The sequence below is a fragment of the Nematostella vectensis genome, chromosome 11, assembly GCF_932526225.1.
Source record: "Nematostella vectensis chromosome 11, jaNemVect1.1, whole genome shotgun sequence".
Classification (NCBI taxonomy): domain Eukaryota; kingdom Metazoa; phylum Cnidaria; class Anthozoa; order Actiniaria; family Edwardsiidae; genus Nematostella; species Nematostella vectensis.
In genome coordinates, this window is record NC_064044.1 from 12,420,136 (window position 1) to 12,702,590 (window position 282,455).

Consider the following 282,455-nt stretch of genomic DNA (forward strand, 5'->3'; position numbering starts at 1 on the left):
GGAAGCGACCGCGTTTGGCAAAAAAGAAAATTTTTGGCTAACCTTTCTTGATATGAGGCTGTTTTTTTGTAAATTCAGTTAAAAAATAGCCAGGAGACAAAGTGACGCGAAAAAGTAAACAGTCCTGAATGTCTCCTATATAGGAGACGCTTTTTATATGACTAAAACAGCCAATTGTTATGAGACTATTTGCCAATATCTCATAAATATGTGCTCTAGAAAGTTCTACGATGATTCGCACCTGTTTTCAATATTGACCTACGTCACCTTTTCACTGTTCATCCTGAATACTGCTAGTCATACAGGTCATAAAGTTGTTGGTGAGGAAACAGAAGCTACCTGGTAAACGATCCCGGATGAACCCCCGTTATTACATTGGTGGAGAAGCCGGATAGTTTAATTCTGTTTTCCTCACCATGGAAAATAGTACGATAGAGAGACAAACTTCTTCCCGGAAGAGACGTTCTCCTTCTTGCAGGAGAAGGGAACGACAAAGGCTCAAAGAGTTCCTTTTGAGAAAAAGAATAGTCCCATTGGTCGACAAAGACAAGGAAAAGGATATCGAAAAGAACACCGATCTACTCAAGAGATTAACAAGAATATCCGATTTATGATTTTGGAGTCAAATCAAGAATTCAAACAAAAGTTTCATGTCTTCAATCTTAGAGTGCAAGATTTGGCAAGAGAAGCAGAAGAGAAAGAAAGCATCATACGTGAAAGAGAGAGTGAAATCAGTGCGCTTTCGATGGAACATGAAGACGCACTTGAAAGGGAACATCAGTATCAAAAGGAGTTGGACTATGCGTGGAAGAGGATATTGAGATGCGAGAACAAGATCAGGCATTTAATAGATGAACTCGAATTTTACCGGACTTGACAAACAAATAATTTTTTTTAATAGACAAAACGTGTTTATAAAATAAGGTATGTTGGTTTGGCTTGCTGGAATATATATGGAAAATTTTCTGCGTTATCCTAAATTAATTCTTTTTATCTTTTATTTTTTATCTTCTACAGATTATCGAAACAAATAGCTTTCTGTAACTCTCAAGGATTGTTGAAATTCGACTGGTACTTTATGCACTTCCAGAAGGGTCAACTAAAACATTTAGAAGTGAAGAACAATGTTATATCGAAATATGTTATGTCGAAAGTTGACCAAATATTTTTCAAGCAGATCGGAAAAGCTAAATGAACAATCTTTGAGAAATCTTTTTTTTGGTTATTTTGTACTTCCAATCTCTAGTTAGATTTTTTCTCTGTGAGTTTTCATTTCACGTTGTCCTTTGAAACTCGAGGACGAGTTCTTTTCTAAGGAGGAAGTGATGTTATGAGACTATTTGCCAATATCTCATAAATATATGTTCTTTCGAGTATCAATGAAGTGCCATTTTGCGCTATTTGTGACAGATTTCTACAGATGTTTCTTCTGCAGAACATATAAATCCTCCAATATTCTCAAGAAAAGATTCACAATCTAATTACTTTGATTGAGGAGGCAAATCAAAAGCATCTTGTGTGTCACAAGATTTTGGACCTCACCTCATCTCTGTATTCACCAGTATTGGCTTGGGTTTTTCGCATATTTACTGTATTTCACCCCAGTTCACAAGATTTCTGTCCAAGTTGGGCAGCTCAGGCCCGTTCCCAGGGGGTGCAGGAGCACTCCGCCCCCCACAACGGCCGAAGGTCCCGGGAGTGCCAAATATGAAGGGGGGATACATTTTTTTGGGATCCGATTTAGGGGGGTCCAATTTTGGGGGCTATCATTAAAGGGGGGGTTCGCATTTTTTTTGGGCGCCGAATTATAATACTGAGCTAGGAGTTATTAATCAAATGTAAATGTTATTCAGTTCACAATGTTTCCTACTATTGTTTATCTATTACCAAATTGTTCAGGTACTAATCTTGTCTTAGATAAATTTTGGGAAAAACCCTCATGGTTGACAGACAAAGCTGCCCGTTCTAATCAGTTTAACAAAACGAATACTTCAAAATGTTGCGAAACCTAGTCTCAAATGTCTTTGTTAAATAAATTGTCGACGACGTAGTCGTTTTCTAGCGACACAGATATTTGTTGTTTGTATCTGTGCCACTCTTAAATTAGCGAAAGTGAAGATCCATAAATAGGACAAAATTGCCATGCTAGTTGATATATCCAGTTTTACTGAATAAGTCTCTGTCGTTTTAAAGACATTATCTAATTAAAAAGTGGAGGTGGTGGGACTTGATGGGGGGGGGGGGCAAAATTTTTAAGCCAGGATTTTGCAAAAATACCGCCCCCCCCCCCCAGTAGAATTAAAGATGGCGAATCATGGAAAGCTTTTAGGCACGTTCTAACAAGGCCCTTAGCCAATGGGAGTCCGAGGAACGAACTACCCCCCCATGGGTGTGTCGGTTTGTTACCCTTGGACTACCGTGACTTACGTAATGTTGTTGCTACGGCAACCGCAAACAAAACGCTTTTTATTAAGATATCAAGTTGTCAAAGATTGCGTTGATCTCTATTGTGTTATTCCCCTCCGTGACAGTATTACACAAATAATCCTCAAGTGGTACCGGTAGGTGGGCACCGGTCTCGATATTAATTAATCTTGGCTATCTTATTCCATGTTTGGTGCTTTTGTCCTTAGATTGAAACACTAAGCGATCCGACTACCACTGGGCTAACTGCTTCGACGTCAGACCTGAATAACAGAATCGTGAATCCGTCTGAAAATGTATTTCTTGATAACTTTGTTTTTTATTTGTTCCAATGTGGTCCTCGCGGCAGATCTCCCTGGGGATAGGTGAGTTTAATCAATTACTAAAAGGTTTACATCTCTCTTTCTAAATATTTAAAGCGTATGACTTACATGGCATCCGAAGGCGGTTCTATGTTTGCGTTCGCAGGGGCGGATCTAGCTTTTCTCTAAGGGGCAGGGGTTTGGCTCAGTGACAAAGGGGGAGAAGAGACTTTTTTTGGTTTCCTATGACTTTCTGGCAGCCCAAAGGGGGGGAAGGGGGGGGGGGGGGGGGCTAAACCTGCTAAGCCCTCCGCTGCTTGCTCGGGGACTGTCTTGTGAAATGGCTATCATTTACCCACAATGTCTGTATTAACTCAAATCAGTTCCAGAAATCAACTCAATCAGATGTAGCACTAAGATAATATATTGTAATGAAATTCTAAAACACGAAAATGTAATTAGAAATAATATACAGCTCTGCCACTTTGTAAAAATCAATTCTGTCCTGCAGACAGAAACTGACATTGAAATGAATCTGTTTCACAAGTAAAACGAAATTAGAATTTCGGTCAGTTCTTGCTTTGTAGCAGTTTCAAAATTGAAATCTTCCCCGGTCTCATCACTTTTTAAAGTCTTGATGTATTTTTGTCTCTTTGTTTTTTTTTATCCATCTAACCAAGTAGTCAGCCAGTATCACTCATGTTCACGGGTGATATTTGTTTTGGTGGAGCCATTCGCTATTTCCAACAGAAAGGGTACTATGACTACAACGACACATTGGTTAAGGTGGCACCATACCTTCAGTCAGCAGACGTTGCCATTGGTAACAACGAATCACCTTTTGTAAAGAAAACGGACGAAACTCGGGAAAATCATTGGAAAAAAGATTTAACAACACTTAGATCAAGTCTGGAAAGTGCGCTAGCTTTGAGGTATGACAGTATTATATTGATAATATGAAATGCTTTCTTGACGTCCAACGATACTGTTGTAAATCTAACTAAAGAAGATATTACGGGGCAATGCTTTATATATTTAACAATTAGACTACGAGTTCGAGGTTTCTATTGGTCAATAGATAGTCAAAGAGGCGCGTAGCGTATTTGACTCAAAGAAAAAGAAAAAGGAGTGGTCAAATTGTTTTAGTATAAATCCTCTCACATACTTCCTTCAAATAAATGACGATTTCAATAATTCTCAGTAATAAATAACCAAGCAACGGCTTTTTCGCTACTCACTATCTATGGCTCAATAGATAGTGAGTACGGGAGCCAATCAAATTGCGAGATTCGTGATAGTATGTGAGTGGATTTATACTGAATATACGGAGCAGTCGCTTTATTTCAGTATCATAGGGACGGATCATTAGATATTTTAGGGGGGGGGGGGGGAGGGGGGCACAAGCTCCACCCAAACATTAAAGCTGGCTCCAGCATATCAAGAAAATTGAGCCCAAAATTGTCGTTTTTGCCAAAAGCGGTCACTTCAACATAAGTAAACTAATATATTCCTTATTTGGAAAACCTGCATGATTCTTGTAATTTTTTAGGTTAGTGTACCCCAGGGGCTTCGTAAACTTTATGACTTGTAACCAGAAGAGAAAAACAGTTACTGTTACTGAGAAGGTCCCTGAAAAGAAACTAACTTTCCTCGGTACCAGACCCCCAAAACGACAACGTTTTCTTCATATGAAAAAAGGGTAAGGGTGCGCCCCTTGTTGATCAAAATGAAATAATATGGATCGGAGCGCACGCGGAGCCATGAGACAGCCCCACCCTCCGAGACAACTCGTGTGAGCAGGCCCTAAGCCTTTTTGTCATTAACCCTCTTTCACAGATTCGCCGGGTTTGACATCATTTCAGTCGCTAATAATCACCTAAACGACTTCAAAGAAGCCGCGGTTAACACGACCGTGAGCACCATCAGGAGCCTGGGACTTACTCCAATGGGATTCAACTATGGGCGATACGACTCACCACAGGTAGCCCAATGATCTGACTAGATAAGGGAGCTCACATACATATGCAAACATGTATTTTTTCTGTAATTCCAGATGCGTTCTCGCTCGGACCGCATTTTCCCGTGCGTCAAAACATGCAAAAATTCCAGCTTTGAGAGTCGGAATAAATATAAATGAGTTCTTTTTAATTGCTGACTTTTGGTCGGACCGAATTGAGGAGAACTGTTAAAGACAGACGTGTTTTTCGGCTGATTTGCCAGTTGTTGTGCATCATTCAAGGATATCTTAAACAAAAAGTCTAAAATTTCGGGAAGATTGCTATCAGCTAAAATACTTTATTTTTCAGGTTCCAGTCATTAAAAACGTCCGAGGTGTGAAGATTGCTTTTCTTGCTTACTGCACCTGGGGGGCTATATGTAAACCAAGGACCATGTTCAAATCAGGGCCTGCAGTGTACACCAAAGATAGCGCCACAAGAGATGTGCATGCGCTGAGAAAAGTATGTTGTATCATCATTAAATAATTATCATAATCATCATCACTATCACAATCGCCTTTACCATATATTATGTATCTTGTATGCAGCTTTATTATGAATCATTAACAACATCATCATCATCATCATCATCATCTTGTATGCAGCTTTTATTATGACTCATCAACATCATCATCATCATCACTATCACAATCGCCTTTACCATATATTATGTATCTTATATGCAGCTTTTATTATGACTCATCCACACCACCATCATCATCATCATCATCTTGTATGCAATCATTATGATATCATCATCATCATCATTATCACTGTCTTCCTCGTCATAACTGGCAATCATTATAATGATATCATCATCGTCATCATTATCACTATCACAATCGCCTTTACCATATATTATGTATCTTGTATGCAGCTTTTATTATAAATCATCAACAACATCATTATCATCTTCATCATCATCACTGTCACAATCGCCTTTATCATATATTATGTATCTTGTATGCAGCTTTTATTATAAATCATCAACAACATCATAATCATCTTCATCATCATCACTATCACAATCGCCTTTACCATATATTATGTATCTTGTATGCAGCTTTTATTATAAATCATCAACAACATCATTATCATCTTCATCATCATCACTGTCACAATCGCCTTTATCATATATTATGTATCTTGTATGCAGCTTTTATTATAAATCATCAACAACATCATTATCATCTTCATCATCATCACTGTCACAATCGCCTTTATCATATATTATGTATCTTGTATGCAGCTTTTATTATTAATCATCAACAACATCATAATCCTCTTCATCATCATCACTATCACAATCGCCTTTACCATATATTATGTATCTTGTATGCAGCTTTTATTATGACTCATCCACACCATCATCATCATCATCATCTTGTATGCAGCTTTTATTATGACTCATCAACATCATCATCATCATCACTATCACAATCGCCTTTACCATATATTATGTATCTTATATGCGGCTTTTATTATAAATCATCAACAACATCATAATCATCTTCATCATCATAACTATAACAATCGCCTTTACCATATATTATGTATCTTGTATGCAGCTTTTATTATGACTCATCAACAACATCATAATCATCTTCATCATCATCACTATCACAATCGCCTTTACCATATATTATGTATCTTGTATGCAGCTTTTATTATAAATCATCAACAACATCATTATCATCTTCATCATCATCACTGTCACAATCGCCTTTATCATATATTATGTATCTTGTATGCAGCTTTTATTATAAATCATCAACAACATCATAATCATCTTCATCATCATAACTATAACAATCGCCTTTACCATATATTATGTATCTTGTATGCAGCTTTTATTATAAATCATCAACAACATCATTATCATCTTCATCATCATCACTGTCACAATCGCCTTTATCATATATTATGTATCTTGTATGCAGCTTTTATTATAAATCATCAACAACATCATAATCATCTTCATCATCATAACTATAACAATCGCCTTTACCATATATTATGTATCTTGTATGCAGCTTTTATTATGACTCATCCACACCATCATCATCATCATCATCATCATCTTGTATGCAGCTTTTATTATGACTCATCAACATCATCATCATCATCACTATCACAATCGCCTTTACCATATATTATGTATCTTATATGCAGCTTTTATTATGACTCATCCACACCACCATCATCATCATCATCATCTCGTATGCAATCATTATAATGATATCATCATCATCATCATTATCACTGTCTTCCTCGTCATAACTGGCAATCATTATAATGATATCATCATCATCATCATCATCACTATCACAATCGCCTTTACCATATATTATATATCTTATATGCAGCTTTTATTATGACTCATCCACACCACCATCATCATCATCATCATCTTGTATGCAATCATTATGATACCATCATCATCATCATTATCACTGTCTTCCTCGTCATAACTGGCAATCATTATAATGATATCATCATCGTCATCATTATCACTATCACAATCGCCTTTACCATATATTATGTATCTTGTATGCAGCTTTTATTATAAATCATCAACAACATCATTATCATCTTCATCATCATCACTGTCACAATCGCCTTTATCATATATTATGTATCTTGTATGCAGCTTTTATTATAAATCATCAACAACATCATAATCATCTTCATCATCATAACTATAACAATCGCCTTTACCATATATTATGTATCTTGTATGCAGCTTTTATTATGACTCATCCACACCATCATCATCATCATCATCATCATCATCTTGTATGCAGCTTTTATTATGACTCATCAACATCATCATCATCATCACTATCACAATCGCCTTTACCATATATTATGTATCTTATATGCAGCTTTTATTATGACTCATCCACACCACCACCATCATCATCATCATCTTGTATGCAATCATTATAATGATATCATCATCATCATCGTTATCACTGTCTTCCTCGTCATAACTGGCAATCATTATAATGATATCATCATCGTCATCATTATCACTATCTTTTTCTTCATAATTGGCAATCATTATCATGATATCATCATCATTATCACTATCTTTCTTGCCATAATTGGCAATCATTATCATCATTATTATATCATCATTATCCTATCATTATCTTCTTCATCACCACCACCATCATCACTCATCAACATCATCATCATCATCATCACTCATCAACATCACCACCACCATCATCACTCATCAACATCACCACCACCATCATCACTCATCAACATCACCACCACCATCATCACTCATCAACATCACCACCACCATCACTCATCAACATCACCACCACCATCATCACTCATCAACATCACCACCACCATCATCACTCATCAACATCATCACCACCATCATCACTCATCAACATCACCACCACCATCATCACTCATCAACATCATCACCACCATCATCACTCATCAACATCATCACCACCATCATCACTCATCAACATCACCACCACCATCATCACTCATCAACATCACCACCACCATCATCACTCATCAACATCACCACCACCATCATCACTCATCAACATCACCACCACCATCATCACTCATCAACATCATCATCACCATCACCACCATCATCACTCATCAACATCACCACCACCATCATCACTCATCAACATCATCACCACCATCATCACTCATCAACATCACCACCACCATCATCACTCATCAACATCATCAACACCATCATCACTCATCAACATCACCACCACCATCATCACTCATCAACATCACCACCACCATCATCACTCATCAACATCACCACCACCATCATCACTCATCAACATCACCACCACCATCATCACTCATCAACATCATCATCACCATCACCACCATCATCACTCATCAACATCACCACCACCATCATCACTCATCATCACCACCATCACCATCATCACCACCATCATCACTCATCAACATCATCACCACCATCATCACTCATCAACATCACCACCACCATCATCACTCATCAACATCACCACCACCATCATCACTCATCAACATCACCACCACCATCATCACTCATCAACATCACCACCACCATCATCACTCATCAACATCACCATCACCACCATCATCACTCATCAACATCACCACCACCATCATCACTCATCAACATCATCACCACCATCATCACTCATCAACATCACCACCACCATCATCACTCATCAACATCATCAACACCATCATCACTCATCAACATCACCACCACCATCATCACTCATCAACATCACCACCACCATCATCACTCATCAACATCACCACCACCATCATCACTCATCAACATCACCACCACCATCATCACTCATCAACATCATCATCACCATCACCACCATCATCACTCATCAACATCACCACCACCATCATCACTCATCATCACCACCATCACCATCATCACCACCATCATCACTCATCAACATCATCACCACCATCATCACTCATCAACATCACCACCACCATCATCACTCATCAACATCACCACCACCATCATCACTCATCAACATCACCACCACCATCATCACTCATCAACATCACCACCACCATCATCACTCATCAACATCACCACCACCATAATCACTCATCAACATCATCATCACCATCACCACCATCATCACTCATCAACATCACCACCACCATCATCACTCATCAACATCATCACCACCATCATCACTCATCAACATCACCACCACCATCATCACTCATCAACATCACCACCATCATCACTCATCAACATCATCACCACCATCATCACTCATCAACATCACCACCACCATCATCACTCATCAACATCACCACCACCATCATCACTCATCATCACTCATCATCACTCATCAACATCACCACCACCATCATCACTCATCAACATCACCACCATCATCACTCATCAACATCACCACCATCATCACTCATCAACATCATCACCACCATCATCACTCATCAACATCATCAACACCATCACCAACATCATCACTCATCAACATCATCAACACCCTCACCAACATCTGTTTGCGCTTGCTAATTTGTGCATCTCTTTTCATCAGAAAAATGATCCTGATATCGTTGTAATTTTTCTTCATTGGGGAAAAGAATATATAGAGCAGCCCACAACAGAGCAAAGGACGATTGCTAAGGAATTAATAGCATTGAACGTTTCGATGGTGATAGGGTCGCATTCACACAGGATAGAAAAGCACTGTTTCCATGGCGACTCGCTTGTATCTTATGGCCTGGGGAATTTCCTGTTTCCCCCCTATGGAAGCGATGGCAATCACGAGGTTTGTGAGAAGAAGGGTCAAGTCTTTATCTAAAGGAAAAGGAAAAGATTTTTATCTAAAGTTTAAAGGAAAAGGAGGAGCAGAATCCTCGAAACGCCCTCGAACTGTTTTCAATTTTCCTTTGGATTCAGTCAAAATTTACAGTCACTTTACTACTCGATCTCGATCTCTGGGTAGCTCGAGTTTGCTTAGTTAGTTAACTTAAAGATTTCTTTGGATAAATCGAGCTCCTCACTAGCTGCTCTAACTTTTGTTAAAAATCGATTTTGACTCTTATCCCAATCACGCGTGTAAAGGAAAAGCGCGGATTCAGGCATTCACAGATATTAACGTAAACAGGTCGAAATGATTAGAGTTAAGTACGGGAAATTAGTAAGTTAAATATGACCTGCACGTCCTCATTCTGTTAATAGAGGCAGCAGTGTTCAATTTTTTTTGTAAACAGGTCAGAATTTTTAATTACTAGATCCGCGCCTAAAGGGGATAAAAAGATAAAATGTTTATTATTCATATGAAAATATGAGCGCAGCTATGTAATTTTGTTTGGAATCAACCACAACTCGATGCCCCGCTAATAGATCAGATCTTATCTTGAATAGGCGGGGCTCTAACGTATTAGCACTATCGAATAAGACCCATCGGAGTCCGATTTAGTATTTTTAGCATTTTCTGTACATTTATTACTCACCGAAGAATTTTATCTTTCAGATTTTTAACTGGCCCGAAAAGTCACAGCGTGCCCGCAAGCTGAGAAACAAACATCACGTGAGAATAGAGGGGTTTGAAGAAAGAGTACAAAGCACAAGGAACCCGACGACAAGGTCCATGATCCTTCGCGTGACGGTTAACAAGTAAGTCACTTAGAGACTGGGCATTGACAAACAACATCTCAATTATCATTATCATCATCATCATCGTCGTAATCATCACCGCCATCACCATTCATCATCATTTTCTCAGTCATTAATATCATCATCATCACCAACGCCTTCTCAATCATCTCCATCATCATCACCACTATCACCACCATCCTTATCTCAATCATCGTCATTATCATTATATCAATTAGTATCATCAACATCATCATCATCGTCGTCATCTTCTCAATCATAACCATCATCTCCTCAATTATTACCATAATCAACATTATCATTATTTCAACCATTATAATCATATTCGTAATCACCATCATAATCATCATCATCTCAATCATTATCATTATCGTCTCAATTTTTACCAAAATCAACATTATCATCATTATTTCAATAAAAAAATTATCATCATCATCATCATCAGCAGCAGCAGCAGCCATCATCATAACCATCGCTATGATTTATCTCAGAGCTTGTATTTCTATCTCCAGGCAGGGAATCGTTAATGCTCAGTACCTCCCTGTAGTCATCCGATTTCATGCAAAGAAGAAGCTTTTCCAGCCCACCCCGGTATCGAAAGAATGGATAAGCGTTTGCAGCGAGCGAGATACTCACTGTCTGGAGAAGAAGCAGACGTGCGTATGAGGAATAACAAATTATGTACGTTAAAGGGATATTATTGAATTAAATCAGGCAACAGGGATGTTGTATTCGGACGCGAAATTTACATGGTATGGAGGCATTAGAAAGCCCCCCCCCCCCCCTCCCACCCCCTCATGAAAGGGAGACAATAGAAAAGTTTAAAGAAAAATAAACTTTTAATGCAAACATTCTACTTTGATCAGATTTTGTTACTACATAATTATGAGACCATTACCATTCATGTGACGTCATTACATGATCATGACAAGAAACCCCCGCCGTCAATCTTAAAATGAGTTCCTGTCACCATGGCAGCCTTGTCGCTCAGCAAAAACAAGATTGCGTTTTCACAATCTTCTACTTCTGTTAAAAGAAAAAAAAATTCTCGTAAATAACATTTTTTCGCAAGGCCGTAACTTGTTTGTAGTGGAAAATATATTGCTTGTGTGCTCGCCAGTACTTCAGAATTTTCATTAAGACACTGCCCATCAGGGGGCCCTGCCCATCAAGGGGCCAGGGAACACTACCCATCAGGGGGCCAGGGGACACAGCCCATCAGGGGGCCAGGGGACACAGCCCATCAGGGGGGCAGGGGACACTGCCCATCAGGGGGGCAGGGGACACTGCCCATCAGGGGGCCAGGAGACACTCCATCAGGGGGCCAGGAGACACTGCCCATCAGGGGGCCCTGCCCATCAAGGGGCCAGGGGACACTGCCCATCAGGGGGCCCTGCCCATCAAGGGGCCAGGGGGCACAGCCCATCAGGGGGCCAGGGGACACAGCCCATCAGGGGGGCAGGGGACATAGCCCATCAGGGGGCCAGGGGACACAGCCCATCAGGGGGCCAGGGGACACAGCCCATCAGGGGGGCAGGGGACACTGCCCATCAGGGGGCCAGGAGACACTCCATCAGGGGGCCAGGGGACACTGCCCATCAGGGGGCCCTGCCCATCAAGGGGCCAGGGGACACAGCCCATCAGGGGGCCAGGGGACACAGCCCATCAGGGGGCCAGGGGACACAGCCCATCAAGGGGCCAGGGGACACAGCCCATCAGGGGGCCAGGGGACACTGCCCATCAGGGGGCCCTGCCCATCAAGGGGCCAGGGGACACAGCCCATCAGGGGGCCAGGGGACACTGCCCATCAGGGGGGCAGGGGACACTGCCCATCAGGGGGCCCTGCCTATCAGGGGGCCCTGCCCATCAAGGGGCCAGGGGACACTGCCCATCAGGGGGCCCTGCCCATCAAGGGGCCAGGGGACACAGCCCATCAGGGGGCCAGGGGACACAGCCCATCAGGGGGCCAGGGGACACAGCCCATCAGGGGGCCAGGAGACACTGCCCATCAGGGGGCCAGGGGACACTGCCCATCAGGGGGCCAGGGGACACTGCCCATCAGGGGGCCAGGGGACACTGTCCATCCTTAGTTGTTGTTGTTGTTTCTTGTTGCTCTTGTTCTTGATGTTGTTTTTTAATTTTTGTTACTGTTTCTTGTTGTTTCTTCGTTGCTGTTGCTGCTGTGTTTTTTTTTGGTTGTTGTTGTTTGCTGTTGTTTATCATTATACAATAGTGTCCCCATTTGCAACCGCAATACGTATTCCCCATTTGTACCTGCAATACGTCCCAAAGGACACTTTTCCTCAAACATCTTGCACCCTTCCCTAGTTCCAAAGGCTTTTTTCGCCGCATCAGTCCATACGACAGTTGGGTTAACTGTATTCACTCGGATCTAAAAAAGACATGGTCAGAAAAAAGATTCGTCCCATTCCCCACGCAAAAATACAAGCTCTTCCCATTCCCCACGCAAAAATAAACACAGAACTGGCTGTGGCGGCACGCCAGAGAACGACAAAAACATATATGAAAAATAAGCTCTTCCTAACATAGACAACTATTCACTTATTCTTGGATGCATGGGTGGCCTAGTGTGTTAGGGCGTTGGCCCTAACCGCTGTGGCCAGTTTCGAATTCTGGCTCAAACTGGGGATTCCTGCCTTGATTCGAATTTGTATCCCGTGTTTCCCGTCTTCTAGGATAAGAACAATAAACCGGAGGTCCAGTCTCTTCAAGCTGCATGCACTGCACTAACCTGAATCGAAGGGACGTAAGAGAGCCACTGGGGACGCAATAAATCCTCTGGCAGTGACCACCCCCTGTGACAGTGCTTACTAACAATACACTCAAGGGGATACTTGATTTGGAGCCTAGCTCTGTTCTGCTTACTGCACCAGTATAACTGGTGGAAATTCAATAATAAATAAATAGACGCTAAATAAGTTGCTTTTTGTTGTCGTTTTTTGGCGCCAAAAGCCGGAGAGCGCGCGAGTTTGGCACCCAAAAGTCACATGATTTTTAGTACCTGTTGTTTATAAGAGCTCAAATAGCACATTTCGCCGGGCGACTGTTTCTCTGTGTGTACGAAATAAACTGTCTCACCCTACCTGTGTAAGAAAGTAAGTACATGTACCTTGTACTGTTTTAGTACCGTTGTTTATAAGTGCTGAAATAGCACATTTCGCAGGGCGAATGCTTCTCTGCGTGTACAAAATAAACTGTCCCACCCTACCTGTGTAGGCAAGTAAGTACATGTACCTTGTACTGTTTTAGTACCTGTTGTTTATAAGCGCTCAAATAGCACATTTCGCCGGGCGACTGTTTCTCTGCGTGTACAAAATAAACTGTCCCACCCTACCTGTGTAGGCAAGTAAGTACATGTACCTTGTAATGTCCAAGCTCCATTGCCATGCCTTTCGTCATCCTGTCCATTGCAGCTTTATTACTTACTGAAATATTAAACAGCCGCACAAAAAAATAATACAAAATTAAACACATAAGCCACTGAATATCCCAAAATACAGACTATTCTTGGTATGCCATTCTTAGAAAAGCAAATTGAGGGTGTACACTACATGGAGATCCATTATAGCATAATAATTATAATATATAATATAATATGTGCATTTATATAGCGCTTATACCAACCATGTTCTAGAGGCTTTACATTTAAAATCCTAATGAGTGTCCCATCTTGTAACTGAGGAACACAAGCTTCTAGTAAGCTCACATATGTTCAACAAGTCAAATTCAGGGCCGAGAAACAGAAAGATACTACCCATGTCTCGACCGGGAATCGAACCCGTTTCAGCAGAGGTGAGAGGCCCCATACGCTGACGCTATAACACACTGGGCCACCCGTGATTCCATTATGTAGAGGGTGTACATTGATTAAGGTCCGTTTTATAGAGGGTGTCCGCTAAATGGAGGAGGTCCGTTATATAGAGGGTGGGCACTACATGAAAAACGTGTGAAAAATTTATGCGTTAAAAAGGCGATGCACCTGAAATAAGAATTTGGACTTTTAAAGTATCCATAGGTGGTGTACACTGAGTGAAGGTCAGTTATATGAAGGGGTTTGTGGAATGGAGGCCCGTTATATGTAGGGTGACTGCTGAATAAAGGTCCATTATATGAAGAGTGTTCGCCGAATGATAATTTAGAGCGGATGGCCTGTTAAATATCTTGGATTCTAATGGATTCTTTTGTCTTATAACGGTTGAGGTTTCCGTCAGACCTTCGGAAGTAAACTGGTGACAATGCGGCATTACTGTACTTACCAAGTGAGATAGAATTTGGAAGATGAAGCTCTGTGAATACGCTGCTGACGTTGACGATCGCACCGCCTTCTCCCTTAGCGACCATCTTCTTGGCTACCGCCTTTTAGCAAAACACAACGACCGTGATTCCACAAGATCTGATTCTGCGATCAATACTTTCACAAAATGTGGCGAGTCACATACCTGAGCAATAAATAGAGGCGCTCTTACGTTAGTTTCGTGCATTCTGAAAACGAATCAAATATTACTACTGCCAGTTTCAACATTCTGCGAAATCTCGTAAAAATATTTCAACTGCTTAACCACTTCACCAACAGAAGTATCTCATGGGGAGTTACTGGTGTGATTGGAAACCATTTCAGTGCTAGCCAATGAAAACGCTTCAATGTTTTTGAATGACAGAAGCTAAAATAATATTGGCTGTTAAAGTTGCCCAATTGAAAATCAGTCGACATTTACTAAAAGGTATAATGTAACCAAAGTAATGTAACCAAAATAATAGGTGAAATCTACCACTTTAGATAGGTTAAGCTGATAACTATTTAAATATATTCTGTCATTTGTACCAAAAAGCACTAATTTTTTAAATTGGTTTAATTGACTACTAGCTATAATACCCAAAATGATGGGAACATTTTGAAGGCGTGGCTACTACGAATTCGGCTGTTACTTTGTAATTTGTAATTTTGACTAATAAAATTTACCTGTCAAAACTCTCAGGTTTTATTTCAAGAAAACTCTCGAAGATGGCAAAACCCGCATTGTTGACAAGAAGATCAAAAGTCTCCTGGCTCTCGATCAGTTTCTGCATTTTCTCAATGTCAGCAACATCGTCGCACACGGCCTGAATTGACGGCACCTAGGGATGACCAAGTGGAAAAGTAAGGGGGGGGGAAGGGGTAAAAAAAAAAAATATGCAGGCCAATCGTACACTACTGCACCCCCCTTCAAAGCTTTGTGGCACTAAAAAGGGGGGTCCTGAACCCTGAGCGAAAAAAAAGTTGAAGCAGGTAAAAAAATCGCCCGCCCCTCCCTTCACTTTTCTACTGATCCAACATTTTGGTTTGGGACATGCGCTCTTGTATAGAAAGCAAATACTGGAAGCACAGGATCCACGAGTTGCAATCCCTCGTATATGTGTTTATTTGAAAACACATTTTTAGCGCGTGTGTGGTAAACTTGTTTACGACAGTTGCACAAACATAAAAACAAACATAAACATAAACATAAACATAAACATAAACACAAACATAAAAGTCGATAAACAGTTACAAAACTATAGCTTTTGAAAGTATTGTGAGGGGGGCACTCATCTCCCTAGTAAACCACACCCTGCTTCTGCTTTGGCCCTCAAGAGAGGGTTAGGGATAGAGGAGAGAGAGAGAGATGGGGATGTAGGCTCACCTCATCTCTTAGTGAGTCCAGTCCAGGGATACAGGAGAGAGAGATGGGGATGTAGGCTCACCTCATCTCTTAGTGAGTCCAGTCCAGGGATAGAGGAGAGAGAGATGGGGATGTAGGGTTAACTCATCTCTTAGTAGAGTCCAGTCCAGGGATAAAGGAGAGAGAGATGGGGATGTAGGCTCACCTCATCTCTTAGTGAGTCCAGTCCAGGGATAGAGGAGAGAGAGATGGGCATGTAGGCTCACCTCATCTCTTAGTGAGTCCAGTCCAGGGATATAGGAGAGAGAGATGGGGATGTAGGCTCACCTCATCTCTTAGTGAGTCCAGTCCAGTGATATAGGAGAGAGAGATGGGGATGTAGGGTTAACTCATCTCTTAGTAGAGTCCAGTCCATGGATAGAGGAGAGAGAGATGGGGATGTAGGCTCACCTCATCTCTTAGTGAGTCCAGTCCAGGGATAGAGGAGAAAGAGATGGGGATGTAGGCTCACCTCACCTCTTAGTGAGTCCAGTCCATGGATAGAGGAGAGAGAGATGGGGATGTAGGCTCACCTCATCTCTTAGTGAGTCCAGTCCAGGGATAGAGGAGAAAGAGATGGGGATGTAGGCTCACCTCACCTCTTAGTGAGTCCAGTCCAGGGATAGAGGAGAGAGAAATGGGGATGTAGGCCCACCTCATCTCTTAGTGAGTCCAGTCCAGGGATAGAGGAGAGAGAAATGGGGATGTAGGCTCACCTCGTCTCTTAGTGAGTCCAGTCCAGGGATATAGGAGAGAGAGATGGGGATGTAGGCCCACCTCATCTCTTAGTGAGTCCAGTCCAGGGATAGAGGAGAGAGAAATGGGGATGTAGGCTCACCTCGTCTCTTAGTGAGTCCAGTCCAGGGATATAGGAGAGAGAGATGGGGATGTAGGCTCACTTCATCTCTTAGTGAGTCCAGTCCAGGGATAGAGGAGAGAGAAATGGGGATGTAGGCTCACCTCATCTCTTAGTGAGTCCAGTCCAGGGATAGAGGAGAGAGAAATGGGGATGTAGGCTCACCTCGTCTGTTAGTGAGTCCAGTCCAGGGATAGAGGAGAGAGAGATGGGGATGTAGGCTCACTTCATCTCTTAGTGAGTCCAGTCCAGGGATAGAGGAGAGAGAGATGGGGATGTAGGCTCACCTCACCTCTTAGTGAGTCCAGTCCAGGGATAGAGGAGAAAGAGATGGGGATGTAGGCTCACTTCATCTCTTAGTGAGTCCAGTCCAGGGATAGAGGAGAGAGAAATGGGGATGTAGGCTCACCTCGTCTCTTAGTGAGTCCAGTCCAGGGATAGAAGAGAGAGAGATGAGGATGTAGGCTCACTTCATCTCTTAGTGAGTCCAGTCCAGGGATAGAGGAGAGAGAAATGGGGATGTAGGCTCACCTCGTCTCTTAGTGAGTCCAGTCCAGGGATATAGGAGAGAGAGATGGGGATGTAGGCTCACTTCATCTCTTAGTGAGTCCAGTCCAGGGATAGAGGAGAGAGAAATGGGGATGTAGGCTCACCTCATCTCTTAGTGAGTCCAGTCCAGGGATAGAGGAGAGAGAGATGGGGATGTAGGCTCACCTCATCTGTTAGTGAGTCCAGTCCAGGGATAGAGGAGAGAGAAATGGGGATGTAGGCTCACTTCATCTCTTAGTGAGTCCAGTCCAGGGATAGAGGAGAGAGAAATGGGGATGTAGGCTCACCTCACCTCTTAGTGAGTCCAGTCCAGGGATAGAGGAGAGAGAGATGGGGATGTAGGCTCACTTCATCTCTTAGTGAGTCCAGTCCAGGGATAGAGGAGAGAGAAATGGGGATGTAGGCTCACCTCGTCTCTTAGTGAGTCCAGTCCAGGGATAGAAGAGAGAGAGATGAGGATGTAGGCTCACTTCATCTCTTAGTGAGTCCAGTCCAGGGATAGAGGAGAGAGAAATGGGGATGTAGGCTCACCTCGTCTCTTAGTGAGTCCAGTCCAGGGATATAGGAGAGAGAGATGGGGATGTAGGCTCACTTCATCTCTTAGTGAGTCCAGTCCAGGGATAGAGGAGAGAGAAATGGGGATGTAGGCTCACCTCATCTCTTAGTGAGTCCAGTCCAGGGATAGAGGAGAGAGAAATGGGGATGTAGGCTCACCTCGTCTGTTAGTGAGTCCAGTCCAGGGATAGAGGAGAGAGAGATGGGGATGTAGGCTCACTTCATCTCTTAGTGAGTCCAGTCCAGGGATAGAGGAGAGAGAGATGGGGATGTAGGCTCACCTCACCTCTTAGTGAGTCCAGTCAAGGGATAGAGGAGAGAGAGATGGGGATGTAGGCTCACTTCATCTCTTAGTGAGTCCAGTCCAGGGATAGAGGAGAGAGAAATGGGGATGTAGGCTCACCTCGTCTCTTAGTGAGTCCAGTCCAGGGATAGAGCAGAGAGAGATGGGGATGTAGTCTTTTCTCATCTCTTAGTGAGTCCAGTCCAAGGATAGAGGAGAGAGAGATGGGGATGTAGGGTTAACTCATCTCTTAGTAGAGTCCAGTCCAGGGATAAAGGAGAGAGAGATGGGGATGTAGGCTCACCTCATCTCTTAGTGAGTCCAGTCCAGGGATAGAGGAGAGAGAGATGGGCATGTAGGCTCACCTCATCTCTTAGTGAGTCCAGTCCAGGGATATAGGAGAGAGAGATGGGGATGTAGGCTCACCTCATCTCTTAGTGAGTCCAGTCCAGTGATATAGGAGAGAGAGATGGGGATGTAGGGTTAACTCATCTCTTAGTAGAGTCCAGTCCATGGATAGAGGAGAGAGAGATGGGGATGTAGGCTCACCTCATCTCTTAGTGAGTCCAGTCCAGGGATAGAGGAGAAAGAGATGGGGATGTAGGCTCACCTCACCTCTTAGTGAGTCCAGTCCATGGATAGAGGAGAGAGAGATGGGGATGTAGGCTCACCTCATCTCTTAGTGAGTCCAGTCCAGGGATAGAGGAGAAAGAGATGGGGATGTAGGCTCACCTCACCTCTTAGTGAGTCCAGTCCAGGGATAGAGGAGAGAGAAATGGGGATGTAGGCCCACCTCATCTCTTAGTGAGTCCAGTCCAGGGATAGAGGAGAGAGAAATGGGGATGTAGGCTCACCTCGTCTCTTAGTGAGTCCAGTCCAGGGATATAGGAGAGAGAGATGGGGATGTAGGCCCACCTCATCTCTTAGTGAGTCCAGTCCAGGGATAGAGGAGAGAGAAATGGGGATGTAGGCTCACCTCGTCTCTTAGTGAGTCCAGTCCAGGGATATAGGAGAGAGAGATGGGGATGTAGGCTCACTTCATCTCTTAGTGAGTCCAGTCCAGGGATAGAGGAGAGAGAAATGGGGATGTAGGCTCACCTCATCTCTTAGTGAGTCCAGTCCAGGGATAGAGGAGAGAGAAATGGGGATGTAGGCTCACCTCGTCTGTTAGTGAGTCCAGTCCAGGGATAGAGGAGAGAGAGATGGGGATGTAGGCTCACTTCATCTCTTAGTGAGTCCAGTCCAGGGATAGAGGAGAGAGAGATGGGGATGTAGGCTCACCTCACCTCTTAGTGAGTCCAGTCCAGGGATAGAGGAGAGAGAGATGGGGATGTAGGCTCACTTCATCTCTTAGTGAGTCCAGTCCAGGGATAGAGGAGAGAGAAATGGGGATGTAGGCTCACCTCGTCTCTTAGTGAGTCCAGTCCAGGGATAGAAGAGAGAGAGATGAGGATGTAGGCTCACTTCATCTCTTAGTGAGTCCAGTCCAGGGATAGAGGAGAGAGAAATGGGGATGTATGCTCACCTCGTCTCTTAGTGAGTCCAGTCCAGGGATATAGGAGAGAGAGATGGGGATGTAGGCTCACTTCATCTCTTAGTGAGTCCAGTCCAGGGATAGAGGAGAGAGAAATGGGGATGTAGGCTCACCTCATCTCTTAGTGAGTCCAGTCCAGGGATAGAGGAGAGAGAGATGGGGATGTAGGCTCACCTCGTCTGTTAGTGAGTCCAGTCCAGGGATAGAGGAGAGAGAGATGGGGATGTAGGCTCACTTCATCTCTTAGTGAGTCCAGTCCAGGGATAGAGGAGAGAGAGATGGGGATGTAGGCTCACCTCACCTCTTAGTGAGTCCAGTCCAGGGATAGAGGAGAGAGAGATGGGGATGTAGGCTCACTTCATCTCTTAGTGAGTCCAGTCCAGGGATAGAGGAGAGAGAAATGGGGATGTAGGCTCACCTCGTCTCTTAGTGAGTCCAGTCCAGGGATAGAAGAGAGAGAGATGAGGATGTAGGCTCACTTCATCTCTTAGTGAGTCCAGTCCAGGGATAGAGGAGAGAGAAATGGGGATGTAGGCTCACCTCGTCTCTTAGTGAGTCCAGTCCAGGGATATAGGAGAGAGAGATGGGGATGTAGGCTCACTTCATCTCTTAGTGAGTCCAGTCCAGGGATAGAGGAGAGAGAAATGGGGATGTAGGCTCACCTCATCTCTTAGTGAGTCCAGTCCAGGGATAGAGGAGAGAGAAATGGGGATGTAGGCTCACCTCGTCTGTTAGTGAGTCCAGTCCAGGGATAGAGGAGAGAGAGATGGGGATGTAGGCTCACTTCATCTCTTAGTGAGTCCAGTCCAGGGATAGAGGAGAGAGAGATGGGGATGTAGGCTCACCTCACCTCTTAGTGAGTCCAGTCCAGGGATAGAGGAGAGAGAGATGGGGATGTAGGCTCACTTCATCTCTTAGTGAGTCCAGTCCAGGGATAGAGGAGAGAGAAATGGGGATGTAGGCTCACCTCGTCTCTTAGTGAGTCCAGTCCAGGGATAGAGCAGAGAGAGATGGGGATGTAGTCTTTTCTCATCTCTTAGTGAGTCCAGTCCAAGGATAGAGGAGAGAGAGATGGGGATGTAGGCTCACCTCATCTCTTAGTGAGTCCAGTCGAGGGATAGAGGAGAGAGAGAGAGATGGGGATGTAGGCTCACCTCATCTCTTAGTGAGTCCAGTCCAGGGATAGAGGAGAGAGAGATGGGGATGTAGGCTCACTTCATCTCTTAGTGAGTCCAGTCCAGGGATAGAGGAGAGAGAAATGGGGATGTAGGCTCACCTCGTCTCTTAGTTAGTCCAGTCCAGGGATAGAGCAGAGAGAGATGGGGATGTAGTCTTTTCTCATCTCTTAGTGAGTCCAGTCCAGGGATAGAGGAGAGAGAGATGGGGATGTAGGCTCACCTCATCTCTTAGTGAGTCCAGTCGAGGGATAGAGGAGAGAGAGAGAGATGGGGATGTAGGCTCACCTCATCTCTTAGTGAGTCCAGTCCAGGGATAGAGGAGAGAGAGATGGGGATGTTAGCTCACCTCATCTCTTAGTGAGTCCAGTCCAGGGATAGAGGAGAGAGAGATGGGGATGTAGGCTCACCTCATCTCTTAGTGAGTCCAGTCCAGGGATAGAGGAGAGAGAGATGGGCATGTAGGCTCACCTCATCTCTTAGTGAGTCCAGTCCAGGGATAGAGGAGAGAGAGATGGGGATGTAGGCCCACCTCATCTCTTAGTGAGTCCAGTCCAGGGATATAGGAGAGAGATGGGGATGTAGGCTCACCCCACCTCTTAGTGAGTCCAGTCCAGGGATAGAGGAGAGAGAGATGGGGATGTAGGCTCACCTCATCTCTTAGTGAGTCCAGTCCAGGGATAGAGGAGAGAGAGATGGGGATGTAGGCTCACCTCATCTCTTAGTGAGTCCAGTCCAGGGATAGAGGAGAGAGATGGGGATGTAGGCTCACCTCATCTCTTAGTGAGTCCAGTCCAGGGATAGAGGAGAGAGAGATGGGGATGTAGGCTCACCTCATCTCTTAGTGAGTCCAGTCCAGGGATAGAGGATAGAGAGATGGGGATGTAGGCTCACCTCATCTCTTAGTAGAGTCCAGTCCAGGGATAGAGGAGAAAGAGATGGGGATGTAGGCTCACCTCATCTCTTAGTGAGTCCAGTCCAGGGATAGAGGATAGAGAGATGGGGATGTAGGCTCACCTCATCTCTTAGTGAGTCCAGTCCAGGGATAGAGGAGAGAGAGATGGGGATGTAGGCTCACCTCATCTCTTAGTGAGTCCAGTCCAGGGATAGAGGAGAGAGAGATGGCGATGTAGGCTCACCCCATCTCTTAGTGAGTCCAGTCCAGGGATAGAGGAGAGACAGATGGGGATGTAGGCTCACCTCATCTCTTAGTGAGTCCAGTCCAGGGATAGAGGAGAGAGATGGGGATGTAGGCTCACCCCACCTCTTAGTGAGTCCAGTACAGGGATAGAGGAGAGAGAGATGGCGATGTAGGCTCACCCCATCTCTTAGTGAGTCCAGTCCAGGGATACAGGAGAGAGAGATGGGGATGTAGGCTCACCTCATCCCTTAGTGAGTCCAGTCCAGGGATAGAGGAGAGAGAGATGGGGATGTAGGCTCACCTCATCCCTTAGTGAGTCCAGTCCAGGGATAGAGGAGAGAGAGATGGGGATGTAGGCTCACCCCATCTCTTAGTGAGTCCAGTCCAGGGATACAGGAGAGAGAGATGGGGAAGTAGGCTCACCTCATCCCTTAGTGAGTCCAGTCCAGGGATACAGGAGAGAGAGATGGGGATGTAGGCTCACCCCATCTCTTAGTGAGTCCAGTCCAGGGATAGAGGAGAGACAGATGGGGATGTAGGCTCACCTCATCTCTTAGTGAGTCCAGTCCAGGGATAGAGGAGAGAGATGGGGATGTAGGCTCACCTCATCTCTTAGTGAGTCCAGTCCAGGGATAGAGGATAGAGAGATGGGGATGTAGGCTCACCCCATCTCTTAGTGAGTCCAGTCCAGGGATAGAGGAGAGACAGATGGGGATGTAGGCTCACCCCATCTCTTAGTGAGTCCAGTCCAGGGATAGAGGAGAGACAGATGGGGATGTAGGCTCACCTCATCTCTTAGTGAGTCCAGTCCAGGGATAGAGGAGAGACAGATGGGGATGTAGGCTCACCTCATCTCTTAGTAGAGTCCAGTCCAGGGATACAGGAGAGAGAGATGGGGATGTAGGCTCACCTCATCCCTTAGTGAGTCCAGTCCAGGGATAGAGGAGAGAGAGATGGGGATGTAGGCTCACCTCATCTCTTAGTGAGTCCAGTCCAGGGATAGAGAAGAGAGAGATGGGGATGTAGGCTCACCTCGTCTCTTAGTGAGTCCAGTCCAGGGATATAGGAGAGAGAGATGGGGATGTAGGCTCACTTCATCTCTTAGTGAGTCCAGTCCAGGGATAGAGGAGAGAGAAATGGGGATGTAGGCTCACCTCATCTCTTAGTGAGTCCAGTCCAGGGATAGAGGAGAGAGAAATGGGGATGTAGGCTCACCTCGTCTGTTAGTGAGTCCAGTCCAGGGATAGAGGAGAGAGAGATGGGGATGTAGGCTCACTTCATCTCTTAGTGAGTCCAGTCCAGGGATAGAGGAGAGAGAGATGGGGATGTAGGCTCACCTCACCTCTTAGTGAGTCCAGTCCAGGGATAGAGGAGAGAGAGATGGGGATGTAGGCTCACTTCATCTCTTAGTGAGTCCAGTCCAGGGATAGAGGAGAGAGAAATGGGGATGTAGGCTCACCTCGTCTCTTAGTGAGTCCAGTCCAGGGATAGAGCAGAGAGAGATGGGGATGTAGTCTTTTCTCATCTCTTAGTGAGTCCAGTCCAAGGATAGAGGAGAGAGAGATGGGGATGTAGGCTCACCTCATCTCTTAGTGAGTCCAGTCGAGGGATAGAGGAGAGAGAGAGAGATGGGGATGTAGGCTCACCTCATCTCTTAGTGAGTCCAGTCCAGGGATAGAGGAGAGAGAGATGGGGATGTAGGCTCACTTCATCTCTTAGTGAGTCCAGTCCAGGGATAGAGGAGAGAGAAATGGGGATGTAGGCTCACCTCGTCTCTTAGTTAGTCCAGTCCAGGGATAGAGCAGAGAGAGATGGGGATGTAGTCTTTTCTCATCTCTTAGTGAGTCCAGTCCAGGGATAGAGGAGAGAGAGATGGGGATGTAGGCTCACCTCATCTCTTAGTGAGTCCAGTCGAGGGATAGAGGAGAGAGAGAGAGATGGGGATGTAGGCTCACCTCATCTCTTAGTGAGTCCAGTCCAGGGATAGAGGAGAGAGAGATGGGGATGTTAGCTCACCTCATCTCTTAGTGAGTCCAGTCCAGGGATAGAGGAGAGAGAGATGGGGATGTAGGCTCACCTCATCTCTTAGTGAGTCCAGTCCAGGGATAGAGGAGAGAGAGATGGGCATGTAGGCTCACCTCATCTCTTAGTGAGTCCAGTCCAGGGATAGAGGAGAGAGAGATGGGGATGTAGGCCCACCTCATCTCTTAGTGAGTCCAGTCCAGGGATATAGGAGAGAGATGGGGATGTAGGCTCACCCCACCTCTTAGTGAGTCCAGTCCAGGGATAGAGGAGAGAGAGATGGGGATGTAGGCTCACCTCATCTCTTAGTGAGTCCAGTCCAGGGATAGAGGAGAGAGAGATGGGGATGTAGGCTCACCTCATCTCTTAGTGAGTCCAGTCCAGGGATAGAGGAGAGAGATGGGGATGTAGGCTCACCTCATCTCTTAGTGAGTCCAGTCCAGGGATAGAGGAGAGAGAGATGGGGATGTAGGCTCACCTCATCTCTTAGTGAGTCCAGTCCAGGGATAGAGGATAGAGAGATGGGGATGTAGGCTCACCTCATCTCTTAGTAGAGTCCAGTCCAGGGATAGAGGAGAAAGAGATGGGGATGTAGGCTCACCTCATCTCTTAGTGAGTCCAGTCCAGGGATAGAGGATAGAGAGATGGGGATGTAGGCTCACCTCATCTCTTAGTGAGTCCAGTCCAGGGATAGAGGAGAGAGAGATGGGGATGTAGGCTCACCTCATCTCTTAGTGAGTCCAGTCCAGGGATAGAGGAGAGAGAGATGGCGATGTAGGCTCACCCCATCTCTTAGTGAGTCCAGTCCAGGGATAGAGGAGAGACAGATGGGGATGTAGGCTCACCTCATCTCTTAGTGAGTCCAGTCCAGGGATAGAGGAGAGAGATGGGGATGTAGGCTCACCCCACCTCTTAGTGAGTCCAGTACAGGGATAGAGGAGAGAGAGATGGCGATGTAGGCTCACCCCATCTCTTAGTGAGTCCAGTCCAGGGATACAGGAGAGAGAGATGGGGATGTAGGCTCACCTCATCCCTTAGTGAGTCCAGTCCAGGGATAGAGGAGAGAGAGATGGGGATGTAGGCTCACCTCATCCCTTAGTGAGTCCAGTCCAGGGATAGAGGAGAGAGAGATGGGGATGTAGGCTCACCCCATCTCTTAGTGAGTCCAGTCCAGGGATACAGGAGAGAGAGATGGGGATGTAGGCTCACCTCATCCCTTAGTGAGTCCAGTCCAGGGATACAGGAGAGAGAGATGGGGATGTAGGCTCACCCCATCTCTTAGTGAGTCCAGTCCAGGGATAGAGGAGAGACAGATGGGGATGTAGGCTCACCTCATCTCTTAGTGAGTCCAGTCCAGGGATAGAGGAGAGAGATGGGGATGTAGGCTCACCTCATCTCTTAGTGAGTCCAGTCCAGGGATAGAGGATAGAGAGATGGGGATGTAGGCTCACCCCATCTCTTAGTGAGTCCAGTCCAGGGATAGAGGAGAGACAGATGGGGATGTAGGCTCACCCCATCTCTTAGTGAGTCCAGTCCAGGGATAGAGGAGAGACAGATGGGGATGTAGGCTCACCTCATCTCTTAGTGAGTCCAGTCCAGGGATAGAGGAGAGACAGATGGGGATGTAGGCTCACCTCATCTCTTAGTAGAGTCCAGTCCAGGGATACAGGAGAGAGAGATGGGGATGTAGGCTCACCTCATCCCTTAGTGAGTCCAGTCCAGGGATAGAGGAGAGAGAGATGGGGATGTAGGCTCACCTCATCTCTTAGTGAGTCCAGTCCAGGGATAGAGAAGAGAGAGATGGGGATGTAGGCTCACCTCATCTCTTAGTGAGTCCAGTCCAGGGATAGAGGAGAGAGAGATGGGGATGTAGGCTCACCTCGTCTCTTAGTGAGTCCAGTCCAGGGATAGAGGAGAGAGAGATGGGGATGTAGGCTCACCTCATCTCTTAGTGAGTCCAGTCCAGGGATAGAGGAGAGAGATGGGGATGTAGGCTCACCTCGTCTCTTAGTGAGTCCAGTCCAGGGATAGAGGAGAGAGAAATGGGGATGTAGGCTCACCTCATCTCTTAGTGAGTCCAGTCCAGGGATAGAGGAGAGAGAGATGGGGATGTAGGCCCACCTCATCTCTTAGTGAGTCCAGTCCAGGGATATAGGAGAGAGAGATGGGGATGTAGGGTTAACTCATCTCTTAGTAGAGTCCAGTCCAGGGATAGAGGAGAGAGAGATGGGGATGTAGGCTCACCTCATCTCTTAGTGAGTCCAGATCCGCCTTTGTTCTTGATATTGCCACCACCTCCGCTCCACACCTCACCAGTGCTTTAGCGACACCACGACCGATACCTAGTGTCATTTAGTAGAAAAAATCGTTTTGAAAGCAACGTGACCTTTTCAGTAGGTCAAGTGAAACTAAACACAGAAATGGCTGCACCTGTCACCCGAGAGAACGACGAAAAAATTAGATATCAAATTAAAATAAACAATTTCTAAACAAAAAATTAGGGCTTTATTCGTAAGCGCTTAATAAGTTGCTTTCTGTTGCTGTTATTTTGCTGCTAAAAGCCTGAACGCGTGCTCGTTTGCCACCAAAAAAAGACATGTGATCTTTTAGCGCAAGCCCCCTATTGGAGGGTCTTCACCACGTCCACTTTTGGGACCACTCTGCCGATCCTGTTATTTGAAAAGGGCTGTCAACTAATATTTTTTACCTTATAGGTTTATACCGTGAGCTGAGTACTAAAACAAGCAATTGTGGAAAACCCTTTATATCCTCCCTTTAACACATTGACCCCTCAACCGGCCTGTACCGGCTTTGGGAAGTACCCACAACCAAAAAAATTCATAAATTCAAAATAAACACAACAAGATGAAGATACTCAGGCATCAGTCTAAGGGATAAATGGTCTTGCAGATATGCATCCAACCAAGGTGTTGGCATCTACTCTTAAGCCAAATAATAGCACAGGTTCTTTGAAAAATCTCAAATCGAACAAGGAGAGAAAAGCAGAATCACCCCTCTCAATAAAACGCTCAAAATACCACACAAGGGAGAGAGATCAGCAAACACAGCTCAAGACACAAATAAATACCTTTATTCTGATCCTCCAGGTACATTTCCTTGGCCTCAAAACACAATTACCATTCCTTGAAGAATTGTACAACCACAAAAACATCTTTACGTATTGCAAAGCATCCTGGGAGATCCAGGGGAAAATTCACGACGGGAGGGCCAGTCAACACTCCTCTCCCCAAGTCAGATGGTTTTTTATGAGTCTTATCACCCCGAAGCCAAACAAATCAATTCCAGGTCATACAGACCCAGAATAGCAGTGTAAACAATTTTGGAATCAATTTGGTTTCAGAAAAGACAGCATTTAGGAGAGCTGTGGTGATTCATTAGAAAATTATTATCTCATCCGGGCAAAGCCAAACAAGAAAAAACCATCATGAATCCACCTTTGCTTGCAAATATCCATAAGCAAAGCACTCAATTATGCCCCAAAAGACTTCATGATGTCCTGAGACACTCTCCTAATATGCTCATAGCTGTATTTTTGATGAAAAATACAAGCAACCATCAACTTGTGCTGGCTTCAGCACAACGACGAGGGATTAAAAGTGGGGACCGCAAAGCACTGTTGGAAAGCTTGGATACCGCTGACTAGGTGCAGCTGTGTTTGACTTTGACGGGCTGTATAAAACTCAGAATAGGGGGGGAGGTATCTGTTTTCAGTCTGTTTTTTTGTAAATTCTGCCCAAAAAAAGCCAGGAGTCAATGGGTTAATATAGCACTTTTAGTTAGATCAACCGTTTTTGTCACCCCTGAAAGATAGCACATTGATTGTTGTCAAAGCAATTTCTAACTAAGAGATACAGCACAGATTTTGTTGCAAAAGATAAGATGGAAAAAATCTAGCATCCCCCTAAGGAAAAGACGTGGGTATTATTTCATACCGTAAAAGATGGGAATACCCCCTTCGTTTACTTTTCTGGCGCTCCATATCAAATTTGTTTTTTGCTTACGTACTTGTCTACCCGCCCCAAGCCCTATGCGCTCGCCCAAGGCCACTATTTTGCGCGTCCAAGATGGCGGCAAAGACAGTAAAGGTTTGACTGAATAGGTATAGTATCCATCGCGCAGCCGTTCCTAGTGTCAGAACTGAAAAGCAGGCTAAATAAGATGCTGGACCACTATTGCTGATAACCACTGATTTTCAATGCATAGTCTGGGTGACTGCCTAGAGGATAAAATATGCTACCTCTTCAAGAGCGTCTATTATAATTATAAACAGCGAGAATCGATTCCTACCTTTACCAGCTCCTGTTACAAGAGCTCTTTTGCCCTTGAAACTGATCTCCATCGTGATCTGGTCGGTGATTGTGCTGGTTTAATACAAGAGATATACCTTGCCCGTTTACTTCTTAAAAAATTGTTCCGCGACAAAACGCAACTTTTATGACCCCTTAACCCTGTCACGTGGTCGAATAAAACGTGACATGGATACTACCCTGGTCCCAGTAGCCTACGTGTAGCCGCTGACTGGCGAGATCCTCTCGTAGCGTCTACGCAACGCCGGCGATAATCGTGTTCCGTAACGCCATTGTAATAAATTTGAATAGATTAATTTTGACATCTATGAATGGCTTTTCTCTTATTCAGCGCGCAAACACGTTCAGGTTTCGTCATGCAAAACAAACATTCCAACATCGCCCCCTAATGCTGCTACTTTCCACGTGCACATTCCTTCGTTTTAATTCTGCTAATGTATACCTGCATTCTTTGTAAGAGGGTAATTGAGAAAGATTACGAAAGGTATCTCATGGATGGCAAGCGCTCCTCGACTTTCAGCGTTCGATGTGAACTTGAGCGTTTAGATTTCTGTGTACGCAACACAAGCGCATACATATTCCGGATTGGCGTGATCTGCAGCTTAAAAGGAAAAATTTGGTAAAAGCCTAGCCATTTTGGATAGAACTTTGGAAAATAACTAAAATAACGAAATTGCTTGGTAAATGAAAGACTTTCCGTAGAAAGACATCGACATCATCGTTCAGAAAAGCAGAGAAAGCCTTGTCTTGTTCTTTGTGTGGTTTCTCTATCCCAAATAACGTTGACACATGTCTAAGGCTGAACTTAGGACAGATTTATCGCGATTAGGTGGGAGAGTCGTAGTGTTTTTTCCATATTTGAACCGCTCGATAAACTCACATCGTAAACAGCGGGAACCTTAATTTCAACTTCTGATCTGGGCCAATCAAAATATCCAAGAGAAAGTTACTAAGTCAGTGGCCAATCAGAGACTATTATAGGTTTTCCTGTGAAAGCTGTGACGTCACGGAACACGATTATCGCCGCCGTTGCGTAGACGCTACGAGAGGATTTCGCGAGTCAGCGGCTACACGTAGGCTATGGTCCCAGAGCCTCGTGCGTCTCTCTATTTAGTGGCAAGCAACCTCGCTGGCCTCTGAAAAGAGAGACGTCGAGGCTCTGGGACCAGGGTACATGGACACGCTCGAGGGGGCTAATTTATAACGCTGTGTCTACTTGCACGGCTTCCGGTAAAGGAGGAAAAAACTAGCTGCACGGCTGACTCCCATTTTCTCGATTTTTAGCCTAGATAACAAGTTTCTGGCTTTGAAACACTTCCACGATTATTAAGAACAGCCAAGAGATGTTTTTTTAGCTTGAAAAGCTGTGCATTGAGTGACCCGCAAATGCTCGGCACAGTATGAACGAAGCGTGGAGTTCAACACCTCGTTTTTCGCCATAACAGCTGTGCAAGGAGAAAAAAAGTAGATGCACTTCCCTTTTTTCTTTTTGCCATTTAGCCAAAATGAAAAGTTTTGACTTTAAAAACCTCCCAACGTTATTTAGAACCGTCAAACGATGGCTTTGAGCTTGAAAAAATTCGCTAAAGGCGACATGCGAATGCTCGGCACATGATGAACGATGCATGAAATGTCGAACTCCACGCTTCGTTCATACTTTGCCGAGCATTTGCGGGCCGCTTGTTGCATAGCTTTTCAGGCTAAAAATCGTCGCTTGGCTGTTCTAAATAGTCGTGGAAGTGTTTTAAAGCCAGAAACTTGTTATTTAGGCTAAAAATCGAGGAAATAGGAGACAGCCGTGCAGCTAGTTTTTTTCCCTCCTTTACCGGAAGCCGTGGAAGTAGACACAACGTATTTATAAGCTTGACATCTTGTAATATTTCTAGTGATTTTACCCCATGCCTATATGTAGGCTTTTCGCGTAGCGTTCGCCATCGGCTGTATACATGGTAACCAAGGACGGGATTGGAAATTTTAGAAACGGTGTAAACAAAATCGGGAAAGCGGAATCCATTGCAAGCAAGACAGCCCCCCCCCCCCCCCTCCCCCTACCCAAATAAAAATCGTGCAGGCACCAAAAGAAAGAAAACAAAACTAAAAAAAAATCGAGCAGCCATAATTCCACTAAAAAAAGCAATGGATCAACTACTATACTACTATAAACATCGAACTATAAAAATGTGCCCCATTCCCCATCTTTTCCCATGTAATTGCCATTACGTCATCTCTAAAATTATACCGAGCGGTTGAGGCAGCCATCTTTTGATCTCAGTTCTTTCAAGGTTTGTTTCGCCACAATGGCGTACAAAGCGCAAGGCATTCGGACTTTGGGAATCGCTCAAATAGTGATCGGTTCCTTGATGGCAATTTTCGGCATTTCATCTGTTGCTACAGTATCCAACTGGACTTCAATCGCTGGATTTGGTATTTGGATCGGTATTTGGGTACGTAGAAACTATCGTTTTAAGCTTAGCTATGCACGCTATGGATTATTTTCTTCTTATTCATTCGAATAGATAGCTAGTCAAGAACTTAGCATCGAAACGTGCTCGAGATTTAGCTTACCTGACCAAACTTAACTTGAAAGCGGCGTTAAAGCTTAGTAACTTAACTGTGTGTACATTTCTGTCATCTTTTGTCAAAGAAAATAGATCGATAAATCTGCGAAGTCCTAGTAGCCTGATTTTCAGGACGTTAGAGTAATTCACTAGTGATTTATCTGAAAAGCAAAACACTGGTGTTCAAAACTATTTTATCGTTCGGAATACCCATGCTCTAAAAAACAAAACAAAATGGCCGCACAATCTCCCATGTGCAAGGGCACCAGGAATGCCCTGCGGTATAAAATGGGCGGACCGACAGTGCTGAATAACGTATGCGCATGCGCGTGTTCTGGCGAAAACAAACAAAATCCAGGGGCTGAAGAAGGGGAGGGGCAGGGGGGGCACCAGATCACCCACTTTTGAAAGTTGGGGGTGAGCACCACCCCACTTTTCTGAGCGGATGTTTCTTTAGATATGAACGTTTTTTAAACCAACTGGTTTCGAGCGGTATATATGCAACCGACAACAAATTTGTTGAACAGTTTAAAATCCTCGCGTCCTTATAAATAGGATTTAGAACCACCACCCCCCCCCTGAAGCCACCAACCACCCCTTCCCCTGAAAATACTCCATCTGAAACCACTACCCACCCATCCCCCCAAACTTTCGCCCCTGCCACTTATGGGACCATTCTGCCGCCCCTGAAATCTCAGTGTTGAATCGTTCTAATGAAGGATACGAAAGGCTGACTTTGGTCGCTGTTTTGACTTACTGTACAGCATTAAAACCAAACTTTACAAAAGATGTCAGATTTGTTTGATGATGAGGGAATCATAAAGAAGATTTTAGCCTTGATCAAACTAGTTTTCTTAGCATTAGCCAAAATGTGACAGTTCGTCGGTAAAATGCCACCATTTCAAAACAAAAAGGATGGTTTAACCGCGCTGTACTGGAACTAGTCTTGCATTTTTAAGCACTGTCAGGCGGACCTGGTTAACAGTGGAACATTGATGAGGGATATATTATATATATATATATATATATTCTGAGGGATATCATCTTAATGTGTTTAAAAAACAAAAAACTACTATTTTCATCCCTACAAGCCTGTTTCATGGTTGCCCACTCATCAGGGGATACAGGTCTGTAGGGATGAAAAAGTAGTTTGCATGTTTTCCAATATTGGGCTCTACATCCATTTATCAAGCACTCTTTTATGAATGCCAAAAATCATGCACTATGCTGGGGGATATACACCTATTTCATAAAGGGTTGTCAGTGCAAATGGCGAACGGCAATTGGTAAATGGCTTATGGGTCATAATTATTCATAAAATAAAAGGAGTTCAAAAAAGTCCAGCAACGTCAGAGCCACCCATTGGTAATGGATAATTGTTTTAATTTATCCATATTCCTCGAGATGCATATTTACTTTCGGTCGTAGAACTGTCATTTGCCATTCGCACTGACAACCTTTATTAGAATAGGTGTATATGTTGATATCAAACTGGATTGTACTGTTTTAGATGATAGGAGAAAGAGGCACATTGATGATATGGCACTACATATAATAAAAGACCACAATAAAAAAGAGAAGAAAACACAATCCTTTAAATGACAACCAGTTGTGTGATTATAAACTGTTGTTTTCATGAACAACATGATTGATTTCACATACTTTCTATCAATACTTTACATGATATCTATTTATTTGTTTGTTAGTTTCAATTGTTTTATAGCTTGTATAAAAAAATTTCAAGTTTTCACACCTAGAAAAATATGATGTTTCTAAGTAATTTAAGTAGTGCATTACTTTTATATTGTCAATACTTGCTTTAGGTTGTTATCACAGGCGTCCTTGGCTATATTGGAGCAAAAGATAACAACACCCCTAACAACTGCCTGGTGAGTGGAGACCTGGGGGAAGGGGTTAGGGGCGATATATAGGGGGGCGGGGGAAGGGGACTATTGGAGCAAAAGATAACAACACCCCTAACAACTGCCTGGTGAGTGGAGACCTGGGGGAAGGGGTTGGGGGCGCTATATCGGGGGGCGGGGGAAGGGGACTATTGGAGCAAAAGATAACAACACCCCTAACAACTGCCTGGTGAGTGGAGAACTGGGGGAAGGGGTTGGGGGCGCTATATCAGGGGGTGGGGGAAGTGGGCTATTTTGGAGCAAAAGATAACAACACACCTAACAACTGCCTGGTGAGTGGAGACCTGGGGAGAGGGGTGGGGAGGGCTTAGCCATATTGGAGTGACAACTCCCCTATCAACTGCCTGGTGAGTACATTTATTATTTTTACTTTATTTTTTGGGTGGGTGGGAGGGAGGGTTCAGCCTTTTTGTTGTTGATGTGTTTGTTTTGCACACAAACTTAGAGATCCCTTGGTAGCTCCAATCTCATTTATACAACAACACTCATAAATTGTGCGCTCTGATTGGTCACAGGTACGTGTGTTATTAGAGGACACATGCACTCTTGTCGTCAGCATGCGCGCATGCTCCCCAAAATCTAAGTTGTAAAGTAAGAAAACATTAGTTGTATAATAGATCTCATTGTTTTGTGCGTCTGTCCTTTGATAGGACACACAGAAGATGTCACAGCGTGTCATGAACAACAGTTATGCAACCCAACTGTGCTTTTTTGCTATTGACACGCTGTGATGTCACCCCATCTATAAGAGGACAGACACAAGCAAAAATGAGGTATTATTTGTTAAAATATTAAGGGTATTTTGGTAAGAAATTTTAAGTCCAAAATAATGACTTTTAATGTAATATACAGGAGTCATTAGAAATCTTGGATATCACAGCTTATCTATGAGAGTTGGCAGCTATGCTGTCTACCTGATTCATTAAAAATAATATTCTCTCATTTTGTGGCTTGGTTTAACAGATTGGCACCATGATTGGTTTTGCGGTGACGGCATGTGTGTTAAGCGGCATAATGATTATCTGCTACTCCATTGCTGTTGGACAATTTTCATATGAACTCCGCCAGAGTGGGAATTATGGCTGGGGGGGTGGGTATCCACCAGATGAAGCCAGAGCAGGGCTGGGTTTTGGTATCGCCCTGCTTATTTTGGCCCTGACTGAGTTCTTCATTTCATTGGCATCTTCCATCTATGGTTGTAATTCATGCTGCTGTGTAGCTCCATCAGTCAGGGTAAGACAAATTTTGTTAAATTATTTCTGATAATTATTAAATGTTATTGTTAGTTTTTCAGACATCACTATGAAAATAAAGCCCATTAAAACACCCTTACTTTTTTAACTGGATTTTAATGGGGTTGTAATGACATTTTAATGGGTTAATGGGAGACTCCTTTTATTCACTTTTTTTGTGATTTCATGCAAAGTCTTTCTGGGCTTGCTTTCATTTGAGCCATTCCAGTCTATTGGTCATTCATATCATATGGAAAAAGTTTATATATTGATTTCCTTCCATTTTACCACTAGCTACTATCCACTAGCAACTAATATTGTGCAATTTCTTATCAGGCAAACCAACAGCAAGTTGTGTACCTACAAGCTCAGCCTGGACAACCTGGACAACCGGGTCAGGTCATTGTTCTGGGGCCAAACGGAGCTGTTACCGGAACCACAACCATACAGACCTACCCAAACCAAGCACCCGTCATCATCCAGCAACCGGGAGTGGCTCAGGCATGTGGCCCCCCTCTCTCCCCTTTCCCCCAATACATGCAGTAACCTCCCAACCTTCGTGCCCAAACTTACATACCCATCACCAACCAGAAACCTGAAATTGCTCAGTATTAGTAGATTAATAGTAGATTAGGATTAGTAGTAGATAACTTCTACTACTAAGGCCATGGCTCATTTGCACATGGGTCTAGGATCTGATTGATGTGCACACTGAGGCATTTTTTATCTTCTTCCTGGTTAGCCCACCTCCTTCCGGATGAAATATTCTTGCGAGATATTAACAGATATTTTCCCACCATCAACAAAACCCCGAAAAAGTTTTTTTTTACCTTTTGGGAGGGTGGGAGTTGACAGAGTTTACTTAAACATTGTGTTCATCATGAATCTTTTTCTTTCAGGGATCTTGGTTTCAAGGAGCTCCACAGGGCTACCCCCAGGGGTATTGTCAGGGCTACCCCCAGGGGAACAGTCAGGGTTACCCCCAGCAACAGCCTTACCAGGTATTTACTAGATATTTGGCAGTTATATGGTGAGCAACAAAAAATCAAGCTAATAATTGATAATAGTAAACTCTATTAATGGCACTGGGGGCATGTGCCCGATATTTTCAAATATTTTTGAAAATTATAATTATAATGACCAGTAGGTGAGTGGCTGTTCCATGCCCCTCATATATTTTGATGCCTGCTGCAGCTCTGTTAACAACAATGGTTTACTCAACCCACAAAACACCGGTGCATCACATTTAGAGTGCTTATAAAAATGGTTGACATCTGGACTTGTGCGCTAAAATGCTTCTCAGCCTCATTAGCATTTTACAAAAACCCATGGCTTAGCCTGCTAGCTGGAATTGGAAAATGAGTTAGTCACACGCAAAGGCCAAAATACAAAACATTTCTTAAACGCTGAATGGGAGATGGCTAGCAGGCTAACACAAGGTCAAATGCAAACCTCTTTTTAGTACATTCCCCACGTGTTTGTGGCCGCTTTCCACCTCCTATCTGTAGCCTCTCGTGATTGCCATAGACTGATAAAATATATCATATCATAACAATGAGGGCAAATCTATTGTTGTCTGCCTTTCTAGATGTTTCTCTACACATTACACTTTTTTTATAAGGACGTCAATTTTCAGTTGAGGCTGGGCCGTTCTTATTTTTGGAGCATTTTAAGGCTGAATAATGTTCTTAATGATGTTCTTAATTTTTAGTGTATATACAAATTTAATACACAAATGATAATTAGCAATTATATATAGGTTGTTATTTTGAGCACAATTTTATTCTGCGTTTAACAAACAATATTACTGCGACATTCCGCAGCATTTGATAATAATTTCATAATTTTCAATGTGGTTATTTTTCCATTTTTTTATTTTGTGTTCACACATCCTTAGTATAAATCAATGTAAATTGCTGTCGCTTTAGCAATGTTCACGGGTCCAAAAGAGTTCACTATTTGTAAGTATCTCATTCCGTTTATTTGCTAGCATTCGTAGAATTATCTGTGTATGCCAGTAGCGGATCTAGTAAGAGGTTTTAGAAGGTTTAATCCCCCCGTTTGGGCTGCCAGAAAACCATATGTAACAAAATAATTACCCCCCCCCCCCTTTGGGCGGCCAAAAAGCCATATGTAACAAAGAAAATCCCTTTCCCCCCTTTGTCCTTGAGCCAAACCCCCCCCCCCCCCCCCCCTTAGCAAAAAGCAATATTTTTATTTTTCCAATATCTTAACCTCAGCATGTTCTTACAATTTGGTGAAATCTCAAGGTGGACGTTCTTATAAAAAGGGTTCTTATAAAAAAAGTGTAGTCAAGAATCCCAAATACCTGCACTTGTAATCACTGTGCCATCCCCTTTCTATTGCCATTTCTATTACATACCTGTCAACCTCCGAAAATCTCAAGGCTTGAGAATTTTTGGGGGGAGGGGTGGGGATATTCATTTTTTTGGGGGGTGGGAGGGTGGGTTTAACCTTGCAGGCGTTTGCCGTATAGAAAGCTCTCGCGAACAAATCCTTTTAAAGATCTCACGAGGGTGTTCGATAAATTGTGCTATGCAAGGGAGTTGTTGTTTCAAATATTTTAATAGAAAATAGGCAAAATGACAATTTTCTCTAGAAAAAAATTTCAGAAGCGATAAAAATCGCTAAAAAGCAGGAGATTTGGTGCTCAACGCGGGAGAAGGGGTCCAAAATCTTGAGACTCCCGCCTAATGCGGGAGAGTTGACAGGTATGCTATTATATATATTTATATATATATATGTGCATCTTTTTCCCAGACTAAGAACGAAGCATCAGCACCCCCAGCCTACTCAGCCCAGTGAGAGTTTCCAAGAAAACCTTGTCTACATCCTGTGATATGGCAGCCGTCGCTTTATAGTGTGGTATACTCAGGTGGCTTGCACCATTAGCTTTGGCCAGATGGTCTAGATATATACTAGGATCAGTAGAGACACCTTCAAGCTCTATAGCTATAAACTCACAGTATATTATTCACATTTAACTCAAGGACCTTAAAGTTGCAAAGTTGTGAGCTATCCAAAAAGAGATAGATAGAGTTAATAGCGAAGGATTCCTTGAATGATGAGGTTCTTTTAGTTTTACTAGCAGTGTCTCTGGCTCACTAGAAATGTGGCCATGATGGCCCTTATTGTAGATTGAACATTTTTATATATACTGTAGTATCACTAAACAAATAAATTGATGGAAAGGAATTCCTTGGAAAAGGTTTTTTTAGTTAAACTAGCCTGTCCCCGGCTCACTAGAAATGTGGCCATGATGGCCCTCATTGTAGATTGAACATTTTTATATATACTGTAGTATCACTAAACAAATAAATTGATGGAAAGGAATTCCTTGGAAAAGGTTTTTTTAGTTAAACTAGCCTGTCCCCGGCTCACTAGAAATGTGTCCAATGATACCCCTTATTGTGGATTGAACATTTGTATATATACTGTACTATCACTAAACAAATAAATTGATGGAAAGGAATTCCTTGTAAAAGGTTTTTTTTAGTTAAACTAGCCTTTCCCCGGCTCACTAGAAATGTGGCAAATGATACCCCTTATTGTATATTGAACATTTGTATATAAAGTATCACTAAACAAATAACTTGATGGAGAACAATTCCTTGAAGAAGGTTCTTTTAGTTTCACTAACCTGTCTCTGGCTCACTACAAATGTGGTCTTGGTGATTCAACATTTGAATATGATATCACAAAGCACTAGTTATGTGCAACATAACATACCATGGGCCATGTTCAAAAACGCACTAGCAACTAACATGGATGTCAATTTTGAACTCATGTTGCATGTGAGGTACACTCATCTAAATCACCTTGCACTCGTGTTGCGTTTGAGTTACACTCATCTAAATCACCTTGCACTCGTGTTGCGTTTGAGTTTCACTCATCTAAGTCACCTTGTACTCGTGTTGCATGTCAAGTACACTCATCTAAATCACCTTGCACTCATGTTGCATGTGAGGTACACTCATCTAAATCACCTTGCACTCATGTTGCGTGTGAGTTACACTCATCCAAATTACCTCGCACTTGTGTTGCATGTGAGGTACACTCATCTAAATCACCTTGCTCTCGTGTTGCATGTGAAATCACCTTGCACTCATGTTGCATGTCAGGTACACTCATCTAAATCACCTTGCACTCATGTTGCATGTGAGGTGCACTCATCTAAATCACCTTGCACTCGTGTTGCGTGTGAGTTACACTCATCCAAATCACCTCGCACTTGTGTTGCATGTGAGGTACACTCATCTAAATCACCTTGCTCTCGTGTTGCATGTGAAATCACCTTGCACTCATGTTGCATGTCAGGTACACTCATCTAAATCACCTTGCACTCATGTTGCATGTGAGGTGCACTCATCTAAATCACCTTGCACTCGTGTTGCATGTCAGGTACACTCATCTAAATCACCTTGCACTCGTGTTGCATGTCAGGTACACTCATCTAAATTACCTTGCACTCGTGTTTCATGTCAGGTACACTCATCTAAATCACCTTGCACTCGTGTTTCATGTCAGGTACACTCATCTAAATCACCTTGCACTCGTGTTGTATGTCAAGTACACTCATCTAAATCACCTTGCACTCGTGTTGCATGTCAGGTACACTCATCTAAATCACCTTGCACTCGTGTTGCATGTGAGGTACACTCATGTAAATCACCTTGCACTTGTGTTGCATGTCAGGTACACTCATCTAAATCACCTTGCACTCATGTTGCATGTGAGGTACACTCATGTAAATCACCTTGCACTCATGTTGTGTGTGAGTTACACTAATCTAAATAACCTTGCACTCGTGTTGCGTGTGAGTTACACTCATCTAAATCACCTTGCACTCGTGTTTCATGTCAGGTACACTCATCTAAATCATCTTGCACTTGTGTTGCGTGTCAGGTACACTCATCTAAATCACCTTGCACTCGTGTTGCATGTGAGGTACACTCATGTAAATCACCTTGCACTCGTGTTGCATGTGAGGTACACTCATCTAAATCACCTTGCACTCGTGTTGCATGTCAGGTACACTCATCTAAATCACCTTGCACTCGTGTTGCATGTGAGGTACACTCATGTAAATCATCTTGCACTCGTGTTTCATGTCAGGTACACTCATCTAAATCACCTTGCACTCGTGTTGCATGTGAGGTACACTCATGTAAATCACCTTGCACTTGTGTTGCATGTCAGGTACACTCATCTAAATCACCTTGCACTCATGTTGCATGTGAGGTACACTCATGTAAATCACCTTGCACTCATGTTGTGTCTGAGTTACACTAATCTAAATAACCTTGCACTCGTGTTGCATGTCAGGTACACTCATCTAAATCACCTTGCACTCGTGTTGTATGTCAAGTACACTCATCTAAATCATCTTGCACTCGTGTTGCGTGTGAGTTACACTCATCTAAATCACCTTGCACTAGTGTTGCATGTCAGGTACACTCATCTAAATCACCTTGCACTCGTGTTGCATGTGAGGTACACTCATCTAAATCACCTCGCAGTCGTGTTGCATGTCATGTACACTCATCTAAATCACCTTGCACTCGTGTTGCATGTAAGGTACACTCATCTAAATCACCTTGCACTCGTGTTGCATGTGAGGTACACTTATCTAAATCACCTTGCACTCGTGTTTCATGTCAGGTACACTCATCTAAATCACCTTGCACTCGTGTTTCATGTCAGGTACACTCATCTAAATCACCTTGCACTCGTGTTGCATGTCAGGTACACTCATCTAAATCACCTCGCACTCGTGTTTCATGTGAGGTACACTTATGTAAATCACCTTGCACTCGTGTTGCATGTCAAGTACACTCATCTAAATTACCTTGCACTCGTGTTGCATGTCAAGTACACTCATCTAAATCACCTTGCACTCGTGTTGCATGTCAAGTACACTCATCTAAATTACCTTGCACTAGTGTTGCATGTCAAGTACACTCATCTAAATCACCTTGCACTCGTGTTGCATGTCAGGTACACTCATCTAAATCACCTTGCACTCGTGTTGCATGTCAGGTACACTCATCTAAATCACCTCGCACTCGTGTTGCATGTGAGGTACACTCATCTAAATCACCTTGCACTCGTTTTGCATGTGAGGTACACTCATCTAAATCACCTTGCACTCGTGTTGCATGTCAGGTACACTCATCTAAATCACCTTGCTCTCGTGTTGCATGTGAGGTACACTCATCTAAATCACCTCGCACTCGTGTTTCATGTGAGGTACACTCATCTAAATCACCTTGCACTTGTGTTGCAGGTCAGGTACACTCATCTAAATCACCTTGCACTCGTGTTGCATGTCAGGTACACTCATCTAAATCACCTTGCACTCGTGCTGCATGTGAGGTACACTCATCTAAATCACCTTGCACTTGTGTAACATGTCAGGTACACTCATCTAAATCACCTTGCACTCGTGTTGCATGTCAGGTACACTCATCTAAATCACCTTGCACTCATGTTGCATGTGAGGTACACTCATCTAAATCACCTTGCACTCATGTTGCATGTGAGGTACACTCATCTAAATCACCTTGCACTCCTGTTGCATGTGAGGTGCACTTATCTAAATCACCTTACACTCGTGTTGCATGTGAGGTACACTCATCTAAATCACCTTGCACTCGTGTTGCATGTCAGGTACACTCATCTAAGTCACCTTGCACTCGTGTTGCATGTCAGGTACACTCATCTAAATCACCTTGCACTCGTGTTGCATGTCAGGTACACTCATCTAAATCACCTTGCACTCGTGTTGCATGTCAGGTACACTCATCTAAATCACCTTGCACTCATGTTGCATGTCAGATACACTCATCTAAAGCACCTTGCACTAGTGTTGCATGTCAAGTACACTCATCTAAATCACCTTGCACTCGTGTTGCGTGTGAGTTACACTCATCTAAATCACCTTGCACTCGTGTTGCAAGTCAAGTACACTCATCTAAATCACCTTGCACTAGTGTTGCATGTCAGATACACTCATCTAAAGCACCTTGCACTCGTGTTGCATGTCAAGTACACTCATCTAAATCACCTTGCACTCGTGTTGCATGTCAAGTACACTCATCTAAATCACCTTGCACTAGTGTTGCATGTCAGATACACTCATCTAAAGCACCTTGCACTCGTGTTGCATGTCAGGTACACTCATCTAAATCACCTTGCACTCGTGTTGCATGTCAGATACACTCATCTAAAGCACCTTGCACTAGTGTTGCATGTCAAGTACACTCATCTAAATCACCTTGCACTCGTGTTGCGTGTGAGTTACACTCATCTAAATCACCTTGCACTCGTGTTGCAAGTCAAGTACACTCATCTAAATCACCTTGCTCTAGTGTTGCATGTCAGATACACTCATCTAAAGCACCTTGCACTCGTGTTGCATGTCAAGTACACTCATCTAAATCACCTTGCACTCGTGTTGCATGTCAAGTACACTCATCTAAATCACCTTGCACTAGTGTTGCATGTCAGATACACTCATCTAAAGCACCTTGCACTCGTGTTGCATGTCAGGTACACTCATCTAAATCACCTTGCACTCGTGTTGCATGTCAGGTACACTCATCTAAATCACCTTGCACTCATGTTGCATGTGAGGTACACTCATCTAAATCACCTTGCACTCATGTTGCATGTGAGGTACACTCATCTAAATTACCTTGCACTCATGTTGCATGTGAGGTGCACTTATCTAAATCACCTTACACTCGTGTTGCATGTGAGGTACACTCATCTAAAGCACCTTGCACTCGTGTTGCATGTCAAGTACACTCATCTAAATCACCTTGCACTCGTGTTGCATGTCAAGTACACTCATCTAAATCACCTTGCACTCGTGTTGCGTGTGAGTTACACACATCTAAATCACCTTGCACTCATGTTGCATGTCAAGTACACTCATCTAAATCACCTTGCACTCGTGTTGCATGTCAGGTACACTCATCTAAATCACCTTGCACTCGTGTTGCATGTCAAGTACACTCATCTAAATCACCTTTCCCTCGTGTTCGCATCGTATTTTGAACCCCAAGTTTAGCTTATAATAACTGATATCAGGGATAATTTCCCAACCAGCATACCATATGGCAACAACACCCTTTTTTAATTAACCACAATTTTGTGGGTATGGTTCCATTTTTTAAATCATGCTTCACACCCGTAAAACTCCGCTCTCATTGTGATATGTAAACGCCAAGCCTGTACTACAATCCTGAAGAAACGCTCTTTGATGACAGGGGAGAACTCGTTCTTCACCAACGTAGTCTTATCGGAGTTGCCAGGGAACACCTAAAAATAAAAGGCTTAATTTGCAAAAGCAACACAACAAACCAGAAACCACAATTTCCGGCTTTTAACTATAAAAAATTGGAGGATGGCAAATTTACTACGAAAAGTTGAAGCTGACATATTCTCTCAGACTATATTCCACAAATCACACCATTCCCATCTTGGTAACTCTGCCACTGATCTCCCGTCAGACTGTACTCCAAACTGTACATGTGTCTTACCTTAATCACACCATTTCCATCTTGGCAACTCTGCCACTGATCTCCCGTCAGACTGTACTCCAAACTGTACATGTGTCTTTCCCTAACACACCATTCTCATCACGGTAATTCTACCATTGAACTCCCGTCAGACTGTATTCCACACTGTACATGTGTCTTACCTTAATCACACCATTTCCGTCTTGGTAACTCTGCCACTGATCTCCCGTCAGACTGTACTTAACACTGTACATGTGTCTTACCTTAATCACACCATTCCCGTCTTCGTAACTCTGCCACTCATTTCCCGTCAGACTGTACTTCACACTGTACACGTGTTCTTACCTTAATCACGCCATTCTCGTCTTGGTAACTCTGCCACTGATCTCCCGTCAGACTGTATTCCAAACTGTACATGTGTCTTACCTTAATCACACCATTCCCGTCTTGGTAACTCTGCCACTGATCTCCCGTCAGACTGTATTCCAAACTGTACATGTGTCTTACCTTTATCACACCATTCTCGTCTTGGTAACTCTGCCACTGATCTCCCGTCAGACTGTATTCCAAACTGTACATGTGTCTTACCTTAATCACACCATCCCCGTCTTGGTAACTTTGCCACTGATCTCCCGTCAGACTGTACTTAACACTGTACATGTGTCTTACCTTAATCACGCCATTCTCGTCTTGGTAACTCTGCCACTGATCTCCCGTCAGACTGTACTTAACACTGTACATGTGTCTTACCTTAATCACACCATTCCCGTCTTGGTAACTCTGCCACTCATTTCCCGTCAGACTGTACTTCACACTGTACACGTGTTCTTACCTTAATCACGCCATTCTCGTCTTGGTAACTCTGCCACTGATCTCCCGTCAGACTGTATTCCAAACTGTACATGTGTCTTACCTTAATCACACCATTCCCGTCTTGGTAACTCTGCCACTGATCTCCCGTCAGACTGTATTCCAAACTGTACATGTGTCTTACCTTTATCACACCATTCTCGTCTTGGTAACTCTGCCACTGATCTCCCGTCAGACTGTATTCCAAACTGTACATGTGTCTTACCTTAATCACACCATCCCCGTCTTGGTAACTTTGCCACTGATCTCCCGTCAGACTGTACTTAACACTGTACATGTGTCTTACCTTAATCACGCCATTCTCGTCTTGGTAACTCTGCCACTGATCTCCCCTCAGACTGTACTCCACACTGTACACGTGTTCTTACCTTAATCACGCCATTCTCGTCTTGGTAACTCTGCCACTGATCTCCCGTCAGACTGTACTTCACACTGTACATGTGTCTTACCTTAATCACACCATTCCCGTCTTGGTAACTCTGCCACTCATTTCCCGTCAGACTGTACTTCACACTGTACACGTGTTCTTACCTTAATCACGCCATTCTCGTCTTGGTAACTCTGCCACTGATCTCCCCTCAGACTGTACTCCACACTGTACTCAGTCACCCATTGGTCATCTCCTTGTGGGCGCCCCTGCGTTGCTACATGGGTAACACGCATGACTCGGCCCAGGTCCACCTGTAGGTACTCGCCTGTTCGTAGATTCGAGGCTGCCCATGCGCCGCTGTGTTGACCACTCACTGGTTGGTTGTTAAGGCGCCCGTAATAAGGGGACATGTGAGAACCGTGAAACGACGAAGCCGTAATGCTTGAGTCTGGAATTCTGCCATCTTCCATCCCCACAGGGTATTGGTTGACAACACATCCTATGCATTTTAAGATTGAAGGAGTTAGAGTTTTTTTTCATTAAAAAAAACTGAGAGGGGGGGTGGGAGGTATTAACAGGCAGAATTTTTAACCTCTCAAACGAGTGACCTCAACTTATTTTGTTTTTAATTTTTCTTTGATATAATATGACTCTCAATGATATGACTCAATTTGTAGCACAAATACAAATGATATGTCGTGATATCAATATATTTAGTACTGACACGTTTATGAAGCACAAATTACTTCGGGCTTTTATAAACGCGTTATAAGAATATGAGAGGTCTCGTGTCCTTTCCCGCCTGTTCCTCCTAGCAGGTTCCATCAGGATTCTGCTCAGGATATTTTTGAACAACATACGAAGTATTCTGAAAATCAAATTATCTATTTTTCGGTTTACTTTCCTTACCATCTCTTATATCCGCGTAAACAGAGTTTTCCATTTTCACGAGTTTGCGAGGCAGGTCTACGTGTGTAAACTTCATGCGTTTGCATCTCCCTTTTTTCATGTCGTAGTTGATGCTGGCGCAGTTTTCTTTGTCGTCATAGCAGAGTTTGTAGCATTCCCAAAGTTCCGCAACACCCGTCTCGTCGTAGGGAGATGCAAGGAGGGAATGGCCAAGCATGGAGTTCCTTGTTTTCTGAATGGCCGATGTGAGAGGGAATACGAAGAAGCAAAGAAAGAGAAGCATGTTTTTTTGTAGCTCTATGTCTTAGTGTGCTTTGAATATGTTACTTACATTAGGTATCCTGCCAAGAAATGACGCAGTTATTCTTTTATAAGAAGGTTATTCAAATTCAATCAAAGAGAAAGCAAGTGGGAATAATACAGTTTGTGTTAACAAAATAATTATATCAATCGTAAAACGCAACAGGACAGCTTTTGATCATACACCGACGCTGCTATGTAGACTGTGCCACAACCTTAAATCATATTTTTGCTATCCACGATTCACTTCAAAAGAAGCATCGTTTTCTCGTTTTTTTCCTCTTTCTCCATTTCTCTCCTTATTAATGTTCTACATCGCCAGCCATATTCAATTGGGACATAATTGATTTCTTTATGTGTTATTACCAACCTTTTGAACAGATGAAGAAGTATAAATATTATGTAACTCGACGATATTTTTCATCTCGGACAATACATACCGTACTATATAATTAATGGCAAACATTTTTACGGCTTTCTTGGTAAACTTCTGAGTCAGTAAGCCACAAACAATGTTTGTTAAAGGAGCTCAAAAAAGTTGCTTTCAAAGTTTGTGGGTATATCAATATTCTCTAGGCTTCATGGTGGAAATTATATTATCCCTTTCGACGTTGGATTTCATAGACACCAAAGACATGTAGCGCAAGAGAAATAAGAACTTTATAGTCGTCACTAGTCGTAGTCGTCACTATAGCAAGAAAGGAGTCGGTAAAATAGAAGCAATTTGAATATTTGAAACTGGCATTTAGTCCATCCAAGACCTGTCCCGACTGTCGGGCATTTAGTCCATCCAAGACCTGTCCCGACTGTCGGGCATTTAGTCCATCCAAGACCTGTCCCGACTGTCGGGCATATAGCCACGCGTAAATAATAGGCAAATCCAGGTTTTCAAAAGCTGTAGAGCTCTTAATCATGTTATTATAAACACATAGCTTTCAACTCTCCCGCATTAGGCAGGAGTGAACCTTTTCTCAAGCCTAATTTTCTTGAAAATACCCATACATTTTCTGTATTCTCCCGCATTAGCTATCTTGGTACTTCTGATACATTCACTGTTTTTTCTCAAGATTTTCCCTAAAGCGAGGTTGACAGCTATTTAAACATTCACACGGCTTTCAGATACAAGGATTCGGCCGTTTATACGCTACCCATGAACCACTGCGGGCTACGATTCTCGACTGCATGCAACCTTGGTGTACGACTGTACATCGAAATGTTTTCCAAAACAATGTAAAAGCTCCTCTCTAATGGTGAAGGGGAGTGAATAATTGAACAAAAAATTCTCATGGAGAAGTGGTGATTTAATTTCATTTCCGAAAAACGCTAGCAAACCAGGAAGTTACTGGTTGTATGCCAAAGTCGTGAGTAAAAGCCTGCGTAGCGACGCAGCGAAGCTCGCAAACTACACGCCCAAATAGCTTAGAATTTCATCCAGACTACATTGAAGACACAACAATCAATACGAATATTATTGAGGTTTTTCTAGATTTTATTTCATAGTAGAATAATCTATGTTTATTACAAACTAAGAGTGACCACACACTTTAAGTTTGGGGTTCCTGTGGTAACCTTGCTTGATGTGCTCTCTTTCTTCTGACGTCACATAACCGTGCTGTCTGACATTTCGACATTACGTCATCGTTGAAAATAGAATCAGCAAGAAAAACGAGCAGAGAAGGCTTTCTCTTTTACAAACAAATCGTACTTTTGCAAACTCGTATCGCCATAATGGCGTACAGAGCACAAGGCATTCGTAATTTGGGAATATTTCAGATGGTAATCGGTGCCTTAATGGTTGTCTTCGGCATTGCATCCGTCGCTGCAGCACAACAACATTGGACCACCTTTGTTGGTTTCGGTATCTGGGTTGGTATTTGGGTAAGTTACTTTTCTCGCTCCAAAGTACCATCCTAATGCACTAATCCTATTTTCGTCGACTGAAATTTGAATGCACAATCTTTTAGCGATAAATTACACACAATTTTCAAATGATTAATGATTTGAAGGCCGAATTTGTTACATGAATTTGTTTTTGTTTTTAGAAGTCTGTTTTATCTGAGTACCTGATGTATTAATTTCATTTTGCTTATTAATGTATTAGCACTATAAGCTTTTGTGAATGATATTGTTTATATTACGCAAATTCTCGTTTTGCAACTTTGCGTAGTTGATCGATACACCAGAAGTGACAAAAAAGCTGCCAAACTTCAAAATACCCTTCCACTTATATTTAAATTTTGCTTGTATTTATTGGCTAGTATCATACTTCCCATTGTGGACTCCTTGTAGACTATTATGAAGGTGCTCTGAATAATTTAAGTTTATGATAAGTTCCCTTTGGAAACACCTTGGCTAAAAAATCAATGATTGTTGGCCTGTTGTTTCCAAATTATGCTCTTGAAATGCGAAAATAAATTTAGAATTGTCAAGACCAGGGGCTGATCTAGGGATAGGCCGAGTGGGCCCAGGGCCCCCTTTTACAGATGTTAGAATGATGGCTAAGAAATAACAAGAAATATAAGGAAATCCAAGGAAAAACAATGGATCCGACCCCTCTTTTCATGAAACCCTTGTTTTGGCTCCCTCTTTCTGGGACTCCTGGATCAGCCGCTGAAGACATCGCTAATGCATAGAAATTGAGTAAGGTTAACATCTCGATGTCTTTAATTCTTTCCAAAGGTCACCATCACTGGCATCCTTGGCTATATTGGAGGAAGAGATAACAACACACCTAACAACTGCCTGGTGAGTGGAGACCTAGAATGAAGGGGAGGAAAACTTGATAATGGCATGCCCAACAAACTTCCTCGGGAGTAAAGACCTGGGGGGGGGGGGGGGCGGGCTATATTTATTTGAGTAAAAGTTGGCAACAAAACACTTAAAAACTGCTTGGTGAGTAAGGCCTGGGGGGGGCTTTATATATCTGCCTTGTGAGATACAAGCCTAAGGGAGGAGGGGGGTGAGAGAAGGAAGGTGTATACCCATGACAGATGGAAGGGGATGTCCAAGGATGCTTGGGGTGCAAGAATTTCCCCATGTCTTCAAGATAGATACCTTCAGTCTATAAAGATGGTCTTCTCTGTATGTGACTTCAAGTTGTTTTATTGCTATCATTCTACAGATTGGCACCATGATTGGTTTTGCGGTGACAGCATGTGTGATCTGCGGCATTATGATTATCTGCTACTCCATTGAACTTTCACAATCGTCATGGTATCTCCGAAGCAGCTATTATCACCATGATAGTGCCCACGCTGGTGTTGGCATTGGCGTCATGTTGCTCCTGTTGGCATTGACTGAGTTCTTTGTTGGGCTTGCGTCTGCCATCTATGGATGTAACAACTCCTGTACACCCGTTACAAGCGTAAGTTTTACATATTTTTAGAGATAATACAGCTTTGAACATTTTTCATGTGAACTTATATATCAGCTGATGGTTATTGAAAAGATTTGGCTTAAAGATTAAGTTTATATATATATATAACAACAATAAGTGTTTTTGAATTGAAAGTAGCAAGCAAACCTCCAGTTATGAAAAAAACTTTGTGAATGTGTCTATTGTTATTGTGATTGAAGTGCTTTTGTTTTGGTTCCATATTCTGTTATCTGCATGCTATATATGCTATGCACAGAATAAGTTTCTTTAAAAGTGGGTGGTTCTGTGTAAAAAATCTGACTTTGCTAAAAGGCAGGGGCTTTCGTGTGGGTTTTCTTAAGATGGTGGCCAAAGTACTTTGAAAGCTTACACCTTTCAAACCATTCTTCTTTGGAGACAGTTATGCAATTAATAAACTTTTATCCAATACCATAGGCATATCAGGATAAAGTATGCCAAGGACTCCACTTTTGCTCATCTTATTCTCTTTTAATCCTTGTTTCTAGACCCAGCAACAAGTGATTTACCTTCAAGGACAGTCTGGACAATCTGGACAACCTGGTGTCATTGTGTTGGGACCAAACGGGGCTGTCGCTGGAGCCACAACCATGCAGCACTACCCGAACCAAGCACCCATCGTCATCCAGCAGCCGGGAGGGGCCCAGGTATGTGCCTCCCCCTCCCTCTACACACACATTCATGTGCTCTCCCCTCCCTCTACACACACATTCATGTGCTCCCCCCTCCCTCTACACACACATTCATGTGCTCCCCCCCTCCCTCTACACACACATTCATGTGCTCCCCCCCTCCCTCTACACACACATTCATGTGCTCCCCCCTCCCACTACACACACATTCATGTGCTCCCCCCTCCCTTTACACACACATTCATGTGCTCCCCCCTCCCTCGACACACACATTCATGTGCTCCCCCCCTCCCTCTACACACAGATTCATGTGCTCCCCCCTCCCTCTACACTCACATTCATGTGCTCCCCCCTCCCCCTACACACACATTCATGTGCTCCCCCCTCCCTCTACACACACATTCATGTGCTCCCCCCTCCCTCTACACACACATTCATGTGCTCCCCCCCTCCCTCTACACACATTTATGTGCTCCCCCCCTCCCTCTACACACACATTCATGTGCTCCCCCCTTCCCTCTACACATACATTCATGTGCTCCTCCCTCCCACTACACACACATTCATGTGCTCCCCCCTCCCTCTACACACACATTCATGTGCTCCCCCCTCCCTCGACACACACATTCATGTGCTCCCCCCCTCCCTCTACACACAGATTCATGTGCTCCCCCCTCCCTCTACACTCACATTCATGTGCTCCCCCCTCCCCCTACACACACATTCATGTGCTCCCCCCTCCCTCTACACACACATTCATGTGCTCCCCCCTCCCTCTACACACACATTCATGTGCTCCCCCCCTCCCTCTACACACATTTATGTGCTCCCCCCCTCCCTCTACACACACATTCATGTGCTCCCCCCTTCCCTCTACACATACATTCATGTGCTCCTCCCTCCCACTACACACACATTCATGTGCTCCCCCCTCCCTCTACACACACATTCATGTGCTCCCCCCTCCCTCTACACACATTTATGTGCTCCCCCCTCCCTCTACACACACATTCATGTGCTCCTCCCCTCCCTCTACACACACATTCATGTGCTCCCCCCTCCCTCTACACTCACATTCATTTGCTCCCCTCTCCCTCTACACACACATTCATGTGCTCCCCCTCCCTCTACACACACATTCATTTGCTCCCCTCTCCCTCTACACACACATTCATGTGCTCCCCCCTCCCTCTACACTCACATTCATGTGCTCCCCCCCCTCCCTCACACACACATTCAGTTACCTCCTTTCACCTCTCCTCCCTCAATTATAAGCACCCATCTATGATCAGCAACCTGGAGGGTCCCATGCTGCTGATCCACCCCTCTACACACACAATCAGTGGCCTCTAAAAACTGCTAGCTTTTTATAAAAAAATATGCTCAAATTATGCTCGCTTAAAAAAAAATTATTGTTATAAGAATAATAAGAACAAAAACAGTAATTAAATACAAAAGCGAGATCACTTTTACATCTAAATGATACATTATTAGGGATATATGAGGTTGGTTTTTTCATTTTCGCTCTTCAAAATGCAAATTGTTCTGAGCATTGCTTTTTTGCAAAAAGTCTAAAAATGATGCTAGTTGTGAGTGATAATTATGCCAGAAATTATGCTAGCATAATCAACTTGTCCTTAGTGGCCTCCTTCCACCTCTCCCCCCTGCATAGTAGCATAGTATATAAGGATTCCTTAATAAGAAATGATCCACTTTTTGGCCGCCAAGGGGGGATGCGAGTGTACCCTGCACACCCCCCTGACGCACCTGACCTGCCTCCTTCTTCTTTATTAGAATAATTGATATGTAATTGTTATTTACAGACTGCCTTTGATGAATATGGTCTCATTCTCTTAGTACTTTTTGATATTTCCTTCAGGGCTCCTGGTTTCAAGGTGTGCCGCAGGGGTACCCCCAGGGGTATGCTCAGGGATATCCACAGCAGCAACAGCAACCATACCAGGTACAGTCATGATTGTCATCATCATCATCATACCAGGTACAGTCATGATTGTCATCATCATCATCATACCAGGTACAGTCATGATTGTCATCATCATCATCATACCAGGTACAGTCATGATTGTCATCATCATCATCATACCAGGTACAGTCATGATTGTCATCATCATCATCATACCAGGTACAGTCATGATTGTCATCATCATCATACCAGGTACAGTCATGATTGACGTCATCATCATACCAGGTACAGTCATGATTGTCATCATCATCATCATACCAGGTACAGTCATGATTGTCATCATCATCATCATACCAGGTACAGTCATGATTGTCATCATCATCATCATACCAGGTACAGTCATGATTGTCATCATCATCATCATACCAGGTACAGTCATGATTGTCATCATCATCATCATACCAGGTACAGTCATGATTGTCATCATCATCATCATACCAGGTACAGTCATGATTGTCATCATCATCATCATACCAGGTACAGTCATGAATGTCATCATCATCATACCAGGTACAGTCATGATTGTCATCATCATCATCATACCAGGTACAGTCATGATTGACGTCATCATCATACCAGGTACAGTCATGATTGTCATCATCATCATCATACCAGGTACAGTCATGATTGTCATCATCATCATCATACCAGGTACAGTCATGATTGACGTCATCATCATCATACCAGGTACAGTCATGATTGTCATCATCATCATCATACCAGGTACAGTCATGATTGTCATCATCATCATCATACCAGGTACAGTCATGATTGTCATCATCATCATACCAGGTACAGTCATGATTGTCGTCATCATCATCATACCAGGTACAGTCATGATTGTCATCATCATCATACCAGGTACAGTCATGATTGTCGTCATCATCATACCAGGTACAGTCATGATTGACGTCACCACCACTGCAACCACTGATATATAATCATCATCAATATATGTATAATCATCATAGATGTAATGTTATATAATCATCATATAGTAATTATAATCATCATTTAAAAATCATTATAATATAATAATCAATATCATTTAATCATCATCACCATATATTCATCATTAAAAACTGATTTACTATTGAAAATTACTATTTCCATTTTCTTCACCACCAAAATCAGCATTATCATTACCGTACATTACAGTAGGCCCATGGCCCAGTAGTCCATGGACTGTTGGTAAAAATAGGTGTATAGCTCAAATTGAATGTATGCTGGCTCCGCTTTTAGGCAGTGCCTAAATCTATATATTATGTTCACCATTAACCTCAGCATATCATCATCGTCAAAACATCATCACTGTTGCCCGCACCATATGATACTATAAATGCTACCACTGTCATCGTCCTTCTTGAGATTAGCAGCAGTTTAAACCCTCCTCCACATTGCTATTAATATAAACACCCTTACTATTTCCTATTTTTTATTATTCCATTCTATCTCTTCTAGAGTCTCATCTGAAGGGTGGAAAGGTAGGCTGCCCCCTGTAACCATGGACCCCACTAATATCACTGCTCTCTTCTCTTCCAGACCAAAGGTGAAGCCCCTCCTGTCTACACCACCCAGTGAGAGGGTGCGCCTTCCAAAAGGCGACCTTAGTTTACACTGCAGCAGATAAAAATCGCAGTAGAACCAGGCCCGTAGCCAGGATTTTGAGCGGAGGGTTCGTCTACCCATTTAGCGGACCATTTTATCCCGAACCCCCCTGGCTACGGGCCTAAGAATTTTTAAGTATTTTTAAGTACTATAAAGTAGTAAGTTAGCAGAAGTGGCATAGATACAAGATTAAGCAATTTGTGTGGCCAGAAAACAAAAACACTGCCGTCATATCAGGGTGTTCGGCATTTGGGGATATGACCCCCTGACGCAGTAATTGGGTCGTTCCAGTAATTTGAATGATTATATTAACAGTTATTTTGTAAAGAAAATTGGAAGCTCCAGTATACTAACGACTGTGCTTCGGCACGGATCGTTATTATCGACAGACTTTGCTAGCCGGCTCTCCAGAGATTCGGACCTATCTGAGAATATCTGAAATAGAGATGGGATGGCTTTGGAGACAAAAAGTTCTCAGGTTTCTTTATTTTCACAAGCGTCATCTCAAAAGAACGCTCACTGTTTGCGTTCACGTTGTTGGTAAATACATTTTAAGCAGGTTTCTATTGTTGTTCAGTCGCTGCGCTCTGCCACGTTAAAACGTTGATGTTAATTCTGCAAATAAAAAAACATTGAACACAGTGAAACGTTTAACAGAAGGCATAACGCCAAATGAATAACTTGAATTAACTAGCATATAATATATGCGCCAAAAAGCGTCATGGGAATGCATGTGGCATTAGTCGATTGCCAAGCATAAACACATCCTTCCTTTAATTTTCAACTTAGAAATGATCGAAGTTACAGCGCGACCATCGGTAAAACCGTAGCCTCCGGGTTGAGATGATAAAAATCTTACCACCACCAAAAGAACAAAAAAAAGATCATTTATGCCATTGCATGCAGTATCTCCACGGGACGTTTATTATCGCATTTGCCTACGAGAATGTTTGACTTCTACGATTTATGACATACCAGAATGATCTAGAATGCTTTATACTTTTGTCACTAATTAGCACGTCTATTGCGAACCGGAAGTGGACTCTCCTCTGTTGTACGTGTGTGTGTCGGGGGGGGGATACAAACGCACCCCCTGCACCCCCCTGGGTACGGGCCTGCTCAGCTACAAGTTAAATATCACAGTTTTCGACAGTTTAGTAGAGGAAGGGAGACTACAATGTACCAGAACAACGTTTGAAGCCGCGGTACTCTGTAGCAGACACAGCGGTCTTCCCTGTGGCGCACTGGGTGTACGGGTACCCCCTCCCCCACTTGGTTAATAAAAAAAAACTTTTTATTTTAAAAATTCTAAAATCTTAAACGAATTTAAAACCTTACGAAATAAGATAATAATATCAAATAACAGATAGCGATCCGTTGGACGATCCCTTCTAAAACGGTTAGATTTCGGAGTTCCTTTGCTGTAATCTGCACCCGCGTTTATTTTGTAGTAGCGGTCAGCATGGATTATCAAGCACGGGCTCGCCTCATGGTCATTTCCATTCCCGCCATTTAAATGCAGCGTTCTTTCTTCTTGGAGAATAAAATTGGGATAAAGTTAAGGGGTCAGTCCGTCCAGTCGCAGCATCGAAGGCACTTGAACAGGCAGATAGTTTTTTTTTTTTCAAGTTTACACCGTCTTGTTAGGAATCCTCTGCACGTTGCCGGTTTCATGTGTTAGTGCGAGCGGTCAATAAATGGCCTAAGACGTCTAAAGTCCTAAATGCGCACTTATGAAATTGAACCCTGATTGAACAAAAAGTGACGTGGAGGATTCAAACCATAAGGGGGGGGGGGGGGGGGGTTGAGATGATAAAAAACTTAGCACCACCAAAAGAACAAAAAAAAGATCATTTATGCCATTGCATGCAGTATCTCCACGGGACGTTTACTTTTGCATTTGCCTACGAGAATGTTTGGCCTAAGACGTCTAAAGACCTAAATGCGCACTTATGACAGTGCATAGAATATATGGACTCCTACTGACACACATCCATTACGATATGGAATTGAACACAGATGGTAATTGACCAGTTTGAACGACAGCCCCGACGAATGGAGCTCATGGGGGAATTCATATATTAGCTAACTTAGCAAATTAACTTACTAGTACTAGTAAATGAAATTGGGGGCGAGAAAGTTTAGTGGTATTATTTTAAAATTTTATAGAATTTTAAAATTTTATAGATAAAAAGATACTAGTAAACAAAATTCCGGGGCGAGAAAGCAATCTGACAACTCGCCCTGACATTTGGTTTACTAGTATAACAATAACTATACTATTAAATGAAATTACGGGGCGTAAAGCAAAAACGACAACTCGCCCCGAGATTTGGTTTACTAGTAGTAAGTAATTATAATACCTATATATTACGGGGCGTAAAGCAAAAACGACAACTCGCCCCGAGATTTGGTTTACTAGTAGTAAGTAATTATAATACCTATAAATTACGGGGCGTAAAGCAAAAACGACAACTCGCCCCGAGATTTGGTTTACTAGTAGTAAGTAATTATAATACTTATAAATTACTGGGCGTAAAGCAAAAACGACAACTCGCCCCGAGATTTGGTTTACTAGTACCAAGAAATTACTGGGCATAAAGCAAAAATGACAACACTCCCCGAGATTTGGTTTATTAGTACCAAGAAATTACGGGGCGTAAAGCAAAAACGACAACACGCCCCGAGATTTGGTTTACTGGTAATAAGAAAACAGAAAATTCTGCAAGTTATCGGCAGAGGGCAAAGTGTTTCTATTAATGGCGAAGTGGAGAAGTGGGGATAGAGCAAATCAAATTATAAGATGACCATCTCCTGTCATTTAACTTTTTGTATGAAGAAGCAGGCCCGTACACAGGATTTTTCTTGGGGGGGAGGGAGGGAGAGAGTTTTCTGATAAAAATCTAACCACCTCCGAAAGAACAAAAAGGGACTTTTTTATGCCTTTGCAGTATCTACACGGGACGTTTATTGCCAGATTTGGCTAATACCAGAGTGATCTAGCTTATAATTTTGAGTTTTGTCTACAAATAGCACGTCTACTGAGAACCAAAAGTAGACTTTCGGCCGTTATAGGGGGATGCGTTCGCACCCCCTGCAACCCCCCACCACCACCACCACCACCACCCCCCTGGATACGGTTCTGGGTCCGTAGAAACATTTTAAAAAGAAGCCCCGATCCCAGCACTTGTCGCATGCCTGGGTGTGTGTCGGCGGCGAGATCAGCTCAAAGAGAAGGTGAACTGTCAATCAATCATGTCTCATACCAACATCACATCATTGGCCGTAACTAGGCAGGTTTTCGAACAATGGAATCAAGCGTTGTTTCACTCCCTTCTTATTTTATATAGAACCTAAATACGAAGTTAGGTTCGGAGAGGGCTCGGGCCTAAAGAGGCTATGGTTACACAGTACCGTTCAATTGTTTCGAGTGAAAACAACGATCCCTAGGGTTTTTAGACAAGAGAAATAGAAATGGAACGAGAGGAAACTAAAAAGGGTTTCGCTAACTCAAAAGACAGGAGACCTTTCGGATTATAAGGTTAGAAATATTTTATTAGCCAAGTTCATTATTCAACATAAATTGGGGATTCATTTTTGTTTATTTTATAGAGAAATCGCTGACAAAGTATCCTAATTCCCGTGAATAAACCAAACCTCGGGGCGTGTTGTCGTTTTTCCTTTACACACTGTACTTTCTTGGTACTAGTAAACCAAATCTCGGGGCGAGTTATCGTTTTTGCTTTACGCCCCATTATTTCTCGGTATTATAATTACTTATTACTAGTAAACCAAATCTCGGGGCGAGTTGTCGTTTTTGCTTTACGCCCCGTAATTTTTACGGTATTATAATTACTTATTACTAGTAAACCAAATTTCGAGGCGAGTTGTCGTTTTTGCTTTACGCCCCGTAATTTCTCGGTATTATCATTACTTACTAGTAAACCAAATCTCGGGGCGAGTTGTCGTTTTTGCTTTACGCCCCGTAATTTATAGGTATTATGATTACTTACTACTAGTAAACCAAATCTCGGGGCGAGTTGTCGTTTTTGCTTTACGCCCCGTAATTTATAGGTATTATGATTACTTACTACTAGTAAACCAAATCTCGGGGCGAGTTGTCGTTTTTGCTTTACGCCCCGTAATTTATAGGTATTATGATTACTTACTACTAGTAAACCAAATCTCGGGGCGAGTTGTCGTTTTTGCTTTACGCCCCGTAATTTATAGGTATTATGATTACTTGCTACTAGTAAACCAAATCTCGGGGCGAGTTGTCGTTTTTGCTTTACGCCCCGTAATTTATAGGTATTATGATTACTTACTACTAGTAAACCAAATCTCGGGGCGAGTTGTCGTTTTTGCTTTACGCCCCGTAATTTATAGGTATTATGATTACTTACTACTAGTAAACCAAATCTCGGGGCGAGTTGTCGTTTTTGCTTTACGCCCCGTAATTTATAGGTATTATGATTACTTACTACTAGTAAACCAAATCTCGGGGCGAGTTGTCGTTTTTGCTTTACGCCCCGTAATTTATAGGTATTATGATTACTTACTACTAGTAAACCAAATCTCGAGGCGAGTTGTCGTTTTTGCTTTACGCCCCGTAATTTCTCGGTATTATAAATACTTACTACTAGTAAACCAAATCTCGGGGCGAGTTGTCGTTTTTGCTTTACGCCCTGTAATTTCATTTAATAGTATAGTTATTGTTATACTAGTAAACCAAATGTCGGGGCGAGTTGTCGGATTGCTTTCTCGCCCCGAAATTTTGTTTACTAGTATGTTTTTATCTATAAAATTTTAAAATTCTATAAAATTTTAAAATAATACCACTAAACTTTTTCGCCCCCAATTTCATTTACTAGTACTAGTAAGTTAATTTGCTAAGTTAGCTAATATATGAATTCCCGAGCTCATGGAAATTTTGCAAATAATAAGTACATACTTTTTACTACTTATTTTCGCAAAAATGAAAAAACTAATAGGCTACTGTTTAATGAGAGTCAACCTTTAAAAATTTTTCAAAGAGAAATAAATTTGAATCTTAAATCCTTTTATCGCCAAATTAGTAAACCACTTGAGGACAATAAAATCACGAAAACTATGGTACGTTTAAATTTAATTTTGATAATTTTTATAGTTATACACTATAGCCTTAACCCTCTTACAAGGAATGCGGTATGCATAGTCCTATAAAGATAATTCTAAAAATCGGGCTTCCCGTGGTTTCCGTCTAACATGTTGCATCCCCCCCCCCCCCCCCCCCAACCAAAATCCTGGATCCGCCCTTGCTTCCTGTTCGTTTCTATCAGTTTACTTATCCGTGTCGCGTCTCTGTTCTTTCGCCATCGCTTTTCCCTTCACAAACAAATCGTACTTTTGCAAACTCGAATCAAAATAATGGCGTACAGAGCACAAGGCATTCGTAAGTTGGGGATATCTCAGATGGTAATCGGTGCCTTAATGGTGGTCTTCGGCATTGCATCCGTAGCTGTAGTACACAGACAATGGACGTCCGCTGTTGGTTTCGGGATCTGGATTGGTGTTTGGGTAAGTGACTTTCCTCCATCCTTAAGTAGCATCCTTAGCCACTATTTCTATTCTAGTCGACTAAGCTTTGAGTTTAGAAGCTTTTAGCAATGAATTTTACACAATTTTTTGGAGGTCTGATCACAGGTAGCCCAGGCAATGGTTTTGAAGCTTGTTCGTAGCTTGGAATCGGCCGTTATTCTTAGAGGTAAAACGAGTGGATTGAAGTAGCGATTTTTTGTGAAATATAGCCAATAAAATTGCCTTAAAACCTGGAACATGCCTTGTTGTTGTCATATTTATGTGTAATATACGATTTGGGGGGGTTTTCGTATAGGAATTTATGACTTCTCTCCCCCTACTAAGGAAAGAGACTTGGTTGGAGGCGCCATTTTCGGTAGCACTCAAATACCGTCGAAATTCGCGAGGAAAATACAACAAACGAAATATTTTTATCTCGCAGACCTATGCCAGGGTACACTTACATTGGATATGTGGCAAAACATCCGAGCTAAATCATTTTCCCTGGCCGCTAGCCGTTTTTTAAAACGAGTAAGCAGCCATTTCAATTCTTGACCGCCGCCGTTGGACAATTAGTTCCTGTTCGTGCGTACCTGTTCGAGCGTACCGCTCGGCTGAACACGGAGCGAGGCAGAGACGTCGAGTGTGACCAAGAGAGAGTCTGTTAGTAGGTTGCTGAGCGATGCCATAAGGTTTTCACTGAGCCCCCTCTTGTCGCCTCTCGCCGTTCACCTACTCCGCGACATCCTTGTTAAAGCCAAGCTACCTTCCGACCGCTCTCCCACCAACCAACCTCCCGGTGCTTTCCGTTGCGGAAAAATCTGCCTAACCTGCCCCTATATTAGAACCGATGGCCTGACAAGCTACACATTTTTCTCAACAGGTGAAACACGACCTATAACCTCCCACATAACATGCAATACTAAAAACGTGATTTATATGATCCAATGTAACCGCTGTAACCTTCAATATATTCAGGGGAAACTAAACGCAAATTAAAAAAAACACTTTAATGACCACCGCAGAACTGTAGACTCCCAATCTCGATCCACACCAACCCACGCCGCTGAACACTTCCTAAAACCTAACCACTCCGCTTCTGACCTAGAGCTCATACCTATTGAAAAAATAAGAAATAACCGCGACTCTATCCGCAAAGCAAGAGAAGCTACACTGATAGCTCGCGCTGGCACTTTTGAACCCTGTGGCCTCAACCAGCGTGAAGAAACCGTTTAGCTGTTTAGTAATCCACACCACCCTATTTAACATCTTCCATAAGTTACTCCTTACTCAATTACTATTTTTACCTTTTGTTAGTCATCATCAATGAACTTTGTACATATACTAGCTGTAACATGCAATTGTAACTCATTTATAACCTGAAGAAGGCAGATATTGGCCTGCCGAAATATCGTTCTAAAAAACATAAATCTGCGTTGTTGTCGGCTTTTTCTTTTAAAGGTTTTATTAATTAATCAACTGTCGACGCAGACCATAAGGTCCGACTCACACCAGCAGATAAAAGCTGTCCAGTGGTTTCTTCCTACGTTTTTGTAAAGTTTTAAAGATACATTGTCTGAAAATTTAAATTAAAAATGGTTGGGCATACAACACATTCCCAGAAATAAGGGACATTAGCCAGCGGTTTCTCTGGGCTCACATTTTGCTAGGCCCGCGAGGAATAACAGCTCTTCTTATTTAAAATAGGAACGTCCAGCCTGAGATTTCACCATATTTTAAGAACATGCTAAGAACATGCCGAGGCTCAGATAGCAGAAATATTTTTCATTTTTAGTCCTGATGATGTGTTCTAAAATGCAGCATCAAATTGTGCTCATAGTAACAACCTGTTATTAATACTGCTATTGATCATTAGTGTAATTCTCTTCCTAATTTATTGGGTATTATATTTCTATATACACTAAAATTTAAGAACATCGTGAAGAGCATATTCAGCCTTAAAACGTCCAAAAATTAGAACGGCTCAGCCTCAACTGAAAATTAGACGTTCCTTTAAAAAAGAAGAGTGTATTTCTTTTTTAATATTAATTGATTTTCTTGTGATATAGGAATTTTCGTTTCTTTGGTTTCTAATTGGAAACACCTTGGCTAAACAAACATTTATTGATAGATGTTAATTTTTACTTAGATTTGTTATGTTTTTTTTATAAATGCCATAGATTTCTCGCAAGAAAATTATGCTCTTATGCACAGAATATGTGAGCTTGACATCTCCATGTCTTTGATTCTTGCTAAGGTCATCATCACAGGCGTCCTTGGCTATTTTGGAGCAAGAGATAACAACACCCCTAACAACTGTATGGTGAGTGAAGACATAAGGGGGGGAGGCTATATCAAGAGATGAGCAAGAGATGACAACACATTTTACAGATGGGATGGGGTTTTTCTAGTCTGCTTCGCATCTCCCAGCGGTCGGAGTCACATGAGACTGGGTTTTTTTCAAGTACAAGATTTTTCCCATGTCTGCAAGATGAAGCGTTTTAAACGGTTGTCTCCCCTCTGCTTATGACCTAAAGTTGTTGTTTTTTTGTTTTGGTTTGAATCTACAGCTTGGCACAATGCTTGGTTTTGCTGTGACGTCATGTGTGTTCAGTTGTGGAATGATCATCTGTTACTCCTTTGCACTTTCGGAATGGTCGAAATATCTCCGCAACCCTTCTTATGGTCGTCCTTATTACTATTACGATTACTACGGCTATAGCAGTCAAACTGCGCGAACTTCTATAGGCATTTGCGTAGTTTTACTCCTGTTGGCATTGACTGAGTTCTTCGTTGGGCTTGCTTCCTCCATCTATGGATTTAGTAACTCCTGCATCCCGGCTACAAGCGTAAGTTTACACTTATTACTGTCGAATCCGTTGTATCGCTACCTGCGTTTTCAAAACACGATTTAACATGGTTTTCTGTTCCGTCAGTGAAACCATTTTGAGCCAATCAGAGTTTCGCTTTGTTCACTTTCCTGGCTTCCCTCTGGACGAAAACCAGACAATGTCGCGGCAACCCAGGCAACTGCACTAGGTGAGAGATGGCACAAATCTGATTGGCTTAGAATAATATGACTGGCGGAACAGAATCTCCCAAAAGACAAAAACAAATCTGTGTTTTGAAAATGCGGCGTCGCGATACAATGGATTCGACAGTAAAAAAAAAATATATGAATATATCGGCTGGCAATTTTTTAAATTTTAAATTAAAAATACTAGCAGGTAAACCTAGCAGCCTCCAAGCCATGAAAATATTTTCTGAATTCTGCACATACATAGATGTAGTTTGTGTGCATAAAATAGCTGTAGCAAAGCAACAATGTCCTGAGATCATCTTTAATGCACACAAACTAAATGTGTGTATGTACAGAATGTATGTATGTGCAGAATTTTGTGGATGATTCTTAGTAAAAAGAGACTACAGACAAAAATACTAGATGTTGCCCCATGAAAGGTTATCCGGAATCCATGGAAAAATGAGACTAGGAGTGCTTTCCATTTGTCAAAACATTCCGGGAATTTCAGATGGAATGATAATGGTTACTAGGAGATTTTTGGAATTTCCACCCAGAATTTGTGGATAATCTCCCGAGGATGTCCTGAATTTCCAATTAGGTTGATTCAAACGGATTTTGCCTAACCATTATGGAAAAATGTCGGTTCCAGTCCTTCGCCAACAGCTGCAGTCACGTTCAAGACGGCGGACTTCTTTCAATCAGGTCCCCAAAATGGTCTTTGGCGAGCACTTGCGAGCTTGCAAGCACCCCGTTTTTTTATGCGAGACCGAGCCTTTTAGTTTTTGAATAAATCGAGTAGCGAGCGCATCGAAAAATACAATGCGAGCACGACGGAAAAAAATGCGGGAGCATGCCAGCATTAGCCGAAAACTGTGAGCACATGGAAATTTCGGGGGACCATTTAATTAGAAGCTTGCGGCGCTTTTGCCGTAACCTTGGGGGGGGGGGGGCTTTTGGCAAATAATTGTGGTTCTTCAAATTGCAACTATTATGTCTATATCGTCGTCATTAAGGATTCAACTTCCATAACAGGGCCGTAGCAGGGGGTGAATTCGAGGCCTGCTACGGTTATGCATAGAGGAATCGACGACCGGCAAAAGCCACTCGTCCGTTATTTTGAATCAGGGATCCAATACTCATTCCGGACCGAACATAATGGTACGGCCTTTCCACCCAGTTTTTCATCCCTGGTGGAAAAATCCTTTCCATTACGGTCATCCCAACCGGATTTTCAGATAAATGGAAAGCACCCTTTTGGAATTTGGAATCCATGCTACTGGAATACACACACTAGGATCCGGAATCCACAAACTAGGATCCGGAATCCACACACTAGGATTCCTAATCCAGAACCCTATTGGAAAACCTGTCATGGGCGAAAGATGGCCTGCATGCGGTATATGCTGTCATTTGGGGGTTATCCCTTCATCGGAGCCTGTGGCCTTACCTTCTATGCTGGTGTTTTTGGGAAATTTGTTTTTGGTTTCTGGTTGAAAGCAGGTATTCGTACCAAGTCACTTGGGGTGGGTGGATGAAAAAAGGGGGAGGGGGGGGGTTGTTAGTGGAGAGAGTATCTAAAGAGGAGAAAAATGTAAAAAATACATAATGGTGTGGAATGGCAAGAATGGGGATGACAAAAACAAATATATAGAGCAAAAAAATGGAAAGGTGGGATATTTCGTAGAGCTCTTCGAAATGTTAAGCAACTTTACGTGTATTCTAGTACAAGGTTTATCATCAGGAGGTAAAACCAGGTACTAGTCAAATGCGAAAGGGAGGAATAAAACTGGGAGCCGAGGGATGCTAGGGGGTAGGAGGAAAGATAGAGAAGTCTAGTGTGAAGAGGGTTCACATTTGAAACGTGTTTCAAAGTGAAGGAGTGGCTAGCCAATTCACCTTACCTAAAAGGGTAGGTTTCGCTTAGATTTAGAAACTACTGTGGATAGACAGCTATTTTTTAAAATCATTGAAAATTTTGATTGATCATTAAAATGATCAATCAAATAACAAATAATCCAATAAACATCAATACAGTTATAATAGGATATATCTTTTTATCTGTTCTCCATTTATACATTCCAGACTTCCCAGCAACAAATGGTTTACTTGCAAGGACAGCCTGCACAATTTGGACAACCTGGTGTCATTGCCGGAGCCACAGCCATGCAGACCTACCCAAACCAAGCATCCTTCATCATCCAGCAGCCTATAGGGGCACCGGTATGTGCCCCCCCCCTCCCAACTTCCTCCTCCATCAGTCATCCCTCCTTCCACACACACTCATGAAGCACCCTCATACTACTTCTCTCCTACAACCAAGTAACCGTCATCATCAAGCAACGGGAAGTGGCTCAGGTTTGTGCCCCTCTTCCTCATCCCCTCCCTCCCTCCAGACACACACACATGTATCTGGGCACACTGCGCACCCACCCCCTTTCACCCAGTACACGCCTGAAGATGACATACATAACCAAAGATGGGGGGATGGGGGGTTGAAGGTGAAACTTCTTTTTTTACAACACTGGATATGTGATTATTACTTCAAGACTTCTGTTAATGAATGGTCTTATTCTCTATTTGATATTTCCTCCAGGCACCTCAGGGGTACCCCCAGGGGTATGCTCAGGGATATCCACAGCAGCAACAGCAGCCATACCAGGTACAGTCATGATTGTCATCATCATCATCATACCAGGTACAGTCATGATTGTCATCATCATCATCATACCAGGTACAGTCATGTTTTTCATCATCATCATCATACCAGGTACAGTCATGATTGTCATCATCATCATCATACCAGGTACAATCATGATTGTCATCATCATCATCATACCAGGTACAGTCATGATTGTCATCATCATCATCATACCAGGTACAGTCATGATTGTCATCATCATCATCATACCAGGTACAGTCATGATTGTCATCATCATCATCATACCAGGTACAGTCATTATTGTCATCATCATCATCATACCAGGTACAGTCATGATTGTCATCATCATCATCATACCAGGTACAGTCATGATTGTCATCATCATCATCATACCAGGTACAGTCATGATTGTCATCATCATCATCATACCAGGTACAGTCATGATTGTCATCATCATCATCATACCAGGTACAGTCATGATTTTCATCATCATCATCATCATACCAGGTACAGTCATGATTGTCATCATCATCATCATACCAGGTACAGTCATGATTGTCATCATCATCATCATACCAGGTACAGTCATGATTGTCATCATCATCATACCAGGTACAGTCATGATTGTCATCATCATCATACCAGGTACAGTCATGATTGTCATCATCATCATACCAGGTACAGTCATGATTGTCATCATCATCATCATACCAGGTACAGTCATGATTGTCATCATCATCATACCAGGTACAGTCATGATTGTCATCATCATTATCATACCAGGTACAGTCATGATTGTCATCATCATCATCATACCAGGTACAGTCATGATTGTCATCATCATCATCATACCAGGTACAGTCATGATTGTCATCATCATCATCATACCAGGTACAGTCATGATTGTCATCATCATCATCATACCAGGTACAGTCATGATTGTCATCATCATCATCATACCAGGTACAGTCATGATTGTCATCATCATCATCATCATACCAGCTACAGTCATGAATGTCATCATCATCATACCAGGTACAGTCATGATTGTCATCATCATCATCATACCAGGTACAGTCATGATTGTCATCATCATCATCATACCAGGTACAGTCATGAATGTCATCATCATCATCATACCAGGTACAGTCATGATTGTCATCATCATCATACCAGGTACAGTCATGATTGTCATCATCATCATACCAGGTACAGTCATGATTGTCATCATCATCATACCAGGTACAGTCATGAATGTCATCATCATCATACCAGGTACAGTCATGATTGTCATCATCGTCATCATACCAGGTACAGTCATGATTGTCATCATCGTCATCATACCAGGTACAGTCATGATTGTCATCATCATCATCATACCAGGTACAGTCATGATTGTCATCATCATCATCATACCAGGTACAGTCATGATTGTCATCATCATCATCATACCTGGTACAGTCATGATTGTCATCATCATCATACCAGGTACAGTCATGATTGTCATCATCATCATCATACCAGGTACAGTCATGATTGTCATCATCATCATACCAGGTACAGTCATGAATGTCATCATTATCATCATACCAGGTACAGTCATGAATGTCATCATTATCATCATACCAGGTACAGTCATGAATGTCATCATTATCATCATACCAGGTACAGTCATGAATGTCATCATTATCATCATACCAGGTACAGTCATGAATGTCATCATTATCATCATACCAGGTACAGTCATGAATGTCATCATTATCATCATACCAGGTACAGTCATGAATGTCATCATCATCATCATACCAGGTACAGTCATGATTGACATCACCACCACTGCAACCACTGATATATAATCATCATCAATATATATAATCATCATAGATGTAATGTAATATAATCATCATATAGTAATTATAATCATCATTTAAAAATCATTATAATATAATAATATAATTTAATCATCATCACCATATATTCATCATTAAAAACTGATTTACTATTGAAAATTACTTTCTTCACCACCAAAATCAGCATTATCATTACCGTCATAACATCATCATTGTTGCCACCATATGATACTGTAGACACCACCACTGGCATCGTCCTTCATGTGGTTAGCCCCAGGCGCGTACACAGGATTGGCCGAGGGGGGGGGGGGGGGGGTGCGCAGTCATAGATATCATATGGAAAAAGCATAGTATTTGAAGATTCCTTTAAAAGAAATGACCCACTTTTTGGCCACTCTGTACGCGCCTGAGCACTCTAGCAGTATAGTAGGCCCATGGCCCAGTAGTCCATGGACTGTTGGTAAAAATAGGTGTATAGCTCAAGTTGAATGTATGCTGGCTCCGCTTTTAGGCAGTGCCTAAATCTATATATTATGTTCACCATTAACCTCAGCATATCATCATCGTCATAACATCATCACTGTTGCCCGCACCATATGATACTATAAATGCTACCACTGTCATCGTCCTTCTTGAGATTAGCAGCAGTTTAAACCCTCCTCCACATTGCTATTACTATAAACACCCTTACTATTTCCTATTTTTTATTATTCCATTCTATCTCTTCTAGAGTCTCACTCTGAAGGGTGGAAAGGTAGGCGGCCCCCTGTAACCATGGACCCCACTAATATCACTGCTCTCTTTTCTTCCAGACCAAAGGTGAAGCCCCTCCTGTCTACACCACCCAGTGAGAGGGTGCGCCTTCCAAAAGGCGACCTTAGTTCACACTGCAGCAGATAAAAATCGCAAAGTAGAACCAGGCCCGTAGCCAGGATTTTGAGCGGAGGGTTCGTTTACCCATTTAGCGGACCATTTTATCCCGAACCCCCCCTGGCTACGGGCCTAAGAATTTTTAAGTACTATAAATTGTAAGTTAGCAGAAGTGGCATAGATACAAGATTAAGCAATTTGTGTGGCCAGAAAACAAAAACACTGCCGTCATATCAGGGTGTTCGGCATTTGGGGATATGACCCCCTGACGCAGTAATTGGGTCGTTCCAGTAATTGGAATGATTATATTAACAGTTATTTTGTTAAGAAAATTGGAAGCTCCAGTATACTCATGACTGTGCTTCGGCACGGTTCGTTATTATCGACAAACTTTGTAGCCTGCTAGCCGGCTCTCCAGAGATTCGGACCTATCTGAGAATATCTGAAATAGAGATGGGATGGCTTTGGAGACAAAAAGTTCTCAGGTTTCTTTATTTTCACAAGCGTCATCTCAAAAGAACGCTCACTGTTTGCGTTCACGTTGTTGGTAAATACATTTTAAGCAGGTTTCTATTGTTGTTCAGTCGCTGCGCTCTGCCACGTTAAAACGTTGATGTTAATTCTGCAAATAAAAAAAAGTTGAACACAGTGAAACGTTTAACAGAAGGCATAACGCCAAATGAATAACTTGAATTAACTAGCATATAATATATGCGCCAAAAAGCGTCATGGGAATGCATGTGGCATTAGTCGATTGCCAAGCATAAACACATCCTTCCTTTAATTTTCAACTTAGAAATGATCGAAGTTACAGCGCGACCATCGGTAAAACCGTAGCCTCTGGAAATGTGCATAGAATGTTTGTTCCGACCAATCATTCGCGAGGCTATAGACTGCCGTTACTTGTTACAATGGGTGCTAACGACTAAAGTGGTAATAGCGAAGCTCCTACTCGGCCGTGCCAAGCTCCGCGTAAGCGGAGCACCATAAGCGGTAACCAAGTGCCCCTGCTCGCAAGGGGCTTCCTGTGGATTACGCTGACGTGTCTGTTTTGTTGTAGCCTCGTCCCCAGGATACTTCCTTGCTGTCAGCTCCATGATGCTTTGCGGGCAGACTAACACTTTCCAATGTGGCAGACGCTCTTCATGCGTGATGCAGAGCGTGACAGGCGCGCCGAGAAGCGGGGGGGGGGGGGGGTTTAGATGATAAAAAACTTAGCACCACCAAAAGAACAAAAAAAAAAGATCATTTATGCCATTGCATGCAGTATCTCCACGGGACGTTTATTATCGCATTTGCCTACAAGAATGTTTGACTTGTACGATTTATGACATACCAGAATGATCTAGAATGCTTTATACTTTTGTCACAAATTAGCACGTCTATTGCGAACCGGAAGTGGACTCTCCTCTGTTGTACGTGTGTGTGTCGGGGGGGGGGGGGATACAAACGCACCCCCTGCACCCCCCTGGGTACGGGCCTGCTCAGCTACAAGTTAAATATCACAGTTTTCGACAGTTTAGTAGAGGAAGGGAGACTACAATGTACCAGAACAACGTTTGAAGCCGCGGTACTCTGTAGCAGACACAGCGGTCTTCCCTGTGGCGCACTGGGTGTACGGGTACCCCCTCCCCCACTTGGTTAATAAAAAAAAACTTTTTATTTTAAAAATTCTAAAATCTTAAACGAATTTAAAACCTTACGAAATAAGATAATAATATCAAATAACAGATAGCGATCCGTTGGACGATCCCTTCTAAAACGGTTAGATTTCGGAGTTCCTTTGCTGTAATCTGCACCCGCGTTTGTTTTGTAGTAGCGGTCAGCATGGATTATCAAGCACGGGCTCGCCTCATGGTCATTTCCATTCCCGCCATTTAAATGCAGCGTTCTTTCTTCTTGGAGAATAAAATTGGGATAAAGTTAAGGGGTCAGGCCGTCCAAACGCAGCATCGAAGGCACTTGAACAGGCAGATAGTTTTTTTTTTTTCAAGTTTACACCGTCTTGTTAGGAATCCTCTGCACGTTGCCGGTTTCATGTGTGAGTGCGAGCGGTCAATAAATGGCCTAAGACGTCTAAAGTCCTAAATGCGCACTTATGAAATTGAACCCTGATTGAACAAAAAGTGACGTGGAGGATTCAAACCATAAGGGGGGGGGGGGGGGGGGTTGAGATGATAAAAAACTTAGCACCACCAAAAGAACAAAAAAAAGATCATTTATGCCATTGCATGCAGTATCTCCACGGGACGTTTACTTTTGCATTTGCCTACGAGAATGTTTGGCCTAAGACGTCTAAAGACCTAAAGTCGCACTTATGTGCGAATAGAATATATGGACTCCTACTGACACACATCCATTACGATATGGAATTGAACACAGATGGTAATTGACTAGTTTGAGCGACAGCCCCGACGAATGGAGCTCATGGAAATTTTGCAAATAATAAGTACATACTTTTTACTACTTATTTTCGCAAAAATGAAAAAAACTAATAGGCTACTGTTTAATGAGAGTCAACCTTTAAAAATTTTCCAAAGAGAAATAAATTTGAATCTTAAATCCTTTTATCGCCAAATTAGTAAACCACTTGAGGACAATAAAATCACGAAAACTATGGTACGTTAAAATTTAATTTTGATAATTTTTATAGTTATACACTATAGCCTTAACCCTCTTACAAGGAATGCGGTATGCATAGTCCTATAAAGATAATTCTAAAAATCGGGCTTCCCGTGGTTTCCGTCTAACATGCTGCATCCCCCCCCCCCCCAACCAAAATCCTGGATCCGCCCTTGCTTCCTGTTCGTTTCTATCAGTTTACTTATCCGTGTCGCGTCTCTGTTCTTTCGCCATCGCTTTTCCCTTCACAAACAAATCGTACTTTTGCAAACTCGCATCAAAATAATGGCGTACAGAGCACAAGGCATTCGTAAGTTGGGGATATTTCAGATGGTAATCGGTGCCTTAATGGTGGTCTTCGGCATTGCATCCGTAGCTGTAGTACACAGACAATGGACGTCCGCTGTTGGTTTCGGGATCTGGATTGGTGTTTGGGTAAGTGACTTTCCTCGATCCTTAAGTAGCATGCTTAGCCACTATTTCTATTCTAGTCGACTAAGCTTTGAGTTTAGAAGCTTTTAGCAATGAATTTTACACAATTTTTTGGAGGTCTGATCACAGGTAGCCCAGGCAATGGTTTTGAAGCTTGTTCGTAGCTTGGAATCGGCTGTTATTCTTAGAGGTAAAACGAGTGGATTGAAGTAGCGATTTTTTGTGAAATATTGCCAATATAATTGCCTTAAAACCTGGAACATGCCTTGTTGTTGTCATATTTATGTGTAATATACGATTTGGGGGGGTTTTTGTAACGGAATTTATGACTTCTCTCCCCCTACTAAGGAAAGAGACTTGGTTGGAGGCGCCATTTTCGGTAGCACTCAAATACCGTCGAAATTCGCGAGGAAAATACAACAAACGAAATATTTTTATCTCGCAGACCTATGCCAGGGTACACTTACATTCGATATGTGGCAAAACATCCGAGCTAAATCATTTTCCCTGGCCGCTAGCCGTTTTTTTAAAACGAGTAAGCAGCCATTTCAATTCGTGCGTACCTGTTCGAGCGTACCGCTCGGCTGAACACGGAGCGAGGCTGAGACGTCGAGTGTGACCAAGAGAGAGTCTGTTAGTAGGTTGCTAAGCGATGCCATAAGGTTTTCACTGAGCCCCCTCTTGTCGCCTCTCGCCGCTCACCTCCTCCGCGACATCCTTGTTAAAGCCAAGCTATCTTCCGACCGCTCTCCTACCAACCAACCTCCAGGTGCTTTCCGTTGCGGAAAAAACTGCCTAACCTGCCCCTATATTAGAACCGATGGCCTTACAAGCTACACATTTTTCTCAACAGGTGAAACACGACCTATAACCTCCCACATAACATGCAATACTAAAAACGTGATTTATATGATCCAATGTAACCGCTGTAACCTTCAATATATTCAGGGGAAACTAAACGCAAATTAAAAAAAAAAAATACTTTAATGACCACCGCAGAACTGTAGACTCCCAATCTCGATCCATACCAACCCACGCCGCTGAACACTTCCTAAAACCCAACCACTCCGCTTCTGACATAGAGCTAATACCTATTGAAAAAATAAGAAAAAACCGCGACTCTATCCGCAAAGCAAGAGAAGCTACACTGATAGCTCGCGCTGGCACTTTTGAACCCTGTGGCCTCAACCGGCGTGAAGAAACCGTTTAGCTGTTTAGTAATCCACACCACCCTATTTAACATCTTCCATAAGTTACTCCTTACTCAATTACTATTTTTACCTTTTGTTAGTTAATCATCAATGAACTTTGTACATATACTAGCTGTAACATGCAATTGTAACTCATTTATAACCTGAAGAAGGCAGATATTGGCCTGCCGAAATATCGTTCTAAAAAACATAAATCTGCGTTGTTGTCGGCTTTTTCTTTTAAAGGTTTTATTAATTAATCAAATGTCGACGCAGACCATAAGGTCCGACTCACACCAGCAGATAAAAGCTGTCCAGTGGTTTCTTCCTACGTTTTTGTAAAGTTTTAAAGATACATTGTCTGAAAATTTAAATTAAAAATGGTTGGAAAATTCATTCAGCATACAACACATTCCCAGAAATAAGGGACATTAGCCAGCGGTTTCTCTGGGCTCACATTTTGCTAGGCCCGCGAGGAATAACAGCTCTTCTTATTAAATATAGGAACGTCCAGCCTGAGATTTCACCATATTTTAAGAACATGCTAAGAACATGCCGAGGCTCAGATAGCAGAAATATTTTTCATTTTTAGTCCTGATGATGCGTTCTAAAATGCAGCATCAAATTGTGCTCATAGTAACAACCTGTTATTAATACTGCTATTGATCATTAGTGTAATTCTCTTCCTAATTTATTGGGTATTATATTTCTATATACACTAAAATTTAAGAACATCGTGAAGAGCATATTCAGCCTTAAAACGTCCAAAAATTAGAACGGCTCAGCCTCAACTGAAAATTAGACGTTCTTATGAAAAAGAAGAGTGTATTTCTTTTTTAATATTAATTGATTTTCTTGTGATATAGGAATTTTCGTTTCTTTGGTTTCTATTGGAAACACCTTGGCTAAACAAACATTTATTGATAGATGTTAATTTTTACTTAGATTTGTTATGTTTTTTTTATAAATGCCATAGACTTCTCGCAAGACAATTATGCTCTTATGCACAGAATATGTGAGCTTGACATCTCCATGTCTTTGATTCTTGCTAAGGTCATCATCACAGGCGTCCTTGGCTATTTTGGAGCAAGAGATAACAACACCCCTAACAACTGTATGGTGAGTGAAGACATAAGGGGGGGAGGCTATATCAAGAGATGAGCAAGAGATGACAACACATTTTACAGATGGGATGGGGTTTTTCTAGTCTGCTTCGCATCTCCCAGCGGTCGGAGTCACATGAGACTGGGTTTTTTTCAAGTACAAGATTTTTCCCATGTCTGCAAGATGAAGCGTTTTAAACGGTTGTCTCCCCTCTGCTTATGACCTAAAGTTGTTGTTTTTTTGTTTTGGTTTGAATCTACAGCTTGGCACGATGCTTGGTTTTGCTGTGACGTCATGTGTGTTCAGTTGTGGAATGATCATCTGTTACTCCTTTGCACTTTCGGAATGGTCGAAATATCTCCGCGACCCTTCTCCTGATCGTCCTTATTACTATTACTATTACTACAAATATAGCAGTCAAACTGCGCGAACTTCTATAGGCATTTGCGTAGTTTTACTCCTGTTGGCATTGACTGAGTTCTTCGTTGCGCTTGCTTCCTCCATCTATGGATTTATTAACTCCTGCATCCCGGCTACAAGCGTAAGTTTACACTTATTACTGTCGAATCCGTTGTATCGCTACCTGCGTTTTCAAAACACGATTTAACATGGTTTTCTGTTCCGTCAGTGAAACCATTTTGAGCCAATCAGAGTTTCGCTTTGTTCACTTTCCTGGCTTCCCAGACAGTGTCGCGGCAACCCAGGCAACTGCACTAGGTGAGAGATGGCAAAAATCTGATTGGCTTAGAATAATATGACTGGCGGAACAGAATCTCCCAAAAGACAAAAACAAATCTGTGTTTTGAAAATGCGGCGTCGCGATACAATGGATTCGACAGTAAAAAAAATATATATATGAATATATCCGCTGGCAATTTTTTAAATTAAAAATACTAGCAGGTAAACCTAGCAGCCTCCAAGCCATGAAAATATTTTCTGAATTCTGCACATACATAGATGTAGTTTGTGTGCATAAAATAGCTGTAGCAAAGCAACAATGTCCTGAGATCATCTTTAATGCACACAAACTAAATGTGTGTATGTACAGAATGTATGTATGTGCAGAATTTTGTGGATGATTCTTAGTAAAAATCAGGCTGATAGCCAGGTGCCTTTTATGAGGCATAACTAGAAGAGACTACAGACAAAAAAACTAGATGTTGCCCCATGATAGGTTATCCGGAATCCATGGAAAAATGAGACTAGGAGTGCTTTCCATTTGTCAAAACATTCCGGGAATTTCGGATGGAATGATAATGGTTAATAGGAGATTTTTGGAATTTCCACCCAGAATTTGTGGATAATCTCCCGAGGATGTCCTGAATTTCCAATTAGGTTGATTCAAACGGATTTTGCCTAACCATTATGAAAAAATGTCGGTTCCAGTCCTTCGCCAACAGCTGCAGTCACGTTCAAGACGGCGGACTTCTTTCAATCAGGTCCCCAAAATGGTCTTTGGCGAGCACTTGCGAGCTTGCAAGCACCCCGTTTTTTTATGCGAGACCGAGCCTTTTAGTTTTTGAATAAATCGAGTAGCGAGCGCATCGAAAAATACAATGCGAGCACGACGGAAAAAAATGCGCGAGCATGCCAGCATTAGCCGAAAACTGTGAGCACATGGAAATTTCGGGGGACCATTTAATTAGAAGCTTGCGGCTCTTTTGCCATAACCTTGGGGGGGGGGGGGCTTTTGGCAAATAATTGTGGTTCTTCAAATTGCAACTATTATGTCTATATCGTCGTCATTAAGGATTCAACTTCCATAACAGGGCCGTAGCAGGGAGTGAATTCGAGGCCTGCTCCGGTTATGCATAGAGGAATCGACGACCGGCAAAAGCCACTCGTCCGTTATTTTGAATCAGGGATCTAATACTCATTCCGGACCGAACATAATGGTACGGCCTTTCCACCCAGTTTTTCATCCCTGGTGGAAAAATCCTTTCCATTACGGTCATCCCAACCGGATTTTCAGATAAATGGAAAGCACCCTTTTGGAATTTGGAATCCATGCTACTGGAATACACACACTAGGATCCGGAAACCACAAACTAGGATCCGGAATCCACACACTAGGATTCGAAATCCAGAACCCTATTGGAGAACCTGTCATGGGCGAAAGATGGCCTGCATGCGGTATATGCTGTCATTTTGGGGTTATCCCTTCATCGGAGCCTGTGGCCTTACCTTCTATGCTGGTGTTTTTGGGAAAAAATTTTTTGGTTTCTGGTTGAAAGCAGGTATTCGTACCAAGTCACCTGGGGTGGGTGGATGAAAAAAAAGGGGGGAGAGGGGGGGTGGTAGTGGAGAGAGTATCTAAAGAGGAGAAAAATGTGAAAAATACATAATGGTGTGGAATGGCAAGAATGGGGATGACAAAAACAAATATATAGAGCAAAAAAATGGAAAGGTGGGATATTTCGTAGAGCTCTTCGAAATGTTAAGCAACTTTACGTGTATTCTAGTACAAGGTTTATCATGAGGAGGTAAAACCAGGTACTAGTCAAATGCGAAAGGGAGGAATAAAACTGGGAGCCGAGGGATTCTAGGGGGTAGGAGGAAAGATAGAGAAGTCTAGTGTGAAGAGGGTTCACATTTGAGACGTGTTTCAAAGTGAAGGAGTGGCTAGCCAATTCACCTTACCTAAAAGCATATAAGGGTAGGTTTCGCTTAGATTTAGAAACTACTGTGGATAGACAGCTATTTTAATGATTAATCAAATAACAAATAATCCAATAAACATCAATACAGTTATAATAGGATATATCTTTTTATCTGTTCTCCATTTATACATTCCAGACTTCCCAGCAACAAATGGTTTACTTGCAAGGACAGCCTGCACAATTTGGACAACCTGGTGTCATTGCCGGAGCCACAACCATGCAGACCTACCCAAACCAAGCATCCTTCATCATCCAGCAGCCTATAGGGGCACCGGTATGTGCCCCCTCCCCCCCCAACTTCCTCCTCCATCAGTCATCCCTCCTCCCTCAGTTCTCCCTCCTTCCACACACACTCATGAAGCACCCTCATACTACTTCTCTCCTACAACCAAGTAACCGTCATCATCAAGCAACTGGAAGTGGCTCAGGTTTGTGCCCCTCTTCCTCATCCCCTCCCTCCCTCCAGACACACACACATGTATCTGAGCACACTGCGCACCCACCCACTTTCACCCAGTACACGCCTGAAGATGACATACATAACCAAAGATGGGGGGATGGGGGGTTGAAGGTGAAACTTCTTTTTTTACAATACTGGATATGTGATTATTACTTCAAGACTTCTGTTAATGAATGGTCTTATTCTCTATTTGATATTTCCTCCAGGCACCTCAGGGGTACCCCCAGGGGTATGCTCAGGGATATCCACAGAAGCAACAACAACCATACCAGGTACAGTCATGATTGTCATCATCATCATCATAATTATCATCACAATCATTGTCATTCTTGTCATCATCAAGGATGTCATGGTCATCATCATCATTACCAACATCATTGTCATGTCATCTTATAATCAACACCATCATCATTGTCATTACCCTCATATAATCTGCATTATCATCATTACCATCATCATTATAATGATCAACACCATTGTCACGTCATCTTATAATCAACACTATCATCATCGTCATTACATACCATCATATTAACAAATCATAATCATCATTGTCATCACATAATTTTAACATAATGATTGATATTCCTGCCATTAAGATAATAAGTACCACCAAAATCATCATTGTTACCATCCATTTCACCCCCATTTTTATCATCATCATCATCACCATAACCATCATCACCATCATCATAAACCAAAATTAACACCATTATCTGCAGCGGCATCCTCACCGTCATTGTCATCGTCAACATCATCGTTATTGTCATCGTCATCGTCATTATCATCGACATCGTCATTATCATCCTCATCGTCATTATCATCGTCATCGTCATTATCATCGTCATCTTCACCATCATCGTCATCGTCATTATCATGATTCTTCTTTGGAATCACAGCAATCTAGTCCCCAGGATGCAGCATCATTAGCACGACCATCCTTTGCTATAATCACAATCACCCCTGCTACAACATTTCGCCATTTCCTCTAGAATTTCACTCTTTTAAGAGTAAAAGGGGTAAGAGTGGGCAGCCCCACTAATATCACTGCTCTCTTCTTTCCAGACCTAAGGTGCACCCCCCTCATGTCTACACCACCCAGTGAGAGGATGAGCCGTCCACAAGGGGACCTTAGCTATTTTTTATAAGCCAGGCATGTTTCAACTAGCGCGTCGGGGACAGTTCGCGCGGCACGGGGTAGTAGCTCGGATTACGCAATGTAACATCCTGGTTTTCTAATCAAACACGGAGAGCGCGTCGCAAACAAAGCACATTTTAGCCAAAAGATCAGAATCTAGCCTAACAATCACTTTTCCTACCGCCCTTTTGTAGTTCTGGAATCTCATCCGCTGTTCACTTTAAATACCAACAGGCGAGGTAAACAATCCACATCCTTACTAGCTAGTCAATAATGAAGTTAAAACTGCTTATTGATTATTAAAACTTCTTAAAGATTATTGATTAGTTGTTATTTTGCGTCTTCACAGCTTGTTAAAGAAAGAGAGAGAGAGAGAGAGAGAGAGAGAGAGAGGGGGGGGGGGAGGGAGGGGGAGGGATTCATGTGTAATTTGATAGTTGAAGTAGCTAATTGAAATTCATAACTGAAGTTCACGGGTGGCCGGCTCCTGTATAAAACCCATATTATATGTATCAACGAGCATATAGACGCTACTGGTCTATGATCAACATGTTTGGATCTCTGGACTGAACAGCATATATCGAGGTAATCGAGGTACATCCGTAAAAAGAGTTGACTACCTGTGCTCTCCTTCTTTGACGTCACTGACGTGTCGTCTCGAAATAACGTCATCGCTGGAAATATCAGCAAGAAAGACGAGCAGATAAGGTTTTTCACTTCACAAACAAATCGCACTTTTGCAAACTCGCATCAAAATAATGGCGTACAGAGCACAAGGCATTCGTAAGTTGGGGATATCTCAGATGGTAATCGGTGCCTTAATGGTGGTATTCGGCATTGCATCCGTCGCTGCAGTACACATGCATTGGACCTCCATAGTTGGTTTCGGGATCTGGATTGGTGTTTGGGTAAGTAGCTTTCCTCGATCCTGCTATCCAGTAGCCGCTTATTCTATTTTCGTCGACAGAGATTCCAGTTCAAAAGCTTTAAGCAATGAATATTACACAATTTTCAAATGATTAATGATTTTATGAGAGAATTTGTTTGGGTTTTGTTTGTGTTTTGTTTAATCTGCTTCGTATAACTCCTTGATAATTGATTGCCGAAAAAAATATGACGCATATCGATATTTTCATAAGAATTTCTATTGATTGTTTAAAGCGCAAGCTTTTTGCATGATATCGATAATTATTAGGCACATGACATCGTAATTTTATTGCGACCTTGCTTATTTGTTATGAAGTATTTTTTAAAAAGATCAGACATCCAAATTGTATGCAAAATATGCTACTGTTTACGCATGATAAATTCTGTGACGATTTTTGGACAGGTTTTTCAAATATTTCTTACAAGTTTGATACGCGTTATCTCTAAGCAGGGGCGTACCCAGGAATGGCTGGGGGGGGGATGCGCAGTCATAGTTATCATATGGAAAAGGCATAGAATTTAAACATCCCTTAATAAGAAATGACCAAGGAAGGATCCAGCTAACCCTGCGTACCCCTCGTGTACGCGCCAGCAATGTTGTCGAGCCAAACACAACATATCAAGAAAATTGAGCCAAAAATTGTTGTTTTTGCCAAAGGCGGACACTTCCATATTAGGAAATTAATATATTCCTCATTTGGAAAATCTGCATGGTTCTTTTTTAGGATTTTAATTTTTTAGGAGAGCGAACCCCAGGGGCTTTGTAAACTTTATGACTTGCAACCAGAAGAGAAAAACAGTTACTGTGACCATCTTTAGTTAGTTGAGAAGGTCCCTGAAAAGAAACTAAAGTTCCTCCGTACCAGACCCCCAAAACGATAACGTTTTTTTTCATATGAAAATATGCTTACATACGATGATAACCCTTTCGATGATCACTTCTCGACGATAAATATGACTTCTCCATGATGACTTGTTTTGAACTTTTCAATTCGACTTCCATGTTATTATTCGATTCGACTATTCAACTTTATTCAACTATTCATTCAACTTTCTATTCTTCTGACTACGATACTAACCCTTCTCCTTTTATACTCTTCTGTTTACCAAAATAGCTAATTACCTAATACTCTCATTTTAACCTAACGCTATTTTTGGAATTTCATCACTATCACGACTTTCCCGAATTTACGTGATTTATCGCTCACGCGAGCAAGTTCGAGTAACTACTAAGTGGCTTTTCATTTGCATTTGTCACGCTACATTCTAGAACAATATCGCGCGACTACGAGCCTTCACGAAATATCTACAAAAATACTTCTTATTTACAAAAACTATTTCGACTATTCTAGAACTAACAATCTAGATCCTACTTTTTACAATACCAGAACTTACTAGAATTTCATATTTACAATTTCACTTATAAATCCTATATTCTTTGGTCCTTAGTAGTAAAGGTAGTCTATCTATCGGGTGGATCCTAGTCCCCCGGCCGCGCGGTCGTGGCGCGTTCTGATTGGTTGTTGAAAATGACGTGCTATGATTGGTCCGAATATATCGGGCGGAAGTGACGTCACAGGTGGACTTTGCCCTTGGGCCCTTGACCTTTGGAGTGGGGGAGGGGGGAGGGTGGCGATTAGTTGGAATAAATCGTTCGGAAGTGACGTATACACTAGCATACACACATTAGCACCAGTCGGGCCAAGACGGGACGCTAGCACAGTCTATTACCCGTGCAGTTCGGCAACCATGGACAGCTGTTTCGTCCTTATTAGGACTCGTCAGCATGGCATAGCCGATTTGCCTCAGTTAAACTTCATCGGCAAAAGGAACCCAATCATCGCTTTCGTCACTCACGTAGTTGTTGTTGTTGTTGTTGATGTTTCGACGACGACGAGCATGATCAAAAGGATGCCAATCGAGATGGAATCGTTCGTAGATAGGTCGTAGTTCGTGTCCTATGGGAGGTGGTGGTGGGGGGTGGTCGGCATCGTACTGGTTATCGCTTTCCCAGTTCCACTCCCCCCACTAGTTGTAGGTCAAGGGTATGCATGCTCGTCGATAGGCCTAGATGTAGTCTATTGGGGTTAGCGTGCTTCGGCGAGAGACCGATTCTCGAAGATTACGCATGTACTCGTCGTGCCCCAATTCGTAGACTTCTCGTTCAGCGTGACCTTCAGGGGTTGGGGGTGGGATGACGTTTTCGATTGTCCAATGGTAATCATTGTTGTTGTTGTCGACGTGTAGCCAAAGCCAGAACCCATACTGGGCTATATTTTCGTTTTCTTTTGGGGTCGTCAAGACGGGGCGTCGGGGGAGTAGGAGGGGGAGTTCCATATCGTGTCTGTTCTAGCAGTTGGTTTTATGGGTAGCTTTGTGTCTGCATTGTTCGCACATCACCCCAATGTGGAAGGGGTGCTTGAGGTGAGCGGGGTAAATGTTCATGAATTGTTTGTACCGGTTTATGGCCGATGGAGCCTTTCGTTTTTCTTCGAGGACAATTTGGTCAGTGGTGTGATTTTTGTTCTTGGTGATGAAATCACTGGTGGTGCTCCTTTCGGCAGTGTGGACAGGTAACCCGTGGTGTTAGGTGAGCGTGTATCCATTTCCACAAACAGATATAATGACAGGGTTGCTTACAGCAGGGGAGTAGTTCCATGAGTTCGTCATCTCCTTCACAACAGATCATACAAGTCACATGGTCAGCCATGTTGATGTTCATGGTGACTTGTGAGAGTGTGTAAGCTGGTGTTCTGATTTTATACTGTTCTAAAAGGATGACGTCATGGTAAGGAACGCTTTCTATTGGTAGAAATTCGCGCGCTTTCTTGATGCTGTTCTCTGATTGTTTCAATATGTTTTCGCGCCAAGATGGTGGTCTGTGATTGGTTCTTACCGAGTCTAAGTTTCTGATTGATTCATAGCAAGGTCCGAGAGTGTATAAATAGCGAGGTTTCGCTTTTGTTTTTCTATAGTGTCCAACCCACCGATGTGGGAGGAATCCCTTGTTTCTTTTACTCGAGGGTGCTCGTTTGGGTTTGGTTCTTTCGTGAGTGTACGCATCTCCTGTTATACGTACGCATGTACGCATTACCTGTTATGTTGGGAAGTGTCGAAGTGGCTGAGAGAAATGACGCCGGAAAGGAAGGAAGTGGAGACGGAGTGAACCATGCTGCAGCACGTTATGTTTTTTGTAAAAAAAACATTTTATTGTTATTAAAGAGATTGTTGCACATAACAACACATTGTTTTTTTCCTTTTTAAAAAGAGTCCCATGGGAGTAGCCTTCCTGGGTGCTGGTCTTGTGGCGGTGAGTGAATAGGTGGTAGTGTCGATCTCCTTGTGGGTGTTTGTAGTCGTCGTCGTTTAAGTCTTGGTATGCGTGATGGCCTTAGTGTGTTGGTGGGAGGTGATTGAAGTAGAGGGGTCTTGTCTACTTTGGCTTGTGATGATGCTGAGCTTGGTGTTTTGCTTGGTGGTGAAGGAAGGTTAAGGGTCGGTTCCGCCGAAGCTGAGGACCTTGTTCTGTTGGTTCCCCCATCGTCTTTGACTTGTTGTAACCATTTGAGGTATTGATTTAACACCCGATTGTACTGACGTATTTTTGCGTTCAACGGTAACGAGGTGTTCTTCAAGATAGCCCGCATTTCTCCATCCAATCGTGCCATGATGCGGAATTGAGGGGCCGTGGTGACGTTTTTCTTGGTCATAATCATGTTGATCATGTATTCTGGGATAATGGCTATGCGATGGGCTCCTCCTTTTTGTGTGGCCATGGTGAATGTCTTGGGCCAACTGAGAGGGTGAACTTTTAAGTCGTCCCTATTTATAGCCTGGCTACAGTATTTGTCTGATGATTCTCTTCAACACGGCATTAAATAAAAGGGGGATGAGAAATTTACCACGTTGACGTACTATTGGGTATTCTCTTTTTGGCCAGGGTGCGTAGTCGTTGCTGCTGAGGCTTTAGCTTTTTCTTTTGAGTCTGGGAAATGGGGAGGTTACCTTTCAATAGGTTCTTGGCAATTTCTCCCAACGTGTTTATTTGCTCAGGTGTCGCATTTGCCAGGAGACGTTGTCGCGCTTTTCCTGTGGTATGCGCGAGCACTTCAAGGAAACGCACATTCCTTCTCAGTCGGTTCGACATGACGAAATGAGACTAGGTACGCAGAGTCTTTGTTATTTATATAGTTCACATCCATCGTGTTCTCCATGCTGGATTACTTTTGCCAACGAGGAGTGTTGGTTTGTTCCATGACCAGACACACGACGGGTGGTGACGCATTTGGTCTTGGTGGTGGTGTCCCCGTTTTGGTCACGAATCTTGCGGGTTGTACACTTTTTAGTGGTTTTGGCGCCACCTCTTGCACTACCACGGGAAGAGGCACGACTTGGGTGGGATACGGGTGCGACTTCTGGGTGTTGACATTCTTGAAAGAGGAGGAGTAATACTCCCCACGGATGATCTCATCCCTGGTGATGATAGTGAGCGGATGCTACTACTACTGCTACTTCCAGCAGGAGCACCACCTGCAGCTCTGAAGGCCTCCTTGAATGTCGTACATCACGTCGCGAGCGGGGTCTACTTCCATGTTGTTGTTGAATTCCCCGTGCAGCACGACTGTGTACACCTTGTCGGTGGCTTGACTGAAGGTTAATTCGAGCGTTACCACTCCTTTATACTGAGGCTGAAGTACCCGGATGATGCATTCGCAGCACCTGTAAAGTCAAAGGGGAATAAGGCGAACCCCTTCTTGAATTCTTCACGTGTGATGTTTAGTCCTCATCCGCGATAAGGACCACACACGTTGTCGAACAGCAGGTGGTACAAGTCCACGTCTTGACCATCTACGTTTTTGAGATTCGTGATGGGTGTTTCGTTTCCATCCACTTTGACCTCGATACTGTTTAGATGGGGCATCTGGAAATTGAAGGGGTTCTTTTTATAATGGCCATTGTACGAGAGAGAGAGAGAGAGAGAGAGAGAGAGAGAGAGAGAGAGAGAGAGAGAGAGAGAGAGAGCTCTTCTTCGTGGCAAGGATAACTGCTAACTGAGAATGGTCCTTGTCCGATGAGGATTTTTATCTTTTTGTCTAGTCAAAGATATCAGGGCTGTGACGACGACGAGGACGAGGGTACGATGGGGTAACTTTACGACGACGACGGCGGCGAGAAGGTCGAGGACGGGTACTCTTTCTTCCACCAACACCCATTTTAATGGTTGTTCCTATAGGAACGGTCTTTGGCAGGAACTTCATCAATTTGGGTGCTTGTTTCTTGGTGTTCGGTTTGATGCTATTAAAGGAAGAATGAGTGATGGGGATGCCATTGGAATGTCAATGGGAGGTCCCATGGACTGATGAATACGTTGGACTCCCCCTACGCCGGTAGGGTACAAGTTTTCCCCCTGGTATGAAGCACCACCGATGCCACGCCCACTCTGTAAGACAACAGGGTGTCCGATGAACGTGGGATCTCGTCCATTTCCCCATCCTTGCTGTGGTATGTCAATGGGGCCGCCTACGAATGCATCATCTCCTAGACCACGTTGGTTCCAACTTCCAATTAACGGTGGAGGGGGTCCAAGATTCGGTTGGCCACTCCCTTCTTGTCCAGACCCCACTGTCTGGTCATCAGGCAAGTACGCCTCCGCCATAGTCTTTCCAAATACACCTGAAAGTTTTTCAACAGGAACGTTTCCTCCCTTTATGATGATGATGATGATTGAAGTGTGTTGAAGTGTCACCTTGATGCTACCCGATGAAAATGGCACTGTTCTGCCTGTATCGTCGTTTATATAGATGTGAATTTGCTCGATGAGCCGTAGGCGTACAGGGAAATAGAACGGGCGTTCAAAATTCCGTTCAACAACTCTTCCTCCAGGTTCACCTCGGGCCACCATCACGCGCAACACGAGCGCATCAGCACTCGATTGCCTATTCCCACTTTGAATAGCACCTTTTCGTTGTATTCATCGAGTATCATGTCTAGATCCAGTTAACTTTGCTGTAATGCTTGTCTCGTATCGTATCTGGACGCGTTAAAGTCGTTGACGGTTAGTTGAACGTTTTTGGACAATTGAGGCCAGTCGTTCATCGTCAAAGGTGGTATGGTAAGCCGGTGCCATTGAAAGTAGGGCACGGGCGGTAAAGAATTTGACATAGAGGGGGCGACTTGGTGGTCTAGATGTTTGCACATGATCCAGATATCGTGTTCGTCAGGCGTAAAGATATCATAGTTGGGTTGGTAGATGATTGAGGAAAGTCCCACTTCCCAGTCCCCGTAGCGTAAATCGATCCTTTGTGAAGTACGCACGAGGAAATCACCAATCTCACTAGTAGTTGCGTCTTTTCTGTCTGAGCTAGATAAGGTGAGAGTAAATTCTCGGCGGGCAGCCATCAACCCCTCAGGCGAATCGAACGCGTCGAAAGTGTAATGTAGATGTCTTGAAAGAGGTGCAGTTCTTCGATGGCCATATCAGTCTCCTTGGAGGCAAAGGGACGAACTGGTGGTAATACGAAATCCTCGGAGCCTGCGAATTGGCTCAGGTCGTCGTAGCTTAAGGGTACCCAACTCAACAGAACTTTATGTATTTCGGCTTGGCCAAAGTGATAGTCGGGTGGGAGAATACCATCATCAGGATGCAGTTGCATGACCCATTCCCCCGAAACCCATTACTTGAATCCTAAAGCCTTGGCAACTCGTGCACGTAAAAGAAGTTGAACGTCCTCCCCGATCTTGATGGTGATCTTTTTCGATGTCGTAGCTATCGTCACCTCCACATCCTTGTACCTTTGGTCAAGTTGCTGTATCACGGTTGCTCGATCCTTGTTGAATTGATCGATAGCCTTCTTGAGATTGAAGGCAACTTCGTGCCATTTCGGGACTTTGAACTCATCCAGTTTGATATAAGTCTATTTGTTATTATTTTTTTCGTCGGGGACGCGTGCTTTGGGGTTATCTTTGTTTGTTAGCGGAACAGATCCCGTTGCTCGTCGAGACTGACGTGTTGCAGTTCGGGTTCGTAAAACCGCCCCTCTAACCACGTTCCATCGTATTCGCGAAGTCGGTACGCGTAGTTCTTTTGAGTCGTGTTGTTGTACCGCTGACCCACCGTAAACACTTCTTCGGTCTAATTGGGAATGTACCCTTTGGCAAAGACGTTTTGACTTTACTGATCCGCACCCTATCCCCCACGTTAAATTTGGGTGGAGCTCTCTTCTTCTTTGGGTCCCCCGGTCTTTTCTTCCCGTACAAGATAGCCCACACCTCCTGAGCATCGGTCTACGTGACCACGTCCGCAGGAGCACTTCGGATGCTACGATGGTACGAGTGATTGTAATTGTGCACCAACTGCGGTAACATGTCCACGTAACGGCGTGTCTCCTTGTGGGTAAACCATCGCCACATCCAGGTCTTGAGAGTGCGATTGAATCGTTCGACTACAGAAGCTTTCAATTCACTTCGCGTGGAAAAGTGTTGGATCCCTTTGAATTTGAGAAACGCCTGGAAGATTCGATTATTGAACTCGGTGCCATCGTCCGTTTGGAGTTTTTCTGGCTGGCGTCCACCCTTGAAAATCGACTCAAACGCCTCGACGAGCCGTTTGCCCGTCTTGTCCTTGAGAGGGACTACCCAAGCGTAGTTGCTCAACACGTCAATCACGGTGAGTAAGTAGTTGTACCCGTCATTGTACGAGCGTAACGCCTGCATGTCACACAGATCCGCTTGCCATTGTTCGTCCATACCATTCACCACCATCCGTTGGCGTGGGTAGCGACGACGGTACGGTTTATGGAGCGTGTAGGTGGGTTGGCTCCGAAGCCACGAATTCACTTGGGCACGACGCACTCCTTTGGAACGTACCGCTCGGACTAATTTGTCCACTCCCCCCAAGGCTGCTGGATGATTCGGATCGTAATAAATTTGGTGAAGAAGACGATCGATCGTCTTCTGAGTCATCGTCTTCTTCTTCTTCATTCTCTTCTTCTTTTCGCGCACGAATGATGGTGGGTGTGGGAGGGGGTGGGACTGGGGGGCCATCGAGTTGCGAGGCATTTATTTCGTCCGAATGCTTGCACGAGCATTGCTCCTCCTCTTGGGCACACCGGTGACACAGAGGCAACATCAACTTGTCGTTGACGCGTACAGGGAGGACGGGGAAGAATATGTCGCGAGGCGGTAAAACACGTAGTTTCATTAGTCCCTTGTACGCGTGAAGATCTTCTTCGAAATTCTCGGTAAGGATCGCGTCGGGGTGACCCACGGGGTACTCGCACATGGCATACCCACGCGTACAACGACGTAAAGTCATAGTAGTGAATTTCTTCACCCTGCTCCACGTTGGCTTCGCAATGCAGTCGAATCGCGTTGGTCCTTCCTCCGAAAAAAGCATCACGAGCTTCAAGAGGTTTTCCGTGCTCGACATCCCCCATGAGAGCTCGCAGTTCGGAGTGTGTGTTGAGTTGCGCGTCAAACTGGCACTCCCACACCTCTTCGTAGTTGTAGCCCTGGGCTTTAAGACGCAACTCCACCGCACGCGTATGCTCGCGAAGCTCTTGCATCGTGGTGTTCGTCAAAGGGTTGACGGTGTGAGGCTGAAAACACGTGGTGCAACCGTGTTGGTAGACTCGGCGTACCCGTCCACCTTGATCCGACCTGCCAAACGCAGTTCGCCACGGTTCCCGGCATGCTGAATAAACACTCCTTCTCCCTCGCGATGTTCGATGTACTTCAAACACTGCAACGCTTTCAGAGATTGCACGTCGTGGCCACGGTACCCGCGCGTAGGTATCAGTCCAATAGTCTTCTCCTCCAGAAACTTGGTGCGCAATATACGACTGGACAACAAGGCAATGGTGATGGCCACCTGAAACGGATGAAGACCTGCAACGGCCATGGTGAGCTCGTCGAAAGCGAGTATCGCTCTCTTGAGCACCTCAACGTCCAGATGACAGTACGAAGCGAGATCCTCTTTTAAGTTAAACACAGCACCACGGGCCACTTCGGCTTGGTGCCAGGCACGTAGGGTGCGGGCATCTTCTTCTTTCATCCCTTGAAGGTCGTAATAACTCAAGTCGGGCATGGGCCCCACGTAGTCTTGGTGCTCGGGGGTATTGAAAAAATGAGGAAACGTTCCCTTTTGGGTCACGTGATCAAACCCAAAAGCATTGGGGAGCTTGCTCAAAGGCATCTGCAGAAAATTCAGGGTGCACTTCATGTCGATACGCAGCGAATTGATGTTCAGGTACATCACCTTTCCTCCGGTGAAAATCTCTTCGGGTTTAAAGCCATTCGTAAAAAGGTATTCGAGGATGAAATAGGAGTCGTAACCTTTGAAATTGTGAGCCAAACACGTGTAGCCAGCATTACTCCCATTGAACAGCCAGCAAAACGATTGTACCGTGGAAAAACTGCGTTTGCGAAGCCCACACGTCTCGCATTCCAAGCGATCCATAGACCACCCCTTGCAGGTCTCACACAGTTTTTGCATCCCGACGAAATTCACAGTATGCTTGGCTTCCAGTTCCCTGCTAGCAGAGGCCTCTTTTCTCTGTATTTCGCTGGGCTGGCGTTCGCTAGGAAAAGATACCTCTGCCATGGGTCGAAACTGTTTCTGTTGCGCATGCGTTTGCATTAATAAGCGACGGACGTGCCAAAACCCGTACCATCGCGCGAAAGCTGTCAATATGCTAATATACTTTGCATGGGTTTAGTCGGAAATCATGAATCAAACTCCGGTTAGTTCTCCTCTCAGAAAAAAGAAAACAACTGTTCAATTTCAATCACCTAAAACGTCATTTAAAAGATTGAACAACAAACGCAGCAAAGACAAGTTTTATCTTGTTTGTGGGATTAATTTCAAGACATCTGGACAGGCGAGTTTCTTCAATGTAAATATCGCACAGTTGGATTCGAAGAAAATGTTACAAAACTTTTTGGTAGATCAGCTATTCCCAGAAGAATATGCAAAACCTGTAAACGGACGATTGACTCGTTAGTCAAAAGAGAGAAAATCCTGAATGAAGATAAGGCATTGAATGGCTTCTTTTATAATTCGTCGCGTGATATTTCTACGGAGGACGCCGTTTCGAATGCGGGCTTATTATCCCGCAGCGGATATACGTTTCATGCATGCGCTAGTCATTGTGGGCTCAAAATTTGGCCAGTAATTAATGAACGGAGCATGCGCTCTGGATCTCGTCCACGATCGTGGACGGCGGTTTGATCAAACGAACTTGCGACCCATGGCAGAGGTATCTTTTCCTCGCGAACTCCAGCCCAGCGAAATACAGAGAAAAGAGGCCTCTGCTAGCAGGGAAGGCTTCCAGAGACATGGCCTCGAAATCAAAGATGATCAAGCGCATCGTATCGTCATCATCATCATCGTCGGTGGTGTTCTTCTTTTTCAGGAGAGCATCGTCACCCACCGTCACGTAACACAAATGATCGGGGGGAACCACTTCCTTGCACACGGAGCACTTGTACTCTCCACACACATGCTCTTCTCCTTCCTTTCATATCGACGCGTTTACCACACGTCTTGCACTTGTGGTACCGTTGGAAATACGACCAAGAGTCCTGGGGCTCGACGTCACGACCACGCTTCTTGGATCCTCGAGGCTTGACGCGTCGGTGGTTCTCGAAACAAGTCTGCGTGCGAAAGTACCGGTGACACTCGTCACAATACTGCCATTCCCAACGATGGTCTTGTTCGGCAGGTGGAACCACGGGGGAACACTCTTGCTCACCACACCCATAGCATTGGTTGTTACACTATACACAATATTTTTTCGATCGTACCCCTTTTGACAGCTCGTACAATAATAACATCGTCCAAGCATCCCCGGCATGCTATTGATATTATCGAAATGTTCCTTGGCGTAGTAGAGGTAGAGCCTGTACTCAGGAGCATGTAAGTTACCAGAATAGATCACCGTGTTCACGTGTTCACGTGTTCACGTGTTCCCTCGACACCACGTTAAGCTCGAAGCCGCGTTCACCCAGATAGCGCTGAAATTGCTGGATCTCGGGAAGACCACACGGACCCTCAGGGACTCCCGGATCGCGGTGGAATGCTCGAGCGCGCTCCGTCTGCAAGGGAAGTCTAGCACCCCCATCTTTTGAGCTGTACAACTTAACATAGTCAGGATCCTTAGTGAGATGAGCCATTCCGATCACGGTAGCTCGAGCCGCGCACAATTCGTCGTGATTCCTAACACGAGTGATGCTCCTTTTTCCCTTAAGCCATGTCTCTAAATCTCCCGTATCCAAGGTAGAGGAATTCTTCTTAGACTTTCCCCGTTTCCCTGCCCCAAAAGGCATGTGCGAGCGTACGACATGGAGATGGAAATTACCTTGCAACACAAACTGCTCGTTCAATTGCACCACGGTCTCAACGACACCCTTAATGCGTTTAGGGGTAAGTTGATGACGACGCATAAACGGTAAAGCTATGGGGTTCTTGAGAGCAGGGGCATCGAGAGTAAGGTGAGCGTGATCGTGCTTTTGCACCCCGCGTAGCGCATCGTCGAGGACACGATCTAACACCCGCTCCACATCCTCCAAAGCTTCCTTGATAGTACCACGAGTAGGTAGATCGGCCGACAGTTCGTAATCGGTACAGTCAGTACGCATTTTGGTAGAATGTCGAGTTGTCACTTGACGTAAATCATACGAGACATCATCCTTCTCCTCCTCCTCCTCCTCCTCCTCCTCCTCCTCCTCCTCATCATCATCATCATCATCATCATCACTATCATGAGAGCGTTTCTTGACACGACCTTCTTGTTGTTGCAACCCGGAAGGACCAGGTTCGTTCAAAAAAGGATCTTCAAACGAAATCTCCTCACCCTCCCACTCTGGGGTGCAATAATAGTCAAACAATTCGTCAAAGAAGCTAAATTGAGGCAAGTCCGACTCAGCGAGATCATCGTGAAAAAAATCAGGAGTAAGTCGTTCACTCTCTTCTTCTCCTTCTTCGGGGTCAGGTAACACTTCTAACAATTTGGTAAGCCACTCATCATTACCATCATCATAGGCCATGGCGAAGTTCGCGAAGAACAAACTGAAATGCGAGTGAAAATGCAACCTCTTTTATAGAACTCTTATCCAATCAAAAAGCTTGAATTCTAGTAAGCCAAAAATACATTTTTCTAAAAAATAAACCAATCAATTTTAATTTTCATGGATCCCATGACCATTATTTTATTTTTTTTAAAACACTTTATACTGCTTATAATAACATTTATGACAAAAAAGCAAAAGAGAGAGGGGAGGGGTGGGTAAAAATAAGCCATGACATCATCAGTATGATTGATCAATACAACCCTTAGCCAATCAGAAGCGTTCCCGATGATCTCATCGATACATGTGACCTACATGAAGACGACGACGAGCCGGGACCACTTCACAGTCAGACCAAGACTCAAAAACAACAAAGCAATAAAAAAAATCAAAATAATAAAATCCAAAATAATAATTAATAATGGAGCGAAATGAGTGCATCATCTGCCAAGAAAATGACTGAGAACCAATGGAGGTGATTAAATGCTACAAGCAATCTCTCCACTCCCATTGCCTCACTAAATGGATTAGAAACCAAGTCTATGAGGGTAGACATGCTACCTGTCCATTCTGTCGCGGATAAATTTTCCCGCCACCAAGACCCAAGATGAAAAAAATTACCATAACCATCACCGAAGAGGATATGGTCTCAGGAGCTATCACCACTACATCAAGAGAGGTTGACTACAGAGATGATTGGGGGATAGAACCCTGGATGGTAGCTGAGGCTCCCCACAGGGACACAGGGAGCATAGACTTTGCTACGGGACAGAGAAGAGGATAAAGGGACACACTTTTTTAAAGAACATTTTTATTTAAAACATTTTGTAAAAATAAAAATGGTTAATAAAACGTTTATAACCAAGCAAATGTCTCTTTTTTCTAAGAAAAAGGGGTGACGGGTGAAGGGTCTACAATTTGACGCGCAATGTCTCTGGTCACACCCAAAACTTGTTCCTCTCTTCCCCGCAACAAGCCAGGCAACTCCCCCTTCTGGAGCATCTTTTAAATATCCATGGGGGTTAGACAGTCCAACAAATCTTGAATGTAAGATTTCCAATGACCTTGCACAGCAAGCCCAAGTCTATCACTCAGGTTTGTCAATTCCATACAACCCTTCAGGGAATCTCTGGCCTTATAAAAGGTCTTATTCCAACGCTCTTGGTCACGATGCACAAAGCGAGCCCACTCTCACATCAGTTCAAGGATCAACGCCTCCACATAATAACTCACGACATGCATGACGTTATACGTGTCAATCACATCGTAAGTTGCCTGAGGCTCATCAATTTCGTTATAAGACTACATGGACTATTCCTCCTCCTCATCCGCGGAATTTTCCTTATCGCTAGTGTCACTCTCGACGACAACTACTTTCTCGGCTTCTTCGCCATCGGTATCACTTCCACTACATCCGGCATCTCCTCCTCCTCCACATCCTCCTCCTCCTCCCCCACTTCTTCTTTGGAAGGGGGAACGGGAACGCTTACGTTTACGCAAGTTGTAGGGAGCTTATTGCCTTTGCCCTTGCCATTGACCTTCTTCTTGGAGGGTGGTTTCCATAGTGGCACTGCCTTCGTCTTCTTTGCTTCCTTCGGCGACTCCGCCCACACGAACCGGTCGCATTTCTTGTTCGGAGGTCTCACGTCACACGCAAAATACACACGACCGTTGGAAAACTGACCGCGGCTCACTCCGACACGGCAAATGAGGTTATTTTCACAAACTGGAAAATCGGTGACGTTAACTCCCTCCTCGACAGCCTCTCTTACTGCTTTGGCCTCGTCTTGATTGAAATAAAAGCCACACCCTATCTGACCTTTTGAGAAATCCGCAGGAGTACCGCACTTTAAGGCAGAAACTACCTCTACGTCACAAAAACACTTCATCACCAACAAACAAAGCAGCAATGTTCTTCGCTTCATAATTTCCATCTTATATATTCTTTTAGGGTAACCCATAATAATACCCTCACCTATGACGTCACTTCCGCCCGATATATTCCCACCAATCACCACCCTCCCCCTTCCCCTTCCCCACTCCAAAGTCCAAAGGTCAAGGGCCCAAGTCCAAAGTCCACCTGTGACGTCACTTCCGACATATTCGGACCAATCACAGCACGCCATTTTCAACAACCAATCAGAACGCGCCACGACCGCGCGGCCGGGGGACTGGGATCCACCCGATAGATGGACTACCTTTACTACTGTCCTTACTCAAAGTCCTTACATGCGAAGCGGGCGTCAGTACAAACGAATGCAAAACAGGCAATACTATAAAGCTCTAAATTTTAAATATTGATTTTCAAGTGATATAGGAATTTAGTATATTTGGCTTATTTTGGAAACCCTTTTGCTAAACAAGCATTAATTAATAGATGTATGTTTCTGCTTAGATTTTGTATATATTTTAAAATCCCATATTGACTTTTCGCAAGACAATTATGTCCTTATGCACAGAGAATAATGTGAGCTTGACATCTTCATGTCTTTAATCTTGCTTAGGTCATCGTCACAGGCGTCCTTGGCTTTATCGGAGCAAGAGATAACAGCACACCTAACAACTGTTTGGTGAGTACAGAGGGGTGGGGTTGGGTGGGTGGGAGGGGAGGGGAGGGAGGGCTTGGCTGTACCCAGAGCAAGTTGATGACAAGACACATAAGAACTGGTTGGTAGGTACAAGCCTCACAGATGTACTAGTCAAATGCGAAAGGGAGAAATAAAACTGGGAGCCAAGGGATGCTTGGGGGTGGGAGGAAAGATAGAGGAAGGTGGATCACGGGTATTAACTTGCGTCGCGGACAACTTTTTTTGACGAAGCTTTCTTACCCCAATAAGGCCTCCGATCTCTATAATTTTGGCAGAGCATGTCCGTAAGGTATGTTGAAGATGCGAAAGAGACTAAAATATTATAAAGATTGTTTGAACATTTCAAGCTATAAGTATATTAGGGAATTACGTCTCTTCTGTTTATGACCTAAAGTTGTTTTGTTTTGGTTTGATTCTACAGATTGGCACCATGCTTGGTTTTGCTGTGACCTCATGTGTGTTAAGCGGCATAATGATCATCTGTTACTCCATTGCACTTGCCGAATGGTCCAAATATCTCGATCATTATTATTATGGTAGCTATTACTATTACCAGAATTATTATAGCCTCCAAAGTGCCCGCGCTGGTCTGGGCATTGGCGTCATGTTGCTCCTCTTAGCATTGGCTGAATTCTTTGTTGGGCTTGCGTCCTCCATCTATGGATGTAGCAACTGCTGCACATCGGTTACAAGGGTTAGTTTACACGCCAGTGCTGAATAACGTATGCGCATGCTCGTGTTCTGGCGATAAAACAAAAAATCTCAGTGTTGACTCGTTCGAGTAAAGGTACGAAAGGATGACTTCAGTCGTTATTTTGACTAACTGTACAGCATTAAAACCATACTGTTCAAAAGATGACAGATTTGTTTGATAATGAGGGAATCATAAAGAAAATTATAGCCTTAGGTTTGGTCTAGTTTTCTTAGCATTCCTCGAAATGTGACAGTTCGCCGGTAAAACGCCGCCATTTCAAAACAAAAAGGCTATTTAACCGCGCAGTACTGGAACTAGTCTTGCGTTTTTCAGCACTGTCAGTCAACACACATTTAAAATTAATTTTTAATTTGTATGTACAATCAAGAATGCCAATGAATGTTACTATTCTCATATCAGGGTTGCAGCTAATAAAAGACTGAAGGCCTGGCTAAACCAGGCGACATGTCGAGCGCGACATGTATCGTGCGAGATGTCTCCTACCAAAAACATGTAGTGCGCACCATAATTTGTAGAGTGCGACACGAAAAGGTTTCTCAACTCCCGAGAAACATTTCTTTGTCTCTGCTACAAGATTTGGTGCGCGCTACAATCTCTTTCTGGTTGGCTAAACTAGGAGAAATTAAGGCGACATGTATGGCGCTCGATATGTCGCCCAGTTTAGCCAGGTCTATTAATATACATTCCGCACATTCTTTCACTCCTTATAACAGAGAAGGACTGGCACTAGCCGCTGAAAAACGAAAGCTTTTATTTTAAAACTTTTATTGACCAATTTAAGAGAATGGAATGTTCGGCTCAAATCAGCCGTCGTGGTTGGGAATAGAAGTGAAACGCTCGACACAGCAGGAACGTTTGAGTCTTATTAATTGATTAATTGGCTAAGAGTAGATTTCAGCTAGGTTTTTCATACCTGTCAACCTCTGAAAATCTCAAGGCTTGAGAATATTTTGAGGGGAGGGGTGGGGTATATTTGTTTTTGAGGGGTAGGGGTAGGTTTAGCCTTGCAGGCGTTTGCAGTATAGAAAGCTCTCACGAACAAATCCACTTATTGATCTCACGAGGGTGTTTGATTAATTGTTCTACGCAAATTATTTATTTATTTAATTATTGTTTCAAAAATTTTCAATAATAGAAAACAGGCAAAATAACAATTTTCTATAGAATTATTTTTCGGAAGCGATAAAAATCGCTAAAAAGCGGGAGATTTGGTACTCAACGCGAGAGAGCAGGAGAAGTGGTCCAAAATCTTGAGACTCCCGCCTAATGCGGGAGAGTTGACAGGTATGGTTTTTATCGATTATGCTATTTAAACTGGCTAGGTTCTGGTAAAAAATGCTTAGCTCCGCCGACAAAAAATGACGTCTTTTAAAATTCAAAATGTGTACATACAGTTATTTTAAACACAATTTAAAATCTCAATCAATTAACACGAATACAGTTATTAGGAAAGATCCTTTAATCTATTATCCATTTATACATTCCAGACTTCCCAGCAACAAGTGATTTACTTGCAAGGACAGCCTGGACAATCTGGACAACCTGGTATCATTGTGTTGGGACCAAACGGGGCTGTCGCCGGAGCCACAACGACCTACCCGAACCAGGCTCCCATCGTCATCCAGCAGCCGGGTGGGGCCCAGGTATGTGCCCCGACACCATCCAAAACATGGAATACACTACCCTCCATTCACCTATCCTGCCTACCTCACCCTCACTTCCTCCTCGCTCAGTCCCCCCCCCCCCCCCCCCCCCCGCGCTCCACAGGACCACAAGCTTCTTACTTGAGCCTTCATAATGGTTAGTGGTCTTCTGAATGAGAGCTATCCAGGCGCTCTTTTGATTTGGCTGAAATTTCAATCGCGAGACAAACAGCCAGACCAGTTATCCAGCCGTTGATTGTGGCACGTACTACGTGCTCACAGAAACGAGCCGGAAATCCAACCTACCTCCTCCCTCAATCTCCCCCTTCACACACACACACACCCACACACACATACAGTACCCCCTCCTCCCGACTCTCCCCTTACAATCAAGTAACCGTCATCATCTAGCAAATTGGAGTGGCTTAGGTTTGTGCCCTCTTCCTTATCCCCTTCCTCCTCCAACAATCTCCCCCTTCACACATACACATACAATACCATTCTCTCACCTTACTTTTTAGAAAAGTACGAATAATGGGGATATAAAAAGAAAAAAACATTGTGATGCATTATTTTTTATTTCACAAGAAAAGGCAGAAATGCTATAAATAATGATACCTTAGGATAATGACATTCCTTTTTAAAAAATTGTTTTTGGATCACACCGAAGTACATTAATTTATAAGAAACAGAATTAACAACAGTTTACTGAGGGGTTGTGCAGGTTGTATAGGTACCATATGGAAAAAAGGGTATTGTTTTAAGATCCTTTATTAAGAAATTACCCATATTTTTGCGGGGTGAGGGGGCGGGGGGTGAATCTGTGCACACTGCGCACCCGCCCTCTTTCATCCATGTCTGAAGATGACCTGCATAACCAAAGAAGGGGAAGTGAGGGTGTAGATTCGTTTTTAGAATACTGGACTTCTGGTAATGAATGATCAACTTTAGAAGCACACTAGCATACACACATTGGCACCAGTCGGGCCAAGCAAAGGTCGCATGCGTGATCCGCACAATTGGCATCACGCTAGCCCGGTCGCAGCTCTAGATCCCACATGGATCTGAGCTGTGGTTTAAAGCACTTCGTTCGAGTCGAAGTCGCCCTGCAGTTTTTTTGCCGATGAAGTTTAACTGAGGCAAACCGGCTATGCCATGCTGACGAGTCCTGATAAGGACGAAACAGCTGTCCATGGTTGCCGAACTGCACGGGTAATAGACTGTGCTAGCGTCCCGTCTTGGCCCGACTGGTGCCAATGTGTGTATGCTAGTGTGCTTCTAAAGTTCACATTTATGTATACATACTCGCAAGGATAGTTTGGCTATCCGACGGAGTTTTAGACTAGCAAAGGTCGCATGCGTGATCCGCACAATTGGCATCACGCTAGCCCGGTCGCAGCTCTAGATCCCACATGGATCTGAGCTGTGGTTTAAAGCACTTCGTTCGAGTCGAAGTCGCCCTGCAGTTTTTTTGCCGATGAAGTTTAACTGAGGCAAACCGGCTATGCCATGCTGACGAGACCTAATAAGGACGAAACAGCTGTCCATGGTTGCCGAACTGCACGGGTAATAGACTGTGCTAGCGTCCCGTCTTGGCCCGACTGGTGCCAATGTGTGTATGCTAGTGTGCTTCTAAAGTTCACATCAATGAATGATCCATTCTCCATTTGCTTAGTACTATTTGTACTTTGTACTTTTACTTAGTACTTATTTATGATATTTCCTTTAGGCTTTTTTGGTTCAAGGAGCACCTCAGGGGTACCCCCAGGGGTATCCACAGCAGCAACAGCAGCCATACCAGGTACAGTCATGATTGTCATCATCATCATACCAGGTACAGTCATGATTGACATCATCATCATCATACCAGGTACAGCCATGATTGACATCATCATCATACCAGGTACAGTCATGATTGTCATCATCATCATCATACCAGGTACAGTCATGATTGACATCATCATCATCATACCAGGTACAGTCATGATTGTCATCATCATCATCATACCAGGTACAGTCATGATTGTCATCATCATCATACCAGGTACAGTCATGATTGTCATCATCATCATCATACCAGGTACAGTCATGATTGACATCATCATCATCATACCAGGTACAGTCATGATTGACATCATCATCACCATACCAGGTACAGTCATGATTGTCATCATCATCATCATACCAGGTACAGTCATGATTGTCATCATCATCATCATACCAGGTACAGTCATGATTGTCATCATCATCATCATACCAGGTACAGTCATGATTGTCATCATCATCATCATACCAGGTACAGTCATGATTGTCATCATCATCATCATACCAGGTACAGTCATGATTGACATCATCATCACCATACCAGGTACAGTCATGATTGACATCATCATCATACCAGGTACAGTCATGATTGTCATCATCATCATACCAGGTACAGTCATGATTGTCATCATCATCATACCAGGTACAGTCATGATTGTCACCATCATCATACCAGGTACAGTCATGATTGTCATCATCATCACCATACCAGGTACAGTCATGATTGACATCATCATCATACCAGGTACAGTCATGATTGTTATCATCATCATCATACCAGGTACAGTCATGATTGTCATCATCATCATACCAGGTACAGTCATGATTGTCATCATCATCATCATCATACCAGGTACAGTCATGATTGTCATCATTATCATCATACCAGGTACAGTCATGATTGTCATCATCATCATCATACCAGGTACAGTCATGATTGTCATCATCATCATCATACCAGGTACAGTCATGATTGACGTCATTATCATCATACCAGGTACAGTCATGATTGACGTCATTATCATCATCATCGTCGTCGTCGTCATCATCATCACCTTGTCATTATTATTGTCATTGTCGCCATCATCATCATCATCATCATAGACATGGTCGCCATCATCATTATCAACATTATCATCATTGTCATTATCATTATGTAATTAGCATTATCATCATCATTGTCATCATCATCATCACCGTCATCAACATCATTTTCATAACCATCATATTATGAACATCAAAATTATAATTGTCATCACATAATCGCGACATCATCATTGGTATTGTCACATTAAAAAAATAATAAACCACCACCATCATCATCATTAATACTATCAATTTCAACCATCATCACCATAACCATCGCCATCATCATCATCAAAGTCATCATCATTATCTGCAGCAGGATCTTCATCGTCATCATCATCATTGCATGATGACGGCAACATCCTTCTTCTTGGGAATCACGGCAATGTAGTCCCAATATCTAGCATCATCAGCACGACCTTGTTCAGCATTACTATAACCATAATCACCCATGCTTCCTTTATTCCGCCATTTTCTCTAGAATTTCACCCTAAAGTGAGTTAGAGGGGGCACCATGGACCCCCGCTAATATCACTGCTCTCTTCTCTTCCAGACAAAAGGTGACGCCCCTCCTGCCTACAGCACCCAGTGAGAAGATGTGGCGTCCACAACGCGACCTTAGTTTACACTGCAGCAGATAAAAATCGCAAAGTAGAACTGGTAGTACTTAAGTTGTAAGTTGCCAGGGGAGATGTAGATACAGGTTGAGCAAATTGTGTCGACAGAAAACAAAAACGGGACCGTCGTATCAGTATATGGGGCATTTGGAGGGGGAACCCCTGACCCAATATTTCGAAAGCCACACAATTTCAGCCCTCGATTTTGCACCCCCTCCCCCCTCCCCTCATCAGCAAATCCCCGGTACGCACCTGTAGCTAGCTACCGCTCCACCAACACCATATAAGGAATGAAGCATAGTGCAAATGGATACCCATAGAAGGGAGTACAAAGAGGGGTGACGAAAAAAACAGCATTAATGAGCTAAGACATGATCAAAAGAGTGCTTAGACAAGGCCCTGTCGCTTACATTTTTTAATGATTGGTTGACATAGAGGTATATGGTCTCTAACATCCCTTCCCTTCCCGTGAAAAGCATGCCCTTATAATTGAAACTACACTCCCCCATTTATTAAAATGCTTGATCCCCCTCCCTCCTCTAATTGAAATACTCGATTCCCTCCCTGAGAGGGATCCTGCCTGCATCAATATTGTTACAACCAAAGAAAAACAACAAACCTGTTGGTTACTTTATTGTAGAGCTGTAAAAAAAATTTTAATGATAAAACACATTTATTATGATAAAACACATTTATAATAATAAAGCACATTTATAAGATAAAAATATCTAAGCCTCAGGCTGTAATATCTGAAGTAACATATTGCTGCATAGATTGTAAAAATACATAACGTAGTATTTTTAACTAGATCTTTTTTTAAAGAACACCCTGTATTGCTAAATTTCAGGACAAACTGTAAATAAATAAAAACAACTGTATATAAATAAAAACAACTGTAAATAAAGTAAACCGATCCTGAAAAAATATAATAATTATCGAGGTTAACTCTGTGGTGTTTTTTTTTCTAAAGAATGAATTGACGTTCCGTCTGAATGTAAAAGACGAGAAAAAGTATCAATTTGGTTGCGCTTCATTTATAGATAGACAATTCACACTTTTAAAGATTTTCATTTCCAAAACGGCTAGCCCCTGTGTCAGGCCTTATTTGAACATGCAATGCTATACTACTTCTAATCTACTACGCAGTGACGTCACTAAAAGTGATATTATTAAAATTATTAACAATGGAATATCCGTACGCATTGCGCGAGTTACAGCAAAAAAGCTAGTTAGTCTTGATGCCCTTGGGCTAGCTTGGAATTTATTTTTCGACTCATCATTTATTTAAAGGCAGCTGGCCTTGAAATAAATGATGTTCTTTATCCTCGCAACATAGCTTTAGTGATGGATTTAGGTCTGTTCGTTCTCTTGCTGCAATGCGTTGCGTTGTTAGCCAAAATGTGCGCTTCTCAAGTGCTTCAAGCGTCCAACGGTGGATTTCTCAAAGAGAAAAAGATGTATCTAAACGTGACAGTGAAAGAAGTGCATAAAGTGAACCGGGTGGCTCAGTGCGCGGTCAAGAGTATGAGGGATCATAAATCCTATTCTTTTAACTTTGCTGTTAAACCTGACGAATGTGGGACGTACCTCTGTGAAGTGCTGTACACCGACAGATACAACGACTCAGATAAATACCACAAAAACGAGAATTTCGATCACTACAACAAGAAGGTAAATACTGAAAACACTCAATCATATCGTCAAAGTATGGTATAATGCTGTTTCGTAGCAGTTAAGTTCCGTATCACTCAGCATTTGCGTTTTTATCTTTTTGCCTCGAATATTGTAGATTTGAGCAGTCCAAAGGTACGTTAATGTTACAGAATTACTAACATTTCCTGAGATATAAATCCAAATTTTCCTGGCTTAATGCGATCTATTTTCTATTTACATTGCTTTTAGTTTTTTGTGCTTCTCGGTGGTCGTGGTTTTAGTTCCGTATCATCCAGCACCCATAGTATGTTGTTGGTTTGACTGCAGAAATGAATCTGCGAAAAATATTAATTTGTATACAGTAATCCCTTTCTCAATTGATGATTTTATTCGCAATTATGTCATTTCTTAACGGATATTTTTTTATATTTTTCTATATCAAAATAATTACTGAACCTGTGATTTATATATCAATATGCTAGGATTATTAAATAAAACGGCCAAGATTCACCAGTTAAATTATTAGCTGCCTAACTTAAAAAGGAAGGAATGGGATATGTTATTGCAGAATTCTTAAAAGAACGACACAACGCATTGGCGACCGTCACATACACACATATTCTTGTAATAAAACGGCTTTTTGTTAAGCTCTCGTGCACCGAAATTAGCAAAATAAATCACCCAATTCTAGACCTTAACAAATCCTCTACATATTTGCATTTTATTTATTAATTTTGCCATAGTGTTTGTGTGGGTTATGGCATATATTTTGAAAGAACTATATAAGACCGTTTTTATTTGTTACTCGCAATATGTAAGAGTTAATTACCGAGAGCCGAGGCAATAAGCGATATACATCCCGAGGCCGCAGGTCTAAGTGCAGGCCGCAGGATGTATAAGCTTATTGCCAAAAGCTCGAGGTAATTAACTGACTTACAGATTGACAAAGGTTTCCACGCAAAAATTGTTTTTCAGAATCTTAATCTTTGAAATTGAACCCTGATTGAACAAAAAGTGATGTGGAGGATTCAAACCATAAGCATATTTATCGAAAAGTTATTTCTTCTACAATTTCTACGGCAATCAAAAAAGAAAACTATTAACAATCAACCACATCGGTATGTGCTAAATAGTCACGAAAACTATTTCATCCTTGAAAACAAAGGCCTTGGTATCTTAATTGTACTAGATACAAAGAAGAGTATTCCCTTCGCGGCCAGTTTATGACATTTCACAATGTTATATACAATTATCTATAATAATAGAAGGTCTAGTTCTTATTTATTTGTAGTAAATAACAATCACACAATAAGCAAGTGATTTCCTTTACAAAAGGAGCGTTTGAATAAGATGTGTCGCACCCTTTAGTTTGCATAACGCTCGTATTTTTCTGAGATGGAGAGCGACGAAGATATGTCCGAACTGACAGAGAATACGTTTTCGCAAGCCGAACAGTTTCTTCCGGCTTTCGATCTTGTCGGAACGATCCTAACAACAAGTCGTAATATTTCGATTCTAAGTGAAGAAGAAGTTGAGAAGAGAAAGGACGACAGGATTCCGGAGAACACGAAAACCAACACGGTGTGGGCTGTCCGTATCTATCAAGAGTGGGCAGAGGAGAGGAATTAGAACCAGAGCTGTGGCAGGATCGGTTAGTTTCGTAAGTTTCGATAGTATCAAAGGTGTTCGATTGTAGGGTTGATGAAGTAATGAGAGAGGATGTTTGTAAGGTTAATAAAGTCATAAAGAGCGAGGGCGAAATTTGTCATGTTTATCCAATAGATTTTGGAAAATGGTTAGGTTTTGATATTCAGCATGGAAGAGTGCAGGTAGTGAATTGATTTAATTGCTCATTATAAATGCAAGGGATGTATACGAGCTTCCCCGGAATGTATCTATATACATCCCTTGCATTTATAATGATCAATTGAATTCAATTCATCAGCCCCGCTCTTCCCTGCTGAATATCAAAACCCTTCCCGGGCTCTTAGCTACTCGCCTATTTAATTCATAGATCCGACACGCGCGCACGAATATCCAATCAGAAAGCAGCAAATAAAAGCCAGCGAAGTGCAACCCAAATGTCCCACAAAAGTCCCACAAATTGTACAACATGTCAGATGAGGTCAGTGAGTCCTGCTCGGATTTATCTAAAATACAGGCGTTTGTAGCGTGTCTTTCTGCGACTTGGGAAATAAAACACAGAAACCTAACATGATGGAAACTTGTCTTGTTGTCCAAGCTTGATGAAAATCTTGTAGGGAAGCATAGAAAATGATGACCAGAGATTGGTTGTTGAATGGAAAGCGCACGAATCTATCTCAAAATACGAAAACTTGAAAATGATTAGATAAAGCGTGCTCTCTTCGGTAGGTACTATGTGTTTTCAAAGCTATTTTTGTCAACTTGCAGTGATTTAAGTGCGGTGAAAATAGAAGAGAAAGCCGAATTCGCTGTTAACGTCTGACTTCTAACTATAAGTTTTATCGGCAAACGTCAAGATTTAAGTTACAGCAAAAATACAAACGACAGTCTCATTCTTATAAGTAATTGAAGTATATTAGGTAATATCAAACACAAGTTTAATGGTAGGACTTACATTGCTCTTGTAAGTGGTTTGTTTGCTTTTTGTTTTTCGTTTCTTTGTAGCGGAGCCAGCGCGGAGCTCCATAGGTATAGAAATTGGTCATAAACTAGGCGACTCAAAATTTGTGGTCAATGACGTCATGTCACACGCTGTCAGCTGGCTGTACCACTCATGTGACCAGCTCATGCAACCAGGCCAGCTAATTGATTGATCACTCTAAACCACAAGTCGCAAGTGGAAGTAGCGTTAGTGAGGTTGAGTCTATTCTTACTGAAGTGCTAAAAAGGTGAATGGATGGGCGAATGACAACAAAATGGTTTTGAACCAAAGCAAAACCAAATCAATGCTTATCTGTAGCAAGCCAAAGTTGCGCAAATTGGCAGGAAAGAATTTGACAGTCAGCACAGAAAATGGCCAGCTTGAATGTGTCAATGAAGTTAAACTGCTTGGCATAAGATTAGACAACTCCTTAACCTGGGACAACCACCTCAAGTACATTCACAATAAGATCTCCAAGCGACTAGGCTTGTTAAAAAGGAAAAAGAAATTCCTGTCACTTAAAGCAAGAATCCTGTTCTACCATTCGCTCATACAGCCAATATTAGACTATGGTGCTATCGTCTGGGGCTAGACCAAAAAGCAACACATCGACGATATGGTCAAGTTCCAGAAACGATGTGCGCGGGTTATCCTCGAAAAGAAATGGGATGCACCTTCAAAACCACTTTTTGAAGAACTAAATACTGTCCCCTTCGACAAAAGAATAATCTACCTACAACTTGTTTTGCTCTTTAAGGCAATGAACAAACAGCTTTAAGTTTGTAGCAGCTAAAAGGTGGAATGCATTGCCACTAGAAATCAAAGAAGCCAAGTCAATCACCGCCTTCTCCGCAAAACTAAAAGAATACATCACAACACTGCAAATAAGCAAAGGATTGTTATTGTAAATAGTTTCGTCAAAGATTTTGCTGTAAACAGATTTGTAAAAAGCTTTTATTTATTTTGTTTCTGTTGAGGGCCATGCGTGCATTATCATTGTGATATTTATTGAATCCCCCATTAAAAAAGGCATCTATCTATCTACCAATGACAGACTGGCTCCCCCCCTCCCCACGGGGGGGAAATAAGCCTATTCTGACTTTCGACATCAAACGATCAGCGTAACACAAGCTGACAGGGAAGAATTGACGAAAAAAGTGTTTAATAGAGAAAATGCAACTAATTACCCAGTCAAATGGCCGTATGAAAATAAGAATTTGAAGGATACATCTGTCTACTGCTTTGTAGGAACTGCTAATTGTTCTTACAAGCTCGGAATATCGGCTCGACTTCTTCACCTGGTGCGGTGGTTAAAAACTTTATAGTTGAAGGAAAAGACTACAAAACCAGCAGCATTTATCAGGGAATTGTCGAGGCTCTGCACTACTATTCTCATTATGATGTTACAGAGCAAAAATCAAAATAGAAAAGTTTTATTTATGATAGCTAAAATACGGAATTGTTCTCCTAAACGAGCGAACACCCCAAGGCAAATAACATGGACAGTCAAGGTGAGTTCCGGACGAAAATTTCAATTCAAAATAGTGTGAATAGAATATATGAATCAAAACGTAACTCCTGTCATATTCCTTTTAAGTGTAATTATTTTTGTTTGTAAATATTTCTGATAACAATCCTCAAACAAAACGATTTTCGTCGTTTTACAACTTCTCTGATTTTCCCGGTGTCACTATTCAATCATCTTGCTTCCACTGTGTTTTTAATTGGCTGAGAGATCAATTTCTTGAACGCTGATTGGATGCTATTTAGGCGCGCACTAAAACGGCTTCCCAGTTCTGTTATAATCGTAAAAGAAACTTTTCCTCAATACAAATAAGAAAAATACATCTACAAATCAAGACTTATCTATCTAGCTCAGGTAAGAACGACCTTGACGACTCATGTATACACAGTTGTGTTGGTAAAACTATGTATCATTAAGCTTATTTAATTGAGAATTCATTTGCTATTTATTGGCAAATGTGTGAGGAAAAACAAAAAGCATTTCGCAATCATCCTTGCAAAGTCTGTCTCTTTTCTTTATCTCCTGTCTATGCTGTTTTTGTCCCAAATTTTGTGTTAAATGCACAAAAACGTCACAAATGTCTCTTTCTTTCTCATATAAAGCCAATATTGATCTGTTGTCTGTTTCTGTTTGGTAAGGATACTAATCTAATCATCATTTGTTTCCCTCTATGTTTGATCTCATGTTTTAAGAAAATTAGAAAATTGGAATAACGAACGATTTTTTTCTGATTCAGGTGAACTGTTAATACCCAAAAGCCATGATGTGAGACTGTATGAAGACATGGATGATGAGCAGCATATTTAGCAAAATATTTAGCTTTCCTTTCTTCCCTTTAAAATATGTTTTCCTTTTCAATCAATCTGCATTTTTCCCCTGGGAAAAATATTTTTAATGTTTGGTTGATATTGCCCTACATTTCTGAACCTACATTTCTGCGTCTTCGCCTATCTGTTATTGGGTAAAATTGCTGTTTACCATTCCCATTTACCCAAAGAGACTCCCATAAAAACAGAAGGGGATGATCGATCTCAACCCTAAGGGATAACACTTTGGGTGTGGTCAGTAATTCCTACCCCCTTAAGGTAGCACATTCGGTGCGGTCAAGCAATTTCTTTCTCTAAGCATTTTGAACACTCCCTAAGGAAAAGCAGTTAGCATAATTTCTTACCCTTAAGATAGGACAAACAACCCCATCTGAGTATTTTAGGAGGAGCCCTCCCCCTCCTTAATGGCTGCTGTCAAATGTGATTTCTCTTTTCTTATCTATGCTAACTTTGTCTGGGGTTTTAACTGGGAGGTTAACATTTAAGAATTATATAACTGTGCTGTTAGACTGAAGTAGGAAAAGGATAGTGAATTGAAATATTTGTATTCACAAAGATTTGTAGTTGCATCTTTCAGCAATTTGGTACCTGTACCTGTGCTGTGTTTTAAAAATGGCTGAATATTTTACATAGGTATTTTTGGGTGCAAAATGTTGGGCTCTCTTGCTGCAAACATCTGCAAACATCGTCTCTTGATCTTCTAAGCTGTACTCAACAAAAAAACTGAGTAATGCTGTACATGGCAAGGCATATATGTTAGATTATTTAATTATAGAAATGTAAAATATGAAATATCTGTTCAGTATCAGTTGTCTATCAAATGAAGCTACACAGAGCACTGTTAATAAATAAAACTAAAATATCAGCAATATTTTTTTTGTTAAGCTGCAAAAGAAGTTGTGGTTGGGAGGAGGTCCAGCATTTCATTACGGTGGGAGAAATAGCTGAGATAAAATAAAATCCAGCTTGGACCGTGCATCTCAAACAAGTTACAGTATGAAAAAGTGGGGGGGGGGGGGAATTAAGCATAGAGCACTTTAGTCTTTTTAAAGCATATAGACTGAAGTGAATTATTATTATGGATCTCTTTTTTAGTCTCAAAAGAAATTCTAGTCTAGAAGCTCTATTCTTCAGGGAGTCATACACCTTAACTGCCCAAAGATTCCCAATATGAAAATAGGGTAATAAAGCTGGCTCCGCTTTTAGGCAGTGCCTAAATCTATACATTAGTACTAATTTTTCGCGTTTTTCTACATTTTGAGTCCCAACTCTACACTAAAAGTGGCCGGTCAAAGAAAACAGGGCTAGTTTTTACTTCTACGCTGACCGGTAAATGCTTATTTGCTTGTCCAGATTCGCAAAAAAAATAATCTCAAACCAATCTTTATCGCCGTCGATTGCCAACTTTTTGTCTGACATTTGTGGGTCCACATGGCTGTTGTTGCACCACTTCTTTCCTGATTGGCGATTTGGGTTTTTCTAATTACCGCAATACCGCACAAAATATCGCAATACCGCACAGAAGCACGAGGTTTTGAAGAGCATGCGCGACATCCCGTTAACACCGCAAATAACCTCAACATTTTATTACCTCACATACCGCCGTTTAAAAAGAAAAATCTTGCATCTCGCAGTGTTTTGAAATACTGCATCACCGCATGTTTTTTTTACTCTTTTACCGCAATGTCGTAAAAAAGGGCCATTTCCTATTTTTCCATGTATAGTACAATACAATATTCCATAAGCTTATGTATGTATCAGAGTTGTTCGAAAGTTGTCTAAAATAAGATCCAAAATAACAATAAAACGTCTGCCTCACACTGCGAATAAGCGGCCTCGCTGGTTCCGTTTCGGGTCTCCAAAAGCCTACAAACAGAAAACAATGGAAAACCATAACCTTACCACTCGGTCCCGGAAGACAGTTATAGTGGACGTCTCTGTCAGGACATCCTTATGGCCAGAATAGACTTTTCTTTGCAAAACAAACTACCAATTACTGTCGAATCTGTTGTATCGCGACCCGCGTTTTCAAAACACGATTTGGTTTGGTTTTCTGTTCCGTCAGTAAAACCATTTTGAGCCTATCAGAATCTCGCTTTGTGCACTTCCCTGGCTATCCTCGGACGAAAACACGACAGTGTCGCGACAGAAAGCCAGGCAACTGCACTAGGCAAGAGATGGCAAGAATCCGGTTGGCTTAGAATAATTTGACTGGCGGAACAGAAAATCCCAAAAGACAAAAACAATTCGATGTTTCGAAAATGCGGCGTCGCGATACAACGGATTCGACAGTAATGTAAATTATAAATGGGATAAATATTTCTTTTGCAAAAAGCTTTCACCTTCTTTGTCTGATTTAAGACAAAATTGAGTCGGCTATTCTTTATTTTGTTTTTCATTTTTTACATATTATCTTAAAAATCATTGTTTGAGAACTAGCAAAACATCCTATGCTGATATCTAATATACTGTAAGCCTAAAAAAATCGTATGAAATTCCTTGTAAGAACAGAGACGAATATTTTGAAAATGTAGTGATAGCTATTGGCTTTTATTTCACAGAGCGCATGCGCTTCCAGTCCGTGTCCCGTGGGCTCATTTTGTCAAGCTGATTACGAACACGAGTCGTACACCTGCAGGAGTAAGTAACATAATCCCGGAGGGGAGGGTGTGGGGGACTATCCAGAAAAGTAGGTAGGGGTGATCTTTTTTTTAGGGTAAAAAATTTAGACCAACTGCTATCTCTTGGGGGAGGTTGAAGGATTTTGTCGATTCTGCTATCTCTTAGGGTATTAAATTCGACCAACTACTATTCCTTAGGTTTTTTTTTTTCGATTCCGCTATCTCTTAGGATATAAAATTCGACCAACTACTATTCCTTAGAGGTGTTTAACAGTTTTTCCGATTCTGCTATTTCTTAGGATATAAAATTCGACGTTTTTTTTTTCGATTCTCCTATCTCTCAGGGTTAAAAATTACTTCTACCACACCAAATATGGGGGTAAGAATTTTCTGGGAAATCTTGGGTAATTACTTGGGGGTAAGAATAGTTTCTCGACGAACCCCCCCCCCCCCCCCCACCCCCTATCTTCTCGAGGCAGGGACAGATCCAGACTCCCCAACCCCCTCCCCCCTTCGAAGCAGGGACAGATTCAAGGATTCAGACTCCCCCACCCCCTCCCCCCTTCGAAGCAGGGACAGATTCAGAAAGGCCAACGAGTCTATGAGGGGCTTAAGATGGAATCTATTTCAGCTGTTAGATAATGAAGGTAAGTATTTTATAATAAACAAGTTCAAACCAAAATTGTATACTTTTTTTAGAAATAATATGCGAGAAGGATCTTGCACAATTGTCGTGCTTGGATGGATTTGCTATCGACGTGGAATGGGCGCTCTGGGGTAGATCATCCATGCAGCCATGTCCTCATCCAAAGGCGCAAATTTGCATCAAGAAAGAGACCGTCCATGAAACACTTCAGAGCATCCGCGGTCTTTGCCAAGATAAAAACTCTTGCAGTTTTACCGCTAATAATACTGTGATAGGGCATGATCCTTGCGCTAAAATTTATAAGTACCTCGAGCTTCGTTATGTGTGCAAGCAGAAGGAGAACAAATAGTCTAGACAAACAGTCGAAACCATATGAACACACCTTTTAATGCTCTTCATTTTTGTTGGCGTAGAAAAGCGTTTGGCAAACGCTCCAGCCAGTCAAGTCCCCCAGGCGTTCTGAACTGGTTTCCTTCAAGAAACAGACTCGTACACAGTCGTTGTTTGCTGTTGTACGGACATCCACAGGAACCCCGAAACCGCATCCTGACCGTCATGCACGGCGCGCTTATCCACCAGATGCATTGTTACGAGTCTGTTCGAGAAACTATAGACTAGACCCTGCTCGCAAGGTTGGCTTGGATACCTGAGGGATTGAATGTGCACAATCTGTGTTGTGACTGTGGGTGTATAATACAAAACCAAGTTTTATTCTACCATAAAAAGATATTATAAAAGCATGTAAAATGTTCACATGCCATATTATTACACTGATTTGGGCAAAAGGACTCCATAAAAGTAAAGGAAAGTAAACTAATGAAGTTTAAAATTGCCTTGGTTGCCCCCAATTAAATTTACTGTTACATCAGAGTGAGTCATTAATATAAGCAATATCGTAAGTAAGTAGTTATAAGTAATCAAGTGATCTCGTCCCAGATCCCACGCATCTCACGGTTATCCAATTAGCACAGTTATCCCGATAAGGACTCGTGACTAGGTGGCGCCAATTCACCTTTAGGGATACTATATTCCCGAAAAGGAGCACTTAATAAACGACTGTGTAACCCTTTTGAATGCCTTCTTTTCTCTCTCTCCTCTCTTTGTGTGTGTGTTGTAGCGGACTTCAAATATAGTGTGTAATGTCCTAATAAGGAATTGACCAAGGGCACTAGAAAAACGACATTTTTCAAAACAAGATTGATTGAATGGCACTTTTACACCTTTAATGTCAAAAGGAAAACGCCTATCCGCGCTCCTTTGAATAATAATAAGCCTCATGAGACATGGAAATCCGCTCGTGCAAGCTAGAGAGATTACCCAACCGTCCCAGTACAATAGCAAGTTGTATCTGTGATAAAGAAAACAAAGGAATTCCTCAATACCGTAAATTATTCTAAAAAAAACACGGCGTACCTAAGAGTTCTGAACTCGGCCTAATCCTGTTCTCTATATTGTGTAATGACCTCCTAAGTATAGCCGTTGAACATGGCACACTTCGAGGGTATGCAGTTGACACGACTACTTTAACCACAGCGCCACCACGTGACATGGTAGCAGACAAGCTACACCATCCTAAGCCGCCTGTACACCTGATGCCACCTCACCTCACCTCACCTCACCTCACCTCACCTCACCACACCTCACATCACATCACAACACCTCACATCACATCACATCACCACACCTCACCTCACATCACCTCACCTCACCTCACCTCACATCACATCACATCACATCACATCACATCACATCACATCACATCACATCACATCACCTCACATCACCTCACCTCACATCACATCACATCACATCACATCACATCACATCACATCATATCATATCATATCATATTTCAATTTTAAATTAACATTATATATTTTTTTCATTTCACACAGTATGTTAAAGAGTTCTTTTTGCAAAAAAAGTAAACAAAAAAAACCTTCAGAATAGATCACGTTTGAAGACCAAGAAAGCTTTGACCAACTACTTGTAGTTCTTGTCCATGTGTCTTTCCTGTGGTAATGTAGCTAAGATTATGATCATTAACTTGGGTTCCTCGCTCGCCTAGGTCAGCGGTGGTAACTGGAGACTTCATGCATTTGAGGGAAGAAATTACGAGTGTACCGGAACACGTGATTGCCCCTGCTATCTGTAACACCGGCACGTATGAGCCTAGTAGGTCAGCTAGCCAGCCTGTAGATACATAACAAAGGAAGACGTATGTCAGACTTTTATTACCCTATTTTCTGGCGCTCGTACCGGGTATCCTGTGTGCATACAACACAGGGTGACACATGTCAGACTTTTAATAGCCTAGTTTCTGACGCCCGGCGTCTCTTCCCTCTCATTCAATCGTAAAATTAACATTCCGCTGCAGAAACCAGGCAAATTCCATACTTACTATACTATTGGTATGGGCAACGGGTGATACACTCGTCCCACATCCTTACACGCACAATCAAAACAGGTGAATGACTTGTATGACAATGACTATAGCCCAACCCCACAGCTTGTGTATTTACCGAGTATTGCATAAGGGAAGAAATATGAAGTTTTTATCTCAGACTGGTCGGTTTACATTTATAGCCAAATATCGTTCTTACTGTGCGACGCGCGCTACCGTGACCACTTGCCAGGTTTGTGAACTAAACCAATAAGGATGCGAGAAACGTACTATCTGATATGACGCCCGCTACCGTGGCCACTTTGACAGTTTTGTGAAGTAAGCCACTATGGATGCAAGAAACGTACCATCTGATACGACGCGCGTTACCGGGGCCACCTTTACAGTTTTCCGAAGTAAGCAAATAAGGGATGTGAGAAACGTGTTATCTGTTACGACGCGCGCTGCCGGGGCTACCTTTGCAGTTTTGTGAAGTAAGCCAATAAAGACGCGAAAAACGTGCTATCTGATAAAACGCGCGCTGACCCACTTGACAGGTTTGTGAAGTAAACCAATAAGGATGTGAGAAACGTGCTATCTGATACGACGCGCGCTTCCGTGGCCACCTTGACAGTTTTGTGAAGTAAGCCATTAAGGATGCGAGAAACGTGCTGATTTGATTGGCATGGAACTTCGCCAGCCAATTAGCGTGGCAAAAAAACGTATAAAAACACGACGAACCAAACCAAGTTAAGCCAGTGTCAATCATAAGTCTGATTCTCACATACTAACTGACTAATTTTCTCAAAACCTTGTGGCCACGTTAGAGTGCGTCGCACTTTTTAACTCATACAAAGTGACAAGGGTTTTCATGGATCTTTTCATTACGTCCCACTTCCACACACTCTGTAAATACACGCTCCGTTGGCTTGGGCTGCCTATGCTATATGCTTGTTAAGTTGACCCTTCTCTTACCTGCAAATGGTGGACCACCCGCGTATCCCAACGAAATGACACCGAAGAAGAAACCGAATGCGCGCGCAATTTTGCGACCGGAACATGCGCGAACAATTATGATATTCCCACATGAGACGTAATGGCCTTCAGCAAGACCATTCGCACAGTAGCACACCATCAAAACGGCAAAGGACGTGGTAAAAGATGCGACAATCGTGGATAGACCTGAGGAAGAACAAGGAAGGTGAAAAATACGTGGCACAGAGAAAGGGAAAAAATAGTGTTTTAGATATCAACATACGAACAGTTTCCCGGGGAAGGAAAAAAACACGAAAAAATGCAGTCAAATGCTTTTGACTAACATGTGCTATTAGTTTCTCAATAACATGCACATGTTACTTCTTGAAGGGGTCAGTGTTTTTTTGTAGGCTTTTAATTGTGTACAAACAGTTGAACTTTAAGCTGTCAATGATTTGTTAAAATAATATGCAATATCTTATTGAAAACTATGTTTATTGACAGTTTGTGGTCATTTCCTTTGAATTTAAGTCTCCAAAGGAAATGTACCAAAGGCTCAAAAGTCAATATTAAAATTTGAACTTTGATTCATTGTGTCCGGGCCCGGAGAGCTATTGCAAAGCTCTTACCATGACACTGCCGCTTTAAAGCTTTAAATTTATGTGCCCGAAGATATCCCGAGCTTCCTGCATCTTCGGGCAGCCTGTAACGGATGACAGACATTGAACAACGACTCTAGATCTAAGTGCTTGTCCCATAACGGCGCATACAACGGGAGGTCGCATTACAAATACTTGACTAGTTAAAAAACGAAAACACAAAATATAAATCGCGCGCCAATTGTAAACATGTTTTGCTCCCTTGAATCATAAACACGGCAGTAGGATGACAACAAATTAGCGCAGCGGTATCTGAGCAATTACGCCAAGTAGCAGGGTCCTGGATTACCTGCAAATAAACAGGAGAGACCATAGATATAGACGGTATACAAGGGCATGACGTCACCAAGCCTTCCTCCGCCCAGTCTACCAACGGTTGAGCTTACGCCAAAACCGATATAAAGCCAGGCGGCCTGGGTTGACGATAGACCAACATCCTGGACATAGCGGCCCTGCAAGAGGGGGATATGTGTTATAGAGGACTGGAAATAAGGGTTTAATACCAAGGAGAGAGGCAGTTCGCCGAATAACAGCCTGATGGCGCAGCCCGATTACATGATCTATAACTAGAAAATAACAATTTACACTGGTGGAAAGAGACAAAATTCAATAATAGATGACTATGCTAGAGGGGGGAGGAATAGTATAACAGACATCAAAGACGATCAGGTAAGAGCAAAGAGTAGGGGAGGCACATAAGTAGCTATGCTAGAGGGGGGAGGAATAGTATAACAGACATCAAAGACGATCAGGGAAGAGCAAAGAGTAGGGGAGGCACATAAGTAGCTATGCTAGAGGGGGGGAGGGATAGTATAACAGACATCAAAGACGATCAGGGAAGAGCAAAGATAAGGAGAGGCACATAAGTAGCTATGCTAGAGGGGGGAGGAATAGTATAACAGACATCAAAGACGATCAGGGAAGAGCAAAGATAAGGAGAGGCACATAGCTATGCTAGGTGGAGATAGAGGGTATGATAATTATTATATGAAAACTGAAGGCACAGTGAAGAAGGTTAGAGAAGAGCAAAGTTGATGATAGGGGCATAGCAACCCTGACAACAATCAAAAGATGGTTGTTACATAGAACTTGGCACAGGAGAAGGAAAAGGGGGAAAGGTTTAGTGGGGTGATCATAAATAACAAAAAGAATGAAAAAAATAGGAAGAGGATGGTTGAAGGACTATTGTATCTTTTACTAGATGTACGAGCATAGTAAATTAACGAGTAACTAGATGAAATTCCTTACTAGATGAACTAGCGGGATAGTGTTTCCGAACTGGAACAAGAAACTAGCAAACGCGCACACCAGTATATGTTTGTTTTTCCACAAAGGTACATCACCAGAGCTATTTATCGGTACTTGATCTTTCGATGGCTGGCTTTTGTGTTCTCTGGTATTTGAGACGAAGAAAACACCACCAATAACAGCATCAGCGAGCGCAAATCCTCCCATTGCCATAAAGGTTACTCTCCAACCGTAGTTCGATAGGAGAGTCTTAATCAACATGCTCATAGCTAGAGAGAGACCATTTGAGCTACCCATAAGTCCCATCGCCGTCGACTGCCATTTAGTGAAGTGTCCAGGCACAACAGTATAGGCCGGGGTAAACACGCAAGACGAGCCGAAGCCGAAGATGACGCTGTATGTGAGGTACATCATTGCTATTGTGTTGACTTGTGACGTGATAAAGAGTCCCAGGGCTGCGAAAACGCCCCCGGCGAGGGACACAAGGCGATGCCCAAATCGATCTATGAGCTTTGCGGCGACAGGGGAGAAGGTCATGGAGAGCGCGATGGCCAATGAGCCAACCCATGCTGCGGATAGAACACATGATCAGGTATGATAGAGGTAGAACATATAACCAGAGATGATGTAGATAGAACAAATGGTCAGACATGATGGAAATAGAATATATGATAAGACATGGTGGAAATAGAACATATGATCAAACATGATGGAGATAGAACACATGATCAGACATGCAAGAAACAGAGCACATGATCAGACACGATAGATAAGAACAAATGATCAGCGTCACTATCAAAGCCAGCAAGCCGATGTAGCTGAGCTGATCCATCAATTGTATCAATAAGGAAAGAAAGAGGGAGGTATTACTGTTCTTCTGTGGTTTTTGTTTTCTTGGAAATATCGAAGAGTAAAAAAAACTGACACTCGATTTTTTTTTTCGATATTGCCAAGGAATCGATTCGGTGGTTCGCTTGTCATACAAGACAAGTGGGACTGACCTGATAAATGCAAAATGGAGTGGTTTGCAACTACAGTTTTTTAGATTTCGCACCAAACCCCCAAAAAAACTGCGATATCATTTGCATGTGCATCGCGTCTCGCCGATTATCAATATCTAATTTTTATTTCACAATTCGCTCCATTTTGCGTATATGAAGTCAGTATCAATTGATGTCATATAAATGGACGAGTGGACCAGGGAATCGATTCCTTGGAAATGAGTGTCAATCTTACTCTACTTAGTACTAACTTACTCTTCCATATTTCCAAGGAATCAATTCGGTGGTTCGAATTGTCATAACAGACATCAAGGGAGACTGACCGAAGTGGTTGCAACTACAGTTGTTTACATTTTCCAATTTCATTTGCACGTGCATCGCGTCTCGCCGTTCCCTGCTAGCAGAGGCCTCTTTTCTCTGTATTTCGCTGGGCTGGAGTTCGCGAGGAAAAGATACCTCTGCCATGGGTAGCAAGTTCGTTTGATCAAACCGCCGTCCATGATTGTGGACGGGAGTTCCAGAGCGCATGCTCCGTTAATTAATTACTGGCCACTATTTGAGCCCACGATGACCAGCGCATGCGTGAAGCGTATATCCGCTGCGGGATAATAAGCCCGCATTCGAAACGGCGTCCCCCGTAGAAATATCACGCGACGAATTATAAAAGAAGCCATTCAATGCCTTATCTTCATTCAGAATTTTCTCTCTTTTGACTAACGAGTCAATCTTCCGTTCACAGGTTTTGTATATTCTTCTGGAATTAGCTGATCTAAATTTACCAAAAAAATTTTGTAACATTTTCTTCGAGTCCCAACTGTGCGATATTTCCATTGAAGAAACTCGCCTGCCCAGATGTCTTGAAATTTATCCCACAAACAAGACAAAACTCGTCTTTGGTGCGTTTGCTGTTCAATCTTTTCATTGACGTTTTAGGTGATTGATATTGAACTGTTGTTTTTTTTTTTCGAAGAGGAGAACTAACCGGAGTTTGATTCATAATTTGCGACTAAATCCATGCAAAGCATATTAGCATATTGACAGCTTTCGCGCGATGGTACGGGTTTTGGCACGTCAAGCGCGGTCGCTTAGAAACGCACACGCATGCGCAACGAAAACAGTTTCGACCCATGGCAGAGGTATCTTTTCCTCGCGAACTCCAGCCCAGCGAAATACAGAGAAAAGAGGCCTCTGCTAGCAGGGAAGCGAGACTCCCTGCTAGCAGAGGCCTCTTTTCTCTGTATTTCGCTGGGCTGGAGTTCGCGAGGAAAAGATACCTCTGCCATGGGTAGCAAGTTCGTTTGATCAAACCGCCGTCCATGATTGTGGACGGGAGTTCCAGAGCGCATGCTCCGTTAATTAATTACTGGCCACTATTTGAGCCCACGATGACCAGCGCATGCGTGAAGCGTATATCCGCTGCGGGATAATAAGCCCGCATTCGAAACGGCGTCCCCCGTAGAAATATCACGCGACGAATTATAAAAGAAGCCATTCAATGCCTTATCTTCATTCAGAATTTTCTCTCTTTTGACTAACGAGTCAATCTTCCGTTCACAGGTTTTGTATATTCTTCTGGAATTAGCTGATCTAAATTTACCAAAAAAATTTTGTAACATTTTCTTCGAGTCCCAACTGTGCGATATTTCCATTGAAGAAACTCGCCTGCCCAGATGTCTTGAAATTTATCCCACAAACAAGACAAAACTCGTCTTTGGTGCGTTTGCTGTTCAATCTTTTCATTGACGTTTTAGGTGATTGATATTGAACTGTTGTTTTTTTTTTTCGAAGAGGAGAACTAACCGGAGTTTGATTCATAATTTGCGACTAAATCCATGCAAAGCATATTAGCATATTGACAGCTTTCGCGCGATGGTACGGGTTTTGGCACGTCAAGCGCGGTCGCTTAGAAACGCACACGCATGCGCAACGAAAACAGTTTCGACCCATGGCAGAGGTATCTTTTCCTCGCGAACTCCAGCCCAGCGAAATACAGAGAAAAGAGGCCTCTGCTAGCAGGGAAGCGAGACTCCCTGCTAGCAGAGGCCTCTTTTCTCTGTATTTCGCTGGGCTGGAGTTCGCGAGGAAAAGATACCTCTGCCATGGGTAGCAAGTTCGTTTGATCAAACCGCCGTCCATGATTGTGGACGGGAGTTCCAGAGCGCATGCTCCGTTAATTAATTACTGGCCACTATTTGAGCCCACGATGACCAGCGCATGCGTGAAGCGTATATCCGCTGCGGGATAATAAGCCCGCATTCGAAACGGCGTCCCCCGTAGAAATATCACGCGACGAATTATAAAAGAAGCCATTCAATGCCTTATCTTCATTCAGAATTTTCTCTCTTTTGACTAACGAGTCAATCTTCCGTTCACAGGTTTTGTATATTCTTCTGGAATTAGCTGATCTAAATTTACCAAAAAAATTTTGTAACATTTTCTTCGAGTCCCAACTGTGCGATATTTCCATTGAAGAAACTCGCCTGCCCAGATGTCTTGAAATTTATCCCACAAACAAGACAAAACTCGTCTTTGGTGCGTTTGCTGTTCAATCTTTTCATTGACGTTTTAGGTGATTGATATTGAACTGTTGTTTTTTTTTTTTCGAAGAGGAGAACTAACCGGAGTTTGATTCATAATTTGCGACTAAATCCATGCAAAGCATATTAGCATATTGACAGCTTTCGCGCGATGGTACGGGTTTTGGCACGTCAAGCGCGGTCGCTTAGAAACGCACACGCATGCGCAACGAAAACAGTTTCGACCCATGGCAGAGGTATCTTTTCCTCGCGAACTCCAGCCCAGCGAAATACAGAGAAAAGAGGCCTCTGCTAGCAGGGAGTCTCGCCGATTATTAATATCTAATTTCTATTTATTGGTGATTATGTACGCCAAAGATCAGATCGATCGCACGCTTGGAAGGGGCTACTAAACGGGCATCAATTTGAACAAAAATTTGGAGACCATTACACCCGTTATTCTAAGGTCATGCACACACAAAACAGGAAACAGTTCATAAGTAGTTTCTCATCCCTATCCAAATAAGGACGGAAGGAGGAAAAAACTAGTTGTCGCCCCTTCGTGGCTCTTTTAGTCAAACTCGGAGCCTCTGGTACCCAGGGTAGCTTGTTTGAGCCCGCCAAGAGCTCGATTTTTGTGTGCTAATTAAATACCATATTTATTTTAACTTTGAGCAGCATAAACTCAAACTCCATATCCATTCAACTTTGATTACTCGCAATTTTTTACCTCAACTCATTTAGTGCGTTTAATAAACCGAATCACATGGCGCGTTGTGCCGAATGATTTTGCTGCAGATTTTGATCACGAAGTGACGAATATTGATGTGTATAAGAGTACATACCACGGAAAACTATGGGAAATTTGTTAAATTTATTCAACACGGTAAAGAGCTCGACATGCAAATTTTACTTTTTTTTACCATGCGTCAGTGAGTTTGATATTTTTAAAAATATCAAACTCACTGACGCATGGTAAAAAAAAGTAAAATTTGCATGTCGAGCTCTTTACCGTGTTGAATAAATTTAACAAATTTCCCATAGTTTTCCGTGGTATGTACTCTTATACAAAATCATTTTTTTGAGTATTGCATTTCATCTTGAATGGATTAGCGGAGCGCTTCTTAAGCGCTTTGCCACGTTTACAGAAAGCATATGATTTGGGTTGCAATCCCGCCCACTTTAAACTTAATCATCACTTTACTTTTACCTGCCTTTGCTTTACCCTGCTTGAACTCGTCAAGAAGAACTGGGAAAATAGTACCATAGGTTTGTGAACAACTGACAATCAGCACACTGACCACAAAAGCAGCAGCGCAAACGCTCCAGGCTCGCGGGCCGTCATGAGAAATCCCCCCCCCATCTCGACTACGGCTAGGATCTCCGTCAGAGACATTATTACTTTCGCAGTAACCTTCAGTCTTCCCGGCAGAGTCCATTGCTTCTTCGTGACTTAAGTAGATGAACAGGTTTCTTTAGCCAAAAAACGTTCTCTCACAGAAACGCTTGCTTCGCAACCTTGAATTTGTTTTTACGCTCCGCTAGCGAGACATTCTTTGTCATAACTATTTCTAGGCTAAAGTCCCTGTTTTTCCTGTTTAAGTCATGAAATGGCCTCTGGCGGAAAAAAAATGGCAAATCGTTGTTTTCTTCTTATTTCTTCGCCATAAAACACAAAGAAACGCTTGCTACCAGGCTAAGTGAACCCTTAATAACTCACATTACCAGGATCTATTGCCAGAGTGTCGAGCACAAAGAAAGTCCAGGTCTGGACTAGAGCTTTAAATAAATATAATAAAAGTTGCACGCGTCGCGTGCACGCGGGCGGGACCAGGAACGACAATATTTTTTTTTATGCGGCATAACCTCTATTGCTTTTTTATGTGTAATTCGCTTATGCTTTATAGTTTGTCTAAAATATCACGTTTGTTGCGAACGGGCCCCCCTGCAGCCCCCCCCCCCCCCTCCCCCAGGGTAGGGGCCTTTTATCTGTCTGTAATGAAAGTCTTGTAGAAAAAATCTGCCTTCTCCTCACCATCATTTCCCCTGGGAAACACTGGTCAATCTATATTTAGTCTGTTTCTAAAACGTTCTCTGATTGGCTTCTAAACCACTATTTTGAAACACTCTTCTGAAGCGAAATCCGGCTCGTTTCAGCAGAGGTTGATGTGTGGAGCAAAGTAAACGAGCGACACAGAAAGCTCTACGCAGGAGGGTACCCAAGTGCAAACTTGTAGCGATGAGCACTCTAATGCACCGAAAAGATAATTTATCATTTTTAAAATTTTTTTGGGGCACCTGCCCCCTAGTGCCCCACCCCTTGCCACCGCCCTGGCAAAGAAGCCTACATTGTATAACCTTTAAGAATTGATGGATTCTTTGGTCAATTCTTTATTTATTGTTCTATCAAATGATATTAGATTCGTACAAATAGCATCAAATACATTTCGCTTTCGAAATTTGAAAGCTTATCTTCGCTTTTGTGTTATAAAGAATTTAACCTGGTGTTAATACATGTTCATAGCATAATTTAAAGAGAGCAAATAGCGACTCCCGCCTTATCAACGCGCCGTTGGACATATTGAGATTGTTTGTTTTATTGTTGGGTACCCTTTGTTTTACTTTGTGCCAAGCAAAATCCCAGAATTCATAGATCCGACATAGCAAACACACGCGCACGAATACCCAATCAGGAAAGAGATGATGCAATAACAGCCATGTGGCACACAAATGTCCAACAAAAAGTCGGCAATCGGCGGCAAAAAAGATAAGTTTGAGATATTTTTTGCGAATCTGGAAAAGCAAATAAGCATTTTCCGGTCAGAGTAGAAAGTGCTAGCCCTGTTTTCTTTGACTGGCCACTTTTAGCATAGAGTGGGGACTTAAATTGCAGAAAAAATAAAACGTAAAATTTACTACGAAGAAACAAAAAACAAAAAGCAAACAAACCACATATACAAGAGCAGTGTGTAAGTCCTACCATTAAACTTGTGCTTGATATTTTTAGTATTCGCCGTTTTAGTATTCCCCCTTTTAGAGATTCCCCGTTTTAGTATTCCCCGTTTTAGAGATTCCCCGTTTTAGAATTCCCCGTTTTATCGTTCCCCGTTCCCCGATTTCCCGTTCCAGTTTTAGAGATAGCCCATCCGACATGTTGTACAATTTGTGGGACTTTTGTGGGACATTTGAGTTGCACTTCGCTGGCTTCTATTTGCTGCTTTCTGATTGGATATTCGTGCGCGCGTCGGATCTATGAATGCCTCACTAAAAGTCTTCCAAATGGCGTTCAAGCACAAAACACGAAGAGAGAAATCGAAAAATATCCATCATTCATATCACATACCTGGCAAATCTATAAAAGATCAGTTGCACAATGAGGAACATTCTACAGAGTATTAACAGGAGAGCGAAGAACTCGACAAAAGCGAACGGACACGTGAAAACAGAAGTTTCGAGTTTGACCTCTGTGGTAAATGCTTCAGTCATTCAGGACATCGCAACGTACATAGAAGGACACATTTGGGTGAGAAGCCGTACAAATGTGAACAGTGTGGCAAATGCTTTAAACAGGCTGGACACCTCAAGAGACATGCTCTCACGCATACTGAAGAAAAGCCACATCAGTGTCCTCAGTGTGGTAAATTCTTTGCACAGGCTAGACACCTCAAGACACATGCTCTCACACATACATGAGAAAAGCCACATCAGTGTCCTCAGTGTGGTAAATTCTTTGCACAGGCTAGACACCTCAAGACACATGCTCTCACACATACAGGAGAAAAGCCACATCAGTGTCCTCAGTGTGGTAAATTCTTTGCACAGGCTAGACACCTCAAGACACATGCTCTCACACATACAGGAGAAAAGCCACATCAGTGTCCTCAGTGTGGCAAATGCTTTGCACGGGCTGGAAACCTCAAAAGACATGCCAATACACATATTGGAGAAGAGGCACACCAGTGTCCTTAAGTCTTTCATTACTATTACGCCCTGAGACGCCTGTAAAATAAAGGCCCAACTCCAAAACGTCAGAAATGTAAAATAAACATCACCAGACCCGGATACTCATGGATTCCTCCAAGGCATAGACGACCTTCAAAAGCGCATCGAAGCAATGTAATAGAATTGACTCTTTTGACAAAATATCAACCTTGATTTCTGACCAATTCGTAAACAAATGCTTAAAATAAGAAACATTTCTTACCAAAAAAGACACAAAATTCCGAACTACAAATAGAGACAAGCAAACACAGATCAAGTCACAAATATCTGCCAACCCCCAGACTTGAAAAACCGGGATATTATTTTAGGGGGGGGAGGGGGTACAGGATGAGGGGGGGGGGGTGGGGTGGGTGGATTAGCAAATCACAAGAGTTTTGCTCGAAGATGTGTGTGTTCTTTTGTTCTCTTATTGTTGTTGGGTACCCAGTGGTAAAGCGAAAGAAAAAATGATGAGTAAAATAAGCCTCCAGAAATTCATTCAACTTTGTAACACAATATTCTGAATAATATATGCAATCGATATTACGCTTGTACAATCTCCGTTTATATCTATTTGATAAAATATGATAATGTTCCCTTTCGAAATTACTTGTGTTGCAATTACTTTTTGGTAATATACTAGATTGACTGGACTAATGGTTCGATGTCAAGAACATCAATTTCAACTACTTTTTGAAAGGCCAGCATTTTTATTCCATAGTATCCTGACCACAGAGCGCCTAAAAATTCTCTTTGATGAGCCTTGAAGTTTGTATTGTGGCCGGCATGATTTACAACGCCAACTTACAAACTTGCGCGAAAACGGCTCCAAAGTATGAGCTAATTTCTCAACAATTCGCACAAATATGGTCGCAAACTTGATTGGTCGATATACACCTATTTCAATTAACGTCGGTACGAAAGGCAAATGCCAAATGGCAGTTCTACGGCCGAAAGGTGCTTATGGGTATTGATTATTTGTGAAAATAAAAATAGTAAATAAACTCAAGTGATGTCAGAACCATAAATTAATTACATTTAATGGATAGTTGTATGTTTTATCGATATGTTTTTGAATTTGGAGTAAACATTTTGGGATTCATGGGTCCTTTCGATCGTAGAACTGCCGTTTGTCAATCGCCATTCGCCATTTGCACTGACAACGTTTTTTTGAAAAAGGTGTATGCAAGCATTTCAGTATTACGGTAGTCCTGTGGTCTGCAAGAAACGCCTGGAAAAGGCTCTATAAAACCTGAAAACGTCATAACTTGAATGCAAACTATAAGAATTGCAGAACTTTGTGGCTAAAATCCAACTTCTACTTCAAAAACAACTAGACTGATTAAAATTTGGTCATAAACCGGGGGGATTTAAGGTAAAACCGGGAGACCGGGAGTTTTGATAAAAAAAACCGGGAGTCTCCCGGTAAAACCGGGAGGGTTGGCAGGTATGAGATACCTTTATTGCGCCCCGTCAGGTCACATTTTACAGCAATCAGTCACAATAATCAATACTAGAACCTCCATTAGAAGCGAGTCACCATGTTTAGCCTATTTTGCATGCCTGCACTGCATCATGGGAGTCTTGGAAACACCTTGACAGACAGAATCATAACAGTTTTTTTATGTCTCTTTGCCCCGAAGCCAAACAAAACATTTCCAGGTCCAAGGGACCCAGAATAAGCCTGAAAACAATTTTTGAATAAGGTTGGGTAGCAAAGATGGCCCACATTGGAGAGTATGAGGCCATTCACTAGAAAATTCCTTTCTCACTTGGTGAAGCCCAGACAAGGAATTCATTGAATCAACCTCAGCGTGCAAACATTCATAAGCACAGCATTAAATAACCCCCTCCCCCAGCATTTTTATGTCAACATTCATCTGTTCCATCCAAAATAGCCAGAAAGCAAACTTCAGAAATCCTCAAGAAATAAAAATTTCCAATGTCGACAGGTATGCTACTTTGGTTCATCCCATCGACTATTTTGTATTTTCAAGCAAATATATCCAAGTAATTTGAAAAAAAATTAAATGCTGATGAGTGACTCACTTGAACCAAGATGAATTTTCATGATTTTACATAGTTTTAGGGTACTGCCTTGTGAATTAAATGAATACTGTTTTGCACTGCCATGCTTAATTTTTTTCAAATATTGAAAAGTTATGCAGGAATAATCCTATAGAGTTGAAATTGACAAAAAAAAAAATCAGAAAAACAGGGCCTTTTTATTTCAATAAAGATATTGATTGATTCCAATAATTATATTTTAAAGGAAACATCTAACATAATGACTGACATATTTACCTTTTTAATGATACCAAGCTATTGCTGCAGACTTTAAAATGTCCTAGTATAAGATTTTGATACCCATTCATATAAATTGCAGGAGGTTTTGTTGGAATTTATGTAAAGTGTCTGACACCACCTTTTTGTTCAAATTAAAAGCATGTCTGGCATGATTTTTCAGTGACCGTATGTGAAAAAACAATATTACCCGCTTTTAAGAACCAACAGCTTCTTATGTATAATGCTAAGTGGAATTTAACGCTGCAAGCAGGTTCTGATTTCTTTTTTTGCATGAAGAATTTTTAAGGTTAATTTCTATAAGCCTTCAAAATTTTAGGCTAAATACAAGTTCTTATGTAAATGTGGTTTGGATTTATCTTTTTAGGTTGCAGGTTCTTGTAAGTGGGTAAGTACTAATCGAAGCAATTTTAAGCTTTTATCAATAAAAACAAACACAGTTTCAATTTCATTGGATTGCGCTACTAAGACGCCCCCATCGAACACGTCTCTTTTCTGACTACATTCGTGTCCAGTTAGTTACGATGTGATGGTCCACTAGCATAAGGGGTAGCAGAAGCGGAAAATTTTGAACACCCCTAAGGGAATGTTATGCAGTTATCTACTTTTATACCCCCCTCCCCCCAAGGCAAAGCTTCAAAGCCAAGTACCAGGCGTTTTCATCGGGTTACCTGCTGTTGGGCTTCCTGCAGAAATTCCAAAGTTATGGACACACGCATAAGTACATAAGTGTCCCCTCCCCAACCACTCACGGTGCGTCATCCATATAGATATCTTTTTTTGGTATTTTTTCGCGAAGTGAACGAATACTTTACAAATAATTATTTCCATCGAAGCTTATATATGTATATACATGGTATAAATCAACACACGGTTGAAAAGTTATGTTAAACGCCTCTGTGAATCAGTAGTTGCGCTGACGTTCGAGCTCCGACGAAGGGCTAACGCTCGAAACGTCAGCGCGACTACTCTATTTCATATACCTAATCAAACTTGTGTTGATTTATACCTTGTCTACACCACGCCTATGCAGACCATCTAGTTTTTCTACAGCTTGTCTTTAGTCTTTCTAGTTATACTATATATATACATAGCTTTGTACAAGGACTTCATGTGCTGAACTATTATAGTTTGGTAGTATGATAGTTTCTTAGAAATATATTCTTAGAAATGATAATTTCATGCCATGCGTAAACTATACACAGGAATACACAATCCTATTATGAGCCATTCATGCATTCTTTTCTTCGTCCTCTTGGATTCTTCCACTGTTATCCAACTCGAAAACGGGATCCGAGCGATAGGTACCAGGCGAGCCAACCGAGTGACCATAGCATCGTCCCGCGGGACAACCCAATTTTACGAGACATCCCGCGGGACAACCCGAACACGTCAAGGCCTTAACATCCCTTTTCTCTAAGCAAGAGCTTATTGCAGTTAACACGCTTGCAGTGACGGTGAGGCCCAGCATTATAACAATGAGACGCACCCAGATATACCCCGGATTTTTAGAGTGCCCTCCGGGGACTATATCCCCATATCCGATGGTGGTAAAAGTTATGAACCAAGCGTACGTCCCTTCAAGATATGTGCCCTCCTCATTGGTGTATATCCAAGCCCCTATGCAGATCATGAAGATGAAACTGATCAAAGTTCCCAGCACGCATTTTTCCTCCTGGTACACCACCTCTTTTCCCGACGTGCATTTCGATTCTACGGCTTTAATAGTCGCTGATACAAGAGCATGATGGGATTTACCCAGGGCCTGAAGAAGCAGCGCTGCCACAGGGATCCCGAATAGCGCGTAGAAGATGCACAAAAGACGTCCACCATCTGTTTTAGGGGTAATTGTCCCGTAACCTGAAATAAAAGTAAATGTTTTGTTATTTAGCTGCTGGTAAAAGCAAATCTAAAAAAAATGTTGTTTTTGTTAGGTAAAGTTTCGAATTACACTCTGACCGCTGGACAGAGAAATAATGAATCGAGGACGCGTAAATACAACTCAATATCAGGCGTCCTACAGGTCGTCCGGGCTGCATTGAATTTGATAAGAATTCACTCATTTTTTTTCCTATTTATTCTCCCTGGTCGTATAGAAATTGGATTTCGTGGTAAATAGCTGCGTCCCGTGGTCAGACATGAGTCATATTTCTATGTTCTCCCGTGGTCAGACATAAGTCATTTTCTATGTTCTCCCGTGGTCAGAAATGAGTCATTGCGCACGCAACAGCCATGCAGCCGTCCCCAAGAAGAGTGCAACTACGACAGCGACATTCCAGGATTTACCCTCAATTTTAAACTAATTTCGATAAAATTGACTGGTTTTTTGTAGTCCCAAAAAACTATAGGCAAGCGTAGAATCCTACTTTTCACATAGAGAACAAGGATAGTCTAGTTTTCAGCGCACACGTTCCCGCCCTCGTTAACGCTAGACCGTAAAACTGTGAGTTTTCACGTTGTAAAAGGAAAACGGCTATATAAGACAGAAGCCATTTCAGAATGCATTTCACGTTTGACTTATTGAATTTTCAGTTGTTTTCTGCCGTCGCCGTTCGCGTTGCCGATGGGCTGCAAAGCGGGCATTTCCTTTTCACGCGTAAAGCGACATTAATAGCATGATAATCGCCGAACCGTGTAGTAAGAAAGTCTCTTTTTGTTCGAAGTCGAACAATTGTATACAATTGCAATACCTTCTTTGGTAAACAGTCAATTCGATATGATGAATGAATAGATTAAAAACAAGAAAGACAGTAACAAAAGAAGTGGAACCAGTCAAAGGACGCACCTTTTTTTAAATTATGCAAAATAAAGATGCCCTTAATATTCAACGTTAAAGTTGATAACTGAAACTCTTTTCAAGACTCCATTTTCTTAAACAAACGAAAAGCTATAAAAAAAGTGAAAGTTTTTGTATTGACAAATCTAAGAACGTTTTATTTGAGATATTAATAGATTCTCTTGCAAGCCGTTTCCAATTAAATTATAGTGTAAGTCATTCATTTTTTTTTTATCTATTTGATGAACTGTTTTCGAACTGTGGTTGAATGATACCAGTCGCGCAGTTGTGTTCTAAACAGCTAAATGTTCTATTGACTCAACTGTCGTGAAAATAATGTACCGGAAACCATAGAAAGGTTGTATATTACGAGCTTAATTCGAGCGTGTTTATATTCTGTGAATAAACAGGACATGTAAACTGCATTGAGAATATCCCCAGGAACCATTAAATCTTATATTTTCAAAATATCCCGTAAAGCATGCGCAAATAACCCATCCTAAAGCTCAATTTTCTTCATAACCTGTTTTTATTCATTTTAGTAATTGCTGTAATGATTCTTTTTTTCTTAATTTTCTCTCCTTTTTTCGTAATTACAATGTATTTCCCTTCAATTTTAGTTTTTCTCCTTTAACCAAAACAAATAATCGAAATTTCATTCTTACTGCTTTATCTCCACGTCTCCATGGGGAAGGCATGAAAATGCAGAAAAAAGATTATTAACATAGAATGAAACAGCAAGAAGTCTTTGCTAGTTTGAATTGAATTGAGTTCAACGTTATCACGGAAACCAAAAACAGGATGGGAACAAACATTATCCACCTTTGTTGGTCGCCAAGAATACTAATAACTGATAAATTCTAGTATATGTATTATCGCATTTAAAAAGAAACAAAAACCAATTATACCTTTCTTCCACGATCTACATTAAATGAGCATAAATGCTAATATTTATGACTGGAAAGCAATTAAGCGTTTATATACATCTATATACAAAACTCGTTTCAATTGAGAACTGTATAGAAAATGTTTCATCCTTTTGGAAATAAGACCTTAATGTAGAAATAAATAGATGCCAAACGACAGAGAAAAAACTTGACGTTTCGTTCAAAAGCGCAAAGCTTGTTCTGTCCCCTGTTCTAATCATATACAATAACAATGCTTTTTATACCTATCTCGTTTTTCTTTTTTCCTTTCTGGAATAAGTTAATGTTGTCCTTTAAAGAATGGGGGGGGGGGGGGGGGGGGAACTTTGTTTACACGACACAAATAACGACATAACATGCAACATGAAAATTACCGATTGTTGTAACGGTTTGCAAGGTGAACTCGAACGTATTGAATGGATCCCATTCAACTGAAGGATTTGCATGCGCCTGGACAGCGATTGACACAAACTGGGAAAACTCCTCTTTGGACATGTTGAACTGTGTAGTCATGTTTTTCATCAACTTTTCTTGCATATGTTCCTTTTTTTTCTGCTCCGATAGTTGGTTATCCCCTTCGAGCCGCATAAAAGTCACCATTCCTATGCTGAGGTAGGCAATAAATAGGAGAGAACGTAGAAAGATTGTGAGAAGGGCCATGTTGTTATCATGAGTGATAGGTTTACGGCAGCTGTATCAGTGTGTTCTAACAGCTCCACTTCTAGCTTCTGACGAACAAACACGAGCAAAGTAGACAAATGAGTTTACTAAGAAAACCAATTGTATGCTAATATCCGCTTAGGGGCAAGCTTTTGTTTAAAGTAATTGTAAAATAACACTTGACAACCATTCTATCTAATAGCTAGCTAATACGATAATTCACCAAAGACTGGTAGTCGATTTTAGATAAAAAAAACTAATTCTATAAGCTTAAAAAATTCTCTTTCTCTTTAAAAAAAACTTTAGAAATAATTTGAAATTAATGTAGAAATTACATCATTTAATTTTACCAAACTTTTTTCAAAACTTTACCAAAATATTTTTTCACAAAATTGTTAAAAGAAGTAACAATGTACAACTTTTCGGCAGATATACTGATATATCTGATTGGGTTGATATACCCCCGAATTATACTCGGCCTTGTGAACGAGATACATTTTGCAGATTAGTCTTTGACCGGGTTTCCTGTGTTGGGTTACCAGACCCCGCGCATGGTTATTGGCTTTTTTTTTTTACACATTCACAAGGAATAAAGCATCCTAAAAAAACATGCAAGGCTTTTTGATAAATAGCAGGGACGAGAAAACATTGGGTAGCTTTCACACAAGAAGAGAACGAGGTTTTTTTTTTTTTTGACGATTGGACGAGCGAAAAATAGAGCGTGCGCAAATAGAAGAAGGGGAAGGATGAACTCCTCCCCCCTTTTATTGTAAAAAAAAGTAATTACCTTCTTATTTCTTCGCCTTCAAAACACACAGAAACGCTTGCCAAGCAAGCTATTGGGGGTGATAACACGGCAACAACAACAACAACAACAAAATTCGCGCAATCTCTGAACCGTTCAGAAATATATTCACTATAATTTGGATTGACAATAACTTGAACATCTTTTAACTTTTCTGATAGAATCAAAAAGCCCAAACTGTCGCGATCTCGTACCAGAACAATGAATACAATACACCAAAAACTGGAAATCGACTTTGCCACATTATTTTTGGCAGAGTCGATTTCCAGTTTTTGGTGTATTTTAACTTTTCTGTGTACACTGAAGCATTTCTATGCCACTCTGGTGTGTTAGTGCTGGTTGGTTAGTGACGTAGCGTGCAAAGCAATGTTTTTCGTGGTGATTCAGGCTTCCGCAGGCATCGCTTTTGTCCAGAAAGCAGCCAAGATACACAGATTCTCGGGGTTCCTGTGGCGATGCGTCGAGAGCGGCAAGAAGCTGAGGAGAAGTGACGAAGACATGAGCGATGCCTGCCAAGAATTAAAGTGGCATTTTCTATAGAAATCAGGCATTATTTTAGCTTTTTTTGTGCGAGAATTCCTAATAGCATGAACTGCCAGTTTTACTAGTACCGTCGTTTTTGGCGCATAACGCTCCCACCCGGGCTAATGCAAGAACAAACTTTTTGTTCATAGCCTTGATGCGCATGCGATTTCTCTCGTTGAAATACAAAATGGCCTCGTTAAAAAAAACTAAAACTATTTCTCTCCCCCCCCCCTAAAAAATGGCATTGTACCCATCCCAAATAAAGGAATTTGTCCACCACAGGAAACCCCCTAGGTTTTAAGATTTACTGAATGTTTAGAGACGCCTGCGGAGAAGGCTAGGCGGAAATCGAGACCGAGTGAGGAGTATGACCGCGCCGATACTTTTTGCTCGATTTTTTTTTATCTCAGAGAAACGCTTGCTTCGCAGGCTGTTTGTTACGTTCATGTCCATCAGATAGCTTAAGGCAACTAGAGTTATAAACCACAGGCATATAAATGACGTGTTTATTAACAAAATCCGCGTGCAGGTATGGCTAGGTAGTATAGTGAGTGACGTATGTGTCACGTCATGTGTCACGCACTCTTTGGCAGGGGGAGAGAGCTCGTTAGAATAATATGAGAGGGGAGGCAAACAAATTAGGAGAAACCAACATTACGTCTAGACCTAGAAGTGAACAAAACGTAAAAATAAAATAAAATAACAAAATATACTCCTGCTTAAAGTTAACCATCACAATTACCACTATATACCCCTGATTTTAAAATTTTCATATAATTGTCATAATACCAAATATCTTTATCTGTTTTTCATTCTCATAACTGGTTCAGTATGTCGTCGCGGCGGCAGGAAGCTTTCTCAGAAAGAACGACACGACTTGGACCTTTAATAACAAAGGCATCTTGGAAAGCGTTTTCTTCGTCCGTGTGTACCACGTGACTCGTCTCTGCCAAGCAATATGTAGTTGCGATGGCAACGTATGCGTGACAATGATTTCACCGCAATTGTTACACGTTGCCGCCCTCCTTCCAATCACATCGCAGTAATTATGGTAACATTATTGTCAATCAACGATAATCACTGTATAGATGTGGGTTGTGATCCATTCAGTAGCGGCTTCGACTCGCCGTTCAGGAAGCTGTTTCGAAGCGAGTCCTCCTCGCTCTTGTTCTGCCGCGTGGACCTGGGACCGATGTAGCTGAGGAAGACTGGTAGGAAGACGAGTCCATGAAGAGCTCCAAACAGCACGATACCGAGGTACATACGGAAGTAGAAAACCTAGTAGACACAACACGTGTTAGTACCATATTAGGAAGTGTGCTAGAAATGTGCATACAAGGCGTACTGCAAAGCAACACAGGCGCGTACCCAGGATTGGCTGAGGGGCGGGTGGAGGGGGGGGGGGGGGGGGGTGCGCAGAAAAACATATCTCAGAAAAATATTATTGAATAAGAAGTGACCCACTTTTTGGTCGCCAAGGGGGTGCCCGCGCACCCTACGCACCCCCCCTGTGTACGGGGCTGCTCCAGTAGCCCCCAACCCTCCTCCAATATCTTCCCATCCCCACTTTCCCAGGGTATTTAATGGACACTCCCTAAGTTTGCTGTCGATGTATACACAGAAATGCGGAGAGAAACGAGTAGCAGGCAAGATGAATATTTTCTGCACTCAGCTTCATGACAAACGAATAGTGCATTGCCTTATGTGTGCGAATTTCTAATGACATGTTTACTAGCAAACTTGTTGGCGTTGGAGTTTTTTATTCGGCGAGAAAACCCGAAGTTGGCTATCTTGGCTGCCAGTTTTGACGCAGAGAAGCGGGATGAGCGAATAGTTGCCAAAATATTTCTCAAAATGACAGAACGGATCAACGAATTCCGGCTTTTCTTGCCAAAATAGAACTCCAACATGTACAGGTTACATGTATACTTTCAAACCTTACAATACATATAGATAACAGTCACGTGCCTAGTCGTGCAATCCGGTGATCATGGTCATTTGGCAACAAGCGGAGCCCGCTCTTCACTAGAAGTGTGGGCAGCGGCTGCCCTTAGCATAGAGGTCCTTGGACCCACATAGCTTAGGAGCACAGGCAGAAAAACTAGACCGTGGAGGGCCCCGAATAAGACAATCCCCACGTACATACGGAAATAGAAGATCTGAAGAAGGGAAGACAAGACTTGCGATTAGCAAACATGACCAGTGCCCTTGAATACATTGAGGAAGGTCAAAGTTAATCACCGAGGAAACCAAGGTTAATCACCAAGGAAACCAAGCTTTATCATCAATTAATGGTCCATTATAATTGTTCTTTTTAAAAAAATACACTTTTAATTCAAATTATTTTGACCAAAATTTTTAATTGCAATGTTTTCTGTAGCCTTATTATTTGTTTGCTTTTAAGTTGAGAAAATAGGATACCGTAGGCATATCTTTATTTGACAATTTTGGCAAGTAAATAATACTTCTTTTTCTATTCTTTTTATCAGGTTAAATAAAGCTTATTGCAATTAGGCTCTTTATATTGTTGTTAATATTCCGCTTATTAAAGTTGTTAGTTTTCAATCAAGGCTTAGTGGTCAGTTTGGCAATCACAAGTTACTGTAAAACGCTTTTGGTTGGATAAAGGGCCACCGATGATTTGACTCCCTTGCACTAAGACATACTTCACATGGCAGCTCTAAACAATAGGATCACGTGCATGACATTGCTTCGCAGAAATAGGTCCACGTGCTTCTCATTGCTTCGCCAATTGGATCACGTGCTTCACACCGCTTCGCACAATTGGACCACGTGCTTCACATTGCTTTGCACAACTGGATCACGTGCTCCACATTGCTTCGCAGAATTGAATCACGTGCTTCACATTTCTCAACACAATAGGATCACGTGCTTCACATTGCTCTACACAATAGGATCACGTGCTTCACATTGCTCTACACAATAGGATCACGTGCTTCACATTGCTCTACACAATTGGACCACGTGCTTCACACCGCTTCGCACAATTGGATCACGTGGTTCACATTGCTTCACACAATAGGATCACGTGCTTCACGTTGCTCTACACAATAGGATCACGTGCTTCACATTGCTCTACACAATAGGATCACGTGCTTCACGTTGCTCTACACAATAGGATCACGTGCTTCACATTGCTCTACACAATAGGATCACGTGCTTCACGTTGCTTCACACAATTGGATCACGTGCTTCACATTGCTCTACACAATAGGATCACGTGCTTCACATTGCTCTACACAATAGGATCACGTGCTTCACGTTGCTTCACACAATTGGATCACGTGCTTCACATTGCTCTACACAATGGGATGACTAGTTTGACATCGCGCAACAAATAGGAACGCGTGCTTGATATCTCTTTACAAATACGATCACGTGCTTAATATTGCTCTACCGAAAAGAATAACGTGCTGCACACATATGATCAGGTGCTTCGCAATGCTCCATACATTCAGGTCGCGTGCTTCACAGATTGCGTGATGCATGTTTGAACCAAGAACCAAGACTTCGCGGTTAAACTAGAGTAAACGTCTTAGGGCCTCGACATGAAGCTTTGTTTCCGTTAAACAGTGAAGTGTGATTCAGAAATTGTAAGGAAATGTGCAGCTTCTATAGGACGTTATGTTAATGTGTCATAGGTTGATTACGTGTTAACAAACTTTTATTTGATTTCAATAAGTTTATAAGGATGCCTACTTGTTATATATATGTGCTGTGTGCAATGCAAAGCATACAAATAAACTCACCTCAAATATCCGTGATTTGGCGAAAGCTAAGACGATGATTCCTCCAAACTTTGTTAACGTGATACCGCTCAGAACCTGCAAAGAACAAGACACTTTTAGAGGGTGAAGCCAATGGTGACGCCATTTTATGCTACGGCACAATACCGAGCTATACAGTACCATTTCAATCAGCTACTTGCACTATGACGTAGACGACTTGGTTGACTAGTGAAGTCATGTCAATTAGATCACACGTTTCTCGCATCCTCACAAAATGCAAGGGTGGCCACGGTAGCGCGCGTCATACCATATAGCACGTTTCTCGCATCCTTATTGGTTTACTTCACAAAACAGTCAAGGTGGCCACGATAGCGCGCGTTGTATCAGATAGCACGTTTCTCGCATCCTTATTGGCTTACTTCACAAAACTGTCAAGGTGGCCACGGTAGTGCGCGTCGTATCAGATAGCACGTTTCTCGCATCCTTATTGGTTTACTTCACAAGACTGTCAAGGTGGCCACGGTAGTGCGCGTCGTATCAGATAGCACGTTTCTCGCATCCTTATTGGCTTACTTCACAAGACTGTCAAGGTGGCCACGGTGGCGCGCGTCGTATCAAATAGTACGTTTCTCGCATCCCTATTGGTTTACTTCACAAAACTGACAAGGTTGGCATTGTAGCGTGCGTCGCACAGTAATGGGTAACGAATCCGCTACCTTTGTTATCATTATTACTTGTTTTAAATTTCTTACCGAACTGCCCATTTCTATCAATGCCTCCTCAGCTCGTTCACGCTTGGTGTTTCGCGTGTTGACGGCAAACGCTCTGGCGATGTGGGAGCAGAACTCCACAGAGATGCCTACAGCCTGTTGATGGAAAAGGTTCTCTATCGAAACAAATTCTGTACAGAGCAATGAGAGGCCTTTGAACAGATAAAAAAGTTAGGTAAAACAGCCAGGATTTGTTAGGGGATGCACAGGGGAAGAATACACATGTAAAATATCTTAGCGATTCTCCAATAATAAAATACCATTTTAAGATTGTTAATGTGGGTGCGCTCTCCCCTTTGTACCGCCTAACAGGTCTTGGGTCTCAGCGTGCAAAACTCAGGAGATTACTGTATGTATATCATGCAGGGATGCATAAGATTAATTGTAATGTTCGAGCTTGCAGGCTATTTATGATAAAGTAAGGTGTACTCACCATCACAAGATTGACGATAGAGATGGCATTCAGACTAATGGACCACAGATACATCAGCCCTAGGAGATTAGTTATGATCATGGCGACGGTAAAGGTGACAATCAGAGCAATGCTGAGGTTGAACCCCATCAACAGGAATGTCACCACGAAAACAGCGGCTGAAATAACAACACAGCAAGAGTAATTTTAGTACTGATTTATTCCTGAATGTTAAACAATGTCAACCAGGGTGTCATCTTAGATTCGTAAATGGTACCAGCCGATGGTACCAATCTATCACAAACTATCCACTCAAATACTGTAGCTATTTCTAAGTCCCTATCAGTTGCCATTCTGTTATCCCAACAAAATACGAATTGTGAGAAAGCGTAGGCTATTTCCATCGGCTGGGAAAATGACCAGTGGAGAGAAGTGCAGGAGGAACGGAGCTTTTTTAAGTTCTGATAATAAAACCACAAAATCAGCTCTAATTTGGATAAAATTCGCCTTGTTTTGCAACAAGTTGTCCATGCTTACTTCATAAAAACCTGGTCAGTTTGTGGTGAAATCACAATAAAGCCCATCTCAACGAACCATGTTAATCTACTTGCCCTTGTGGTGGCATAGCTGTGCCCCTCCCCCCCCCCCCCCCGGGTTTTCCGAATGTCTCAGTATTGCGCTGCACCCCCCTAGTCCCCCGATCTATCAGAGTACAGACCAAGCACAAATGTGATAAACTTGATACTATCTGTACCTAAGAAGTGCATTGTACATACCTATGCAGTAGAGAAGATTCTTCCAAGCATTGGTGGCAGCTGTTAGATATTGCTCATAGAAGACATAGAAAACGCTGCAAGTGCATTAAAAAACAGTATGAGGATTATTTAAAAATTGGTGATGGCAATATCGGCGACGTATATTGTAACCTCTACTTGCGAGTAGCATGCGTGCACCTAGAAATAGCGAACTATTTCCAGCTGCACGCAGGCTACTTGCGAGTGCTCTTATCAAAACTCAATTGATGCAATGATAATCACACAACACATAATAATGAAGGTGAAAGTATTCTGCTGATAGTGGTGGTGGTGATGATGTTGATAATTATAAAGTTGACAGTGGTGTTGGTAATAATGTTGATGATTATGAATATGATAGTATGTCAATGATAGTGGTGGAAATGATTATGTTGATAATCATGGAGATAATAGTATGTTGATGATGATGATAATAATAAATATGATCATGATACTTACTGTATCCTTAAAGGATCAGATAATTCAGGGAAAGTTGTATTTTTAAAAATGATGAGGGCTTTTAACATTCAAGTAGGATCTACCGGATTTATGGTGGTGATACAGTACTAATTTTTATTTTTAAATTCAAATATGTGTACCCTACCAGTAAGGGAAAACCTTGATATCTGGGTCACCTAATGCTGTTGTCATGTTGTCAGCAATTTCTCTTGCATTTTTGAGAGCGCTTATGAAGTCGTCGGAGGTTTTCAGGATGGTATGATAGGACATGAAGTACGATGCTGAAGGAGATAGCATCAAGGAAATTAAAAGGAATACTAATAATGGCAGAGAGAATCACTTATACATTGTGCTTTTAATGTACTATAGGAACCCGTCTTTTTATGATGCCAGCGTGTTTTGTGCCATGTTGCACTGTGTCGCCCTCACCTCTTGGAGCTCTCGACAAGCTCTCTGTTACAAGAACAGTTGCAAGCACAAAGAAGTGCACTTGTAACAAAAATGTTGTTATAAATGACACAGTGCAAGAGCCTTGAATACTCAATTTTGGAGAAAAATAACTTTTTGGAGTCTTTTTCTCATAATACTAATTATACAGTATATTAAAATGTTATGCACTGATTTGGCAGGGGCGTTAGCAACCTACAGTATAGGTTTTCAGAAAAAAAGTAACATAACATAAACATAAAAATGTTTTGACTATTTTCTTTAACTCTCTTTGTTCAGCACTCCACATGCTGCATAATCAATAATAATTATGCCATCAGTATATGTAAAGCATGAGCTCTCAACATGAAATTATTGCAAGTTTGTAAAAAATAAGACTTACAATTAACTAGATACTTCGATGTGTTACTGTTCAGCTGTAATGCTTTGCCATACGCGGCATGTCCTCTGAAAACAACAACATGACTATTAGAACACTAAGGTTGATTATACTATTTCCATTAGGAGACATTACATACCCTTTGGCGCAGACCAACTCAGGGTTGTCTTTGAGGTAGAATGGCAAATACATGTCAAACTCGCTTGGTGTTGGTCTCTCCCCTTGCTGTGACTTGTTCATGCATGGCATGCAAAGATCATTTTTTACTGGAACAAAAAAAGAAAGTTTGAGAAGCTGTCAGTATGACCTTTAGATTTAGAAAAAAGCTGCCATAGATCAAAAACCAGTATCAACTTGAGTTACTTCTACATGTGTAAAAAGCCTCTTCATTTACAATGAGTTTAAAGCCAAACTGGATATTCTGTTATATACTGAAGTTCCAAGTTTAGAACAAGTTTATACACAACCTCAGAAACAAACAAAGATTTCTTGTTACTGTGCTTTGAGGTGGTCAAATAAATAAGCCTTACAGCATGCCACTTTTTTGCAGCAATTCTGATACTTTTAAAGTACAACTTCATTGGAGAGACTCTGGACATAGGCCTGGCACAACTATTTTCGAAACTCTATTACTTATAAAAATCTTTTATACCTGTTGCATTACAAAAGACAAGGCCCCCATTTGGCCCCTTTGCGGGCACAACTCCAGATGTGGTGTTCTCGTACAGTATCCTACAACATGTAGTGCTTGGGTCAATCCAATTGAAGTAATCATCTAGCCAAGATGATGCTGGCATTGCAATCTTGGACCTATCAAAAAATAAAAACTATTTAGTACATGTTTTCCATCTACCGAACCTGTAGCGCACCATAAGAAGTCACGTAATTCAATCTACCGAACCCGTAGCGCACCTTAATGAGTCCAGTTATCTCATACACCGGACCCGTAGCGCACCATAACAAGTCACAGAGTTACTCTTATATGTCACAATCATAAAGTGGATACTTTTAGGTATCAAGGGATGTCGTTCCTTTGTACTTTATAGCTAGAATAGAGCAACTCTCTTGACATAAGGTAAGAGCTGACAAGAAACAGATCTTACCTGTTGGATCTGAGGGAAGCAGTGAAGACTTGTTGGATAAAGGAGTCTGACATAAGGCAAGAGCCGACAAGAAACAGATCTTACCTGTTGGATCTGAGGGAAGCAGTGAAGACTTGTTGGATAAAGGAGTCTGACATAAGACAAGAGCTGACAAGAAACAGAACTTACCTGTTGGATCTGAGGGAAGCAGTGAAGACTTGTTGGATAAGGGAAGCTGACATAAGGCAAGAGCCGACAAGAAACAGAACTTACCTGTTGGATCCGAGGGAAGCAGTGAAGACTTGTTGGATAAGGGAAGCTGACATAAGGCAAGAGCTGACAAGAAACAGATCTTACCTGTTGGATCTGAGGGAAGCAGTGAAGACTTGTTGGATAAGGGAGTCTGACATAAGGCAAGAGCTGACAAGAAACAGATCTTACCTGTTGGATCTGAGGGAAGCAGTGAAGACTTGTTGGATAAGGGAGTCTGACATAAGGCAAGAGCCGACAAGAAACAGATCTTACCTGTTGGATCTGAGGGAAGCAGTGAAGACTTGTTGGATAAAGGAGTCTGACATAAGACAAGAGCTGACAAGAAACAGAACTTACCTGTTGGATCTCAGGGAAGCAGTGAAGACTTGTTGGATAAGGGAAGCTGACATAAGGCAAGAGCTGACAAAAAACAGATCTTACCTGTTGGATCTGAGGGAAGCAGTGAAGACTTGTTGGATAAGGGAAGCTGACATAAGGCAAGAGCTGACAAAAAACAGATCTTACCTGTTGGATCTGAGGGAAGCAGTGAAGACTTGTTGGATAAGGGAAGCTGACATAAGGCAAGAGCTGACAAGAAACAGATCTTACCTGTTGGATCTGAGGGAAGCAGTGAAGACTTGTTGGATAAAGGAGTCTGACATAAGACAAGAGCTGACAAGAAACAGAACTTACCTGTTGGATCTGAGGGAAGCAGTGAAGACTTGTTGGATAAGGGAGTCTGACATAAGGCAAGAGCCGACAAGAAACAGATCTTACCTGTTGGATCTGAGGGAAGCAGTGAAGACTTGTTGGATAAGGTAGTCTGACATAAGGCAAGAGCTGACAAGAAACAGATCTTACCTGTTGGATCTGAGGGAAGCAGTGAAGACTTGTTGGATAAGGTAGTCTGACATAAGGCAAGAGCTGACAAGAAACAGATCTTACCTGTTGGATCTGAGGGAAGCAGTGAAGACTTGTTGGATAAAGGAGTCTGACATAAGACAAGAGCTGACAAGAAACAGAACTTACCTGTTGGATCTGAGGGAAGCAGTGAAGACTTGTTGGATAAGGGAAGCTGACATAAGGCAAGAGCCGACAAGAAACAGAACTTACCTGTTGGATCCGAGGGAAGCAGTGAAGACTTGTTGGATAAGGGAAGCTGACATAAGGCAAGAGCTGACAAGAAACAGATCTTACCTGTTGGATCTGAGGGAAGCAGTGAAGACTTGTTGGATAAGGGAGTCTGACATAAGGCAAGAGCTGACAAGAAACAGATCTTACCTGTTGGATCTGAGGGAAGCAGTGAAGACTTGTTGGATAAGGGAGTCTGACATAAGGCAAGAGCCGACAAGAAACAGATCTTACCTGTTGGATCTGAGGGAAGCAGTGAAGACTTGTTGGATAAAGGAGTCTGACATAAGACAAGAGCTGACAAGAAACAGAACTTACCTGTTGGATCTCAGGGAAGCAGTGAAGACTTGTTGGATAAGGGAAGCTGACATAAGGCAAGAGCTGACAAAAAACAGATCTTACCTGTTGGATCTGAGGGAAGCAGTGAAGACTTGTTGGATAAGGGAAGCTGACATAAGGCAAGAGCTGACAAAAAACAGATCTTACCTGTTGGATCTGAGGGAAGCAGTGAAGACTTGTTGGATAAGGGAAGCTGACATAAGGCAAGAGCTGACAAGAAACAGATCTTACCTGTTGGATCTGAGGGAAGCAGTGAAGACTTGTTGGATAAAGGAGTCTGACATAAGACAAGAGCTGACAAGAAACAGAACTTACCTGTTGGATCTGAGGGAAGCAGTGAAGACTTGTTGGATAAGGGAGTCTGACATAAGGCAAGAGCCGACAAGAAACAGATCTTACCTGTTGGATCTGAGGGAAGCAGTGAAGACTTGTTGGATAAGGTAGTCTGACATAAGGCAAGAGCTGACAAGAAACAGATCTTACCTGTTGGATCTGAGGGAAGCAGTGAAGACTTGTTGGATAAGGTAGTCTGACATTAAGGCAAAGGCTGACAAGAAACAGATCTTACCTGTTGGATCTGAGAGAAGCAGTGAAGACTTGTTGGATAAGTGAGTCTGGATCACACCCTGCCGAGCCGCAGATTCGATTCTGGGTCTTTGAGTGCTCAAAGTCGTATTTGCCATCTAGAACAAAGTACACAGGAGGGCCAACATGTAGATATTGCCGCATGTCCTTGAACCAGTCCAGTAGGAAGGAATCCTGGTGGTGAACACAATGAAAGGGTAAATAAAAGTTAGATGATTTTTTTTAGAGTAAACACATTGCTCTCTATATTGGGGACGGTGAATTGCTACTCCTCTCTGTAATGATGTTAAGTTTTGTCTCTAGCTGCGCACCATCGACATATATCAGGGGATGTTAAAGAACCACTAAAGACATTGGTCAGTAGTTTCATCTTCAATTGTAAACTGCATAACGCAGTCGGTATTAACATACTGATATTTAAAACTCTACTCTGCATATGGTAAGGGACCAGGTACCAATTTTGCTATAAAGCACTAAATAGAAAAAAAAAATGTGTTATGATTATATGTATGTACATGGATAGACAATATCTTTTTGCATAATGACATGTAACTTAAAGTTATACGTAGGATACCCTTACGACTCTAGGGTTCAAATAAGTCACAGGGCACTAAAACATATATCAACAATAATAACCTTATTCTTTTAATGCAGGATACAAGAAAAATATCTCTTTTCATACCTTAGGAAGTGCAATGTCTTGATCCAAACCAACAGATATATGTGGAGTCAAGGCGATACTTGTGAATAACATTCCAGTAAACAGAACAATCACGCATGGCCTGACAAAATCTGAAAGCAGAGCTGGAGCGTAGAAGTGCTTCATGATCTGATAGATAAAGCCATCTTGCTCACGATGCTCTGTCTTCTTCTGCTTGACACAGCACATGATGTCCCAGCGATTGGTTTCCTGTCGCTTGGCGTCAAGTGACATAAGAGCCACAAACCATGTGATCTGGAGGATGAAGTCAACGGCGACAGCGAAGGAGGCATAGAGAGAGAAAACCTTAACTGCAGGCATGTCGGACATCGCACCTGGACAGGAAAGGAAAATCATCAGAACAATACTGTTTGACAGCATTACAGTGCTGGCAAAAAGAATTATAAGAACGACACTTTTGCAATTGAAATCAGTAGAGGATCTAGCTTTTTGTTCCATGATGTCTCACATAGAACACACTTTACTTGGCAGCCCAAGGGAAGGAGGAGGAGGATGCTCAACCCCCTAGACCCTCCCCCTAGATCTGCTACTGTTCATTCAATAAAGCAACTGTATATCCATAATAAGAGGTCTTCTTAGAGCAGGCTATCCATTAGGCAAGAGTTCAAAGCATATTGTACTAGAAGTATAGATTTTTTTTATGGAGGCTTTGTTATAAACCCAAGTCATTTGGTTGTCCACAGAAAACTCAAACTGACAGCATTGCAACAGATGAACTTACCAAATCCAAAAGCAACAGATTCTGAGAGTGATGAAAGTAGCATACTGGGTGCAACTTCACCAAGGGCACAACTGATCTTTTTTGAGACAGGCTCATTGCTGTAACGATTGATCCTCTGGTAAGCCTGGACCATGATGAAGAAGTTATCCACCCCGACAGCTAGTACGAGGAACGGGATAACCTCAATGATGATTAAGGTGGCAGGCACGCCCACATAACTCCAGAAGCCGATGGAGCAGATGACAGAGCACAGGACGATTATGATACCACAGAAGCCAAGGGTGAACTTGGAGTCAATCTGAATGATGTAACAGTATGTCATATCAGAAAAAAAAAACACATAAAATATTAATAACCTTTGCAGAGTTCACAGGCAAAGACAGACATTTTTTCTGAAATATTCACAATTACATTAGCAGATGAAATAGAGTAACTGAAAACCACAATGCAATCAAAGCTACAGTACACAACAAGTGAATACAAATGCCAAAAAAATAACTCAAATACCACACTGTACTGTCCAGTACAGTGTAATGTTCCTGTTGTATACTGTATAAACAGTGAATTTCTTGTCAAGAACACCATTAATTCCAAAATTCAATATTTAGGCTAAACTTGTTTTCTATGAAAAAAAACTGTTGACAGATCTAGTTTCTTCTTTGTTCCAGTCATCCAGTAAACAGTATTACTGTAGTCTCTTTCGCAGTCCTAGTAGCTCTGTGACATACTGTAACATGAACAGTATTGCATGAAAGACATAATATATAGTTGTGAAGGAGACCAACCATAAATACATAAATGTGTTACTATACTCACCATGATTCTCTCACAGGAGTTGATCTGACCAAGAGCGATGGTAATGTAAACAAACATGATGGTATAGCTGACCAAGATGGTGGCAATGTCAGTCTCACTCTCACGGTCTAACTCGTCCTGAATCGACCTCTCTGACGAGAAACTGATGGTCAAGTTACTGTTCTCAGGATGTTCGACATAGCTCTTCATGTGGTCAATAAACGCCTTCTCCCATGACTCTGCCTTGGCATTCTTCTTCTCATCCCTGTGGTTTTCCACGACGAACGTGATGATGAGGGCAGAGGCGTTGTTGTAGTCAGTCCCTTCAAAGCCTCCTAGGGCGATGTTTGGGTTGACTGGAACACCGTTTTCACCAAGGCATGGGCCTCCACCCCACTTGAAATCTTCAAGAGATGTTGGAGCACTAAAGACATAAATGAACAGTGGTTCTATTGTTATTATCATTTTTGTTTATATCATTTTATGATCATTTTATAACTACATATAGTAAAAAAGAATAATTGATATAATCATCATTTGTAATTATTAGAGGGTTTTTTTTGCGATATCCAGGATAATTAATATCAAGACAAGTGGAATCAGGTGAGGTGAGGCAGAAACTGGTTTCACTTGGTAAAACATTGTTTATTCTAAATATCACAAAAACTGAAGTCAACAATTGTTTTATTATACTGTACATTGATTCAGTAAAAAAACAGTCTTCAGGTTGCACGATTCTCAAAATAAATGCAAACTTTTAACCAATCAGAACAAGATCATGAGTACAATGTATATTAATAAAACTGTGTGGTATGCACGGCTTCAATGCTTACCTGGTGCAGTAGAGAATGTGATCGTGAAAATCGTCATGGAAGTAGTCAGCTGGGTGAGGTTTGTAACAGTCATATCCCAAACTTGTCCTACACTTGTTCAGCAACTCTTTGCTGTTCTGAAAATACTGAAATACACTTTGTATGGTGCACTTGGTGTTCAGGGGTGCCAGCGGCTTAAAGCATACATCCTCAAGTGTGATGTTGGTGGTTTTGCCATTCTCTGTGTGTGGCACTACCATATCAGTGAGATAGTTCTGGAGATCTAATGCCTGTAGACAAACACACACAAAAAAAAGGTGTCTTATAGGGAGAAGAAAAACATAATATAAGAGAGTTGAAGCCTATGGTAGCATGTCATCTACTGCTAACAGTACAAACCTTTTCTAGTAACGCATTTAGCCTAACTCTATCTAGAAACACTCCACACTATTGCAGATAAAAGAGTTATGTTCAAATATGATAGTAAAACTCCTGTCAGAGTAATAGGGGACTTGTGCTAAGGGATCACATGACTTTTTGGGAGGAAAACTAGCATACACTCGGGCTTTTAGTGGCAAAATAACAGCAACAAAAAGCAACTTATTCAGCAATTACAAAACAAGCCAGGTTTCTTTTATTTCAGAAAGGGTTTAGTTTCATTTTTAAAGATTTTATTTTTTCATCCTTCTCTGGTTGTGATGGGTGCAGTCATTTCTGATTTTTTTTGTTTGTTTTGTTTTGAATTTGCCACCCAGAAAGGTCAAGCGATCTCTTAGCACAAGTCCCCTAACCTAGGTTCTTTACAAATAGTTATTGCCTGAAAACCTTTTTGTACAGGATAAGAAGTATCACAATCTGTAATTCCCATCTAACCCACCTGATTCAGTAAGTCCAAGTGGAAGATAGGTCCAAAAGGGATGAATTTATCATCAGGATACTGCTTGTAGCCTGTGTGATTCTGGGGATAATTTTGGTTAACTGTGATGATCAGTTGTTCTGTACGATAAAACGGTGAGAACTTGCTATCAAAAAGGTCCTTTTCTTGTCTTGCACGGCTCTGGGGAGCAGACCACAACTTGACTGGGTCTTTGATGATTGAATAGTAACCGACTCCCCCAGCAAGTATGCCAACAAAAACAATACAGCCAACTATAACAGTATATGGATGATTACTGCACCATAGTCCCCACAAAGAGAAGATCTTGCGGAGCTTTTGTTCCATAGCTACGCCCATAACCTCAAAGCAACCAGGCTTTCGTGCGATTTCAACATTGATGACATTAGATGGAGGGCGTTCCTCAGTGTAGACTACTCCCCTTGCAACGACATTGTCTGGTAAACGCATGTAAGCCGGCTTGCTTAAGATCTTGTAGCATGAGATGCCCATGAAGAGAATGAAAAACCCAATAAAGACCACCAGTAAGACAAAACTGAGGATGCTCAAGCCAATGATGGTTTTCTGTTTTGGGGTGGGAGGTTCTGGAGGAAGAACTGGACAAGACCCATGGCAATCTTGACAACTACACTTCGCTGATGTGCGGTTCGTGAGTGGATTAATGAAGCTTTCACTACATTTATAAGCAGTTTGGTTCATCCACGTCATGTTAGGGCGAATAATTTCAGGGTAATGAATGTCAAAGGGTGCTTGTCCGTTAGATGTACTCCCCATATACTCCAACAACTTTTGTGGGCTGCAAGTCTCTGCACTTTGACCACACAGCAAATTCAGGATTTTCTCATTGTTCCCAGGAAAAATAACATCCTTACAGGATTTGAAAAGCTGATCTTTGTATTCAGGGGCAATATAGTAGTTGATCGTGTTAATCATGTAGGGGGTGTACGGGGGAAAACCTACAACGCTTGTTGGGTCCATAAACAGTGATTGGTCCGGGCTACAAGTTGACTCGCAGTACATATCAAGCATGTTTTGCCAACAAGCAGGACAGCGGCTTGTAAACTGGCGCAGCGTGTTCAAATTTGAGTCTAATGCTTCCAATTGCCTCAGGTCACAACAAGTCTTCCCACCTTGGGCTATCTTTGGACAGAGGTTTTTCAAAATATTCATTGCTTTGGTGTCGTTCAATTCTTTTGCCGGTTCGTTATAAAGGCAATTCAACGCCGGCGTTTGGCCTGGCTCCGTGCACTGGCCGTACCAAACACAGTACCCTTCTTTGTGGATCGGTGCATATTCTTCCGCCTTAAAAGTATAAAATAATAGTTAGAAACTGTAATTTTGGAATCTCCAAACTTAAAAGTGGTGTTGTTATGCAAGAAGACGAATGAGTCGGTGTTGTGAAAAACTCACCTCGGTAGTTGACGTGCACAGAGAAACCACTACTAAAACAAACGCTGCGAATTGCATTTTTTTCGTCAAATTCTATAAAAAAATCAATACTTTTCTAGTTCCACGTCCTCTCCTAAACGCTGCTAGAAAGATCTAATGCTGATTCCTGCGACAAATCCGGTTGAAACGCAAACTAAAGTTCAACGTTTGAGAGACAATCCAGTAAAGAAATCTGAGGGGTGTTGTTGAAGGGTAATATATGCGCGCGGGTGTCGTAATCACGGCGCTGATTGGTCAATTACCCAATCGAACCATCGACCCAGTGCGCGACGTCACTGGCAAAATAGTCACAAGACCTCGGTAATAATGAGCCCATATATCCAAAAGTACAAAATACACGCGCACAAAACAATAGGCCCAAAAAAGCACGAAATGTGAGCCCTCAATTTAGTTAATCTCCAACATTTTCCCCATTCTTCGCCTTCCTTACTCGATTCTTTATCACAACTCCTTTTGCCTTTGTAGCTGTTTCCTTGTCATAGGGGATCTCAAAATAAGTCGACAGGTTTCCTAAATTAGAGATAGATTCTCGCGACGTGTTTTTTTAATACGTTTTAGCGTGTTTTTTCAAAAGTCCAAGGTCAAAAGCTTTTACCAATATCCCACTTAAAAACGACAATAAAGGAAATGTCAGTGCATGCAAACAGTCGATCGAATGTCACCATTGCGCAACAGGGCAAGGTTTAATTAACCAGCAAAACTCGTACAGGACTGTGCAACTATCTACATAGTTCTGGTACCCTCAGAAGTGAAGGGGAGGGGGGAAGGGCAAAGTAATGTGGCAAAATTGGATGATTTTTAGTTTGTCGTGCGCTAAAAAGAATCAAAGTTTACAGTCATCTCGAGGCTACAGCAAAAGCAAAAAGAAGTGTCTAAAGCAACAGAGGAAGAGACATGGGCCTCGAAACAGATGTAATACCTTTCCTTCTAGCGCTCTACAACTAATACGCTCTACAACTGCATCTATTACCAAGCGCTACCATCCCACAACAGCACCTCCTGGGTACGCCCCCCCCCACCCCTTCCGCCACCTTCACCTCCTACTCCCCTACTCCCCAGATCTCTCTCCCCAATATATTTTTTAAGTTTAGGGTGCCGTGCTCGAAAATTATGTGTAACTGTATTTCCCAATCACCAATTGTTATACTTGATAATTGCACGCTCTCTGGACCACAAATTTATCCGACGGCGTTAGAATCCGTAGACTTTCGCCGAAAAATATTTAATGAAATTTGGCATATAACAATTATCTTATTAAGTTTTACTGATTCGACTTAAAAGAAATGCAACAAATCTTTTTCTCACTTCCTCTAGTTTTGACCCTTTGCCATACCATAGACAGACGGCTTTGTATCTGTGTATCAATATTGTCAAAAGTAGCGGCGTTTGTACTTTACTTACTTCTGAATGGGTTCCCCAAAATATGTCACATATTCAAAATAATTATTGTAACCTAATGATAAAAGCATCGAGAAAGAAGCAAAAGTATATCCCGGAAGTGCTTTAAGGCGGTAATTTATAGTTTTGTCTGTCTACATAGCCATTAAAATGTTTTTAGAAAGTTTGACGAGCTAAACATTTTTAAATGCTGCTAATTATGTTGCACAAGTTTTTGCAACCGTTATCTTTATGATATGATTGCACAAATTGACGCAACCTCTATATGAACCTAATCTCTCCAAAATGTAGTTTTAATGCAAAATCTATTTCCCATTATCTTTTTAAAGTCCATATAACCTTTCAGAAATGATAGACTTTGTCAGTTATTTATATTTTCATCTTCCAAATGGTATGTGGCTCCTATGGACCCTATAAAACACGCGTTCGCGCTCAAATCTGTAATATTGAGGTATTTTGGTCAACTTTGGGAAAAAGGCCGTTTGAACAGAAAGGCCCGGGTCCAGTCATTTGTGACGTAGATCGAGATGTCAACCAAATTACATAAGAAAACATATGCGGGCGCTAAACCGGTTCCCGTCATTTCTTAGTTATTGCTGAAGAGCTTTGTGTGGTTACAACTTTTACCGTCATCTTTATATCTCAACCTGGTAGTCAAATGATAATTTAACTCCAGGAAACAAATCTGCAAAATTTAGCAGATATTTTTTAGTCTTTGAATTGTTTTTGCATTGTGCGCGCGCGCTTCATTCGCAACTCACGAGCGCGCGCTGTTTTTGAATTCTTCAACAAAACGATAATTTCTTTTTTTCGCATATAATTCTCAATTTTAAATCATTCTTCGCTTTATTGTGGGTAGCATTGCAATTGAAAACACGTCGCCAGCAATATTTTGGGGGTATTGCCGTCTCTGAATTTTAACGGATTTATAGGGTTAGGGTTGGGTTAAAAATACGTTGTTTCAGATTTTCCCGCCAAAACTTGGAATTTTTCACTCGATTCAATCTCCTTTCGCGCGGCCGGGAAAATTTTCAAAGATCTGTAGAAAATTCAAATTCAATTCCCTTTTCAGACTTTTTTTTATTCACTTTCGCATATATTAACAGGCTTTCGATGTAAACTGTCCGGAATTGGGTACCGTCCGTAATTGGGGCAACACACCGTACTCGACAAGCCCGCATGTAGGCATGGGTAAAAACACCTGATACCCGTCTAACGCTACATTCACACCAAAACCATGTTTAGTTAAACAAGGTTTTTCTTTGCCTGATAACTTGCCAGTTTCTCATTGTGTTGAATTCTTACTTTACTAGCTAAATGATTACTTAGTAACATGTACAGCACAGTCTATTCAGTTTTGTTCTTGGTTCTGTCCACTCTTGGGAGATTTAGAAACCAGTTTAATTAAACCACCTTTAAACTAATGCGAATGCGGTATAAGTCTGAAGGTATGCATGCGGCACAGATTGTCTAATGATCAGACAATGCTAGCACGTTCGACTCCGGGTTTACAGTTGAGGTTGGGCTACCTGTGTTCTTGTCCAGCGGTAGTCATTTCCCAAAATGGCGGACGCAGACTCGTGTCCTTCCATCGTTGTTTCTGCGATCCGCCTTCTCACGAGTACTTCACTTACTCCAAGTGGGCCGAAAGCACCACAGAGCTTTGACGAGATTATATCCTCCAGGTTAACTGCTTTGAAATCCGCTCTCCAGGATGATAAACAATTGCAGGGGTTGTCTCTTCTTTTTGACAAAAGCCGGACAAGCAGAGAGTTCTGGATGAAATTTTTATCCATTGAGCAGGAAAATGAAGGCAATCGTAATCCCGTGAATATATTCGACGAGGGAAAAGATGTTCGATATTATGGTGATTCGAGATGGAGATTTGTAGAGACTTGCTTGCAGTTACTGATCGTCTTGAAAGATGTGATGCAAGAACTATCTAAAGCAAAGGAAACAGAAAGTGTTGAACCTACTTCGCGGGAATCAACTAACACCATCCCTGATAACACCCACCCCACTCCTTGTGACAATACTGACCCTACCCCTGTGAGGCCTAATGACCCAACCCCTGATACAGCTACTGACCCAACCCCTGTGAGGGCTACTAACCCTACCCCTGTGACAGCTACTGACCCTACCCCTGTGAGGCCTAATGACCCTACCCCTGTGACAGCTACTGTCCCAACCCCTGTGAGGGCTACTAACCCTACCCCTGTGAAAGCTGCAAAGGGTAGAAAAGCCCCATATGCTCCTAAACTGGGAGCAGATGCTCTTAGCATCTCTGATCAAAAAAGTGTTCTAACATGTGTCCAGTTTGTAGTTAGTTTAGGACTTTGTCCTTATCTGCTCCCTGGGATTGGTATCCCTTTAGAAAAGAGAACAGGATTTGGTGAATTAATAAAGTCAGGGGGTTTGTTTGTAAGGAAAGAGAGGCATTTGTATAAATGTGTCTGGACATTGTTGGAATGTACCAAACACCCCACACTTGGGTCGGTCATTCTGTCCAGGCATTTGGGAGATGTGTTGTCAGGGCTGATACAACTGGTTTTTGCACCACCACCAAGACAGAATAGCAAAAAGAAATCAGATTTGAATAGTAAAAATACAGCAGCTGTGAGCAAGATAGAAAAAGACATTAAAGATGAACAGGATAACCTTAAAAAGGAAACTCCAGATATTGGCACTAACACAGAAAAAGCAAGACTCTATAATTTGTCTCAATGGGAAAAGTACATTAGTACATCGGATGCTCAGAACAGAGATACTTTTATAACATTGTCTCAGCGGGAAGGATGTTGGTCTGAACTAGCTAGGCTGCTTAACCGTGTCTACCAGCCCATGGTTGTTAGAGAGCTTCTAGTTTTACAAGGCAGTAGCCTTGGTCCCACAAATGTTCATGGAAATACCACAAAGCATGGAAGTGGAGAATTAAAAGGGGGATTCTCTCAAAGACCCCCTAGGTGGTTTGTCATTATCTGTGGACAGTTGCTCTCTGAACGGCTTATGATGAAAAATGGTGTAATTGCTGTTCTTAGAGGGATCTTGGAAACACCTGGAGGTAATGTTCCTATATAATCTTATCTTTCTTTTTCCCAATTTTAATCTGCTTACAGACATGTAGAAAAATGTTTCACATTAGCTCATTTCACATAAATAAATGAGGATAATTTCTTAAGGTAACACCTACCATGTAACAGTAAACAAAATGTAAACAAAATGTCATCGAAGTTTGTACCATTCATCTTGGCTTTCAAAAACAAGGCAAATATGATTTAAACAAAAATTACTGAAATTGCCAAAGTCCATTTTCAATTGGAAAATCAGTCTATAACTCAAGGAAACAATAGAGAAGATTGTAGTCAGGAGATTCATGTTCAAGATGTTTACAGATGACTTGAAGATCAAATCTATATTAAAAATGTCATTTTCAGTAATAAAAAATTAACCATTCATAACCAAAATCAAGAATTTAGTCATTATTATATAGTTTCCATTTGTTCTCCAAATAAGTGGGGTTACAGTAAAGCCTATGGTGTTATATGATGTAGTTTGTTTTGATCCTTAGACCCAAGCAGTGCCCCTGACTGGCATAAATGCGAGATGGTTTCCAAGCTACTTGCCAACTGCCCAAGCCAAGCTACATCTGTGGATGTTTACTATGGACATGTTGGTCCCCAGGTAGAGTTGGATCCCCTTTACAGATATCTGTAAGAAAGGTGATTGTAGGTGATTATGATGATAATGGTAGTGGTGATGATGATGATGATGATGATGATGGTGGTCGTGTCGGTGATGGTAGTAGTAATGACAATGGTGTTGTTAGTGGTAGTAGTAATGATAATGACAATGGTGTTAGTTGCAATGATGATGATAATGGTGGTAGTTGTACTGTAATGATGATAATGGTGGTAGTTGTACTGTAATGATGATGATAATGGTGGTGGTAGTTGTAATGATGATAATGGTGTTGGTAGTAGTAATGATGACGATAATGGTTTTGGTAGTAGTAATGATGATGATAATAGTGGTGGTAGTGGTAATGATGATGATTATGGTGTTGGTAGTTGAAATGATGATGATAATGGTGGTGGTAGTAGTAATGATGATGATAATGGTGATAGTTGTACTGAAATGTTATGATGATAATTGTGGTAGTTGTACTGTAATGATGATGATAATGATGTGGTAGTAGTAATGATGATGATAAAAGTGGTGGTAGTGGCAATGATGATGATAATGGTGGTGGTAGTAATAAGTTTGTCAGCAAGAAAGATGATAATAGTGATAGAATGTTATAAAGATCATTATTTTTTAGCGGTCACCCTAACAAATCCTGCATTCTGATTGGCTAATAAAGTGATCCGGAGATTCCTATATCTGTCCTAGGTCTGAGAATCGATATTTTGAGCCAGCTGTTAGCTCAAAGTATGTTTTTGCTGGTGCTGTATTGTCAGTATTTTTAAGACTGTATTTCACGATAGGGACCTTTCACCTGGCAAGTAACCCCTATTTATTGACTAAATTGTTTTTCCTTCAGGTGCTCAAATTGCTGTTGATATCTGATCCAAACCTTGGGCCACAGTTCATCAGAGTGGCATCATATGCAATCCAGTTGATGTTAAAGCTGCACCCAGCGGAGGCCAGGAAGCATGTCCTGAACATCATGCTATTACCACTGGCCAGGGCTACCAGTCAAGGTAATAAAAGCGTTGTCTATAAGGTGTTGTCTGTAGAGTGTAGTCTCTGGGGTGTTTTCTGTGGGGTGTTGTGTGTGGGACGTTATCTGTGGGAAGTCATCTGTGAAGTGTCATTTGCAGGGTGTTGTCCGTGGGGTGTCGTCTGTGGGGTGTTGAAATTGAGATGTCATTGGTGGGGTGTTGCTGTGCTTGTGGATTGTATCAGCAGAAGTGATGGTCAAGTTTTAAACTACAAACATACTTCAATATGAAAAACAATAAGTGCTATCATCGCAGATTTTTGCTAATTTATGTCCAAAATCCAATAGAACAGAATGCAGCCTTTACTTCTTAAATGGAATGAGCTTACAGTATCTGAAGCCTTTTTCTTCATGTCTACCTGGAATGTAAGGGCAAATCCAGAAGAATGCATCTTTTATTTCTTTGTGCTTTTATTTAGCCAGTTCTTACTTCAGATCTTACAAAGGTCTTACCTGATCATGAAAGAAGTCAACCTTGTTATCCTTGTCATATATAGACATCACACCCAAGAATATCTCAAGCATTTATTTCCATTTTGTTTTATTTGATGAACGCTTAAGGCTGAATTTTCCCTGTTTAGCTTGCTGCATGGGCCCTGGAGATGTGGTCTCTGATGAAGCCTCAGTAACAAGAAGTATAGAGAGTATCCACAAGGTCAGGATAGTCTGTCTTCTTTAAAGAAGGCCAATCACGCCGCCATTTTATGCTCCCGCTCAATGGAGAGCCACTCAAAAAATCCATTTCCATCAGCTAATTTAATATATAAAATATAATCAAATATTGTCATTATAATGTAAAACTTTACAAGTTCACAAGTTTCCTTGTGAATAAAACGTTTTATTTTCAATGATAAACAATAACAAAGGAGTGGGTGATCGACATTCTTTAATAAGGACCTGTGACATAAAATTCATGGACCTGGTCCAAGTCATCAATCACAACTATGTCAAAAGCAGAGCCCCATAGATAAAGAAAAAGCAGTGCCAATGATCGACTGTTCCCTCTGTCCTAAATAATTTTAAAAATCTGTTTCAAAACTTGGTTATCCATGAAAAAGCTGAATGGGTACATGTCAAAGGGCATTCATTTGAATGAATTATTATTCATATAATTGATAATTAAGTAAACCCCAGTAATTCTATAATGTATGCATACCATATTTGGACATTTGAGCTGGAACTTTTCTTACAAAATGGTCCTCCAGTTTTAACAATCTTAGTTTTTTTCTTTTACTTTCAGGTATTTGTAAAAGTTACCAATTACGAGAGGTGCTCTTTGCCTTATCTTTCCAACATCATTCATCCGCTGTTTGAGATATTTTGCTTCACGAGACAAGGAGTGTCTTATCTACGGTAAATGTTCTGTGGTTTGATAATGGTCCTAGTGACATACTTAATGTAAACAATAATACTATATCCCGAACTTTGCCATTTCGATGAAAGGTTTGTGATCCAGAGTTTGTGATTCGAAAATCAGATTATTTGAAACAGTCGAAAACAACTTATTTTCATCAAGCATATAACCTAAACAAAGATTAAACATTTTAATGTTACTTAAAAGTAATTACTGGACAAGAAAACATCAAAATTCTTCGATATTTGTTAGGTCTTTTATGAAGTCACCTCGATCCCCAACAGCCTGACTGAGACATCGCCGGTTCTTTATATTAGACCTAAAGTATTTAGAATCCTGCAAGTTCAAGTCCTCTGAAATATGATGGCTTTCTAATATGCAAATGCCATCTCTTGAATTTTCTCGATTCAAACCTAATTGGCTTGGCTAAGAAAATAATATGAGTCAGACATGTCAGACAAAAAATTTGAATCTTCAAATACTATGCTATTTCCATATGATACCTATGACTGCCCCTCCCCCTCTGCCAATTTTCTTGATTCAAACTTAATTGGCTTGGCTAAGAAAATATGAGTCAGACTTTCGAATGGCAAATATCAAATGAAAAATCTATGGTCAGACTTTCCACATAGCGGTAGTAGCAGTGAAATTGGCTGGAAGTTCAGCCAGGTGATGAAAGCTTTGTATTGTTTTGTTGCATTAGAAACAAATAGGCAATAAAAACATGTCAAAATGTAGAACAGAAGCATCTCAAAATTGAGATGAGGTTTTGTTTAAAATCTGGAAAAAAATACAAATATGTCAAGAAATTGCAACATAAAATAAATCCTCCTTCAGACAGCGCCCGAATGAATTCCTGGGGCAAAACGCTTGTCCAGCAAATCTGGCTCTGTTCAATTCACTTTGTTCAGGGTCCTGCCAAAAAATTCGCCAGAATTTTCTTTGTCTTATGGTCAGTCGTGAGACTTAGTTGCTGTTTGCATGGATATTGGTTTCGATAATTCCTGTGTCCTCCTTGTTCCTGCAGATCCTCCTGCCAAGACATTCTCACCCAGTTCCTCAAGCATTCAAACTCCCGGGTTGCCCTCAAGACATTGTACACACTTGCCTTCAAAGAACACCCTCAGGAAGACTTTGGCAACACTCTGACAACTACAGAATCAAACAGCAAGACCCAGACACGAGGGAAAAACAAGAAGGAAAGTGTCCAAGAACAGGAAAGCAAGAATGCCATCACTGTAAGTAATGCCACAGTGACCGGAACCAAGGAATTGGATACTACAAATGAGTGCTTGGAAGATTTCAATTCTGTCAAGCTAATGTCTGGATATTACTCGTTTGGACATGGCGACAGTGGTGGTGTAATAATCAAGTGTAAAGCTGTTGATGTTAATGAATCAGCAGACGATTTGCTGGGAAGCCTCAGCAATTCTATGCAAGAATATGAGGTCCAAGCACTGTGCCTTGTGGAGCTCCTAATGGAGACGAAGGCAGAGAAGCTTGCTGGGGAGTTCTTTTTGCATCTGATGAAAGAGTTGACTGACATTGTAACAAGTGAACAGGAGCAAAGTAAGTTTGGCTGAAATAAGAAATAAGAAAATGGGTCAATGCTAGGAAAAACAAAATTGCGCTCGTTAAGAAAGGTTGAAGTGGTCTTCTTATCGACGCATGCAATTCAGAATTATATAGAAACGTTATTTTTGTCTCAATTTATTTGGAAATTAGAATAATTATAACAACTGGAGGTCATCATTAGGGATAGTAGGTTTTCTACGAATAGCGCTGCTTGAAGCAAATTTTATACCTTCAGGGATAACGCATATGTGACATTTTTGGGCCCCTCCCCAGGTTTCGCACATTTCACGCCATAGTTTTTTTCTCTCAGTCGGCAGCAATGACCTCATGATGATTGACAAAGCAGTAGCCAATCAGAAGCGCAGCCTGTTGATATTGCATCTGGTTGCTCTTATGTGTGAGAAGCTAGGCCCCACCATTCTACAGGATCCCAAGTACATGTTGTCATTTATTCGCGCTACTCTTGAGAGGGCGTGTATCTTGTGCCAAGAAGGGCAGCTGGAGGCGGGGCTTATAGCGGAGACTGTTACCATGGTGATAGGAATGCTGTCTGCTATACTAGGAGGGGCTTTGAAGGTATGATTGACAGACGTTAGGTATGATTGGCAGACGTTAGGTATGATTGACAGACGTTTGGTATGATTGACAGACGTTAGGTATGATTGACAGACGTTAGGTATGATTGACAGACGTTAGGTATGATTGACAGACGTTAGGTATGATTGATAGACGTTAGGTATGATTGACAGACGTTAGGTATGATTGACAGACGTTAGGTATGATTGACAGACGTTAGGTATGATTGACAGACGTTAGGTATGGTTGACAGACGTTAGGTATGGTTGACAGACGTTAGGTATGGTTGACAGACGTTAGGTATGGTTGACAGACGTTAGGTATGGTTGACAGACGTTAGGTATGATTGACAGACGTTAGGTATGGTTGACAGACGTTAGATATGGTTGACAGACGTTAGGTATGATTGACAGACGTTAGGTATGATTGACAGACGTTAGGTATGATTGACAGACGTTAGGTATGGTTGACAGACGTTAGGTATGATTGACAGACGTTAGGTATGATTGACAGACGTTAGGTATGGTTGACAGACGTTAGGTATGGTTGACAGACGTTGGGTATGATTGACAGACGTTAGGTATGATTGACAGACGTTAGGTATGGTACAGTGATGTATTTTGCGTCTTAATACTTAGCTCACGGAGTCCAGTAGGCGTAGTCTATATACGGTTTATGAAGATTGAGACACCAGATTACATATGTCTTTCAAATAACGTGTAATCCTTTACCTGATATTGTTTGTGTGCCTTATGAATTGTTTTGGTTGCTCGCGAAATTTATTTCAACAATATGGAACAGAAATAGATGAGGTCACAGTGCAAACTGGCCTCCAAGTTATTTAGGGCGCGTTTTTTTACTCGTGATTCCGGAATGAGAATGATTTGAATAGAAAAAGCGCGCGTTCGTTTATCCCGCGTTCCTATTTCGGAATGGAATGCCATTCTGAACATTCTCTACCAACTATTCCCATTTCAGAATGATATAAGAAAAAAACGCGCCCTTAGATACATGTTGAAACGGCGCTCAATATCGACTTTTAGTGAGAATGGTGATGATCTATCATGCTCTAAAATCTATCAGACAGAATGCATTTTGTTTTGAGTCCATTCATATATCATAATAATTTCTTTTTATACCTCAGCCGTCCTCCTTGTACTCTTCGTTATCTGATAACCCCTAATAAAACCACTAGACTGTAGTATCACAAATGCTGACACCATAGCTTCTCAACATCTAATGGCAGCTGTGCACATAATTGGTTACCTAACCAGTTGTTCCACCAGCTTACGCAGATAACGTACTATGAAAATATATTTTATGTTTTTTATAGTTGGACGCCGAAGATCGTGAGCTGGTAACAGCCCTAATGCCGTTGCTGGAGAACCTAGCCAATCAGAACCCAGATACAGAACTAGGTGCCATGGCAACGGACCTGCGCATCGCCATAGCAACACATGGAACAGTTTGGAGTCAAAAGCTTCAGGATGCTGCTCAAAGGCTCGGTAAACCGGACAAGGCTATGGAAGGTGTGTACAAATATGGTCACACACTTGTACCGTTTTAGAGCCTCTGCCAGCCGCCATTTTGTCATCCTAGCAGAGTACCAAGTGTGGGAAAGCATCCATTTCCATCGGCTTATTTGGGGGTGCTGTTGTGGTATTTTCCATTGAGTTTGGTAAATGAATTATGAATTTGGTAAATGAATGATAAGTTGCTTTAAGATGATTATTTCGAGTTCAGGTGTGGTTGACTAGGTCTCTTTGTGATAAGGACGAGAGGACAGAGAGCGATTTAAGAGGCAAGCGCTCCTAGGTTGGAAATGTTTTTGCGGTGCGCAATGCATTCTTGAAAGGTCTGAGCAGATAACCTTATGACATTTTCAGCCTCTCTCGACACTTTACCTTGAAGCGGCTGGGAACGATTTATGATACAGTAAAGCCGGCTAACGATAACGTGATCCTCTAAGGGAATCTAGAAATAAAAAAAACATATATTATATAAAGCAGGTCTAAGTATATTTTTTTGTTCGAGCCCTTTACACCAGGGGCATGTTCTTCTGAAGCCTATGTATCACAGCTATGTAGTAGTTTGAGGTATTTCAAAAGATGTAAAAACCTGGCTTCTGTATTAAAAGCGTGATCTTCGTCTTCCAAAAGGCTTCTTCTCTTCACCTCTGTGAGGACACAAAGCTGGCCTTTGTTTCCATCTCTTGTTTCTATCTCCAAACAGAATGGGTAGGTGTTTGGACAGGACGCTCGCCACTGTTGACCTTGTCTGTATATACAGCTAGCCTGAACCCCATTGAAGTCCCTTGGATTTTACTTTATCCCCTGATAAACCTAACTAATTTCTTTTACCCTGTCGTAGCTTCATGTGTGCTTGTTGTGGGCCTATTTTTTCAAGTTGACGGCTGTCAACTGGGTGCCCCGTATCTTGTGGGCCACTGAAACCATTGATGTGTTTTTTTTTGCAGCTGCCAGTGAAGATTCAAGCGGTAGCTCATACGACGAAGCGCTTAGTCAGTTGTGTGACCCACTACTTCCGGTCCGTGGTCACGCAATGTTATCACTGGCGTCACTAATAAACCACAGGGACCCTAAAGCCATGAGCAAGGTCGACACACTGCTGAAAATCTTCGAGGAGCAGCTCGCGCATGACGACTCGTACATTTACCTTGCCGCTGTCCAGGGCCTGGTGGCACTCGCGGGGCTGAGACCAGACCCAGTCCTTCCTCACCTGGCACGGCAGTTTGCTACGTGTAGAAAAGAGCCTGGGCCCAATAAAGAAAGAGGCCTTTACCATCCTGAGAAAGGTAGGTTTAAATTCCTTAGCCTGCAATGCAGGTGTTTATCCGGTGTTATTATAGCGAAAAACCAGCCTCGAGCGATTCATAGCCGCCATCTTGGATTTTGAGCAAAAATGATGGCTTCTACGAATTGCTCAAGGCTGGTTTCTAGCTATAAAAACACCGTGTTAATGCCTGAATTGCAAGCTATAAATTTCTTTTTTTAAATGACCTATTCGATATCTTTTACATAACTCAAACTTACTGATTGTTTCAATATCACCAGGTTCAGGTGCGCCTGCTATCCCTCAGCGGTCTCCCGAGCTTCGGATGAAACTTGGAGAAGCCCTGGTACGAGCAACCCGAGCCTGCGGTCCTCTTGTCCCGAGGTTTTCTCAGCATCTTATCTCGTCTCTTTTGACTGGTGCCCGTGATGCTGAGCCTATGGTGCGGGCCAGCAGCCTCTCCAATCTGGGTGATGTTTGCAAGCTATTGAGGTTTTCTATTGGGCCCATTCTACAGGAGGTGTGTTTACAAAAAGGGCTATGGTTAAGGCTTTTGCTGTGTGGATATTGTTAATAATAACTCTGGAGTTGAGATAAACTCTGATAACTCTGGAGTTGGGATGTGATATATGAAAAGGGTCTTCAACTTCCAATACTATAAGATATATTCGTATTTATTATATTCTTAAATCTTAAAGAAGGCCAATCACGCCGCCCTTTTATGTTTCAAAGCCGAGTCACACAAAGTATCCATTTCCATCAGCTAATTCAATCAAGTAACCAAGACATTTTCAACAAAAATCGTCAAAAATGTATAAGACCATTCGTAAATTGTTATTTCAAAAGTTTCATGCGAATGGAAGTTTTTTCTCAATCATAAGCAATAACAAACAAGTGATTGATCGACTTTCTTTAGACAGCGTGCAGATTGCAGTAAGCAAATAAGACATTGTTTCTATTTTTTAAAGCTTTTTTTGTCAGCAAAGCACTGGTGCCGTCATCTAGTCCATTCAGTTCTATCTTGAGCCTCGCTTCGTTTTTCGGGTTCTCCACCTATGTGGTCAGCAGTTTACGTTTATGCTCCCAACAGCTTAGCCCAGTCTTTGCGGTGTCATTTAACATCGCCCCCCCCCCCCTTCAGGTGTTTATTATCCACTTAACTCCCTTATTTACTGTTTACTGCCTTCCTTTAAGTGTTTACTATCCGCTTTATTTACCTTCGTATGTCCTTCCTTCATCATCTCCCACCTTCCTTTAGGTGTTAACTACCCTTGTATGTCCTTCATTTACCATCTGTTGGCTTCCTTTAGGTGTTTAGCTGCCTGAGCGCTGTGCTGCACACCGATAAGTCCGAGCACGTTCGCCGTGCCGCCACCATGGTCATCACTCTACTGCTGCAAGGGCTTGAGAAAGACTCAATTGAAGTAAGATAACTATCCTCGGGTACCCTGGGCGAGGAGCCTGGGGACGAGAGTGTTGCGCGCAGTCGTGACAGTGCTGAAAAACGCAAGACTAGTTCCAGTGCCGCACGGTCAAACCAGGCATTTTGTTTTGTGCTGGCAACATTTTACTGGAAACCTAGCATGTTTTTGGAAAAATAGAGGAAGCTTAGCTATGATTTTCTCCATGTCTCTTATTAGCCAAAGAACCCGTGATATTTTGTACTCTGTAGTTTTAGTACTATCCACTTATGCCTTGTGTACACTAGTGACATAACGACATAGGCGCGCACACTGTTCTTATGTTCAAGTGTGAATCGTTCAACATAAAGACATAAGCCCGACATAATCACGTGGACATAACGATATTTTTTTCTTTTATGCCATTATGTCAATTTCATTATGTCGGGCTTACATCCGAACATAAGACTGCGCGAGCCTATGCCGTTATGTCACTAATGTGCACCAGGCATTACATACAAAAAAGAGAAAGAAGACAGCTTTTCGTAGCCTCATTCAAACTCTTCCACACTTGAGTCTGGTTTTGCCAATGCGCGCACGCACTCAAACGTTTTTCGTCCACACTCATATATATCATATACGAAATGTCTAAGATCTGGCGATTCTTCAAATAGAAATCACTGTGTTTTTGGTCACCAAGGGTTCTCCTACGCCCACTCCTGGCAACATCTTAAATAGCCTGGGACGGGCGGGCAGGAAACCGGTGATATTCTCAAACACTAGGTCTCAATTTAAGATGGTGGCTATCAAAAACGTAGTAACAGGAATTTCTGTTGCTTCACGTGGAAATTCTCGACGTACACAGCTAGGCGGTAGAAGCAGCGAAAACTGATTGAAAACAATCTTCAAAGCAAGAATTATTTGTATAATATTTAGCGTCAAGTCACCGTGCTCTCCTACTCTTCACAGGTCCTGGGCTCCAGTCTGAAGGACATCTATCGTCTGTTGAAACTCGTGGAAGCCACAGATCCTGACGAGGCGACACGTGTCCACGCGCAACGTGCGCTTGGAGTACTCGATGCCATTATGAGGGAATTTCTGTTTCCAAAGCAGACCTTCACCAAAAGAATCCAGGTACTGCCGTGATATATATGGATTGCGTGACGCAAAAGGAATGCGTGACACGCGTGGATTTCGTGACACGCGCTGAAAGAGCTCGATAACATTATGAGGGAATATCTGTTTCCAAATCAGACCTTCACCAAACGAATCCAGGTACTGCCGTGGTATATATGGATTGCGTGACGCAAAAGGAATGCGTGACACGTGAAGATTGCGTGACACGCTATGAAATAGCTCGATACCATTATGAGGGAATTTCTGTTTCTAAAGCAGATCATCACCAAACGAATCCAGGTACTGCCTTGATATATATGGATTGCGTGACGCAAAAGGAATGCGTGACACGCATAGATTGCGTCACACGATCTGAGATAGCTCGATACCATTATGAGAAAATTTCTGTTTCCAAAGCAGACAATCACCAAACGTATCCAGGTACTGACATAATATATGTGAATTGCGTGACGCAAAAGGAATGCGTGACACGCGCTGAGAGAGCTCGATGCCATTATGAGGGAATTTCTGTTTTCAAAGCAGACCTTCACCAAGCTATTCCAGGAACTGCCGTTACGTGTGGGATTGCGTGACGCGAAAGGAATTCGTGACACACGTTGATTGCGTGACATGAAAGGAATGTGTCACACGCGCTAAGAACGATCATTTGCATTTTTGAGGAAATTTCCTAAGCAGGCATGCACCAAACGAATCCAGTTACTGCCTTGACATGTTATGGATTGCTTGACATTAAAGAAATGTCTGACGCGCTTAGAGAAACTTTTCAGGGATCATCGACAGAAGTGCGGATCACGTGACATGTAAGGAATGCGTGACTGCTTGGATACTGAGTATACTTTCACGATAATGCGTGACATATACTCCTTTTGGAACATACGGGGAACTCAATCATATCAGAGTGCCGCTGTTACCCTTTAGGCAGTTTTATGTAGCTGAAACTTGGTTCACCCAAAACAAGAAAAAACGAGAAGATACGAGCCCTACTACGCGCTTGTGTATTATCCCCCCATTGCGAGTAAATGTTGTTTTTGCTTCTTTAATTTCCGCATAGCAGGGGAGTGGCGACCTTATTATTTCACACAAGAAAATAAAATAATACTAGAAAATGTTTCTCACACACCAACCAAAACACAGCTAAGCTTTGATATTACCTGGATTATTTTTGATAGCATAAAAAGTATATGGAATTTCGGCTATTCAAGTACATATTTTTTTATTCAATATTTCTCTCTTAGATAATACCCACTCCGACGATAAACGAGTCTATGGAATCGCCGTCAGACTCTTCCTAGTTATGATAGTTTCACACAGAGTTGTTTGAATAAGAAACCTGTATTGAGACCCCCCCTAAAGCGTACTATTGGACTCCCCTCTTGTGTACTGCTATTATTGTCTCCGATCAGTCACGGAATACTTAAAACGCGTTAAAGACGCTCAAAAATGTTTTTTTTTTTTTTAAAAAAAAGCTTGCTTGCGCAGAAGATTCTCTATTTACGGAAAAAAATTATAAGTAACTCCAAGTGAGTGGGTAAACACCCTAAAAGGTACCAAGAAAAATAACAAAAAGCTGCTTTTTTTGCCCGACAGTCGAGAAAGGTCCTCAATGGACTAAACATAATACCCGACTTTTTTCAATTTGTTCAAATAAACCCTTAACTTGTCGACCTAGTGAGTTCAAAGTATTCTATATTTGTTGAGTCAGTGGAGATACTGTAAAGGCAAAAAAAAATCCCTTTTTATTCTTTCGTGATTTTTATAAGAGAACTCATTAAATTCCTCCCCCCCCCCCCCCCTCCTCGGAAAAAATAAAGTCCACTTTTACTGATTTCGCACCCCCCCCCCCCCCCCCCAAATAAAAAAATATATAATCCTGGGTACGGGCCTGCACGGGTCTATTTTTCACCAATTTATCACCTCAGTCCTTCCACCTTTTCCGAGCCAGTTGACCTACACGCTGGGTCAGGCCCACTGGTAATCATCGAGACACAGTGGAGACAAGATAATGCTCAATTAGTCAGTGACTATCACAACTGCCAAGCTGTGTAATCTTGCTGTGTGTTTGAAACGGAACGCTGTGAATATGGTGCTTGTCGTTATTTACACAGTTTGAACTGGAATCCTACTACGATAAGTCAATTAAATAGTTCATCCTGGCTGGGATGGCTTTCTGCGAATCCGGCATCTTGTCTGAGAGATCCTTTTATCATCGCCATCTAACCAAAGATACCAGCTCAATTCTGTTACAAGAACATCCTCCTTGTCTAACCTTAGTGCCGTACAAAAGTATCAAACTTTCTTTTTAGTTGTTGTTTTTTTTTTTCGAGATTTTATTGAAAACATTATGTGCCTTCCAAAGTTTAAATAAAACAATAACAAAGGTGTGGCTGTGAATGGCTCTTTAAAATGGTCTATCAGCCGCTATTTTTGTTGTCCTTGCAAAATAGAAAGAGTGAAAAAATCTAAAAACAAAAAAACATCCATTTAAAGCCACTTATTTTGCGGTGGTGTTTTGTGTGTTTTTTTTTTCTTTGGTAGATGAAGTATAAAACGTTGTTTTTAACATAGCTACTCCAAAATTTATCACACGCCTTCCAGTTAAAAATAAAAACAATAACAAAAGTATGTCTGACTAGAGCTCCTTAACAAGCGTTTGTTAACGACGCGTTTTTTTTTTTTTTTTTTTTTTTTTTCAAAAAGCAGGAGACACTCTCAAAGACGATATCTCACGTCGTCCCCCACTTGAGGATAAGCTCTCCATCATCCCTATCGAGTATTTGATTTCGCATGTGCCCGTTCGGATTTCCACATCCGGACACTAGCCTAAAACACGTCTTTGCGCGTGCCATGGACGCACCCGTACTCTTGACCCCGCTGCTCGATCTGTCGACAAATTGCTTCATTTAGTCTTGAATTCAATTAGAGACGCGTGTTGCATCCCTACGTTTGCGTTTGGACTGCGTCTACGAGCCATTCGCGTTCGCGTTGATATTACGTTGCGTTTACATCATGTAATTGTTATCGTCAGTTTTGAAAAAAAATAATTTTGCGGTTTCTCTTTTCGCGTTTCTGTTTTGCGTCTTTTTACTGAAATCCATCCTTGTACTTACGCCGTTTATTTTCATAGTGTATCCTTGTTGTTAGCAGTTAAGAACCATTTTTTATCTTTAACTCGGGTCCTTTTATCTGTGGACTGTTTAGTCTAATTCGCGTCCTGTTTGCGGCTTGACCGCGTCCTATTGTCCGCATATCTGCTGTAAAAAGAGTCCAGTGTTTCCGGATCGCGCGTTAAGATTGCCAAAGATTGGCTCGTGGTTCTTTTGTCAATGACCTTTGTATAGTGACAAATGCAATCACGATGCCTCTTGTCAAGTGCGCGCAAACACGTCACACACGGTTATTACATCGGGTTTCTCGCCAAAGGCCATTTGATATCCTTTCAACCATGCTTTGGCCTGTCGCCATTCCAAGCTGAGTTGATTCCGGCTACGCCAGCTAATTTGGCTACTGTAATTGCTCGCGTAACACCCTTCAAGCAGCAAAACCGTCCGGGAAAATAAAATCGAGAAGAAAAAAATAAGCCACTCCCCCTGTCAATTATTAAATGGTCCGTACCTAACCATTATGTATATTGCATTCCGTATGTCGCGCCACGTCCTATGATATCCTATGCTACTTTACGATACTCTTAACGTAATATGGTGGAAGATCCGTATGTTACGTTGTATTGTGACGATGTATGTTAAGATCTGTAGGGTGTTCATTCGTAATAACAGGGTGTCCGCAACAAGCTGTGTTCGTTATGTCCCCCCCTCTCCCCCTTCCCTAAGTATAGTTTATTCAATGGCGGATCTCGGGGTGGGCCGAGCCCCCCCCCCCCCCCCCCCCCCACCCCCATTTTCAGATATTAGGCTTAAAAATAACAAGAAATATTAAGGAAATCCTCGAAAAACAATAACACGCCCCCCCCCCCTTCCTCGGAACCCTTGTTTCGCTCCCCCTTTCTGAAACTCCTGGATCTGCCCTTGTTATTTCCGTTATTATCACGTTTCAACTAGGTTTTCTTTTCCCTTTTTTTCATCTGGCATTGCTCCGACGCGAATAAAGAATGATGTAAAGTCGTCCCTACTCTATGTGAACAATTACGTTTATTAACACAATGCCTAGGCCCACGACACAAATAACTATTGGTTAAGTTAAACATAACAAATACCGCACTCATATTTGGTCTATATAACCTCCCAATTTCATCATCTACATGTAGATGTAGATGTAGATGGATCTGCCCTTGTTATTTCCGTTATTATCACGTTTCAACTAGGTTTTCTTTTCCCTTTTTTTCATCTGGCATTGCTCCGACGCGAATAAAGAATGATGTAAAGTCGTCCCTACTCTATGTGAACAATTACGTTTATTAACACAATGCCTAGGCCCACGACACAAATAACTATTGGTTAAGTTAAACATAACAAATACCGCACTCATATTTGGTCTATATAACCTCCCAATTTCATTTAAATGACGATAACTAATGCCGTTTCGGTTTCGCCGCTGGAAAGATTAATAACGTTAAAATCGAAATTAGTTTTTGTACTCAAGGAGTGTTTGATTGGTGCTGTTGTATTTCGGTGTTTTTCCGGCTTGTTTTCTCTCGTCGCTTTTTTATTTATTATGAATGGGGTCCATTGAGATCGCGCCGATTTGTGGGAGGGCATCCTTTGTGTCATCTTACCGTTTTCGTGCCGCGCGAATTTTGATCAATGCTTCCTTTTAACTGTTGTGACAGAAATGATAACAGAGTCGTCCTATTCGTTTCTCGCCGCAAAAAGTCTGACAAAATAATTACAGAATTGTCTTATTTGTTTCTTACCGCGCGTAACTCATCAATACTTCCTAAATGGTTTGACAGAAATGTGAGAGAGGATCGTCTTTATGGCTTCATGTCCTCGCAGTCTGATAATTCATTTTTTAACTAAATTAAATTGTGACGGAATAGATTACCATGTCGCCTTATTTTTTTTTTTCTTGCCGCTGGAATAGCTGATAAATACCCTCAAAATCTTTTTTTGTCGCATAGAAGACATTTCCGTTTTGTTATACAGAGACCTAATCGATGCATCCTTTAGTTGTTTATCGGGAACGGGGAAGTAGAGAATTGGGGCAGTGATAGACTAAGCTCGAGTTTGTTTTAATAAAACTCAAGAAGCGCCAGTTAAAAAAAAATGTAGAATCTTTATCTCTATGCTTCTTTGAAGTTTCGCTTGTTTTAATTTTGTAGCTTTGCGCTCTGAAGATCTGTAAAGATATAGTCAAATTCAGTTTTTATCAATGCTTTAATCATAAGGATGGTTTGATTTCTTTTTGGTCCCAAACTATTTAGAATAGTCTTTATGATATGACAATATTTTAAAAAAGTAGCTATTCGGTATAACCGTGCCTTGTTGCTCGTGAATCCACGTTTTGTTTCGAACAATGTTAATCAATCAGTCTCTAAGCCGGCTTAGGCCAAATTAAGAAACTGTTATATTTTGTGAGGTTGCGCGATTAGAATTAACACATAAAAAAGAGGACAGACAGGGGCCTTAAGCCATTTAAGTGTTTTCGAGAATGCAAATCGAGCAATGTTAAACTTTTGCTCATTCAAAAACTGGCAAAAAAAAAACACTTAATAAATAGCTATTCACCTGTATAAAAACATGCAAGTGAGTATATATCACTAGGAAACCAATTGAGTGTCCTTGAGATAAGCCATTTGAATGTCCATGAGGAAGTATGATAACCCATGGTATCTTTGTACGGAAAGAAGCCGTTTAAGTGCTGCGTTGACGTGAATTTCTATCGTCGCGATCGCAGCACCCTGTTATTTTTCTAACAATAAAATTTATCAGCATGGGGCTTGGTCCATCTTGTCTCTGACTCATCTCTTTGATAGAAGAGAATCCCCGTCGCGGACTTATCCATTCTTTATCTCGGGACGATTGAGTCTCGCCGCGGGTGGAAAGCCAATATGGAGTCGTTTTACGTTGTGCAGTTTGGCACGAATGGGCCAATCACAATGCGCCGTTACGGCACGGAGCCCAGTGGGAAGCCATTTCGCGGGTAATGGAATCGTGCATTCCAAACATGACGGTGGAATACTTTTGCAAGTATTTTCAGTTAGAACTTGACGGTATTTGAAAATATATTATATTTTCGGAAACAATTTTAATGGAAAGCAAGTCTTGAGATTTGGATCTGGCTGTAATTTGACACAAGGATCGATCATTGTTTCTTTTTTATTCGCATCGAGGCCGACCCCTCAATTTTGTCGATTAAAGAAGCTTGATTGATATCTTATCGACAATGTCCTCGAGCATCATGCTGTTCGCACACCTCTCCTCAGGGGGGAGGGGGTCAGGCATGGAGTATTCGTGGACTTTCATCGTGAGGCTAGCTGGCCGTGTGGCAGGTGTAGTCTGGTGTCTAGCTAGAAAGCTTACTTCCCCTTATAGTGGAGGACGATGTGAGATGGCGTCTCTGAAACAAATGTCCCGTATTCATTAAAAAACGCGCCTACCTTGAGACAAACGCTTGGCAGCTTCAAAAAATGAATCTTCGCCATGTAATTAATACATGGCATACGCATTCTTAGGAAAACCATTTTTTTGTTGTTGTTTTCTTGAAACAAGTGTCCAGCTGATAGAAATAATAGCTTAGCATTACAGTATTACCAGGTGCATTTCGAACGCGTAGAATGGAGGTGTTATAAGCAGGTCTTCTCTAATTTCTCACAATCAGCCTGTTCAGGGCATGGCTGCGTCCTCCAATATTCTCTTAATGTTTCTGTATCGTCCTCCCGTCCCCCTCCAATAGGCCTTACAAGCTCTTTGTTTCTAGAATGACTAGCTCTCGTGTCGGTCTTAACAAAAACGTTGTTTCAAGACAACGCGGCTTGAGCCATCCTGAGCTAAAGCTAATACTGTACTTTGCAGATATTTCTGTATCGCCCTCTAGAAGCGATTCTAAGGCCTGCTATAGTTCTGCTGTTTTTAGAGTGACTAGCTCATCGTCGGGTGCAGCAGAAACGTCGCTGCTTTAGCTAGAATACGCTAAAGCTACTATCATTCACGAAGATTTCTGTTATCGCCCTAACAGACCACGTGACACGTGACAGTTTACGTGACACGTGTGGCATAGCAATCGCAGACCACGGGCTATAGGATAATTTGACTCCGAAATGAAGTCTAATGTCTTGTTAGTATTGAATAAACACGTATCCCTACTTCAACTATATCACTATTATAGTGGGAAGAGAAAAAAAAACGCGCCTCTTGGTGTCGAGGGGGTTATTTACCAGGTGGCGGTGGCGGTTACAAAGCGCGTCGTTTGAACGAGCTCGCTGCATGAGCCAAACACATCCATTTGAAGTAGGGCTTTATTCAACACTAACAAGACATTAGACTTCATTTCGGAGTCAAATTATCTTAAAACCCGTGCACAGACAAACGCAATGTGTATAGGCTCCCTTGAGGGGAAATGATTACGTTGTAATGATGATTATATGTGTTATCGATCGGCTTACAGTATGATTATCTGTTCATACCATTTCGCAAATGATTCTATGTCCTGATTGGAAAAACAGCTGATATACCGGCGAAGTGTATTCCCTACTTGTGTTGGGGGAGGGGGGTGGGATAAGTTTGGATACGCGAGAGGAAGGGGGGGGGGGTCTTGGAAAGGCTAAAAATATGAAATCATCTGAAAGAAACATTTCTTCAGGTTTAAAACACAGCAGTCGTTATCAGCCATATGGATCATATGGGAAAAAGAACTGTTTTTGAATTCTTCAATAAGAAATTACCAAGATAGTATGACGTCATAACGGCCACTTTTTTGCGGAATGGGGGCCCATGCGCATGTGCCCTACAAACAAAAACCCTTTTTTCCCTAACAATAAAAGCCTGGAACACCATATGAGGTAGCTTTTATAAACTGGAAGAACCCTTCACTCCCTCCCCCCCACCCCCACCCCCTCCCCCTACACACGCGCATACAAATAAACCCAACGGAAATGCGAGTCCTTGTATAATAATGGTGGTATTATCAGAAGGTGTGGTCCAAATCACGGAAGAGCTGTGCGTGAGGGTCCAAGTCGTCCACCATCCTTGGATTGAAAATTTATAGGAAAACCACGTCCGATGTATGCGTGAGATCTCAGGCTGGACGTTCTCATGAAAAACGTTCTTATAAAACAATGAGTGTATTCCTTAATTCCAATTTTTTCTAAGTATTTGTAAACAAAGTTCTGTTTTCTTAATGCGCTCCCACGTTCTAGCCACATTCCATGTGGATGCGATATCTTTTAAACGGCTTATTCCCGTGCTCTCGGAAATAGGAAGTGACTTTTTCAGCGCATCGATAGAAGCCTATAATAAATTATAAAGCCGATACCAGCGATTACGTACGGGACAATGAAAAATTGTTTTCTGCAATCACATATTTTTGCGCTTGTAAGCAACCAAGTTTGTCGATCTCGTTAATGTAAGACTATGAATATATTTAGTGCTGGTTCTCATTCCAAGTTTAGATATTAATTTCTAGACATGTTACAATAAAATAAATCCTATCCAATCCGATTTTAAACCACAATGAAATGTTCTCACACCCATTTAATCCGTTTCCTCGTCATTCTATTCGTCCAAGCTTCCCCTCTTTGTTTGCGGCAATCAGGGCTATTTAGTCTACTCCTGATCTGATCCTAGAGATAATACTTTAAACCTTTCCGCCCTATCCAATTGCTAGAGTGAGCAAGCTTTTCTCGCTCTACATGCGTCCATATCTTTTTCCTGCGTCTATATAAATTCATCGGTCTTTTCTGAGGTTAAAACATGATACGTATGACCTTAATCCTTGCAATACTCGCTGAATAGCGCGTTATTTTAAATATTATTTGATTATTGGGCAAAGACGGTACTTTGGCCATTATTACATATCGTCTTTTTACGCGCCGGCCGGGCTATGTGTATTCTCTTAGAATGAACTAATATCCGTTTTGGCGCACCAAAATGAGATTTCATAATGTCCTTTTCTGACGTATCTCGACAACTAATCAGGGACTACTAGAGTCGCGATGCGGACTTCCCCAATCGTGCGATAATTTTCTTGCGTTAAGAGAAAATCATTTGAAATATGAGTACGTCCATTATGTGCAAGTATTTCATTGAAAGCGTTGTTTGTTTTTTTCGACTTTGTCGGCGAGAGAAAGGAAGAAAAGGAACTAATTTTTAAGCGACTGATTAAAACATCATAATTCGTATAGATCGGGAATTTACTGCCAATATCAGTAACCGCCTTAAAGTTTTACATGTGTACGTGCTGTTTTTTATTTCATTTCATTTCTTTTTTTAGCGCGTCAATTTATCCTTGCAAGTACGTCTCGCTAAAGCTGAACATTACGTGTCTCAGAGGGTCGTCATCTCGTCCCCTGGAGCTTTCGCAACAAAACATCCACAATGACAGACTAAAAGTAGCGTGTCAGCTTAAGCCCGGGATGAACCGCAAAACTGCTTCAAGAACAAACTACTACTGCATTATCAGTGAGATAAAACCGCCCTTTGCATTCCCGCGTCCCGCTAGTAAAATAATTCGCGCGTACATTAGCTTTAGTTGAGATCTTCACTCGTTAACTCAGCACAGTTTAAATATAGCATTTGTCTTAAGCGGTTTTCAATTACGGAAAGAGTGGCACTAGTGTCTATTTTCTCGAATGAATTTTTGCGAGCGTTTCATCTCACCATGGCGACTTTAACCGTGCGCCACCGGTTCTCCATTCTCCACATCGTGTTTCAAGCGCAAATATTTACTCATCAAAATGTCGGTGAAATTACTGTTTTGCACCTGTAGCCTATTTAACCGTTTTGCGCTTCTTTTCTTTCAAAAGGAAAGCCTTTTAATTCAATCTACAACCTCTTAGCTATCCCTCAGGGCTGGATAATCTTCCTTGAGAATTGCGTAAATTCCCTTTTTCTTCACGAAATTACGAGAGCTTTGTCCCAGAGTCATTTTCCCATACCTGGAATACGCGTGAGAAATTCTGAATTTGTTAAAGCTTCAATTTTAAAGACGATCTCGGCGTTTCAAGCGTTCAGAAATTTTTAGTCGGAAAACAAGCAGAGTGCTTAGTGGGAAATAGATGGTTTGCGCTTATTTGTCTAACATCTTCTAATTTGCATTCTATACAAATCGCTCAATTGTCCGAACAAGAGAAGCGGCTTTATTTTTGAGAATGAAAACCCTCGATTGAAGGATATAAAGCCGTTACCTTTCTTTCTGAGAAATAAATAAAAACGTACAAAGCGGAATTTAGAATGAACCCTATGACTAAGATAATATATCATCGTTGAAGCTCGCGTGCGCAAGAATTTTTTTCTCTGGTTGTTTTTTCGCCGTCTCGTGCGTTTCTAATACAAATAATGATACCACCTATATAGCAAACCAATAGAGCGTGCAGACAGGACACGACGCCAAGTGTCAATATTATTAGTCTCGCTTCCCTCGTCATAGATTCACAAAGTGACATTCAAAATTAGGGACCAGTTGAAGAAAGGGAGGAACAACGGAATAAGATATTAACGGCGCATAAAGCTGTCAACCCGACTTTGCGAGTCATTAAGAATAGCGCGCATATTTTAGCGGAGACTAGATTGCCCCAGTGCTAATTGCCCTATCACGGAATGGTAGCTGGAACTCACGCGCCTAACCGTCGGTCAATAACCACTGCGTGCACTCCAGGTAAACTCTCGTGCCAACATAACACTTTCGTTCCAATCTCTCTATCTCGCTGTGTTTGTACAAGGTCGCCACTATTCTTTTTCAGCTTTGGCCCGATTTCTCGCCTAAAAGCCGCTTTCTACTCACATCAATATTAAGTTCCTTTTATCTTTGCTAATCGACGTAAGCTCTATCTGGTTGTAGCCCGCGCTTCTGTTTTTAATATCAACGCGATATTCTGATCTTGATTAAGCGCGCTGATTTCAAGACACGCAGTGAATCCGAACGAGCTCGAGCTATCTATGAAAACATGCGTGCGGGAACATGTCTCAACCCCCAAACGCGTGTTTTTAAGCGATTTTCGTCTCGCAGTTTATTTCTACTTTGAAAAGTTTCACCGTGCAATTAATTTAGACAATCCAATCCCCTTTCGTACGGCGGAGATAACATTTTTGCGGAGGCGTTTTTGTTGGTCATCACAATAAATTTATTCATTTGAGCTGCACAAGAAATAAAACTTATAATGTCGGAGTAAGACTAGTTGTCATTAACGCGAAATGATCTCAATAAAATTGACCAAAACGAGAAATGACCCGGCGGCGCGCAAACCATAGGACGAAAGCACGCAAACTGCACGCTAAACCGCAAAACTGCCGTACATTTTGACCGCGTTGTACGAGTACGTATACAGAATTAATGTAATAATCTCGATTTGTTTTCCAGATTATCAAGGAGGAAGACGCTAAGAACAGATGGAAAGCGAAACTACGCTTTTCATTTGAGTAATCTCCTATTGTTATGATTACAATTGTGAAAGTCATATTTTACGTTCTATCGGACGTTGCAAATTCGATTTATTTTATTCCACGCATTATAATACATAACCACATTTGCACATAGCAAAAAGTATATTAAAATGTTGTATTAAAAGTATAGAAAGAGTATAGAAATCATTTTGCTTTACTTTCTTCACAACACGATAAAAAAACATTCACTAGGAAGAGTATGCAGCGCGCAAAGATGGTATCAAATAGAACATCACAGGCACATCAAAAAATTCCACTGCGTTTACTTTACACTCTCTCAATATTTCCATTACTAAACCCCAGTTCCTGTTTTTATAAATCCCCTTTGTGTTAAAAGTAAAGATTTTAGCGACACAAGTGTCGTTAGTAAACTTCTAGTTGTGCACTTTGAGCTCTTTAAACAGACTTGTTCGCGTTTCTAGTGTTTACAAACCAACCAGCGTACGTAAATCATAAAATCCAGAGGTCTGTTTACTATCTGAACATCTATCCTTCAACGCCCAAGACCGTAGCGGCTTCATTTCCTCAGAGGTCGCAGGAGAATTGACGGGTTTTGTTCTGCGTCGCGCAGACCGTAAGCCCCTAAAGCCTGGCATCAAGCAGTGACGTCTAACCGGTGATAGGTGTGAACTATCACTGAGGTTTGTTTTATTGGCGAGATAATCCGACAGCTTTTCAATGTGTTCATGATGTGTGAATGTTATTTTTACCGTGTGAATGATCCTTGTACAAGCCTTCAAAACACGACTAGCTCAAATCGCACTTTAGTTCAACGCCCTTCGTTTAGAACCTTAATAAATTTTGCTTTCTGAGTTGATCCTCGTTAATGGATTTCAATGTTTATCGTTCTTTTGTGGTCGCGACAAACAACGTCGCAGAGCATTCTTCGTATCACGGAGCCGTACGCTTTGTGTTCTTACACTTATTATGTTCTCTGCAGCATTTCCAAACGTTACGATTCACTTATAGTTTTCGCTTAACGATCTATTATGAGTCTGTCCTAAAAAAGTGAGATTATAAGGTCCGTTTTTAACGATAATTTCTTCCTTATCAGCACCAAATCGATCACTGCTATTTTCGTCTCGTGTAATTTCTGTAACTTGAACTATATTTGTGTTGGCTTGCCCGTCTAAAAGAAATTTATGCCTCTGCGAGAACTATATTTATTTTAGTAAGTAGGCAATTGAAGCAATTCGAGTCTTATATGATCTTTTAGAATAGGATTCCCTTCTCTATACATTTTGTAATTAAAACCGAAGCGTTAGTCGGAAGACAAAACTTCGATAAGTTTTGTCTAATATCTCTCGCAAGTGTGTGTGGAAACGATGCCGGGAAGATATTACATGTGAACCAAAAGTCCATTACAAAAATACATCAAGTAATAAATAAAAACCGCATGAATTACTATGAAGTATTAGCAGATAGTTAACAGACCGCCGCATACAAAAACAGTCGATTCACAAATACCATACGCTCAGAACGAGAAAAAAAGCAGAACGCCATAGTACTTGGTGATTATGATGGCAGTGTACCAGCTTTGCGAACCTGAAATTAAGTCTAGCTCTTATCGCTTGGGTACGTTGAAGTAATTCGATTATGAAGTACGTTGCCGGAAGTGGGTTCGCGAATGTATGGTAAAGCAATTATGTTGTAAGCGCGGAGACGAGAGGTCCAACCTGCGTGATTCTTACTTTGATAGCTTAGCCAAAAGATGTCTTGGGGTCGTGGCTGGGCATAAATGAATAACTGCATTGGACAATCCGCATCGCATTTAAGTTATCGCTTCTAGTCAGAATTGACGGAAACGTCTAGGGCGTACTGATTATATGTAAATATAAGTACCATTCCGCGCCACCGCAATCTGAACACGTCGTATTTGAAGCCTTAGCGTGTTAAATAAAATTATTACCATTATAGTAAGCGCAACCTATTTCTCGACACCATCCTATGACAAATCAGAGTTGCTAATGAACGTCGTGCGAAAATACGCGTATTTCACGGTAGTTCGCCGCGCTTCAAGACGCAAAGGCCGGAAACCAGCTCGTTACACCTGGAGGCAGACGAGGGGACTTCGCCGGGTTACCATGGAAACGATCAATCTGCCGAGGGGTTGCCATAGAGATGGCTAATCTAGTGCGACTTTGGAAAGCGATAATAAAACAAGTCAAAAGGATGTCAGTCCTTGAGGCGGCTTGTCAAAACAAGAGACGAGTGCCAACGTAAACCGCAAAGCGGGGACGAGACGCGCGTTCAATACAAGTCTTGAAAAGGAGACGTGCGTTCAACTAAATCGAGTTATTTCACTACGTAATGCAGCCAATACACCAATTTCTCTCGCTCTCTCTACTTTGCGTTCAGCAATAATCTGTTTGGTTATCTGCGCCGCGAATTGTAGATCTCGCTGATAAGGGTTTTGTCGGCACGGGTTTCGCGAAGTGTTTGCGCGCGATTGTGTCAAAGCTCTCGCATGGCAGGGGCGATCAAGATTGAAAAGTACAAGCGCTGGGGGGTCTTTTGTTAACGTTCACGGTTGGCCGCGTTCACAGCTCGTTTATTTATCAATCCTTGAGTATTACGGAAAGATCTGGGGGTAAACTTGGGCGCACGTTTGCACGCAAAGTGTGAAGGGCTCGTTCGATCGCTGCTACATCTGTTATCAAACCCCTTCAAGCCAGACAAGCTAAGACGTCGTTTTGTCTCCCAACTTTAGCATATCGATTTCGCGATTAACCCTACGGACTGCGAAACTAGGAACGCGTCAAAGCCCGAACTTGCCGAGACACACATAGGAAATCCATCCGTGCACCTTAAAAGCATATTTATTATTATTTCCCAGTGCGTGCCTTGAAGAGAAATGCACGCCTCAGCCCGACGTGTTGATTTTCAAAGCAATCGAAGCGGTGATCAGTCCTGAGCGTCTACTTGGCTCTTGAACTGAAAATCCGACTACCTCGCGTCTCCTATACTGATTACTTTTATGGCTTTACAGATAAAAGTCTTTTGGGAATTGCCCGCAATGTTCATAGCACTGCTCGCCATTCAAAGCTCGAGTTAGTTTTGTCTGCGGTGGTCAATCGTGGCTTTACGATTTCCATTTATTGAGTGCGAAAGCAGACAGTTCGCGCAGTGCGCAAGCTCACAAGTCACGCATCGCAGCGCTCGTATACCCACGTGGGAGTTGTATTTGTTCGTCTGTCGAGTGGTTGGACCCACCTACCGAGCATTCTGGTTGGTTAGTCGCCGTGTTGATGAGGTACAGCGTGAATTGTGCTTGTGATCGCAGCCCGTCTGGGAGCTCGTCAAGTTCGCCCGCTCAAATCGCACGCCGGCGTCTCAAGTAACGTGAATTCAACATCTCAAACGTGTTTTCAGAACTCCTGCACCTCGTGTGATTATAGCTGAGGCGTTAAATTTTGGAATTACTCGCTGAGCTTGTATTCACGCGCTCAAGGCTCGTGAGAGGGATGATCAGACTCACGTTACGGATCGCTTGTGACCGCTAGTACAGCTTCGCGAACATTGTTTGGTTTACGTTCTTCGATAACACGATCCATGATGGGAGCTGGTACGGAAGAACCGCCAAAGTCCAAGCGTGGGGAACACAGGGAAAAGCGTATGAGCTCAGTTCCTGATTACGATGAATCTGTGCCGAGAAAAAAGCGACGTCGCTGCGGTGTTTGTGAACCGTGCACTCGTAAGGTGAACTGTGGAGATTGTAGCAACTGTGTAAACCGTAAAACAGGCCACCAGATATGCAAGTATCGCAAATGCGTTCAGCTACGAAAGGTACGATTCCCAATTCTCTAGTGTACCTATTGGAGCTGTAAATCGAGTTGTATTTAATGTGTTTGTACTCGAACGCGCAAACTAAGGAATTGCGTTTCGATTTATTGCAGAAGTCTAGCTCAAACCGTGATAGTAGCAGCGCGCAGAGGCAAGATCTCGACGACTCGCCACCAGCGTCGCAATCTAGTCGCGTGAGCAACGAAAAATCCGTAAGTCTTTTTGCCTCACTTAAGGTTTTCGCCCCCACATTTAACTCAAAGGATAGCTGCCAAGGTGTTTAAGTGAAGGACTCGAGTCCGAGGTATTTACCGATAGGTCCGGTGCGTTTACCGACGCAAAGCACGCACTAATATTTCTACATTCTGTGGTTAATTTTAGACTCCAGACAGCGATGAAAATGAAGGAATGAGCGATTCGAACGAGCGCGAGAACAAACCGCAACCTTTTAACACTCATATGGACACAGACGAAGAGGTAGAATCCAAGCCAGCGAGCCCTGAATGCAAAGACGACAAGAACGAACAGACTCTGCCGTCTCCTGTTAGCGAGATGCTTGTCGCCACATCACCGGTTCAGCCGTGCCCCGAGGTAGACGAGCCAGCAGTGATCGCCCGCTCGTGCGAATCCACACTCCCCAAGCCCGAGCCAGAATCTCCGGCAAAACCCCCCGAACAACGCGTAGGGGACGACGGCGAAGTTGCCCCATGTAACTGCCAAGGTACGCGCTAAATCGATAATCATTACACACAAAGAATTGGGATTTATTTCTATCGGTTTGTAGTTTGGTGTACAGCGGGGGTTTGGCGTTGGTTAGAGTGAGTTCTCAGCAGCCTATAAATGTCTTGATATACAGCTGAAAGCGAGAGTTGAAATCATAAGTGCTAATTCCGGTCGATTGGAAGATGGGACGGGACTTGCTTTTCTTGATAGCGTGAGAACGCATTTACCCGTACCGACGAGCTATTGTTTGATATTTTAAACCGAACTAATTGGAGATTAGACCAGCGCGCTCGATGGAAAATTTATTAAATTGTGTCGAGTTTTTTGATAGGGCAAATGCTAGTCCGTGCCGGGCTTGTGATATGCCGGTCAACTAAGAGGAGAACATAGCTAATGCTGTCAGCCTAATTACATTATGCGCGCTCTTGAATCTTCATCTATCACCTGGGATCCGTTAACATGGATCAGAGAGTTTGTTTAAAAAGAGGGTTTTCGTTCTCAGACGAAGGGCAGTAGATAAACGTACTCAACCCGCGCCCGACTCTAGATAACCGATTAGAGCAATACACCTTTGCGCGCGTAGGAAGATGTGATAAATACTTGTGCATTATCTCCACTTGCGCTACGCAATCCTCCAACGAAATGCCTAATCCAAAGAAAGCCTCCTAAAGCCACAAACAAGCCTCTATACATCCACCTTTTGCGGACTGATTGACGGGCGAAGAACTTGGCAAGAATTACTTCCAACGGGAATCAGATTATTTGCACGTATCTTCCGGGAGTAAGATTGGCGCATGCTGTTTCGATTTCGTGTGCACCGTGTCTTTCTGCCAGCTCTATCGCAGTCAGTAATTAAGTTTTTTAGCCAACTGTGGCCCATGCAGTGCGGCGTTGCTCGGCGCGTGATATTTTTCCATCGCGTTTACTTAATCAAGTTGTTTGCATAAGGCTTTGAATATTGTTGACTGAAACTCACTCGGTAGAACTCATCGCGGCCTCATGCATCATTGATTATGATCGAGTTCGCGCATAATTTCGCCTTTAACGACCTCTCAGACGTAACTTTTAATTGCGGACTGACACATAACAATAGAGTCACTGATCGCCCCTTCTATAGTTCTCTTCGAACACTTTCCGTGCTACCACGCGCGTTCGTCTAATGGATACATGAATTATGCACGGTACGAGAAATGAACAGGAAACAAGCCAGGCAAACGCGGTTTCTTTAGCTATTACGTCGCTTTCAATCTCGTAAATTATACAAAACGCGCCGTATCAGCGCTTCTTACAAGCTGCCTTAGCGCTAACCACTCCAGGGCACTCTGTCATGGGAGAGTGAGACCCCCTGGAGTTCTCTTTAATACGAAACGAAATGCGAATTTTATGATTACAAAACCGTGTCTGTAAAACGAAACGGTGTTTCAACGTGCACAGACTGACTCGCCTTCGTAATTATCTTTTCCCCCCTTCTGCTCCTTTCTAGTGATAACAAAAAACAAACAACCATTTAACACAATATATCTGCACTTATGGTGTTATTATGCAGTGGGGCCATCTGTCTATGTACCCGTTTCTTCGTGTCATTTTTCTCCCAACTAAAAACATCCTGTTTTGCCGCCGCTAAACATTTTTTGGTACCGTTTATTATTCAAGCAAGAAGCCATAACAAAAATTTTCTTTGTAAAAACACGAAAATATTTATCTTAAGGTACTGTTTTTTTTCGAGAAGCCATTCTAGTGCTCAGGATCAAGACGAGCACTGAAATGCCTTCTCAGATGGCGCGTTTGTGCTTGGCCGATCATGTGTCACAAATTCTCCTAATCCTTGGTCGCGGCCGTTAGGCACTTTAGCACTATGCTTGTGTATTATAGCACTTGTATGCAGAGCACCTCATTAGTAATTGTACTTTGGATATATTTTTTTAAGAAAAATCCCAACTGACAATTGATTGGCTTCTTAAAGACAGCATAAATGGTTGAAAGCATGAAATTTGATTCAAAATTTTTTGTGGTGACACAGCCAAAGCCTTAATGGGTATACAGTATAAACCCTGATAGTCTTTTCTAAATTACCAACAAAATGATATTTCCAATATAACTCTCATTTTGTCCTTACAAAAAAGGTTTTTTCAGATAGTTATCAGTAAGGAGTGTTTCTAAGAAACATTATTATTCTCTCTTTAGCTTATTGAAAGATTTTGAATACAATTTATTCCCTTCTGGCCCAGACTTCCTTGATTTATTTTCTTGCTGCCTTTTCTTTTATTGTTATGCATATTCATTATACTATTGAAGTGCTAATGAAGGCAATATTTGAAAAACCTAAAGCAGTCAGACAGTTAAAGATAATGTCTGTTGCTGTGCCTTTCAGTTTTGTAGATGTTTTTTCACACTTTCAAGAGCATTTTCCTTTTTATATTGAATTTACCAAAACTGTAAACATCTGATCTCTTCATGGTCAAAATCAAGAATCAGAAGTCCAAACAATGTGAAAAGAATGAAAGAAAAATTGAAATAAATATTGCATGTATTATCCCGAGCAACTGTCTCTTAATGCCTAAAATTTTTGATTGCTTGTTGCAGTTTTCACTAAAGAGGAGGGGCCACCATTATATGGGCAAATGGGCGGAGCTGCCGACTATGATTCCCTGAGGGGTATGCTTGAACAAAGGTATATCTGGATATTTAAATATATTTTATGCTTCCTCCTTTCAATGAAACTTTTAAGACAGCACCCATTGTCTTATTGTGTGCATCTTTCATCAAAAGCTGCCAAAGTTTTAATGTCTGCCCTTTTATTCATTGTTGACAATTGCATAATTTGTTATTGGCTTTTTTATTGCTTGTTTATGCTATCTAACACAACCATCCCTTGCCCCACGGATCTTTGGGATCTTCCGCTATAATCAATGGTCGACAGAGCCAAAAAATGGCAAGTTTTCCCAAAATAAGGTCTGGTTAACGTTGGTAAGCTTGAATTTTTGCATAGAGGTTCCTTATGTTATGTAAACCAACATATCAAAATGTGTTTATTTCTAATGGATTCGTCTTCGAGATATGAGGCTTGAAGCGCAATTTTCAAATGTTCAAAGTACGAATTCTCCTTGTTTTTAGGAAGAAGTTGGGCTCTGATCAGAAATTAAGCCAACTTTGCTTGCTAATATCTAAATTTCATAACTTATAAATTTCTTTTAAATTTGGTTTTAAGCTTTTGTTCAGAGGAACTCCTTGTATGCGGAATCTGGAGCTTATATATTGAGAATTGAAAAATTTCATGCCATTTTTTTGCTCTGTCATCAATGGCCAGATCTCCCTAGGAGACTGCTTCTTTTGTTGCCAAATTTTTGGAATGCCAATATTTCCAGGTATCTCAGAGTAGATTGTAGCACTTTACTTACTCATTAAACTACCTGACAATGGCTTCAGAATAATCACTGGCCTTAACATTCTAATGTATTGATTGTGTATCTCAACATTATTGCAAAATTAATTGAAATAACTGATAGGTTCAGATTCACTAAGTCGTTATTTTTGTTTTTTCAGATTTGGAATTAAAGGCAAAGCCTTAAGAATAGAGTTGGTAAGTGCTGTTAATTTTCTTTTTTTATGTGAAACATGTTGTGAGTATACATCATTTTCTCTTCAAGATCATATACACTAACAAAGAAGGCAGGAATGCTCAAGGTTGTCCAATAGCAAGATGGGTGAGTATGTCTGAAGGCAAAAATTGAGGGGGGAATCATGTGAAAGGCAGGCGTGTACACAGGGGGGTGCACAGGGTCCACCCCCCCCCCCTGGCAGCCAAAAAGTGGGTCCATATGAAGAAAACGTTGTCGTTTTGGGGGTCCTGGTACCAAGGAATCTTAGTTACTTTTCAGATACTTTCTCCATTGACCAAGGATGGTCACAATCACTGTTTTTTTCTTCTGATTATCAGTCATGATGTTTAGGAAGCACCTGCGGTACGGCAACCTAAAAAATGACAAGAATCGTGCAGTTTTTCTAAATAAGAAATATATTAGTTTTCTTATATGGAAGTGACCGCGTTTGGCAAAAACAACAATTTTTGGCTAAATTTTCTTGATATGATTCTTATTAAGGAATCTTTAAATACTATTGTTTTTCCATATGATAGCTACTGTATGACTTCGCACCCCTCAGCAAATCCTGGGTACACAATGATGAAAAGGGAGGGAATGGGTGTATAGGAGGGAAGGCGTGGCAGGGGTAGGAGGGGATGGAGTGAGGGTAGGGGATTGGTGTTGGTGGGAAGGGAGAAGCGGAAAGGTAAGGAAAGGATGTTTAGATTGGAATGATGTGTGAAGCAGAAGAGGGGGATAGGAGAGAGGGGAATAGAGGAGGGAGGGAGGGAGAATGGTATGAATCAAGGGTATTTTTGATAGGAGGGGTATATAAACTTCTCATTATATCTTTTAATTGTACAATCAATTTGCTGCAATTAGTTCTCATTATTTTATAGGTTATCAGGAGATCTGGAAATGATGAAAAAGTGCTTGTCCTTGTGCGCAAGAGACCAGGTCATCACTGTAGTATGGCCCTGGTTGTCACATCTGTCGTGATATGGGAGGGTATTTCGGAAGAGCGTGGCCACTCCCTCTACAAGGAGCTGTCTGGGCTCATACCTGAGAATGCTGCACCAACCATACGCAGATGTGGACTAAATGACAGGTAAGACAATAACAGGCTGTAAGACCACACTACGCAGGCGCATAACAGTGGGATTCACGCCTCTCCCGACATGACCGAAAAGAATGAACATGAATGTTGTCAGACATCTAGATACTTAATAACGGAATTATAAGTCTATTTCTGAAGTTTTGATCTTACATGGAAATTTGACGTTTTAACCGAAACCATCAAAGGATCCTAGACCTTGAGCGTGATTCGAGAAGAAGGGGAGTTTAAAAGAGGCTGTCTGGGAAAGGGTGGAAGCCCCGACCCTCAACAAGAAAAGGGGGGCTCAAGCTCTACTTGTCACACACCTGGGGACTTGTCACACACCTGGGGACTTGTCACACACCTGGGGACTTGTCACACACCTGGGGACTTGTCACACACCTGACGCTCTGTCCCTGACGCTCTGTCGTCAAATTGCCATGTAAGATCAAAATTCAAGAAAAAGACTTATATCTCCGTTATGTTGGAAAAACCTTGAACATGCGCACTTGGACTTGGACACAATTTCTTACAATAAATATCAGTTCCTTGTATTCTGGACTGATTTTCCCTTTTCAAAACACAAATGATGTGAGGCCAAAATGCATATCCCTATATTTTGCGCTATAAACAGTGTAAGAGCACAGGGATAAAAAGCTCAAATTTCAATGCCATTTTTTCATCATTTAAAAAAAAGGCGCATTTGATATTTCTTTTGTCATTACGCTTACTAAGTACTTAGGGGAATTTTCCACCTTATTTGATGTGACATGAGCTTATTGGAAACGTCATGTCATGTTTTTCTGCCATGTCGCCCCTCCCCTCCCAAAAAGTGTTTCAAAAGTGCGTAATTTTAGAATTCAAGGATTTTCCTTTTTTATATGATACCTAAAGACTGCACATTTCCCTTGGCAAATCCTTGGTACATGTCTCCTACAAAAAGGATCACAACTGGAACTTGTGGTTAACGATGGTTGACTTTTGTGTATTATGCAATAGAAGATGATCCAGTTGTAACTGAAGTTAAAACTTGTGTGCCTGTACAGCTTCGTGAGGACTAGAAGGGGGGGAGGGGATGATGGATGATTTTAGGGGGTGAATTGCACTAATGCGTGCGTTTATAGGGTCAGGTGCGCACGTGATATTCTTCTAATATGTCGACAACTCGAGACAACTATTCGCGCGCAAGTGTTATTGATCTTCTCCGTAGGCAAGGCACGGTTACTCGAGTTACTCTTATACATTTCCGCCCGTACTGGCCAATCACTATGCGTCTTACATAGACTCCTTCTTAGACTGACCAATCGCAATGAGTGACGAATTTGCGTCTTGCATAGACTCCTTCTTAGACTGACCAATCTCAATGAGTGACGAATTTGATATAAACGTGGAGTTTTTTCGCGAGTCGTTCTATTTCGGAAATTTTTCAGCTTATTTGTACTCCACCACAATTAGTTAAACATGTGTATTCGTTTGCCTTACAGCAAATCGTGCGCCTGTCAGGGGGTGGGAGAGGACACTTGTGGCGCCTCTTTCTCATTTGGCTGTTCGTGGAACATGTATTTCAATGGCTGCAAATTCGCCAGGAGTAAAAGCCCGAGAAAATACAAACTGCTTGATTCGTCAAAAGTAAGCAAAGGAAATCCTATTAGATGAATTATGTAGACATGATTTGATAAGAACCTAAAACGAAGAAATGGTATGGCTACGACGTTAATTAAACCTAATGAATTGAACAACAGAAGCTCGGAGCGTCTGGTACCCAGGGTAGATAAAAGATGCATTTGTTCTAAAATCTCATTTTTTTATTATGCAGGAGGAAACATTGGAGCGAATTCTCGAAGGAATCGCTACTGAAATCGCTCCGATTTACTCCAAGGCAGCTCCAGTCGCATTTGCCAACCAGGTACATTCCTATTCTTTACTTCCTTTCTAAAAAAAACATTTCTAAAAAAAAACCAACGTATAGCATCAGTACGTCAACTTGGTATTTACATTGTTGTCATGAAAACGAGAAATACGTCCACGTAGAATGGCTTTTGGATATCCCTTTGTACTATCTATCTATAGAATCGGCGAGAGGCTTTTATTTTCAAAATATTTGATGAAAAAAATAATCGACAACCAGTCAGTTGAAGCATCGCACCATGGAAATAAATTGAAAATACAAATATTTGCAAGTAAAATTTAAAATGACCATCCATGATTGAAATCTGATACCTTATTAATGATATTTGATTGGAAGTTTCTCAGTTACTCGCTTGAATTAGCCGATGGAAATGGATTCTTTGTGTGACTCTGTGACTTTGTGTGAGCGGGAGCATAAAATGGCGACGTGATTGGCCTTCTTTGCATTTTATTTTAACAAAAAGAATTTCCGTCAAACGGACACACATCCATACTTCTCATTTTCGAATCGGTTATGCTGGTTTAGCGTCTATACGAAAGAACACGCCTTTGCGTACGACTTCCATTTGCGGCTTCGTGTCTCTAACGTATTCAAGGCGTATTCCATGCTGTGGTTCTCATACATTATCCGGAAACATTCTTGGTCCGAGTCAAAAATATAAGCTTTTATCCGATTTGATTAAATAAGGGTGTGATATAGTATAAACATCCCTTTAATCCTCACCTTACCACACACCGGAATTTGACTCGTTTTCAGACAAGAGAAGAGCGCAATGGTGACGAGTGTCGTATCGGCCACAGCGCTGTGGGGCGGCCCTTCAGCGGGGTCACGTGTTGCATGGACTTCTGCGCCCACAGTCACCGTGACAAGCAGAACATGGACGGTGGCGCCACTGTGGTGAGTGACAGCTGCCTCATAATATTAAGTCACGCATGCGTATAATTGAATGCCTATGCATGTATTGAGCTCTTTGCGTGTCGTACGTGCTCGCCCTTGTAAAAAATAAAATTCCCCTTTTTTCGACCAAGTTCATGGGTAATTATACGCGTGTTTTACACTCATTTTATTCACGCCGTTTTTAACAAAGATCCCGGATAATAACACGCGTTTTCAGTAAAGTTTCAGTAAATTTTCAGTAAATAACGCGCTTTTTCACATAGGTCCCGAATAATAACACGTGATTTCTTCCTTCCACTTACCAAAAACTTCATAGATAATGACACGAGCGTCACACTGCAGGCTTTTAAATTCCCGCCATTTTTCAGAAGTTCCCTCATTTCCCCCCCGCCATTTTCATCAAAGTTCCCGGATGTTGACACGCGTGCTTATCCCCGTAGGTTTGCACGCTGCTCAAGCCTGGTTGCGCCCAACCAGAAGACGAGCAGCTTCATGTACTTCCGCTCTACCAGCTCCTCAGCAAAGACGGCACCACGGTAGACCCTCCCAATTACGTCATGCCTCGGCATTTCACATCCCCGACACCGGGGCTTTCACCAGGATACAAAACCCCGTCTAAGGATGACAAGGGCCAAGCCAAAACCTCCTCCGAGAAGGAAACTTCCAAGAAAGACTTACCACAGCCGCCTCCAGGCGAGAAATACCCGTATATGAATGGACGATACGATGGAATGTTTGGAGACCACTTCTCTGGCAACGCCGGCCATAGCAACGGCGTTGCTAAGCACCCAGCGTATGGCTACCCAAGCTCTGTCGTGCATCACCACCCGGCGTCTAATCATTACATGGGAGGATATTATAATGGCCATAAGGCCGGCCCATATGGGTATTACCCCCCATACATGAGTAATAATTTGTTTATTGACCGGATGCGATCGTCCGAGGTTCATTGGGTGGACGAGAATCACATTCCGTACGTGTACCGGACGCATGGTGGACCGCACTTCCACGGCGGCCCGCAAGGTGTCGAATACGGGGACGAACGCAATGTAAGAGAATTAATGGTGTGCTTACTGACGTGCAGTTAAAAAGGCGTACAATGAGGGGATGGGGGGGGGGGGGGGGGGGGGAGAAGGAGAAGATTATTGTGCTGTGCTAATAGTCCTTAATTTGAGTTTAACTTTAAACGCAAAGAGGTGTAGTAGTTGGTAGCGCTTGGTGGATGAAGGAGTATGACATAGATTTTAAAAAAAGCGCTGAAAAGTATAGATATAACAGGAGGCTCCTGCCTCGTTATTTGTCGCTACATGAAGTACTAACCCTGCTAACATTAAGAATCAGGATTCTCGATAACGTCTGTATTGTCTATCCTTTTAGCGCTATTCAAGTCTACAATCTTTCTTTGGGTATAACGATTATGATACATGATGATTATATAATGATTATAACGTTATAATAGAAATGATTATGTTCGCAAAAAATAACCTTCGATATGGCGCTATTCCTTTCAGGTGCAATATCCTGGTGGGGTTTGGCTTCCACGTCCCAACATGCCCTACACAGACGAGCCCCTCCGAAATGGTACCCACGGCGGCGGCGAGTGCACCAAACCAAAGACTGTTATCCATCACTTTAGCGATACCACAGATTCACAAAAACCGCAATCACAGATCAAATACGTGGACGAAAAAGACGTCCCCGTCATTCGCTCCAACAGTCCCAACGTCTCGCAGATCCACTCGACCCCATCGAAGAACCATGCCCAGGGGGAGGAGGGCATGGACGCGGCCCCACCCAGGAAACCCTTCAAGGTAGACGAGGCGATGGGTGGAGTCGCTCTCGCCCTTATTCACGGTTCTCTACTAATAGAAGTCGCCAAGAAGGAACTTCATGCGACAACACCCCTGAAGTCCCCTCACCGCCAGTCCCCGACTCGCATCAGTCTCGTGTTCTACCAGCACAAGCAGCTGAATACGAGGAACCACGGACTGGACGAGTGGGAGCAGAAGGTGGAGAGGAAGCGGCTACAGAGGGAGGAGGAGCAGGAGAAGGCGGAGGCTGCTGCTTTGGGCGTGGCTTCGGGAGGGGCACAGCCTCCTCCAACTACTTCCTCTGTCACGGGGTACTTGGACATGTTGGCCGAGACCGCGCTGTCCCGAGAGGATAAGGACTCCGTGGTGCATCACCATCCTATAATTAGGAAAGTGGCGGGCTCTGGGACTAGCGGGCAGGTGGACCAGGTGAAAGATAACTCGGGTACTGTGGCTCCTATCAACGATAAAACGTCCGAGAAAAGGCCCAAGGAGAACGAGGGTGGTCTTCGGGAGATGCCCGGTCGTCGGGATGAGTCCAGAGACCCGGGGTGCTACACGAATGATCGGATGGCCCAGGAACAATTACAAAAACTCCGGGAGCTGCGGGAAAGTGATATTGTGCGGCACTTGCATGGATGGCCGCGAGGGCAGTCGCAGTACCGTCGGGATGAGTTGCCTAGCAACGGCATGCCTCTAGGGGACGCCGCACCGGTCATGGAGCGATCGCCGAGACCTGAACATGAACAGCAGGCTAGGATGGGTGTGGCTAGGGTAAAAGAGGAGGAGGGCGCTAGGGGCGAGAAGGAGGAGGCGGTAGCCGCGCCCTCCGGTTCAAATTTCAGCGTGTTGAGGTTGCTGGGGTCAGACGTGCAGGTCAAGAAGCCGGAGGTTGCCCCTCGGACATCTGCTTCCTCCTCCTTCTGCATCAACAGTATCCTCGGCGGAAGCTCCGACAAGCCGGCTGAGACTCGGGAAGGGGATGCCACCACCGATAAGCCGCCCGAACCATCCAAACCCAAGACGCCAGAGGCGACGGTATCGAACGAAAAACACCTGGACTCAGTGAAGCCCCGCGGCGATGCTCCATACCCCGAGAGAAGACCCTTCATGGATGCACCTCCGAGGCACTATGCGCCGCATCTACAATATGGCGCCCACCAGGGACATATGTGCAATGGGCTCCCGGAGAAGGGACACTATGCAGACGTCGGGGCTTATGAGCACGCTATGGATACTCGCTCTCCTGGGTACCCCTACAAGATGGGGGTCCCGTTCGCGGCGTACCCCGGTTTTTTTATGCCTCCGTTTAATCCCCTCCTCACCGCGAGTAATGGCCTGGCGTCAAACCTCGCGCTGGTCAATTCACGGACTTATGTACCGCCGTCACTGGCGGGCGACTGCTTGCGTTCTGCTAAACACTTTGGCGACCCTACGCTCACGGCTATGTCGACGGCGAACCGGAACGGACTCAATTATCCCATGGACTCTCTCATTACAGTCGCACCATACTCGCAGACATGTGTAACAGGACATTATCAAAACTGGCTATAGCTTCGTATAGTGTAGGGGTTTTATACGGGGTGTGGTTTTTAGATTTCGTTAACAATCCATATACACCAGGTGACGCGTGTAGTGCTTGTCAAGTATGCATTAGGGAATTTGCGCAATGCTTGTCATGCACACACTAGGTGATGTGCGCCGGCTCGTCATCTACACACTAGGTGATGTGCGCAGCACCTATCATGTACACACTAGGTGATGTGCGAAGTACTCGTTATGTACACACTAGGTGATGTGCGCAGTGCTCGTCATGTACACACTAGGTGTTGTGCGCAGTGCTCGTCATGTACACGATAGTGGTGTTCGCCGTGATCGTCATGTACACGATAGGGTTATGTATTTCCCTGTTTTATTTCACTGGGTCATATTGATAATACTTGCATTTTAAAGGGGTTTGGTGTGAATTCTCGCTGTGCGAGAGGGAGATAGTTCGGGTTTTTGATTAAGTGACGGGAATCGAATCAAAAGCAGTTTGGGTTCTGCAAAAACCACCCAACATTTTAGGGGACAAAGGATTTAGAGATCATATAATCTTTATTCGCGGATCTGGTTACTTCAAGTATGCTTCGTTTGGATAATAACGAATACTTACCTACGGCTAATGTGTATATGTAAAAGTTTTCTAAACCAAGTTACTCCGGACATACTGTTCTTGTATTAAAAAAAAAACTAAAAATCAACATTGAACAATGACAAGGTCGATCTTAAAGTGGCAATGTCATCAGTTAAAGCCGCATTGTCACCAGTTCACTTCCGGAGGTCCGACGGAAACCTCAACAGTTAAAAGACAAAAGAATCTATAAAAATCCAAGATATTAAACAGGCCATCCGCTCTAAATTATCATTCAGATCTTCAAAGAAACTTCCAATAAACACACTGCTTTCGATATTTTGAAATATTTTTCGCGTTTTCCGTTAAAAATCATTGGATATTGTTACGTGGTCGACCGGAAGTAAACTGGTGATTGATTTTTTTTAACGGAAAACGCGAAAAAATTTTCAAAATTGTAAAAGCAGTGTATATATTGGAAGTTTTGTTGAAGATGTGACTGATAATTTAGATTCTTTTGCCCCATACCTTGTGGGTTGAGGTTTCCGTCGGCCCCCCGGAAGTAAGCTTCCTTTGACACTACCGCTTTAAGTGAATGTCTGAAGAGCTTCTCTACTAATATCCCGTGTACAAGTTCATAAGCTTATTATTGTATGAGACAGAGGCTACATTCTTGAAAGCCTAATCTTACCTGTGTTAAATTGGATCTTTACAGGTACTCGACATAGCATAAATCATTCTCATGTAGTTTGTGGTCTTAATGTATGAAGTTGGATTAACGTATATCCTTAACACTGTATAGTTTTGTGTTCAAGGTTGTTGTATACTACTTGAAGCCACTGTACATTCCCTCCGCGGTGTGTAGTTTTAACGCATGCGCAAAATGCTCAAACAGTACTGGCTTTTTTTCGAGGTCCATTTCATCGCAAAGTAATCGTAATAAAACTTGATCAAAGATGTGCTTGTCTTTCCTTTTTAGAACGACTCAAAAGGTAGCACTGATTGTAATATTCTTCCCTTTAACATTGTTACTCATAAGATGCTAATAAGGGTGGGGGATTGCTTTGGCCTGGGATACGCCCGAGCCAGGCGAAGGTAAAAGTCAGTTGGTCAAGTCAGCTAGTCCCGGTTTCCCAATAGGGGTGGGTGGCTCGCCCGTTATATTATATGGACGGTCCGTTTTATTATATGGGCGGTCCCTTATATCCAGTAGACGGTCCCTTGCATGTATTATATGGATGCTACTTTATATCATATGGACGGCCCCTTATACTTCATGGGCGATCCCTTATACTATATGGGCGGCCCCATATACTATATGGACGGCACCTTATTCTATATGGGCGGCCCCTTATAATAAACGGACGGTCCCTTACATTATATTGATGGTCCTTTATATTATATAAATACTGACTTTTGTTGTTCTTGTTGCGCTACTTTTCTTCGCGCTTGATTAAACCTATTCAGACCGGGGGGGGGGGGGGGGGGGGGGGGGGGGGGGGGGGGGGGGGGCTTGTGAGGCCCAAGCACCTTTGATCTGTAATAATTTTTGAACTAGTAGGGCTAGAGCATTGAAAATTGAAGACTTTTCCTAAATTGTTTAGTTTTTAAACTAACATCTAAATTTGGCCAAATCCTTTTTATTTTAAATAAATGTAGAGAAAATATTTTTGGGAGAGAATTTAAAGGTACCATGCCAATCAATGACGTCACAGGTGTCATATATTGTTGCCATAGAAACAGTGTCACTAATAATATATGTGTAGTACCGCAAGATAATAAGATTATCGAAAAAAGACATACAGAAATACACATCTAAAAAAAACAGAAATATTGCCCGTTTCTGCTTACTTAAGTGACGTCATCGTGACGTCACAAAGTCATTTTTTTAGAATATCGGTCGCTTTTTGAATACGAACTGATTATGACAACTTATTTGGATTTTGGATGTTCTATGCAAACGTTACGAAAGATAGGCTATTTATAGCCTTATGTCCTTAAATGACGTCATATTGTGTTGCTATGTTGTTCCTCTTTGTCAGAAAATGATTTTTTTGAAAATTTTGTCATAATAGCTCTAATGGTTTAAAAGTTACGAATGGGGGGCCGAAAGAGCCCCCCCCCCCACCCCTTTCACCCCCGGTCAGAGGAAGCCCCAAACAGGTTTAAATTACGTAATTTTGAACCTGCACAATATACATCGAAATTTTAATGGGACAAATTCAAATCTAACGGAAAGTGATATTGATCGTACGCAAAGATACAAGGCGTTCTTCATGTCGACGCGTGCTTTTCTGTTGTGAATTGTAAGAAAAATACAATATACAAGAATATGAAATTCTTTTATTTTTTTCATAGACTCCCATACCCAAATACTCCTTTTAAAGCGAAAGCCCCTTTCAGTACAACGCAGGCTACCATGGCAACCAACGAAAATAAATAACAACAATAGCTTATCAATATCACTGACGTTAGTTACATCATTCTCATTTCGAAGCGAGCCTCTGGGCACTTCATTGGCTTCCTGAGCTCTTCATTGGCTAATTGAAGTGAATGTCAATCAAAAAGTACGTCTCCCGCATCGTTATGTTAGTTTCTGAAAACTGTGGCCACGGTTAAGCCGTTGCACATTAGGGCGCAAAATACAAATTCAGCAAAATTAAATAAATTATTTTTTCTTGATTATCCGGACTTGATATGAAAAAGTCATGCCTATGATACAAAAAATCTATATATCCAATAAGTTATATTCTTTAATTGCAAATGCGTGTATGAGTATAGATGTTAGAAGTCTGATAAGTATTTAGTCCTCTTCACAGTTTTCTCCCAAGCTCCTTAGCGCGCCAGTCCGCATCATCCTCTTACGAATCGTCTCCTTGGGGACCACCTTTCGATCGCTGACTAGTCCCATCGCGGCCCACATATCAATAAGCCTCGTACTCATGTTGAGGCGAGTACCAAACTCGCTAGCCGCGTAGTCCTGGGGAAAAGTGTGATGGTAGTTATGGTAACCCTCGCCTGACGTTGCCAAGGTAACGAAGAGGTTCTCTGCTGGGTTAATGGTGACGTCATAAGGCTTGTCGCCCCACATGTGCGCGATGCTGTTGACACACCACGTGACGTTGAGGGTGATGACGTAACGGAGTGCGAATGATGTGAAATAGGCGTTCCACAGAGACTCGCCCCAGAGACTGGGTACCAGCGTAGGGATAAGCACACACATCAACATGGAGATTTTCTTGTAATGCCTGAAGAACGAAGATATATAGTGTCATTGACGTAAATATACCCTTTCCGTCTGTTCGCCAGTCAGTTTTCTGCCTGTCTGCATTTGCCTATTTTTAGCGGTCTGTCACAACGATCTTGAACGGACTCTAAGTTACATTAAGTCCCCTTAGTTTTTTAAGTGTCATCTTTTTTTTCTAATTGTTTTCCAAACAATTTTGCTTTTATCTGTTTATTCCTTTTGTCTGTTTTCACCGTCTATCTGAATATCTGCCTTATACACTTGAGTACCCCCCTCTCCCTCCCCCAAATACCCCCCCCCCCCCCCCCCCCAAATCCAGTTCCTCTCCAACTTACCTCCTTTGGAACATGACCACGCTGTCGGCGTACAAGTCGCTGAGGTCAATCCCTTTCCCTTTCCGTATCACATCCGGGTGTTTTCTCTGCATCAGCCAGCCCACGTGAGAGAAAAAGAACCCGCGCTTTGCATTATGGGGGTCAGCATCGGTCTCCGAGTACTTGTGATGCACGCGATGATCACGTGACCACTCGAAGATGTCGTTCTGCGCAGCCATGCTGTTCATTAGCATAATCACGAAGCGAAGCGGCCATTTTGCCTTGAAGGTCCTGTGAGCCCACAGTCGGTGCGCACCTATTGTCACGCCATAGCCGCCGGCAAAGTGACAAGCTATCGTCCAAATCATCGTCCAGAATTTCAGCTGTGGAAGAAGAAATATCCCATAGAAGGCCATGACGTGAAGAACCAGAATAAAACCCACGTTTAACCAAACGATTTTCGGCTTGAATGGCAAGGTTTTCCCGTGTTCGTTTTTGGTGTCATCAGATGTGGATTGCATGACTTGCGGCTCGCCACTTCCGGTTGTTGCGTGACACGGCGGCATGTTTGGCGCGTTTGTCGGGTCTGATGGAAAGCACGAGTTGTGTGTGAAAGAGAGTGTAACAAAGCACGCAATGTTTACGTCTCAGAAAATACAGTTCGCGCTCACACAAAAAGTGAACATAACTGCCACAAGCTGGAAGATAATCGGATTTAAAACATTGAAACAATTGATAAATAATGTAATGGATAATTACAAGATATCGCCAATATTGAGGGAATAATATTTTTCCATATAAAATGTATCTTTTTTCTCTTTAAAATGGTGGTTTAAATGTAGAATACTTTATATCATCCATCGGAACTCTATGTTTTACAAAATCAAGTGTTATCAAACTATTTTTGTGATTTTATTCAGCGCATATGTTCTCTTTTTTTTCGGAATAAATTACAACGCAGCTAAAACAAACTGCGACACAGGGAAAAACAACTTTGCTCAATTCCATCTTTTTTTGAAAAACTTATTCTCATGTTTTCTTTTCTATCACAAGCCTACGCATTTTACCTGAGTTGCGTTCAATATCAACAAGAATTCCTCACTCGCTTCTCGAAGATAGTGAAACCAGAGTGAACCAGTCAGAAATCAGTCTTGTGCTTCTTATAGAAGATGAAAAACTCTCTGGTTAACTCTTCCTCGCGTTACTTCACCGCTTTTCCTGTTTCTTGCCAAAAGCCGCCTCTGGTGTTGTGGAAATCGAGCCAAGCGTACGTCTTTTTATAATGAATGCAAAATGTATTAATAGACCGTTACCGGTATATTTCGTTCAATCAAGGCCGGTGGTAAACAAACGATTTTATGACGCGCGCGTTATGAAAGGTCGTTCAAGGACACAGGCGCTGGTAGGGAGAATTCACGCACTCATCAGTCAACAAGTCCAATAATTCCACGTCTTCTTCCCAAAACAGTAATACAAAAACACCCTACGCCCCCCCCTAATATTCAAAAAGGTCCCATAAAGGAAAGTACTTATTCAAAATGTTCTCGGGACGAAGAATGTATTGTTATAAGCAATTGTGGCGAATATGTATTTGGAATTTTGCGCGTGATAATTCAACCAATCAGGATCCAGTATTGACGCGGGATTTTCCCGTAGACTGGCCTGAGCGTATTTTGATAAAGCTTGCTCTTGAACTTTGGCGGTAAACTATGAGACTTGCCACTATCACAAGATAGAACAAAATGCACAACACTTCTAAGTAAAATTTCGTCACATTTTATTTTACAATTTTTACACATGTAAAAACGCACAGCATTGGAATCCCCTAGGAGACCTTTGGATTAGGATAAGCCACACATTTGCTATCGTTTTAATCAATATCGGAAGACAAACTGATTTAAATTAGAACTATTGCGTCAAACTAGTTGCACGGTTAATGTTCAGTGAAAACTTGACTCCAGAGTGATGTCTAATGCTTAGTCACTTCAGAATAAACGTCTTATTCTACTTCAGCTGGGTGTATTTGCCCTCCAGGTAGCTTTGTGCCAACGCGCTTATTAAACGACGCGCTATGTAACCGCAGTCGGTAAATGAGTAACACGATCCCCAGGGGCGCATATTTTGTTCTCCCCACTATAAAATAACAATAAATAACAATTGTCCTATAGGCCGTGATCTAGGGGAGTGCTCATTAATTACACCGAGGGGGAGGGAGGAGGGAAGATTTTTACTCAAGTCACAATTTCAGAGTCCCCACATTTTTTTTCGGTACCCCCCTTATAGAACCCCCAATTTTTTTTCTTTTTCCATTAGAGGACCTTTTTTTCCGAAGCCCCCGATTTTGGTGGTTAAAAATTTCGGAGCCCCCACCCCCGCAATATATTCCCTCCTCCCCCCTCGGTGTATTTAATGAACACTCCCTAAGTATGTACAGTATCTGGTTATTACCAAAAATCTATCTAACGCCTTTAATCTTATCGCGACACGGTGGTGAAGATAGGCCTGAGGCTCGATTTTGACTCCTAAAAATACGACGAGCATCGCTAATAGGTCGACATGTGAAGATCCCCCCTCCCCCCCCCCCCCCCCCCCCCCCCCCGGGGCAGGTAGGTTATATACAGCGTTGGACACTAGATTTTTTTGCACCGTCACCAGTCCGAGTATTATAGTAATAGAGGCTCTTCTCTCCTGAGCTAAAAAAATAAAAAAAGGTAAAATTATTGCAAATAAATTGCACATATTAGATAATACCAGGGGTTCATAAGTCATAAGTCATCTCCATTATATAAGTGTCACGGCCAATCAGCTACGTTGACGCTGGTCGCGCGCTCTAGTGACGTGAGGCTGCACGCGCAAATTTCAGTTAGGAAGAATATTTCTTTATCAGTCATCCGCCGGTTTTATTTGTTCAACAAAAGAATTGCAAGCCAGAATTTAAATTCGTAGATAAAGTTGGATTCATCACTGAAGAAGAGAGCAACAAAAGTCAAAGTACCGAAGAGAAAACACAGTTTTTTGTCTGAGACTGCGCGTGCAGTCGAGCTCAGCCAAAACGTAAGCACTAAGGTCGCCCTGATTGGCTAATCCGCGCGTCTAAAAATAGCCTGATCCAAGGAAACGCCGTGACACCTATATAATACAAGAATGTGAGGAAGTTGATTGCCCCTACTTATGAGCCCCTGATATTACACATATTTACTGTTGGACATATTTAGAGCCGACAGAGGGGTAGCCAGGGGGGTGACCCAGGGGGCCCGCCCCTCCCTTCTAGCAGCCAAACATACAGTAAATGTATAAGTCATTATCTGAAATACAAGAGAAAATGCCTTCACCGGGCCTTTTGGGCACCCTCCTGTTAAAAATCCTGGCTACGCCGCTGCAAGGTAATGACCAGACGATCATGTTGTCCAGGTTGTGGTTGCTGGTGAATCGCTTGTTCCTCGGGGGTCTGAGGAGGGATGATGGTGGTTTTAGTGCATGTTGCATTGTGATAAAAGACCAAAGTAAACGATTGCTCTTTAAATAGATAATATGACGAGAAAGAGCTTACAGTAGTTGGTATTGTTAGTCAAAAGGGTAAGAGGGTGGATTGGTTGCCTCGGTAACTAAATATTTGTCATGGAAAAGGATGATACATTTAGTTGGTTTAGATAGTGATAGAGGGTGAGATAGGGGAGGATAGCACTTGGATGGTTAAGATAGCGATAGAGGGTGAGATAGGGAAGGATAGCACTAAAATGGTTAAGATAGCGATAGAGGGTGAGATAGGGAAGGATAGCACTTGGATGGTTAATATAGCGATAGAGGGTGAGATAGGGACGGATAGCACTTGGATGGTTAAGATAGTGATAGAGGGTGAGATAGGGAAGGATAGCACTTGGATGGTTAAGATAGTGATAGAGGGTGAGATAGGGAAGGATAGCACTTGGATGGTTAAGTGGCTCAACTTATCGTCCAGCTCTGGTATCGCTGCTTCATTGGTCTTTAGGAGATGCCTGCGATTACGCCTGTACTTTGTGCCCTCAAACTGCTATAGCAAGACCATCGCATCTTTTTGATCTGTACTCATTCTCGGCCAGAAGTGTAACTACCTCCCCGCGTAGTTTTGGTTTCCCTGTGTTAGGCCCGATTACTAGACAAGAGTCAACATCAGTCACACAAGCACACAAGTCGTAAGTATTGCATATTATTTCACATTTTCATGTAAATCGCTTACATTAGTCGACTTTCTTTCTATACTTAAACGTTTGTATTGTAGTTTGACGGGTTCCTAGAGGATTCCTAGATTCTAGAGGTTTACTAGTGTTGAGAGTTTTACAAACAGAAACAAAGAACGATATCAAAGCCAGAGCCGCTTCATTATTCTCTCCAACTCTTGAATCCCTCCGTAAGACCTGTGCTTGTTAGTTGCACTGTCAAGACGACAGTTACAAGTCGAGTGTGTCGCGTGCCCTTCGGATACATGCTTCGATCCCAATGTGGCTCCCATGTGTCACTTCCATTTACTCTCTGCGCAACGAAAGTGGAACCAGTAGCTGCTGCCCCTTGAATACAATGTCACCTTGGAGAACGAGTTCATCGCGAATATCGTTGTATGGTAACAGGCACTGGGGAACGTCCGACCTTTTGCTGGACCATCCACGTTGTATCATTGCACGCAGCTGCTGTAGGACTTGGTCATTTGCCGAGGCCTCTGCGGGTTGCTCCCATCGATCCTTGGATACTGGTAGTGATTCCCTGTGGTCCACTTGCTCCAATTCTTGTGTGAGCTTTGTCACGTTGATTTCGGGTAAATACGCCCTGCTCAGGGTGTCGGCCAGGAACATTTTTTTCCCTTTCTTGTGGTGAAGCTCCAAGTTGTATTTTTGTAGCCTCAGGAGCATTCGCTGCAAGCACTGTGGTGCCTCGTTCAAAGACTTCTGTACGATTGCTTCCTGCGGCTTGTGGTCTGTCTCTACCTGAACCAAATCGCGGCCAAAGATATATGGATCGAACTTCTCACTGGCGAATACAATGGCCTGGAGCTCCTTTTCGATTTGAGCATATCTTGTTTTCGCGGGCGTCAGTGCTCTGGACGCATATGCAACTGGTTGCCGATTCTGTAGCAGCACCGTTTCGAGCCCTGATTGTAAGGCATCACATTGGAGTGTGGCCGGCTCGTCAAGGTTATAGTAAAGCAACACAGGCGTGCTGGTGACCGCTTTTTTTAGCTTGGACATAGCAGCAGCCTAAACCTCGTCCCAGCACCACTCGACGTCTTCTCTTGTCAGGTCCCGTAAAGGCTTTGTGACGTCGAAGAGATGTAAAAGAAATTTGCTCAGGTACTGCACCATGCCTAGTAGCCGCTGACCCTGGCTTAATTAGTTGGATTTGGCATCTCAAGAACCGCTTTGACCTTGGCAGGATCCACGCGAAGTCCCGTGCCAGAGGCCACCTGTCCAATGAACGACACCTCTGTTTGTCTCAGCTTGAGTTTGTCAGCGTTTAGCTTCCGCCCTCGTTCTTCACAGCGCTCCATAAACGCTAACACAGATGCTTGTCATTGTTGTGAGTGACTCACTACTGTTATATAAGCTTGCCATGTGTATTATTAAACAAGAAGTTGCTTGTTGAACCCTGTAGTCCGATCATAACATGGTACCAGGAGTGTTATAAAGGAGGTCAAGGGCGATGGAGAAAATCAAGCCGCCTTCAGAACTTGATATAGATAGCAGAAATCTAGCGGAGACGTGGCGCGAGTGGCAGGAGAGTAGGGAGCTGTACGAGATTTCGAGCGGTCTCACAGCGAAAGAGGAGAAAGTTCAGGTGGCGACGCTGTATAGTGTACTAGGATTAAAGGCTCGCAGAGTACTGAAAACGCTACCAAATGTCCCAGAAAGTCTGGCAGATAGAAAGGTGAAGGACACGCTGAAAGTTTTAAAGGAATACTGCATGCCGAGAACCAATGTGAAGTTACATTTTTCGAACCACCACACAGGACGATCGACCATTCGATGTCTTTTTGACAGAGCCTCGCCACAAGGCCACACTTTGTTAATTTGGAGAAATTAAGGACTCGCTGATACGGGACCAGATAGTTATAGGAACAAACAGCCCTGTATTAAGAGAACGTCTTTTACGGGAACCCGAATTAACACTTACTAAGACATCAATCTTTGCCGTGCCTCCGTAAAAGCCATCGAACAATCGAGGCTGATCACGAAGCCTGAAGATCACCAAGAAACTAGCAACGTCGATTCAGTTCAAGCGCGTGCTAGACCGAGCCGTTTCGACAGCCAATGGACTCTTAATTAAAGTAATAATTTGAATATCTTTCCCAAAAATATTTTTTCTATTTTTTTATTAATAGAGGAGCATAAAAAGGATTTTGACAAATTTAGATGTTAGTTAAAAAAGCGGTTTTAGTTAAAAACAGCGATTTTCAGCTAATTATGTGACATCAGCATCCACCATCTTGGATCCGCCATCTTGGATCCGCCATCTTAATGAAATTTATTTATTTAAAAATCAATAAAAACTGGATTGCAAAATCTGAAGCTTTTTGACAATATCTTCGTTTCAAGTTGTATTTATGATTTCAGTTGGATATGAATGGTTTTTTTTGCTATTTCTACAAGCACTATTTCGAGAAGGTTAAAAATTGAGAAAAAAACACCACCCCTCCACCAAAATAGAGATGTAAATTTTTTTTTTTAACTTGGTATAAAACGTTTATATGACATCGATTTGCGTTAAGCACTTCATATTAAACGACTTAAAGCGTTTTGCCTAATTTTCATTGAAAAAAACTTGGTTGCTATGGTTACCAGGGTACACATATCAACATTTTCTTCAAACCAAACTGCTCCCAGATAAATTTTATCAAAATTAATCAAATTTCAATGCTCTAGCCCTACTAGTTCAAAAATTATTACAGCTTAAAGGTGTTGGAGGGCTCAAAAGTCCCCTCCCCCGTGATCTATCCGATCACGGGCGCTAGGATAGTCCCAGTATCTAAACTATCTGGATTCGAAAATTTGAACATTTGAACTTCAATCATAATCGTTATGTATGTGCATCTAGTGAACTATTCCAAGCCTCTTGCTGTGCACGGTTCATTTGGCAGCGTAGGCGGGAGGATCTTCATTCTTTTCCTAGAAGATAAATTGCGTGATAACGTTAAAAAAACTCGAAAGTTGTGATGATAGCGATGATAATGATATTGCAATGAAAATCATTATTTGCAGTCTACAGGCTGAATGATAGGTCACATACATGATATAATTAATATACGCGCCTATGCAAGTAATGTAAATTGGAGTTGAAGGATGGAGCACACATACCTGGTCCCCTCCCGGTTGCTGGATGACAATGGGTGATTGGTTCGGGTAGCTCTGCATGGTTGTGGCTCCGGCCACAGCCCCGTTTGGTCCCAACACAATGACACCAGGTTGTCCAGATTGTTCCGGCTGTACAATTAAAACATTTGTTAGTGGGGGTCTGGGGAGGAAATGATGACTGGGGGTCGGGGGGGGGTGGATGACAAATACAACTATAGCTATTTTGAGTTGTAGAATGGGTAGAATGATGATGCTGGTTGAGCAAACATTGATGCTATTCTATTTATTATAAAATAAGTTACCGTAAGTGATCTAATAAACGGCCCCTATCTAAAAAACAGCCCCGCCCCACTGTGAGTTAACAAATTTGTATTAAATGCACCTCTCTAACAGAGGCCAGCCTCCCCCTCCCCCCCCTCCTCCTCTATTAAACGCTCCCCTTATTTTCGCCCGTTCCCCTCCCTTGGTAATACAAATCAAATTTAATTTCCTTCTTGCTTTAAATCTAATTAAGCGTCTTGCTCAATCTCAAGAAACGATTGCTACGAAGGATATCGAAATTCGATAAACGTTCCCGGCGTTTATTAGATCATTTACGGTAGTTCAGCTCAGCGCTGGTAAATGGGTAAAGACGTTTGCCCACATTACCATGGCGTGGGAGGGCGGTTGAAATGTTATCTAAAAGGGAAAATAGCTAGCATATCAAGGAAATTCAGCCGAAAATTGTTGTTTTTGCCAAACGCGGTCACTTCCATATAAGGAAACTAATACATTTCTTATTTGGAAAAGCTGCATGATTCTTAAGGTTGGTCATTATTTTTAAGGTTGTTGTATTGCAGGGGCTTCGTATACTTTATGACTTGTAATCAGAAGAGAAAAACAGTGACTGTGACCATCTTTAGTCTATAGAGAAAGTATCTAAAAGAACTAAAGATTCCTCGGTGCCAGACCCCCAAATCGACAACGCTTTCTTCATATGTAAAACCAGAACCCCATTGAGAAAGAGACAACTCTCCAAACCAACAAGGAGCAAAATAAGGATGCACTTTTGTTATGGCCCCGATTAGCTTGGAGCCACGCTCGGTTGTGTGTGCGTACCAGCGTCACATACCCCGGAAGATTCAGAACAGAAAACGCAGCCACATGTGGAAGATGCCATTGCGAGAAAGAACATAACCACGGCCAAGGAGACCCGTGCAGCCAAGAGACAAATAAACGTCTTTGCCTTTTTAAGTCGTGGCTCATAGTAAGCGTCATCGTGGATATCTTCGGGAATGTTTATCTTTTCTCTTCTCTCGACACTTCGGATATTGGCAATTGTACTGGGTTCTTGCCGGAAATGACTTAATAGCATGGCATCGATAAAGATCATAATGCCGCAGATCACACATGCTGTCACCGCAAAACACAATATGGTGCCAATCTGTAGAAGAAAAGATAAAACAATAAAAAAATAAAATAAAAAGGTTGTATGCAGCATAGCCGGGAGCACAGCTACTCCCACTGGTCATTTTCTTATAATTATTGAAAATATTGGGGGGTGGGGGTGGGCACGTGACACACCCCCTGCTACGGCCCTATGCAGTAAGACTGCACGAGAAGCAAGGTAGTTTAGCCACACTCAAGCTACTGCACCAAGGATGTTTCACTAAACAGTAGTTAGGGGGGTATAATATCTCTTTCTCTGACATTACCAAGCAAGCCCCCCCTCCCCCTCTTCCACTTTCCCCAAATCTTTACTCACAAGGCAGTTAAGTGAAATGTTATCTTTTGCTCCGATATAGCCAAGCCCCCCCCCCCTCCCCCTCCCCCAAGTCTGTACTCACCAGCCATCTGTTAAGTGTATTATTATTATTATGACTTGCTCCGATAAAGCCAAGGACGCCTGTGATGACTGACTACGGGGAGAAATATAGAGAAACCAAGTGATTGGAACATTTATTGGAACCCTATTGAAATAAAGTGATGAATGCGGCTCTATCGGTCGCCAGGAGTAAACGTATTCAAGCCGCTCGGGGAGCGGGGAAGGTGAGATCATACATTTAAAGATTTGAGTTTTTCTGGTCAAGGATTTATTGAACGGATTGATTTAATATTTTTTTTAGATGTAATGCTTGAAATAAAGGCATTTTTAGTAAAACATAACTAACGTCTAAATATCCAAATAGATTCTATCATAGGATACCAATTTGGATTTCATTCTCGAAAGCAACAGAACGAATTGGTGCGAATCCCCAAGAAAAATTAGGTCCACATTTACGGATTTCGCCCCCCTCCCCCCCCCCCCCCCCCCCCCCCCCCCCCCCCGCCCCAAGACAAATCCGGGGTGCGGGCCTGTTCGCTGGGGCTGGGCTATGTTTGGGATACAATCACTGAATATTAAGTTTTTCAAAGTGACATTTTGAATGCCTCAAAGCTTGAACAAAATGAAAAAAAGGTTCAAAGTATTCAAATGTTGTAGCAACTCTCCGTTGCAAGAGAAGGAAACAATACCAAACTGTGCTTTTTTGGTAAACGTTTTCCTCTATGTCTCCTGTAAATAGGGCGATAGCATCAGTGGTAATGGAAACATGATTTACAAAATGATGTACATAATTCGCGACCTCGGCGAATCCAAAATCCATGTCTCTCCTGGGAATAGCGCGTAGTCAGACACAAGCTTTGGGGGCGGTTTGTCTGGTTTTGATTGTTTGGTTTGATTGACTACGCGCTATTCCCAAACGAAGAAAGGAATTTTGGATTCTGGCAGGTCGCGCAACAACGAATTTGGCTATAAACATATATCCAGAAATTGATCATGAGATTTGACTATAGATATACGTGAAAGACTAGAATAATTTTGTATGCAACTACCAGACTACACATTGATTAATTAGTCGAGTCTCATGAGTGTTATGGGGGAAACAAATGTTACGCGAACAAAAGCTAGTATACAACTTACCCAAACACCAACCGAAATACCGAAGCCAAACATTAGGGATGAGAAGTCTTTATCATGAACTATAATACATGGAATTGCGACAACAATCATCAATACCCCGATCACACTCTGAAAGATTCCCAAAATGCGAATCGCTTTCGCTCTGTACGCCATTTTGGCGACGCGAACTTTGAAATGCACGTTCTCTAACACCCATGGGCAGATATAGACTGATAAAAATTAGAAATGGCGTAATGCCAAAATGCAATTTATGTGTCGTGAAACGTCAACCATTTGGATCGCTCCGCCCCCTTTTTGCATACTTATCAGAATCCAACATGGCGGCTGGTAGCGTTATCAAAGGTAAGAAAGACAGCTTGTATAAAGCATAATAATTTTTTTTAATTAACTTTTTATTAGTCAATAAAGCTCTAATTTTAATAATTAAAACAATGTATTCTATGTTGTTGGAAGTATCAACCGATCAGTTGACTTGTGGTTTGTTGTAAAATACGTTTCGAGCGATTGGGCCGCCATTAAGCGTGAGAAACCCCAAAAGATAGAAGAATCGGAAAAATCCTCCTCCCCAGGAGTGAAAACCCATAAAAGATAGCAGAATCAGAAAATCATAAAACACCTCCTAAGAGATAGCAGTTGGTAAGAATTGGTTGGTAAGTTGGTAAGGGAGTGAGCTTTCTGATAAAAATCTGACCACCTTCGAAAATACAAAAAGGGAATCTCCAAGAGACGTTTATTGTCGGATCTGGGTACAAAAAAGTCTGAATTTTGGATTCATGACATACCAGACTGATCTACCTGCACCCCTCCCCCCCCTTCCCCGTGGGTACCGGCCTGGAAATACGCCCAAAGAGTATTTTTCCCAGCATACTACACGAGGAAATATTAACTGCTTTTTTGCGACTTGTGACATAGTTGGTACCGCACACTAGTGAAATACCTGCAAAACAGACGCGATGCAAATGATGACATTTTATGCAAACAATTAATCTATTTCAAGAGGGGAAATAGTTACACTCACAGAACGCAACTACTTATGTAACGTCTTTTCGCCTCGATGTTGACCTATTCTCGCTTGTTTTAACCCTTGTGTACGACCAATTCTCAACTTGTGTTGTACGACCAATTCTCACTTGTTTCACAGGGAGCTCACCTCTACGCTTTGAATAAAGTTAGAGTTGTTTTTTAGCTTTGCGTTGTTGATTATTTTTAGTGCGTGTGTACGTTTGTATCTCTTGTCTACTTTTTCGGCGCCCGTTGCTTTCTGGCGCTCTCTCATTGGTTAGCGGTCTAACGGCCTTCTCGACTGCGAAATGGCTTCCGTGTCACGAGATACCTAGTAAAAAGAGACAAGGGATGCAACTCTCGCGAAAGTTTCTGCCGTTAGCGTCTTGAGTAGAGGTGGACGGAAGTGACATAAGCGGAATTGGTTTTAAAGCGTGACGTCACCTTTCAAAAACTCAACGGCAATAGAACCGGCGAAATCTTTGAAAATGGCTTCGGCATTTCGACATCGTCAGCTGGTAATAACAGTTTTGATTGTTGATAATATTATTACGCATTTACGCAAGGATTCAGAGCATAGGCACAGGAATATGTTTAAGAAAAGGAAAAAATATATTCCATAGAAAAATTCGAATAAAAGACAACTTGTAGAAACAAAGAGAAGTGTAAGACTTACATATTTTTCTTTGAAGAGTTTTTCCCGCGTGTCTCAGTCCGAGCAAAAAAAGCAAGGGCTGGCGCGATTCGCTTATTATTATGCAAACGGAAGTAAAAGGTTCTTTGATGCATCTACTTCCGTCCACCTCTGCCTCGGATGAAACGGCAGAATAGAGCCAGGGAATGAAAGGTTTGCGAGATGCATTATCATGCTTACATGCGGGCTTGTCGCGTAGTCGTGCAGCCGGTTGAGGACAACCTTTTGTCAATCGACTGTATAACAGATTACTATGCGCCGCTGACAGCCTCGCTGACAGAGCGTAACTAATTGTCCAACGGCGTCGGTCAAGGAGTCAAATGGCTGCTCACTCGTTTAAAAAAAATGACTAGCGGTAAGGGAAATAGTTTAGCTTGGATGTAAATGTACCCTAGCATAGGTCTGCGAGATAAAAGGCATTTTTATTGGCAATATTTCACACAAAAATCGTTACTTCAATCCACTCGTTTTACCTCTAAGCCTCTAAGAAGAACAGCCGACTCCAAGCTACGAATAAGCTTCAAAACCATTGCCTGGGCTACCTGTGGTATAAGTTGATTGGTAAATTGATACTATGGTGCGAAAAATAATTTTGAAACGTTCGGCGCCTCATAGTCTTGGGTTACCTGTGTAATGACTTGCGATATCCCAGGATGCATCATGACTTGTTTTAAAATGGCGGCCAAACGCAAGAAAAGAAATACGGCAGAAAATCTACAAGAAGAGGAAGATTTCGACAATTTTCACGCACCCCTCGATAGAAAAAAGCAAAGTTCCTCCCTTGAGAAGATATTAAACCCGGCGTAATTAATCGATGAAACCGATAATCGATGAAAATCGATATCAATCGAAATCAATCGATGCTAATCAATCGATTAATATTGGAAATCGATGGTTAATCGATGATTTGCAAATTTGTGACCTTTCATCGATTAGTGATCGATGATGGTACCATGATCGATAAATATCGATTTTCATTAAATATGATCTGAATGATCGCAAAGAACATAAAAGAGTACAAATGTATTATTCATTTAGTATACGTTCATTGTTAAAGGCCCTTAATGATACCTTTTTGAAACGGGCAGCAACAGAGTTGTAAGCCTCTCTGATTATACAGATTATAATAGCAGAGATTAGCTTAGCCTGCAAGCTGGCTCTCATTGTGGGTTATTCGGAAATGTTTTATTTTCGAATATTGGGAACCCTGTGCGCGCGAAGGCCGAGGTGAGCTGGGCCCGGCTCTCATTGTGGGTTATTCGGAAATGTTTTATTTTCGAATATTGGGATTCCCGTGCGCGCGAAGTAGTCCATGGGCCAGAGGGTGTGCTGAGGCTCACTCAAAGGGACAAAGGCTGAGTGGTATAACATAACAGACAACCAAGACGAGTTTCCAAATTCGCTTGATAGCAATCTCAAATCGGTAGCTTTAGTGTTGTTTTGACTATTTCAAAAATTCAAAAAACGCCATCTAACATGGAAACGAGGCTCTCCTTTACAAAATAATTTATATGTGCTTCCTGATCTTCGAAAATGCGTTTTTCAAGTATTTTAAACTACTAATGATATATTCCTTAATATCCAATCGAGAAATAAACAAAAAATCAGCCTGCTATGATCTCTGTCGACAAAACGAGCAAAACATTAAGGAGCATTTTAACAAATCATAGCTCCACTAGTGACTATCAAAAATCGCAACGACAGTCATTCAGTTCATTCGTATTTTTCGATACACGAACTCACATTATTAACATTTGTTGGCCCCGGAGAATGTTATGAAATAATATCGAAGCCAGGGTAGTCAATCGATGACAGCCGATGATAATCGATGAAATCGATGAAATTAAGGAATATCTTCGTGTGACTATCGATTAATAATCGATTACCAATATCAATCGATATTAATCGGCTAATTTCATGGATTAATATCGATTTATCGATTGGCAAATCAATGATCGATTTTCATCGATTAATTACGCCGGGATTAAAGCATCCAAAAGGGGGTAATCAAATCGCGAAGTTGAAGAAACACGATCGATCTCGTCCACGTGGAAAGCGACACGAGGGTGATATGTGCGGTAAATTATTTGGTACGCCCTTTGCGCTTAAAGAGCACAAGCGAACACATTTCGGGGAGAAAGGCTTCGCTTGTGTAAATGTTTCGTTAATACGTCTAAGAATACACGCTATAAGTCATAGTGATGTGAAACCTTTTGTGCGTCCGCAATGTGGAAAATGCTTCAAACGGGCTGGACATCTGAAAAAACATGCAAGGACACATACAGGGGAGAAGCCTTTCGAGTGTCCGCAATGTGGAAAATGCTTCAAACGGGCTGAACATCTGAAAATACATGCAATGACACATACAGGGGAGAAACCAAAAAATGGAACAAATTATGGGGCTTGGAGATATCAACTTGCTTAAACATTTTGCTCTTCCATAAAGATAAGATTACAGATATAACATACATACAGTAGGATATTTCTATAGCAAAGTGGCTATGTATTAAGTCACACATAACTCTAATTATGAATCCTACTGTTGATTGGTCAGCAACTTGGGAAAAAAAATTAAGAACCTATTTTTCCTTAATTGTTAGTAATACCCCAAAATATAAGAACCTGTTTTGCCTTAATTGTTAGTAAGCACCCCAAAATATAAGAATCTGTTTGATTTTTAACAGAAAACACGAAAAAATATTTTAAAATATTGAAAGCAGTGAAAGCAGTGTGTCTATTGGAAGTTTCTTTGAGGATGTGATTGATAATTTAGAGTGGATGGCCTGTTTAATATCTCGGATTTTAATAGATTCTTTTGTCTTTTAACGGTTGAGGTTTCCGTCGGACCTCCGGAAGTAAAATGGTGATAATGCGGCTTTAAATGTAGAAACTGTATCAAACAGAATTTGAGACTTCATACTGATAGTAATAGTAAATACCACTGATAAGTCTTGGTAGTATTCTCAGGCTAAGTTCAAACGTTGTCTTATCCATGAGCTGTATCCAATGCAAATGCTGCAAATGAACCAAGTCGATAGTTTTGTCTCCATTTGCAGGCATTTGCATTGAATACAGTTCTTGGATAATACGACGTTTGAACTTAGCCTTACTGTGTTCAGATCTAGAAGATGACCAAATATTGATAGACAGTTGAAAAAAGTGTTGTTGTTTTGGCTGAGTCAATGCTTAGACCTGTCAATAGGGACCCGTTAGGCCTGATGCACACTGGCAATATAACGACATAACAACATAAGAATTTGACATAATGGCATAAGGGAAAAAACATGTTTTTTTATTTTATGTCGACGTTATTGCCATAAGTCGCACCCTTCACACTTGAAAATAAGGACATAATAATGCGCGCGCCTATTTGTTATGTCATTATATTTCCAGTGTGCATCAGGCTTTATTGAGTTAAGTTGATGTTATGTTAGAAATTTGCCTTTTCGTTTTATAGATACTGCTCATTGGATATGATCCTATGGTTGATACATGTTTGCTAGAACAATACTGTACAGCTAGTTTATTTGATTTACTGTAGCTCTTTGTTAAAACTATCAATCATTCTTAACTGTCACTTTTTGCTTCAGTGACATGTAGGATTTGACCCAAATAGCCAACCTCACTCTATATACTTATTCATGGAAAATGTACGCTGTTGATTTTCCTTTTATCAGTTTATTATTAGTTTTGAAGATTGACAAATCGAATGTGACTGGATTATTTTTTCGCACTTTATTTCACATATATATTAGTCAAACTGAAAGATATGATAAATGACATAAATAATCGATTAGTGTTTTACGATCTATAAAGCACTTGAATTCGAAAAAGTACAGGTTTACTCACACTTAATGTTCCATCCACATCTTGGACTGCAAAGTGTTTTAAATAAATACTTCTCCCTGTCCCATTCTTTCACTTGTAGATTATATACTTGTAGAAAATCCAAAAATATCTTTGAAGAAGTTGCATAATGCAGCAAAGCAAACCTTTTTTGTTATGTTATAAATAAAAGGTACACAAATTACTAAAACGTGAAGAGAAAGATTTAGAAATATTACCGTAAATGATTCAATGAACGCCTCCCCCCGCTAGGCTTACAAGTTTGTATTGAACGCCCCTCTCTACTTAATTCAGTCGAACCTAACCTATTGTTTGTGAAATAGGTACCATGTAAGGTTAAACGTTTTGCCGCGAATATGTTCGAGTTTGGTTAATAGATTCAAGATCGAGTCGTCGAATCGAATCGTGTGGTCACAGGCGAACCAGGATAAGATGAAGTCTCTCGTGATCCTTCGGAAAAATAAAATATAACTTAAAGTCGTATACACACAGTATTGAAGTATTACATACAAGGCTAATATAGTAAGGGAAAGCTCATTTATTATCCCGAGGGGGGTGGGGTGGTGGTGTGAGGATACAGCGTGTGTGTGTGGGGGGGATTTAAAAGGGGGGGGGGGGGGGTCACTGATTACTTTGGGTGTTGTCTCTACTATATAATTTGACGAGTGTCTTCAGACTTCTTGGTTCAACTTGTCTCGGTTTGCGGCTCTCCTGGTCCCAGCTCCAACTTCCGTACTTATCTAAGTACTGACGCTCGTTTGTCATCACTTCTAGGGTTTTCAGAACTGCAGGGAAGAGGCTGTAGAATACCTCATAGGCTTCGTGGCGTTCCACCCAGCGTGTGCGGCAAAGGCTTATTAGTGTTGTCTTCTTTGATTCGGGGCATACATCTTTAATATCTTTAATGACATTGACGAGTAGATCGTGTCGTTTTGGGGAATACTTGAAAAAACAGCAGGTTTCATTCAGCGTGCCAATGATATTACGAATCATTGGAAGATCACAAGAATGGGCTATTACAAGATTCAAGCAGTGTGCATTGCAGTGAGTGTACACTGCCTTGGGGCTCTTCTGTTTGACGAGGGCTTGAGCTCCGCGCGCCAGCGATGACATGTTAGCAGCGCCGTCAAATGCCTGCCCACGGCAGTTCTTGATTTCCAGTGACCATTTTTCCAGGGCATCCAAGATCGCTGTCGACACAGCTTGGCCTGTCGTTCTCTTGCAATCAACAAAACCAAGAAACGTCTCCTGAATCTGGCACAAAGCGAAGACAGATCGACAACTGCTCCAAGTTTGAAACATCACTCGCCTCATCAGCAATTACAGTGAAGTATGGTGCAGCTTCAAAAATGTCGGAAAGGATTTGTCTTCGCAGATGCTCGCCAATGATGGTGATGATGTCGTTTTGTATAGTGGATGACGTATACGTAGCATTTCTCTCGCACGTGCGGAAATGGTTCGCGAGAGCTTCGTCGCCTGATCTCTCCCTGAAATCCAAAAGAGCGAGGAAGTTTCCACGGTTGCTACTGGTGACCTGCCCCTCTCTATGCCCCCTTAGGGCAATGTTCTGCCTTCCACAGAAAATCAAAGGGCTGACGATGCTAGCCAAAAGTTTCCGATTTCTTGCTATTTGGGTTATCCTTGTAGCTTCGATAGCAGTAGAAATGGCTTGTTCTGGGGCTTTCATATACTTTATCAAGTTCTCCGTTCTCAAAAGGGCGTCGTTGTGGTAATTTGTTTTTGAATGAGATTGTAAGATTTCCTTGGCACATTTGAAATTGGTCATAGGCGATTTCACAAGCACACCAGGTTGGCTGGTAGAATGAAATAGGACGCACGCCTTGCAAATGCCCCCATCCTTTGACGGGATGTACACTAACCACTTAAACTCAGAAAGCCACGATCTTTGAAATGATCGACTCTTGCCCCTTTTGGTTGTCTTGGGAAAAACGTGATTTGGGGGTGGGGAATGTTTTGCCGAAATAAGTCTGAACTTTGTCACTCAACCGCTTAACTCGGCCTGCAACGAGCAGCTCCCCAAATTCCTCTACTCCCCCGCCATTCGTACTTGAGTCTACAAAAGGAAAAAACACGCGTCTCAAACTACCGTAAGCCAAGTAATTTGAATTGCTAATTAATGTCGGCATTAACCGTGATCTGTCCGCGGTCAATGAAACCAGTTACGAAAAATCCCTAAACTCTATTTAAAAAAAGCAGCGTTGTAATAAAACTAGCGATCACCTGAAAAAACAGTGTTCTCCGAAGCATTCGAACATTGCTGTAATTGAGGCGGATTTATACAGTGGCTGATCGCATCTGCTTAGGAAAAAAATACAAAGCAGGCAACTAAATTAATTTTTGGTATTATATTGCAAGAAACAAATTGCCGCAGCTTGATCAAGAGCAAAACAATTCTTGCACAGATCAAAATACCCCTAGTACCGCTCTTAACACCTCCGTAACCTGTCCCACCCTCAAAAGCTAAATGATCGGTCCCTCGTGTAAATTTCTAATCATCAAAGAGGATGTATTTATCAATGAGGTTCTAGCACGATATCAATTCCTGGGACATACATTTTAAGCTACTCCATTGTTGTGCCGTGTACGTATCAAGATCGGAAGTTAGAAAGGTCTGACTTAAGGAATTAGAGCAACTAAGTAGCTCGGCTGCTTCACAAATTGAAAACATAACAGACCCATCAATTCTGTATACTTTTAACTTCGGCGATGTCAATAAGCTGCGAATTGCTGAACTGTGGGCGCATGCGTAGATTAAGAGTAGTGTGTCTGTAGTCATACAGAGTTAAAGTAGCATTTGCACTGATTACGTTTTGACGGTACTCCATGTAAAATTCCGTTAACACTGGAAAGGATTTGATAACAGATATATCAGTCACTAAAGCATTGATAGTAATATCGTTTTGAATAGTGAAAACTCTTTTCTGTTTTGATCTGTCCATTTTCTCATCTCAGGGTTAGAACTTCCAATCCTCACAGAGTTGCTTGGTGAGGCGTTTGTGTTCAATCCGATACATAAATATCCAGCTATTAACTGTACCATCGAGAATAAAGATGCCTCAATCATTCAAACCGTCGTCTGTTTCTCTTGAGAGCAAAATGCATTGAACTTCGCATGTAAAAACACTGCTCACTTCTCATTGGCTAGTAAAATAACTACTACGAAATGGCTTCTCGCCAACTAAAAATAGCGCATAAAAATCTTTTTAACCATAAAAAGAATTTGACTATAGGATTCAAGAATAATTCATCATCGATTCGTGAATTCCACGTTAAATTTCACTTGAAAAACGATTTCACTTGAGAAACGATATCGTTTTTTCGGGTTAAATTTACCGTGGAATTCCCTCATCGATGATGAATTTCTCTATAGTATTTTACGTTAAGACAACCCCTCAATGCCTTGGAAAACAATCGCGGATTTTCGGTCAATTGCGGTTCAAATTAAAATAAAGATGACGGAAATGTATAGAATGCTTACAAAATATAAAATCGAATGCATCTGACACAGCCAGTATTTGACAACGAGAAAGTCCTCCAAAGTAGTGGACGATGATATTGAGCCTCCTGCACGTGAAAGATAACGATTGTATAACAGTCCGTAACGGCAAAAGCGCCAATATCTTTAGAAGGACCTCATTGGGCAATTCAAGTAAACCTAAGGATAATTTGGAAAAAAAATCAGTATTTATACTTCTTTTATAATATATAGATTTTGGCCATTGGGGTACTCCCACCCTGGAATTCAGGTGAATTTAAATATCACCACTCTGAAGTTTTATTAAAATAAAATAATGACTTATCATGACTCCCGATATCACTAAGCTGCCAACAGACTAGTTAAGACGATCGTTTTTCAACCAAAAATCAACCAAATATCAATTTGATTAGCCAGGTGTTCACGTACTCAAGTGAAAGGGTGTTTTAAAATATCTTAGTCCATTTTATTTTACGCCAGGCGCAATGGGCAATGAATGGTTAGTTTCAAGTGACGTTCAATTATACGTATGGCCATGGGCTCCACTCCAGGCCTGGGGAGAGCAAGTTTCCCAACTCACCAGTTTGTTCAATCTCCATGAGTGGTGGGAGCCCTGGTAGCGAGGGCTCGGCGTCGACACTTCGGTCATTTTCAGGTATTCTTTGAAAAATGGCATACCGTCATTAGTGGAATGTATAATTATAATGCCATATCAACTCCAGCCATTCAATTCAGATTAGATAAATTTGAAGTTGCAAAGCGTGATTTAGCATTAATTTTCACATAACTATTGCTTAAAATCGCAATAGTGTGAATTGTGAGTTCGCTTAGCAATGTAAACGGTGTCGTGGTATTGCGAAATCAGGTTGAATTTCTGTTTTTGGCTTCTGAAATTGTTCAGCCTAGCCAATAATCGTAATAAAATCAGGACGCACTGGGTATCTGCTCACCAGAAATAAACAATAGCTTGGCATACTTAATAAAGGTAAGAACACAAAAGCAAAATTATTTTAAAGTCTTATTTTCTGATCTAGCTGCGATTGAGCTCGAAAAAACAAAGTCTGTGTTGTTTTTCTAGTAGCTACAGTCAAATAATCTATTCAGAATTAACAGGTTGCAAGTACCTATTGATTGGGAATAGCCCGGTTTTAGTAAATGCTTTAAGGAAAGTTTTAGCTTTACGTTTGCTTTTTGGCTACGGTTCGTTTGGGTTTTCTAAAATCTTCGCCATTTTGGAACTTTTATACAGTCTCTACAGATATTACAAATATTACTAGTTTTTAGCTTGGTACAAAACTATATCATCAATAAAAAAAATATACATCAGGTATACATCATACAAAATTTAATTCATGATTTTCATACTTTTTTGTCGCTACAAAAGACAAAATTGAACGCTGCATTGTTGTTCCAATGAAGCCACGAGTTCAGTCGAGCCGACAGGAGGAACAACTAGAACGTGCCGAAGGTCTGTGCGATATCGAGGCTATGGTGGCGGACGCTGGAAAATGTGACTGCGGGCCCTGTTTCTGCTGCTACGCTGGGATCGAGAAAGTACTACAGAACTAAAATATCCTATCTATCCATGGCATTGGCATATTGTATTTGGGCCCTGTAGCTGTAATTTTCAAGGATAAAAAAAATATCACCCCTGTCCCCCCCCCCCCCCCCCTGGCTACGCCCCTGGTTTGTGTGAGGGACTCATCTTCATTAGTTTTTATCAAATACGGTAATACAGTAAATACAAAGCAAAGGGACACTGGCCAAATATACAAGCTTCAGTGATATCGCTCTCATTTCATCATCATAATCCTATGGCCTCTTCCGAGAGGGCTCAAGATGACCCTGCAGTCTGTCATTGCACTTGGCTTGGCATGTCCATTACAAACTCACCATGATTGTGCATTGCGTAAAATTAAAGGTTTACTCACTCATTTCAAATTTAAGTTGCTCAGAAAACCTTAGATTGGCTGTACAGCATACATACCCCTTTTCTTTAGCATAGTCTTGTGCAAAATGTTCGTGATTGAGAATATCCACAAGTTTATTGATTCCAATATCACCAAGTGTTACTGATTACTAGAATAGTCTTAAATAGCTTTATTAGACAACATAGATGCCCAATGGGGTCATACGTAAACGGGCACGAGGCCTATGCAGGACGTACCCAAAATAAACAAATAGGAAAAAACGGATATAAAAACTAAATGGGGTGGCAGCCACAGTTCCGTGCGATTGACCATGTACAGTTGAAAACATTGGCAAGTAAGGTCTGATAATGATTCTTCAGGAAATATTTATAAGCACGAGAAATACGAGTAGGCCAGAGAACTTATTGAACTGAGTTAAGTTACATACTAGATCCTATGGTTTTACAATACGATTGTAATAAGATGCTTGAAAGTAGTTGTTCTGCAAAGAGCCGGTGATAAAGTTTAGAGTACGATTACGATTAACAAAAGTAACAAAAGGGTGGACATTCAGGTCGGTCATTTCGAAGTTACACTAGTTAGTTACACTGAAAAAAGATTAGGTCTTTCACCTCTCAGTCGTAGACCAAGGGTAGTAGATCGAGTTTTAGAAGTCGCTCTTTATAGCTCAAGCCCCCGATCTTGGATCTTAGAACTGAATTCAACGGGTGGCTAGCTTTTAACTCTTTCTAGGAGGACATTTTAAGTCTTACGCTGCCGGGGGACCAGACTTCAGTGGCGAAACATAGCTGCGACTTGACAAGGGACAGGTATAGAGTACGCCTGACCCTGTATCTGTAATTAGGACACATGTCCTCTTGAGCAGACCAAGCATTCTAACAGCCTTGGACACCACAAATAGAATGTGGGTGTCCTATGTGAGATTGCCCGATATTGTGCCCCGAGATCTTTTTAACTGTTGATGCGCTGAAGACCAAGCGGATAGTCCACCAGTTTTGGCGATTTCTTCCGTGATAGACTGTCAAGACTTAATTAACACTTGGTAGCGTTAAAGTTTATATTTGTTTCATCGCTCCACTTGTTAGACTTGTCAGGTCATCCTGAACAGCTTCACAGTCCTTTATCGAAGAGATTTTTCGGTATAGCTTTGTGTCGTCTGAGTATTTGGCGGTGTGCCTTTGTCTGTGGCGTCTGCAAGAAGAGGCCATGCCACCATAACAACCCTAGCTTCTGAGTTGCTGTCACATGTAATTTTGTTTTCTATACAAATTTCAAGTCACTGACGCCAGAATGCAGAAATACATTTGTGGAGAAAATATTTAAAATAGAAATGAAACATGGACAAGTTGCTTTATTTCGTTACTAGAATTTGTGTCTTTAGTAATTTTTGTCCAATGATCTTTGAAATTTTCAAATTTGTTTTGTGTTTTCGACGCGGGTACCCTGTGGTTTTTGGAATACAGAAATATTGGAAAAAGATATAAAACAGGGGCAATTTGCTTTGTTTTGATATCCAAACTGGGTATTTAATCAACATTGACCAATGGTCTTTCAAATGTACTGATTGAGACGTGTATTTTATTATTTTTCCGTTTTAGCAACTCGGGTACCCTGTGGTTTTGCTTCGAAATGGAAAAATCACAAATTCCAGGATGTTCCACCAAAGGGATTTTTGGGGACTTTTAGTATGTTAAATAGGTTGTATTATTTGTTCAAAATCCGTTGAGAGAAATTCTATTGCAATTAGTTCCACCTGAAACCACAGATTGACTGGACTAATAGGACAAAAACACCAGCTTCACGCAATATTTTTTTCCAATGGGTTTATGTGGATCGAAAAAGCTTTGAAATGCTATTTCTTTGATATTTGAGTTTAAAAAAATGATACAAAAAGGCTATGTTTCCTTTCGCTTCAGAAACACTTTAAATCCAAAAAGTGAACATTTTAAGTGCACCAGTCCCTTAAATTCAACTGAGGAGTTCCAAATACGAAATTTCAAAATCGCCCAAAATTGGTTTAAAGTTAGCCCCTGGTTCTCTTATCATGGTAAAAAAGTTTGAGTTACATACAATAAATTTTTTTTTGAGAAAAACTGAATTTACGATTTTGCCTATAAAATCGCCGATTTGGGGGCATTTTTCACCTTGCGTAAAAAATCGCAAAATATTCTTTAAATATATGCGGAATTAAAAATAGCGATACAGATCCTTAGAAAGGAGTTGATAAGGTATAAATCGAGTGGTTTCTTCACTTTTTCCGACAAAAAAAGGATATTTTATTGCTGTCTAAACATGTCAATAAAAAATGTAGACTTGAATAATAGTCTAAATTAGGGGCTTATAAAACCGATGGTACATGAATTTTCGCAGAAATTTTGCACTTTGAGCAAAGATTGGTGTTATTTCTTTCGATTCAGCAGATAAAAAATTGGGGGAATCAAATTCCCGAATTATAATGAAGCCGAACGCAACCCCATGTCAAGCTCAAATAACACGCGATTTTCTTGACAGCCGTCTTTATTAGATACACATATCTGTTTGTACGGGAGACAAATCACAGAAAATAAACTCTATCCTTGCTGTATACTAATTTTAGATGCGGTATAATAGTCTTGATTCATCCTTGGAAGTTACTGCAAGTCAATAAAGACATTACAATGAAAAATATTTGCTATTTTGTACAGACCTCAGTTCAGAACGCCTGCCGGAATGGCAAACTTTGAAGGATTTGTTTGGGTTTTAAAGTTTCTTTACGCTTCATTGAAGTAAAAGATATTCAAGCACATCAGTTCTTACCTTCTGTCAAGAGGTTTCTAGGGAAAAGGCCGATTTGTAAGATTAATTTCAATGTAAAGGTCAAGTACTTGAACACGAGTCTGGGTTCAGATGACAACAACTGATCAGCGGTCTGCCAGATGAAAATGCGTGACTTTCCACAGGTATCCTAATCCCCATAAAACCAGACAGTTTTGAGTCTTAGTCTTTCTTTATTAGAAAACCATATTTGATAAAAAGTCGATATCATGTCTTGTTTGTCTATTTTCAAAAACATCTGATGATTTGGTAAAGAACTTAGGCGTAAGAGTAAAAATTGTATATTTACGTTTATCTGCATATTAGTTGTGTGCGCATGAGCACTGCTTGATTACTGCTGAAATTTTATCAATAAGAGCGGGTCTCTGTAAAATGAATACCGGACCTTCACGGACCTACGCGGACCGGACCTCGGCGGACCGGTTTATTTATTTATTTATTTATTTATTATTAAATACACAAACATATACATAAAATAAAAAATTGTCGCCAAAGAAAAAAAGCTTGCTGACATTTTGCGTGGGAGTCCCTAGGGCAAGTGTGCCGTTGTTGCGGGGCGCCGGTGGGACAGAGTTTCTTTTTCATTACGGACTTTGCGCAAAATTACCGACTTGCTCCAGGTGACTGAAGTAGTTTGAAAAATCGGTAGCTGGAAAATCGGCAACTACGTGAGAATAGTGACTTTAAATGGGCTGCTTCGCTACTTTGTAGCAAGAGAAAACAAATATCACTCTGTCCAAACACTGAGCTGTCAGTTAACTCAATGGAAACTGTTGATTGCCTTTAGAACAGTGAACCTCTATTGGCTACTTCCCTGCATTGTATTAAGAAAAAAACAAAAGCCGCTCTGCACAAACACAATCGTAGATTGCCGTGAGAACAGTAACTTGTTATTGGCTACTTTGCTTGATATAACGAGACCAACAACTGTGTAATGCCAACAAGATTGCCTGGAAAAGGGTTACAAAATCAGTTGGAGCTTGCGACAGATTGAATGAACATGTCTATGATTCCGATACAGACGACGATCTACTCCCCGTGTTTGAGGGGTAAAATAATACTTTCGCTAAACGAAAGATATAATGCTAATTGACATTGTTTCAATGCGAGGGATGTTTTAGCCTGTGAGCAAGTCTGTACTTTTGCGCAAAGTCTGTGATGAAAAAGAAAACTCCGTCCCCCCCCCCCCCCCCCCCCCACACACACACCACACACACACACACACAACGATAAAGAAGTCCCGTACCCAGGGGGGAGGGGGGATGCTGGGGTTGCGAACGCATCCCCCCACAACGGCCGAAGGTCGGTTCCCAATGGAAGTGCTATTTGTAGACAAAACTATAAAGCATAAGCTAGATAACCCTGGTACGCAGCCAAATCCGGCAAGTAAAAGTCCCGTGAAGATACTGCAAAGGCATAAAAAATCCCTCTTTGTTCTTTCGGGGATAGTCAGATTTTTATTAGAGAACTCATTTTACTCGTCGTCGCTTTACCCGTCCCCACTCAGAACAGCCGAATTCCGAGCTACGAACAAGCAACCATCGCCTGGGCTACCTGTGATTACATTTGCGTTTCAAGAGTCACCTACGCGCGCTTAACAAATACTCCGGTCGTTAAATCATGATTCACTTGCCAGCTCTAGCAAGAAGAAGTTCAAACTCAGTTTGAAGAGACTTGTCTGATATGTTAAGCAGCTTCTTGTGTCCACGAATATCCTTGTTACAGTCTTTCAGAAGAACGCACTTTGAATTGCAATCGACACTAGGGCCACAAGGACCACAAACGCAAACAGCGTAATCACAGGTAGTCATGATCAAGAAAAATATCAAGCATCATCGGATTTACAATTCTAGCTTGCCTGATTTTATAAGAAGCAGATTAATGTGATCTCTTTGTGTTGCCCTAAAGCCTTTTGTGGCTAACGGAGGTGTTACTGTACGGGATGCCGCTTTGAGGGAGTGTGACAATTCTTCCATCTTATGCCCTTATGTCAACGAAGCATGTTTGCTTGTGGTATTTGTGTTTTATTCTTCGATTGGTGTTTCCTATCTAGAATTACGCTTTCACAACAGGCGAGCCTGCTGAGAAGAGATATCTCCTACTTTCGGGTGATGTCCTGCTGCAAGAGACCATGATACATCATGGTCTCTTGCCTGCTGTGAGTGACATGATAATGTCAAGTATCGCATACGCATATACATATCCCATATTAATTTTTAAAATAATTTTGGCATCATTAATATGTTTTTTTTTTAGAATGAAGAACATAAAATGAGAAACAATCTAAAATAAAAACTGCAAGCCGACTAGTTGAACTATTCTTTATATCGGGTTTCCTTTGGAAATTCACGCATGCTCATCTGGTAGACCGCTGATCAGTTGTCATCTGAAACCGGACTCGTGTTCAAGTACTTGACCTTTCATTGAAATTAATCTTACAAATCGGCTTTTCTCCCAGAAACCTCTTGGCAGAAGGTAAGAACTGATGTGCTTGAATATCTTTTACTTCAATGAAGCGTAAAGAAACTTTAAAACCCAAACAAACCTTTAAAGTTTGCCATTCCGGCAGGCGTTCTTAACTGAAATATGTACAAAATAGCAAATATTTTTCATTGTAATGTCTTTATTGAATTCCAGTGACTTCCAAGGATGAACCAAAACAATTATACAGCATCTGAGATTAGTATATACAGCAAGGGTAGAGTTTATTTTTTGTGATTTGTCTCCTGTACAAACAGGTATGTGTAACTAATAAAGACGGCTGTCAAGAAAATCGCGTGTTATTTGAGCTTGACATGGGGTTGCGTTCGGCTTCATTATGATTCGGGAATTTGATTCCCCCAATTTTTTATTTGCTGAATCGAAAGAAATAACACCAATCTTTGCTCAAAATGCAAAATTTCTGCGAAAATCCATGTACCATCGGTTTTATAAGCCCCTAATTTAGACTATTATTCAAGTCGACATTTTTTATTGACATGTTTAGACAGCAATAAAATATCCTTTTTTTGTCGGAAAAAGTGAAGAAACCACTCGTTTTATACCTTATCAACTCCTTTCTAAGGATCTGTATCGCTATTTTTAATTCCGCATATATCTAAAGAATATTTTGCGATTTTTTACGCAAGGTGAAAAATGCCCCCAAATCGGCGATTTGATAGGCAAAATCGTAAATTCGGAATTTCTCGAAAAATATTTATTGTATGTAACTCAAACTTTTTAACCATGATAAGAGAACCAGGGGCTAACTTTAAACCACTTTTGAGCGATTTTGAAATTTCTTATTTGGAACTCCTCAGTTGAATCTAAGGGACTGGTGCACTTAAAAACTAGACCCTGCGCGCAGGGTTGACTGGGATACCTGAGATCTGCAACTTGTTTGTGTGACTTTTACTGCCTACTTTGTATATAATACAAAAATATATATAATCTTGTTTTTTATTGTAAATGCCATATCACAACACTGATTGGGGCAAGAAAGGTAAGAGCATCATCTCTTCAGGTGTGGGGTGGACTCGAGGTGTGCTCCATGAAAGTAGACAGGGCTGATTGTCCTATCTTCAAATAGTATCCCCACATCAGAGTTAGCACCGAAATAAGATTAAGGAAAGCTGAGAATGTGTTTTCAAATTGTTATTTCTTAAACATTTCTTTGGTTCACTGCCCTCAATGTGCTATCACTTAGGGGTAAATTTATTTTAACACCCAAAGTAATTCCTATTGTATTAACAATATAATTTTATTGAAATGTATTATTTTATTTATGTAAGTTACAAGTAAACAACAAAATTTATTTATTTTGAAGTCAAATGAGAGGGCTATAGAATATCTAGACTTGATTGAAATTTATAGAGCATAAACATATTTTCAAGATCAACAACACTACAAAAATATTACAAATCTCTAGATTTTATTGAAAATGTTTCATAAAAATAAAATGACATTCAATGAGGGATAAAAGTATTTCAGGGAAATAATAAAACGTAAGCTTATCTAAGGGCCCATCCGCACTTGTACAAAACTTGTTTATTTAGACACAAATTCTGTCATCAACTGTAAGAAACAAGTGCGGATGCGTTTGTTCGGCTGAGACAAAATTTGTTCGGCCAGGCCAAACTACAAAGACGCCGCTGGGGAGGTTTGGAGCCCTACAAAACTAGGCCAAACGTCAAAATCATGTCGAACATGACAGCTTTGTCAATTATCACCCTACTTGATAACCCAACGTGATCGAATTGCGCGGGGATACGCGTTTCATTCTCATCTGGCGATAAAAATAATTCTCGGGAATTATTCTTTGGCGGTAATGAATTTCAAACCATGACTGCAATGGCCGAGGCAAAACCCAGTATGGTCGAAATAAACGTTGTCTTCGCCGATTTATGCGTTGTAAAATGACGTTCTGGTGAATTACGTTAAATTGCCAATAGCAAAGAAGAAGTAGAAGTTGTTGCTGATGTCGATAATATGAATAAATTGCCAGAAACGACACGAGTAGAGCGATGTAATTCATTGGAAGCATGGCGAATTGTAAAGGTAAACAAACCACACGTGCAATTTAATTCGCGCCAGAAATACGAGAATGCATTTTGATTGACGTCGGCGGTTTGTAATTAATTTGTTTGGCCCGATAAGTGCGGATGTACTTTAGCTAATAACTTTTGGCCGAGACAAAATTTGTTATCATTTTTGTTCGGGCCAGACAAACTTTGTTCGACAAGTGCGGATAGGCCCTAAAGGAAGCACCAAAGTACCAAAATAATTTTCATAGAGTTAAGTACATATTTTACACTTACATGACTTACAACACCTATGCTGTACTTTATTAAAATCGACATGGTTAAAATGATGACATTCAATGAGAGAGATCAAGATATTTTATAGTAAGAAAATAAAATTCATCTTAGGGTAGCCGGTCAAGTGTCCAATGTAAAGCAGATTCATCGACAAAGCGATTTGTGGGAGACGATTTCCATCAATTGTTTCAAACTACTTCCACTTCAAAATAGATTAAGTAATCAAGGTAAAAACCTCGAGTCCATTCATGAGTGTCCAGAGCACATTTAATTACGTCTTGAAGTAAGCTGTATGAGTCTAAAGCAGTCAGCAAATATAAGTAAGTTCTTATTTTGAGCCGCGTGTCTCGCACTTGGGTCGCAAATGTAAACACGAGTAAATTCAGCTAAATCAATCCAAGCTGAGATGATTTTCCAAAATAACTTGGTAGAAATTGAGGCATTGGTAAAATATGCAGTTATTAAATCGCGAATCGGGCCTTCAATTGCACAAATAACATGGATCTGAGAGCAGGAATCTCAAATTCAAGATGGCGGCCATGACACAGTTTTAAATTATGCGAAAGGTTCTGGTAACAAGGCGTTGCGATGACAAAGGACAGTAGGCTAGATACTTCGATACTTCGATATTGCAATTATAATCAGAACACTGCAAAGCTAGCAGTCTCCTGTAAAATTGCTCATCTCTAAGCCTCAGTCGGTTGGAATAAAACTATTTAACTATAAAATTTTTTATTCTCGCACTGTGATAAAAATGCTCGTATTTTAGAGCGCTCACAGCTTGGTATAGCATTGTTTTATTAATACGAACATTTTGGTGGATAAGTCTAGGAATGATATTCAATTTAGTTTGATAACTGATTGTTTTTGAGCCCGGGGCTGGGAGGAGTTTTCCCATTCATAGCGGAGCCTCGTGTTGAAGCCTGCAGAGCTATTAACAAATACGTATTCGATTAATTTCAAGCTTTTTCTTTGAACTCCTCTCCTTCCCTCTCAACCCCTAGCTGTTCCATAATGGCATCGTTTTTCAGGGTCTTCAAAACATATTTGCATTTTTTCACGAATTTTTTAATAGCTTCGCGTTCAAAGAAAGCTTCCAGGTCATTTCTGAGTTGAAATGTGATTTCAGTGTTTTTTTCCTTTTCTTCTTCCTTCATACTGCTAAAAAATCCTTCCATTTTCTTTGCATTTTCAGGGTTTTCCTGTGTTTCTTCTAACTTGTATTTGAGCGAGTGTAAGGAATACACAATATCTATTGCCTCATTTCTATGTATCACTGCAATTCTTCCAAACACCATCGCTCCATCTTTGGAAATAAAATTCTTTTTATCAACTGCAGAGCTATTAACAAATACGTATCCGATTAATTTCAAGCTTTTTCTTTGAACTCCTCTCCTTCCCTCTCAACCCCTAGCTGTTCCATAATGGCATCGTTTTTCAGGGTCTTCAAAACATATTTGCATTTTTTCACGAATTTTTTAATAGCTTCGCGTTCAAAGAAAGCTTCCAGGTCATTTCTGAGTTGAAATGTGATTTCAGTGTTTTTTTCCTTTTCTTCTTCCTTCATACTGCTAAAAAATCCTCCCATTTTCTTTGCATTTTCAGGGTTTTCCTGTGTTTCTTTTAACTTGTATTTGAGCGAGTGTAAGGAATACACAATATCTATTGCCTCATTTCTATGTATCACTGCAATTCTTCCAAACACCATCACTCCATCTTTGGTAATAAAATTCTTTTTATCAACTGCAGTCAAACTTCCGTCTTTGAGGACTTTTGAACGCTTGATACGTTCCCTCACACTATACGGCATGTTGGTTAGCATTGCGATTTCATCTATGGCATCGTCATATTCTTCTAACGGAAGACCCTGCATAAGGTCGCAAAAGTTGTTTTCTTCGTACTCCGAAAATTTGAGTGTGTTAAGGAAGACTTCCGCACGACTCGTGCCCACTTGTTTGAGATCTCTGGCTTCAGGCTCGTAGTTTACTGCTTCTCTCATTGCAAGTTCGCCGTGGTCGATAATAGCTGGTCTCTTAAGACTCTGCAGAGGTTTCAAAAGACTGACTAGGAGTTGTATCGTAGCATTTGAACACTTTGCGATATCCAGACTTAGGTAACTCGAAGCAGCATCCGTGAGTTTGCTCAAAACACTGCTTCTCTCTTGATAACAGAACACGGCAAGCACTGTAGCAACCAATGCAACACCAATGATTGCCAAGTAGCATCGTATTTTCAAATGAAGTAATTTTAAATGAAATGAATGCATGTTGTCTAGCAAAGAAAATAGCCAGGCCTTTAGATTCGATACTTTGTGGTCTTTATGCGCCAGTTCCTGTTCTTACCTATGCTTGCTATTTCTACGAAGTCGATAAGTAGTAGAATAACATCGTCCGAGTATGCGCGGAGCTCATATGATTTTATCCTGTTAACCCGTGACCTCACAAGTTTCCCTTTCCCTTTGTGTGATTCAAAACGAAGACATGTTATGACTAAGGGATAACTTGGCTTTTGCTATGCCACACTAGCAAGTAATTTATGGAATGATCTTTTCACTCTCTTTGAACTAACAGAGATTATGAGACAAAAAGATGACAGACATTTTGCAGACCTGCTAAATCGTGTACGAGAGGGCAAGCATTCCGAGAATGACATAGACTGTTTAAAGCGAAGGCTTATAAAGCAAAGGCCACAGGATAATACATACCACACATTTGTACACAACTAATGCATCTGTAAATGTACACAACAATATGATGTATACTCAACCTGAAAGTGAACTTCGTGTTTTCGGGGTTTTCGTGCCGGGAAAACTATCAACTTCATTACTCCCACGGATTCTGTTTACTCTGTTTTCCTATCGACAGAAGGCAGGGTCCATGGAAGCTAGTAATTAAGACTGTGCCATTTGCCATATCAAATTATGCCTGTGTATTGTCCATGCATCTTAAGAAAAACAAATTATCTGCTTAAAATTACCGATATGTGCCTCGAGAATCGCAAAAATTGTCTCGAATTATGACTGCACCGAATCAAGCGACAGCAACTTTCTGTTAAGAGCAACCAATAAAAATGTTGTTGCTACATACAAATGAAAATAACCATGATAATTGGTTGGATTGTCTGCATATGGATTAACCACGAAAAAAATTCCAGTGCTAATAAAAAAAATGAAAAGTCCATCTAAAGTATTTTAGCAAGCTTATTTTTGTTGTTTTGGGTAGAATGGGCGACATAATTTTGTCGAGTGTGCGTTTTTTCTTTTTGCAATAAGAAACCAAATCATCTGCCGACTTAAACAGTCTTTGAAAACTATATTGTTCGTAGAATAAAGGGGAGAAGATTGGTTTGAAGAAAATTGACTTGTTCCAAAATAAACGCTCACGTTTTGGCAATGAGAGAGGCTATAAAATGTGCTTTCATCAGCAAGTTTCTCATAACTGAGCGAGCCCTCGCTTCCGCAGTGAACTACTGTTCTTACCATGAAGCAACTCTTTGAACCTTGAAGCGAGATTCCTGACTTCAGTAAGGCAAAGTGTCGTGGTGGTAAGTAAAGTATTGGTTTTATACATAGACCACAACGTGAAAAGGGGGGGAAACTGTCAATAGCCATGCAATGCTTATGGGGCTTTTACCTTTGAACATATGGGAAATTACCAAAACTCAAAAAAAACACTTTTCAAGGCAAACTTTTTGATTGAAATACGACGTCAACTGGTTTAGATGCTACATTCAATTTCAGCTTTTTTAAAACTGTATCTGAGTTTCCACAGCCAAGATGTGTTTAAGGAGTTTGGAGAAACATTTCCCCAGTAACTAAAACTAAATTTTCTTTGCTCCGTCTTTTGTAAGTATATTATTATGTCAATAAATGCAATTCTTGTAGCCTTGGTCATTTATTTTATATTGCGTAGTCATAGTATCATGTGGAAGTCCTTTTTGGCGGCCACGGAGTGTTCGCGCGCACTCTTATGTACGCGCCTGCTATCCTGACTTTTCTTTAATCATTCTTTGATCACAGATAACAATGAGCGGTAAAAAGAGCTTCAGCAATGTATCTAATGTCCATGGTAACCAAAGCACTGCACAAGAGAGAATGTTTGTCTTCCTACGCATGGATCGTGACATGATGACCTCTCTGACAACTCTAACATACACAGTCGCCTTCTTCTCACTAGTGAGTAACGCACTGGTCATATACTTCAAGAAAACGGAAAGAGGACCGCGAGTACAGAGAGCGCTGGACCGCTCACACACCTGTTACTTCATACAAAGCCTCGCCTGGTCTGATCTACTCGCCAGTTTTATCACAGCACCTCTGTTCAACAGCATTGTTATGATTGATTTATTCAGCAACAACCTTCAGTGCTTGATAGCTAGAACAACTACCTTCTTTCTCCCAGTTATAACCGTCTTTAATCTTCTAGTGATAGCTATAGAGAGATATCTCGGCATATTTTACCCTTTGTACTTGCCTAGCCGTAAAGCTGTGAGGTGGTCAATCATTTTAGCGTGGGTTATTGGGTTTTTAGTAGCTTTTATCCCAGGGGTAACCTATACTCTTTTGCGCGCTGATATAGGCGATAAATATTATACCCACTTTTGCGTGTACAACAAAACTATTTCATACCATAAATATCTCTTCTGGATATTTTCTCTGTGCTCTTATATTTTACCGAGCATCGTATTTTTCGTGATCACATATCGGATTTCAAGATTCCTCTCGAAGAGAGCTCGTGGCGCAAATGGCGTCTCGACTACGAATAAGTCTGACGCATGGCGTTTTAAGAGCTCTCGCATGTTTTTGTCCGTTATCATGTTTTTCATCGTTCCTTACTTGTCATGGTACCTGTATACATTAACTATGACTACATTTAAACCGAATATTGATAGCCAAATAGATGTAGTATTGCGTTATATGTTTACACAGGTTATCCTTGCTAACGGAATTGTCAACCCAATCTTGTATTTCTACCACACAAGAGAGTTCCGTGTCAGGCTAAAAAAAATGTTGACGTTCATCAAAGACCGCGTAGCACCTTCTACATAATCAAGCGCATACCCAGGTGCTAACTAATTGGCCATGTGTGATTCCAGAAAAGCAATTCTTTGCTTTTATCTTACCCCGGGGACCAGAGGCTCCAAGCATCACTACCAAGAGCTGCGAGGCTTTTATATAACAGGCACCGCGCAGGGGGAGGGGCTGGGTGGAGGGGCTCGTTTTTCAATATTATAATTAAGGGCGGGAACTTTCCCAAACTCAGGAAAAGACGGACCAAAATTAAAGGGAACAGGGGGGGGGGGGGGGGATTACGGCCTCGAACCTCCCTATTTTCAGCCCCTGACAGTTTTACTTTGTATATGGTGTATAATAGTGTACTGTGTATGTTTTATCTCGTATAAGATGTATAGCGGATAGCTAGAACGTTTGAGCCGCTTATTTTAGTTTAATATATCGTAGAAAATTTTTAATAATGTAGAGCGGACGCTATAGAAATGTGATAAAAATGTAACGAAATAATATTTATACGTTCTCTATACTATGTACTTAATCTCTACATTCATGCCCTTTCACTGATGTAAATAAAACAACGCAAAACCGTAAAACGTGACAAATATATTAATCATTAGTTCTCTATATTTTATATATATCTTAATAAATCTCCTGATGAGTGGGCAACCACGAAACAGGCCTTGTAGAGATGAAACGGTAGCTCGCGTGTTTTTTTCCCTACAAACCAAGATATATCCCGCTCTACACCTGTGTATTGAGCACTGTTCTATGAACGCCTGCACTCACGCATTATCTTAAATTCTATATTTTTTTTCTCTCTCGTATGTGATGATGTAAATAAAAGATGTAAAACTATAGTTATTAATTTTGTCGTTTTTCGGATAACCATTCATGTTTATTCCCCCCTCTTTGATCCATTTTCTTAAACCCATGAAGAACAGCCACAAATGAACTATTCCCTTCTTTAGATAAAATAATACCCCCAGCTTATTGGAACTGCTGGAACATCAGTAGTAGTCCATAAGATCAGATCGGGGAACGCTCAAAATACTTGCCCCAGTTAGAAACCTCCTGGTTGCCGTAACCCTCCAAAAAGGCGATCGAATAAGGTGCGGCCTCCCCCCTCCCCTTCTAAAAAATAAAATTCCACCTCACCCCCACCCCCTCAGCAGAGATTCAGCACAACCATAACAACAATGAAAAAAAAAAAACCTTCCCATATCAGATAATGAATGTATTGTTTATGATACGAGAATTTTGTTCAAATTTAAACACCTAAGCCACCTGCTAGAAATCATCAAAACCGAGAGTGCTAAAATCAAATCTAGGATTCTTAAAGGTGTTTTCAACTGTTCAATGTTTTGAAAATGTACCGCCAGTCCCTTTTTTAACGCGGGCTCCCTGTGGTTGCTCATACAAGACGAGTTTTATTAAGAATTGCTATATTTAGTTTTCGAGCCTCCCGATACTCCTATTTGAATGGATTTTCGATATGTTGTAATAAACCTTGGAGTATATTTAACGAAGAGACCATGATGGTCTCTTGTTTCAATTAAAAATATTTTTGGAGCAATAATTTTAGGAGTTGAACCTTTTTGAAAAATATCTGACGAGTCGCAATCGGGATAATAAGTAAAGCGGGATAGCAATTAATTCCGGGGAAAAACACAATTTAAAACAGCATACGTGTAGCCTCTGGCTCCCGAAATTTTTTCAAAACAATTTTTGAAACCATTTGCTACCCCTTTATTTCTTTTCAGGATACCTGTGTATGCGCATGCGCTCACAGTCGCTCTCTCTCTAGAGCTTCCTAAAATTGTTCCTTTTCCTGTGAAATATATTTCTCATTTTATCTAAAACTCCTACAAACTTCCCCATTCCTCCTAAAATGGAGGGCAAGGACATATTTAACACGCTGAGGAGGTTTGATGCTTACCCCAAAACCTTAGAGGACTTCAGAATAAAAACTTTTGGCGGCGCGGCCGGTAAGTTTAGTCACAACTTCGACTATAACACAGCAATTCGTGCTTTATCTGTTTGAAGGGCTCTGAATAAGGGCTCTAAATTTACCCTCAATACCTTAAACACGTATTTAGAGAGTAGGTTGTGCTGATTGGTCTATGAAATAGCTTAAGAAAGCGCGCCAAGCTTCGCTGTTTGCCCTGATATTGATGTTTGAATGAGCTATTCAGCCGGCTTTTTGCCCCTTCGACGTGGCACTTGAAGACGGCTTTATTGTCGCCAGCTAATATAAATACAAGTGATATATAGTGTGTAGTGTTATTCACAATGATTAGTTATAAGGTTTTGATCAGGGTTTTATGTCAGTATCTGGGTTCATTGATATCAATAACTTCAGTGGTGTATTTTTGTTTGTATTATTTTTATTGTTTTGTTGTCTTGTCTGTGTTTTTGCACCGCTTTTTGAAAATGTGAAATTTTTTTTGATATCACGATAGTATAAATATCTATCACAATGTATATTGTAGATAGGTAAGTTGCAATAATGTTTTTTTTAATGAACCTCATACAATGTTTATAATTATTTTAAAATAGTAATTACTGCAATACACCTGTGTATTTTTATTTTCTTTTTCCTTAGTGACATTCATCAGCGGATTTTTAATGTTCATCTTATTTGTATCTGAGCTAAACTACTATTTGACAACAGAGGTGAGGATGACTGCACAAGACGAGATTGATTGCAAAATACACCTTATTTATTTTTAACTGCTACTTTCAATATTTTGCATACACGCCAATAATTTCTTACAGTTAAGCCATTTTCTGGCTTTTGTCATTCAAGCTAAGGTAATTAAACTAAGTGCAATACAATACAATAGTTTTCTAACCAATGCCCCTTAAGTGCTTCCTGATTGGTCAGCAACTTAAGGGGTAGCTCCATTGAAAACCATTTCATGGCCGGACAATGAAAAATACTTTCGAATACTTTCGAATGATGTAAACAAGTAGTCAATTTGCTGTAGTTGTTAGAAATTTCAGGTGAGAATTAGCAGAGTTTGTAAGACCCAAACAAAGAATCATCCTTTGCAAACATGAAAAGAAATCGAGTTCATTTTGCAAATGTTCAAATTTTTTTTAAAGAAACTACTAGTGTTTTTTTTTTCTTGTAGTGACTACCAATTTTTACAAACTTTTAAAAAATAGACCACAATACATTTATCTTTTCTAACTTGTACTTTGCTAAGCTGCATTTTCACCTGTTTTCAGGTAAACCCAGAATTGTTTGTAGACACAACAAGAGCACAGAAGTTGAGAATTAATGTAGAAATTGTATTTCCAAAGTTACCCTGTGTATGTAAGTATGACATGTTATGTTATTCATCATAGTTGAACCTCTTTTAAGCAAAACCCAGAAGTTATTTTAATTAAAAAAATAGCAAAAAAAAAATGATATGAAATTTAGTGAAAAAATGACAATATTTGGGACTTTGTGTGGTGACTGCTTGAAAGGAGTTGCTTCAAATAGTAGCAGAGCTTGGTGCTGTAAATTACAAAACCAAAATTACCAAAATTATGGTGAAAATGATAATTATGAATGGTTATAATTATGGCAGTGATGATGATTATGATGTGTATATGGTGGTATTTATAATGGTGTTGATGATAATTATGTTGTTGGTTGTATAATCATAAAATTTTAATTCATTGTTCTTCACAAGACCTATCACAGTCTTTCAACTAAATTACAGGCAGAGACACAAACTGTAGCTATACTAACAGGATTACATTAAAGAAAAGATTTGTGTATGACATCTGAAGTCTCTTAGTCTGAAGACTGCAAGAAGGCCAATCCCCTGCCAGATCTTAAAGCATATTGATGGCGGTAGTATTTGTGGTGTTGATCATGATAACCCATCTCTATGCTAAACTCTGTGCATAATTTTTATTTTTTTTGTTTGGCTGTAAGTTGTTATGGCCTAAAGGGTAACCCTTGTATGATACTCCTTCACAGATCTTAGCATAGATGCCATGGATGTGTCAGGCGAACAACAGGTATGTAGGATGCTCTTTGGCAGCTTAATTAATCTCCTTATAGGAAGTTGATGGCTTTTTAACATGGAATCCTGTTTTCCCTGTCATTTTTGTTCCATATACCTGCCTTCCTGGTCGATGTTTCTCACAAACAGGGGTTTCATTAGGCCCAGCAGGCAGCGGAACTGCTAGCTATTTTCCACCTAAGCCTCCTACTTTTAAAAAAAGTTGATTTAAGTTTCATTTGAACTAATAAAATAAAATAACTTCCACCCCCTACCGGTACTTACATATCAATCTCCACTGCCTACACTGAAAGTTAAGTAAGCTCCCTCTTGCGTTTACAGTATCAACAGATCATAAACACAGGGAGTTATCAATTTTAAACTTTGCACAGAAAAGTTAAAGTTTATGTGATTGCTGTAGATTTTAAAGACAACAAAATGTATGGAGAGTGCGCACATTTAAAAATTGTATTAACATGCAATAATGTAGTAGCACATAAAAAGTAAACTAACATGAATGCTTTTCGAACAGGTTGAACTTCATCGTCAATTTTTAGGGTCGAAATATACATCTAACTTTTTTTTCCTTCCACAGACTTTTTTTTAACCTTCACAGAAGCTGTATCACCACATATTGAACTGATTTTGGCAATATCGTCAAAAAGCTTACGATCAATTTTGCATCATTCTAAAATAAGTGCAAAAAATGTTGTTTATTTTATATGTGCTACTACAAATACAAATACAATTTTTAAATGTGTGCACTCTCCATACATTTTGTATACATTGGGTCATCTTTGATAAAAATCTAGAGCAATCGCATAAACATTGACTGCTCTGTGCGAAGTTAAAAATTGATGATGATGATGATAGTTTGATAATAGTTTGTGATCTGTTGATTAGCGCGCAAGCGACCTTAATGAAACCATTGACAAATCACAAATCTGGCTCCGTTCCCATTCCTGGATGCTAGAATCTGGTTCCCATTAACCCAAATCTTACTAAAATCAAGACTAATCAGGTTCTCAATTTATCCCTTCAGCACCCTATTGATTAAGTGGGGGCATCAATTGGAAATGGTGGCGGAGCATATGATCAATTTTTGTCAAATTATGTTTGGCAACCAATGTGACAATCTAACATAATCGTTGGTTATCCACAGATTGATGTATCAAGTAATATTCTTAAAAGAAGAGTTGACCTGGATGGGAAAATCATTGATGAGAATGCAGAAAAAGGAGGTAACTTACGATAAAAGGCTTCAATTTTTTAGATTTTTATTCTTGGTGGAATTTAGTCCTTGATGAAGGGCTGCAGATAGACTGAAAATGACTTGCCTAACTGTATGCAATTGTGCGATTGTAGACCTTGGAGATAAAAGCCATGAAGCGAAAGAACTTTTAGATGTAAGTTCCTTTTAATACTTTTATCTGAAGATTTTAAGATGATTATAATTCTTTGTAAGACTTGTGCGTTCCTGTTTTTCAAATTCATTTTATCTCTTATTTCCACAGTTGGATCCTAATAGATGTGAAAGTTGCTATGGTGCTGAAACTCCTGACAAAAAGTGGGTAAAACCATGAATGTATAAAAATGAGCTGCACACCTGTCTTACGAACATAATTTGTGTATATCTTTCTGCCTGTCTTTTTGTATCCTGTTGATCTGTCTGATTGTCTACTGTCTATCTCTCTAATTGCTTGAATGTCTGCCATTTATTTGTCTACCACCCATTCTTTTTTATGTCTGTCCGTCTGATTGTCTAGTTCGTACCTCTGCATGTCGATTGTCTGCCAAAAATCCTCTCTCTCCAGCTGCCTGATTGTCAGCCATACTGTATGTGCCGTCTTACTGATTATGGGCCATTATGTGCTGTCTGTCTGATTGTCAGCCATAGTCTGTCTGTCAGCCATATGTGCCGTCTGTCCGATTGTCAGCTATATGTGCCGTCTTACTGATTATGGGCCATTATGTTCTGTCTGTCTGATTGTCAGCCATATGTGTCGTCTGTCTGATTGTCAGCCATATGTGCCGTCTTACTGATAATGGGCCATTATGAGCTGTCTGTCTGTTTGTCATTCATATAGTTGTGCCGTCTGTCAGATTGTCAGCCATATGTTGCATCTGTCTGATTGTCGGCCAAATGTGCCGTCTGTCTGATTGTCAGCCATATGTGTTGTTCATCTGATTGTCAGCCAAATGTGCCGTCTGTCTGATTGTCAGCTATATGAGCCGTCTCTCTGATTGTCAGCTATATGTGCCGTCTCTCTGATTGTCAGCCATATGTGCTGTCTGTCTGATTGTCGGCCAAATGTGCAGTCTGTCTGATTGTCAGCCATATTTGCCGTCTGTCTGATTGTCAGCTATATGTGCCATCTGTCTGATTGTCGGGCATATGTGCCGTCTGTCTGATTGTCAGCCAAATATGTTGTCTGTCTGATTGTCAGCTATATGTGCCGTCTGTGATTTTTCGGCCATATGTACTGTTTTGTCATATTTGTCGGTCATACAGTATGTGCTGTATGTCTGATTGCCTTCCATCTACAGGATCTGTCGTCTTTCTGATTGTCTGCCTTTATCCTTTCTCTCCACCTGTCCATGTGACTATTTCTAATTCGTCCTCTCTTCAGGTGCTGTAATACATGTGATGATGTCAGAGAGGCTTACAGAAGGAAGGGATGGGCTCTGTCTAATGTGGACGATGTGAAGCAGGTACTGTAGTATCGGCTTACAGTACCATGACCATTCAGAGGGTTTATATTTTAAGTTAATAATAATGATAATGATGGTGATGGTGATGGTGATGGTGATGGTGATGGTGATGGTGATGGTGATGGTGATGGTGATGGTGATGGTGATGGTGATGGTGATGGTGATGGTGATGGTGATGGTGATGGTGATGGTGATGGTGATGGTGATGGTGATGGTGATGGTGATGTTGATAGTGATAGTGATAATTAATACTAATAATAATAACAACAAAGCAATGATAATATATGATAAAAGTTCAACCATTCCTATCACAGTTACAGTTACAGAAAAGCTCTAGACAGGAACATTGACATACTGTAAAGCTGATATTTTAGCATAACAAAGTAACAAGAACGAGCTGTCTTTGTCCACTTAAAACAACGCCTGTTCAAGGTGTTAACTCCAGTAACAGTGCTAACAACAGTCACTCACATGTTCTTACAGTACCTGTTAAGATGAGGGTCTATCGTTGACAGGGATTAAAACATGTGAGGTGCATTTTGATCAGAATAATAAAAAAAAACAAAATGCTTAAATGATCTAATAAATGCCTGGGGCATTTATTCAATTTGATGGTCCGATGGGGGTGTTCAATAGAAAGGAAGCGTTTATTCGATATAACAAACCCAAGTGCAGTGGGATTCTAGTCTCAGTCAGGATCATGTTAAATTATAACCTGCGTACAAGCGTTTCTTGACATTTACCAAGTCTCACCCAGGAAAAGCCAAACTCAGGCTCTCACTCAGTATAAGCCTTTAGATAGGGCGCATTTATTAGATCATTTATGGTGCCCACTGTCATGTATGTTGTAAGGGCTCTATTCTTTAATAAATGGCTTTTAAAGATATATTGTATGTTGTATGCCACTTTAGTGCATGCGAGAGGGCTGGAAAGATAAACTTCAGGAGCAGAAAAATGAGGGGTGTGAGGTTACTGGATATTTGGAAGTCAATAAGGTATGTATTCTGAATCCATAACGTAAGCAGTCAATACCTATGGTACCATGCTTTCTTGTAAACTTTCCCATACCCCTCCAGAATTACAAAGCTGCCCTGTTGCCAAAACAAATGTGCATTTGCAAAAGATCATGGTGTATCTATTGTGCAGATGAACTAACTAAGACAGGCACGTAAACAGGGGGACACAGGGTGCGGCGCATTGGTGGCCAGAAAGTGGGGCATTATTTAAGAAATCTTCAAATACTATGAATTTTCCACATGATAACTATAACTGCGCACCCCTCTCCCCCCTCGGCGCCAATCCTGGGAATGCATCTGTAGGGGACGTCTGACCTTGTTACAGGCCACTGAAGACTGTGACAGTACAAGAAATACTGGTGGGGGGGGTACTATACATGGACCTTGAGAAAACTGAGGGCACAACCACGGTCCTTTGGTTGTCTCTTTATACATATTATGTAATTTTAGAAAAAAAAACACTTTTGGGGCTCCCAGACTCCATTAGGGCATTATGGCACTGCCATGATAGGAGTTTCACGGCAAAGACAGTGGGGAGGGGGGGGGGGGGGGGGCTGTTCAACCACCCTGCTTAGAGCTGGGTCCCCAATAATAATAAGTGGTGTTGATACCACCGTATGCTCGGGCAGTACATATGCAACAAAAATGCGCTTTGAGAAAAAAATTATTTGCTCTCTCTCAAGGTGGCTGGAAATTTCCATTTTGCTCCTGGAAAGAGCTTCCAGCAGCACCATGTACATGGTGAGTAATGACATATCTGTTTTTGTCTCTCTTAAATTATTTTATCAGTGATTTTGGCCACTTCCAAAGCATAAAACACAGCTCGATATTACATGTTTCAACCAATAAACTGAGATAAAAGCATAAACTATAAAAATTTAACCATGTTACGGTGGAACCTTGCTATAATAATATTGCATGAAAAGACTTTTTTTTTATTGGCAGGAACAGAAATCAAAATTGTTGTTGGAGAATATTGTTATAATGATGTTCCACTGCTGTTGTTTACTGATAAAATTAATCAAATAAACTAAGTATAAATATAACTTTTGACTAATAAACTTTACTTTAGAGTTATTTTTGAAGGTTTAGAATTTGTTATTTTTGATAAGATTTGCATACGGTTCATACTGTTAAAAGACAAAGGCTTAAACAGACATGGCTGAGCACACTACAGACAGCAATAGGCGATATGGTTAAAAGACAAAGGCTTAAACAGACATGGCTAAGCACGCCGCAGAAAGCAATAGGCGATATGGTTAAAAGACAAAGGCTTAAACAGACATGGCCGAGCACGCCGCAGACAACAATAGGCGATATGTTACAAGGATCTGAATCTTGACCTAAGGCAACCTGTGGATTGTAAATCAATCTCATTGCATTTTCAATTTAATTTCTTTGTGACTTTGAAATAAAATTGAATTGTCATCAGGAGAAATTCATAAAATTATATAATATACAATCAAAATACAAAATATCTTTGATCTAAACTTTCAACAGTCTTAATTGTTTAAACTAGGGTATTGTTCTATTCTACTAAAATTTTGACTATGCATCACTAAATAATCAAATAATATGGTCACAAATAAATTTAAACTTTTAACCACCTAAGTTATTAGGGTTAATTCATCAAATTAAGGGGTTTTTTTTGCTACTAAAATTTGAACTGTGAATCACTCAAAACTCCTGATAGTTCACACCAAACAAGTTGACCTTGGTTTGATGTTCTACAGTCTACTGTAAATCAATTTACCTCTTGTTTTCCCTCATCCTCTAAAACTTACGATTACACCCTATTTGGGAGCACGGATGGCCTAGTGTGGTAGCGGGTCGGCCTCTCACCGATGTGGCCCAGGTTTGAATCCTGGCTCAAACTGGGGATTATTTCCGGGTTCCAGCCTTGATTCGAATTTGTGTCACAAGTGAGTTGAAGTTATTCTCCCGTGTTTCCAGTCTTCTCGGATAAGGACACTAAACCGGAGGTCCCCTCTCTTCAAGCTGCACTACACTAACCTGAACCGAAGGGACGTAAAAGAACCACGGGGGACGCAATAAACCCTCTAGAAGTGACCACCCCCAGTGACAGTGCTTACTAACCAAGGGCTATATGTTAGAAAACTGTATATTTGGTTAAAATTGCTCCCCTTGATAAACAAAGATTAAACTAAAACTGAAGCTGAAATAGTATATGTAGCTTCAAAATTGATTCCTTATCTTCTTCGCCATACACAGCAGTAACACTTCACAAGATTACAAAAGTAAATACAGTACTTTAATAACTGCATTTTTTTCATTTAACTGCACTTAAGTGTGTTTGTAATGTAAGGCACTACAAGATTAGTAGTACACTTTGATAACTGCACGTAAGTGTGTTAGTAACGTAAGGTACTACAAGCTTTGTAGAATACTATTGTGTGTTTGTAATGTATGGCACTACAAAATTAGTAGTACACTTTGATAACTGCACGTAAGTGTGTTTGTAATGTAAGGCACTAATCACTTCCTTGCTCACTGCAGTGGCTATCCTCAAGCTAAAATCAGGGGGCAATGTAATAACCATGAATAGTAAGTATCAGGCTAGCAGGTACAAGGGGTGTTGGGACTGATAGTATACTGTGTGAAAAAAAAAAGAGATAGTGTTAGACAGTAATCCTATCCATATGCATGCATGTACATGACATGCAAAACACTTTAGATACATGGTTTGTGTCAGTAATACAAATACAATACAAACATTTAATGTCACACTTGGTTCAAATATGGGCATATTAATTTTCTGAGTACAACCTAATTTTAAATACTTAAAAGAGGCTTTAAAAGATTAAAGCAATTAAATAAAGAAAGAATAAAGCAAAGTTTGATTTAATCCTTAACTCAGCACTTCTTCAACTTCCTAACATCTAGTATGCAGCTTTGAGTTCACCTTCCAGGATTCAGTTGTGTTTATTTTGTTAGGGTCATACTAGAATTTAGTTTCAGAATGACCCCAGACATCAAACTAAACAGCTTAACTTTTTAACTTAAAGAAACTCCACATTTTAATAACCCTCATATATCTAAAAATAAATGAAAATTGAAAACCCATCAAAATTAAATAAAAATGAATAGATAAATTAAATTAAAAATAAAATAGGTAAGCCTAAATCATAAGTCCTACAAATCTAAATATTCATTACATACAGACTCATTGCGGAACGTAGATTGTGCTCAATGTTTTGAGAGGTTTTACAATTATATCATGTATCATTTACATCTTAATTTACTCTCATTGTAGTGCATGACCTTCAACCATTTGGATCAACCCAGGTAATGGTTTTAAGTTACAGTACCTCGTCCACATCTTTAATGTTATGATATTTTGTCTGTCTTTTATGAAACTCGTATGAAAAATTTCTTGTCTCATCTTGACATTAAGGTAATGTCGGCATAGGCACCAACAGATCACATGACTTTTGGGTGGCAACTCAAAACTCGCACATGATTTTAGCTACTGTAACAACAACAAAATCACAAAACCCAACTTATAAGCGCTTATACATATAAGCCTGAAAGTCTGTTTGTGAGAAATGGTTTATTTTCATTACTCTTTTCACTACTCAAAAAATTGCGTGATCATTTAGTTCAAGTCGACTATTTGGCCAGTTAAATCAATCATTTGTTGAGGATTTTTTCCACCCTTCTCATTGGTGTTTGCTCAGTGATTTCTGTGTAGGCCTTAAATATTGTATTGTTTCGATGTCGAGCTCATATACTGTATTTGCAGTCTGAAAATGAAGTGGCCACCTAACCTTTAATACAAACCACCACGTTTTATTTTTTAGTTTAACCTGACACACAATATCAAGCACCTTTCGTTTGGTCACGACTACCCTGGAAAGACCTACCCCTTGGATAACACCTTTGTACCAGCTATGGAAGGTTAGTACCGCACATGCTATCTACCTACAGGGAAAGGGGGGGGGGGCTTTGAAGCAACGCATTTGAACCAGCAATGGAGAAAACCTGAATCAAAGTTGTCATCCATGTAGGAAGGGGAGCTATCCTCTACTGCTGGTGTGTCAAATTCCATCCACTTGATACAAGATATTGACACCAAAAACATGTATTTCTCTGAAAGATCTATCACCGTTAACGAAACACTTTTCCTACACAAACATAAACTTAAAGATTGCCTTTTTCAAGACTCTCACAAATTTGAACCCAACACAATTATTATTTTGTAGAAAGGCTAGCTACAATGGATTATACAATGATTTTTTTTTAGCCGGAAGCATGTATCAGTACTTTGTGAAGATTGTGCCTACGACTTATCGTAAGCTAAGTGGCGAGGTAAGGGTCTTCTGAAATCGTCCACTGCAAACCATGTCCTTATTGTTCATCATGCTTTTCTTTCCCATTTGATAGATTCTTCACACTCATCAGTTCTCTGTCACCAAGCACAAGCGAGTGATTCGTCAGATGTCAGGAGAACATGGGTTACCAGGTATAATATTATATTACTGCAAGGGCAGATACAGCGGGGTGGATTACTTTGTTTGAAGAAAATAGCTTGAGTTTTCTGACGCGACAAATCCAATTCAGCGTGTACAGGGGCTCACAAGTAGGGGCGATCATCTAGGTCCGGTTGCACAAAGCCTGGATAAGTCTTATCCACCGGTTAAATCCTAATCCTGCGGATAAAAGTTATCCGAGTGGCGTGATTCGGTTGCACAAAGCCCGAATAAAAGTTATCCGGCGGGAAAAACAGCGCGCGCTTTGCATATTTACCATGGAAGCGGGAAGCCATTTAGTGGTAAATGATGGCTATTCAGCGGATAGTTATCCAGCCTTCTATCCACGCTTTGTGCAACGCTATTTTATCCGCCGGATAACTATTCGCTGGATAGGGATTTTATCTGGCGGTTAGCGCCTATCCGGCGGATAACTTATCCAGGCTTTGTGCAACTGGCCCCTGTATATAAGTGTCACGACGTTTCCTAGGATCGCGCGCGCACGAACGGGCCAATCAGCTACGTTGACGTTGGTCGCGCGTGGGAGTGACGTGAGGCTGCACGCGCAAATTGCAGTTAGGAAGAATATTTTTTATCTTGTGGGGAGTTTGACACCCTTCCTATGATGCACTTTGTCAAAGCATATTATCAACCGCCGCGCGTCGTGATGGCGCGCAGATGATCTTAGTAATGAAGGCGGTAAGAGCAAGATGGAATAGCTCCGAGGCATTCCGAGGGAGAAACTATCTTGATTATCACCGAATGCCTCGACAATGAAAATTCAAGATTTAAATTTAAAAACAGATGTTTTCTTTGCCTTTCAAATCGACGGCCTTCTCCCACGGGCCTTCATTAATCAATCCCGGACGATTTACCCTTTATACTGTATTTTCATTTTTCTTGGTTAAGATTGCACTGATGGTCACCTAAAATTTGTTTCCTACAATTTTCCTTTTAAACCCTCTATATTCCAAGAGCAGAATTTGAGATAATTTGTACTTTCCGTCATTTCAATTTGGGTCTCCCGAACCATATGACAGCTACTTGTTTAAATAAAAATGGATAGTTAATGAAGAAATAACTAATTTGACAGACCACACCACAACAGCGAAACGTAACGCAAGACACCATAGACAAAACAAACAACACTAACGTCCGAAATTATAATTAAAAAGAATAATAATAATATTAATGAGTAAAATAATTTGAGAAAAAAAATATTAATAATAAATTAAAGTGTTTGAAGTTTTTTACGTATTCTAGAAGACCCCCACCCTAGGCTCCTCTGTAGGAAGGTCAATAGGATAATAACTTACCCCTGGTGGCATTTGTTGAAAGCATACTTTATGATCTGGGTTTAATAGCTGTTCTAAAAGTCTGCTGATGTTACTTAGTTGATTTTTATTTGGAATGTCTGGTTGTTTGCGACTGTGCAGTCTAGGATCAGAGGAGCGCTGGGCCTGTTTAGATGGCGGTGAACGCCCAGCTTGTGTAGCTGCACGATTAGCATGTGATGATAGTTGCTTGCTCTGATACCTGTCCTTAGTGATGCCTAGGGCCCTCCGTATCCGTCCTTGATGTTATCTGCCAGCACTCTGATACCCTGCTCCTTGTTCAGATGTTTGACGTCCCTGTAAAGCCTCTCCTTTCTTAGGATCCCGTTGTCTACCAGAATGACTTGCTTCTCCGCACTCAGATTTTCCCCAACCTCGGCGTTGATGTAAAATACAGCTTCATCGAGGCTGTCGCGCCGTGGGGTGATGCTGCACATAATGATGCTTTTCCCGGGAAACGCACTCATAGGTGTATGCACCATTTGTTGCTGTTTCTTCGCCACTATGTTCGCAGGTTGGGATTCCACGTCATTTACGCCAGTGTTGATGATCACTCCATGGCGAACTCTGAACGTTGGATTTTTCAGTATTTCTATGGCACGTTCAGTGGTGTTGCAAGGAATGATACTGCAGATGTGCTTGTTGGTACCGTGCACTTGGCATAGTTCATCCCTATTGATATATCTTCTATTTGAGTCGCACATGAAGACAAAATCATACTCCTTTGGTTCTTGTTATTGTTGTACTTGTGTTGAAGCATTAGGGTTTTGTTGGTGGTGTTCTTGTTTCGGAGCGGCTCTTTGTATTGGCTGTTGGCGTTGGTTCTGTACCGTCTCATGTTCTTTTTCTAATACCGCGAGCCGGTTCTCTAGTTCAGCTTTGCTGATTTCCAAGCTTTTTGATTGCCCGTGAAGCGCGAGCAGACAGTTTTAAAAATAAAATACACCTACAATAACCTCATTTTCTAGCCAAAGTTGGCAAAATTTTCCTCGACCTCAAGGCTTAGTTGTAGTCTAATTTTTCTGGCAAATCCTCATCAAATCTGTGCTTGATGTTATTTTAGTCAGTCAAAAAGTAAGACAACCGGTTCGTGCAACCCCAGTAAAACAAGAAGGACAGCAAGATGACGTGATCAATTTTCAGAGACCAGTTGATTCAAGTAGTCCATATTCGAGGCCAAAATTCGCCCCTTTGGAGTGAGGTTGTTTAGAGGTAGACCCCGATAAAAAAGTTTACTAAAGGCCTGATGGATCGAACTAGCTAAAGTATTAGGGTAGAGAGTCCTTAGAATACGAAATATTTGTCTTACAAAAATGTAAACAAACAAGACGGCGTGGCAATGTTTCGGAGTCTTAGTTTGCATCTCAAAACTCACAACACAAATCTACTCAGCATTATTACATAACGTATGAAAAAACACACACATGAGCTAGCTTGACTTCAACTTTAATACCTTAGGTTTCATTTTACTTGTTTTACACATTTAATAAGGATAATTTGACATTTATTCGATGCATTTTGACGGATTTTTTCCGCGAATTTTGCACGGTTTTGGCTGCTTACTTAGAAAATCACGCGCAAGTGCTCAAGGACAGGGTGTCAAACCCCCCCTATTTTTTATCCATCATCCGTCGGCTTTGTTTGTTTACCAAAAGAGTTGCAAGCTAGAATTCAAAGTCGTAGGTAATGTTTGATTCACATTAAAGAAGAGAGCAACAAAAGTCAAAGTACCGAACAAAGAACATAGCTTTTTGTCTGAGACTGCGCGTGCAGTTGAGTCAGCCAAAACGTCAACAAAAAGGTCGAATCTGATTGGCTCATCCGCGCGTCCAAAGTAGCCTGATCCTAGGAAACGCCGTGACACCTATATAATACCAGAATGTGGGGAAGTTGATTGCCCCTACTTATGAGCCCCTGGCGTGTAGTATTGTAAGATCTTTGTAGTGACCTACCAAGAACCACTTGAACAGCTATAAGCTGTCTATCCGGCCATTATCCACCCCACCCCCCATTTCGAAATCCTTGATCCGCCCCTGCACTGAAGTCACAGAGGGTGTGTGTGGATACTCGCTGACTATGAACATGAACAGGGGATGACTGGTGGCAAGACAGACTTTTTTATTCCCCCCCCCCCATCCCCATGATTACATCACTTTCCATACGTTGTCTACCAGAATGAATTGCTTCTCCGCACTCAGATTTTCCCCAACCTCGGCGTTGATGTAAAATACAGCTTCATCGAGGCTGTCGCGCCGTGGGGTGATGCTGCACATAATGATGCTTTTCCCCGGAAACGCACTCATAGGTGTATGCACCATTTGTTGCTGTTTCTTCGCCACTATGTTCGCAGGTTGGGATTCCACGTCATTTACGCCAGTGTTGATGATCACTCCATGGCGAACTCTGAACGTTGGATTTTTCAGTATTTCTATGGCACGTTCAGTGGTGTTGCAAGGAATGATACTGCAGATGTGCTTGTTGGTACCGTGCACTTGGCATAGTTCATCCCTATTGATATATCTTCTATTTGAGTCGCACATGAAGACAAAATCATACTCCTTTGGTTCTTGTTATTGTTGTACTTGTGTTGAAGCATTAGGGTTTTGTTGGTGGTGTTCTTGTTTCGGAGCGGCTCTTTGTATTGGCTGTTGGCGTTGGTTCTGTACCGTCTCATGTTCTTTTTCTAATACCGCGAGCCGGTTCTCTAGTTCAGCTTTGCTGATTTCCAAGCTTTTTGATTGCCCGTGAAGCGCGAGCAGACAGTTTTAAAAATAAAATACACCTACAATAACCTCATTTTCTAGCCAAAGTTGGCAAAATTTTCCTCGACCTCAAGGCTTAGTTGTAGTCTAATTTTTCTGGCAAATCCTCATCAAATCTGTGCTTGATGTTATTTTAGTCAGTCAAAAAGTAAGACAACCGGTTCGTGCAACCCCAGTAAAACAAGAAGGACAGCAAGATGACGTGATCAATTTTCAGAGACCAGTTGATTCAAGTAGTCCATATTCGAGGCCAAAATTCGCCCCTTTGGAGTGAGGTTGTTTAGAGGTAGACCCCGATAAAAAAGTTTACTAAAGGCCTGATGGATCGAACTAGCTAAAGTATTAGGGTAGAGAGTCCTTAGAATACGAAATATTTGTCTTACAAAAATGTAAACAAACAAGACGGCGTGGCAATGTTTCGGAGTCTTAGTTTGCATCTCAAAACTCACAACACAAATCTACTCAGCATTATTACATAACGTATGAAAAAACACACACATGAGCTAGCTTGACTTCAACTTTAATACCTTAGGTTTCATTTTACTTGTTTTACACATTTAATAAGGATAATTTGACATTTATTCGATGCATTTTGACGGATTTTTTCCGCGAATTTTGCACGGTTTTGGCTGCTTACTTAGAAAATCACGCGCAAGTGCTCATGGACAGGGTGTCAAACCCCCCCTATTTTTTATCCATCATCCGTCGGCTTTGTTTGTTTACCAAAAGAGTTGCAAGCTAGAATTCAAAGTCGTAGGTAATGTTTGATTCACATTAAAGAAGAGAGCAACAAAAGTCAAAGTACCGAACAAAGAACATAGCTTTTTGTCTGAGACTGCGCGTGCAGTTGAGTCAGCCAAAACGTCAACAAAAAGGTCGAATCTGATTGGCTCATCCGCGCGTCCAAAGTAGCCTGATCCTAGGAAACGCCGTGACACCTATATAATACCAGAATGTGGGGAAGTTGATTGCCCCTACTTATGAGCCCCTGGCGTGTAGTATTGTAAGATCTTTGTAGTGACCTACCAAGAACCACTTGAACAGCTATAAGCTGTCTATCCGGCCATTATCCACCCCACCCCCCATTTCGAAATCCTTGATCCGCCCCTGCACTGAAGTCACAGAGGGTGTGTGTGGATACTCGCTGACTATGAACATGAACAGGGGATGACTGGTGGCAAGACAGACTTTTTTATTCCCCCCCCCCCCCATCCCCATGATTACATCACTTTCCATACGCATACATGTAAGAGCGAGTATATATACAACCTCCACATCTATACAAGGGTTATAGCCAGGATTTTGTATAGAAAGGGACCCAAAATGCGATCTTTGGGATGCAACATATTTGCCTGTATTTTAAATAATGTCCCATACATTTACTGTATTTTTGGCTTCTAGAAGAAGGCCCCTGGTGCACCTTGGCCCTCTCACTAGTTACTAGAACAAGGCCCCTGGTGCACCTTGGCCCTCTCGCTAGCTACTAGAAGAAGGCCCCTGGTGCACCTTGGCCCTCTGGCTAGCTACTAGAAGAAGGCCCCTGGTGCACCTTGGCCCTCTCGCTAGCTACTAGAAGAAGGCCCCTGGTGCACGTTGACCCTCTCACTAGCTACTAGAAGAAGGCCCCTGGTGCACCTTGGCCCTCTCGCTAGCTACTAGAAGAAGGCCCCTGGTGCACCTTGGCCCTCTCGCTAGCTACTAGAAGAAGGCCCCTGTTGCACCTTTGCCCTCTCGCTAGCTACTAGAAGAAGGCCCCTGGTGCACCTTGGCCCTCTCACTAGCTACTAGAAGAAGGCCCCTGGTGCACCTTGGCCCTCTCGCTAGCTACTAGAAGAAGGCCCCTGGTGCACCTTGGCCCTCTCGCTAGCTACTAGAAGGCCCCTGGTGCACCTTGGCCCTCTCTCTAGCTACTAGAAGAAGGCCCCTGGTACACCTTGGCCCTCTCGCTAGCTGCTAGAAAAAGGCCCCTGGTGCACCTTGGCCCTCTCGCTAGCTACTAGAAGAAGGCCCCTGGTGCACCTTGGCCCTCTCGCTAGCTACTAGAAGAAGGCCCCTGGTGCACCTTGGCCCTCTCTCTAGCTACTAGAAGAAGGCCCCTGGTGCACCTTGGCCCTCTCTCTAGCTACTAGAAGAAGGCCCCTGGTGCACCTTGGCCCTCTCGCTAGCTACTAGAAGAAGGCCCCTGGTGCACCTTGGCCCTCTCGCTAGCTGCTAGAAAAAGGCCCCTGGTGCACCTTGGCCCTCTCGCTAGCTACTAGAAGAAGGCCCCTGGTGCACCTTGGCCCTCTCGCTAGCTACTAGAAGAAGGCCCCTGGTGCACCTTGGCCCTCTCGCTAGCTACTAGAAGAAGGCCCCTGGTGCACCTTGGCCCTCTCGCTAGCTACTAGAAGAAGGCCCCTGGTGCACCTTGGCCCTCTCGCTAGCTACTAGAAGAAGGCCCCTGGTGCACCTTGGCCCTCTCGCTAGCTACTAGAAGAAGGCCCCTGGTGCACCTTGGCCCTCTCTCTAGCTACTAGAAGAAGGCCCCTGGTGCACTTTGGCCCTCTCTCTAGCTACAAGAAGGCCCCTGGTGCACCTTGGCCCTTTCGCTAGCTACTAGAAGAAGGCCCCTGGTGCACCTTGGCCCTCTCGCTAGCTACTAGAAGAAGGCCCCTGGTGCACCTTGGCCCTCTCGCTAACTACTAGAAGAAGGCCCCTGGTGCACCTTGGCCCTCTCTCTAGCTACTAGAAGAAGGCCCCTGGTGCACCTTGGCCCTCTCGCTAGCTACTAGAAGAAGGCCCCTGGTGCACCTTGGCCCTCTCGCTAGCTACTAGAAGAAGGCCCTTGGTGCACCTTGGCCCTCTCGCTAGCTACTAGAAGAAGGCCCCTGGTGCACCTTGGCCCTCTCGCTAGCTACTAGAAGAAGGCCCCTGGTGCACCTTGGCCCTCTCTCTAGCTACTAGAAGGCCCCTGGTGCACCTTGGCTCTCTCGCTAGCTACTAGAAGAAGGCCCCTGGTGCACCTTGGCCCTCTCGCTAGCTACTAGAAGAAGACCCTGGTGCACGTTGACCCTCTCTCGCTAGCTACTAGAAGAAGGCCCCTGGTGCACCTTGGCCCTTTCGCTAGCTACTAGAAGAAGGCCCCTGGTGCACCTTGGCCCTCTCGCTAGCTACTAGAAGAAGGCCCCTGGTGCACCTTGGCCCTCTCGCTAACTACTAGAAGAAGGCCCCTGGTGCACCTTGGCCCTCTCTCTAGCTACTAGAAGAAGGCCCCTGGTGCACCTTGGCCCTCTCGCTAGCTACTAGAAGAAGGCCCCTGGTGCACCTTGGCCCTCTCGCTAGCTACTAGAAGAAGGCCCTTGGTGCACCTTGGCCCTCTCGCTAGCTACTAGAAGAAGGCCCCTGGTGCACCTTGGCCCTCTCGCTAGCTACTAGAAGAAGGCCCCTGGTGCACCTTGGCCCTCTCTCTAGCTACTAGAAGGCCCCTGGTGCACCTTGGCTCTCTCGCTAGCTACTAGAAGAAGGCCCCTGGTGCACCTTGGCCCTCTCGCTAGCTACTAGAAGAAGACCCTGGTGCACGTTGACCCTCTCTCGCTAGCTACTAGAAGAAGGCCCCTGGTGCACCTTGGCCCTCTCGCTAGCTACTAGAAGAAGGCCCCTGGTGCACCTTGGCCCTCTCGCTAGCTACTAGAAGAAGGCCCCTGGTGCACCTTGGCCCTCTCGCTAGCTACTAGAAGAAGGCCCCTGGTGCACCTTGGCCCTCTCGCTAGCTACTAGAAGAAGGCCCCTGGTGCGCCTTGGCCCTCTCGCTAGCTACTAGAAGAAGGCCCCTGGTGCACCTTGGCCCTCTCGCTAGCTACTAGAAGAAGGCCCCTGGTGCACCTTGGCCCTCTCGCTAGCTACTAGAAGAAGGCCCCTTGTGCACCTTGGCCCTCTCGCTAGCTACTAGAAGAAGGCCCCTGGTGCACCTTGGCCCTCTCGCTAGCTACTAGAAGAAGGCCCCTGGTGCACCTTGGCTCTCTCGTTAGCTACTAGAAGAAGGCCCCTTGTGCACCTTGGCCCTCTCGCTAGCTACTAGAAGAAGGCCCCTGGTGCACCTTGGCCCTCTCGCTAGCTACTAGAAGAAGGCCCCTGGTGCACCTTGGCCCTCTCGCTAGCTACTAGAAGAAGGCCCCTTGTGCACCTTGGCCCTCTCGCTAGATACTAGAAGAAGGCCCCTGGTGCACCTTGGCCCTCTCGCTAGCTTTTCCCCTGCATATAATTACTTCATGTTTGGATTTGTCACTATATTTGTAATAGTTATGTAATAGTGGTTATGTTATAGGTTATAGTTTAAGATCTCTAATCTCTGTTCTCTTGATACTGTAGGTGTGTTTGTACTCTACGAGTTCTCTCCTATGATGGTTCAGTATACGGAAAGTAGAAGGTGAGACAAGCATAAGATTCAGAAGTAGGGGGTGGATAGATTAAAGCACGTTCTTACGAGTGGGCTTATTATTTCCGATGCTTTTTGGGGTGTTTGATACCTGAGTATACAGAAAGTAGAAGGTACGTTTGGAGACAAGCATGTAATTGTTAGTTTCTAGTTCAAGTTCAAGTTTATTTGCCACATATTTACAATAAGTACATTGAAGAAGGGCAATCACGCCGCCATTTTATGCTCCCGCTCGATGCCGAGTCACACAAAGAATCCATTTTTATCGGCTAATTCAAGCAAGTAACTTATAGGCTTTTAGTCAAATATCATTGATAAAGTATTAGTCTTCAATCGTGGATGGTTATTTTGAATTTAACTTGCAAATAAACCGTTTAATTTTCAATTATAAACAATAACAAAGGAGAAGGTGACCGACATTATTTAGTATATCATAATCAGACAAATACATGGCGTGTTTCTGCCTCAATCTAGTTCCAAGGTGTAAGGCTTTGTAACATTTTCAGGTCTTTCATGCATTTCCTCACGGGTGTATGTGCTATTGTTGGCGGTATATTTACAGGTAAGCTTGCATTGCCTTTGCACTCATTTGACAAATGCTATTTTTGTGATTTGGTGCCTTCAACTCAGACTATATTTGAAATACTTGTATAGTACGCAATATATACTGACCTTTTCCACGCACCCACTGACCTTTTTGACACGACCACTGACCCTTTCATGTGCCAACTAAATATTTTCTTGATGCTATTCACGTGGTCACTGATCCTCCTCGATTGTCAAATTGCCCTGTTCACCTGTTAACTTATTCACGTATTTGCTGAACCTGTTCACGTGCCTTCCAACCCTGTTCACATGTCCTCTGACCCTGTTCACGTGCCCTCTGGCCCAGTCCATGTGTGCTTTGACCCTGTTCACGTGCCGGTGACCCTGTTTACATGCCGGTGACCCTGTTCACTTGCTCTCTGACCCTGTTCATGTGTCCTCTGGCCCAGTCCATGTGTGCCTTGTCCCTGTTCACGTGCCGGTGACCCTGTTCATGTGCTCTCTGACCCTGTTCACGTGCCCTCTGACCCTGTTCACTTGCCCCTGACCCTTTTCACGTGTTTAATTACCCTACCCACATGATCGTGTGTTCAATGCCCCTGTTCAGGTGTCTCCTGATCTAGTCCACTGAACCTTGGCCCTGTTCACATGCCCTCTGACCCTGCTCACGTGCCCTCTGACCCTGTTCACGTGCCCTCTGACCCTGCTCACGTGCCCTCTGACCCTGCTCACGTGCCCTCTGACCCTGCTCACATGCCCTCTGACCCTGCTCACGTGCCCTCTGACCCTGTTCACGTGCCCTATGACTCCGTTCACATGCCCTCTGACCCTGCTCACGTGCCCTCTGACCCTGTTCATGTGCCCTCTGACCCCGTTCACGTGCCCTCTGACCCTGTTCACGTGCTCTCTGACCCTGTTCACGAGCCCCCTAACTCTTTCCACGTGTTTAATTACCCTACCCACGTGTTCACTGACCATGTTCGCGTGCCCTCTGACCCTGCTCACGTGCCCTCTGACCCTGTTCACGTGCCCTCTGACCCCATTCACGTGTCCTCTGACCCAGTTCACTTGCCCTCTGCCGCCATTTACGTGCCCTCTGACCCTGCTCACGTGCCCTCTGACCATGCTCACGTGCCCTCTGCCCCCATTTACGTGGCGTCTTACCCTGTTTACGTTGCAACTGACCCTGTTTTCTTGGTTTCAGTTGCTGGTCTTGTAGACTCAATGATCTACCATTCATCCCGCGCACTGCAGAAGAAAATCGACCTAGGGAAAGCGGGTTGACGTATCGCACTGCGCAAGTTAAATATAAATGCGACAGAAAGACACTTCTACAAAGAGCTGAGAGGGACAGCATTTGGCATGATAGGGGACTCGTCAGGATAAACCCGTGCACGAATACATTCCCACTATTTGGCATCACAACCCTTGTGTGTATTTGTCTGAGTGTGGCGAAGCCATATGTCTGACTTATCGTCCAGGCATCATTTTAAAGCCGCATTGTCACCAGTTTACTTCCGGTCGATTACATAACAATATCCGATGATTTTTAACGGAAAACGCGAAAAATATTTCAAAATATTGAAAGCAGTGTGTATATTGCAAGTTTCTTCGAGGATGTGATTGATAATTTAGAGCGGATGGCATGTTAAATATCTCGGATTCTAATAGATTCTTTTGTCTTTTAACGGTTGAGGTTTCCGTCGGACCTCCGGAAGTGAACTGGTGACAATGCGGCTTTAAGTGACGTCGCAAATACTTGCTTACATGGCTAAGTCTGGCGGGTTATCGTATAGGTCAATACCGTTGTCACCGTTGATGTCATATTTGTTCGACTGTACTTGTAACGTCTTTGAAGTTGTTCGCTTTAGACAGCTATAACTTTAATGCATTCCAGAATCGTGCTTTGTGGCCCTTGAAGATACAGTGGTTTGTTTCTACATTTCCCGTATTTTATGAACGTTTCAAGGTGTAAATTTGTAGACGTAAGCTCCCTTTCATTTCTTCTTAAAGTTTCCGCCCCAATGGGGACCACCGCATCACCAAGGGCCTCTCTTCCCCTATAAGCGGCCAATATACAGTAGTTAGGAGTTTTGTGTTGTTGAGTCTTCTGTTCTCTCTTCCAAGGGACCTAGCTGAGCCCTTTATTCACTCGATGTATATTTTAAGTACTAATACCTCTCACAACTTTTCACATAGAATAAAATTAATATCAGATTTTTATACCGTGTGTGTTGTTTTGCCTGATTTCGTAACAAAACTTATACCGCATCCACACCAGCCCTTAAACCAGTTTAAAGGTGGCTTAACTAAACTGGTTTAAATCTTAATCTCCCAAGAGAAGACAGAACCAAAAACAAACCTGAATAGACTGTGCTGTACATGTTACTAAGTGATAATTTAGCTAGTAAGAATTCAACACAATGAGAAACTTGGGAAGTTATCAGGCAAAGAAAAACCTTGTTTAACTAAACATGGTTTTGGTGTGAATGCAGCATTAGAAACGTGATGCACAGCTTGTCCCGTGATGCACTGCAGGACTGTCAGATTCACCTTTCCCACAACTCCTTGCGACACGCGCATGAAACAGAGGTCAGGCGTCAAAATTGTAAACAAGATGGCAAAGTCTGTTTTTATCCTCATTTTCACGAGCGCGTCGCAAAAAGTTGGAAGTAGTGGGAAAGGTGAATTAGACTGCGCACGGCTTGGCTAAATCACGGCTAATACGAGAAACCACAGGTGTCCCCTTTAAGCTCTTTCTTTCACCAGACAGACTGACTTGTGACATTACACTAATTTTACTCCAATAACATAAACATCTGCAATCACTATGATTGTATTAAGATCTTTTTTAAAGACTGCACCCACCATCCCCCCTCCCCCATCAAATAGCAGAATCAAAATAACCGTCCCGTAATGGTAGTGGGTTTTCGTCCTTTTTATGCGGTGGAGCTGGACAATGCTGTTGTGCGCTTGATTTAAAATGATGCATTTCTACACTACACTCTTGTCCTTTTGCCTTCGTATCACCATTGGTTCGGCGTCGTGCCTAAAAAAAGTTTGACAGCTGAAGGAAGCATTTGTATGTTTTTTTCGGAATAACCGCCAAGCAACAATAATAATAATTAATAATAATTTATTGATTTCTATAGCGAGATTCTAAAGACTCTAAAGATTCTAAAGACACCCAGAGCTCTTTGCGGTCGCAGCTTCCCGCGCAAGGTTTCGCATCATGCCCGCATTGTCTGCCGGGAAGTTACTTATCTGTACCACGAGTTGTTTGTTTACATCGTTCGAATCGAGAGTTCACTCTAAGTTTGGGGTAGTTCTGCTCTCAAACAATCTTCTACGACTCCAAATATACCTGCAAATAGGGTCACACCTTCAAAGGTAAGAAATTGCGAGGGAACACACAATTCTCGTGACTTTTACGGTCACCAGTAAAGGGTCAGAGCCCCGCAGTAAATTATAATCCTGTTAAACAATTCGAAGTAAATCTAAACGAGGGTCGCCTCACAAAAGAAGGTTACTGAAGTTCAGGGGGTCGAAGGTATTTTGTTTGAGAAGCTTTAGAATAATCGTATTTTGACTTTACGCTACGAAAAGTTAGGTTGCTCGCAACGGGTCCCAAACTCAGATAAGCGCAGTCCTGTTCGAACCTTTTTGTTTTGATAATTGAGATTAATTATTCAAATGCTAATTCGGAAATGCCGCCAAAGTCAGCAAAGCCTTTAACATAAACCTTTAAAAAATCAGTTTAGTTAATACACTTTATTGAATTCAGGCTGTGAATTATTATATTTTGGCAATAAAAAGTACCAGAAACAAATAGTGAAATTTCATGTTTACAGTACATTGACCAATGTTTTTTTCCATAACCTTACATTTTTCCTGTCGGTTGAAAGGGGAGCAGACCTTTTTTTGCCACAGAATTTATTCATTTTATGATTTATTTCTAAAGGTGCCTGCAAGCCTAGCTGCCCCCATCCCACCCTGCCCATCCATTTCCAGCTTGCCCCCCCTGCCCATCCATTTCCAGCTAGCCCCCCCTGCCCATCCATTTCCAGCTAGCCCCCCCCCTTGTCCTGCCCATTCATTTCCAGCTATCCCCCCTTGTCCTGCCCATTCATTTCCAGCTAGCCCCCCTGCCCATTCATTTCCAGCTAGCCCCCCCTGCCCATCCATTTCCAGCTAGCCCCCCCTGCCCATTCATTTCCAGCTAGCCCCCCTGCCCATTCATTTCCAGCTAGCCCCCCCTGCCCATTCATTTCCAGCTAGCCCCCCCTGCCCATCCATTTCCAGCTAGCCCCCCCTGCCCATCCATTTCCAGCTAGCCCCCCCTGCCCATTCATTTCCAGCTAGCCCCCCTGCCCATTCATTTCCAGCTAGCCCCCCTGCCCATCCATTTCCAGCTAGCCCCCCTGCCCATCCATTTCCAGCTAGCCCCCCTGCCCATTCATTTCCAGCTAGCCCCCCCCTGCCCATCCATTTCCAGCTAGCCCCCCCTGCCCATTCATTTCCAGCTAGCCCCCCCTGCCCATTCATTTCCAGCTAGCCCCCCTGCCCATCCATTTCCAGCTAGCCCCCCTGCCCATCCATTTCCAGCTAGCCCCCCTGCCCATTCATTTCCAGCTAGCCCCCCCTGCCCATCCATTTCCAGCTAGCCCCCCCTGCCCATTCATTTCCAGCTAGCCCCCCCTGCCCATCCATTTCCAGCTAGCCCCCCCTGCCCATTCATTTCCAGCTAGCCCCCCCTGCCCATCCATTTCCAGCTAGCCCCCCCTGCCCATTCATTTCCAGCTAGCCCCCCCTGCCCATTCATTTCCAGCTAGCCCCCCTGCCCATCCATTTCCAGCTAGCCCCCCTGCCCATTCATTTCCAGCTAGCCCCCCCTGCCCATCCATTTCCAGCTAGCCCCCCCTGCCCATTCATTTCCAGCTAGCCCCCCCTGCCCATTCATTTCCAGCTACCCCCCCCCTGCCCATTCATTTCCAGCTAGCCCCCCCCTGCCCATCCATTTCCAGCTAGCCCCCCCCCTGCCCATCTATTCCAGCTATTGCTAGCTAAGCTAAACTTCCCTCTTTATTAAGTCAAACACATATTTTTTTATTCCTATTGTCAAGCCTGCAAGCTCAGAGAAGCATGTCTGAATGTGAAGATTGGTTTGCCTATAAGAACAAGTCAGGAGAAACTATGTTTTATTACAACAATAACACACAGGAATACAGATGGAATAGAAAATACTGTGCGGTAAGTAAAAGGCTCTAACCCTTTACAAAAAAGTGTTTAGCGTAAGTGTTAACCATAATAAAGATGCCAAAAAATTAACTGTAGCTGTAAAAACTGCATTTTTCTGCCGTGAAACATACGGGACCCTCTTCCCATTTTACCAAGACTTACCAAAAAGAAGTAACTTCTTATGAAAGGATCTTCAAATACTCTGCAGTGACTATCCATTTATGATCTAATAACAGTAAATGTGGACCTACCTCCCCCTCCACACCTCCTTAGCAAGTTCTATAGGTATGCGCACCTGTTAGCCTGCAGTAACATTAATCCCTTTTACATCATGAGCAATCAAGTCACTTTCCCATCGTCTTACAATATATTTACCAGGGGTGTTTATGGGAAGCAAATATGAAGCAAAGAAATTATTTGTAACAGCAGGGACATACCCCTGATTGGCTGATGGAGGTGTGCACTTAAGGTATAGGTCTCATGGAAAAAGGATACTACTTCACGATCATTCAATAAGTGCACACCCCTGTGTATGTGCCTGACATACTGCACCAAAATGGGCTACAAAAGCTAACAACTCAAACAAATACAGCCCCAATAGACTGTGAAACATCTCAAGGCTTTGTTGGAAATAATTTCTACCAGAGAGAACACATTTCCATGTGGGCCTTTGAAATATATTCCATTGTTTTTTCCCCACTCTCCTCGGTGATGTTCTCATATCTTTAGGTCCTTAATTTCTGAGTGAAAGCCCTTATTTTTTCTCAATATCTTATAAAAAAAAACAAGGAAGTCCAAAAACTCTAGGAAAGTCTCTGCCCCTACCCCCAAACCTACCACACCCTAGCTAACATTCACACCCCATCTGGTAAAGTAGTAGCCATTGCCTATTAAAATCAGCCTGCCTGTTTCAATTCCACTGTTTTTGGGTTTTGTGTTCTAGTGCTTCAAAAGAGCTGAGTCTGCCGGGTCTGCTGGGTCTGCTGGGTCTCCTTGCTGCAACATAGAACAAGGGAATGACCTCTTGGATTCAAACTGGACGTTATCGACCATTAACACACTTCCAAAAGTCACTCAAAAGTATTCACATACAGATGAGCAAATGGGGCAACAACAGGAAAGCTTGAATAATTCATTGCAAAATAAAATGAATACACTAAAACAAACTTTTAGATTTAAGAAGTCAGCGGTAAAACAAGAGTTTATAGGCGAGAAAATAGGATTACAACAAGGATATCCCCAGGCATCCGATGAAGATGTGGAGAATCTTCTAGAACCCTCTCGATTGCAATCAACTGTCACAGTGAAACACGAGAGACCAGAGTCGCAACGTGTGGCTCTTGAGGAGTTAGTGCAAGGTCTGGAAAATGTTATAGAGCCTTCAACTGTCACATTTAGACAAGAACAACTCAAAACAGTGGAGGGACCATGGACGCAATGTGAAGCTCTGCAGACATTAGACCGAGGTATCGAGAATATTCTGGAGGCTTCTAGATTGCCACCAACACTCACAGTTAAGCAAGAACAACTCGAAACAGAAGAGAGACCAGAGTTGCAACGTGAATCATTAGACCAAGGAGTGAGGAATATTCTAGAACAATCCGAACCACTCCAAACAGGACAGGCTGGAGAGTCACGGAAAGAAATCCTGCAGCCATTAGACCAAGATTTTGGGAATGTTTTAGAACATTCTAGATGCCTGACTTGTGACAAATCATTTTCTTCAGCTTTTCACCTGGAGCTGCACAACCGTGTTCATGTGGAGTATCGACCTCACGCCTGTTGGATGTGTCACAAGGCCTTCAAGCACAAAACAGCTCTGGTGCTACATAAAAAGACGCACTTGGAGTATCAAGAGTGGCGGGTAAGACTAAAAACGCTTCCACATAAGTGTAGGGTTTGTTCTGCTGGATTTCCAACACTGTGTAAACAAAGGCGCCATGAGAGGAGCCATCAAAAGAACCGTCAGTTTAAGTGTAATAAGTGTAGCTGGGCTTTCCCATGGAAATGCGAGTTGGTTCGCCACCAAACACGTCACACTGAGAAATATGTCCATATCTGTTACGATTGCGGCAGGGGCTTTTCCACCGCGATTGTAATGAAGCGGCACAAGTTTGGCATGAATCCCTTTAAGTGTGAGATGTGTGAGCAAGATTTTCCTGGACAAACAGAGTTAGCAGAGCACGTGCGAAAGCACGTTGGTGAAAAACCATTTGAGTGTGAGACATGCGGGAAACGCTTTTCTTCCCAAGGTTCCTTTAAAATCCACTTAAACTCCCATGGCAACGAGAAACCATATTCTTGTTATGTTTGTGGGAAAGCATTCCGCCTTAGAGGAAACATGCTGCAGCATCTGAGAAGCCACACCCTCGAGAAACCGTACAAATGTGCTCTCTGCGATAAAGCTTTCAGCCATTCAAGTCATTGCAATCGTCATATGGAGACTGTGCACTCCACCACTCGGCCTTACGCGTGCGACAAATGCCCTAGGACATTCAAATGCCGCAGTACTCGTAACACCCATTTGAAGCTTCATACTCAGGGCGTCGATGAGAAATCGTTTGTTTGTGAGATCTGTGGTAAGGGCTTAAGAACTAAGAGTAGTCTTAGGGATCATAGAAAAACGCATACGGATAATAAACCGTTTGTGTGCGAGGAATGCGGCAAGACATTCCGCGCGAATCATAACTTGGTTAATCATGTTTTAACTCACGCTGCGAGTAGGATGTTCCATTGTGTGAATTGCGGAACTGGATTTGGGCCTTCTGTCCGTGCTCTTAAGCGCAAACAAGGGATGGAGATTGAGAGAGAAGAGTACTGCAATCTATGTAAACCGAAGCACACCTCGCGTTTCCAATGCGAAACATGCGGCCGAGAGTTCTATCGACGTTACGAGTTCAAGTTACACGTGGCTTCTCACAGTAAAACTCGCCCATTTCAGTGTGAACTCTGCGATGCTGGTTTCTTTAAAATGAGAGAACTAAAAAATCACATGTTACTGCATAAGAGCGACGACCTAGCCAATATGAAATGAAAAGAGGTTTGGACCACAATGCAGAGATGCCTGATAATATGGGTATGTTTGCTAGGGGGACCTTATTTATTTCTGCCAGCAAGGCATGATGCAACTCTGGCAGTTGAATGAAACTTTATTGTGACATTTTGGATTTTTTGGGGGTGAAAGTATAGTATGAAAATTGGAAAGAAATATTCTGTTAGCAAATTTAATCAAGTCACAATGTTGTGGTAGAATTATATAGTTAATAGAAAAAGCTGGGAAATATTTCTTTAAACCCTAATAATGAGAAACGTAATAAAAATATTCAAAATTGACATACTGGTTCTTTAAATGATTCTATAACCGTTTAATGAAAATTGTGCTGTATTTAGACCCTTAGACGGCAGTTTATTAAAGAAAGGCACAAATTATATTAGACTTGTGTTTGCGGGGGATGCGCTCTAGTCCGCCATTTCATAAAGCAATTCAATCAGAGGGGGAATTACTTTAGATTTTATGTATTTGTTATAAAATATCGGTTTATAGAGTGGGCGAGTGCTTCCCTTTAAAGTCTATTGATGTATTTATGCTGGTAGCCTACTACCCTTACAAATGGTCTTGTAGCAGCTATCAGAAGATTACACCTCATTGGATTTATGCATCACAGACAAAACAATGGGAAACAAAACAGTAGAACGGGAATCCATAGAACAATGAGGTTATCAAGCTAATGAGTGGGCTGCTGTGTCGCTGAAGTGGTTCGTAGATTCGAATTTTGATTCTGGGGATTTTTTATAGCTTGTGTTTTAATTTGAAGATTCCTCTTGTTAGACTATGAACGCGATAAATTGTCTTGCAGTGGCCAACCTTTGCTTAGCAAGAAGACACACACACAGGCAGCATGGCCTGCTAAAATGTGCACATTTATTGTAATCGCCTAATATTCCTCTTAAGAGATGTAATACATTTCTGCCGATAGAATTGACGGCATGTGAATAACATGTGGGAATGTAAAGAGAGTGCAGTATGAGTATGAGTATATAAGGGGAGACATAGCGTGCTTGTGTCACTCTAGCCAGCTTCTTTGTTTAAGCCATATTGACATTTGCTAATTTTTTTTTCATGTGTATTTTCTTTTTTAAACTTTTTCTTTGGCTCTTCAGGCCCGGGAGCACGTAATGCTGAGCATTGGTTCAGGGAACACGGTCCAGAGTTATTTTCCAATAGGGTTTTTGTCTCTGGTTTAGTGTCCGACTCAGTATTAACTTCTTGCAAATATGAATTAGGTGATTTAATGTTTCACCTTTTTCAGATTGTAATTGTATTGGAAATTCAGCAGTGTTTACTACTTGTCAGATTGTTTTGCATTGTAATGTTCTTCAGCAGTGACTACTGCTAGCTGGGCGCTGGCTACATATCCAAAATAAACAGGAGTTCTCCTGAACTGTGTTAGTTGTAAAGTGTTATGTAATGAAGGCAAAATTGACGCATTTTTATCAACATAATGCTAAAGCTATGGAAACGAATCCCCCAAAGCTCTGGATAAGAAAAACCTGCAAAATATTATGGGTTTTTTTATAGAAAATTATATATATATATATTTCTTGTGAACATATATAGCCTTGTTTAGTTGTGCTGGGCTTTTTTGGATATCGCAAGACTTTCTTCCAAACAGGGTAGAGTTGGTATTAAGAGTACAATTTTAAAGTTCAGAGCCCGGTTCCTAGAAGCTCAAATACAATTATCTGTAATAGATTAATGATATCCAATGGACAAAAGAAAACATAAACAACAGAAAGCTTTTTAGGTGGATATGTTGATTAACACTTTTAAGGAACCATGCCTAGGGAGCCATTATAAGAGGCTTATTGTACTCAGTAACCCAGTAATCAGCATTCTTAATTTTTCTCCACTCTACATATTTCAATAATCGTTTGATAATTTTCCTTACAATTACAACATGGTCATGGGATGAGTCAAAAAGGAAACTTCTTTTGGATGTTCATTCTTCAACTTACTTTCAACTGATAATTTTAATATTAAACAGGTGAAAATAACACAGTCCTGCTTCCAATAATAAAGAAAGTTTTTCCTACTAATTTTCAACATATTCTTAACAGACTGAGGGTTGAAGCTTGTCACTGAAATATTTATAGCTTGTACCATGCCATGCAGCCACACTAAGGACACTGATGTCTCTTTTCCCTCGTATGTGTTAGAGTATGGGCTTTGAGGTTTCCAGCCCGTGCGAAACATTTACCACACTGATGACACTGATGTGGCCTTTCTCCCGTATGTATAAAAGCATGGGTTTTGAGGTTACTAGCCTTTGTGAAACATTTACCACACTGATGTGGCCTTTCTCCAGTATGTGTAAGACCATGTATCTTGAGGTGACCAGCCCGTACGAAACATTTATCACACTGGGGATACTGATGTGGCCTTTCTCCCGTATGTGTATTGGCATGTCTTTTGAGGTTTTCAGCCTGTGTAAAACATTCACCACACTGAGGATACTGATGTGGCCTTTCTCCTGTATGTATAAGAGCATGTCTCTTAAGGGACTGTAAGAGTGCAAAGCATTCACCACACTGAGGACACTGATGTGTCTATTTTCCTATATGTGTGAGAGCATGTCTTTTCAGGTGTCCAGCCCGTGCAAAACATTCACCACACTGAGGACACTGATAGCGACATTCACACTATATTCCGGTTTAAAAAATCTGAAGCATATATTCTTTCTCTTGATAACGTGCCCAATCCCCTCACTTTTAGACTCCTTTTCAGAAAAGCAGGGGCTTACACATTTAGCGATATTTTAGGGTCTATTATAAATATACATTTGACTGCCTGTTTGGAACCCTCGGTAAATCGAACATTCCACTATTCAGTGAATAAAAAACAATGACTAAAAACAATTTCAAGAAAATGAGTCGCTGCATTAATATTTTTTTATTTATTCTTTTAGCTAATTCACGTGGTTCACGCAAGCCCCTCCCCCTGCAAATGGTATGGATGTCGCTCCTCTAGGCCGACTGACGTGACGTCATTGGATCAAACGGATTTTTCGAATACTAGATGCCATGAAATTGCATGTGAACGGATCCTTTGTCTAAAGGCTGAATTAGACAGCGCGATTTGGTCGTATACGACTAGCCCGCGACAACACGAATCACTGAGTGTAAATCAGCCTACGACTCCGCTACGCAGCTCGACTAAAAAAGTAGTGTCGTAGGCTGGTCGCATACGACTAAATCGTGCTTTGCAAGACCGAGGTACAATTTGGAGGGGACTGGGCCGGGAATACAGCTATTTAAAAAAAAAAAAAAACGTTGTCCAAGATAGCTCTGCTTTACGCGCCTATACCGCAAGGTAATATGGGTAATATATGTTGTTTCAGACTATGTAATTCATCACTACCGGGGCACACTCGTTAAGCGATGTCAGAATAGTAGAACAACAGTCTATTTTATAAAGTCCTTCAAATAAAATAAAAATTCGTAGAAACATATTACCCATACCAGCTCACGGTATAGGTGCGTACAGCTGAGCGCTTTTGGACAACGGTTTTTGAAATAGCTGTATATCGCATATCCACTAAGGCATGCCGGTAGGAGCAAGACGAGTTTTGAAAACAAGACTTTATTCGCACCTGTCGATTCTACATTCTGTTGTGCATGACTATCTGTTTATAGCACAAATCTAGTTACTTCATGCACGGGCGATAGGATAGCTTAGTTGCTAGCTGCTTCATGCATCTAGTTCCAATCGAACTACCGAAGGTAATAAGCCCAACGCAGTAAAAAAAAGAAAGAGAAAGTTTCTATAAAACATCTGGCTAAATAATATTCATATGGCTTAATCAAATTCACATATATATAATCTGTATTTGATAACAATTCTTTTTAGGAAAGGCTGTTTGAATATCACCCCAAGTCACCTCTGACACATATAACACAATCACAGTTACGCGAAATTTTACAATGCGTGACGGAATGCAATGCTTCAATTCAGGCAACCAGACACTAATATCTCCCAATCTATTGTTCTAAAAATTTTATATTTATATAAATTATATCTCTGATAGCAAAACCTTTACCTTTCAAATGAACCCCAAGTATCTTGCAGTTTATAAAAGTTTGTATTATGAATTTTCTAGGAGCATCTCGGGCAAGGCGGGAAAATTGAGCGTAATTTCGCTTAGGCTTCCCATTGCTTTTCCTAACACACCCTTCTCTCCAAGTCACTATTAATAGGGGACTTGCGCTAATAGATCACCGTACGTGACCTTTCTGACTGGCAATTCAAACCAAAACAAAAGATTGCCCGTCACAATCTTTAAATGAAACTAAACCCTTTCTGAAAAAAAAAATCTTGCTTTTTTCGTAAGCGCTGAATAAGTTGCTTTTGTAGCTGTTATTTTGCCGCTATAAGCCTGAGCGCGCGCCAGTTAGCCACCCAAACAGTCACGTGATCTCTTAGCGCAAGTCCCCTATTGGCGATCTTAGGACTTTATACAAACCCGCCATGGGCCAACAAGTTGCCAATTTGGCGGCGCGTGCGCGCTTATCTCGCGGGAGTTCGTTGTTCACTTTGATTACTAATTCGATGTACTATCCACACCATAGGGCACTTGGTGCCGATACTGCCCTCTTTGTTTTAGAAAGTTGTGATGTTCTAATTATAAACCATTTGTGGATAGGGCTTGATGTTGTAACGATTAAGCATGATCATTTCAAGTGTTCTGGAACGCATGATCGCTACTAAAAGTGCTTATTGCCGATTCCACCGTTCGCGTTCCCGTTCATCACTTTTTTCTTGGCCTCGAAGATCGTGGACTCGTCGTCGCTTTCATCGTAGCTATCACTGAGCATCAGGCTTGAGTACTTGCCTGTGAAAGAGATGGGAAAGAAAATGTAATCCAGGGATGTATGTAAGAACCCGTTAAGTTAAATTTTCCCTGCTATACGCCATTTACACAAAAACTTGTGTACCCAAAAATTTGTGATAGGTTCTCGATTTTCAAGAAATTAAAAAAAAACCTTGAAATGCTTAAACAACTTATAAATAGTTCTTTATATAAGTTAATGGTGTTCATATGCTTACTTTCTTAAAAACGTAGAAAAACCACTTTGCTGAAGCAATGACATTATTAGTACATGGGCCATACAAATTGCCTAAATTTGCACTTAACACCATTTGTAAAAAAACGTTTTAGGCAGGTTAAGAAGATGTGGGTTTTGACTTTCCGAGAGAAGGTTGGGGGATGGGAGTCTATATTTCTTTGTCCATCTCTGTTTGCTTTGCTAAAAAAACGCAAGCTCCGCTGTAATTGTGCCTTACCTTTGGGCAACATCTCCATGCTCTCCGTCCTGTCGTGTTATTGTGCCTTACCTTTGGGTAACATCTCCATGCTCTCCGTCCTGTCGTGTAATAGTGCCTTACCTTTGGATAACATCTCCATGCTCTCCGTCCTGTCGTGTTATTGTGCCTTACCTTTGGGTAACATCTCCATGCTCTCCGTCCTGTCGTGTTATTGTGCCTTACCTTTGGGTAACATCTCCATGCTCTCCTTCCTGTCGTGTTATTGTGCCTTACCTTTGGGTAACATCTCCATGCTCTCCGTCCTGTCGTGTTATTGTGCCTTACCTTTGGGTAACATCTCCATGCTCTCCTTCCTGTCGTGTTATTGTGCCTTACCTTTGGGTAACATCTCCATGCTCTCCGTCCTGTCGTGTTATTGTGCCTTACCTTTGGGTAACATCTCCATGCTCTCCGTCCTGTCGTGTTATTGTGCCTTACCTTTGGGTAACATCTCCATGCTCTCCGTCCTGTCGTGTTATTGTGCCTTACCTTTGGGTAACATCTCCATGCTCTCCGTCCTGTCGTGTTATTGTGCCTTACCTTTGGGTAACATCTCCATGCTCTCCGTCCTGTCGTGTTATTGTGCCTTACCTTTGGGTAACATCTCCATGCTCTCCGTTCTGTCGTGTTATTGTGCCTTACCTTTGGGTAACATCTCCATGCTCTCCTTCCTGTCGTGTTATTGTGCCTTACCTTTGGGTAACATCTCCATGCTCTCCGTCCTGTCGTGTTCATCCTCGTCAATGATCGCGTATCTATGCTTACGACGCGTGCGTAGACGGCGCCTGGCAAGATACGTGACTCGTTAGCACCAATCCCGTCTCATATGAGTGGGACACAATAAGACGACACAACAACTCACGAGAATCAGCAATGCGTTACACTTTAGTAACACGTGCCTGCGAGACCACCTGCTTGCGCTAAGGCGAGTGCTCCGAACAACAAATGTTGTACGATTCCAGAAAGGATTCATATACGGAGGGATTTGGTGGTGGAGGCGGTACTTTCAGTTCTCCATTCAAATATCATATTTTGGCTGTTTCCAGGTGAAAGGGAAAGGAATTTAAGGGATGGGATGGATCGTTTTTGGAATCACACATTGACGAAAGTTGAAGGTAAAAAAATAAAATGAGCGTCACGCGTCACAGCAACAACAAAGCACCAAACTACTCTTGTTTATTTGCGACGCAAAACTGCCCAAACAACGAGTATTTGATTGCTAGGCAGTCAAGTACCAAAAAAGAAAGCGTTCTTAGCGTTTCTGTGGGATTTCTGCAGAAACAGAGTGGGCGAAGAGTATTGCCGCGCCTTGCTCTCTATTACCGCCGAATCCCCGCAGAAACGCTTGCTGTACAGGTAAGGAAGCTCCTGAGAGAAAAAAATATACAGCGTGTAATTTGAAGTACATAAATGAATACAGAAATGGAACGTGCATAAAACAAAAGTTACAAAACAAACTGTAAGATAAAATAATGACATGCAACCCAACATAAGATGTGCCAAGTTAGGAGGAGAGGTTTAAGATGTGAGAATTTAGATGGAATATTATTATTGATAAAGATTAGTTGTTAGTAAAACAGAAAAAAAGAAAGGTTAGTATGTCATGGGTATGTAAAATATGGTGAAATACAAAAAAAATGCCATGCACTTAATAGCAATATTCAAGTTTACGACGATGAGACATGTTCGATTTTACCTTCAAGAAAAAAAAAACTCAGAAACTTAGCTTATTTAGGACTTCTCAAATTTGATATATTATTTTGATATTAAACGAAATATTATAATGTTATTCAGCACTTTAATTTTTTCAAACCAAATGTTAAATGATAATAAAGTAAATGAAAGCGGTTTTTACTCAAAGCCTTGTTGAAATTACAGAGGCGTACTCTGGTGGAGACTCCAGAACCCCCCTTAGCTAACACAAAAAACTAAAACCTCCAATTTTCAGTCAGTAATTACACTATATGACACAAATTCATAGTTCAAATTTTTCTTGTCCAGGATGAGCGACTTCCAATGGGTCTCAAAGAAAAAAATATTTTCGGTGTAATTCGCCAAAAACGTTGTATCATGTAAGTAAATGAACTCTGTAGTATTCGCGCAAAGAACGAATGATCGGTCCCGGAAGTCACGTGCAAAGAACGAATGATCATACCCAGGTGATTCAGAGGCGGAAGTTGACGGGATGGTCGGTGCTTCCACAGCGACAACCTTACGAGCACGAAGACGACGAGATCTAGAGTAGGTCACGTGAGAGTTGGCAAAGCAAAGAAGGTAAGGGGGAGGGGTTAGTGAGAATTGGTCACACAAAGAGCGAATGGGTTAGCGAGATTTCGGAGGGAAGTTGAGTTGACATGAGAGGAGTTGGATCGAGAGGAAAAAACGTGGAGAGGTCAAACACGATTGGCTGTAGGTAAAGCAGAGCCGTAGCAGGCCTCGAAATATTGGGGAAGGGGGGGGGAGTACGGTACAGAAACATCAAGAAAGATTGGGAGGGGGGCAAAGCCAAGCCCCTACTGGTCATTTCGTAATAAGTTAAATTAAAAAAAATTGAAATATGATATGAATATATTAATTTTTTTTTTTTTAATATATACCCCACCCCTGCTATGGTCCTAAAAAAGCATAACAACGGGATATCAAGAGATTGATAGAGTGTGGGATGACAGAGTAAAACTGTTAATCCTATTTCATTCGCTGTTAACATTCAGCAAAAATGCCACAGCTTTAAAATTTCTTCACGCCAAAATACCCGTTATATCTGATTGTTAACTGAAAGAAACGAGAGATAGGAGAAGAAACAAGGCTTTATACTCCCCTTTATGCACGTACGATGTTAACCTTTGGTTGCAGAGAGAACCAATAAGCTACAAGGAATATGCTTTATAAATAAAGACTTACACAGACGGAAGGTTAAGAGGAAAGGCAAAGATTTAACGAGGCAAACAAAAGAATACAAACCACTACAAAGAATAAGGGGTATACCTCGTCCGAGAGCTGATATTATGGAATGGTATCAATACACTATGGTCAATCCCATCAATCAAAGCGGCGGCTTTGTCCCATAATCTTAAAAGGGACTGGGTACAAGCATACGTCTTACCTCCCCATACAGAAGCAGATACCCCAGATGATGCCGCCAATCGCCATGACGATGCCAAATATGATGACCGTCACGTACAGAATGCTCCAATCTGAAAACAGAGGGAGTGACACGTGTCAGTTTACCTCTAAAGACGCTTAGGTTATCCGCCAATGAAGACAAATACATATTTTTTCAAATAGTTCAAACCCTAGCCCCTCCTCTCTTAAGGCTTCCGGTCCCGGTTCAAACCGCCCTCAGTCCCCTCTCTTCCATGAATAGCACCACAGGAAGCTACCAAAAAAATCGAAATACCCGCGGAGGAGGTTACAATCTGAGGCTCCATTGTCCTAACCATTTCCCCTCAACCTTTCTCTTACTCCCGTATTTACCTTTTAGCCGTATTTTTCTTTGCATTAGCTTCTCTTTTTTCTCTCTTTCTTTTTTTCAAGCTCACTTTCATTTCCTACCGAGCCTACCCTCTCATAGCAGTAAACCTTACCACAGTTGCTCTCTTTCATTTCCTACCGAGCCTACCCTCTCATAGCAGTAAACCTTACCACAGTTGCTCTCTTTCATTTCCTACTGATCCTACCCTCTCATAGCAGTAAACCTTACCACAGTTGCTCTCTTTTGCTCCGAAGCTCGATTTGAAGATATCCTGCATCCAAAAACTTTCGCATACACAGAGCTTGGTGGAGCGGTCACAGTAACCGTGGAATGAGCAGTTGTTACGACAAACTGAAGGTAAACAGATCATATGAGCAAATGTAGAAAAGCTGAGACTGGCAGAATCAATAAGCAATAAGTGTAAATGGAATTGCTGGCTTTTATTTAAGCAAAGTCTCTAAGCACTTCATGTAGTTTTTACCATTGAGTTCATGTGTATTCACCGTCACTGAGGATGGTATCACAGGCCAACGCCCCCAGCGGTTCTTTCACTTCCCAATATAGGTAAAAGTACGATAACAGAATGGAACTTCGGCTTAACGTCCATATTTGAGAAGACAATGACCTCACAGTTGTCATTACAGAAAGCAAGGTGTTTTCACACAGCATTTACATAGCTCGGAAACACTGAGAATATGGAACCCCTAAGAAGCAAAGCCTATGTCACTGTGCCATCATGGTTCTAAGAGCTACCACGGCAGTCATAGCTAATGTGGCACGTCCGGCTATCGAGCTCTGTAAGTAAATTGAAACTTACTGTATGGTTCAACTTTGAGCATCCTGAATTCAAAGAAGCCTTCTTCATTCTCAATCTTCTCTTTGAGCGTCTCAGCGACCGCCTGGCCATCCTTGGCTCCGCCCACAGCCTTGACGTAAAACATGACCATCATGCTGTGCCCGGTCCCAGCCTCCTTCAGGTGCTCCACCACGATCTCTTCGTCCTGCACGTCTAGGATCACCGCTAGCTTGCGAATCAACTGACCCTGAACAGGTTACAGCAGAACCCCGTTAATAAGGGCACCCTTGGGACGCACTTAACTGTGTAATTACCAAGTTAGCACAGTGAAACCCTGTTAATAAGGACACCCTTGGGACCCACAGAACTGTTTATTATAGATTCAGTACTGCAGAACCTTGCTAATAAGGACACACTTGGGACGCACAGAACTGTTTATTACTAAGTTAGCAAAGTGAAAACTAGTTTATAAGGACACCCTTGGGACGCACAGAACTGTTTATTACTAAGTTAGCACAGTGAAACCCTGTTAATAAGGACACCCTTGGGACCCACAGAACTGTTTATCATAGAGTCAGTACAGCAGAACCTCGTTAATAAGGACACCCTTGGGACCCACAGAACTGTTTATTATAGAGACAGTACAACAGAACCTCGTTAATAGGGACACCCTTGGGAACCACAGAACTGTTTATTATAGAGTCAGTAAAGCAGAACCTTGTTAATAAGGACACCCTTGGGACTCACAGAACTGTTTATTACTAAGTTAGCACAGTGAAACCCTGTTAATAAGGACACCCTTGGGAACCAAAGAACTGTTTATGATAAGAGTCAGTACAACAGAACCTTGTTAATAAGGACACCCTTGGGAACCACAGAACTGTTTATGATAAGAGTCAGTACAACAGAACCTCGTTAATAAGGACACCCTTGGGATCCAAAGAACTGTTTATTATAAAATCAAAACAATGGAACCCTGTTAATACGGACAAACCAATATCTCTTCGTCTTGTCCTGTTGTCACACGTCTGAACGTGTAACGTGTGATAAGTTTGGAAGGGGTTAAGCCTTATGACGTTCTCGAAGCATCCAGTGTCATAGCTAATTGTGTGGCGTTAGTAAAAAGCAATCACCATACCTTATTTTCCTCTGTGAATTTTGTTATGTCGACATCTAGGAAGAGCTCCACCAAATGGGCACTGTGCTCATCTGGAAGAAATCGAATATATAAGTAAATCTTCATATTACTAGTGATTATCGTCAAAAAGACGATAATTATTGCAATGACAACGAGACTGGAGAAAGACAGACAGTGTAGAGAATAAAAAAACAGGGAGAAGAGACAACATCTATATTGATTAACGTTAACAACAGCAGACGAGCAACAACTGCAAAGCAGTAACATCCAAAGGGCCATGTAGAAGCTATTGCAAGATTTCACCACATTGGATTGGTTTGGATTGATGCAACACAGAAAAAGATCGGGAATACAATAGAACAATGAGGGTAATCTAGCCAACCATGTTAGGCCTTACGAGCGGACTTCTACACTTCTCCATCCAAACAGAGCAACATCAGCTAGAGCAATGACGAATAAAACTATTCGATTTTAATCAAATATGAACAAAAAAGAATCGTTCTCATGTTCACTAAGCAACAGCCTCCTCTATCAACAATCATTCTCATTAGCTTCGCTTGCCAATCAACAACCGCCTCATTCATCAACAATCATACCCACTAACCTTCCTTGACAGTTAAAAGGGCTTCATCGCTTGACTTGAGACCCTTGGCGTCAAGGACCGTCAGCTTGAACTTGTACATTCCCTCTACAAGGTTGGACAGTCGCAGGATGGCTTGGTGATTACTGCTGTTTATCACGTCCTGGAAACAATGATGAGGGAAAGATAGTCACGTACGGTATTGGGAACCCATGTCTAGCCTAGCCAATCCAACCTCTAACGCCCTAACTTTCTAAACGATTTCTTAGAAAAGTATTTTTCACACATTTCACATTGAACGTCCCTGTACGTGGCCTCTCGCACCCACCTGTTCATCTAGCAGAATTATCTAACACAAAGCCCTAACTTTCTAAACGATTTCTTAGAAAAGTATTTTTCACACATTTCACATTGAACGTCCCTGTACGTGGCCTCTCGCACCCACCTGTCCATCTAGCAGAATTATCTGCACCATTCAGAGATTGGCTAGTCAATGTATCCTAGTAGGGTAGTGCTCCGCAAGGGACTTCGTTCCCCGTAGCACTTTCCATTTTAAGCTAACTAATTTCTCTATTTTGTTTTTATACTCTTCCGGTTTTTAAATTCCCGTATCAAGAAAAAAACACAAACTATAAATATGTACCGCCAAAATTCCGTAAGTGACCAATCAACTTACTTTCTTTGGTGACTATAAGTGGGCCCCTTTCTGTGTTTAGTAGCTACCTTACCCCCCCCTTGAATTCTTGAATTCTGAATTATACTATGGACATCCTATCAACCATCACACCCACAAACCTTCCTTAACAATTTACAACCACCTCATCTTACGAAAGAACTGACTCACCCCCGCGGCTGGGCTCTTGGCGTCTCGCGTCCATAAATACTGAGCTATACCATGGTCGTCTGATGACTTTGAGCCATCCAACTCGGCCGCACGGTTAGGAAGGTGAACCACTACGTCTGGGCCGGCGCGGGCGACAGGAGCCTGGTTAACATCTGCGCAAACAATGGAAACGATAATTACTTAGCCAACAATTGTTACCTAGCTCCAGGACACCTGCACGATCGAATAGTGATTTTAGTATAAGTTTGGAAAGCTTAAAAGTTATGTAGAATAACCAAAATAATTATCTAGGTGCATAAAAAAATATTTGATAAATAATATATACTTTTGTTTGCACAGGAAAGGCGTGCGTGACACTAAGAGCGGCTGCTAAGCAGATAAGGACAGGCTGCTAACATATCTTTTCACTTTTACCAATGTACGGTTTTTAACGGATTTCTACATAGCTTTATTGTTCTTCCCGTTATTTTATCATCATTTTATCATCATTTTATTATCATTATCTGTGAAAAATTTTCATCCATTTATCCATCTAGCTTATACTAGATGGTACCCGTGAAACATTCACGTTAAACATAAAAGTTAAGTTTTTCATCCTCTCAAACTTTTATCGCTACACTCCTTGCTTTCTTGCTTGTGCCCTCTTCTCCGACCCCCCGGACACTCCCTTAGTCCCTGTTTGAGGAATGTTGCTGTTTCCTCTATATTGTAATGTAACTGTTCTCAGGGCCCCTGTTATTACAAGTCTGCCTTTTGGGACTTGGACTCTGCTGAAAGCCCTTACCCTTCTTGACGTTGACTGCTACCGTTCCTGAGCCAGTGAGCCCCTTATCGTCAGTGACAGTCAGCTTGAACACGTAATGCCCCTCAGTCAGCTTCTTCACCTCCACAACCTGGTTATCGGCGCCTGACATCTCGGCCGAGCTCGGGCCACTGGAAGGGGAAAAAAAATCACGCTTACCAAAAAATACAAATCGTCTCGCATCGTATGCACGGCCTGATTGGTCGCATCGTTCGCACGCTCTGATTGGTCCATTCCAGCTAAAACCACGCGCGCACGGCATGTTGGTTACTGTGGTAGATTTGTCGAATAAACTATTTAAACGCGCGCGCTGCATTCTGGTAGTCGTGTTAGCAGTTCTCGGCATTTCTGAATGAAAACGGCTGCTGGAATCACCTATTAGTGTCTTCTATAACGCTATGAACGTCATGCGATGATTCAGCATAAAATCAGGTTGGGGAATCACGTTCATAGGTATTCACAGGGTTGTTGGCTGATTGCATAATCAGCCAACAACCCTGCGAATTCCTATGAACGTCTGCATTCTAACATCCAAAAATAGCATTTTTCGTCGGAGAAACTATGCTTAGAAGAAACTCTAAACTCAGTCCAAATAAAAGAACCAACGCAGAAGTAAATGTTGTTTAGAATTTAAAGCAGAAGTTTTCAATCTTTAAGCTGCATTCTGCACGCAAGCTGATTAGCATGAGCAGGCTGCGGTCTCGTGCTCAACTGATTTACTCTTGAATTCTCCAAAACAAACCATCATGAAGGCACCTAAAAGATTTATTCGTTTTATTCGTAAATAACGTAAATTCCCCATACCTGACTTGATCCCAATGGTACTTGACGATCTTTTGATCGTCGTAGCTACCCTTTGCATCCAACGTTGTCGTGTCATCAGGGTAGACCAAATCCTGGGACAAAAATCAGAAGGAATGACGCCTGTTTCATGAAGTACTCATGAGCTGACTAATATAAATTCTCTTAGAATGGTTTTGATTAATAACTTATTTAAAACTTTTTTGATGGCTTGAATACTACCCGTTGACCACGTATTTCACTTTGTTTCAAGGGTTTATGAAAAACAATCTAATTTGGAAATCATTCTTGGGTAGTTAAAATTAAATTATCTAAGAATGATTTTGATTAACACGTGTATATTATTTAGCACATTTTTTGCTGGCTTGAATACTACTCTTAGAATACTTATTGCACTTTGTTTCAATGCTTAATTTGGAGATCCTGTTTTTAACATTTCCTGGAAGAAAACATCCTGAATTTTAATTTATATTTGGCGCTCAATTTTGCGTCTCAAATAAGTGCAAAAAGAGTTGTTTACTTTTGAAGTTCTACTACACTATTTCGTGTTAATTCAAATACAATATTTAAATGTTTGCACTCTTCATACACTGAGTCGTCTTTGGTAAAAAATCTAGAGCAATCGCATTAACATGGACGCTTCTGTGCGTAGGTCAAAATTGATGACGCGCTCGGTTTGTGATCTGTTAATTAACGCACGAGCGACCTTAACAGACATGGATTGTGCATGGTTATCATTTGGGAATAGACTGCTATCCTCTGTGATGATCTGACACTCCCTGATTTTGTGTTACCACTTTGCTCTGAAGATGGCCTTGAGCAACAGAGGAAAAAAATGGCAAGCTTTCCCAAAATAAGGTCTGGTTAACTTCGGTAAGCTTGAATTTTTTGCATAGAGGTTCCTTATGTTATTTAAACCAACATATCAAAAAGTGTTTTTTTCTAATGTATTCGTTTTCGAGATATGAGGCTTGGAGTGGAATTTTGAAGTATGAATTCTCCTCGTTTTTAGGGAGAAGTCAGGATCTGATCGGAAATTAAGCCAACTTTGCCCGCTAATAAGTAAATTTCATATCTTCTTAATTTCTTTAAATTTGAAATTAAGTTTTTGGTAAGAGGAACTCCTTGTATGCAGAGTCTTGAGCTTATATATTGAGAATTGGAAAATTTCATACCATTTTTTTGCTCTGTCCCCTTGGGCAACAAGCTCACCTTGTCAGATCCTGCCTTAGCGACGGGCGGGGTATTCTTCTCCGGCTGAACCACCACAGTGACTCGGGAGGTCGCAGACTGTCCGCCAGTGTCAGTCACCTTCAGCACGAAGGTATAGTCGCCTAACACCATGTTTGACACCTTAAGCTGGGGGCTATTGGTCCCCTGCATGTCACCGACGGCGGGACTACTGGGTGTCTTGCTCCACTCATAGCTAGCAATGCCCTGAAATAGACAGATCGGTGGCATTTGAGCGTTAGATTCATATGATAGTTTACTGTTATCATTATGTCATCACTATTGTTATCTTTGTTATACTCAGCATCATGCACGCTCCCCAAACTAGGTTGTCGTGTAATAAAACCTATTCTATAGTCCCACTATATCTTTTCACCACCCTCCACCACCTACTAGTCTAACCTATCCACCTCTTCACCGTAATTACATTACTACCATCTCCACTCTGCATTGCCTTACTAGCCATCCTTCACCATCACCCTTCAACATTACCATACCATATGATCACACCCACCTCACTACCAAACCACTTTAGGCCCCTACGTCTTGGTACGAATACCCGACCCAAACCAAAAAAAAATGTTGCATAAAACAGATAATCTCATTTTTTATGCGTTTGTCCTCTAATAGATGCGCAGTAGACAACTCGACAAACGTTTAAATTAACGACAGGAAAATACAAAGAAATGTCCCGAGGGTGTCCGTTAAAATGAGTCAATTATCATGGCTATCATCTGCATTATCACCGGTAATCCTCATCATCTTTGTAATTATCATCATTACAAACCCACATGCATAACCATCATCATCACCATCATCATTACCAGCATTGACTCAAACCATACCTTGTCATCAGTGCTGCTGTTCCCATACAAGACCACATGGTTCACTGGTAATGTCAGCACCACATCATTTCCAGCTCTTGCCACTGGGGGGTAGTCTTTCTCTGATGAAAAAATACTGATTAGTGGTGCTAGTAAAAACAAATGCCCAGGTGTGTGCCGAGTGAAAGGAAATGTGCTGAGTGTGGCTCTAAGAAATGCTGAAGGACCCAAGCAATCTTTACTTGAAACATAATATTCTATATCAATTATCCTAACCGTACTGAAAACCTGGAATATGATTCTAAAAAAACGTCGAGTGGAAGTTAAGAATTTTGCTTCATTATTTTTGCCCAGACTAAGGACAACTTTACTCCAAAGTGATGTCTAATCCTTGTTAGGGCCATACAAACTACTTATTCCTACTTCAACTGGATGTATTTGCCTTGGTTTCGCTCCTCCAGCCAGCTTTGTCCCAACGTGCTTACGACCTTTCAAACGACGCACTAGTAAAATCACACCCACTTATGACCAATACTTTATCCTAGAAGACTAGCCCGGAAATCTGGTCTTACCATCATTGACAGTAACAACAGCAGTAGTGGAGTCCGTTTCGCCATCAGAATCAGAAACAGTCAGCCTGAATAATCAACGTCACATGGTCAGCTAGTGCCACACTAACCATATTTAAAATATATTTTTAGAATAGTTGATTCAAAACTGCAGGGACATGCTTAACAGGAAAATTGTTGACATTTTCAAGTTTTTAAATCAAACCAACTAGAAGAGACATGTACTTATCCAATAATTAAACCAACATACTGATCCAATACTCAACTAACATGGAGGAAATATACTGATTAAATACTGAACCAACATGGAGGAAACATACTTATTTAATACTGAACCAACATGGAGGAAACATACTGATTTAATACTGAACCAACATGGAGGAAACATACTTATTCAATACTAAACCAACATGGAGGAAACATACTGGTTCAATACTGAACCAGCATGGAGGAAACATACTTATACAATACTGAACAAACATGGAGGAAACATACTGATTCAATACTGAACCAAAATGGAGGAAACATACTGATTCTAAATACTCTACCAACATGGAGAAAACACACTGATTTAATACTGAACCAACATGGAGAAAACATACTGATTCTACATACTCTACCATAGGGGGGACACATACTGATTCTACATACTCTACCATAGGGGGGACACATACTGATTCTACATACTCTACCATAGGGGGGACACATACTGATTCTACATACTCTACCATAGGGGGGACACATACTGATTCTACATACTCTACCATAGGGGGGACAAAGCTTTAGCTTGCACTTACTTGAAGGTGTAGATGCCAGGCACAAGGGATTTGAGCTGAAGCACAGGAGAGTCAGCTCCTTGACTGATCATCTTGTTCTTATCATTCAAGGGGCCCTTCATTTCTTCCCATTTGTACTCGACGATCTTATCATCATCTGTGCTCTCTGGAAGACGAGGACAACAAGGCATTTGTCATTTATTAGAAAAGGGCCAATCAGATTACCATTTCACACTTCCACTCATTGTCGAAGTAATTCAAGCGAGTAACTGAGATACTTTCAATCAATATTGTTACTCGAGTAACTCATCTTTTAACTTACTTGATCCATCCAGCACCACTTCATTTGTAGGCAAGGTGATTGTTTGTTCTTTTGGTGAGATGTCGGCACGTGGCGGCTTGTTTACACGTGGTGCTGTAGAGACAAAGGAGTTTTCAAGCCAGCTGTGTCTTTGATAGTGACAAAAAAATGAAAATAAAAGGCAAGGAAAATGGCCCAACTTTATTCCAGTCATAGGCTGAGTTTACAATTCTATGAGTCTCATTGTGCTTTTATGTTGTTCAAATATATCAAATAAGCAATGTGCACATGTGCATACACAGTATTTGCTGAGGGGGCTCACAGTCATAAGTATTGTATCAATTGGAAAAAGGATGATATATTTGATAATCCTTCAAAAGAAATAACACTTTTGTTTCAGGGGGGCATGCTAACCCTGTGCACCCCTAGCTACATGACTGGTATAGTGTGTGTAAGCTTACCTGGTTTAACTGTAACATTTACATGTGCAACTCCAAAAGCATGGTTTGCACCAGTGACTGTCACCTTGAACTGGTATGTGCCAATGTGACTAAGCTGAAAGACAACAAAAGAGACGTGTGACCTTAACTTCACTACATTGAATAGACATCTATCACATTTCGACCCCAATTTACCTCAACCTAGTCTACCTTACATGTATTTTAACTTATTTTACTCAGCCTTGCACTACTAACCTTACCTCATCTTGCCATACCTTTCCTACAATCCCTTGCCTTATTTGCTATCCTGTTTGTCCTTGCCTCGCCTTCCACCGCCTCACCTCACTCTACCACATTCCTAACCTCACCTCACCCTGCCCGTCTTACCTCACCTCACCCTACCCAGCCCTACCTCACCTCACCTCACTTCATTTCACCTCACCTCACCCTACCTCACCTCACCTCACCCTACCTCACCTCACCTCACCTTCCCTAACCTAACCTCACCTCACCTCACCTTCCCTAACCTAACCTCACCTCACCTCACCTCACCCTACCTCACCTCACCCTACCTAACCTCACCTCACCCTACCTCACCTTACCTCACCTCGCCCTACCTCACCTCACCTCGCCTTAACCTAACCTAACCTCACCCTACCTCACCTCATCCCATCTCAGCTCACCCAACCTCAGCCCACCCTACCTCACCTCACCTTAACCTAACCTCACCCTACCTCACCTCACCCTACCTCACCTCACCTTAACCTAACCTCACCCTACCTCACCTCACCTCACCCTACCTCACCTCATCCTACCTCACCTCACCTTAACCTATCCTTACCTTACCCTACCTCACCTCACCCTACCTCACCCTACTTGACTTCTCCATATCTTTCCTTTCTTTAACTTTTCCCTAACTTACTTTTTCCTGCTTAAAATGCCTCACCTTACTTCTCTGTATTTTATCTTACCATACCATTAAGTTCCTCTTTCCTCAGTTTCACCTGATGCCATGTTTTTTTATCGTACCATAGTATAACACATGTTACATACTGTACATTACTTTACATCATCTTGCATTTTCCATAACAGCCCATTTTACATTAGCTCATTACATGCTTCATCACAACTCACCTCCTCGCCACAACTTACTTCAACTCAATCATCCCACACTTCTAATGTAATTTAATAGCACCAGGTTTTTTACCTTAGAAAGTATCACCCTCCGAGTATCCTTGCCCTCCATGTATCCATGGCTACCCTGTGGGGCTGAAATCTGCTGCCAGTGGTATGTGTAATGGTTATCTGGAAAGGATGACACATTAGTTGTTAATATTACATAAATATACAGATTAATTGTTAATTAATTTGAGAATTTTGTTCACACTACCAGTAGTTGTCCTGAAATAATTCTGATATAAAAGTCTGAAATGTTGGCTAATCTTGTCTCTGTTTTGGGTCTTACATTTATTATCTCTAACAACTTTTGGTTTTTCCCAATCACGTAAAAGCTTGTCGAAAACAATTTTAATACAATAAAACAGTGCTGCTGTCAGGCAGAGGCGATAAACATATCACTGAGCACCAGGTGTAAAAATTTTGTCATCAAATATCAACTATTCTCTCTCAGTAAATATGCATTGAAACAACTCTTTTCTTGCTCAAATCTGCACTTCAGGTCGCTAAGTAGGTGCCTTAGGTGAAAAATCATGCTCGCCTATTTTGTTTTACGGTATTTGCTGTTTATTATGTTTTTCTTTTCAGTTTGCAGGCATTTGTTTTCGAAGCTAAAAATGTCGAGCGCATGTAAATTTGCTTTCCCGCCTTCAGATTTTCCAGCCTAAAAGTGTGAAGTTCCCGTACGTGCCTAAACAACCGAATTGCCAAGTAATGAGAAATGTTCCAAACACGCTTAAGAAAGGACTTACATTAACATAACCCAAATAACAGATGTCAAAGAGGCTCCACATGAACCTGGTGTCTCAGAACAGGCCACATACCTATAGTCTCTTTAGGGAATGCACTGGCATACAGCTCAATTGAGTTCACTGGTAAGGTCAACACCTTGTTGTCCCCAGCGGACACTAGGAGTGATGGTGGAGCTGTGGAATACAAAAAAAAGGGTCAAAGGTACCTTATATACTACTGTGTTGTCTATTTCATTTTTTTCCTGTTGTACCATATATAGATTTTGAGAAAGGCAGATTCAGAGAAACGTTACATAACCACATCTTGTTTACATGTGTAGTTCAAAATTTATTCCAAGTTTTTAAACAGATTTTGAGTGTCACGGAGAAAAGGACAGAGAGTGACTAACCCTAATCCCAACCCTAAGCCTGACCCTTCAAGCAACAATTAATTTACCTGGTGTTGTACGAGTTGTTGGTCTTTCAGAGACATCTTCAAAAATGAAATGAATAATAATTCATTAATGTACATAAATGAGCCTTCTCAGATAAATTCAGTCACAGTGGTCAAAGCAATTGGGCTTATACTCAGGAGAGATCACTAAAGCTTGATAACCTGAAAATAATAAATTGCTTCTCTATACAACAATGCAGATATGTTTCCATTGAACCATTGGTAGGAGTGAATGAATGCTATTATTGTTAACCTTTTGTTACGGTTTAATGCTAAAATAAATCTACATTAACGATTTTCTCAAAATAACCATTTGATCCTTCTACCTTTACCTATATTGTCAGACTGAGATTGAAGCATTAAATTATTTCTCTACCTGTGGTAGGAGCAGCAGGTGTTGTTGCTGGAGCAGACCCATTAGCTGAGTAGTGAATGAATGCATTTAAATTAAGATACATCATGTAAACGATTTTCTTAATATAATGATTCTTCTACCTTAACCTAAATTCTCATAATGGGATTAAAGCAGATTATACTACCTGTGGTGGGAGGGGCGTGTGTTCTGGATGGAGCAGTCATATTAGCTGTAACACCTAAAGCAATTCCCAATTAGTTTCATTAGTATCAGCAATTATTAGCCCTTATCGTTTCTCATTAGCACTGCTCACTTCGGCACAATACCCGAAGCTACTGTTACAAAATCTCTTGGGCAATACATTGAATAACGGTGATCAAAATGTTTGATCACTTTAAAGTGTTCTGTGCATGGCTCAAGAAGGTAATTTCCAAAATATGATCTAATGAACAAATAAACAAGGGGCTCCATATACGTTTGGTGTCTTAGAATGTGCTGCTAATCTAATATAATAACCTTGTAGTACTATGGGCCAGAAAAGGATTACTACCAAAATATTTCTGAAAATTGATTTTGGAATTAAAAGAATTTGTACTTAGAACCATATAACAGAATCGTATAGAAATTATTCCAGAGTGACCAAAATTCATTTTGGCATACATCTATTCCAAACAATAATATTGCAGCCCTTTTTGGAATAGCAATATGTGTGGAACAGAATATCTAATTAACTTGTTCCACAAGGAACCCAACATCCTTCACAGCAAAGTTAGGCTCCATTTCCGTTGCTAAGAGAATGGATTGTGGCCTTACATAAATGAGTTGGAAATCGAGCCTATGGAATAACAACAGCAAAATGATCTACAACCCTCAACAAAAGTAAGTGGGATGCTTCCCATACGAACAACCACCAACCCTCTCCCCCCGATTAATATTGGTTAGAGGTGTTTTTTCAGCTCAAAACACAAGCAGTAGCAAGGTGATCATTTGCCCTCCAACATTGAGGAAGGGGGAGGGAAAGTGTCCATTAGTTTTGTCACAGATTGTAGGTACAGTAGAACTCACCATGGGTTACTGGAGCGGTGGTAGGTTGCTTGGTAGGCGAAGGGCTTTCAGTCTCGGCCAGGTTGGTCTCCTTTGAATCTCCAGTAATATTGACAATTGTCGGCTTGTTTATGACAGAGGCATTATTACCTATGGGTATTGTAGTTTGAACAGCTGTTGGAGGAGCTGTATGCTTAACCTAGAAAAAAGCATGACAGAAAACTTTTTTTTAATCAACTGTTCTTTAATACGCAATGCATAAACCTTCATTGATCCAGGAACTGGATCAATGGAGGGGTGTAGGAAAACGTCCAATAAGTCTAATACAGCTTGGCCATCACAGTCCAATGGTGGGTATTAGTTTGTTTCTGGATTTTTTCAGGAATATAAATATATACATTTACATAACATATGCTTTTGTGGCAAGATATTCTGACATCCAGGTACACAATTAATGTGCTGAAAATAAAAGGGATTTGCAATAGGTTTTTCAATGTGCAGTGTAATTTTGGTGGGGACTAAACCAGCATCCTATGATTTGTAAATAATTGAACTAAAACTTCCCTAAAAGACATACCCTGACAGTAGGCACAACGTCACGCACAACATCATCGTCATCATTTTTAGTATCACTTTCATCATCACTGTCATCATCATCCTTTGCCGTTATGCCAGCAGTTGCTCCTTCTGTTGGAGACACAGGATCTAGCCCATCCATGGATTTTTCTAAATCTAATCCTGCTTTTTTAGTTGCAGCTGTTGGTTGTGTGGCACCTGCCTTGAGTTCCGTAACTTGTTTACTGGGTCGTTTAGTAGGTTCTTGTACTTTGGGAGATGGCAAATTTGAGCTGACATGATGAGACACAGCACTTGGTTTAGGGATAGTAGAATCTGTATCACCATTTGATCTAGATCTAGAGCTTTCCTCATTGTTGTCATCAGTTATATCACTAACACTTTTCTCATGAGGCTCAATTTGAGCTTCAGGTTTATTTATTTGATTTTTGAAAGAACCAAGTTCTTCTTCATCATCAGAAGAAACATTTGCTTGTTCAGGATTTGGTTTGTTATTTGATGGCTTAGGGGCAATCACTGGCCGAGATTTAGCTGCCGTAGGATCTGAAATAAAAGTCGGTTAATCAAAAATTTAATACAAGTAGTAGTACAAGAGAAAGCCATAAAATAAAAAGTCATCAAAAGTGAAGAACGTCCTCACCAGAAATAACTTATTACATGAAAACATCACAATAGCCTTTGAGATCTTTCATAGGGGTATGACATTTTATGGAATCATAAAACGGAGGGTGTTCTCTTTGATGTTTTGTTTTAGGCTCGAAGGTGAGAAAAAAAGTGAAATAAAAATCTTAGTTCAAAGTCTGGCTGGCACAACCTTAATATTAACAATGCTAACAAACCCGAGTTCAACCACAGTTCAAGCAAGTTAGAATTGTTTTTCAATATTGCTATGCTACCAAATGGTTTTCAAAGTTGCCTTGGTTTACCTCAGCAGCATAAGCTGAACCTTGAATTATACCTGGTATATTAAGGCCTGTGCAATCGGCAGCCTCTGGTGATCCTTGCGGGGGTAACAATGTACAGTTGGGCAGTATTTTCACTTCCTGTGCCATTAGTCCAAGTAGCTCCGAGCTACACACTCCTTTATATAACTTCTCACAGTCCGACCGACATAACCGCGCAGGGCTTGGGTGTGAGCGGTCCGTACAGTATGGGAACGCATTGTGACATATAGCACTTAATACAGAAGCTCTACACTTTGGAGATAATTTGGTACGAAGTGATTTAAAGGGGCCTTTCAGACCCAGTTCTATTGATTTAGGAGGGTAGTGATCAAAATACAGAAGTCTTTTAGTGTCTAGGAAGCTTGTGCATTGTCGCCCATGGTAATGGTGACAAGACTCATGCCTGTGAAAATAAAATAAAAAAATAAAATTTTAAAAATGAAAATCGATTTATAGTAGTAAGATACAGGAGTGAGTAAATTTTTCCTTCTTCGCCATAACAAATCCGATTCAAAGGGTAAGGATTCTTATCACTCCTATAAGGACTGTGAGACCACACAATTGATAATCAGGATTCATATTATTCTTGGTTTAATGGTACTGTATAGTAGCTATGTAGCTACTTTATTGGAGAATTCTTTTTTAAGCATGTTATGCATGAAAAGTTAAATTTATAGGTTTATTCAATCCCATTTTAATAACTGCAAAGGTTCAAAGAACACACTTTGGTTTATGTCATGCGACAAAAACATGAGAATAAAGACAAGCATATTAGTATTGTTAGTTCTCTGTTTAACGCTTGTTTCATTCTTTTATCCTTTTTTAAAGCCACACAGTCTTATTGTGCTTATACTGTATGGTTATCGTTATGCTTAAATGTTTTCTAATATTCCATGAATGCCGAACTTTAATGTGAGATTTTCAAATTTACTCTTTTTATTGCATTTTACTGTACCTCTTTTCTCTTATAAGAGTTTTATTTGAGTCATCATTGAGACGATTAACACTGAAAACAAAACCCCACATATCATTAGTACATTATTCCTATTAAAGAGAATAATAACAGTACTTGTACATAAATTTACAAATCAAATGAAGTTTAACAGTTAGGCAAACTTTAAACATCATTTTTTTTAATTTAAGTGCTATTCCAAAAGCAAATGTAATGCAAATTTAAAAAAATGTTGATTGGTTAATTTTAATTGCAGTAGAAACAAAATATGGAAGGACCTCTCCAGGTCTAGGAAAGCTGAGAAGTATATGTATGCATATAATCAGATCAAATCTAATTACATTTAGTTTTTTTTAAGGGATATTTTTCAGTAGGTATTATTCTATTTGGCCAAAGAATTGATTATCAGGTTTTACCCCATACACTTTTCACTTTCTTAATGCTTTATATCAGTACCAGATAATTTATCTCACCTTGATTGGCTTTCATCTGCATTTTTCAAACCTGCAAAAAATAAACCCAAATGCATTATAAATAAAATAAATTAATAAAATCAAAATACATTATACTTGTACCCAAGAATAGTTTCTATAATAAAAAAAACCTCTTCATCTTTCAATCAAGTTTTAATTCTCTGGCGGAACACATTTTGCACCATCTCATTGGTCAACAAATTACAGTGAGATGGCGTAATTTGAAGCCATCAACAATTCGTGTCTTTTGCTGAATGCTCAAGATGGCCGTAGTAGGAGCACCATTGGGACCAGAAACCATTACTTATTAACACTGCTTCCCTGTCCTTTGTACCATAGTCTTTTGTATACCAGAAAACATTATAATGCCCAAAGCTTTTTAACGAATGTTTTTTCACTCTCAGTTATTTTAAATATCTCATTTGTCAATATTATAAAAATATTATAAAAAAATTGTATTGAATTGTTTTGGTTTTGGGGAAAATTGAATTCTGAGAAAAGCTGGTTGCCATAAATATTTATGTGTCACTTAATTTAATAATGATAAATCTGATCAATAAAATATGGCAGTCCAGAATACAGTATCTCAATTTTTTTTTCTTTTTTTGGTGATTTCAAAGTGATATTACATATGACATTTGCTATTTAATGACAAAAGAGACCAAGATAAACCTTACTAGAAGCATGGCAACAAAACATTACTTTGAGGAGTTTGAGCAATTGGAATATAATTTTTTTACTGGTTGAAGCAAAATCACAGATTAACTATGCATCTTGGATCCTTATCTTTATCATCAGATTACATATAGGCATAAACTATTTAGTTGTAAAACTGTAATGTCAATAAAAAGTTAATAACCTGAAAGCAGCTAATGCTTTTTTTTACTTAAACTGTTAAGAAAGTAATTGCTAAGAAAAGCCCTAGTAAGAATGCAGTTGGAGGTATCATAGTCTCTCCAGACAATTAACATTCTTATCGCTGCAGATTGTTGCCAAGGTTTCCACTAATTGAAAATATAAAACAATAGTTTTAACAACTGAAATGTGTAAAAATACTGAGCAAGGCACCTATTAATGGTCGTGATAGGCTCATTGGGCAAGACAAATAACTTGAGTTAAAAATTATTGAAAATGAAGGCTATTTTTTAGACAGACTTTTTAATAATAAATGCTGTCAAAAGTCTGAGGCCATAGATCACATCTCTTATTTACTGATTTTTAAGAATCATTTAGAATTTTAAATAATTATTGTCGATATACAATGTATTTGCTGAACGAGGAGAGAAGCATCTTTATCTTGGAATAAGGAGTGGATTTCCCTATAGAGCGGAGGGGGTTTGTCTGAGCGTTGTAGACTAATGCATTAGCTATTGTGTAGTCATTACAACCTGAGGTTACAAACTGAAGTACTGAAATATGATACGGTGCAGGTCATACTCAATGGTACCTAATGGTTTAGTTGAACTTGTCTAAGAATGATACAGCATTATCTCTAACAATTAGATTGAATAAATATGGACACTCCCAAGGAAATGAAACATTATGCAAAAAAAGAAAAAAGATTCTATAACCGCTATTTTTTTCGTCGACAGTATGAAGAGTATCAAGCAAGTTTTTTGAAAAATTCCTTGACCAAAAATCCTCAAATAATTTGACCTCCTATCAGCTCATTTTACTTCCTTGTGAGTAAAGTTGATTTGCCATGCTGAAAAGCATCCTTAAAGATAGTATCAAAACGATACCTACTTTAAGTTAGTCTTTGGAAAACCACACAATAAATACAATCAAGTAGGACATATCTGGAATATTTTTGGGTAAATATCTAACGTCTTTTTCCTCAGAATCAGCTGAATGCCACAAAAAACAGAAGTGGTTTATGTTGAAATTATGACCAATAAGTCATTTCACAGCATGGAAGTTGAAGATAATCAGCAACTTCCACAGCAATCCGCTATAATCAAATCGTGGCACATGAAAGAAATCAATTATTAATAAATATAAGTAAAATCGTAAGAATTACCGCTAGGAGAAAAAAAAAACTATTTAACTCAAAATCACAGAAATTATGTAATATTCCCCGAGGAAATAAATTGTGATGGGTTCTTTGGGAAATTGGTTCAAGGTGATTTATGAATGGCAATGGTTATCCATCGCTACGCTTACAAACTTTCAGACAAAGGATGAAAGAATAAGTGATCCGTAAATTTGTTCAGAGTCCCGTAATAAGACGCAAAGGATTGACCGACCACACAAATAATACGCTTGAAATAAAACTAATAGTACAAATTAAGTTCTATGTAAGCATTGTTACAGCTTCCAATTTCCAGCACTTTATTTTGTATCTTGTAAAAAAATCGTAAGATATTTGTTTGTGCGAGCGTGTTCGCGTGAACACACAGCTTCTTGCTTGAGCTAATTACGAGATTTAAACTTTGTAACTTGGATATTGAGGGTTCAGTATATGGTTCCAGCTAGAAAAGGAATAAAACTTACCTTTTGTACTCCTCTTGAATATACTCATATCATATTTGGAGTGTTTTTCTATCGGTTTGCAAGCTTCTTCGCTTTTGCATTCGACCTTGTAGCAAGCTTTCAGCTCTCCTACATAAAGTGCTGTTTTGCAATCGCCACTTTCTCCCAATGCACAGCATAGTTCGACACATTCCATGGGATTCCTTGAATCTCCAATTCTTTTGAATTTCCCAGCATCTTTACCCGCATTCAATGAATGTCCTTCGTAAAGTTTTCCACAGTTCTCGAGTCGAACATTCGATTTTGAACTTGAAGGTTGCCCATCTAAAACGGAAGCGAGAAACACCATAAAGATTTATTCAAAAAGCAAATACTTAAGGTATCAACTCTACTAAAATAGAATTTAAACACTACCTTGAGAAGCGGAGACAATCACAAGAACTCCAAACACAAACAAATAGAGTTCTTTCCTCCAAGAACTTTTACACAGATTCCAAAACATTACGGAAATCATCGCATACTTTTGCAGAGATTTTCTGAAAACGCCATAGAAAACTCTGGCTCATGAAGCCATAAGGCTTATCTATCCAATTCCACTGCTGATGGGGTTATAGCCTCTAAATTATCTACGGCTTGCGCCTACAACAACACCATCATGAATGAGCTATTCCGTCCGCCATTTTGTTACAGGTCTGTTATTGATTTCTCTGACGAAACCAGTCGACATACGGGACCTTTAAAGCCGGCAGAAAACTGGGCCCTACTGTAAAATTACAGCCCGGGAAAATTTTATAATCTGAAAATAAAGACAACATTTCCACCGCCGCTAATATTAGACCAAAGGGGTGACAGTATTTTCCATTAAACGATAAGTTGTTATGAAAGGAAATGGATGAGTGTAGGCTATTGATATAGAAAACATCGCAGATATTATGCAGTGCTTGTATGTTTGTTCAGCGGCTTTAGCAATCGCGGGACAATACCCATTCTCTTTATTTAAGTGCCATTTAACCTCGAAATCCACAATCTCTGCCGCCTTCTAACTCAAGGCTTTCATGATTATACTTGGGCGTAGCAAACATTAAGATACGAATTATCACAGGTTTTGTTAGTCTGTTTAGTTCATTTTCGGTACTCGGGCTATAGGATGTT

General features: G+C 41.7%; 22 protein-coding genes and 9 long non-coding RNA genes across 44 annotated transcripts; 16 read left to right on the forward strand and 15 right to left on the reverse strand.

The window, feature by feature from the left end:
- Positions 1 to 4,470: 4,470 nt before the first annotated feature.
- Positions 4,471 to 11,628, forward strand: LOC125573897 (PGA biosynthesis protein CapA-like). Its single transcript, XM_048734710.1, has 5 exons — positions 4,471 to 4,707; positions 5,033 to 5,185; positions 9,820 to 10,053; positions 10,762 to 10,904; positions 11,417 to 11,628. Exons 1-5 carry the CDS (start codon positions 4,672 to 4,674, stop codon positions 11,568 to 11,570), a joined length of 720 nt encoding a protein of 239 aa, XP_048590667.1. The 5' UTR covers positions 4,471 to 4,671; the 3' UTR covers positions 11,571 to 11,628.
- A 96-nt stretch (positions 11,629 to 11,724) lies between these two features.
- On the reverse strand, positions 11,725 to 29,250 carry LOC5514726 (D-erythrulose reductase). Its single transcript, XM_048734608.1, has 8 exons — positions 29,027 to 29,250; positions 26,963 to 27,060; positions 15,886 to 16,040; positions 15,365 to 15,407; positions 15,182 to 15,281; positions 14,286 to 14,350; positions 13,179 to 13,296; positions 11,725 to 11,930 (listed from the first exon to the last, which is right to left on the reverse strand). Exons 1-8 carry the CDS (start codon positions 29,076 to 29,078, stop codon positions 11,827 to 11,829), a joined length of 735 nt encoding a protein of 244 aa, XP_048590565.1. The 5' UTR covers positions 29,079 to 29,250; the 3' UTR covers positions 11,725 to 11,826.
- A 2,013-nt stretch (positions 29,251 to 31,263) lies between these two features.
- On the forward strand, positions 31,264 to 38,251 carry LOC5514755 (membrane-spanning 4-domains subfamily A member 8). 2 transcript variants are annotated; one of them, XM_048734642.1, is made up of 6 exons: positions 31,264 to 31,490; positions 33,428 to 33,493; positions 34,490 to 34,759; positions 35,095 to 35,259; positions 35,658 to 35,759; positions 36,687 to 37,056. In XM_048734642.1, exons 1-6 carry the CDS (start codon positions 31,344 to 31,346, stop codon positions 36,777 to 36,779), a joined length of 843 nt encoding a protein of 280 aa, XP_048590599.1. In that variant the 5' UTR covers positions 31,264 to 31,343; the 3' UTR covers positions 36,780 to 37,056. The 2 variants fall into 2 exon arrangements, with proteins under 2 accessions (XP_048590599.1, XP_048590600.1); XM_048734643.1 differs by lacking the exon at positions 36,687 to 37,056 and adding an exon at positions 37,540 to 38,251 and having other exon boundaries at positions 31,266 to 31,490.
- Positions 38,252 to 42,574: 4,323 nt separating this feature from the next.
- Positions 42,575 to 45,780, reverse strand: LOC5514756 (lactadherin). Its single transcript, XM_001634877.3, has 3 exons — positions 45,454 to 45,780; positions 44,706 to 45,043; positions 42,575 to 43,104 (listed from the first exon to the last, which is right to left on the reverse strand). The coding sequence occupies exons 1-3, from the start codon at positions 45,734 to 45,736 to the stop codon at positions 42,961 to 42,963; spliced, it is 765 nt and encodes a 254-aa protein (XP_001634927.3). The 5' UTR covers positions 45,737 to 45,780; the 3' UTR covers positions 42,575 to 42,960.
- A 1,600-nt stretch (positions 45,781 to 47,380) lies between these two features.
- Positions 47,381 to 54,018, forward strand: LOC116619500. Its single transcript, XM_048734648.1, has 6 exons — positions 47,381 to 47,631; positions 48,433 to 48,498; positions 48,875 to 49,117; positions 49,636 to 49,794; positions 51,659 to 51,742; positions 53,306 to 54,018. Exons 1-6 carry the CDS (start codon positions 47,482 to 47,484, stop codon positions 53,342 to 53,344), a joined length of 741 nt encoding a protein of 246 aa, XP_048590605.1. The 5' UTR covers positions 47,381 to 47,481; the 3' UTR covers positions 53,345 to 54,018.
- Positions 53,841 to 60,235, reverse strand: LOC125573841. The gene is made up of 2 exons (XR_007314218.1): positions 59,521 to 60,235; positions 53,841 to 53,986 (listed from the first exon to the last, which is right to left on the reverse strand). It is a non-coding gene; the product is annotated as an uncharacterized LOC125573841 (long non-coding RNA).
- LOC5514757 lies at positions 58,655 to 99,005 on the forward strand. 2 transcript variants are annotated; one of them, XM_048734647.1, is made up of 7 exons: positions 58,655 to 58,747; positions 77,663 to 77,842; positions 92,432 to 92,497; positions 92,937 to 93,209; positions 94,718 to 94,873; positions 96,603 to 96,674; positions 98,337 to 99,005. In XM_048734647.1, the coding sequence occupies exons 2-7, from the start codon at positions 77,693 to 77,695 to the stop codon at positions 98,373 to 98,375; spliced, it is 756 nt and encodes a 251-aa protein (XP_048590604.1). In that variant the 5' UTR covers positions 58,655 to 58,747; positions 77,663 to 77,692; the 3' UTR covers positions 98,376 to 99,005. The 2 variants fall into 2 exon arrangements, with proteins under 2 accessions (XP_048590604.1, XP_048590603.1); XM_048734646.1 differs by lacking the exon at positions 58,655 to 58,747 and having other exon boundaries at positions 77,432 to 77,842.
- Positions 58,659 to 67,537, forward strand: LOC116609408. Its single transcript, XM_048734649.1, has 6 exons — positions 58,659 to 58,927; positions 61,185 to 61,250; positions 61,498 to 61,776; positions 64,032 to 64,169; positions 64,543 to 64,608; positions 67,271 to 67,537. Exons 1-6 carry the CDS (start codon positions 58,778 to 58,780, stop codon positions 67,307 to 67,309), a joined length of 738 nt encoding a protein of 245 aa, XP_048590606.1. The 5' UTR covers positions 58,659 to 58,777; the 3' UTR covers positions 67,310 to 67,537.
- Positions 67,805 to 71,270, reverse strand: LOC116619503. The gene is made up of 2 exons (XR_004296713.2): positions 70,946 to 71,270; positions 67,805 to 67,950 (listed from the first exon to the last, which is right to left on the reverse strand). It is a non-coding gene; the product is annotated as an uncharacterized LOC116619503 (long non-coding RNA).
- Positions 70,125 to 77,253, forward strand: LOC116619501. Its single transcript, XM_048734650.1, has 6 exons — positions 70,125 to 70,385; positions 72,626 to 72,691; positions 72,939 to 73,217; positions 75,473 to 75,610; positions 76,003 to 76,068; positions 76,862 to 77,253. Exons 1-6 carry the CDS (start codon positions 70,236 to 70,238, stop codon positions 76,865 to 76,867), a joined length of 705 nt encoding a protein of 234 aa, XP_048590607.1. The 5' UTR covers positions 70,125 to 70,235; the 3' UTR covers positions 76,868 to 77,253.
- A 356-nt stretch (positions 99,006 to 99,361) lies between the features above and the next one.
- On the forward strand, positions 99,362 to 109,368 carry LOC116619504. Its single transcript, XM_048734651.1, has 3 exons — positions 99,362 to 100,071; positions 107,593 to 107,671; positions 108,352 to 109,368. The coding sequence occupies exons 1-3, from the start codon at positions 99,745 to 99,747 to the stop codon at positions 108,645 to 108,647; spliced, it is 702 nt and encodes a 233-aa protein (XP_048590608.1). The 5' UTR covers positions 99,362 to 99,744; the 3' UTR covers positions 108,648 to 109,368.
- On the reverse strand, positions 108,988 to 118,664 carry LOC116619489 (monocarboxylate transporter 13). Of its 2 annotated transcripts, XM_048734645.1 has the most exons (6): positions 118,291 to 118,664; positions 113,564 to 114,132; positions 112,605 to 112,767; positions 111,657 to 111,863; positions 110,238 to 110,491; positions 108,988 to 109,646 (listed from the first exon to the last, which is right to left on the reverse strand). In XM_048734645.1, exons 1-5 carry the CDS (start codon positions 118,517 to 118,519, stop codon positions 110,250 to 110,252), a joined length of 1,410 nt encoding a protein of 469 aa, XP_048590602.1. In that variant the 5' UTR covers positions 118,520 to 118,664; the 3' UTR covers positions 108,988 to 109,646; positions 110,238 to 110,249. The 2 variants fall into 2 exon arrangements, with proteins under 2 accessions (XP_048590602.1, XP_048590601.1); XM_048734644.1 differs by lacking the exon at positions 108,988 to 109,646 and having other exon boundaries at positions 110,188 to 110,491; positions 118,291 to 118,661.
- A 1,146-nt stretch (positions 118,665 to 119,810) lies between these two features.
- On the forward strand, positions 119,811 to 121,049 carry LOC125573806 (zinc finger protein 625-like). Its single transcript, XM_048734588.1, has 3 exons — positions 119,811 to 119,828; positions 120,483 to 120,740; positions 120,774 to 121,049. Exons 1-3 carry the CDS (start codon positions 119,811 to 119,813, stop codon positions 121,047 to 121,049), a joined length of 552 nt encoding a protein of 183 aa, XP_048590545.1.
- A 2,218-nt stretch (positions 121,050 to 123,267) lies between these two features.
- LOC5514758 (potassium channel subfamily K member 9) lies at positions 123,268 to 128,704 on the reverse strand. Its single transcript, XM_001634878.3, has 2 exons — positions 127,442 to 128,704; positions 123,268 to 125,225 (listed from the first exon to the last, which is right to left on the reverse strand). Exons 1-2 carry the CDS (start codon positions 127,725 to 127,727, stop codon positions 124,597 to 124,599), a joined length of 915 nt encoding a protein of 304 aa, XP_001634928.1. The 5' UTR covers positions 127,728 to 128,704; the 3' UTR covers positions 123,268 to 124,596.
- Positions 128,705 to 129,549: 845 nt separating this feature from the next.
- Positions 129,550 to 145,043, reverse strand: LOC5514760 (NPC intracellular cholesterol transporter 1). 2 transcript variants are annotated; one of them, XM_048734688.1, is made up of 16 exons: positions 144,811 to 145,043; positions 143,383 to 144,702; positions 142,527 to 142,795; positions 141,715 to 142,117; positions 140,899 to 141,196; positions 140,139 to 140,491; positions 139,440 to 139,630; positions 136,720 to 136,877; positions 136,207 to 136,333; positions 136,071 to 136,135; positions 135,387 to 135,522; positions 134,765 to 134,838; positions 134,010 to 134,167; positions 133,559 to 133,672; positions 132,828 to 132,902; positions 129,550 to 130,335 (listed from the first exon to the last, which is right to left on the reverse strand). In XM_048734688.1, exons 1-16 carry the CDS (start codon positions 144,865 to 144,867, stop codon positions 130,135 to 130,137), a joined length of 3,999 nt encoding a protein of 1,332 aa, XP_048590645.1. In that variant the 5' UTR covers positions 144,868 to 145,043; the 3' UTR covers positions 129,550 to 130,134. The 2 variants fall into 2 exon arrangements, with proteins under 2 accessions (XP_048590645.1, XP_048590646.1); XM_048734689.1 differs by lacking the exon at positions 129,550 to 130,335 and adding an exon at positions 131,027 to 131,216.
- Positions 145,044 to 147,798: 2,755 nt separating this feature from the next.
- LOC5514761 (transport and Golgi organization protein 6 homolog) lies at positions 147,799 to 161,470 on the forward strand. The gene is made up of 12 exons (XM_048734690.1): positions 147,799 to 149,308; positions 149,816 to 149,928; positions 150,788 to 150,947; positions 151,549 to 151,622; positions 152,208 to 152,320; positions 153,349 to 153,890; positions 154,207 to 154,472; positions 155,806 to 156,001; positions 156,949 to 157,287; positions 157,547 to 157,785; positions 158,576 to 158,689; positions 159,635 to 161,470. Exons 1-12 carry the CDS (start codon positions 147,811 to 147,813, stop codon positions 159,809 to 159,811), a joined length of 3,831 nt encoding a protein of 1,276 aa, XP_048590647.1. The 5' UTR covers positions 147,799 to 147,810; the 3' UTR covers positions 159,812 to 161,470.
- A 207-nt stretch (positions 161,471 to 161,677) lies between these two features.
- LOC116619508 lies at positions 161,678 to 163,227 on the reverse strand. The gene is made up of 2 exons (XR_004296717.2): positions 162,910 to 163,227; positions 161,678 to 162,682 (listed from the first exon to the last, which is right to left on the reverse strand). It is a non-coding gene; the product is annotated as an uncharacterized LOC116619508 (long non-coding RNA).
- A 6,947-nt stretch (positions 163,228 to 170,174) lies between these two features.
- LOC116619466 lies at positions 170,175 to 171,494 on the forward strand. The gene is made up of 2 exons (XR_004296699.2): positions 170,175 to 170,569; positions 171,272 to 171,494. It is a non-coding gene; the product is annotated as an uncharacterized LOC116619466 (long non-coding RNA).
- Positions 171,495 to 173,924: 2,430 nt separating this feature from the next.
- LOC5514733 (methylcytosine dioxygenase TET2) lies at positions 173,925 to 187,498 on the forward strand. The gene is made up of 12 exons (XM_001634845.3): positions 173,925 to 175,140; positions 175,251 to 175,349; positions 175,519 to 175,858; positions 178,444 to 178,531; positions 179,404 to 179,440; positions 179,508 to 179,564; positions 180,341 to 180,549; positions 182,022 to 182,166; positions 182,354 to 182,443; positions 183,203 to 183,343; positions 183,784 to 184,392; positions 184,855 to 187,498. Exons 1-12 carry the CDS (start codon positions 174,907 to 174,909, stop codon positions 186,706 to 186,708), a joined length of 3,903 nt encoding a protein of 1,300 aa, XP_001634895.3. The 5' UTR covers positions 173,925 to 174,906; the 3' UTR covers positions 186,709 to 187,498.
- On the reverse strand, positions 175,886 to 177,016 carry LOC125573881. Its single transcript, XR_007314244.1, has 2 exons — positions 176,461 to 177,016; positions 175,886 to 175,993 (listed from the first exon to the last, which is right to left on the reverse strand). It is a non-coding gene; the product is annotated as an uncharacterized LOC125573881 (long non-coding RNA).
- Positions 187,499 to 189,590: 2,092 nt separating the features above from the next.
- Positions 189,591 to 192,125, reverse strand: LOC116619467 (stearoyl-CoA desaturase 5-like). Of its 4 annotated transcripts, none has more exons than XM_048734694.1 (3): positions 191,935 to 192,125; positions 190,850 to 191,414; positions 189,591 to 190,515 (listed from the first exon to the last, which is right to left on the reverse strand). In XM_048734694.1, the coding sequence occupies exons 2-3, from the start codon at positions 191,392 to 191,394 to the stop codon at positions 190,071 to 190,073; spliced, it is 990 nt and encodes a 329-aa protein (XP_048590651.1). In that variant the 5' UTR covers positions 191,395 to 191,414; positions 191,935 to 192,125; the 3' UTR covers positions 189,591 to 190,070. The 4 variants fall into 4 exon arrangements, with proteins under 4 accessions (XP_048590651.1, XP_032240186.2, XP_048590653.1 ...); XM_032384295.2 differs by having other exon boundaries at positions 191,896 to 192,125; XM_048734696.1 differs by having other exon boundaries at positions 190,850 to 191,211; positions 191,935 to 192,124.
- A 5,026-nt stretch (positions 192,126 to 197,151) lies between these two features.
- LOC5514735 lies at positions 197,152 to 201,340 on the reverse strand. The gene is made up of 6 exons (XM_048734698.1): positions 201,089 to 201,340; positions 199,974 to 200,045; positions 199,259 to 199,570; positions 198,151 to 198,276; positions 197,903 to 197,961; positions 197,152 to 197,791 (listed from the first exon to the last, which is right to left on the reverse strand). The coding sequence occupies exons 1-5, from the start codon at positions 201,239 to 201,241 to the stop codon at positions 197,923 to 197,925; spliced, it is 702 nt and encodes a 233-aa protein (XP_048590655.1). The 5' UTR covers positions 201,242 to 201,340; the 3' UTR covers positions 197,152 to 197,791; positions 197,903 to 197,922.
- A 7,027-nt stretch (positions 201,341 to 208,367) lies between these two features.
- Positions 208,368 to 208,952, reverse strand: LOC116608321. Its single transcript, XR_007314246.1, has 2 exons — positions 208,872 to 208,952; positions 208,368 to 208,704 (listed from the first exon to the last, which is right to left on the reverse strand). It is a non-coding gene; the product is annotated as an uncharacterized LOC116608321 (long non-coding RNA).
- A 1,563-nt stretch (positions 208,953 to 210,515) lies between these two features.
- LOC116619471 lies at positions 210,516 to 211,754 on the forward strand. Its single transcript, XR_004296702.2, has 2 exons — positions 210,516 to 210,781; positions 211,511 to 211,754. It is a non-coding gene; the product is annotated as an uncharacterized LOC116619471 (long non-coding RNA).
- Positions 211,755 to 214,002: 2,248 nt separating this feature from the next.
- LOC125573882 lies at positions 214,003 to 215,030 on the reverse strand. Its single transcript, XR_007314245.1, has 2 exons — positions 214,854 to 215,030; positions 214,003 to 214,690 (listed from the first exon to the last, which is right to left on the reverse strand). It is a non-coding gene; the product is annotated as an uncharacterized LOC125573882 (long non-coding RNA).
- A 2,217-nt stretch (positions 215,031 to 217,247) lies between these two features.
- On the forward strand, positions 217,248 to 217,644 carry LOC125573883. Its single transcript, XR_007314247.1, has 2 exons — positions 217,248 to 217,346; positions 217,509 to 217,644. It is a non-coding gene; the product is annotated as an uncharacterized LOC125573883 (long non-coding RNA).
- Positions 217,645 to 219,668: 2,024 nt separating this feature from the next.
- On the reverse strand, positions 219,669 to 222,235 carry LOC116619493. The gene is made up of 2 exons (XM_048734697.1): positions 221,001 to 222,235; positions 219,669 to 220,590 (listed from the first exon to the last, which is right to left on the reverse strand). Exon 1 carries the CDS (start codon positions 221,931 to 221,933, stop codon positions 221,037 to 221,039), a length of 897 nt encoding a protein of 298 aa, XP_048590654.1. The 5' UTR covers positions 221,934 to 222,235; the 3' UTR covers positions 219,669 to 220,590; positions 221,001 to 221,036.
- A 318-nt stretch (positions 222,236 to 222,553) lies between these two features.
- Positions 222,554 to 225,535, forward strand: LOC125573879 (adenosine receptor A2b-like). Its single transcript, XM_048734693.1, has 2 exons — positions 222,554 to 223,210; positions 223,686 to 225,535. The coding sequence occupies exon 2, from the start codon at positions 223,692 to 223,694 to the stop codon at positions 224,712 to 224,714; it is 1,023 nt and encodes a 340-aa protein (XP_048590650.1). The 5' UTR covers positions 222,554 to 223,210; positions 223,686 to 223,691; the 3' UTR covers positions 224,715 to 225,535.
- Positions 225,536 to 226,448: 913 nt separating this feature from the next.
- LOC5514763 (endoplasmic reticulum-Golgi intermediate compartment protein 3) lies at positions 226,449 to 247,260 on the forward strand. Of its 2 annotated transcripts, XM_001634848.3 has the most exons (17): positions 226,449 to 226,663; positions 227,281 to 227,351; positions 227,910 to 227,997; positions 228,655 to 228,695; positions 229,842 to 229,920; positions 230,045 to 230,085; positions 230,194 to 230,246; positions 231,310 to 231,391; positions 232,303 to 232,386; positions 233,091 to 233,148; positions 235,682 to 235,713; positions 236,229 to 236,325; positions 236,672 to 236,736; positions 236,812 to 236,890; positions 245,341 to 245,398; positions 245,914 to 245,969; positions 247,158 to 247,260. In XM_001634848.3, the coding sequence occupies exons 1-17, from the start codon at positions 226,567 to 226,569 to the stop codon at positions 247,235 to 247,237; spliced, it is 1,161 nt and encodes a 386-aa protein (XP_001634898.1). In that variant the 5' UTR covers positions 226,449 to 226,566; the 3' UTR covers positions 247,238 to 247,260. The 2 variants fall into 2 exon arrangements, with proteins under 2 accessions (XP_001634898.1, XP_048590649.1); XM_048734692.1 differs by lacking the exons at positions 245,341 to 245,398; positions 245,914 to 245,969; positions 247,158 to 247,260 and adding an exon at positions 234,925 to 234,972 and having other exon boundaries at positions 236,812 to 236,961.
- A 4,910-nt stretch (positions 247,261 to 252,170) lies between these two features.
- LOC5514764 (gastrula zinc finger protein XlCGF57.1) lies at positions 252,171 to 254,505 on the forward strand. Its single transcript, XM_048734691.1, has one exon. The coding sequence runs from the start codon at positions 252,294 to 252,296 to the stop codon at positions 254,223 to 254,225; it is 1,932 nt and encodes a 643-aa protein (XP_048590648.1). The 5' UTR covers positions 252,171 to 252,293; the 3' UTR covers positions 254,226 to 254,505.
- A 3,310-nt stretch (positions 254,506 to 257,815) lies between these two features.
- LOC5514738 (dyslexia-associated protein KIAA0319-like protein) lies at positions 257,816 to 282,016 on the reverse strand. Of its 6 annotated transcripts, XM_032384303.2 has the most exons (29): positions 281,718 to 282,015; positions 281,325 to 281,627; positions 278,832 to 278,862; positions 278,362 to 278,412; positions 277,421 to 277,809; positions 276,464 to 277,005; positions 275,908 to 276,085; positions 275,027 to 275,080; positions 274,864 to 274,908; positions 274,491 to 274,526; positions 274,127 to 274,228; positions 273,334 to 273,431; positions 272,148 to 272,241; positions 271,708 to 271,800; positions 271,407 to 271,551; positions 270,613 to 270,677; positions 270,062 to 270,162; positions 269,199 to 269,423; positions 267,990 to 268,081; positions 267,168 to 267,316; positions 266,384 to 266,535; positions 265,564 to 265,702; positions 264,960 to 265,030; positions 263,843 to 264,068; positions 263,254 to 263,376; positions 262,657 to 262,747; positions 261,709 to 261,789; positions 260,247 to 260,338; positions 257,816 to 259,080 (listed from the first exon to the last, which is right to left on the reverse strand). In XM_032384303.2, the coding sequence occupies exons 1-29, from the start codon at positions 281,815 to 281,817 to the stop codon at positions 258,953 to 258,955; spliced, it is 3,996 nt and encodes a 1,331-aa protein (XP_032240194.2). In that variant the 5' UTR covers positions 281,818 to 282,015; the 3' UTR covers positions 257,816 to 258,952. The 6 variants fall into 6 exon arrangements, with proteins under 6 accessions (XP_032240194.2, XP_032240195.2, XP_032240196.2 ...); XM_032384304.2 differs by lacking the exon at positions 278,362 to 278,412; XM_032384305.2 differs by lacking the exon at positions 275,027 to 275,080.
- Between the last annotated feature and the right edge of the window lie 439 nt (positions 282,017 to 282,455).

What these genes read in the sequence shown, in the direction of transcription:
- LOC125573897 (XM_048734710.1), top strand. Translation starts at nt 4,672, where the DNA reads ATGGGATTCAACTATGGGCGATACGACTCACCACAG. An exon ending in GGCGATACGACTCACCACAG is followed by an intron (nt 4,708 to 5,032) that starts GTAGCCCAATGA and finishes TTTATTTTTCAG; the next exon opens with GTTCCAGTCATTAAAAACGT. An exon ending in ATGTGCATGCGCTGAGAAAA is followed by an intron (nt 5,186 to 9,819) that starts GTATGTTGTATC and finishes TCTTTTCATCAG; the next exon opens with AAAAATGATCCTGATATCGT.
- LOC5514726 (XM_048734608.1), bottom strand. Translation starts at nt 29,078, where the DNA reads ATGGAGATCAGTTTCAAGGGCAAAAGAGCTCTTGTAACAGGAGCTGGT. An exon ending in CGCCTCTATTTATTGCTCAG is followed by an intron (nt 15,282 to 15,364) that starts GTATGTGACTCG and finishes TTTTGCTAAAAG; the next exon opens with GCGGTAGCCAAGAAGATGGT. An exon ending in TCCAAATTCTATCTCACTTG is followed by an intron (nt 14,351 to 15,181) that starts GTAAGTACAGTA and finishes TTAATATTTCAG; the next exon opens with TAAGTAATAAAGCTGCAATG.
- LOC5514755 (XM_048734642.1), top strand. Translation starts at nt 31,344, where the DNA reads ATGGCGTACAAAGCGCAAGGCATTCGGACTTTGGGAATCGCTCAAATA. An exon ending in AGCAACCGGGAGTGGCTCAG is followed by an intron (nt 35,260 to 35,657) that starts GCATGTGGCCCC and finishes TTTTTCTTTCAG; the next exon opens with GGATCTTGGTTTCAAGGAGC. An exon ending in CCCAGCAACAGCCTTACCAG is followed by an intron (nt 35,760 to 36,686) that starts GTATTTACTAGA and finishes CTGTCGCTTTAG; the next exon opens with CAATGTTCACGGGTCCAAAA.
- LOC5514756 (XM_001634877.3), bottom strand. Translation starts at nt 45,736, where the DNA reads ATGCTTCTCTTTCTTTGCTTCTTCGTATTCCCTCTCACATCGGCCATT. An exon ending in TTACGCGGATATAAGAGATG is followed by an intron (nt 45,044 to 45,453) that starts GTAAGGAAAGTA and finishes TAAAATGCATAG; the next exon opens with GATGTGTTGTCAACCAATAC. An exon ending in ACGAGAATGGCGTGATTAAG is followed by an intron (nt 43,105 to 44,705) that starts GTAAGAACACGT and finishes TTTTATTTTTAG; the next exon opens with GTGTTCCCTGGCAACTCCGA.
- LOC116619500 (XM_048734648.1), top strand. Translation starts at nt 47,482, where the DNA reads ATGGCGTACAGAGCACAAGGCATTCGTAATTTGGGAATATTTCAGATG. An exon ending in AGCAGCCGGGAGGGGCCCAG is followed by an intron (nt 49,795 to 51,658) that starts GTATGTGCCTCC and finishes TATTTCCTTCAG; the next exon opens with GGCTCCTGGTTTCAAGGTGT. An exon ending in AGCAACAGCAACCATACCAG is followed by an intron (nt 51,743 to 53,305) that starts GTACAGTCATGA and finishes CTTCTCTTCCAG; the next exon opens with ACCAAAGGTGAAGCCCCTCC.
- LOC116609408 (XM_048734649.1), top strand. Translation starts at nt 58,778, where the DNA reads ATGGCGTACAGAGCACAAGGCATTCGTAAGTTGGGGATATCTCAGATG. An exon ending in ACACCCCTAACAACTGTATG is followed by an intron (nt 61,251 to 61,497) that starts GTGAGTGAAGAC and finishes TTGAATCTACAG; the next exon opens with CTTGGCACAATGCTTGGTTT. An exon ending in AGCAACAGCAGCCATACCAG is followed by an intron (nt 64,609 to 67,270) that starts GTACAGTCATGA and finishes CTTTTCTTCCAG; the next exon opens with ACCAAAGGTGAAGCCCCTCC.
- LOC116619501 (XM_048734650.1), top strand. Translation starts at nt 70,236, where the DNA reads ATGGCGTACAGAGCACAAGGCATTCGTAAGTTGGGGATATTTCAGATG. An exon ending in ACACCCCTAACAACTGTATG is followed by an intron (nt 72,692 to 72,938) that starts GTGAGTGAAGAC and finishes TTGAATCTACAG; the next exon opens with CTTGGCACGATGCTTGGTTT. An exon ending in CCTGCATCCCGGCTACAAGC is followed by an intron (nt 73,218 to 75,472) that starts GTAAGTTTACAC and finishes TATACATTCCAG; the next exon opens with ACTTCCCAGCAACAAATGGT.
- LOC5514757 (XM_048734647.1), top strand. Translation starts at nt 77,693, where the DNA reads ATGGCGTACAGAGCACAAGGCATTCGTAAGTTGGGGATATCTCAGATG. An exon ending in GGATCTGGATTGGTGTTTGG is followed by an intron (nt 77,843 to 92,431) that starts GTAAGTAGCTTT and finishes AATCTTGCTTAG; the next exon opens with GTCATCGTCACAGGCGTCCT. An exon ending in AGCAGCCGGGTGGGGCCCAG is followed by an intron (nt 94,874 to 96,602) that starts GTATGTGCCCCG and finishes TATTTCCTTTAG; the next exon opens with GCTTTTTTGGTTCAAGGAGC.
- LOC116619504 (XM_048734651.1), top strand. Translation starts at nt 99,745, where the DNA reads ATGGATTTAGGTCTGTTCGTTCTCTTGCTGCAATGCGTTGCGTTGTTA. An exon ending in TCGATCACTACAACAAGAAG is followed by an intron (nt 100,072 to 107,592) that starts GTAAATACTGAA and finishes TTTATTTCACAG; the next exon opens with AGCGCATGCGCTTCCAGTCC. An exon ending in CGAGTCGTACACCTGCAGGA is followed by an intron (nt 107,672 to 108,351) that starts GTAAGTAACATA and finishes TACTTTTTTTAG; the next exon opens with AAATAATATGCGAGAAGGAT.
- LOC116619489 (XM_048734645.1), bottom strand. Translation starts at nt 118,519, where the DNA reads ATGGACTCTGCCGGGAAGACTGAAGGTTACTGCGAAAGTAATAATGTC. An exon ending in GCAGGGTAAAGCAAAGGCAG is followed by an intron (nt 114,133 to 118,290) that starts GTAAAAGTAAAG and finishes TTCTATCCGCAG; the next exon opens with CATGGGTTGGCTCATTGGCC. An exon ending in CTATCCCGCTAGTTCATCTA is followed by an intron (nt 112,768 to 113,563) that starts GTAAGGAATTTC and finishes CCCCTCTTGCAG; the next exon opens with GGCCGCTATGTCCAGGATGT.
- LOC125573806 (XM_048734588.1), top strand. An exon ending in AATTCTTTGCACAGGCTAGA is followed by an intron (nt 120,741 to 120,773) that starts CACCTCAAGACA and finishes ACACATACATGA; the next exon opens with GAAAAGCCACATCAGTGTCC.
- LOC5514758 (XM_001634878.3), bottom strand. Translation starts at nt 127,727, where the DNA reads ATGGCCCTTCTCACAATCTTTCTACGTTCTCTCCTATTTATTGCCTAC. An exon ending in GCAAACCGTTACAACAATCG is followed by an intron (nt 125,226 to 127,441) that starts GTAATTTTCATG and finishes CTTTTATTTCAG; the next exon opens with GTTACGGGACAATTACCCCT.
- LOC5514760 (XM_048734688.1), bottom strand. Translation starts at nt 144,867, where the DNA reads ATGCAATTCGCAGCGTTTGTTTTAGTAGTGGTTTCTCTGTGCACGTCA. An exon ending in TGTGCACGTCAACTACCGAG is followed by an intron (nt 144,703 to 144,810) that starts GTGAGTTTTTCA and finishes TATACTTTTAAG; the next exon opens with GCGGAAGAATATGCACCGAT. An exon ending in ATCAAGGTTTTCCCTTACTG is followed by an intron (nt 134,839 to 135,386) that starts GTAGGGTACACA and finishes ATGCACTTGCAG; the next exon opens with CGTTTTCTATGTCTTCTATG.
- LOC5514761 (XM_048734690.1), top strand. Translation starts at nt 147,811, where the DNA reads ATGGCGGACGCAGACTCGTGTCCTTCCATCGTTGTTTCTGCGATCCGC. An exon ending in TACTAGGAGGGGCTTTGAAG is followed by an intron (nt 154,473 to 155,805) that starts GTATGATTGACA and finishes TGTTTTTTATAG; the next exon opens with TTGGACGCCGAAGATCGTGA. An exon ending in CCTTTACCATCCTGAGAAAG is followed by an intron (nt 157,288 to 157,546) that starts GTAGGTTTAAAT and finishes CAATATCACCAG; the next exon opens with GTTCAGGTGCGCCTGCTATC.
- LOC5514733 (XM_001634845.3), top strand. Translation starts at nt 174,907, where the DNA reads ATGATGGGAGCTGGTACGGAAGAACCGCCAAAGTCCAAGCGTGGGGAA. An exon ending in AACTGCTTGATTCGTCAAAA is followed by an intron (nt 182,167 to 182,353) that starts GTAAGCAAAGGA and finishes TTTATTATGCAG; the next exon opens with GAGGAAACATTGGAGCGAAT. An exon ending in CAGTCGCATTTGCCAACCAG is followed by an intron (nt 182,444 to 183,202) that starts GTACATTCCTAT and finishes ACTCGTTTTCAG; the next exon opens with ACAAGAGAAGAGCGCAATGG.
- LOC116619467 (XM_048734694.1), bottom strand. Translation starts at nt 191,394, where the DNA reads ATGCCGCCGTGTCACGCAACAACCGGAAGTGGCGAGCCGCAAGTCATG. An exon ending in GTGGTCATGTTCCAAAGGAG is followed by an intron (nt 190,516 to 190,849) that starts GTAAGTTGGAGA and finishes TTCGTTCTTCAG; the next exon opens with GCATTACAAGAAAATCTCCA.
- LOC5514735 (XM_048734698.1), bottom strand. Translation starts at nt 201,241, where the DNA reads ATGGCGTACAGAGCGAAAGCGATTCGCATTTTGGGAATCTTTCAGAGT. An exon ending in GTATTTCGGTTGGTGTTTGG is followed by an intron (nt 200,046 to 201,088) that starts GTAAGTTGTATA and finishes TTCTCCCCGTAG; the next exon opens with TCAGTCATCACAGGCGTCCT. An exon ending in AGCAACCGGGAGGGGACCAG is followed by an intron (nt 197,962 to 198,150) that starts GTATGTGTGCTC and finishes TTTATCTTCTAG; the next exon opens with GAAAAGAATGAAGATCCTCC.
- LOC116619493 (XM_048734697.1), bottom strand. Translation starts at nt 221,933, where the DNA reads ATGCATTCATTTCATTTAAAATTACTTCATTTGAAAATACGATGCTAC.
- LOC125573879 (XM_048734693.1), top strand. Translation starts at nt 223,692, where the DNA reads ATGAGCGGTAAAAAGAGCTTCAGCAATGTATCTAATGTCCATGGTAAC.
- LOC5514763 (XM_001634848.3), top strand. Translation starts at nt 226,567, where the DNA reads ATGGAGGGCAAGGACATATTTAACACGCTGAGGAGGTTTGATGCTTAC. An exon ending in TGAGAATGCAGAAAAAGGAG is followed by an intron (nt 229,921 to 230,044) that starts GTAACTTACGAT and finishes GTGCGATTGTAG; the next exon opens with ACCTTGGAGATAAAAGCCAT. An exon ending in AGGAGAACATGGGTTACCAG is followed by an intron (nt 236,891 to 245,340) that starts GTATAATATTAT and finishes TTGATACTGTAG; the next exon opens with GTGTGTTTGTACTCTACGAG.
- LOC5514764 (XM_048734691.1), top strand. Translation starts at nt 252,294, where the DNA reads ATGGGGCAACAACAGGAAAGCTTGAATAATTCATTGCAAAATAAAATG.
- LOC5514738 (XM_032384303.2), bottom strand. Translation starts at nt 281,817, where the DNA reads ATGATTTCCGTAATGTTTTGGAATCTGTGTAAAAGTTCTTGGAGGAAA. An exon ending in AAATGTTACAGTTAAACCAG is followed by an intron (nt 271,801 to 272,147) that starts GTAAGCTTACAC and finishes TTGTCTCTACAG; the next exon opens with CACCACGTGTAAACAAGCCG. An exon ending in CTAAGGCAGGATCTGACAAG is followed by an intron (nt 268,082 to 269,198) that starts GTGAGCTTGTTG and finishes TTTTTGTCCCAG; the next exon opens with GATTTGGTCTACCCTGATGA.